We start from the raw sequence: 288,358 nt of genomic DNA, 5'->3' as shown, positions 1-288,358 counted from the left end.
TTCAAAGCTCTGTATGCTGCATTTAATCCAATCTCATCACTGTCTGTATCCTCAACCAAAGATCAGAACCTAACACAGGGGATGGGAAGACTTCAAGGCTGATTTCAACTTGCTCAGGGAACAAGTGCCTCAGAACACTGAGAATGCCAAAAAACTCCCAAGTGGCATATAAAACCCTCTGTTTAGAAATAGAGCCTTAAGGACTATATTTAGCCCAGGACATTATCTCCTCCCATTTTACTGTTAGTTTTCTTCTGTTCTGTCTGGAATCTGGTTCTATCAACTATCCAAGAAAATGATGGAACTGTCTCAAAGGTACTGCTGATATCCACCTTCCCCAGTGTTTCCACATTCCTCAAGTTCCAAGTGCTTCAGTCAATTAGGTGACAACACACGGTGACCATCCAGACACCTTCTGCCCCAGCTGCTGAGCCAGCCGTGCTTTTCCAGATGAAAAGTGTAAAGTTGAAGGAGTGCCCCCTTGACAGCACTCACCTTGGCAGAAAAAGGCCTTTTAGAAGCCCAGGTGTTGCCAACTGAACTCTCAAATTGTGGGATCCAATAACAGTCCAAACAAAACACTAGTAGATTCAACATGTTTTTAAAAGGGTTTAGAACATACAAACTTTTAAATAAACGCCTCTGTGGTATGATCTTCATTTTTGAAGTGCCTTTTTGAACACTGGCTTCTTTTCCCTTCTGTTCTGGCCACACCAAAAGGGAGGTGTCCTGTGAACTCACTTCAGGACTGAGTCAGATCCATCCCTGAAGCAAAGTTTTGAACAATGTAGTGGTGGTTATAAATGTCTTATTGTGTATTTTTGCTCACAACTTTAAACAAAGAAATTCCAATGTTTCTAGCTTGTTTTTCTTTTTTAAAATTTAAATTAGTGTCTCTCTCAACAAAATTTCTGCGAGGTCAAGATTTTTCATTATCTCCAGTAAGTAGCCAAAAAAAAAAAAATAGAAAGAAAAACCCAACAATCTTTAGGTGAATGCAATATTAATTTTTCATGAGATATTAATATTTCATGCAATATTAATTTTCCATGAGAAACACTGGGCTGGACAAAGCACAAGCTGGAATCAAGATTGCCAGGAGAAATATCAATAACCTCAGATATGCAGATGACACCATCTTTATGGCAGAAAGTGAAAAAGAACTAAAGAGCCTCTTGATGAAAGTGAAAGAGGAGAGTGAAAAAGTTGGCTTAAAGCTCAACATTCAGAAAACTAAGATCATGGCATCCAGTCCCATCACTTCATGGCAAACAGATGGGGAACAGTGGCTGACTCTATTTTGGGGGGCTCCAAAATCACTGCAGATGGTGACCGCAGCCATGAAATTAAAAGACCCTTACTCCTTGGAAGGAAAGTTATGACCAACCTAGACAGCATATTCAAAAGCAGAGACATTACTTTGCCAACAAAGGTCCATCTAGTCAAGACTATGGTTTTTCCTGTGGTCACGTATGGATGTGAGAGTTGGACTATAAAGAAAGCTGAGCACCAAAGAATTGATGCTTTTGAACTGTGGTGTTGGAGAAGACTCTTGAGAGTCTCTTAGACTGCAAGGAGATCCAACCAGTCCATCCTAAAGGAAATCAGTCCTGAATATTCATTGGAAGGACTCATGCTGAAGCTGAAACTCTAATATTTTGGCCACCTGATGCAAAGATCTGACTCACTTGAAAAGGCCCTGATGCTGAGAAAGGTTGAAGGTGGGAAGAGAAGGGGACAACAGAGGATGAGATGGTTGGATGGCATCACTGACTCAATGGACATGAGTTTGAGTAAACTCTGGGAATTGGTTATAGACAGGGAGGCCTGGCGTGCTACAGACCATGGGGTCACAAAGAGTCGGACACAACTGAGTGACTGAACTGAACTGAATATTAATTTTTATGATGTGTACAGGTCATGACACTTCTTCAGTTAAATACTTTCTGCATCTTCATATGGATTATTTTCCTAATTTGCCAGTAATATTAAGTCATTAAGCAGAAACAGTTGCTTGAATGTAGCTTGACTAGGACTAAGGAGGCATTACTACCTGTGTTTAAATCACCTCATGGCTAAAAATCAAAACTGGCATAAGATTCATTGAGCTGAAAGAGGTTTAGCAAGATGAATTTTTATCAGGGATGATCCCTGATAAAACTGTAAACTATATCTGGCATGTAAACTATATCTGGCTCTCCTAAATGTAGATGGAACTTAACTGAAAAATGAACATTTCTGAATGTCACAAAACATTTTGCTTCCATTTTGGCCAGAAAGAAGTGTAAAACATTTCCCTGCCTCTTTTCCAAATCCTCTGTATGTAATTTATAAAGTATTAAAAATTAAATAAATAGTGTATAGTCCTGGCTCTGATAAATGTGAATTGATTGCATTTACAAGATTTACATTTCCTATTCCTGCTAATATCTTTTGATGTTACATCAATATTTTTCAATAATAAACACTGCATCATTGAATGGGATTTTGTGCCCTTAAGAAGAAATGAGAGGGAAAAAAGTTTGAAATTATCCTCCCAACCACTCCTATAATTGCATGTTTATAATTATAGTAAAATATTCTTAGAAACCAACTTGGGTAAATCTTGGGGAGTTCTATAAACCTTTCACAACTTTTTGAAATGGAAACAATAATTAATTTACAGTAAATGTTTATTTCTTCAGGCTTGTATTTAAAGTATTTCTCTGAGGGTAGAGCTATAGAAAAAAAGAAATGGGTTAAGAAAGTTTAAAATAGCTCATAGAGGTAATTTTAAAACCTTTTAAAAGTATTACTTGTAGCTAGAATTCAGTGTCATTTAATTCTTCACTTAGGGTGTAAGTTACAATAGTTGTGCCTAAGAGATGCAGTGAGTTATATCACAAAAAACAATAGAACAGGAGTCAGTAATATGTGGGCAGGACAAGGGACCTTACCATAAGCAAGTTAAGAAAGCCAGCTAAGTCCTCGGGGTCTTGATTTCCCATCATTACCAAGGTTTCCTCCTGCTCCAACATTCTGCAATTCCTTATCCACTCGACAAACTTGGCGTGCGTGTGTGCGTGCTCAGTAAACTCAAGACCCAGAGGACTTAGCTGGCTTTCATAACTTGTTCATGGCACTTGTCATGCCCCCATTTCCTGACTCCTGTTCTATTGCTTTTTCTGATATAACTCACTGCATCTCTTGGGCACCAAGAGTTTATTAAATGCCAATTTGCTTTGAAAAGATAATTTGTTACATTGCCCTTGTTTAATATAGAGCCAATACACTAGTAGTAATGAACCTGCCCACCAAAGCAGGAAACGTCAGAGACTCAGGCTCAATCCCTCGGAGGGAAAGACTCCCTCTTGTGGGAAATGGCAACTCACTCCAGTATTCTTGTCTGGAGAATCCCATGGAAGAGGGGCCTGACAGGCTACAGTCGATGGGGTCCCAAGGAGTCAGAGACGACTGAGCACTCATGCATAATGCCAAATATTACATCCTATATACACTTCTCTTTTCACCTCATCTCCTTAGAACCCTATTCAGATAGATCAAGCATCACCAAGCCCATTTTTGGATGAGTAAATCTGAGCCACACAACAACTAAGTGACTTGTCTAGCACCAGTACAGCTAGCAACAGAATTACTTCAAGAATTCAGGTCTCCAGAGTCCAATAAAATAACCTCTCTATTTGAGCACTCTTTGCACAAATTAAAGAGTGTACCTGGCCATATTACTGCTCCTTTGTTTCTTTCCCACAAGGATAACTTGCATCAGCATTTTAGGAAGGAAATGGCAACACCACTCCAATATTCTTGTCTGGAGAATCCCAGGGATGGGGGAGCCTGGTGGGCTGCCGTCTATGGGGTTGCACAGAGTTGGACACGATTGAAGCGACTTAGCAGCAGCAGCAGCAGCAGACATATTTATACAGAATTTGAGATCAGGGCTGTGGCTTGGTCCCAACCTCTCCTCCAACATCCTGGATGACCTTGGGCTAGTGATCCACCCATGGAATAAAGATCTACACCCATAAGGATACTCTTGGCGTTAGGTTATGTTACTGCCTGGGTATGCTGTGGGAGCAAATGTCCATAGAGTCCTTGAATAAAAGCAATAAACTTTATAAATAGACTTCTACCAAAGTTTCTTTCAATAGAAAAACTGAGGTTTCCAATCATTGCTTTCTCAAAGCCATTTTTGACTCACATCTCTTGGTTACCAAGGACACAATAAGGTCATGAAGACTGTTATCATGGTTAGTTCCATGCTCCATTCCCCAAAAGGCAGAGCTGGTGCCAGATTCCTGGAGATGTGGGGAGGGGAAGAACAGGAGATGCACAAATGCTTATGGAGGCACTAAAATATTTTGTGTGCTTTTCATACGTTGAAAAGTTCAAAACAAATCACACTTTTTCTATAGCAAAAGATTTCAACAGAGAAATTCTCTAGGCTCTACATTCAAGCTAAGATTTATTCCCCAGAACTTGGCTCATACTTTCAAGCCTATTTTGAGCATATTCTTTTTTGTGCCCCCTTCTTCAGCCCCAAGTGGGGAAACTGATCAAACACATTCTGTACATACCTCTGAGCCCACAGGCTCAGCCTCCCAGCTGCAGCATTAACCTCACAAATTCAGAGACCATCTCCCATTTTCAAAAGTGCAGTGGCTTTCTTGACTTGAGAAACACCCCCCAGACACACCCACTATTCTCAGCTTGCCTGACTTTTGCATCTCTGCCTCATTATCACTGACACCATGTTCCTGTCCAATCAGGCCATTAGATAAAAAACGGATTTCTCTTTAATATTCATAGAAAGAACTTTCCTTCAATACTCTTGATCTTTTTCCCCACGTCACAATTTCATCTTCATATTCAATCCTGCATTATAACAGTTGCCTTATTTCCCTGTCAAGGTCCTGACAGTGATGAGGTGTCAGGACATCATCATGTTTTAAGTTGGAAAAAAAAAAATTGGCTTTATGTAGTCTGTATGTGAAGAGTTTGGCAGATGAAAATTCAGAAAAGCTGCCAATGGGGCAAATGTTTAATCTTGGAGAAAGCCCTTCACACGAATGCAGCTGACGTAGAGGAAGGGAAACCACAAAAACAACAGGGTAATAATATTGAAGACTGGTTTCCATACACCAAAAGAAAAGGAGTCTCAGAGCTGACTTCCATATCCCATCTTATAATTCATCACAGCAGGATGAAATATGCAGATGATGTTTCCTCTATGAAACTGGAAAAAGAGCACAAATTTCAAAATCAGATGAGCAAAATATATCAAAATGGCAAAATGTCTGGCTATTCTTTGCACTTTCATGGTTCTCATCCACTTAAGGTTCTCATAACACTTTGTAATAATGAGTCTACACATGTTATAGCTGAGAAAAGTGAGATCCAGGCCAGTAAAGTCATTCCTTCAAACATACAGAAAAGCAAAGCCACAAATTGAGTTGCACCTCCTTTTCTCACACCTGCTATAAAAGTGACCCTTGGTAGAATGCTTTTCTCAAAAAGAAACTGGCTTTCACTCAAAAGCATTTAAAACCATTCTATCAGTCAAACAAATATACTATAAGATCATTGTAACAAGGACTCTGAATATATGTTTTAAACCAAATTTTAATTCATTTGTAATAATTTGAAAATTATTGATAGGTCTTTCCAAACTCATCTTCTAGTTTCAATGATTCAATAAATTTTCATGGCATAATCATGTCTAATTATTCTGAGAAAAAAGTTTTTATACTTCTTAATATTGAGACATAAAAATCATAAAACATAGCCCTAAATCCCTAAAACAGGGAAACAAATATTTCAGGTAAAATGTATATCAACTTAAACAAGGTTTCGTGTATATATATCAGTTCACTTCAGTTCAGTCACTCGGTTGTGTCCGACTCTTTGAGAACCCGTGAATCACAGCACGCCAGGCCTCCCTGTCCATCACCAACTCCTGGAGTTCACTCAAACTCACGTCCATCGAGTCAGTGATGCCATCCAGCCATCTCATCCTCTGTCGTCCCCTTCTCCTCCTGCCCCCAATCCCTCCCAGCATCAGAGTCTTTTCCAATGAGTCAATTCTTCGCATGAGGTGGCCAAAGTACTGGAGTTTCAGCTTTAGCATCATTCCTTCCAAAGAAATCCCAGGGCTGATCTCCTTTAGAATGGACTGGTTGGATCTCCTTGCAGTCCAAGGGACTCTCAAGAGTCTTCTCCAACACCACAGTTCAAAAGCATCCATTCTTCGGCGCTCAGCCTTTTTCACAGTCCAACTCTCACATCCATACATGACCACAGGGAAAACCATAGCCTTGACGAGACAGACCTTTGTTGACAAAGTAATGTCTCTGCTTTTGAATATGCTATCTAGGTTGGTCATAACGTTTCTTCCAAGGAGTAAGCATCTTTTAATTTCATGGCTGCAATCACCATCTGCAGTGATTTTTGGAGCCCCAAAGAATAAAGTCTGACACTGTTTCCACTGTTTCCCCATCTATTTCCCATGAAGTGATAGGACCGGATGCCATGATCTTTGTTTTCTGAATGTTGAGCTTTAAGCCAACTTTTTCACTCTCCACTTTCACTTTCATCAAGAGGCTTTTGAGTTCCTCTTCACTTTCTGCCATAAGGGTGGTGTTATCTGCATGTCTGAGGTTATTGATATTTCTCCCAGCAATCTTGATTCCAGCTTGTGTTTCTTCCAGTCCAGCATTTCTCATGATGTACTCTGCATATAAGTTAAATAAGCAGGGTGACAATACACAGCCTTGACATACTCATTTCCCTATTTGGAACCAGTCTGTTGATCCATGTCCAGTTCTAACTGTTGCTTCCTGACCTGCATACAAATTTCTCAAGAGGCAGATCAGGTGGTCTGGTATTCCCATCTCTTTCAGAATTGTCCACAGTTTATTGTGATCCACACAGTCAAAGGCTTTGGCATAGTCAATAAAGCAGAAATAGATGTTTTTCTGGAACTCTCTTGTTTTTTCGATGATCCGGCGGATGCTGGCAATTTGATCTCTGGTTGCTCTGCCTTTTCTAAAACCAGCTTGAACATCAGGAAGTTCACGGTTCACGTACTGCTGAAATATATATATATATATATATATATATATATATATATATATGTTGGGAGTTTCATTTGATTTGTTCTATGTTTAAATTTTTACCTTGATAAATTGTGAGAGAACTTCTCCCATACACCCCAAGTTCCTCTCTGTTCCTTTTTTAATTAAATGTGTCATCAACCAGAATCTGAATGTTTTGAACCAACTTACCAAAAGTCAGCACCAAAGAAATGATGCTTTTGAACTGTGGTGTTGGAGAAGACTCTTGAGAGTCCCTTGGACTGCAAGGAGATCCAACCTGTTCATCCTAAAGGAGATCAGTCCTGAATGTTCATTGGAAGGACTGATGCTGAAGCTAAAACTCCAATCCTTTGGCAACCTGATGCGAAGAACTGACTCATTTGAAAAGACCTTGATGCTGGGAAAGATTGCAGGAGAGAGGAGAAGGGGATGACAGAGGATGCGATGGGTGGATGGCATCACCAACTCAAAGGACATGAGTTTAAGTAAACTCTGGGAGTTGGTAATGGACAGGGGGGCCTGGCATGCTGCTGTCCATGGGGTCACAAAGGGTCAGATATGACTGAACTGAACTGAACCAAAAAATCATTCCCATAAAAATTGTACTGAGGTCAGAGCTTCCATGATCCAAGCCTAACTTGGAAAGAGATTTCTCCAGAGTGGCTAGATGCAGCAGAGCTGGAAAAGAATTTGGGTGACCGTCAAGCAGGGAGCCAAGAGTGTAGCCAAGAAATTGTGCCAAGCCTGTTCTGAAGAAGCAGAGCAAGATTACTGAAGAAGGGAATGTGAAGCGAGGTCAAAAGTTAAGAGGGAGAGAAGGACATGAAAGTCTAGAAGATCAGTAGGTAGACCCTCTATATGGAACAGGGAAAGTCAGTGAAGAAGAGAGAATGAGGGTAGAAATGATGAAAAGTTGCTGAAGTTCCCATTTCAGGAGAGCCAGGTGGCTGAATGTGGCACAAAAGAGCCAGTCATGTATCGCCAAGTAGGTCCAAACAAATAACGCTGAAAAAAAGAAAGCCAGGTGAAGGTCAATAAATGTTCACATGAAATTTTTTAAAAAACACTGCTGATTTTCAATGCAGAATAAAGATAAAGACATTTTTAAAATAGGAAGAACTCCAAAAGAACTCACCACTAGCAGACATGCATCAAAGGAATTCCAAAGGCTGTTCTTCAGACAAGAGGAAAATGGTCCCAGATGGAAAAATAAAGATATAAGAAGGAATAAAGAGCATCCAAAAAATGGTATGTTGGTTAACCTAAATGATTATGAAAGAATATAACAATGGTAGAGTTAAGCTCAAAGCTCACAAAACATAGGATGCAGGGAACAGGACAAAATTGAAGGGATTCCAAGAAGGTGAGTGAAGGGATATCCCAGGATGATAAGCTATACTGGAACGAGAGGGCAATTAGCTAACACTGGGACAATGTGACTCAAGATCTTCTTTTCTTCACGAGCTGAGAATGTCTGAATGATTCCAACAAAATGATTATCTGTACTTGGCTTCCTCTGACTACATGCTGAGTAAGTTACTGCTGTCCACCCGATGCCTTGCAGCCTATATCAGCTGAAGACACTCAGTTCATTCCAGGGAAGTGTTCTGCTTTGACCTGCTCTCAAGCTGCTGCTGCTGCTAAGTCGCTTCAGTCGTGTCCGACTCTGTGCGATCCCATAGATGGCAGCCCATCAGGCTCCCCTGTCCCTGGGATTCTCCAGGCAAGAACACTGGAGTGGGTTGCCATTTCCTTCTCCAATGCATGAAACTGAAAAGTGAAAGTGAAGTCACTCAGTCGTGTCTGACTCTTCGCAACCCCGTGGACTGCAGCCTACCAGGCTCCTCCATCCATGGGATTTTCCAGGCAAGAGTACTGGAGTGGGGTGCCATTGCCTTCTCCGATGCTCTCAAGAGCTGGAGGTAAACTTAGAAACTGAGCAGCAGTGATTAGCTGAGAAGCAAAAAAATAAAAAGCAACTCCCTTTACTATGATTTTCCTGCTAGACATCTAGAACCCAGCCCCCAACACAGTCCTGGTTGCTGGCCCAACTCCAGTAGGCCAGCCCAGTGTTTCCCAGTAGTCAGGCAAGACCTTCAGGCTGGGAGTTTTTACTATATGCAGCCAAGGCCTGAAATGACCTGGTTATGTTACCTCTCTGCTTTCTGGTTTACCTCTTCTATCTCTAGCTACTTGGGGCTCCTTGTTGCTCCTTGAATTTACCCAGCAAATTCCTACCCCAAAGGTTTGCTTTTTCATCTCAAGATAGTCATATAGCTCACTTTTTACTTTATTCTGATTTCAAATCAATGACTTCTAATCAGAAAGGCCTTCCCTAAATAAACATTCTGTTTAAATATTATTCCCCTGACCTGCTTTATTTTTCTTTTTAGAACTTATTAACACCAGACACATATATTTATTTGCTTATTTCTTTACTTGTATTGCCTTTTTCCCATAACTAGAATGTAAGTTCCATAAGGCCAGGAACTTTGTCAATTTTGTGAACTATTGAACAGTGCCTGGCAACATAGTAGGAGTTCTTTTAATGTCTGTTAAACAAATGAAGGGTAACCCTTTTTTAATCACCTTCAATCTTAGCCAAATTTCCCCCGAAGTCCTAAGCTTACTGGACTTTCATGTTGTATACTCAGGTTCTTATAAATGATAACTGGAGTGGGAGTTTGATGTATGATGCAGGGAACCCAAAGCAGGTGCTCTGTGACGACCTGGAGGCATGAGGTGGGGAGGGAGGGGTCACATATATGCCTATGACTAATTCATGTTAATGTACGGCAGAGACCATCACAATGTTGTAATCATCCTCCAATTAGAATTAATTAATTAATCTTAAAAAATGATAACTGGAAGAATGATAATATGTCAAATAAGTCACGTGGGGGGAAAAATGATAGTTCACAAAAGCAGGGGAATATAAAGATATTGGTGAACTCTGAAAAACTCAAAACTCAAATATTAGCATGAAAATGAATAAAATAGAAAACTGAAAAATCTGAATTATGTGTTTAAGACTAAAAAAAAAGAGTATAAAATATAATTAAAGAAAATAAAAACAACTACAAGGCATGCATGAAATGTGTGACTGACTTTAGTTTAAGTCCACATCTCTAGGAAAAGAGGCTGTTTGGCTTACAGAATAGAAAAGGACACAACTTCAGCTATGCCAGGCCAATAACTATACTTAAGTGACTATGAAAATAAACAGTGAAAAGATATTTGAGATTTAAATCACTCTAGATTTTAATGTATTTAATTGAAATCATAGACTACTAAAAAAAATAAAGTTAATTTTAAGAGAAAAATTCATAGATATCTTGGGAACACAAACACACACGAAAAAACACAACATATCAAAATGTATGAGATGCGATGAAAGCACTGCCAGGATAAAATTTATAAGAGAAACTAGAAAAGACCAAATTGAACCCAGGGTAAGAAAAATGAAAGAAACATTAGCATGAAAATGAATACAATGGAGAATTGAAAAATAGAGGAAATCAACAGAACCAAAAGTTATTTGAAAAGATCAACAAGATCGACAAACCTTGAGGTAAAGTGACTGAGAAAAAAGAGAAAAGACTCAAATTACTGAATCAGGAATAAAAATGGGGGTATTATTTAGTCTTATAGAAAAAAAAAAAAACTAAAAGGAAATACCATGAACAATTACATGCTAAAGATTAATAACTAGATGAAATGGACAAAGTCCTAATAAGACACAATCTAACTAAACTGAATCAAGAAGAAATACAAAATGTAAACAGGCCTATAGTAAATAAAGAAATTGAATTAATAGCTAAAAACTTCCCACAAAGAAAAGCCCAGAAACAAATGGCTTCACTGGTGAATTCTACCAAATTTTAAAGAAGAGAATTAACATGAATCCTTCACAAAGTCCTCCAAAAAATACAAGGAAGGAAACACTTTCTAAATTACTCTAAATTTAGACAAAGATATCACAAGAAAGAAAACTATAAACTAATATCTCATTCACAGAGACTGGAAATTCTAACCAGGGCAATCAGACAAGAAAAAGAAATATGATGCCTTGAGATCGAAAAGGAAGAAATAAAATTGTGTGTATTTGTAGATTACATGCTCCTGTATATAGAAAATCCTAAGAAATCCACAACCTTGAGTTCAGCAAGGTTTCAAGGTATAAAATCAATACACAAAAAGCAACTGTATTTCTATACACTTTAAATAAGCAATCTAAAAATAAAATTAAGAAAACAATTTTGTTTATAATGGTGTCAAAGAATAAAATACTTAAGGAATGATCTTAACAAAAAAAAAGTGTAAGAGGTACGCATTGAAAAAATACAAAATATCACTGAAAAAAATTAAAGAATACCTAAATAAATAAAAAGATATTGCATGTTCATGAATTGGAAGACTTGATATTGTTAAGATAGCAATACTTCCCAAATTAATTGAATACTATCCTTATCAAAATCTCAGCTATCTTTTTAAAAATTTTATTTATTTTCATTGGAGGATAATTACTTTACAATATCTTGACATGAATCGGCCATAGGTGTACATGTTGCCCTCCATCTTGAACCCCTCCTCCCACCTCCCTTCCCACTCTGTCCCTCCAGGTTGTCACAGAACACCTCAGCTAGCTTTCTTGCAGAAGCCAACAAGCTGAACCCCAAATCTGTATGGAAATACTCATAATAGCTAAAACATTTTGAAAAAGTGTAACAAAGTTGGAGGACTCATACTTTCCAATTTCAAAGCTACAGTACTTACCAACAAAGCTATAGCAATGAAGACTGCATGTTACTGGTATAAGGATAAACAGATCAAAGAAATAGAATAAAGAACCCAGAAATAAACCTAAACAATCATGAATAGTTGATTTTGATAAGAGTGCCAATCATTCATGGGGGAGAGGGGGCGGAGGGAGAAAATAAGCTTTTCAACAAACAGTGCTGAAACAGTTGGATATACGCATTCAAAAGAATGGAGTTGGACCCCTATCCCATACTATATGCAAAAATTAATTTCAAATGAGTCAAAGATCTAAATGTAAGAGCTAAACTATCAAATGCCTAGAAGAAAATATGAGACTAAATCTTCATGATCTTGAAGTAACAGTTTCCTAGATGTGACACCAGAAGTACAAGCAACTAAAGAAAAAATAGGTAAATTGGAATTCATCAAAATTAAAATATTTTCATCAAAGGACACTATCAAGAAATGAAAAGGCAAACCACAAGATGGGAGAAAATATTTACAAACTATATATCCACAAAGGATCTAGTTTCCAAAATACATAAAGAACTCTTACAATAGTTAGACAATCTAATTAATAAATGAACAAAGAATATGAATAGACATTTCTTCAAAGAACATATGCAAATGACCAATAAGTTCATGAAACAATGCTCAATATCTTTAGTCATTATAGAGATACAAATCAAAACCACAAGATACCACTTCATAATCACTCATTTCAGTTCACTTGCTCAGTCATGTCCAACTCTTTGTGACCCCATGAATCACAGCACACCAGGCCTCCCTGTCCATCACCAACTCCTGGAGTTCACTCAGACTCACGTCCATCGAGTTGGTGATGCCATCCAAGCCATCTCGTCCTCTGTCGTCCCCTTCTCCTCCTGCCCCCAATCCCTCCCAGCATCAGAGTCTTTTCCAATGAGTCAACTCTTCACATGAGGTGGCCAAAATATTGGAGTTTCAGCTTCAGCATCAGTCCCTCCAATGAACACCCAGGGCTGATCTCCTTTAGGATGGACTGGTTGGATCTCCTTGCAGTCCAAGGGACTCTCAAGAGTCTTCTCCAACACCACAGTTCAAAAGCATCAATTCTTCAGCACTCAGCCTTCTTCACAGTCCAGCTCTCACATCCATACATGACTACAGGAAAAACCATAGCCTTGACTAGACGAACCTTTGTTGGCAAAGTAATGTCTCTGCTTTTGAATATGCTATCTAGGTTGGTCATAACTTTCCTTCCAAGGAGTAAGCGTCTTTTAATTTCATGGCTGCAATCACCATCTGCAGTGGTTTTGGAGCCCCCCCAAATAAAATCTGACACTGTTTCCACTGTTTCCCCATCTATCTGCCATGAAGTGATGGGACCAGATGCCATGATCTTCGTTTTCTGAATGTTGAGCTTTAAGCCAACTTTTTCACTTTCCTCTTTCACTCTCATCAAGAGGCTTTTTAGTTCCTCTTCACTTTCTGCCATAAGGGTGGTGGCATCTGCCTATCTGAGGTTATTGATATTTCTCCTTGCAATCTTGATTCCAGCTTGTGCTTCTTCCAGCCCAGCGTTTCTCATGATTTACCCTGCATAGAAGTTAAATAAACAGGGTGACAATATACAGCCTTGACGTACTCCTTTTCCTATCTGGAACCAGTCTGTTGTTCCATGTCCAGTTCTAACTGTTGCTTCCTGACCTGCATATAGGTTTCTCAAGAGGCAGGTCAGGTGGTCTGGTATTCCCATCTCTTTCAGAATTTTCCACAGTTTATTGTGATCCACACAGTCAAAGGCTTTGGCGTAGTCAATAAAGCAGAAATAGATGTTTTTCATAATCACTAGATGGTTATAATTAAAAAGACACACAATAACAAGTGTTGCTGAGGATGTGGAAAAATTGGAACATTCATATTTTGCTGCTGGGAGTATAAATGGTACAGCCACTCTAGAAAATAATTCAGCAGTTCCTCAAAAAGTTAAACATAGAGTTACCATATGACCCTGCAATTCCACCCCTAGGCATATATACCCAAGAGAACTGAAAATATATGTTCACACAAAAACCTGTATGTAAACGTTCAGAACAGAATTATTTATAATAACCAAAAAGTAGAAACAACACAGATGTCCACCAACTGATGAAAGGTTAAACAAAATGTGGTCTATAATGGATTATTATTCAATCATAAAAAGGAATGAAGTACTGATACATTTCTACAACATAAATGAAACTTGAAAGAAATCAGTCACAAAAGGTCACAGATTGTATTCCATTTATATGAAATGTCCAGAACAGGCAAATCCAAAGTGACAAAAGGTCAATTAGTGGTTGCTTAGAGGAGGAGAAGTGGTTGCTTGGAGAAGGAAATGGCAACCCACTCCAGCGTTCTTGCCTGGAGAATCCCAGGGACAGGGGAGCCTGGTGGGCTGCCGTCTCTTGGGTCGCACAGAGTCGGACACGACTGAAGTGACTTAGCAGCAGCAGAGGAGAGGAGATCAGAAGTAACTGCTAGAACGGTAGGGGGTTTCTTTTGGGGATAATGAAAAAATCCTGGAATTAGCAATGATGGTTGGATAACCTTCTGAATATATTAGAAGACAATCAATTGTACTGGTTAAATACAATTTAAAAAATGAATTTCATGATATGTGATACGTGAATTAAACCTCAAATTAAAAAAAAAATCTGAATCTAGAGTGTAGCAATTTGTATCAAATGGACTGTATATTCTGGAGTATCTCTGCTGTATTGCATGCACATAGTGAGGGTAAGGTGGAAGAAGACAGAAGTTTATCACTTTAAAAAGGAACAAAATTAATAATTCCCCCCCACACCTCAGGCAGAAAATTTCTTAGGCACCCATGACAAAAAGGTTAGTGACTATTTCCAGACCTGACGTAGATTCTTTGAAAAATGAAATTACCGGTGCTTAGATATGCCACTGGTGGTTTTAAGATTAAAACTGCAAGGTGATTTGATACCTAGATCACACTTTTTATTAAGCAAGCAAAAGTCAAGGCACAGTTATGTTTAATTTTAAATCTGTACCCCTCCCCAGTCAGGCCCTTTAGCCAAAGAGGTGCTGTGACATTTTCCATTGCCCTAGTTAGCATGGTCTTCAGAGCTGAGAGAAAAAAATCATGTCACAAAAAAAAAAAAAAGAGAGCGAGAGAGAGAGAAAGTTAAAAAAAGACTTTGTATTTAAAAAGTCTCTACTTTTATAAAAAAATTTTTTTAATAGTTTTGTGCTTTTACTATAGAGAAAATAGATACCATTTCAGGATAGCAGTTACCTCCAGAGAGGAAGAGAAGGAAAAACAATGAGACCAGAGAAGTAGATGGTGGAGGCTTCTAATTTTAACATTATGTTTTTATAAAGATACAGAGAAAGCTGCAGCATCTCTATTTAGTGACTGATATACATGCATCTGTTATTTTAATTTCTGAATTTTTCAATTCTTGAAATGTTTCAAAATTTAAAAAGTATTTTTAAATGACTTGATATTAAAACATGACATATGTATTACTGTAATATTTTCTCAACCTTAACACATTTTATACTTAATTTTATTTTTAAAAAATTTTCTGGTTGTAGTTAGTAATAGCTAAGTTCTGCTCTCAGCTGGCAGAAAGTCCTTAGAAATACATTCGGTCAGTCATGAAATATTTATCCAGGACCCACATGGCACCAGGCGCCAAGTGCTATAGACGCTGCTCACAAGACAAAGTTAATAAGACACAGTCTCTGTTCTGAAAAAGCTCTCATCCTAGTGGATAATTCAGATAAACGAATGCATCATTCCAATACAATTTAGAAAGCGCTACGAGAGATATATGCGTGGGAGGCATGGATTCAGAGAAGGAAGTGGAAAAGCAAAATCCATCATATACACTCCCAATTCTCCCCAGTGAGTTAAGCACCAGATACATCAACCCTGGGTGGGGGAGAGGGTGTAGGGAGACACCAAAAAAAGTGTTTATTCTACCTAACATAATTACACAGGTGGTGCAAGCTGCAAAGAATCTGCCTGCCGGTGCAGGAGATGCAAGAGGCGTGGACTCAGTCCCTCAGTTGGGAAGATTCCCCTGGAGAAGAAAGTGGCAACCCACTCAAGTATTTCTTGCCTGGAAAATTCCGTGGGCAGTGGAGCTTGGAGGGCAATAGTCCACGGGGTCACAAAGAGTCAGACACGATTGAGCACACATATGCTACACTACCAACAAAAACACAGCATAAGACACAACCCACTGAATGTGGGCTACAACTATAATTTTCCCCCCTGTAATTTTTTAAAGCTTTAATTTTATATGTTTACTTTAATCAAATGCTATTTAGCCAGCTGTAAAATTTCTGCATACTTATACCAAGGAAATGTTTGCAGCTAACATGTATTTTTCACTACATAGAAAGCATTGTAAATGGATTATTTCATTAAATCATCAGAACGTATCTGGGAGACAGGTGCTATCAGTATGCCCATTTTACAGATGAGAAGACTGAGCCTCAGAGAAACTAGAAAACATGTCCAAGTTTGCAGTTCCACTTATACAGAGCCCTGAACCATCTGTCCATGCTATATCAATGTTATTCACATAAGGGAGAAATCAAAGCTCTATGGACCCCACTATTACATAGAGAATATTTTCATCATGATGCTTGGAATTCCATCCAAATTTTAAAATGAAAAAAAAAAAGCCCTTGAAATTTTTTGCCTTCTTATATCTTAGAAATAGAGTGCTTATATATTTAATCTTTAGCTCTGTAAGTGTGCAAAGGGAAACCAACCTAAAAGCATTCATTTTTTGTGATCATTGACTGGATTCGGTTCTGGTCAATTAAAATGGTCTGCCCAGGGGAATTCCCTGGTGGTGCATTGGTCAAGACTTGGGCTTTCACTGCTGTGGACTCAGATTCCACCCTGGTCAGGGAACTAAGATCACATAAGCCATGCAGTGCAGCCAAACACACACACACACACACACACACACACACACACACACACACCTCAGGGGTGAGTTGTTGTGATTCAGTCATGTCCAGCTCTTTGAGACACCATGAACTGCAGCACTCCAGGCTTCCCTGTCCTTCACTATCTCTCTGAGTTTGCTCAAACTCATGTCCACTGAGTCAGTGATGCCATCCAACTATCTCATCCTCTGCTACCCGCTTCTCCTCTTGCCCTCAATCAGGGGGGAGGGATGGGATGAATCGGGAAACTGGGATTGACATATATACGCTATTGATACTATGTATAGAGTACTAATAAGAACCTACTGTATAGCTCAGGGAATCCCTACTCAGTGTTCTCTGGTGACCTAAATATGAAGGAAATCCAAAAAAAAGAAGGGATATATGTATATGTATAGCTTACTCACTGGAAAAGTCCCTTATGCTGGAAAATATTGAGGGCAGAAGAAAAAGAGGGCATCAGAGGAAGAGATGGCTGGATGGCATCACTGATGCAATGGACATGAACTTGGGCAAAACTTGGGAGATGGTGAAGGACAGGGAGACCTGGCGTGCTGCAGTCCATGGGGTCGCAAAGAGTCAGACACGACTGGGCGACTGAACAACAACATAGCTGATTCACCTTGCTGTCCTGCAGAACCTTGTAAAGAAACTATCCTTCAATAAGAATTAAATTTTAAAAAATTGATCTGCACAGGCTTCTCAGCAGGCTGGTAGTTGATGTTAAGAAAGAGTCCTTACTGAGACCTACAGACTGCTTTCTAAAGAAAACTCACAAGGACATCATTCCTCAGTGGTGTTTGGACTAGGGGGACACAGTGCCATTGACAACCAGCAGGGTGCTAGAAACAAACAAAAAGAAAAGGCTGCTGCTGCTGCTAAGTCGCTTCAGTCGTGTCCGACTCTTGTGCAACACCATAGACGGCAGCCCACCAGGCTCCCCTGTCCCTGGGATTCTCCAGGCAAGAACACTGGAGGGGGTTGTCATTTCCTTCTCCAATGCATGAAAGTGAAAAGTGAAAGTGAAGTCGCTCAGTCATGTCTGACTCTTGGCGACCCCATGGACTGCAGCCTACCAGGCTCCTCCCTCCATGGGATTTTCCAGGCAAGAGTACTGGAGTGGGCTGCCATTGCCCTCTCCGAAAAGAAAAGGCATGTATAGTTTAATAGAGATCTTTCTAATGAAGACTCTTACCAGAACTCTATGTTCCCAAGGCTGGGAGGATTTGCAGCAGACTCACCAAACAACAAGAACACAAGCACATCAAACAGAAGAAAAACACACCAGAAGCCACCCAGGAAGCCAGGGAGATAACCACCTCCGAGTTGGAATGCAGATTATGATGGTCCCAACTGCTCTCGAGCTTTGGGGGATGCCAGACTCCTGGGACCACAGGGACTGAAGCCTTGGGGCTGGCAAGAAATGCAGCAGTGTAGACATTTAGATGAAGCCTGAAAGAAAGGGCAAAGCTGCTATATTTTTTAATTATGGTAATGGGTTTTAGTTCAGGTCTGGGCCAAGTGGGCTCCTATGTTTCTTGGTGACCCAGCCACCTTCAGGCTACACACCCACGAGATCCCTTCCTATCTCGCCAAGTGTGGGAACAAATTCGGTTGATTCTCCTCCAGAGAGATCTTGGTGATCACACAACAGGTGGTGCCTCTCACACAAAGGCACTTCCTTGTATTCAGTGAACTTTGCTTCTACCTTTTGCTTCCCACCTCTGCATGCCTCATGGAAAAAGCAAGAGAGTTCCAGAAAAGCATCTATTTCTGCTTTATTGACTATGCCAAAGCCTTTGACTGTGTGGATCACAATAAACTGTGGAAAATTCTGAAAGAGATGGGAATACCAGACCACCTGATCTGCCTCTTGAGATATTTGTATGCAGGTCAGGAAGCAACAGTTAGAACTGGACATGGAACAACAGACTGGTTCCAAATAGGAAAAGGAGTACGTCAAGGCTGTATATTGTCACCCTGTTTATTTAACTTATATGCAGAAGACATCAGGAGAAATGCTGGACTGGAAGAAACACAAGCTGGAATCAAGATTGCCAGGAGAAATATCAATAACCTCAGATATGCAGATGCCACCACCCTTATGGCAGAAAGTGAAGAGGAACTCAAAAGCCTCTTGATGAAAGTGAAAGTGGAGAGTGAAAAAGTTGGCTTAAAGCTCAACATTCAGAGAATGAAGATCACGGCATCTGGTCCCATCACTTCATGGGAAATAGATGGGGAAACAGTGGAAACAGTGTCAGACTTTATTTTTCTGGGCTCCAAAATCACTGCAGATGGTTACTGCAGCCATGAAATTAAAAGACGCTTACTCCTTGGAAGGAAAGTTATGACCAACCTAGATAGCATATTCAAAAGCAGAGACATTACTTTGCCAACAAAGGTTCGTCTAGTCAAGGCTATGGTTTTCCCTGTGGTCATGTATGGATGTGAGAGTTGGACTGTGAAGAAGGCTGAGCGCCGAAGAATGGATGCTTTTGAACTGTGGTGTTGGAGAAGACTCTTGAGAGTGCCTTGGACTGCAAGGAGATCCAACCAGTCCATTCTGAAGGAGATCAGCCCTGGGATTTCTTTGGAAGGAATGATGCTAAAGCTGAAACTCCAGTACTTTGGCCACCTCATGCGAAGAGTTGACTCATTGGAAAAGACTCTGATGCTGGGAGGGATTGGGGGCAGGAGGAGAAGGGGACGACAGAGGATGAGATGGCTGGATGGCATCACTGACTCGATGGACGTGAGTCTGAGTGAACTCCAGGAGTTGGTGATGGACAGGGAGGCCTGGTGTGCTGAGATTCATGGGGTCAAAAAGAGTCGGACACGACTGAGAGACTGATCTGATCTGATCTGATCTGCATGCCTCCCTCAGACACTCAGCTACATATAACATTGCTTTGTGGGCTCTCGCGACTTCTTCCATTCTCTAATAAAGAAAGCTTTGACTGAGGCTGTGGGTCACAATGATGACAGTGACTGTCCTCAAAGAGGCCAGGCCAAAGATGAGGGGGCATCCAACTTCTTGACAATCCATTTCATTGGAAACGATGCATTAAGCAGGAATTCTAAGGGGGTGTCCTGAATTTGAAAACTTTGCTTCCCTCCCTTCCCTTTATTAAAAAAAGATCAAAAAAAGGCTAAATTTTGCTAAAGTTTCAGAAAGCAACACTTCAAAGGTGAATTACCTAAGCAAAGTGACATGTTTATTCACAGGGACAACTATGGAACTACAAAAAGGAAATCCAAAACAAACAAACAAACAAAAAAGGGATATATGTATACGTATAGCTTACTCACTGGAAAAGTCCCTGATGCTGGGAAAGATTGAGGGCAGAAGGAGAGGAGGGCGTCAGAGGTTGAAATGACTAGATGGCATAAAAGCACTCTGTGTGAAAATGCATATAGCATTGGGAGTTAAGAATGGAACTAAATATTTAGGTTACATTCACTATTTAAAATGCTGAAACCTACCAGGGATAACTAAGATCAGAGTCTAATCATAGTTTGTTTGTCCAATAAGGATGCAATTCAGAAAATGATACTGTGTGTATTGAACAATCTCAGAGAAAATAGGGCTCCTGGTTTGGAGTTTCTTAGAGAGAGAGCTCTTCTGTAACGGCTTAGGAGTCCACGTGGTTGTGATATTTCCAGAATGAAGGGCTAAGTCAATCCTGATGAAACTTTGAAAGATGCCACCAAGTCTAAATGTTTCAAAGCCAACACTTGAACTGCTAAATCATTCCCTCTGTTTTAAAGGAGTGATTATTTGATTGACAACGGGGATGGAGAGAAATCCTTCAACAGTAATGCATATGGGCACATCATCTCCCTGATTACATATGGAAGAGGATGGGATGTGGGGGAAACCTCCTGATTCATTCAGACACACAAATCATCCAGAGGAGGGGCGTACCCCATTTTCTCTTGAACTCTAGTAGGAAATTTCCCATGCCATAATTGTATTTGTTATACTGCAGTGATCAAAGTCCATAAATTCCTCCATCTATCCTCATTCAGAGAAACCATATGGCATTACTAGGAGAGTCACATGTAAGGCTGGTTTGTTGTATACATGATTAAATATCCATGTGGGAAAGGAACACTGGGGAGAGCAAAAACATTTAAAAGAAGAGGCTAAAAGCATGAACTCTAAGAGATACGTGGATATATATTCTACTCCTGTAGGATCTAAAGTATTAAGGGCATACAGAAAACATAACAGCAGTATGATCATGAAGGGGAAGGAGGAGGGATTTCTGAAAACAAGTGGTTTCTCTCAGCAGCTGTGCACATAAAGCATGTGTGGCTTAGTTGCTTAGCCATGTCTGACTCTTTGCCATTCCATAGACTGTAGACCACCAGGCTCTTCTGTCCATGGGATTCTTCATGCAAGAATACTGGAGTGGGTTGCCATTTCCTCCTCCAGGGGATCTTCCTGACCCAGGGATTGAACCTGCGTCTTCAGTGTCTCCGGCATTGGCAGGTGGGTTCTTTACTACTGAGCCACTGCAGAAGCCCCACATAGGTCTTCATCAAAAATTCTAGAAGGCAAATATGGTCATTCAGAAGTCTATGGATTATCAGACAGTCCTATGATCTTGTGCTCTGTTTGGTAGCAAGGAAAATGATAACTATTTAGTGAAAAGCAAGGAGGTAGATTTCTTTTTTCTATCAGATTAGTGAAGATAAAAAATTTTGATAATGCCCAAAATCTGTGTGGATACAAAGAAATAGATACTTTTGGAGTAAGTAATTTTTTGAAAATGCTATTCAACCATATCGTGAACCATGAACTTCCAGATGTTCAAGCTGGTTTTAGAAAAGGCAGAGGAACCAGAGATCAAACTGCCAATATCTGCTGGATCATCAGGGAGAAGGCAATGGCACCCCACTCCAGTACTCTTGCCTGGAAAATCCCATGGACTGAGGAGCCTGGTAGGCTGCAGTCCATGGGGTCGCTAAGAGTCGGACACGACTGAGCGACTTCACTTTCACTTTTCACTTTCATGCGTTGGAGGAGGAAATGGCAACCCACTCCAGTGTTCTTGCCTGGAGAATCCCAGGGACGGCGGGGCCTGGTGGGCTGCCGTCTATGGGGTTGCACAGAGTCAAACACGACTGAAGAGACTTAGCAGCAGCAGCAGCAGCTGGATCATCAAAAAAGCAAGAGAGTTCCAGAAAAACATCTATTTCTGCTTTATTGACTATGCCAAAGCCTTTGACTGTGTGGATCACAATAAACTATGGACAATTCTGAAAGAGATGGGAATACCAGACCACCTGACCTGCCTCTTGAGAAACCTATATGCTGGTCGGGAAGCAACAGTTAGAACTGGACATGCAACAACAGACTGGTTCCAAATAGGAAAAGGAGTACGTCAAGGCTGTATATTGTCACCCTGCTTATTTAACTTATATCCAGAGTACATCATGAGAAACGCTGGTCTGGAAGAATCACAAGCTGGAATCAAGATTGCCGGGAGAAATATCAATAACCTCAGATAGGCAGATGACACCACCCTTATGGCAGAAAGTGAAGAGGAACTAAAAAGCTTCTTGATGAGAGTGAAGGAGGAGAGTGAAAAAGTTGGCTTAAAGCTCAACATTCAGAAAACGAAGATCATGGCATCTGGTCCCATCACTTCATGGCAGATAGATGGGGAAACAGTGGAAACGGTATCAGACTTTATTTTTTTGGGCTCCAAAATCACTGCAAATGGTGACCACAACCATGAAATTAAAAAACTCTTACTCCTTGGAAGAAAAGTTATGACCAACCTAGATAGCATATTGAAAAGCAGAGATATTAACCTGCCAACAATGGTCCGTCTAGTCAAGGCTATGGTTTTTCCAGTAATCGTGTATGGATGTGAGAGTTGGACTGTGAAGAAAGCTGAGTGCTGAAGAATTGATGCTTTTGAACTGTGGTGTTGGAGAAGACTCTTGAGAGTCCCTTGGACTGCAAGGAGATCCAACCAGTCTATCCTAAAGGAGATCAGCCCTGGGATTTCTTTGGAAGGAATGATGCTAAAGCTGAAACTCCAGTATTTTGGCCACCTCACGAAAAGAGTTGACTCATTGGAAAAGACTCTGATGCTGGGAGGGATTGGGGGCAGGAGGAGAAGGGGATGACAGGATGAGATGGCTGGATGGCATCACTGAGTTGATGGACATGAGTTTGAGTGAACTCCGGGAGTTAGTGATGGACAGGGAGGCCTGGCATATTGCGATTCATGGGGTCACTAAGAGTCGGACATGACTGATCGACTGAACTGAACTGAACTGATTCAACCATATTCATGAAATTTTAAAATTTGCATTAACAATGGCCCCCACATGGTTAGGCAGAAGATATAAGAATATATATACACCTATGAGCAGTCATTGTAGCATTTTTTATTCTAGCAAAACATGGAGTAAATCTGAATATGTAATAGAGGAATGACTAAATGTATTAGAATAATCCATTCAATAGAAGTATATGCAGCAAGTAAGAAAAAGGTAAATCTACCTAATTCTGTGTCCAAAAATTTTTGAAGTCATAAAATAAGAGTCATCTTGTGAAAGTGAGGAAGGTAGGAAGGAAGAAGTAAGAGAGGGAAGGTGGGAGGGAGAAAGAAAAGAAAAAATTTAAAGCATAGAGCACCTCTGATAAATGTTTGTTTATAACAAACAATAGAAATAATGTAAAAAATTTCTGAAAATTTTTTAAAATTGTTTTTAGCAAAATGCCCAAGAAGTAGTATTTGAAGAGAAAAAGATTTTGGCTTTACATTTTATACCCTTCTATTCCATTTTTTTCTTTTAAATAAACATGTAAAATATAATTTTTAAAAGCTAACTTATAAAAAATCATCTATAGCCTAAATTTTTCTTTCTCCTATGAAATATTTATTGAAGTACAACTTATATACAATAACATTCATTGTTTCTAGATGAAAAATTCAATGATTTATGACAAATGTATACAGTCATAGAACCACCATCATAACTATGATGTAGAATAACTCCATCACCTTTAAATTTTGCTCTTACCCCTTTGCTACCAATCCCATAACTGGATCCCTTTCTCTCAAGGATTACTGTCCTGAGCTGCCTTTGACTGTTGTCCAAAAGCTATTGCTTCATATGTTTTCTCTGGTTCTCTAGTTGTTTAAGGTGGACTGTATATCCAGCCCTCTACTCTATAATGACCTATACAAAGATTTATAATTTTTAAATAAGAGGAATACAGATAACACCAAAACTGTCTGAGTAAATTTTACTTTTTATGAGACCTCAAAATCTTAGATAGCCTTCTGGTTATATTTCTAACAACCAGTTATCATGCACTGTAATTCCACAGGATCATATTGAATATATATAAAACTCTGAAAGTGAAAGTTGCTCAGTCATGTCCAAGTCCTTGCGACTGCATGGACAATCCATGGAATTCTCCAGGCCAGAATACTGGAGTGGATTGTATTTCCCTTCTCCAGGGGATCCTCCCAACCCAGGGATCGAACCCAGGTCTCCTGCATTGCGAGAAGATTCTTTCGCAGCTGAGCCACAAGCGAAGCCCAAGAATACTGGAGTAAGTAGCCTATCTGTTCTCCAGCGGACCTGCCCAACCCACAAATCAAACTGGGGTCTCCTCTGGGAGAGACTATTACATGCTTCTCCACCATCTCACTGTCATCCTGGGTGAAGCCAATATCTACAACAGTTGCTGAAACTCTGTTTTCACAACACTTTAAAGTGTTGTTTATTTTCTGAGTACCTATCAGATCCATCTTCTGAGCTTCTCTGCTTTCTGCCTCCTGTTCAGATTTAACCAACAGGAGGCCTTGGCAGGATATCCAAGAGTAGAAGAAGACAGTGATCCCATCCTCACACATTCTTTTCTAACCAAGATTTTGCCAATAGTTGCATTCATCTGGTTATGGCCAGAGTTCTTAGGAACAGTACCTCTCTCATGGCTGTACCACCAGCCAAACATCACTCCTCCTAGATTTTCAGGCCTAGGGATGAAAATGGCTTGGTTTTCTGTCTCTTTTGTGTGTGTGTTAGTTGCTCAGTCATGTCGGACTCTTTGTGACTCCATGGACAATAGCCCGCCAGTCTCCTCTGTCCATGGAATTCTCCAGGCAAGAATACTGGAGTGGGCAGCCATTCCCTTCTCCAAGGGATCTTCCTGACCCAGCAATTGAACCTGGCTCTGCTCATCGCTAAATACATCACCATCCTTTGTTGCTTGTTTTTTGTTTGTTTGTTTGTTTTACCAGCTCACACCTCTGCAAACACTCCTTTTATTAAACTGTCTCTGGTTAATCCTTAGTGGTTTATTCCCTGCTGCAGCTTCCACAACCCCAGGCCACACTATTTATGCTTCACCTTTGCCATCATAGTTTCACTGAGTTAGAAAAGGCTGTGGTCCATGTGATCAGATTGGTTAGTTTTCTGTGATTGTGGTTTTCAGTCTGTCTGCCCTCTGATGGAGAAGGATAAGAGGCTTATGGAAGCTTCCTGATGAGAGAGACTGACTGAGGGGGAAACTGGGTCTTGTTCTGATAGGTGTGGCCATGGTCAGTAAATCTTTAATCCAATTTTCTGCTGAAGGGCAGGGCTGTGTTCCCTCTCTGTTATTTGACCTGAAGCCAAACTATGGTGGAGGTAATGAAGATAATGGCGACCTCCTTCAAAAGGTCCTATGCATGTACTGCTACTCAGTGCCCCCAACCCTGCAGCAGGGCACCACCGACTCATGCCTCCACCAGACTCCTGGACGCTCACAGGCAAGTCTGGTTCAGTCTCTTGTGAGCTGCTCCTTTCTTCTGGGTCCTAGTGCTCACAAGGTTCCGTTTGTGCCCTCCAAGAGTCTGTTTCCCTAGTCCTGTGTAAGTTCTGGAGGCTCTATGGTGGGATTAATGGTGACCTCCTAGGCTTATGCCATACCCAGGTCTGCTGCACCCAGAGCCCCTGCCCCCGTGGCAGTCCACTGCCGACCCGTACCTCCACAGGGGACATTCAAAAACAGTTCTGTCTTAGTCTCTGTGGGGTCTCTGGGTCCTGGTGCACACAAGGTTTGTTTGAGCCCTCTGAGCATCTCTGGCAGGAATGGGGTTTGATTGTAAATGTGAATTCTCCCCTCTAACTATCTTGCTGGGGCTTCTCCTTTGCCCTTGGATGTAGGGTGTCTCCTCATAGCTGCTCCAACACCATGCAGCTGCTGCTCCGGGCAAAGGTTAACAGAGTTTTGTCAAGAGGACATACTGGTCATAGGAAACATCTTCTTCCAAGAGAAGACTCTACATATGGACATCACCAGATGGTCAACACCGAAATCAGATTAATTATATTCTTTGCAGCCAAAGATGGAGAAGCTCAATACAGTCAGCAAAAACAAGACCAGGAGCTGACTATGGCTCAGATCATGACTCCTTATTGCCAAATTCAGATTAAAATTGAAGAAAGTAGGGAAAGCCACTAGACTATTCAGGTATACCTAAATCAAATCCTTTATGATTATACAGTGGAAGTGAGAAATAGATTCAAGGGGTTCAATCTGATAGACAGAGTGCCTGAAGAACTATGGATGAAGGTTTGTGACATTGTACAGGAGACAGGAATCAAGACCATCCCCAAGAAAAAGAAATGCAAAAAAGCAAAATGGCTGTCTGAGGAAGCCTTACAGATAGCTATGAAAAGAAGAGAACAAAAAGCAAGGGAGAAAAGGAAAGATGTACCCATTTGAATGCAGAGTTTCAATGAATAGCAAGGAGAGATAAGAAATCTTTCCTCAGTGATCAGTGCAAAGAAATAGAGGAAAACAATAGAATGGGAAAGACTAGAGATCTCTTCAAGAAAATTAGAGATACCAAGGGAACATTTCACGCAAAAATGGGCACAATAAAGGACAGAAATGGTATGGATTTAACAAAAGCAGAAAATATTAAGAAGAGGTGGCAAGAATACACAGAAGAAGTGTAAAAAAGATCTTCACAACCAAGATAATCACAATGGTATGATTGATCACTCACCTAGAGCCAGACATCCTGGAATGTGAAGTCAAGTGGGCTTTAAGCTAGTGGAGGTGATGGAATTCCAGTTGAGCTATCTCAAATACTAAAAGATGATGCTGTGAAAGTGCTGCACCCAATATGCCAGCAAATTTGGAAAACTCAGCAGTGGCCATAGGACTGGAAAAGGTGTTTTCATTCTGTTCCTAAAGAAAGACAATGCCAAATAATGTTTAAACTACTGCACAATTGCACTCATCTCACATGCTAGCAAAGTAGTGCTCAAAATTCTTCAAGCCAGGCTTCAGCAGTACATGAACCGTGAACTTCCAGATGTTCAAATTAGATTTAGAAAAGGCAGAGGAACCAGAGATCAAATTGCCAACATCTGCTGGATCATCGAAAAAGCAAGAGAGTTCCAGAAAGATATCTATTTCTGCTTTATTGACTATGCCAAAGCTTTTGACTGTGTGGATCACAACAAAGTGTGTAAGAGATGAGAATACCAGACCACCTGACCTGCCTCTTGAGAAATCGGTAAGCAGGTCAGGAAGCAACAGTTAGAACTGGTCATGGAACAATAGACTGGTTCCAAATCGGGAAAGGAGTACATCAAGGCTGTATATTGTCACCCTGCTTATTTAACTTCTATGCAGAGTACATCATGAGAAACGCTGGGCTGGATTAATCACACGCTGGAATCAAGATTGCCAGGAGAAATATCAATAACCTCAGATATACAGATGACACCACCCTTATGGCAGAAAGCAAAGAAGAACTAAAGAGCCTCTTGATGAAAGTGAAAGAGAAGAGTGAAAAAGTTGGCTTAAAACTCAACATTCAGAAAACTAAGATCATGGCATCTGGTCCCATTGCTTCATGCCAAATAGATGGGGAAACAATGGAAACAGTGAGAGACTTTATTTTTTGGACTCCAAAATCATTGCAGATGGTGACTGCAGCCATGAAATGAAAAGACGCTTGCTCCTTGGAAGAAAAGTTATGACAAATATAGAGAGGATATTAAAAAGCAGAGACTTTCCTTTGCTGACAAAGGTCCATCTAGTCAAAGCTATGGTTTTTCCAGTAGTCATGTATGGATGTGAGATTTGGACTATAAAGAAAGCTGAGTGCGGAAGAATTGATGCTTTTGAACTGTGATGTTGGAGAAGACTCTTGAGAGTCCCTTGGACTCCAAGGAGATCAAACCAGTCCATCTTAAAGGAGATCAGTCCTGAATATTCATTGAAAGGACTGATGTTGTAGCTGAAACTCCAATACTTTGGCCATTTGATGCGAAGAACTGACTCATTTGTAAAGACCCTGATGCTGGGAAAGATTGAAAGCAGGAGGAGAAGGGGACAACAGAGGATGAGATGGTTGGATGGCCATCACCGGCTCAATGAACATGAGTTTGAGTAAACTCCGGGAGTTGGCGATGGACAGGGAGGCCTGACGTGCTCCCCTCCACAGGGTCACAGAGTCAAACGCAACTGAGCGACTGAACTGAACTGACCTGAAATTTGCCATCATAAACTCACTATCTCTGTCTTTGCCCACAACTTCCTGTCCTTTCGGTTCTCTGTTTCCGTGACTATCTGTCTGTTCTTTCTCCATTCCTGCTCCCGATCCCTCCCTCTCCTGCTTTTCCCCATCTTTCAGCCTCTTTCTGGATTTACTTTCTTCCCAATTCAGCCTAGACTCAGTAGTCCTTCATTTCACTCACCCTTATGTTCCCCCTCGTATAATGCCGCTGCTGCTGCTAAGTCGCTTCAGTCGTGTCCGACTCTGTGCGACCCCATAGACAGCAGCCCACCAGGCTCCTCCGTCCCTGGGATTCTCCAGGCAAGAACAGTGGAGTGGGTTGCCATTTCCTTCTCCAATGCATGAAAGTGAAAACTGAAAGTGAAGTCGTTCAGTCTTGTCCGACTCTTAGCAACCCCATGGGCTGCAGCCTACCAGGCTCCTCCACCCATGGGATTTTGCAGGAAAGAGTACTGGAGTGGGGTGCCATTACCAATGGCAACCCTCATATAATAGTTCTCTTCATTTCCAAGACTGCTGACTCCTCAGCTTAATGTTCAAGTTTCTTAAATACCATGGGTCTTTCTTTATCTACAAATCAAGAGTTGGATAACATAATCTCTAAGTAGAATAATCTAAGTAGGGCTTCCCTGGTGGTTCAGATGGTAAAGAATCCACCTGCAATGCAGGAGTCCCAGGTTTGAGCCCTGGGTCAAGAAGATCCCCTGGAGAAGGGAATGGCTACCCACTCCAATATTCTTGCCTGGAGAATGCCATGGACAGAGGAGCCTGCAGGCTACAGTCCATGGGGTTACAAAGAATCAAACATGATTGAGCAAATAACAAATAGGATAATCTCTGGCCCCATCCAGGTTGCTTTTGAGGATGAAAAGGGGGAGTTATTCATTATTGCATCAGGCCACAACTGAGCACATGACCATCTATCACTATAGCCTCTTCCTGATCCAGAATATATGATTATATTACATACATTAAAACCAGAATATAGATCTCCATTTCTTCTAAAGTCATGAGCTTGACTTTAGAATACATTCTGTTTAGTGAATACAACAAAACATTTGGAAAAAATAAAGATAAGAAAAAGAAATCAAAGGCCGAGAGGTAAGGGTTGTGAAGTGTGAAGACAGTGCAAGAAGAAAAGACCTACAAAAACATGTCTCCTTTCAGATCTCAGGCTTACCAGACGGTTAGCCTCAAGGAAAAGCCCTGCTTTTTTGAATAAGCAAGTGAAAGTGAGCGCACAGAATAACCTATACATTTGGGTAGAAATCGGATGCCTTCTTGCCTACTTTTCTCTTCTCTTCCATTTTCAGTTTTCTGTTTCAAACCACACAGAAGCTGATGCTCTGCCCTGTGGGCTGCCTCCCATCCTACAACACAAAGGCTCTTCCAACTGAATAGCCATGGTCGTCATGGCAGCTGGGGGTCATAAACTCCTGAGCTGTGGGTCTTGGCACAGTTCCATGCATTATCTGCATCCTGGTGCAGATTAGTCTCTTTATCTAATTAGTAGCCTTACAAATAGCCACCTGCCCCAGAGCTTAACCATTAAAGATGCAATGTTGCTGAATAGCTCCAGACAAGGAGTGAGGATAAGAGAAAACTGAAAGCTGATCTTAGCGAGGTCCTTCTCTCCTGGCTACAGACACCTGAAGCCCTGGCCCACCCACATAGCAGAAGTTCAAACACAGGCAGAGAACAAATCTCTCCTGTGTTCTTTTCACTGCTCACCTTGAGCGTCTCTTGATCCACCAGCCTCCCAAAAACTGCCTATAGGACATGCTTGACCATTCCTGCTCAGAGGCCCAGCCGTTCCCTGCCTCAGAGCGTTCTACCTGAAGCATCCAGGCTGGTCACTATTTCTAGAACTTGACCAATTGCCCTGGCCTGATGTATCCAAACCCTGGTCTGGATACTTCAGAACTATCTCCCGATTCATCTGAAAGGCTGTATCCTTTCTCATTTGTTTAAGTGTTAAAACATCCTTGTGCTAATGAAACATACTCCAGACGCATATTATCCAGGTGTTTGTCAGGTTCATCTTTTTCCCACCCAGTAAAAACAAAATTATTTTTTTGTTATTTACTATATAGAAGTAAATATCTATAAAATAATAAATATAGAAGCAAACTTACTTGCTTCTATATTTACTATTAGAAGCAAATATCTTCCTACATTCATTCTATAAATAATAATAAATCTAAACTGCTATAAAAAAATTGAGACCAATGCATTCTGAAAGTGTATAATGCAGTCAATCTAACATTTGCATCCTGGGCTGAATTTCAGAAATGCTATCAAGTGCTTGGGATGGACAGGGGTAGAGAGATGACAAAGGAGTCCAGCTACTCGTTTATAGTTGATGCTGTGGTGTCACATTTGAGTGTTTCTATCTATTACAAAGGAAAAGAGAATTCTAATCAGTATACTCACCATGAGCTTCTGGAATTAAAACAGACTTAAAGCTCACCCAATAGTTTCCTTTATTCTGGGAAATATTTATTCCAGATGCGCAGAGCAAGAACATGCCTCACTGTACTTTTATTGTCATGTAATGATTTCAAACTTTCTTGCTTTTTATTACTGTGCTATGTGTTTATGAGAATATATATACAATAAAAATCTATTAAACTAGGAAATGATTATTATGCGAGCAATGGTCAATCAAATATGAAAACTATAGCAGAAGACTTACAGTAGAAAATCTTTACCAAGTCTTTTTATCTATTCTTTTGTTGATGTAAGTTATCGTTTCTTTTGTTTTACTATCAGATAAGTCACTCCAGTTTGAAATGATATCAAGCAACAGGGTTTCTTATACTTCTTGAGACATGCTATTCCAGAGCCTAGCAGATTTGACCGATATCTTGACATTCAGGTACAGACTCCTTTCTTGCAGTTTCCATTGTTGCTATTTATTAATTTATATTTCTAAATAAAATACCTTCAGGGTCTCTGAAAAGAAGTCAGTGTTTTGAATCTGTGCAAGCAAAAATGAAGCCAGGCCCATACTCCCTTCGTGCCCACTATGACCACCCCCTAGGCCATTCCAGGAACAACCAATTTAAATAGCTATGCCCTGAACCAAAGCCAAAAGGCCATTATTTAGGTTTCTTCTGAGAAAGGGAGAAACTACACACTTAAAAATAAAGCTATCTTTGTAAAAGCTTTTCACTTCTCCAATCTTCTTAAGTAAGGGTTGCCAAGCAATCACCACTGTACTCAATACAGATTGAAATATTCTTATGTGCATTTATCTCTTTGGCCACTTCTAATCATTATCTTATTAAAGAACAGCATTCAGTACTTATGGAGGTGATGTCTTCCTGGTACATAAATGCCTATTCAAGGTCTGATTTCTCTCCAGACTTTAAACTCCATGGGGGCAGAAACAGTTCATTCCTTAATCACCATTCCATCCCTGTGAAAAGATGTTTATAACAAGAGGAAAGTGTGCCATGATCTCTTTATTATTTAGGAACTATGAAGAAGAGTGAGCTAAAATTCTTTGGCTTTTGAGAATTACAAAGTATCATTCATATTCTTAGTAACTTCTTAATAATATAAACCAATTTATCATCAATTAATGAGCAAAAGCAATGTCTAGGTTTCAAACAATGGAAAAGATATGTTTGCAGAACCTATGACTTCAAAAATTAAAAAAAAAAAAATTCCCAAACAACCATTGTGTTGAAAGGATTCCCCATTTAAAATCTGTTGAGTTACCTGCTCAATGTTATGTGGCAGCCCAGGGGAGTTTGTGGGGAGAATGGATACATGGGGAGAATGGATACAGCAAAGGGGTGAGTCCCTTTGCTGTCCACCTGAAACCATCACAACATTGTTAATCTGTTATATTCCAATTTAAAATACAAAGATTAAAAAAAATAAAATCTGTTGAGTTATTCAAAGAAAGCTATGTAAGCCTAAACTACATCTTTCAGAAACACCTGAGATAATCTGTAATTTCTCACATACATGGTTTCTGGGATCTAACTTTTGACTTATACTTCCCAACTTGACAAATTTATAATTATAATTAATGAATACCAAATCTTTTTTTTTTCTCCAGACCATCTTGTCCTCCTCTACAAAGCCCACAAAGGAAATAGTAGAGAGGGCAGGAATGCAAAAGAGGCCTGTGGTTTGGAAATGGCCCAAGCCAAACTGAATTTTTCCTAATATACATTAAACTGTCAGTAAAGAGCTCCACGACTCAGAACTTGAACCAAGGGGAAACCCCACAGCCCTCTGAAGTCACTAGTTCTGTGAGTTGTTTTAGAGAGAGGGCATACAACCAGGGATTATTCGCATATTTTAAATGTGTCCTTCCAAGTGCTAACGGAACCTCCTCAGGAGAACACTGAAATGAGTTCCCTTTACCTAACCCAGGTTAAGTGGGATTCCTCTGAGCAGCACATCTTTGAGAGCACTTGCTGGGTCTGTGCCTTCCCAGGTGGTACTAGTGGTAAAGAATCCGCCTGCCAATGAAGGAAGACGTAAGAGATGCGGGTTTGATCCCTAGGTCGGGAAGATCCTCTAGAGGAGGAAATGGCAGTCCACTTCAGTATTCTTGCCTGGGAAGCCCCACAGATAGGTGAGCCTGGCGGACTACAGTTCATGGGGTTGCAAGGAGCTGGCACGACTGAAGCGACTTAGCACACACACAGGCATGCTGGGTCTGTAGATTCTCATATCTGCTCTGAGACTTGCAGGATAGGGCCCCACCTTCACTTTAAAAGAAGGTCTCAGGAAATTGATATCTGAGATCTGGAATTGCAGGATGGCACTCCACTCCAGTACTCTTGCCTGGAAAATCCCATGGATGGAGGAGCCTGGTAGGCTGCAGTCCATGGGGTCGCTAAGAGTCAGACACGACTGAGTGACTTCACTTTCACATTTCCCCTTCATACATTGGAAAAGGAAATGGCAACCCACTCCACTGTTCTTGCCTGGAGAATGCCAGGGACGGGGGAGCCTGGTGGGCTGCCGTCTATGGGGTCACACAGAGTCGGACACGACTGAAGCAACTTGGCTGTAGCAGCAGCAGAACCTGAAGGTAAGCAAAGGACCCCAAGTTTTCCCGAAACATCCCCTCTCAGAGACAGCCTGGCTAGTTGTGGAGGTCCCTGGCAGAGGTGTACAGAGATGAGAGAAAGGAGAATGGAGACAAAAACAGCTTCCAGCTCAAGACTGGCCCATCTCCCCTCATTCTGGGATGACTAATTGGGAAAACAAAGGGCAAGTGAAAACCATCTCCACTCATGTGTTTGTTAAACTCTTAAACAGTAATTCTCTGTTGACTACATTGGTTTATTTATTTATATCTTATAAATGCAAACTTAAGATGGCATCATTGACACAGATAATAAGGAACAGACAGAAACACAGAGTTAACTTTAATCATCAGAATTCTTGTTTTGCTTAAGTCGCTGTGTGAATATGAGCAACTTAACTTCCCTAGGAACCATTTCTCCGTCTTCTGAATAAGACAGACGAAGCCAAAAGTTTCTGAGATTACTTTCTGCTTTGCCCTGGTAATAAATTTTTATGAATGTTGCTCGTAATCCAAGTAGAAAACATATGCAGTAAGTAATAGTTGGTAACAGTACAGGGGGGATCATGTGGGAGGTGTGTCAGTGAGATTTGCTGCTCTTTTCCCGTCATCCCAGGGAAATCTATGGAAAAAAACAATGTTCTAATGCATAAGAATGTCTGCTGAACTGAAGTGTACAAGCTTCACAGACATGAGTTGTAGCCAAGGGGATAAAACTTAAGGATGGAGTAGAAGTGTTAAGGAATTTTCTTCTAGAAAACAGCAAGGGTAGGGGAAATAGACATTAGTGAACTCACAAGAATCAGAGAGCTGAAGTGCTTTGAAATAGGATGTGAAGGCCCAGACATATTTGAGAAGATATGTTATAATCAAAATGAAGGAAGGGAAAGATGACTTGAGTTCATCATGATGGATTTATAGAGAAGGCTTATAGTGGTGGCCATGAATCCAATGAGGATGAAGAAGGTAGTAATAATAGCTACCATTTATTGGATCCTTACTAAGTATTAGAACTTTTTGCTAGGAAATTTATAAAGACCTTGTCTAATTTCTAGAACTCTAAAAGGTATTGTGATATTCAACATGCAGATAGATAAATGAAGGCTCAGGAAAAGTGACTTCTCCAAGAGTAAACTCTGCTCTATCCATGCTATTTTCAATACATCATTACTTTTTGCCCATGAATAGGAAAGCCCTTCATCCAGGGCTTTGGGAAATTAAGAATGATTTAGAAAAAAGTTAACCATTGATGGATCAATTGATGGAACTGTTTCTCCTTGAGCAAAGGGACTGTGTCTTCCTCACCCACTTGTTTCCTCCACTTTGCCCAGAGTCTGGCCCAGAGATGCCCTTTCAATGACAGACTTACTGCCAAGCTGCTGGGACTGGGGTCTCCTTCCAACTGTCACCTCCATCCAGAATATTTCTTTAAGATGAAATGAAAATGGCATGTCCACTTTCATATACATTGATTTGCAATCTCAACCTCTCTTTGGTCAACTGAAGGAAAATATCTTCTACAACTGAATAGCTAAATGACGTTAAGTTACTTCAAGATACTTTCCATCACTTCTTATAAAGACCTTGATCTATAGAAGATTGTCACTTACTGTTTCTCCTCTAAGGACAGCCTTAAAATCTGAAATAGTTTTGTAAAATACAATGAATTTGTTTCTATTCAGAAAATGTTACAGGTTTTACCTTAGTTTGTTTTATCCAAAGTAGTTTTTTAAAAAATATATGTATACACAAAGTAGTTGGAATTGGAAGAAGGCAAAATCACTCTAAGGACTTTGTGCACCCTCATATCTGCTTTGTTCTCCCTGTTGAAGCAGTGGCTGGTGATGCTTTTGCCATTTTTTATTTCTTTCAGCATGTGGGATCTTAGTTCTCTGGCCAGGGATCAAACCTGCATTGGAAACACAGAATTTTAACCACTGGACTGCCCGGGAAGTCCTGATGCTTTTGTCATGTTATTTATCCTTAAAATCCCGTCCAACTCTCCCTACCACAACCACACTATCACCCCCTGCCATGCTCTATCTGTTCAATATTCCTTTTTACCAGTGGGCGCTTTTGTTCCCGTCTCTGATACCAGGCTTTGAAAGAAGAAAAAAATTATTTATTTCTTTAACTCTATTCTCATTTAAAATCTCTCCCCTCTTCCTCTTGTTCTCACCCACTCACCACATCTCCAGCTCACCTCTGACCCCTACACCTCCCCAGCCATTTCATCACTAACTTGGCCTGAGTCAGAGGAATGATTCATGGAATCATAAAACTTAGGGTGGAAGAGACCTTAAAGGTCAGCTAATTCAACCACCCAAGTAAGTGGAAAAACCAGCTCTTATTTTCATTCTTTCTCTCCTGACTTCCCAAACTCAATTGCAAACATCAGAACAATGTCTCTAGTTGTTATGGAACTTCTGCTTTGGATATCCTTTTAATGAAGGATTCCCCTCTCTCTGAGAAAGCTTAGGTAGAGGCTTGTCAATGGTACACAATGGATTACAGATGTGGAAACCTACAATCCTCTGAATATAGAGTTCGTTACTCTCTCAAAAAAGTGTTCAAAGATGAGCATGTTTATTTCACTTACTTCATTTATTCCATGGGACAACTGCATATCGGCCCCAGAAAATATAAATAGACTACTTGATGAAAGGAGATATACAAATGGCCCATGAAAATATTAAAATATGATCAACCTAATTCATAGTAATAAATAAATAAATGTCAATTAAAATTACAATGAGATTTTATTTCTCATCTATCATATGCAAAGATATAAAACAGGCACACTCATATATTGCTAATGGGTATGTACAAAAGCTGCATGGACAGGGATTTGCAATATCTAACAAAACTATATGTGTCTACCTTATGACCCTGCAATACCACTTCTAGGAATTTACCCTGAAAATACACCTCCAAAAATATAAAAATATATTTGTAAAATATTATTCAGATTATTCATTGAAGTATTGTTTATAATGTTTAAATATTGGAAACAGCTTAAATGCCCATTTATAGGAAAGCAGTTGAATAAACAAAGAGCATCCACACAATGAAGAAGTAGGCAGCTATAAGAAAGAATGGGAGAAGGCAATGGCACCCCACTCCAGTACTGTTGCCTGGAAAATCCCATGGATGGAGGAGCCTGGTGGGCTGCAGTCCATGGGGTCGCACAGAGTCGGACATGACTGAAGCGACTTAGCAGCATAAGGAAGAATGAATAAGATCCTTATGGAAACAATATGGAGTGCCCTCCAAGATACACTGCTAAGTGAAAAAAGAAAAGCATGTCTATAGTAAATTATTTTTCTGTAAGAAAGAAGAGAAACTTAGAAAATATACATATATCTGGCCTACATGGGAAAAGAACCTAAAAAGAGTGGATTTATGTATATGTATTAAAGATTCACTCTGCTGTGTATCTACCGACACATCATTGTAAATCAACTATACTCAATAAACTCTTTAGAAAAAGAAAAGATGTATATATATATAGGCTCTTCACAGCTAAGTCACTATGTATACTCAGACATATAGGAAATAAATAGATCAAATGTAAAAAAAGACAGAGAGAGCTCCTATATTATTTTCATTTTCTCCAACAATGCTTATGAACCACAATTTTAAAATGGTAAACATAAACAGGTAAATATATATGAATCCAGAAAATAAAAAAAAAGAAAATATACATATATCTACTCATCTGTATGTAAACACAGGATAAACTAGAAATCAATAATACTGGTGAAAGTAATAAAAGGAATGGTAGGAAATTACACCACTTTTTATATAATCCTGGAGAAAGCAATGGCACCCCACTCCAGTACTCTTGCCTGGAAAATCCCATGGACGGAGAAGCCTGGTAGGCTGCAGTCCATGGGGTCGCTAAGAGTCTGACACGACTGAGCGACTTCACTTTCACTTTTCACTTTCATGTATTGGAGAAGGAAATGGCAACCCATTCCAGTGTTCTTGCCTGGAGAATCCCAGGGACGGGGGAGCCTGGTGGGCTGCTGTCTATGGGGTCACACAGAGTCAGACACGACTGAAGTGACTTAGCATAGCATAGCATTATATAGTCCTGACTTTTGGAATCATGTGAATGCTTCACACATTCAAGAAAACAAGATGAAGGAAAAACTAAAATGCAATACAAATAGAAACAAAGAGATGAACCAAACTCGGGGACAGGGGAGAACAGTAACTTAAGAAGCTTTTAAGTGGAATAGAAGACAAAAAATGTTAACAATTATTGAAGTCCAATTAGCAAGGGTTTCTTGTTATCACTGAAATATAGGTATGGAACTATTTTCTTTATATATATACATTTTTTAAAAAATATTTAAACATTTATTTATCTGCTTTGGGTCTTAGTTGCAGCATATGGGATCTAGTTCCCTGACCAGGGATCAAACCTTGGCCCCCAGCATTGGGAGCACCAAGTCTTAGCCACTGGACCACCAGGGGAGTCCCTGAAACTGTTTTCTGTATATTCTAGGATCTTGCAAAAAAGTAAATCTATGGTGGTCAGTGGAAGCCTGATTTCTCACTGATAATGAAAAGTTACATATGTGGAAAGAAGGAAGGTCTAAATGATCCCTGTGGCTTTCTCCAGCTCTGTCTACTGAGAGGGCCAAAAGGCAATACTTACTCTCCACTTGCAAAACAAAACTAGTCTGGGGCAGGGAAAGTACAACTTGAAACTGGAACATCTTTTTGTGGCAGAAAATAAGGAAGTGCTCAAAGAATGGTGGGAGTATACCAGAAGGACAAAGAAGTTAGATTGAAGAACTTCCAAGGAGTCAAACTCTGAAAATCTGAGCATCAAATAATAACAGCAACTTATTATAACCCATTGAATAAAATAAAAATCCGTGAGTCTATACTGTTATTTACACATACGTACATATAAGGAGAAAGATCTTCTCACAGTAGAAAATCAACTAATAAATTTAGAAGAAATAGTGGACTTGAAAAGTCACTATCAGCAACCATCATTGAAATAATTAATTCAGGCCAGAATCATGAACGGGTGCTAAAGTAGTGTGCGTGAATTTAATGAGTAGCAAGAGTGTTTGAAAGAATGTGAAAGTGTTAGTCGTTCAGTCAGATCCAACTCTTTGAGACCCCATGGATTGTAGCTCACCATACTCTTCTGTCCATGGAATTCTCCAGGCAAGAAAGTGGAGTGGGTAGCCATTCCCTTCTCCAGGGTATCTTCCCAACCCAGGGATCGAACCCAGGTCTCAAACCCAGGTCTCCTGCATTGCAGGCAGATTCTTTACTGTCTGTGCCACCAGGGAAGACCAGTAAGAGTGTTTACATGGTCTTAAGTTTCTCCTGTAAGTTTCTTCATTAACTGCAGTGAAAAAAGTAGCAACTTTTTGGTAACAAATCTGGCAGACACCTCTTAACCAAATGATCAGACATTATCATTAATGGGGCATATCCATATCACATGCCTCCTGGTATGATACCCTGGAAAGGAAACAGCATGACTACTGTGGAATGCCTGCTGAAAGTGCATACCCCAAATCTAATCACGAGAAAACATCAGCAAAAAGTGAGGAACATTCTAAAATGTAACTGGCCACACGTTTCAAAAAGGTCAGTGTCATAAAATAAAAAGCAGTATTGAAGAACTATTCCAGGAAAAAGGAGACTAAACTGTATGCAGTGTGAGACTCAGCAGGGTTTTTTGTTTGTCTGTTCTGCTGCTACTGTGTTCTTGCTAGTTTATTTTCTATAAAGGTAATTACTTGGACAATTTGAAAAATCTGTCGGTATCTTAAATAAGAGTTATGTATCAATGTTAACTTCCTGATTTTGATCATTACGCTTAGTTATGTAAAAGAATGTCCCTGGGACTTCCCTGGTGGTCAGGAGGCTAAGACTCTGTGCTCCCACCACAGGAGGTGCAGGTTCGATCCCTTGTCAGGGAACTAATATCCAATAAGCCGCAGTTAAGCCTCAGCGCAGCCAAATAAATATTTTTTAAAATGTCCTTGATTTTAGGATACACAAATAATTAGAGGTAAGTGACCTCATGTCTGCAAGTTTCAGTTTTTATCTTTTTGAGATTCTAAGTGAAGGATATAATTGAATCCTTTGAAATCATCTTGCAACTTTTCTGTAAGTTTGAAATTTACGTGAAAATAAAAATATATAAGAAGAAAACAATCATCTTCTTGAGGTTGATCCCCCCATTACTTACAGAGCACTTATCACATGCTCTCTGCTCTACTTCATTTTGTGTTGCATTCTATGGGATCCACCCAGACATCCCAGTAACAAAATTGGGCGGATGGGCAGCCTTTTGATTCTCCTAACTCTCAGATGTAAAAAGCAGACATAGCCCCATTTTTATTTAACCTGTACCAAATCCATCCTCCATACACAGTAGTAGTTGTTACGGGTACATATGCTTCTCTCATTATGTCATCTACCAAAGGTGGCTGCAAGAATATGATGTGAGACATTTGGGCCAATTCCAGTCCTTTTCTATAAATCCAGTCTAAAGCAGGAACCCTTAGACACCTATATGGTCGGTCTAAAGACAACTAAGGGAGACTAAAATAGGAACATTTGTACTTTTTTAAAAGTATGTATACACTTGAAGAAGAGCTTGTCCACACTGTATTTAAGGCATTGTGAAAATGTGTATGACTCATTCATTCATTCAGAAGGCCTTCATGGCAAAACTAGTACTCACCAAGTTTTACAGGTAAGTTATACAGGTTTTAAAGCTAAAGGAAATGTTCCTCTTCTGGAACAGTATTTTCTGGAAAGAACAAGATGGTAAGTGCTAAAACTGAATTATATATTAAGAATTATGGAAACACAAAGGAGAGCATGATTAACCTCCCAACAGTTGATATTAAATCACAGAAGCAAGAGTCAAAGAAACCATAAAAAACACCTAAGCTACCTACCTTTTCCAGATCAATATCCTAAATCTTGTCCATGGTATTCCTGACCCCTGAATATGGAAAGGGATGAGGTATCACGCCTACACCTTGAAAATGACATGGAAAGGGATGAGGTATCATACCTACACCTTGAAACTGACTCAGAGGCAGAGGAAGGGAGAAGATAAGGCACTGAAGTAGAGAGCTGACCAGAGTAGACCATCTCCTAGCCTTCTAGCTCCACCCATGAAGAGGGCCTCCATCTCATAGCTTTAAGATATACACTTGCCACAAAATAATATTTCACTTGATAAAAAGATTTTAAAAATCGATCTAAACATGAATTTTAGCACATAATTTCTCACACTGATATGAATGTGTGTTTGTATGTACACTGCCAGATGGAATGTGCGTGCATGCTTCCAGCTCTCAATATCTGGCATCTAGGTACACAAAAAAATTGGAAGAGGCTGTGATATTAATAACAATAGTTAGTTTAGGTTAAAGGATAAATATTGATGCAATGTTTATAAGAATTAAATGCTGATACCACAACTTAAACATCCAGCAAATGGTTAGATAAATGCTACACTGAGCCATATTTTGAAGGGATATTTCTAAGAAGCTTGACTCATATGTGTTCGTCAAACAGATTGTTCGGAGTATGTTGTGAAATATACATACAATGTTATTATCATTACAATGCTAAAGAAGTATGAATTTCGATTTACAAATTCAGATATGCAGGAAGGGTCATTTTTAAAAAAATAATGAACTTATTTTCTGTTTTAGCCTTATTTTTATGTGGTCATATAAAATTAATTCCTGATATTGCAGTTGTGCTCCAGAAAGGCTTATTTAGGGTCAAAATATGGGTGAAGAGACAACTTGTCCTTGATTTTGTCCTCTATCAAGTACTGGTATCTTGGGGACTTCCCTATAGCTCAGATGGTGAAGAATCTGCCTACAATGCAGGAGACCTGGGTTAAATCCCTGGGTCAGGAAGATCTCCTGAGAGGGAAACGGCAACCCAGTGCAGTATTCTTGCCTGGAGAATCCCAGGGACAGAGGAGTGTGAAGGGCTACAGTCCATGGGGTCACAAAGAGTCAGACACGACTAAGTGATAACACACACACACTGGTATCCAGGGATCCATTCTTACCCTGTCCAGTCACCCATGTTAGGATCGTGCCAGTCACTTCTGCCTCCTCCCCTTCCAGAGTCTGGCTCTCCCAGCTACTTCCATGCCTTTCCCAAGGATCATTCCATTCATACTACACTGTAGGAAATTCTGAGAGAACGTCTGAAGTCCAGTGGGTCTAGACATATTCCACTGGCGTTTCCTGGGGCCTTGACACCAGCCCTGCCTGAGGGACTACCAGGACAGCAGGCACGGCCTCTCCACCTTCAGATCTGCTGAACCTGCTTGAGCCCTGCCTCTCCACCACCAAGTTCATCTGCCTTGAGAAGTCAGGGCAGAGGACCTTCTTTCCCAGGAACCCCTAAGAAAAGATGCAGCAATACGGTTGTGTGAGATGAACACCACACAAAAGTACTTGCTTGAGTATGAGTAGGGATGAAATCTACAAAGTCAATGGCATGGGGCCAAGTTTGCTGGAAGAAGGAGGGGCTTGTGTCTTTATATGAAGGTGTTGTCAGCCACCTAAGCCACTGCCCCTGGGAAGGATCTGCTCAACAAGGTACCTTATTATAATTCATTCACCAAAATGTGGTCTTTTTCTAATTTTCAGAATGAAGCTGTATAAGCTGCTAGGGATCCTTTTTTCCTCTCTAAATCGCTCTCTTCTTCCAAGAATTGATAGCTTTTTTATCTAGTCTTGAAAGCTCTAAGGCTTCTTTGGACTTATTACATATTCTCCCAAATCTCTTTTTATTCCGTTTCTTTTTCTATTTCTACAAGGGCTCAAAATGTTGAGATTCAAAAGTTGTTGACTTCCTTTTTAAAATGCATTCAGTTGGGTCATCTTTTCCCTGAAGCAGTGAATACAAAATGTTCTAGTTTATGGAGTAGGTGAAAGGCCAGGACCACCAGGAAATACAGTGGGAAAAAAAATCCTCAGTTAATATCTCAAAATGTCATCTTACCATTGCATACACCAGTTCTGGAAGGCTGCAGTTGTCTAAACTGTGAGCAGTAATTCTCCTCAGGAGTGAAATTTGGGGATGAGAGATTTTTTTTTAATTTTGCTATATAAATTTCTGCATTTGAATTGTTTTTATAAGAAGTTTGTATGAATTTTGCAGATTTTTTCCAAAGGCCAACTTTTTTAAAACTGGGGGAAAAACAATTCCACTGTGCTTTTAGTGACAGTATGCAGAATGATAGCCTGTTTGTTCTCTCTTTTCGTAAGTTCTTTGTGCTATATACCTACTTCTCTATAGTTGAGTTAAACTATTTTCAAGTTCTGGATCATTGCATAAATGGTGACATCAGTGTAAGTTACAGAAATGGTGCTGTTAACTGATAGAAACCATTCAGATTAAAATGTACATAACTGACATAATTTAATATGATATACCTTCCAGGTAGGGCCACAAAGGGTCGCATGACTGGAATTCTGATTTTGCACTTCCTTTTGCAGATGAGAAAGGGCCAACACTTAACAGATAACAAGAGTAATTCCCAAAAGATGGCCCATAGGTACAGAGTCGGGAGAGCCGGGACAAAGCTCCTGGCTCACTTTGGGCTACTTCTTTTCTTTAGTGAATATAGAGAGACTGGTGAGCAGAAGCGAATTTAAGTGAATAAAGTTCAAGCTTCAAATACCTAATTTGCATGGCCCCTTTCTAAGGCCCCGAGAGGGCCAAAGCATTGAGTTCACATGAGTACATGACTTTTTTAAATGTTCAAAGTAATATGTATATATTTTTTAACAGCAAGAGGTTCAGGCCACTGTCTCTTTCCACTCCAACTTTCCCTCCTATTAGGTAACACTGGATGGCCATGAGCCTTTGGAGGATATGATTAAGGGGTGGTTGATTCAGTTAGGGATACATACAATTTCAGGACATTATCATATGCACATGGTTCACAGATACTTCTATGAAAGTCACCACTGCCGTTCTAAGAATCCTCTTACAACCCATTGTGTCACCTCTCCTGGCCTCCTGACATAGAGATACAGGACCAGAGGTGGATTCCTTCATAGCTCAGGTCTGATGGCATGTGATGGTGGATGATGAGGTTGAAATGTATGGAGCCAGAAGCTAATCTGTAGAAATTTCTTCAAAAATCAAGTGTCTAATATTTTAACAGAGGATTTGGTTCTCATTAAAATCTATTCAAAAAGAGATGTTTTCTCTTATCAGGAATACATTTTAAGAAGCATTTAAATACAATTATTTTATTTTCCTGGGCTTCAAATTCACTGTGGATGGTGACTGCAGCCATGAACTTAAATGATGCTTGCTCCTTGGAAGAAAAGTTATGACTAACCTAGACCACGTAGGAAAAAGCAGAGACACCACTCTGCTGACAAAGGTCCATATAGTCAAAGCTATGGTTTTTTCCAATAGTCATGAACAGATGTGAAAGTCGGACCATAAAGAAAGCTGAGCACCAAAGAACTGATGCTTTTGAACTGTGGTGCTGGAGAAGACTCTTCAGAGTTCCTTGGATTGCAAGGAGATCAAACCAGTCAAGCCTAAAGGGAAGCAAACCTGAATATTCATTGAAAGGACTGGGGCTAAAACTGAAGCTCCAATACTTTGGCCACCTGATCTGAAAAGCTGACTCATTGGAAAAGACCCTGATGCTGGGAAAGATTGAAGGTAGGAGGAGAAGGGGGCAACAAAGGATAAGATGATTGGATGGCATCACTGAGTCAACGGACATAAGTCTGAGCAAACGCTGGGAGATACTGAAGGACAGGAAAGCTTGGCGTGCTGAAGTTCATGGGATCACAAAGAGTAAGACACGACTTAGAGACTGAAAAACAACACACAATTATAAAAGGTCCATATTTCTCACAGTTTATGATAACAATGTGAGATAGAATTTATCAGAATTCTAGCTTTAAACAAATCCTTAACTATATTAAAAATAGAGAGCGGGTTTGTCAGTTCAACAGTATGACAAAACGTTTTCCCAATTTGATGACAGTTGTAAAAAATTATGACATTGCTAACAATGATGGTGCTAAAATTTTAACTAAGCAATAATTTTTTAAAATATTCAATGAGGACTAAAATATCTTTATTATCTCCCTACAGAACATAAAATTGATACTTAATCAAGAAGCAAAGAGCATGGAGAAGGAAATGGCAACCCACTCCAGTAATCTTGCCTGGGAAATCCCATGGACAGAGGAGCCTGGTGGGCAAAGAGTCAGACACGACTGAGGGAGGGGCAGGCGCTCGCTAGAGGCCCCAGAGCTTTTGATGGCAGAGCCAGCACTGTGGCTGAGGACTCCAGGCTCCCAGGCCTCTCTCACCAGATAGGAGCGTGGAAAACTAGTCTAAAATACGCCTGAGGGCTTTCCTAGCAGCTCAGTGGTAAAGAGTCGCCCCCCTGCCAAAGAAGGGGACGCGAGTTCCACCCCTGGTCTGGGAAGACCACACGTGGCAGAGCAGCTGAGCCTATGCATCACAGCCACTGGGCCAGGGCTCTCGAGCCCGGGCGCCGCAGAACTGAGGTCTGTGGGCAGCAGAGCCCATGCTCCGCAACAAGAGGAGCCACCGCAGTGAGAAGCCCACGCCCCGCGCCCACTGGAGAGCAGCCCCTGCTCGCCACAGCTAGAGAAAAGCCCACAACCCCCAACTGGAGAGCAGCCCCTGCTCGCCGCAGCTAGAGAAAAGCCCACGCAGCATGAAGAGCCTGCACAGCCATAAATAAAATCATTAAAAAACAAACAAACAACAAAAAAGCAAAGAGCATAGAGTCAAAACAGTATTTTTTAAGTGCATACAGTTAATTTAAAAATTGCTCTTTCTATGGCTAAGGAAGCAGTTACAACAGTTCCACATCAAGATGATGGCTATGGGAGGTTTCCGTCCCATCCTGACTTAAAACAAGGTCCTTAAAACAAGGACCAATTATATCCTGCCCCTCGGGTCCCTAGATCAGGTATTCAGAGATTTTTACTCCCTGACAGGCAGGGTCAACATCCCTACTTGGCCTTGAAGCAATTACAGAAGATGGACCATCACCCCTCCGCTTCCCATAAGAATATGGGAGTAAAACTGCTGAGGGGGGAATGAAACAGGAGGGAACGGGGCAGGGCAAAACCTTTGAAAGAATGAGATAAACTGAGGACACAACATGAACTCATTAGAACCAAATAAGTCTAAGATGGCGAGGAGTTGACTTCCACTAGACCTTGAACCTCAGTATAACACATCAGAGAGCTACTTGGCACACCCACAGGCACCATGACAGTTCCAAGGCTACCATCAAAGACTGAAAAAGGGGCAGTGACCCAACTGCTGGAACTCTCCACCCATTCCCCAGAATAGTTGGAATAATCCTTCCACTCATTAGCCTAGGAAATTACTTCACATTTCAAGGCCTTCTGAGATGGCCTGTGGAGTGTGTTTCTCTCGACATACATCCACTTATTACTTACAAAAAAACCCAAATTTGCTGTTTCTAGATTTTTTTTTTCTTTCCTTTTTGGTATTGGTGGCTTCAGAGGCTTTAATAAGTTTGGAATTTGCATGTGTTTTTAGAGATATTGGGTTGTTTATGCTTTGGAAAGCCATTAAACCCAGCTTCACCCTGACAGGGAACACAATTTTAGATTTACTTTTGATGCTTGCCTCTAGAATTTGTTAATTCCTGCCTTTTCCTGACTTCCCATCCCACTTCCCCCTACTTCTTCAATCCCTCATTCCTCATTCTTGAAGGTAGCAGGCACAGAAGTCTTCCCTAGATACCTAGTCAACATTAATGGTTCTTTTCTGCAGTTTTCACAGCAGCCAATACTTGCCTCTTCCATCATACTTATCAGAATCTGCCCCAGAATACTTTATATGTCACATATATATTGAGGACCAATTGTATACTGAGTTCTGTGCTGGGGCTTAGTACCTCCCTTGGCCTAGGTCTTGCCCAGGGCCCTGAATCTTAGAAGGCCCTCCAGCCACAACCCTCCACATGGGCTGGAGTCTGTGGGCCCAGCTGGGCATGTTCACCACAGCCCCAGTTTACTTTCCTAAACCACATACTTTGGACTCCAGAATTCTTCACTTAAATCTACACTGAATCTGCTTTTGCATGGGCCTCTTACTCATGCAAAAGCATATTCTCTGGTTCTTCCTCCAAAGAGTTGATCTGCCTTTGGTATGCTCACTCCCAACAGCTCCTCTGTTGTAATGGGAAAAGACAGGAAGAAGCTAAGAGCTTCATTTCTATCAAACCTCAGACCCTACAAATGTCAGTTATGGGCCTGCTAAGACTGCAGTTGGATGTCCATGTCTTATTTTTATCCAGGAGGTTCCTAGACTTTTCTGCCTCTGTAATCTTTTAGTGTCTTTATAATTTTTTTCATGGCATAACTGGGACAAAAGAAACGTCTAATGGTTCTATTCACTCGAGTAGGGACTTCTTTGGAAAAGATAGTGTTTCATTCATTATGGCAAATTTTATTTTCCAAGAATGACCACAATCCAGTTCACATACCTTTTTAGAAACTTAGCACTCTCAGTGAGATACAAAGTCTAATATCCTTCTCCTTGAATTTGAAGGGACTGATGACACTCTTGCAATCAATGAAATGCAGCAGCAATGATACCGCATGACTTTTAAGGCTAATCATGAAAGGTGATACAGGGTCTACCTTGTTACTTTAAACTCTTGCTCTGAGCTGTCATGCAAGCAATCCAACTGCCTTGATGCGTCCATGCTGTAAGGAAGTCCAACCTATCCCACTCAAAGAGACCACACTGACAGGCCCTAAAGCCCTTTGAAGGAAAACAGAGGCCTTAACTCCTCTAGCTGTCTTTCTCTTCCAACTCCAACCACTATCTGAGTGCAACCATATGAGACACCCAATGCTGAAACAACCCATCTAAGCCCCTTCCTGAATTCCTGCCCAAAGAACCTGTGGTCATAAAAAAATGACTTCTGTTATTTTAAGCCATAAGTTTTGGAGTGATTTATTAGATGACAGTGGTGACTGGAAAACTCTTTTATTTTTAATCACCTTGACAGCATAGTAGTTTGAATATTTTGGAAAGTTAATAAATGTTCATCAAATTGCATGGAAAAATGGAATATCTCAAAGTACTAGTGATTAATCCAAATGTCAATAATGATTGATAAGGACAAAATTACACATATATATGCTGAAAATATAGAACTTAGGTTATATGTATTCTGATTTCATAGCAAATATAAGACACTAGGATTTGATTTTTTTAGACTTTTAATAAATCCCTTAAATGAGTTAATTTCCTTGCCTTTTGTTTTCGTGTCCTCACAACAAAAGGTAGGAAAATAATTCTAGATACTCATTAGCAAGTTCACTATATCTTGAGGTCACTGTAGAGGTCATGTATACTGAATTATCAATTCCAGTTAATTGAGGATTTTAATTAGTCAATTCAGATTAAGCAAGGTACTACCATAATTGGTGGGTTCCACAGGCAGCCATCTGTTCCCTTTGTATTAATATTATGTCCTATAGAGTCCATCAAGGAGAAGAATTTGTCAAGTAGAAATCTTAACATGAGCAAAAGGCGAATGCTTAGGAAATGAAAGGGAAGAGCTGGAGAGAAAATAGACTAAAGATAAGACACGAAAGAAAAGAAAAGAAAAAGCCTAGGAATAAAGGAAACAGTCCAATTATTTTCTACGTGAAGAGAATCAAACTGAATTTAACCTTAGACATCTGTTTCTGCCTGATATTTTTTCCCCCCACTGGAGTGGAGGGAGGTAATTAACATGCCATGTAGCTGCTTGCCTTGTATGCATTTCTCAGCATAATTCAGACTCTTATGAATCTGCCCTCTCAAAGAAATAGTTGATTATAGAAACAGAACAAAACCTCTTTGATCCCTCTTGTGATACAACTAGGTCATAAGAAGCAGAATTCCAAATGTATTCTGTTTTGGATGATTCCTCATGAAAAGTCTGGCTTGGGGAAGTTTTGAAATGAACAGTGATGGAAACCAAGGCAAAAAATAAAGCAAAAGACTTGTTGACATGAAAAAAACACCAACTCTGCAAAGGTTACCTAAATGGACTTATTGTTGACATGCCTTTTCTTTTTCTAGCCTCCTTCATAATAGGGTTTTTAACCCCTAACAGACAATGCCTAAAAGGTGCAGTGTAAATATCAGGTGCGTGTAATGATAGATGAATTGTGCCATGCGAAAATCCCATAACATCTCGGGTACTTGTTGGGGGAAAAGGACGACATTTAGGAGTTTCTCATAAACTTCAGCCTGTTTTTCTAGCGGTTTTGTTACCTAAAATACACAAAAGTATCTTTGTCTTCTAGTCAGAGGAAAATTATTGTGCCTCTCTAAAAGCACAAAGTTAAAACTATTTTGCAGAGAAACTAGTATTTTTTAACATTTCCCTGTAAAATAATATAATTAAGATAAGGCTATATATATCAATTAAGGTGGTTTTTCTCCCTTACAAAGAACAGAAAACCTCTAATAAACTAGTTTAAAAACCAAAAGGGACTCACATAACAGTAAAGGTCAGAGTTAGGGCTGGCTTCAGGTGTAGCTCTGTCAGGAACATGATTCTTGTTTTTCTACAGTTTTCTTGGTTTTGCCCTTCTCCATAATGTCAAGTTCAGCCTTCCCCCATGACTCCAAAACAAGTCTCCCAGAAAGGTTGTTTCACATGCTCTCACTCACATCTCTCAGTCAGCTTGAGACTGAATTTCTGGTGCACCAATAACAGTGACCTGGGGACTGCTGCACATGCATATATAAGCCTACAGCAAGCAAGTCAGGGGGTATTCTGATTGGTCTATACCAATTCAGGTCCAACCCCTGTACTGCAGGCAATTCAATCCCATCCAACTAAGGGCTACTACACAGTGAGGAGGGGTGGCTCTTCCAAGGAAAACCTGAGTACTGCAAGGAAGGAGAGAAAGGGGGTGGATAATTGATGTTCATTCACCACAGGTAGTTCGTACGAACTGTCACAGCAGCTCTTACATTTTCTGGGCAAATGTAATTATGGTAAAGTATAAGATTTTCACCAGAAAAAAAAATGATCCTTCTATTCTAAATTATGTTTTTTTAAATATGCAGAACCAGTGGGTTTATCAGAAATCAAAGAATCAAATTAGCAAAGATTTCAACTATGGAAAATGATTTATGTCAGTAGCTCTGATTCATTTAGCAAATATTAAGTATTCAGGTACTGTGCTAGGTTCTAGACACCAAGGATATCTTCATGATTTTTCTACACTAATTCCACATTGCAAAAAAAATTACCTATCAAATAAACTACAAAAGCATTAACTTGCTTTCTCATTTCAAAGATTAACCAGACACATCAGTTATAAGAAATCCTAAAAGGTAAAAAAAAATGAAAATGATACAATTTTAGATTTAGAGAATGAAGTTATGGTTACCAGCAGGGAAGGGTGGGGAGTAGGGATAGATTGGGAGTTTATGACTGGCACATACAAACTGCTATATTTAAAACAGGTAACCAAAAAGGACCTAGTGTAAAAAAAAATTTAAGTCCTAAATGGTAAACAATGACCAGTGCTGAAACACTGAAGACAGTTGATATTTTTATCAGTCTATTCTGTATCATTGTGATACAATGGATAATATAATTTCTGTTACCCTAAAAAGCATTATTAAAGTTTAGATAAATAACATATAGGATTTCTCTTAGGCTTTTAGAAATAGTTTCTCCCCCTCCCCCAAAAATATTCATGATTAGGGGCAATAATCAAAATAAAACAAGCAAAAAGGGTAGATACTAATAAATATGCATAAACCATATATATCCTATAGTTGCGATGGTTTAGTTGCTAAGTTGTGTCTAACTCTTGCGACCCCATGGACTGTAGCCCACCAGCTCCTCTGTCCATGGGATTTCCCAGGCAAGAATACTGGAGTGGATTGCTTTTCTTCCCCAGAGGATCTTCCTGATCCAGGGATCAAACCGGCATCTCGAACTCACAGCCCCTGCATTGCAAGCAGATTCTTTACCATTGAGCCACCAGGGAAGCCCATAAATCCTATACACTCTTGGTATTAACTTTTAAAGTTCAACCCTTCACTAAATCATTCTCTAGCAGGAAGTTATACTCTGACGAAGGGCTTCCAAATTTCTTATCTACCATTTACTTCCCTACAGGAGTCAGAATGAGCCACCTGGACTCAATCTGAGTTCAACCTGGTGTTGTTTCTTCATGCTATGACATGGGACAACTCAACCCCAGACCTCAGGGTGCCATTGAGTACACAGTATGCAGAATTAACCCTAAGAATTAATATCTTTAATATGTAAGTAGCTCGTGTGCTGTGCTTAGTCACTTCAGTCATGTCCGACTCTTTGCAACCCCATGGACTGTTGCCTGCCAGGCTCCTCTGTTCATGGGGATTCTCCAAGCAAGAATACTGGAGTGAGTAGCCTATCCCTTCTCCAGGGGATCTTCCCAACCCAGGAATCAAACCGGGGTCTCCTGCATGGCAGGCAGATTCTTTACCAGCTGAGCTACCAGGGAAGACCTAAATAGCTCATACCACTCACAAATTTCTCTCTCACAAAGAATAGCCTGAATTTTATGTATTACTCAAAATCCTAGCAGAAGTGTTCACAGCACCAGCCTAGCAGGCAGCTGACTTTGTATTAGCAATGAACGCTCTCTGAGCACTCACATCCCACTTTCCAAATTTCTGTTCCGCTCCCACACAGCCAACCTCTGTTCAGATGATCATTTTTACTAAACACTTCACCTCCCACAAAGCAATAGTGTATAAGATTTACATAATTAATGTTTGTAAGGGACTGCTAGAGCCTGGTCTGAAAGATGCCTTTGAAGAGGAAAAGATTGTTGATGCTATGATGTCCTGGGTTTTTTATCTTTATCAAGACTGCTTCTATGAGGAAAAGCTACAGAAATGATAGATGGGACCATTTTTATTTAGCACAGTTACAGGTGGCAAAACAGTACTGTAGGACTCGGGCAAGAAGATGTCCCTAGGAGACAGCAACTGTATAAACATGTATCCTGTCAATCACTAAGAACGCAGGTCCGATACTTTATAGACTAGGGATAATGTTAATTCCATCCTGCTTACAGTATTCTTTGTACTGGAAAAGCTCAAGGCGCTTTGCAAGCACCATAATTTAGCGAAGCATAAAATGAAAGCTACACATAGGAAAGTTGAGGCATTTTGAAAAATTAAGACATTGTCTTTATTCAGCCATTAACCAAGAAGAGTTGAATTTTCAGTGCTACAAATGGTTCCCATATACAGACTATTTTTGCATGCGAAGAGTTGACTCATTGGAAAAGACTCTGATGCTGGGAGGGATTGGGGGCAGGAGGAAAAGGGGAAGACAGAGGATGAGATGGCTGGATGGCATCACCGACATGATAGACGTGAGTTTGAGTGAACTCCAGGAGTTGGTGATGGACAGGGAGGCCTGGCGTGCTGCAATTCATGGGGTCGCAAAGAGTCGGACACAACTGAGCGACTGAACTGAACTGACTGAGGAAAGGAAGGGAGAAGGAAATGGCAACCCACTCCAGTATTCTTGCCTGGAAAATTCCATGGACAGAGGAACCTGGTGGGCTACAGTCTATGCGGTCGCAAAGAGTCGGCCATGACTGAGCACATCATCACAGGGAAGGAAGGGAAAGGAGATGGATCTTCACTGAGTGTTTACAATGGACTACATGTTGCTAGGAGGTCTCACACTATTTATCTTGTTTGAGCTTTAAAACAGCTGAGTGAAGTATATTTTATAGTTGAGGAAACTAAGGCTTAAAGGAAACATTAATTTGACTGAGATAACATAGGCTACCAAGTGACAGAACCAAGAACTTAAGCCATTTATACACAATTCCAAAGCCACTGACCTTTCTACTACACACGCAACAGTGGACTAATAAACATCATCAGTCTAATAGTTTCTTCCTTCTAGAAGTTTGTCCTTACCTTTGCAAAGACCAGAAGAAATGTATCTTTTTCAAATAAATTATTCTTGAAATACCCATGAAGCTGTCCCATAGCATGCCAGCTCTCATTTCTCTTTTGCTTCCCTGAACTACGTACCAGAATACACAGTTTAGTGTTAGATTGTTAACAAGATATCTCTGTTTTAAAATAGTACCTGATTTATACCGACTCACTGCCAACCAGACACACAAACTACATCCAACACATCTACTGTCACTGGAGTCAATAATGGTCCTTACTATAGGAGGAAGGCCAACAGAAAATTGAGTTCACATTTCACACAGACATCAGCTGACAAAACAGGGATGCCTTAACATACTGTGGATGGGCAGGCAGACTTAAGGAGCTGTCAACTCAAAAATAAGCTACCCTCCTGTAGACTAAAATTTTAAAAGATATTTTGCTATGTTATTGGAATTTTTTTTAAAAAAAGCAAATCATTTAAAATCACAAATACCCTTTTCCTAAAATACACATTCCACCAAGAGGCATCTAATTTTCCCAATACCTCTCTGAGATTAATTGCAAAAAAGAAATTGTCCATATTTATTGGAGAATGAAGATGTAACTAGTTAACTGTGAAGCATGAGGCAGCTTGAGGGAACTTCCAGGATCAAGGTAGAGTGCTGGCTTGGGCCAGTATGAAGGCATTCTGTACCAGTAAAGTGGGAAGACAGGCTTAATAGAACAAAAGGTAGATAGAAAGGGACATTAAAGAATGTTAAGAAGACACTAGAGGAGTTTGGGAGAGGAGTTTGACAAAATGATTCCAAAGTTCTTCCAGAAGCATAATACAAGGGACACCACCACTGAATGGATATATGCAAAGTGTTATATTACCTACACTGGAATATTATCTAGCTATAGAAAGAAATCAGGCTCTGATATGTGCTACAACACGGATGAACCTTAAAAACATGCTAAGTGAAATAAGCCAGACATAAGAGGACAAATATTTGTATTTCACTTACATAAAATCTCTAGAGAAGGGAATGGTAACCCACTCCAGTATTCTTGCCTGGAGAATTCCATGGATAGAGGAACATGGTGGGCTACAGTTATGGGATCGCAAAGAGTTAAACACGAATGAGCAACTAACACTTTCACTTCACTTTGATATAAAATATCTAGAATGGCAAATTTATTGAGAAAGAAAGTAGATTAACAGATGATACCACTCTTATGGCAGAAAATGAAGAAGAACTAAAGAGCCTCTTGATGAAGTGAAAGAGGAGAGTGGAAAAAGTTGGCTTAAAGCTCAACATTCAGAAAACTGAGATCATGGCATCTGGTCCCATCACTTCTTGGCAAATACATGGGGAAACAGTGGAAACAGTGGCTAACTTTATTTTGGGGGCTCCAAAATCACTGCAGATGGTCATTGTAGCCATGAAATTAAAAGACACATACTCCTTAGAAGGAAAGTTATGACGAACCTAGACAGCATATTAAAAAGCAGAGACATCACTTTGCCAACAAAGGTCCGTCTAGTCAAAGCTATGGTTTTTCCAGTAGTCATGTATGGATGTGAGAGTTGGACCATAAAGAAAGCTGAGCGCCGAAGAATTGATTCTTTTGAACTGTGGTGTTGGAGAAGACTCTTGAGAGTCCGTTGGACTGCAAGAAGGCCCAACCAGTCCATCCTAAAGGAGATCAGTCTTGGGTGTTCATTGGAGGGACTGATGTTGAAGCTGAAATTCCAATACTTTGGCCACCTGATACGAAGAGCAGACTCATTTGAAAAGACCCTGATGCTGGGAAAGATTGAGGTCAGGAGAAGAAGGGGACAACAGAGGATGAGATGGCTGGATGGCATCACCAACTTGATGGACATGAGTTTGGGTAAACTCCGGGAGCTGGTGACGGACAGGGAGGCCTAGCGTGCTGTGGTCTGTGGGGTCGCAAAGAGTCAGACACAACTAAGCAACTGAACTGAACTGAGTCTGGGGAAAGGGGATTATAGGAAATCATTGCTTAATGGACAGAAAATTTCTGTTTGAGGTGATAAAAAGTTTTAGAAAAAAATAATGGTGGGGATATCACAATACAGTGAATATAATTAATGTCACTGAATCATACACTTCAAAATTGTTAAAATGGAAGATTTTATGTTATATATGTTGTGACACAAGAAAAAAATTTAAAAAATAAATAGAAGAGACAAATCAAGAAAAAAATTAAAGAACAAAGCAAGAAGAATGAAATTAGTTCTTGCCTTGCTATTTATTAAAATGCATTGTTTTAAGATTATGATCATTAAAACAGTGAGATACTGGCACAGAAACACAGAAACAAATAAACAGTATCAAATAGAGAGTGTATAAGCATACCTGACTATACGTATGTATTTGGTGTGTAATGAAGGAGGAATTTAAGTCAGTGAGAGGAAAGTAATGTACAAACATAACTAATGAGCCACTTGAAGGAGGAGCTCCTCCTGTGGGCAGGAATTCTGCCTGCCTTGTACACCAATTATTGCCCAAGCAAAATCATACCTGGTATACACTGTAGGCATGTATTATTAGTTAATGTTTGTTGAATGAATTAAAATCATTTTTATATAACAAAATATACTAAAATAAATTCTCGATTGAATACAATTTTAACTGAAAATTTTAAATGAAATTTTAATTTCATTTTAAAGACATCAAATTTCATGGAAAAAAATCAAATAGTGACAAACTTGAAAAAGTAAAAACCTCTACACATACATATCAAAAGGTGCATAAATAAGATTGAAGAGAAAATGAGAAATTTAAATAACTATTTATGTACACTTGTAATATATGAGACACACATTGTACCTTGATTTATAATTAGCACTTTTAACTCAATAATGAAAGGACAACTATCTCAAGAGAAAAAGAAAGTGTATCAAGTCATAAAAACTACTAATAGCCAAAAAGACTATGAAAAAATCTTACATCATTGATAACCAAAGAAACTAAAATTAAAATGATAGATACTATTCACCTATCAGGTTGGCAACTATCATACTCTCTAGTGTTGGTGATTCAAAGAAATGAACATTCTCACACATTGCTGGAAAGGATATAAATTGATACAACAGTTATGTAAGGTAATTTGTCAGGAAATACCAAAAGTGTTTAAAATGTGAATACCATTTGGTGACCTGATTCTATTTCTAATGATTAAAGCTAAAAATAATTTAAAACAAATACACATTTTTTACCTACAAGGCTGTTTATTTCAGGATTGTTCATAATAGAAAAAAAGGTTGTAAACATTTAAATGTTCAGAGATAATGGTTAAGTGAAGTTATGCTACATCCATAACAAAGAATTCTATACTATCAGGAAAAAAATGTTATAGACTAATGGAATGAGGGAAATTCTCATTATATTTTTAAGTTTAAAAGCAGATTATTAAATATTATGAGGCAAAATGATTCCATGTTTTGTGAAAAGGAAAAAATGCCAAAACTGAAAGAATAATTATCTAAATATCAATGGTGATTGTCTCTGATTGTCAGTTTAAATGGCAATTTAAATGTAATTATTACTAATAAAATCTACTAATTTTTCTGCAATGAATATATACTGCTACTATAATATAAAAGCAATGAAAGATGTCCTTAATTTTAATAAAGAAATAAAATAACGAAGTTGGTCCCCTGTTCTCAGAACCCATGCTGAGTGAGTGAGTGAAGTTGCTCAGTCGTGTCCGACTCTTTGCGACCCCATGGACGGTAGCCTACCAGGCTCCGCGATCCATGGGATTTTCCAGGCAAGAATACTGGAGTGGGCTGCCATTTCCTTCTCCACAGAACCCATGCTAATCTGCTTTAAAACCTGTCTCTTTCTCTGTGTCAAGCACATTACTAAGCACTTGGCACTTTTATTTTATTTGATCCTACTCTTTTATTAGGTATCATTAACCCCGTGAATGAGGTCCTGGGTTTAGAAAAAGGAGTGTGTTCAAGGCTATGCAACCAGTGGCAGAGGCTGGAATTCCCCCCTGTTGTCTGATGCCAAGGCTTATGTTCTTAACCACAAACTTTCCTGGGTCTGTTAGGAAGTAGTTAGGCTTTTTGAGAGTAGACTCAAAAAACTAACCACCGGATATCATAGTTTCTGTGAAAAAAAAAAAAAAAGTTTGGCATTCTAAACAACACACTTACAAACTGCCTTTGGGAAACAATTTTTTAAATTTGTTTTATCTTATTTTTTAAATTTTATTGGAGTACAGTTGCTTAACAAATTGTGTCAGTTAACAAATTTTTCTTCAAGTGTGCATCACTTCTACTGAGTTGCACAATCTGTGTCTGTGTCATGTAAATTCTTCTCAGAGGTAATGTCCAGTAACAGGTAAGAACACTGGCCTAAAATAGGCTTTCCTGGGTTAAACCTGGCTTGACCGGTCCCTTAATATCCATAAAATCTTGGGCAGTTATTTAACGTCACTGGGTCTGATTCCTCACCAATAAGATAAAGACAATGAAACATCTAGTTACAGGATAAGTACTAGGGATGTGATTGATATATGACATGGTAAATATAACTAATACTACTGTATATTATACATGAAAGTTGTTAAGAGAATAATTTCTAACAATCTCCGTCACAAGGAAACAGATCTTTTCCTATTTCTTTAATTTTGTATCTATATGAGATAATAGAAATTCACTTATTGTGGCAATAATTCCAAAATATATGTAAGTTGAATCATTATGCTATGTACCTTAAACTTTTACAGTGCTCTATGTCAATTATATCTCAATAAAACTGGAAGAAAAAATATAAATAGATAAATTTAAACCCACAAGCATGCAGGCAAACATACATACATAAAATGATAGTCTTACCTCAAGGAGTTTTGATGAGGATTAAATAAACTAATCCACATAGGACTTTGATAGCTAAATATCTGAAATAAAGCAAGCATTTGATAAATGGCAGTTATTCACATCATTAATGTATTCTCTAGCCAGTAAACTCTCCAAGGGAAAAAAAATCACATGTTAAATTGCTTTTGAATTTCCTAATGAGTACACTAGATGTTTGTTCAGTGGACTGAAGCTGAATGTGAAGTATTATCTGAAGAGAAGTCTCTGCACTTCAAGTTCTCTGCTCTGATTCAATTTCAAAGAGAATCCTACCTTGCTAACCTTTGTCCACTAATAGGAACTTTGTTTTATTCTCATCTGTAATGCAGTGACTAAAAGAAAATCACAACGTTAAGACTCTCTTGCATTTCTTAAACAAACATTATTGCTGTTTACTGATAACATATCCAATATTTAAATACAAGTTACTTTCATTTCAACAAGGCTTCTCAGGGAAGGATGGAATTTTACTAGTCTAAAAAATTGTTAATCAAAACTCAAGTTGTAACATCCTTGAATATTTGTTTCTGACATCCTCTAGAAATGTAACTACAATCGATTTCTCTCCTTCAGCAAGAAAGTAGCAGGAAAGAATCTGGCTCAATCTTTCACTGAAAGTATTCAATCTGTATAAATCTAAAATAGCTAGCAACTTTCATGTGATCTGTTGCTTTGAAGTCAATGAAGCTGAAACCTCACTTTAGAAAGTTCTCTTAATCCTTGAGAGTATAACAGTGTGCTATTTTAATTATGACATGACAGACTGTAAAACAAATGTATAAATATTGATGTGCAAGTCCTGGCATAATTCTGTGAATACTCCACAAAACAGGTAGTGAACATGTTCTTTCATCTAAATCAGGACATATTAAATAAACCCAAAGAACCCAATTAAAAGCACTGAGTTTCCCAAGGACTGAGTTAACAGTCCTATCTGACATTGCTCTTTGGTGGCTAAATGACTTGCACTGAGAAACAAAGAGGAAGAATTCCATTTATGAGGACAAACCCCCCTGGAGTTTTTCTTCTATTATAATGTTTTCAATTCAAATTAGTGACAACTAAACCAAGGAACAGACTTCACTGGATCAATCTAATGAATTATAGCTCTAAACATGTCACTTTTCTTAAAATCCTCCAGTGCCTCTCAAATGACTTCAGGACACCCATTTGGCATGCAAGCTCCACCATGATTTGGCTACAGCCTAATTCATTTCCCCAAACAACTCTTTCCCTTCCACCCACTTTCCTCCTTATTTCTCAAGTCAGCAGAGAATCATCCATATTCCCCTAAGAATCTAATCGATTGCATTCTTCAGGTGTCTTGGCGATTCTGATCCCTCTCCATGAGACTGTATTTGTGACTGTAGCTATTCTGCACACCCCTCAAGGCTCTTTTCATTTTCTCACTTAATCTTATGATTGCACCAAAGGATAGATGAGAGCTTAGAAACCTCTGCTTCTCATAATGTTTAACAGCTATACAAAGACATCTCAATAAATACAATATGTAACTAAGAAGAGTGTGATTGTCACATAAATGGAAATTGAACACCAAAGTCCTTGGGCCACTTCCACCCTTCCAATGGGGTTGCTGCCTTTAATCTTATACAAAAAATCTGGCACTGCCACTGATTCGATCTCCCTTTAAAAATGAATCTTCTTTCACTTTGTGCCCATAGCATTTGGTTTTCCTTTTACTTTGGCCTTGACTGCATCCCATCTTGGTAACAGTTGTTTGTGTTTAGACGCCTGTGTTATTTCACTTGCGCTTTCCTGAGAACAGGACTGGAGGCTTATTCACCAGGTATCACCCCCACTGCTTAACAGAGAGCATCACTCGAAGTGGGTGTTCAACATTTAGTGGCCTGGAGATGAGAACAAATTATGAGACCAATTTTGAGAGGCACAGTCTGAAAAATCAGGCCATGATTAATGAGTTAGCCTTATTAGTTTCAAGTACACACTCTCATAGTTCCGTCAATGATCTCTGTCTGTAATCTCTTTGGCTTTACTTTCAGATTATTTCCTCCCACACTTCTGTTTATTTAGTCCCCACTGTGATGTTCCTAATGTACTAGTTCTCAGACTACAGTTTTGAATGAAAATAAAGAGTTTCTTTGTTAAAATTAAAGTATGGATAAGCTTTTCTCAATTCACATAGATACACACAAATAAGTTTATGGTTAGTATGTTTCCATTTTAAATCTTGCTCAAATCTTTATTCTCTTAACTAGAAGCTATGCATGCAAATATAGTTATTTATCAATATTTCATGGGTTTGTGTAAAGAGAACATGGTTCTTCAGTTGTTCATCTGAACACCAGAAAGAATCACTCTCCCAACCGTTTAACATAACAAAACCCTTTAACATAACCTTGCACCAAGAGGCTCAACTACCAGTCTACTTTTCTAAGGATCTACATTTTTTAAATTACATAATGAAGGGCTTCACTTGCGGCTCAGTAGTAAAGAATCTGCCTGCTAATGCAGGAAACACGAGTTTGATCCTTGGCCCAGACTTCCCTGGTGGCTCAGAAGGTAAAGAATCCACCTGCAATGTTGGAGACCTGGGTTCGATCCCTGGGTTGGGGAGATCCCCTGGAAGAGGGCATGGCAACCCACTCCAGTATTCTTGCCTGGAGAATCCCCATGGACAGAGGAGCCTGGTGGGCTGCAGTCCCTGGGGTCACAAAGAGTTGGACACGACTAAGCGACTAAGCACACATGCCAGGAAGACCCCACGTGCCACAGAGCAACTAAACGTGTGTGCCACAACTACTGAGACTGCTCAAGAGCCTGGGAACCACAGCTGCTGAGGCCCTCTCATCCTGGAGCCTCTGCTCTGCAACAAGAGAAGCCACTGCCGTGAGAAGCCCACGCACTGCAACTGGAGAGCGACTCCTGCTCACAACCTAAGAAAAGCCTGTACAGCGATGACGATCCACCCCAGCCAAAAGTAAATAAATTATAAATTACATAAGGAAACACTTGAAATGTAGACAATAAAAAAAAATTAATATCTAAAATATCAACTGGAATACAGAGAATGTAATTTTTTAAAGTGCAGAAAATACACACAAAAATACATAGTTTGTAAATTTCATGTTACAAACAGTGGTTTAATTACAACATGCAACATTTTCCTGTGATGTGAGCTACTGGTCATTGCCAGATTATTACCGTAGACATTTATACATTAACAATGAAATCATGTCAATTAAAAAAAAGTTTATTTTGTGCCTTTTATATCTATATATATAGAGAGATAATATTTACTGGAGTATAATTGGTCTACAATGTTGTGTTCATTCCTGCTGTACAATGAAATGAATCAGTTATAAGTATACACATATCCCCTCCCTCTTGAAACTCCCTCCTACCCTACCCCTCATCCCGCCCCTCTAGATCACTGCAAAGCACCAAGCTGAGCTCCCTGGTTTATACCACAGTCTCACCAGCTATCTATTTTTACAAATAGAAGACCAACTTATGGATAGAAAACAGAAAATCAATATAAACTAAGTATGTAGGAGTATATGTATCTGTCTATTTATATACAAATGGGTAGATAGAAGAATCTCTGTATAATATAGAGATACTTAGAAGAATGTGTAATATAGAGATACTTAGAAGAATCTCTGTGTAACATAGAGATACTTCTATCTATCCATTTGTATGTAGATAGATAGATAGATACACTCCCAATACATCCTTTGTGTTGGTTTCCTGTTTTCTATCCATAACTTGGTCTACTACTTTCAGACTCTATTTATGTTCCTATCAAGACTGTTATTCTAGTGAAGTCCTGATAGCTGGCCTTGACAAGTGTTGCAGTGCTGTGATTCAATAAAGCCCTAGGATTCTCAGATTAAAAGTGCTATGGAAATGTACATTCCATGCACTTTTCTTACATATTCAAGGAAGAGTACACAGCCCTTCTTTACACTGCAGTTGAGCAAGTTTGCTCTCTACTAAGCACCATGGCCTTTGCTTTCATACAGATTGCATTGTCCTGATGAATACTGCAGTTGCTCACAGAACTGTTATTTTCTTTATTCATTTCCTGGGAATAGAATGAGCTATTACTTAAAACCAAAATCTACCTCTAAAAAATTTTAGTCATATGTTACCAATACATTATAGCATTATTAAATTATTTTAAAGGCTAAAGTCAGAAACGGAGAAGGCAATGGCACCTCTCTCCAGTACTCTTGCCTGGAAAATCCCATGGATGGAGGAGGCTGGTAGGCTGCAGTCCATGGGGTCACTAAGAATCGGACACAACTGAGCGACTTCACTTTCACTTTTCACTTTCATGCACTGGAGAAGGAAATGGCAACCCACTCCACTGTTCTTGCCTGGAGGATCCCAGGGATGGGGGAGCCTGGTGGGCTGCCGTCTATGGGGTCACACAGAGTCGGACACGACTGACGTGACTTAGCAAAGTCAGAAAAAGAAGAAAAAACTTTGGTGCTGTCCCCTCAACCAATAGATGCCAAAACTTGCTATTTTCTATGTTTCTTGTAAAGTACTACTTCAATAGGCTTACAAAGCATGAAGGTCCAAAAATAGCCTGTATTTTTCCATAATAAATCTAAAATTAGCAACTTCTTATTTCAATCTATGAGGGTTTTCCCCCATAAATTCTCTATCAATTTAAAAATAAACAGATAAGGGCCTAAATGTGCGCACATCTAATTAAAGTATTCTAATAAAAGCGTGAAGAAAAATATACGTGGTCTGCATTCTAGTGGGAAATGCTTTTAGTCCTAAAATTTTCCATAGGACTTGCTATTTCAGAAATCTGTAGAATTTTATTAAGTAAAATTTTTTCTTGATTAAAAAAAGTAAAATTTTCTTTCACTTTTATCAAGTAATGCCAACCAACCAGATCCAGGAATCTTTGATATAAATTTTTCTAAAACTGAAAGAAATTTTCCTATGGAGAATCCACATTTTCGTAACTTTGTGAGGCACTGGTCCTATTAATGTCACTTTATTAAACTTGAGAGCATAGATAATGACTTATTCAGCTAGTAGGAGATAAATTATTATCTTCATTTATACATCATATGAATGTTCATGTAATAATTAATGTAGATACTTGGGGAAGAATTTTAGATAAAGAAACTAATTGTTCTCAACAAAATTAAATCTTAAAACCTGAGAACAAGGCAATCATGTAGTTGTTTTAGAATTTAGCAGTTGGATATAGTTTTCTTTGACACATAATATGCTTTCTCTTTTCTGATTATAAGAATTAGAAAACTCACTATGTTTCCCTTTCTGACTTGGCTGCCAGGAAGCTCAGGGGTGAACTAATGGCCCATTATAATAAATGCTTTCCTGCTCATATTTAGATATATTCTCATCATTTTTTTCATGATTTTTCACTTCACAATTGTTTATTTCCATTTTATTATTCTGATGTATCTAATAGACTATATATATATATATATATATATATATATGGAAAGAAGCAAAGAATTCATTCATTTCAATTAGAAATTAATTCCAAACCATTTATTGTGTGTCCATTAGGTGTCAGACACTGTTCTAGTCTAGAGGATGGAGATGCAGTTAGTTAAAAAATGATGTCCATGAGAGGAGTGAATATTTGTACTGTATTCATAAGAGAGAGGAAAAATTTATCAGTCAAACCAACTTCAATAAAATGAAAATTTAAAAGAATTTTCTTACAAGAAAAGCCTGCCAACCTCAAGTTAACCCTCACAAAGAGGAAGTTAATATAGTCAGTATCGTTATCTTTTGATTGTTGCTTTCAGGGATATGGAAAACTGATTACTTAATTATACAACCCTCTTTTCAAGGGTCCTAGAATAAAACCAGCCTTTATACTTAGACATGTGCTAAGTACTAATAATATTACTCATGAAATAAAAGTTTTTAAATAAATTGCCCCTTAATAAGAGATCAACTTAAACATTCTAACTCCCAAGAAAGGGGGTTTTGGGTCTTAAGACTCCCTACCTTAAAGCTTCTGATGTAACAAATAAGCAGTACCTACTGGGTCAAACCAAGGAATACAATGCACTTTGTGTGGCTAACCAGGCAAGTACCATTGTTAACTGGTAAAGCAGTTCCCTTTCAGAGATGACTTCAAGGTTGGTGGGCCTAAATTTGCCTTTGCTTTCAGCTTTGTTTTGCTCTACCGGCTTGCAAATACATACCAGTCGCACACTGACCCTAGGGTGGCCTGCCTGCTGCTGGCCTGCTGTTGGAAAAGCTATTGAAATTTACAAGGATCTTGCCCTTGGCCTTCACTCTCAGGGTGCAGCATTCTCACACACTATAAAGTGTTGCCAGCTCACAATAACCTTGTAGTCAGAGAAGCCAGCCCAGCAAGGCTGCCTGGAGATGTGGGTCACCTGCCCCAACAATTGCAAATACACTAGCAGGCACATCTAGACGACCTGCTTGTCTTCCATTTGCAAGAGAAAGCTGTGTAAATAACTATATTTCCAAAAAGGCAAAATATTAGATTTCTCAATTTGAACTATGTACACTTAGCCTTCTCAGACTAACACAAGGGTCTTTAAATGACAGAGTTGCTTGTATTTCACTAAGAAGTTAAACTAAAACATATTTTAAAGTGTGTCATGCCTTAGTGACTTTCTAGTGAACCCAAACACTGGAGTGGCTGACACTTTTTAAGTAACTGTAAGCAGCATCTCAAAGGATTCAGAGAAGCAACAAATAAGGAAGTACGATCACTGATCTTGAAAAATCTGAGGGCTCTAAAGAGGAAAAAAGCAGACCAAGAATAAAAAAAGATCCCAGATCTCTTCCAAAAAATGCTGCAAGAAGAATTTAGAATGCTGCAAAGTAATCACTTCATTAATTTATGCAACGACTCAAATTTTGTGGGACAAGAAATAACAGGGTCAAGGTGGCCAGGCGTATATAGGTGCAAAAACTGCAACTTTATATTAAATAGTTGAGGGAAGACTTGGGGAGGATGGGTACCACTGAGTCTGATGTTTCCAGATGTCGGCATTGGACATCTCACTCATGTCATTAAGTGAGCTAAAATCACAGAAAGACAAAAAGAGGCGAGAGGACCAATTTCGAGAAGGCAGCTGTCTCCCCTCCTCCGTTTCGTTCAGATTTGTCTTTCTGGCCTTTCTTTCCTAATGGCATTTCTTTTGTAGGGAAGTTCCTCACATCTTTCGGTCTAATTATCTCATTGTACAAATCTTTGAAAGGGAACGAACTGCGGTTTGCTCTGCGCGCGGACATCTTTTTTTCTGCCGGGGTTCTTAACTAAGCCTTCAACCAACTTTCACTGAAAAGGATGTCGCTGAGGAGCGATGAGGCTTGAAATCCCGCGGTTTTCTCATTCTTTTTTTTTTCTCTTGGAAGACGCCACCCCTACACCTCGGCCCGCTCCCCACCACCTCCCGACTCGCAACAATTCACCACTGTTTTTAAGTGTGTTTTAAGGCATCTCCTCTGTCTCTTCCTCTGACCCGAGAAGCTCTTTCAGTGTTAGGGCGCCTAACCAGGGGATAGGCAAATAGGATACTTAAGGGGAATAAAAGACCTAATTGAAAAATCTCGTGCTGCCTAATTACGATTAAGTATGTTGCAGATAAGTGAGCATATTATTAATTTGATCATGTGCAAAACGCCGAGGTCTTTTGCCTTAAGTATTCATGTTTATTTAACAGACGTATACAGCGCGTACCATATACCAGACACTATTCCAAATGCTTTTAAAACACGACCCTCTTTGGTTTTAAAAGTATTTCTAAGTGACATTAAATCCGCGTGTGCATTTCGAACGTCCTTGCCATAGTTTTCTTTATAACATGGGTACAGTGGTTAAGTCTTCAAAGACAAATACGGAAAAACTTTAACCAGTTGCAACTTTATTGCAAGCCAGTCATTTCCCTCTTTGCAACTTTTCGCAATTATTATAATTAAATGCAGCCGTATAGTGAGAAAGAACTTTTTTTTTTTCAATGACGATTTTGCACCCCGGGCGTTTGGAAGCGCCCGCTAATTTGATCGCGTGGCCAAGGTTAATGGCACCTGTAGGCATTCACTTTCAGAAAAATGTGCCGCCTTCGCTGAAGGTTGTGAAGGCTGAGATCGCAGGTCAGAGGCGATGTGTCTCCCAGTGGCCTGTACAGACTGGACTTGAGCACACCCGCCGGGGAGGAGCGAGTGGCCACCCGCGCACACCCGCTCATCCTAGAGGGGCTTAAAGGACCGGGAGCCGAGTGGCGTCGGGGGAGGTCGGAGCCGCAGGTACGCGAGTCCGCTCGGCTCCCTGCAGCGGGCTCGGGCAGCCGAGCGGCAGCGAAGCAAAGGCCGAGAGACCCGCACAGAACAGAAGCCTATAGCCGAGCTGGGGGGTCACCGTCCTCCGCGGCCCCGAGCTGACCCGGTCCAGCCCCATCAGGCCCCGCCCGGCCTGCTCCCCCCGCGCAACCGCCCGGAGACTCTATGCTTTGCCGGGTGTTAAGTTTCAGAAGTCAGGATGGAACGTTTCGGGTTTCTATTCACACGGTTATTGCAGGCGCCGCGCTGGAGACCGCACAAAAGAGACGAGGGCTTGTGGGGAAGGGGTTTTGTGGTTTAACGCGGGCTTAACCTGCGGACTGCAGGTCCTTCTCGCTCCCCGCCTGCCCAGCTCCCGCCAGGGCTCGGCCTTCTCAAGTCGCGTCCCTTCCTTTTCTCCTCCCCGCCCCGCGCCGATCTTGTGTGAAAAGAATGCAGTGTGAGAGGGACACCCTAAGCAGATCCCCAGAAAAATAAGAATCCGTCCGTGGCGCAGGCTTCTGGCGATTGATTGACGCCTCTTTCTCAGGGGCTTTTCCGCACTTAGCACAGAGCTGCCGGGACGCGATGACTGCAGTCTCGGCTTGACCCGGACCGACCCGGCGCCCGCCTCCCGGTACCGCGGCCCCCGGGCGGGCAAACCGACTCCAGCTGCCCTCGCAGATACATCCGCGTAGCCGCCGGTTCCAAAGATACTACTTCAGATCATGGAGAGAAAGAGCAGCTTGAAAACGTGTTTTGAGGGCACATTTTAAATGGTATACACCCACGCTGTCCAATGCACAAAAAACTGGACACGAATTTCGTCTTTTAGAAAACAAGTTTCCAAGCCCGATTTTTGTTCTTTTCTTTCACGTAGGGATTCTAATTAGCTCTACCGCTGTGACTACCCAAACCAGAGACTGTGGAGAATTGCAATTATCTGGATCATCCAAGCCCGAAAAACTCGAACTTGAAAAAACTACTAAACCTGTATCCTAAAATACCCGCACCATTGATTTGTCCTTCCTGTCACTAGAGTAGACACAACTCCGACCCAAGGTCTACTCAGCGGGATCTATTATCTACAGCCTACAGCCCGGGTGGCCAAATGGAAAGAACTGATTCAGAGCAAATCGGAAATCGTTTGGTGGCCTGTCTCTCAGACCCTCCGACCGCCAGCGGTTTTAAGTACCTGGTCGGGGAAACTCGCGTCCTTATCTGTTCTCGGCCCAGAGGCCGCGGAAGCAGCCGTGCGAGTTGCCAGGGAGAAAAGCAACTTTGATTTAGGGTTTCCAAAAACCCCAGAGGGCAAATGTGACCGCCAGGGTCAATCAGTCAGCAGTTTTGGTCCAGACAAGGGACAGTCGAGTGGGGCGGTTCGGTTAAGCCACGGCGCCTCCCGACGTCACACACGTTCGCTCACACTCAGCCACGCGCTTGGGGTTATTCTTTAAACACAGGGCTGAAACTTCACGGGCAGACGGCGGGGTGCGGAGGAGCGCCAAAACCCGAGGTCCAGAGCCCGCCCCTCTCCGGCCCGCCCCCGCCGCGCCCGCGCCGGCGCCCGTGCCCACGTCCGCGCGCCTCCCTATCTAGGGTTAGCAACTTCGCGCTCCCGCTCACCGCGGCGCCTCCCCACCCGCGCTCAGCTCCAGGGCCGCCGAGGCGCGGCCGCGTTCCCACGCCTCAAGCCCGAGCTCCGCGGCCCGCATTGGCCAGCGCGGCCCCGCCCCTCCGCCTCAGCCAATCCCAGACCACGCTAGCCCTCGGGGAGGCGGTGCCCGGCGGAGCGGGCGGGGGCCTGCGCGCGGGTGGCGGGCGAGGGGGCCCCGCCCGCGCGGGAAGGGAGGCGTGGCCGGCGCCGGCTCTTGCGGCCGAGCTGGGCGGCGGCGTGGGAAAGAGCCGCGAGGAGCTGACCGCGCCGCCGCCGGAGCCGCGCCTGCCGGGGCCCAGGGAGGGCAGGCGGGAGGAGGAAGGCAGGGAGGGCGCTGCGTCCCGCTCGGCGTCCGTGGCTCCGGCCCGGCTGCGCCCGCGCGGTCTTCTCCGCGATGAAGCGCCCTTGCGAGGAGACGACCTCTGAGAGCGACATGGACGAGACCATCGACGTGGGGAGCGAGAACAATTACTCGGGGTGAGCGCGGGCTCGGCGGGAGCTGTCCGGAGCCCGAGGCATCGGGGAGCTTTGTGTACCAACGGCTCGTTGGAAATCCCGAGGTTTTTCGCCGCCGCCTTCTAACCTAGCAGGGGAAAGTTTTGCCTGGAATACTTTTGAGTGGTGGGCGCTCGCGGAGCGCGTGTTGGGGTGGGGCGAGGCATGTGGGTTTGCACTCGAGGGGTGGGGCGAGAAGACGGGGGACGCGGCTGGAAGTGTGCAGGGGCTGGCGAAGGAGGGTCCCCTGGCTGTCAGCGTTGGACACGCGGACTGGCATGTCCGGGCGACCCCGCGACGCACCCGCCACCGAAATTGTATTGGGGAGCACTTTCAAAATGGGCCAGGCGAAGGGGGGCGGGGAGATTGTTTTAATTTTTAAAGATGCTAAAAGATGACTTGCTTTTTGGAGAAATTAAAGCAGTTTGCGATGGCAAGGCTAAATAGTTTGAGATTTCCAGGTTGGTCGAGTGTAATTTGGTTGACGGAGGTGTGAGTGACAAGTCTTTCGGGCGTCCTCACTCTTACTGTTTGTTCCTAAGTCTGGAAAAGATCGGGGTCGTGATCACAGAAGCCAGCCCTCCACTCTGCAGTGACAGAGGGAGGTTATGGAGGCGTTTTAGTGCCAAGGCGGGTCAAATGATAATTGCTTCTAATTGGCATCCCCAGAAGCACCTTAATTATTTATCTGCAGCTGTCACTCAAGAGTAAAATTCTTTCTACCTTTAGAAAACTGGTTTTCTTTCAATATTAGTCTAATATGTACAGACCTTAGCTAGCCTGGAATCAGCAGAAGCAAAGATACTTACTTGAAATATTGTTTCCAAAGTATCATAATTATTAAAGTGTTGTGTCATCTTTAAAAAAATGAGATCTGAAAAACAAAAGATGTGTGAAAGGTGAAACCAGTTGAGAAGGGGTGGAAATGAGGGGAACAGTTAATTCAGAAATAAGATCCAGAAGTGAGAAGGTGAGGTAATAAGAACCTGGTGTGCACAACATTTCTAAAATGAAAGAACAAATAACAGGAACCTGGAGAATTTGAGAACACGAAAAAGCAGAGTATCCATGAATTATGAAGAGAAACAGATACCAACTAGAATGTATCATAAAAAATTATGTGACAGTGCGGTGATTTGATTGAACTTTTGATACAAAATATTTTTTTATTAGCAAACTCAAGATGGGTTACAACTCAGAGTTTTAAGCTTAGATTGAAGGCTGAGAGATAGTCACCTAGAGTTTTATTTTCAAAGTAAAATATTTACCTAATAGTTGATCTAATTTTAATTTTTCTGTTAGTGGCATATTTAATTTGGGGTCATTCTTTTGGAAAATTGACACAGAAAACATTGAATTTGTCTTTTTTTTCTTTCTGTATGACTAATTGGAGTTTTGAAATAGATAACTTCTGTTTATCTTAAAGACTGCATCTAGGGACAGCAGTTTGACATACGGTGACTGTATATCTGTTTGATAATACTGCTAAACATGGCCTTTATTTTACAATAGCATTGCTTTGTTTAGTGGGTCTGTCCTCAGGGAGAAGGAGGGATGCTATTAGAGATTAGCTGACTTTTAAGAAACATTTATGAGTGGAACTAGGAAGTACTAATATCTAACTTCTCACCCTGACTGCCCATAAGTATTTCATTGGGAGACCAATAAAAGTTTAGAGATGTTTTCTGCCAGTAGATTTGGCATCTGGATTACTCATTAAAAGAAAAAAATGGCATGATTCTTTTCCTGAAAAGATATGAAAGGGCTGAAAGCAAAGTTTGTTAAGAATAAGAATTAATAAAATAACACTGATCTAACTATGCTCTCTCTCTGAATTATTTCATGGGTGCCTTCAAGCACCCAGAAGAAACAACTGTTATGTTCATACAGCACCTGACAAACTCTTCTTATCTCGTAGGCAAAGTACTAGCTCTGTGATTAGGTCGAATTCGCCAACAACAACATCTCAGATTATGGCAAGAAAAAAAAGGAGAGGGGTATGTGATTCTTTTTTTCTTTTTGTTTCCTGTAATCCTGCCTAACGTGTAGTGGTTGTATTTTTCCATTATGAATCATTTTATCATCCGTGTATTCATACATTTTTGTTGTTCTTTTGCTTTTTTGGGGATAGATAATAGAGAAAAGGCGTCGAGATCGGATAAATAACAGTTTATCTGAGTTGAGACGACTGGTGCCAACCGCTTTTGAAAAACAAGTAAGCTGCCCCCACCCCTGACCATCCCACCAAAGAGCTCAAAAAATCTAATTCTCTCATCTGGGAATGTGGGTTCTTGTTAAAGCTCATTAAAATAATGGTGTATGTGCCCTGATCTGGCACACAGCAGCTATTTCAATAAAATGCTTTGTTGTGGCAAAACTATTAAAAACATAATCCATCATGAAGTTGAAAAACATTTCCATTCTCTAGCTTATTTTCCCCTTCAGGGTAACATGTTCATGCTTTCTCTGTTCTTTCTATGAATACCAGTAGTGGTTTAAAACCGAGCTGTATGTAGTAGTCTTCTTAACAACAACAAAAAAAAGATATCTATGTGAAATTTCATTTTTTGTCTCAAACTATTTTTAACTATTCTTTTAAGTAAGCTTTTTTATTTAAAAAAAAAAAACCAAAAAACAGCCAAAGCCAAGGAAGTAACATCTCTCATTCTATTTCCTAAATAATAGTACTAACAAAATTTATTTACCAAACCACTTGGTTTCATTTTTAATCCCTGGGTTAATAGAATCATGTTTATTTTGAGGCATATTTGTGAAAGTTTGGTAAAAATCAAACTAGCCATAAATTCCCCTTTTCAGAATTCAAGTGTTTGTTTACAAAAAAAAAAGAAAAAGGAAAAAATATTTTGCACACTTGATAAAGTAGGAAGCCAAATGTTTAAATCTTCCTCTGTCATTTTGGAAAAGTTGTGGTTTTCCCTCGGCCTCCATGGTTGACGGTCAGAGTTCTAACAGCATCTTTCAAACATCATGGCATCATACGCTTGTTGAAGATGTTATACTTTCAATTAACTTCAAATAGGATATAAGACATCCATTGTTTGTTTATTCCACTTTGTTGTTTCATGAACCACAAACATTATAAAGCAAGCCCCACAAAGTCCTTGGAAATTATCCAGAAACTGCAGTTTTGTTATTAGTCACTTTCACTGAAACTCCTGTTCATCTTCATGGAAAAATTGAACATGAACAGAAGTACAAGGTGTCATGTGTTATCGATTACACATTTTTAAAAGAAAAAAGACACCCACTCTGTATGCTAAAACTGATAAGCTAAATATAATGGGCAAGTTGTAGTTTTGATTAGTAGCATTTCCCACAACACGATGAAATATCAGTAATCAATGACATTTTTTACTTTCAGTACTGAAATGTCTACAGTTATGAGGTACAGTTCGGTGATTTTTGCGGGAAGAGGGAGGGTTGTTAGATTTTTTTTTTTTTTCCCCCTTAACTGTCGACTTAAAACAAACCTTAAAAGCAGACCTCAGTAGTTTGGCAGTTAGTTACCATAAACACAGGCTTTCCCATTTGCTGAGCTTGGCGACCAACCCTGGTGAGCTGGCTGTGTCACAATATGATTAGAAGAGTGTTCTTTTGAGCAGTTTAAATAACTCTGGCACTCTCACCGTGTACTGGGTGCTGACAATTTTCACAAAACAAGTAAAGCATAGGAACCTGAAATAAACTTCAGTTTCCTTTTCAAGAAAACATACTGATTTAATTATTTCGCTCTTCCAAGAAATTAGAAGCCACCCACAGCCCTCTGAGACAGCTTGAAGTGGCATATTCCAGTTGGTTTCCAGAGGTGCCTTAAAATGGGGGAATGGGCATAAAATATATTTCCAAGACAGTTTTATTAAGAGCCGTTTTAAAGCGTTCAGATATCCTTAAGCATTTTTGATGCTTACTAGATAAAGAGGTAGATATGCTTTCTTGTTTATGATCTTGGAATTTACAGTGACACCTGCTGGTAGTTATTGGGGGAAAAAACTTTGAAAGTCTCCCTTTTTGCACTTTTGGTACTTCTTACAGCAGTAGTGTAGTATGAATTACCTTAAAGGCATCTTAGAATTCTATTTTTGAAAAATATGCTTTTGACAATAATTTTCTGAGATCCTATCTCCTTTTCCTCCAGAGTTGGATTCAACTGATCCAGACTTTGAAGTGTCAGTTGCCCTATAGTGTTAGTTGCTCAGTTGTGTCCAACTCTGTGACCCCAACAACTGTAGCTCGCCAGGCTCCTCTGTCCATGGAATTCTCCAGGGAAAAATACTGGAGTGGGTCCCATGCCCTCCTCCAGGAGATCTTCCCCACCCAGGAATCGAACCCGGGTCTCCCACATTGCAGGTGGATTCTTTACTGTCTGAGCCACCAGGGAAGACTATTATATATCGCCTAATAAAGTATATTATTAACCAGGGCAGAGATTGATGCAAAGTTTGAGAATTTTGCAGTTGTAATAGTTTGGGTGGAGTGATCTTAGTGTAATTGTTTTTGTGATTAAAAATTACTTCTCATGCCTTTTATTCTTTAAGAGTTAAAATGGCAAATGTCTGTCACTAGGTGTGACATAATTAGTGTCTTCATGTGAAATTTGGAAGGAGTTCAGATTTTTTTTTCTATGAAAAAATTAAACTGAGAATTTCTTAGTGGGAGGGAAAATGAACATTCAGGATAAATTGTTCCAAATTTGTTTCCATAGGATTTATGAGACTTCATTATTTGTTTATTCAGGGATCTGCAAAGTTAGAAAAAGCTGAAATACTTCAAATGACAGTAGATCACTTAAAGATGCTGCAGGCAACTGGGGGTAAAGGTAAGTCGGTGACTTCATTCCTCCCCTCCTTTCTGCCTTTCTCTTTTCATTTTTTTCTCCTTAAGATTGTAAGGAAGTCATAGTTGAACAGCTCTTTAACAAGCTGAGATAGGAGGTCCCAGATTAAAGCCGTGGAAATCAATGCTAATGGCAGGATTGAACTCGTGGGAAAGAACTTCTGGAACAAAAGCAGCACTTGACCCTGGGCTTGTGTTTGCTTTCATAGTACTGTGGGAGTAAGGCTTCATTCACAGCAGCCTGGTCAGAGATTTGTTTGGGACTTTCAGAAGTGCATGCTGGAATTTGTACCAAAGACAAAACAAACACACAAACATCCAAACATAAACAGGAGGTTAGAGGCAATCTTTTTTATCTTCTTCTTTCCCTCCCCCACCGCCCTCCCCTCCACCCATTAAATCAAGGCTAGGACTCAGTATCATGCAGCTATTCCAAAAGAAGTGAATTTTCATTGTTGTTTTCAGAGTCTGATTGGTCTTGGATTTAGACCACACAGAGCATTTGAAGTGCAGGTAGTGAATCTCTGTCCTGGAAACCACTGATGCAACAGTCATTCCCGCAGAGAGCAAACAGGAGCAGGTGCCCTGGCCCAGTGCCATGGAGAGATGTATCTGTACCAGATAGTGACTTAGGGAGGAATAGTCCAGGGGTCTCGGGGACGGACCCTCACTTCATGGTATAAATGAACTTGAGATCCTGGACGCTGATTCGTTCAGATTTCATTATCGTACTTCTCACGTATCCTCAGACTTGATTTTGCCCATTGTATCTTCTTCCCCTTCAAGAAGGCCTTCCGTATTCGTCTTACCCAAGGGTGCTAGTCCATATATTTGATAACTGGCTGAGGAGAGGGTACCATAAAGACGAAGCCCTGCAGCCACACCCTAGAGGCTTCTCTCTGTTCAGCATTAGACTTTTAGTGCAGAGCACCAGAGTTTTCCCTAGATCAGGGCAGAAGCAGGGCACTGGAGAGAAATAGCTGTTTACCAATTGGTGCCCAAGTATTTCAGTATTTAACTCCAGCTGAGGACCTGTAGAACATCAGCTCTGAGCATCACCATCTTTCTACCTGTGTCAGGTGGAGGGTGATCATGGTAAAGGGATGCCCTCAGCCCAGTGTGACTTACCCTCTGTTGTCCTTGGTCAAGGAACTGTCCTGCATGAATAAACATACTGAATGGGTATGGAATTGTGATTTCTTCTCATTAAAATGTAACCCTCTGCAAAGCATGCAAATATTCTTACATAATAGAGAACTGGATGAAATTGTAGATGCCAGTGATCCAGCCCAGCTTAGCCACTGCCCCTACCTTTAAACCGAGACAGAGGTGCTAAGCTACATGGGGAGGCCTGTATCAGCAGCACTGAATTCTCAAGGGTCCCCGCAGCCCCATGATTCTGTCTCTACACGAGCTCCCTCAAGATACTAGGAGACTGACTGAGTTAGAGATGCTGCAGGGGAAAGCTGTTTGATTGCTTTACCTCTCTTGGCACTGTTAGCTGTAAAGCTAAGGATTTTGATCAGTGTTTCAAATAGTTGGCATGAGCTATACTTCTAAAGAGTAATATTGTTCTTATGCCTTAGTATAAAAACGAAGTTCCATCTTGGTTGCTATTCTCGGCTACCTGAACAGTCCTAAAATCCGTCCCAAAATAGTCTGTGAACAGACATTTGCGAGCAAGTTCCACACAAGTCGCCTGACTGCCCGGTCATTAGAGAGGTCACCTCACCAGAGAATGTGTGGGCCTTGGGGGGAGGAGGGGCTGGCGGTGTGGGCGCAAGTTGTTAGACTCACAGCAACTATGGGGCCTCAGAATGTACTGGCGAAGGGCAGAGACTCTGCGGTTAGGTTGCCTGGTTTCAAATCCTGGCTCTGCTATTTTTTTTTTTTTCTTTTTTTTTAAGCTCTGTGACCCTGGATAAGTTACTAACCTTCTCTGAAGCCCAGTTTCTTCATCTATAAAATGAGGACAGTGAGAGTGTTTGCTTCACAATGTTGTTGTGAGTTTAGTCACTTAAAGCCCATAGTGCAGTGATGGAAAGCGGCGTGAACCCCTCTGCTATTGTTATTGGCCCAAGATCCAGTCACAGGAAACAGCTGCTCATCGTGGTTTCCCTCTGCATTCAGCGGTAGAATAGGAATTATATAATTTATATGCCTTAAGATACAACAGAGAACTCAGCCATGTTGAACAATATATAGCCAGCAAATCACCAATTTCAATTACTTTGTGCCTAGTCATGAAAATTCTTGGAAGCTCTTGGGGTTCAATTCTTTTGATCTATTCTTTAGTCTGTTTTGCTAAGGCAGTAATTTCTAGAGAAGATTTAGAGTAACCTAAATTTCTGGATCCCTCTGGGTTTCTGGACTCTGTCTACTCTGATGATAACCTCCGTTCTCTCATGGAAGTCAGAAGTCTGCAAAGCCTTACAGAGGACCCTAAGGACACTTAATGTGAAATCTTTCTTTGGAGGCATCTTCTTCAGGAAAAACTTTACCTCCTAAATGTCAGGGGCTTTATTACTAACTGTGCTGAAGGCCTGGGATGATAACGATTTTTGTTGCTTATCTTCCACATTTCATGATATTCTCTTATGTCAGCTTTGTGCTGTTACTATCTTAATGTATATATTTTTCCCCAAATTTCTTTTTTGGGACGTCCAAGTTTCTCTTGGAATTCTAGCTCTTGAACTTTGACTACTGTGACAACTATTTTTCCAGAGTCAAACTATAGAATAAGTTTAAATGTTAATAGATGATAAATGAAACAGGTAATACTTTGATCTACAAAAACAAAAAAGATAATACAGTAAATGCCTTAGATGAAAATAACCTTGTTTGAATGTGATATTTGTCATTTATATATACACACATCCCCAAAGTGAGTAGACTAAATTTTAATTTGAAAATTGTTTTTAAAAAAACTTGCAAATGAGAAAAAAAATCTGAGAAGGATGTGTTTGTACTATAGGTCACTAATTCCAAGTGGTGACATTTCCCCAAATCTCTGATTATTATCAGTACCCTAAATTGGCACTGATACTAGTCAGATATTATTATTTTCTATTCTAATGTATTATCTTTGGATAAAAAGAGATTCTCATAAATGTGATGGACTTTAGCCATTTTTATGATAATAACCTTATGTGTAGGAGTACATGCATACACAAGGACATAATTAACATACATTTATTTTCTTGAATAAATGCCAGAAAAAACTTAAACTAAGACAACCAATGAAATAAATTTATATTTGAACTTCAGGAAAGCTAAGAGTTATAGTAACCTCATGGCAGCCAAAGAGCCTCATATTACCTGATAGAAAAATCCGATCTTCAAATTAGTAACCACATTTTTAAAAATCATTTTTCTTTCTTTAAATTTTTTTCATACAAAGAATGGTGTTTTCATTTTGTCGATTAAAAAAAAAACCACCATGAGTCACGAAGCATGTATGACTTTATTAAGCAGTTCTAGCACATTTCTAACGAAGTCCTCAATCTGGTTGTATGCTTTTCACATCTCAGCTACAAATGCCAAGGGAGTGAGGATGTTTCCGATAAACCCTTTAATCTCTAACTCATGTGACAGAGACAGAGAGACTGGTCCTCTGTAATACCCGTGCAAAAGTTTACTAGAGAATTTCACTGTCCCACCATACAAAAGAGACACCATTTTTTTTTTTTTTCTGGAAGTGTTTGAAACACAGATGTTCTTAATTTTTTCCCCCCACTGTAATATTTGGTTGCAAGAACAGCTGTAGTGTATAGCACTACCAGAATTGTCACACATGTGAATTGCAAAGTATACTTTCTTAATGTCTGCAAAAATTACGGCCATAAATAGCTGGCAGCATCTTCAGAAAGGACCGCTAGTTGTACTTAAATCTCTGAAGGAGAGGGTGGAACGTAGTCGGTGGTTACTTTTCATAATGGTTATCATTCTCTCTCCCTCGCTGTGTCTTCTGGCCCGCACTGTGCTCGAACCCCTTTTTAGGCTACTTTGATGCACACGCCCTTGCCATGGACTTCATGAGCATTGGATTCCGGGAGTGCTTAACAGAAGTGGCGAGGTACCTGAGCTCCGTGGAAGGCCTGGACTCCTCCGACCCGCTGCGCGTGCGCCTGGTCTCGCATCTCAGCTCGTGCGCCTCGCAGCGGGAGGCGGCGGCCATGACCTCCTCCCTGGCCCACCACCATCACCCCCTGCATCCTCACCACTGGGCGGCGGCCTTCCACCACCTCCCTGCAGCCCTGCTCCAACCCAACGGACTCCACGCCTCGGAGTCCACGCCCTGTCGCCTTTCCACCACTTCGGAAGTGCCTCCTGCCCATGGCTCCGCCCTCCTCACCGCCACGTTTGCCCACGCGGATTCCGCCCTGCGGATGCCCTCGACGGGCAGCGTCGCCCCCTGTGTGCCGCCTCTCTCCACCTCTCTGCTGTCCCTCTCCGCCACTGTCCACGCGGCCGCGGCAGCGGCCACCGCAGCTGCGCACAGCTTCCCTCTGTCCTTTGCTGGGGCATTCCCCATGCTCCCCCCAAACGCAGCTGCCGCCGTGGCAGCTGCAACAGCCATCAGCCCGCCCTTGTCGGTATCAGCCACATCCAGCCCTCAGCAGACAGGCAGTGGAACAAACAGTAAACCTTATCGACCCTGGGGCACAGAAGTAGGAGCTTTTTAAGTTTTCACGGAATTCCTCGCAGTAGCAACTGAATGTCCTTCATTTCCGAGTCAGCTTAAAACCTCTGCAACCCTGGAAGTAGCCATAGAGATGTCTGCAGACCCACAAAGGAACAGAAAAGTTGTTTGAGACACAAATCTCACAAGTGGAAATGTGGTATCTTTTTTTCCCCTCTGTTTTGGTTTAAGGCTATTTGTAACTTGACATCAGCAACTTTTGAAAACTTCACACTTGTTTCCATTTAGAAGTTTCCTGGAAAATATATGGACCATACCATCCAGCAGTGCATCAGGATGTCTGAATTGGGGAAGAAAAATGACCTGACTCAATTCTCTTGAAACTAGATGGGAAAAAATATTTGTGTTTCATAAGTGCCTGAGCTAGTAAAGTTTTCTTTTGAACATACAACATTGCACAAATAAAGAAGAGTGTAGAGGTTGGGTTAAGAAAGGATAAGGGACAGAAGTCCTGCATTAGGCTGCAGATACTTTAGTACAATACAAGAGAAGAGCACTCTGTTGAAACCAGCAGGTTTTTATTGGCCAAAAGGATTGCTGAAAATAATTTTCAAGTTGAAAGTCCTAGTTTTATCTTAGTTTGCTTTCTTTGTACAGACTTGCCAAGTGGTGACATTTAGCAATGCATTAGTGTAAGCAATTATTACATCAGTGCTCAGATTAACAAGCATTTCTGCCCTGCCTGCAAACCCCCAGGCATTTTCTTTCATGGCTCAAAACATGGTGCTTCTTTTTATAAACCATGCATTTATAGAGTGCACCTAGAGGCAGTTACTTACTATGTGCCCACCAGAGGCTATCTGACTCATGCCAACTTGAAAACTCTCTGGTTGTAAAAGTTTAATTTATTCTGTATCATTTGGACAATTTTTACATATTTATCTTCTTGATTTCATCCCAATAACATGTAAAATCTATTGTCACCTTTTGGAGAGAAGTTGCATTTCTGGAAGTGATGAGGCAGGGAGAGAACAATGGTAAGAGAAAAGCCACGATTTTTAAATGTCCTTTGTCAAGCCTGTGATTGCATTTGATCCCAAATCAAGATGAATGTATTCAATGGGATGTACATAAATTATTTTTGTCCATGCCTAGACTAGTGCTACATAATGTGTTTTGGTTTTGTTTTTGTTTTAACGACAAAATAATCTCTTAATACTTTGAAATTGAGCACATGAGATTTTATGTTTGAAAGACAAAGACACAGCATGTATTATTATGCACTTCATTTCTCTGCTGTGTGGAGAAAGCAATAAACATTATGAGAATGTTAAACATTATGCAAAATTATACTTTTAAATATTTGTTTTAAAAATTACTGTACCTAGTCTTCTATGCATTACTTTGTAACCTTTTTCTATGCAAAAGTCTACATATCACTAATTAAATGAAGTCCTTTTTGACCATTTTAATGTGGATGAGTTGCTTTGCAGAATGAAAGTTTACAGGAATTTCAAGAAAGGCCTTGTTTCACTAACAAATTAAGCCTTGGCTTTTCTTTTTCTAAGTCATTTGGTATAATTCACAGCCTTGAAAATAACAGGTATTTGAGTTTGTAAATCAATTAAGTATAGGTGAGTATGACACCATTTGGAGGCAAGAAGTGATTGGTTTCCTCTGCCTTTTATTTTTAGCATAGTTCTTGGAAAAGAGCAAATAGCAGAACGTCAAATAATAGTATACTGAACGTAGGGTAATGCGTTTGTGTCATACGTTTTGTAACTCAAATATTTATAGAGTGTTTTTAAAATATCACATGCTCTGTACCTACCTCAAGATTCTTTTGATGCTGTAGAAACTATGCAGGGATCCCTTCTTCAGTGAAGCCTAAAATAGATTCTCTCAGAGTTTCTGAAACTATTGGGCCAAACATAGAAGAAGATTTTTTTAATGTTCTTATTATGCTTATCAATTATGCTTAGAGTTAAAGGAAAAAGTGGGAGACCTCTTAAATAATTTTAATTTTGAAAAATCAAGCCTATAGTTTATTTTTTCTTTCTGTAAGTGGGTGAAAAAAATGAGCCAAAACAGATCATCTTTGTTCCTTGTCTGTAAGCTCTGTGGTTATTTTATGTCAGTTAGCTCTGATGGGATTAGGTAACAAATAACAAAATGGGTTTAGTGGTATTTGGAGTTTGTTTCTTAGTCATGATTTGTGGATAACAGGCATAGAAATAATTTTGATTTAGGATCTAATAGTTGATTCTGTGCCTGTTGTAATGACAGCATTCAAATAACTTTTTGTAGATTGTAAACTTTTAGTGATCAGGATTTTTTTTAATTTGAATTAAATATTGAAAGTAAATCCCCTCTTCCTTCTTTCTTTCATCTTTTTCTCTTCCTGTTTCAGTTAGATATTGGTTATTATTTTTCAATTTAGTTGATTAAAATATTTGCCAGCCAGCATGTTACATAATTGCTAAGGTTGTCAGTATTCCCAAAGATAATCATCAGTAATTTCAATCGTTTAAATTTCATTGGTTCTTGATCAATGTTTTACATCTTCAATTTTTAACATCGTATTTCATTCTATTAACTTTATCATTGAGTTTTCCCTCTCTGATTCAGTGTTCTGTGAAAGCAGTGTTCTGCATTTAAGGGTGGGAATTTTCAGCATTCACTACCAAAATAGTTAAAAAAAAATTATAGTTCAAGGGAAAAAGAACTTTTAGGGTTTGATTTATTGGTGGCTTTTAGTTGGGTAAAAGTTGGTCCCAAAGTTAAAGGATTTTTAATGGGGGGAAAAAAAAGAAAAAAAAAAAAAGAACAATTTTAGAAATTTAGTTCTCCCCAGATGATGAAAGCTCTATGTGGCTAATTAGAACCCAGTTTTGTATTTCACATCAGTGAACCAGAAAGTGTTTATTGAATAGCTCCTGTGTGCCCAGCGTTGTGCTGTGTACACTCACTTTCCAATGCTGTGTGATCTTGCAGCCTGACAGTGTTGGGTACGACTGCCACCCTAGCTATTCACAGGGACCCTCAAAAGAAACAGGCGCCCTGAAAATGAGGAAAGGGGTTTCTAGAAACTAGCTAGGGAGGCTCTTTCTCTCCTTGGGATCTTTTGCAATTACAAATACGACATTTCCTATCATATTTGGAAAAATCTAAGGGACTTTTAAAGTAATGGTTAAACATAGAGTCCAAATATTAACCAGATTGTTGGCTTATAATCCACATGTACAAATGTATCCTCAGTCTTAAAGATGCCTTTTAAATTATCTTTCTTATTTATTTAACTTGTCCCTTTTACCAATAATTAATGCAAGGTAAGAGTAATCACAAAGCAAGATGATTTTAGAATTTCATATCTCTGTAAGACTCCATTAATTACAAAGTACACTATTTAAGATTTTAAGGAAAAGTACCACCACAACATAATTTTACATATCCCAATTTCCAAAGTGTGAAACTTTTAAAAAAATTGCATCTTGCATTTGAGGTGATACAATAATAATATATTCAGATGTGATTTTAAAAGTCCATGGCTAGAAATGTACATAGATTAAAACATGGGGGATTTAGCTTTCTTTAAAAATATCAGCAAGAGTCTTAGTCAAATCAAAGAATCTGGATTGACCTTGTAATGGTTTAATGATCTAAAGATAGATGTATTTTTTTAAGCTTTTCATGTTTTTATTGCCCAATGGGACTATTCCTAGTTCTGCATTTTACTGAAGAAAGGAGTTTGACTTCCCCTTGTAATTCTTTTAAGATCTAAGCAATAACCGAGGTTGTGAATATTTTAGCAACTACAACAAAGCATTACAGCACATACGACATCATAAACGGTGACTATAGCTTGTGTTCTTTGGAGTGAAGGATAAGTCTTTGAACTTGAATGAGATATCTTTAAAAGAAGAAAAGTCCCTTAGCTTCCATAGACAGTCTTGTACAAGAGGCCAGAGGCAGATAGGAAATGGCTTTTCAGGTACCAGGTGGCACTTTCTCCCCCTCTTCTAACTTTAGAAGAACAGACTGGAATGGGGTTGGTTGGTCAGGGAGTCTGGTCCTCTTTTAAGACTGACAGAATCAACAACTCGCTGTAAATCACTAGTCTAGAAACAAATATGTCGTAATACTATTAATACTGTTCCATTTTCTGTGCTAAGCTCCATGTCGAGTGCTTGACATCTGTTACCTCATTGAAGCCTGGTTAAGTGTCCTATAGAGGAGATAGTTTTATTATCGTTACATGTTAGGAATGGAGAAGAGGTTGATTTCCAAGGTCAAACCTAGCAGTTTGAGCTGTGAGTCAGCCCAGGCCTCTCTGATTCTTAAGCCCATACCTTTGACCTCTAGGCAGTAGCTTCTGGCAGAACTTTTGGACTCACTTATTCAGACTAACCAAAAGTTTCAACCTGCCTGAGATCACTTTGAGCTAAAGACAAGAGTAAATTAGCATAAAAATCACTATCATCTCTCCCATTTAGTATATGAAAGGATAAAAAATAATAACTGCACTTTATAATAATGCAACATAAAAGGAAATTATTTTGGCAGTTCCCTGGTTTTAACTTTAAACTGTCAAGCAGTTGAGAGTTAAAGTATTGAACTGCTTATCTTAATCAGTGAAGTTACCCTCTGTAAAAGCTATCAAAAAATATTCTATCATCTCAGTCAAGGTGGCTGACAAAAGTGAGGCAAAATAGTGGCTAGATAGCTGAGAGAATTGAATTTGAAAAAAAATTCCTGTCTTCCATTAGATATAAAAGTTAAGGGATTTTTTTTGAGGGGAAAATGATGGATTATTCTGAATGTTTATGCATTCCAGGTCCATCATGTCATAAAACAACACTCTTCGTTTGGCCTATGAAGACCTGCTCAGTAATCCACTCACTCTAAAAAGTCTTGTTATCAGGAAGGGCTCTTTAACTAACCTAAAATTTTCCACCTGCTGTTAAGCATGCTTTCTATAACTGTTAACAGTTTATATGTGTATAATTTTTCAAAAATCTTATATCCAGAGACATTTTTATATGCCTCTAAATTCTCAGTCTTCTGAGAACTGAATATTCTGTATCCTTGACCTCTGTTGTCATTTTATTAGTCTGTGGGAATGAAGAGATTTATGCATATGAAATGAAATATGCATGTAACAGAATGCCTCATAAGCTTTTTTTTTTTTTTAAGGGACTGAAAGAGGCAAGTTAACTCTAAAGTTTCTTGCCTTAAGCTTGCATTGCAGTCATTTTGTGTTTTCATTGCAGTGAAAACAAAGTCAAATTTTCTCATGCGGAAGAAAAGCTATTTTGCAAAGAAGAATGGCTATTATTCATAATGTTTTACTTGTGTAAGTGGGATGATGAATTTTATATTTCTCACAAATTCCTAAAACAACTGAGTATTTTGAGTTAATCCCGCCTGTTCTGATTATAAGTTGTTGAGCTGAATATTATTTACCACATTATAAAACTAAAACTCTGCCTGCTTTCTATGTCTGTCATTGCTTTTTTTTTTTTTTAGCCTTTTTCCTTAAGTGCAGAGAACCAAAGACTTTTTTTTTCCCCAGCAAAACAACATGAACAGAGCTTCATGTAGCTGCTCGTGTAGACTTTCTCCTGGGCCAGCAAAGTCTGTCATCTTCCCATATCCTAGCCAGTCTGTCCCAGCACAGCTGCTTTAAATAGGCTTCCCATGAGACGTGGCCACAGTCAGGAGGGTAAAACACAGAGGTACAGAGACCATATGTCACCATCGTCATAACACATTTCTCAGTCGCAGTCACCAGCCACCTTCCAAACAGGAACTAAGCCAGTCGCTTTTTTGTCTCACAGGCAGCCACTGTCAAATTTATTTTGTTATTTTGACATTTCTGACAGCCGAAAGATAAGCATAGCATAGTGCAAATGGTGGAGTGTGGTAACGTCAAAACCCACATACAGCCTGGTGACCTCGGATAAGGGTACTGTCATCTCATGAGGATACTATCAAGCTCATCGGGCAAGCGTTGTCTCTGGTGACAACATCCTTTATCGCTACAATAAAGAGGCTTGATGGGACACTGCGTTCCCTTTCAAGGTACAGAACACCCCCCAAAAGATGTCCATGAGTCCACAATTGCTGAGGCATTAAGCAGGCTTAAGGCATATGTGTTACACCAAGAGAGCATACCTAAACACCAAGTACTACCTGACCGTGATTGTAGGAGAACAGGTCTCAGCAATAAACCCGTGAATTATCTGGCTCATGCTGACCAGGTCTCACAACACAGTCTACCGACTTTGATGTGACCATCAAACCCCAAGTGTGCCCAGCAGCGGGAGCCGCAGACAGAACAACACAGGAGCAATAACTCAGTGTTTAAGTGCCTTTAGTCAGTTCCCAAGACACTGACGTCTGGCAGCCAGCTTTCTTGCTTTGGGTATCAGGAGCTTAAGTCAGGAGAATAAACAAAATTCAGTACTGTTTATTTTCAAGATATGACAAGCCAGAGAAGTATAAAAGTTGCTCATTTAATGTCCCCTTTAAATGTATGCGTGCTGCCTGCTATGTTGCTTCAGTTGTGCCCAACGCTCTGTGATCCTACAGACCGCAGCCCGCCAGGCTCCTCTGTCCCTGGGATTCTCCAGGCAAGAATACTGGAGTGGGTTGCCATGCCCTCCTCCAGGAGATCTTCCTGACCCAGGGATTGAACCTGGGTCTCTTACATCTACCTGCATTGGCAGGTGGCTTCTTTACCATAGGGCCACCTGGGAAGTTTAAATGTATAGCATAGGGGTTTAATTCTGTAGGCATATCCCCTATTGATACAGGAAAGACATATTAACATACATGCTAGATGACAGTGCCACTCCACAACACTGTCCAGTTTACCATATGTTTAACTAGTTAAATCAAGTCAGGTAAGCAGTTTTAAGATGTGGTAGCTTATTAAAAATGTCGGTACTTAACTCAGATCACTTATACATAACTTGAAATCCATATTTATAAGTCTAGTCAGTTTCTCTCTATTCTACTCAACGTTGGTAAGTCATTGATAAAATCTCACCTCTTCAATGAATAGAATACATCGTATAATGACTAAAAGGACAAGTTCTGAGGTCAGATCTTGAGATGTATTGACGGTATGACTTTGGACAAATGAGCGTATCTGTGTCAGCTTTTTGTCATCAGTAAAATAAGATTTAAAAAGCAGCATCTGGGGCTTCCCTGGCAGTCCAGTGGTTAAAACTCGGTAATTCCACTCCAGGGAGTGGCTTCAGTCCCTGGTGGGGAAGCTAAGATCCTGTATGCTGTGTGCAAAGCCCCCCGACCAAGAAAGAAACACCTATCTCACAAGGATTTTCTGAGGATTAAATGAGATAATGTTCAAAAGACCTGGCACATGGTATGCTAATCAATAAACAGTAGTGTTGCTCGTTCAAATTTAGTTTGTTGAAAGTGTCTTAAGATCCAGATTAAGTCTCAGTTGGTCCCATTCACACAACTTTATTCAAATATGTGCCCAGGTAGGCCAGCAAGACCTATTCTCTTTACATTAAATTAGTGGCGTGTACATATTTCTTTTTGAATGTATTTAAGGTGGATAGAATTTCAGACTTAGATGAACATAATTTAGACCAGTGCTTCATTTACTAGGTGAAAAATACAGAGACTCAGCCAAGTTAGAGAATTTTTCCCACAGTCACGTAACCCAGGCCTCCTGATTTCTAACACATGATCATAAACTAAACCTTTTCTTTCATACCTTTTATATTTTAGGTGCCAAAGGTTTTTATTCTGTTGTGGATGTGCAAAATCGGCCTATTTATTTGTTAAGAAGTACACCTTACATTTCCTGTCTTCAAAAGCAATGGTTTCTAGTTTGATTCAAAACAAATATGATGGAGTCATGTTTCTTTAAAAGAAAAATCTGAAATCTAACATAGCTGAGATTGAAATCATATTACTGTTTTTTAATGAGGGAACTTCCCTGGCAGTTCAGTGGTTAAGACTCCATGCTCCCAATGCGGGGAGCACAGGTTCGATCCCTGGTTGGGTAACTGAGATCTCCCATGCTGCATGGCCTAAAAGTAAATAAATAAATAACATCCTTCACTATAGAAAAACTAATCATGCATAGGTGAGCAGAGTCGTGCCGCCATCTAGCACTTAAGGCAGAATCTGTCATACACAATGATGAAGCTGTCTCACTAGCAACTGGGCAGGGGTTTTGAGCTGCTCGCACCCTCTTTTCTGTGCCTCCCTGTTGCTCTTAGAATGAAGACAAAATCCTTAACCTCAGGCCAGGAGACCATGTAAGATCCGACCCCCGCCCACTTTTTAAACCTCTCCTTACCTCTCTCTGGAGCAGGGCATGGCAACCCACTCCAGTATTCTTGCCTGGAGAATCCCATGGACAGAGGAGCCTGGTGAATTACGGTCCATAGAGTTGAAAAGAGTCAGATGTGACTGGCGCGACTTAGCAAACACACGCCCCCCGATCTCTGCTACTTCTAACTCACCACCCAGCCATCTGCCTTTTTTCCAGCCCTCTTCTCATTGCTCTCCCCTGCTACAAGGTCTTGTACATATTCCTTCTGCTCTGAATGTTCTTTTCTCTCCTTCTTACCTAGGTAAATTATCTTACTTTTTAAACCTTGAGAGATGGATCACTCCTCTAACATCTCCAGTTGGTTCAAAACCATATTGTGGAATGGCTTGAACCACATACTTTTCCTTGACTGAATGTATGAGTTGCGATTTAAATTCGTTACTGTATGATTACTCCACCACTACACTGAAAGCAAACAGTAATGACTATGTTCCCAGGTAGCACAGTGGTAAAGAAATGCAGGAGATACAAGAGATGCTGGTTCGAACCCTGGATCAGGAAGATCTCCTGGAGAAGGGAATGGTAATCCACTCCACTATTCTTGCCTGGAAAATCCCATGGAGAGAGGAGCCTGGTGGGCGACATACATGGACTCGAAAAGAGTCGGACACAACTAAACAGCTGAGCACAAATATGTTTTGTTCACCATTAAGTTTCCAGGGCCTCTTTGCCCTGTGTCTGGTGCAGAAGAGAAGCTCAAAAAATACGTGTAACAGTGGATGAATGACTGAATACATAAATGCGTGACTGATGGAATGAAGAACAAGGGAATAAATGTCATATGCTAGACCTGCATTCTTGTTGCACTGAGTTTATCTGAATTGTTTTCCCCAAACTTTAATCTGATAGTGCAATATATATGCAGGTAAAATCACACATACTTGATGAAACGAGATGAAAGACGCTAAAAGAAAAAGAACTTTATATTGCTCCTTATGAATACAATAAACTCTAGATTTTGACCAGGTCCAACATTCTCAACTGGTTCCAAATAGGAAAAGGAGTATGTCAAGGCTGTATATTGTCACCGTGCTTATTTAACTTATATGCAGAGTACATCATGAGAAATGCTGGACTGGAAGAAGCACAAGCTGGAATCAAGATTGCCGGGAGAAATATCAATAACCTCAGATATGCAGATAACACCACCCTTAAGGCAGAAAGCGAAGAAGAACTAAAGAGCCTCTTGATGAAAGTGAAAGAGGAGAGTGAAAAAGTTGGCTTTAAAGCTCAACATTCAGAAAACAAAGATCATGGCATCTGGTCCCATCACTTCGTGGCAAATACATGGGGAAACAGTGGAAACAGTGATAGACTTTATCTTCTTGGGCTCCAAAATCACTCCAGATGGTGACTGCAGCCATGAAATTAAAAGACACTTACTGCTTGGAAGGAAAGTTATGATGAACCTAGACAGCATATTAAAAAACAGAGACATTACTTTGCCAACAAAGGTCTGTCTAGTCAAGGCTATGGTTTTTCCTGTGGTCATGTATGGATGTGAGAGTTGGACTATAAAGAAAGCTGAGCACCGAAGAATTGATGCTTTTGAACTGTGGTGTTGGAGAAGACTCTTGAGAGTCCCTCGGACTGCAAGGAGATCAAACCAGTCCATCCTAAAGGAAATCAGTCCTGGGTGTTCATTGGAAGGACTGATGTTGAAGCTGAAACTCCAATACTTTGGTCAGCTGATGTGAAGAGCTGACTCATTTGAAAAGACCCTGATGCTGGGAAAGATTGAAGGTGGAAGAAGAAGGGGATGACAGAGGATGAGATGGTTGGATGGCATCACTGACTCAATGGACATGAGTTTGACTAAACTCTGGGAGTTGGTGATGGACAGGGATGCCTGGCATGCTGCAGTCCACAGGGTCGCAAAGAGTCGGACACGACTAAGCAGTTGAACTGAACATTCTCAAAGTAACTATGGGGTGTGTGTGTGTGTGTGCGCTAGCTGCTCAGTCATGTCCAACTTTTGTGTCCGACTCTTTTGCGACCTCATGGACTATAGCTACCAGGCTCCTCCCACAATGCAGGCAGATTCTTTACCACCTGAGCCAAGTATGGGTTCAATTCAGTTCAGTTGCTCAGCTGTATCTGACTCTTTGCGACCCCATGAACCGTAGCACGCCAGGTCTCCCTGTCCACCACCCTGGAGTTCACTCAAACTCATGTCCATCAGCTCGGTGATGCCATCCAGCCATCTCATCCTCTGTCATCCCCTTCTCCTCCTGCCCCCAATCCCTCCCAGCATCAGAGTCTTTTCCAATGAGTCAACTCTTCGCATGAGGTGGCCAAAGTACTGGAGTTTCAGCTTGAGCATCATTCCTTCCAAAGAAATCCCAGGGCTGATCTCCTTCAGAATGGACTGGTTGGATCTCCTTGCAGTCCAAGGGACTCTCAAGAGTCTTCTCCAACACCACAGTTCAAAAGCATCAATTCTTCGGCGCTCAGCTTTCTTCGCAGTCCAACTCTCACATCCATACATGACCACAGGAAAAACCATAGCCTTGACTAGACAGTTACTTGGATTAAATGTGTCTGAATGAAACACATGAGTCTAGGGCGCCACCTTGTGGTTTATTTTCACATTTATAATTTTCAATCTTCCCAGAACTTTCTGTTAATACTTGACCAAAAAAACCCATTAAAACTATAGCAGCAGAGAGGAGTGGAATTTTTGGTCAAATAAATAATTGCTTTCATATCATTATCCCAAAGACTTTATTCTAATATTATCATCCATTCCTTTTTATTTTAATTAGATATTGAACTGACAGAAAAAAAGTGTAACATATGTATGTTATAAATAATCAAATAAAAACTCATACTTGTGTACTCACCACCCAGATCAGCACTGCCAGTGCTTAGAAAGACTCCTGTGTGCCTGTGCACCTCTCACTTTATCCTTTCTCTGTTTTCTCCATTAACCAGGCATACCCACTACCTTGTTTTTATGTATAGTTTACCGTCCATGTACCTATCAGTGTGGCTTCCCTGATGGCCCAGATGGTAAAGAGTCTGCTGCAAAGCAGGAGACCTGGGTTCAAACCCTGGGTGGGGAAGATCTCCAGGAAAAGGAAATGGCACCCCCTCTAGTATTTCTGCCTGGGAAATCCCATGGACAGAGGAGCCTGCTGGGCTACAGGCCATGGGGTCAGGAAGAGTCGGACTCAACTGGATGACTAAGCACACATGTATATACATATCATTAAGCAATAGTTTGCATTTAGCATTTAAAACATCATATGAAATGATATCATTCTGTATTGGATTTGGGTTTGGAATTATACAGTATTTTTCTGCAATTCATCATGTTGATAAGAAAGGCTGTGACTCATTTGTTTTCACTACTCTGTAGTATTTCACTAAATGACTATACCACAATATATCTAGAGGTTGTACTCTTTTTTTTTACCTTTTTATTTTCTACTGGAGTATAGCGATTAACAATGTTGTTAATACAATAAAATTAACAACAATTAATAAAACAAATTATTAATTAACAAAATTAACAATTAACAATTGTTAATAAACAATTAACAAAATTAACACAATTAATAAACAATAAAATACAGTTTCTGTTGGAGCATAGCCGATTAACAATGTTGTGATAGTTTCAGGTATTTATGCCAAAGGAATTCAGCCATCATATACATGTATCCATTCTCCCCCAAATTCCCCTCTCATCCATGCTGCTGCATAACTAGTTCTTCTACTCTTGATGGATATTTAACTTGCTTCCAGTTTGGGTCTATTATGATGGTGCTACTGTGAACATTCTAGTATGTATCCTCTGGTGCTCACATGAAGATTTCTCCCAGGAGTTTGAATTGCTAGGTATGAGAACCTCCAAATTTACTAGATAATAAATTATTTTTCACTTATTTTATTGCACCAATTTATATTCCTACCACTAGTGTATACACATTTCAGTTCAGCATCTTTAAAAGCGCTTAATATTGTTAGGTTTTCCTCCAGTTTTTATACTTTATGGGTATAAACTGAATCTCTTTTGTTTTAATTTGCATTTCTTGATGACACAAGAAGTCCATCCTTTTTTCAAATGTTTATTGATGACCCATGTTTCTTCTGAAAAGTGCCAGTTCTGATTTTTTGCCTCATTCTTTAATTTATCCACTCAAGAATCATTTTAATTGCTGCTATGTGCCAAGTACTGTCACTGTTTAGAGGATACAAAGATGACTATGATAATCCAAGTCTATGCCCCAACCAGTAATGCTGAAGAAGCTGAAGTTGAACAGTTCTGTGAAGACCTACAAAACCTTCTAGAACTAATACCCGAAAAAGACGTCCTCTTCGTTGTAGGGAACTGGAATGCGAAAGTAGGAAGTCAAGAGATACCTTGAATAACAGGCAAATTTGGCCTCATAGTACAAAACGAAGCAGGGCAAAGGCTAATAGAGTTTTGCTAAGAGAATGCACTGGTCATAGCAAACACCCTCTTCCAACAACAGAGGAGAAGACTACACATGGACACTACACATATACAAGATGGTCAATACCGAAATCAGATTGATTATATTCTTTGCAACCAAAGATGGAGAAGCTCAATACAGTCAGCAAAAACAATACCAGAAGCTGACTGTGGCTCAGATCATGAAATCCTTATTGCCAAATTCAGACTTAAGTTGAATAAAGCACGGAAAACCACTAGACCATTCAGATATGACCTAAATCAAATCCCTTAACAATTATACAGTGCAAATGACAAATAGATTCAAGGCATTAGATCTGATAGAGTGCCTGAAGAACTATGGATGAAGGTTTGTGACATTGTACAAGAGGCAGTGATCAAGACCATCCCCAAGAAAAAGAAATGCAAAAAGGCAAAATGGCTGTCTGAGGAGGCCTTACAAATACTTGAGAAAAGAAGAGAAGCTAAAGGCAAAGGAGAAAAGGAAAAATATAAGCATCTGAATGCAGAGTTCCAAAGAAGAGCAAGGAGAGATAAGAAAGCCTTCCTCAGTGATCAGTGCAAAAAAATAGAGGAAAACAACACTATGGGAAAGACTAGAGATCTCTTCAAGAAAATTAGAGATACCAAGGGAACATTTCATGCAAAGATGGGCTAGGTAAAGGACAGAAATGGTATGGACCTAACAGAAGCAGAAGATATTAAGAAGAGGTGGCAAGAATACACAGAAGAACTATATAAAAAAGATCTTCACAACCCAGATAACCATGATGGTGTGATCACTCGCCTAGAGCCAGACATCCTTGAATGCGAAGTCAAGTGGGCCTTAGGAAGCATCACTATGAACAAAGCTAGTGGAGGTGATGGAATTCCAGTTGAGCTCTTTCAAATCCTAAAAGATGATGCTGTGAAAGTGCTGCACTCAATATGCCAGCAGATTTGGAAAACTCAGCAGTGGCCACAGGACTGGAAAAGATCAGTTTTCATTCCGATCCCAAAAAAAGGCAATGCCAAAGAATGTTCAAACCACTGAACAATTGCACTCATCTCACATGCTAGCAAAGTAGTGCTCAAAATTCTCCAAGCCAGGCTTCATCAGTATGTGAACCATGAACTTCCAGATATTCAAGCTGGATTTAGAAAAGGCAGAGGAGCCAGAGATCAAATTGCCAACATTTGCTGGATCATGGAAAAAGCCAGAGAGTTCCAGAAAAGCATCTATTTTTGCTTTATTGACTATGCCAAAGCCTTTGACTGTGTGGATCACAACAAATGGTGGAAAATTCTGAAAGAGATGGGAATACCAGACCACCTGACCTGCCTCTTAAGAAATTTGTATACAGGTCAGGAAGCAACAGTTAGAACTGGTCATGGAACAACAGACTGGTTCCAAATAGGAAAAGGAGTACGTCAAGGCTGTATATTGTCACCCTGCTTATTAAACTTCTATGCAGAGTACATCATGAGAAATGCTGGGCTGGAAGAAGCACAAGCTGGAATCAAGATTGCTTGGAGAAATAGTAACCTCAGATATGCAGATGACACCACCCTTATGGCAGAAGGCGAAGAAGAACTGAAGAGCCTCTTGATGAAAGTGAAAGAGGAGAGTGAAAAAATTGGCTTTAAACTCAAAATTCAGAAAACTAAGATCATGGCATCTGGTCCCATCACTTCATGGCAAATACATGGGGAAACAATGGAAACAGTGACAGACTTTATTTTGGGGGGCTCCAAAATCACTGCAGATGGTGACTGCAGCCATGAAATTAAAAGACACTTGCTCCTTGGAAGAAAATCTATGACCAACCTAGAGAGCATATTACGAAGCAGAGACATTACTTTGTCAACAAAGGTCCATCTAGTCAAAGCTATGGTTTTTCCAGTAGTCATGTATGGATGTGAGAGTTGGACTATAAAGAAAGCTGAGTGCCGAAGTTCAAGAAGTTCAAAAAGCTGATGCTTTTGAACTGTGGTGTTGGAGAAGACTCTTGAGAGTCCCTTGGACAGCAAGGAGATCCAATCAGTCAGTTTTAAAGGAAATCAGTCCTGAATATACACTGGAAGGACTGATGCTGAAGCTGAAACTCCAGTACTTCGGCCACCTGATGCGAAGAAGCGATTCATTGGAAAAGACCCTGATGCTGCTTAAGGTGGAAGGCGGGAGGAAAAGTGGATGACAGAGGATGAGATGGTTGGATGGCATTACCTACTCAATGGACGTGAGTTTGAGTAGGCTCTGGGAGTTGTTGATGGACAGGGAAGCCTTGCGTCCTGCAGTTCATGGGGTCGCAAAGAGTCGGACACGACTGAGCAACTGAACTGAACTGATGACATAGAGCCTGTCCTCATGAAGTGCCTGACTTTCTATCACTTCATTGCCTTCAGGGATCTAACTAATTATCAAGACCAAGAAAACAACAATAATTTGAAGCACAATTCTGTGATTATCATTTTAGAAGACAAGTATGTTTTATGAACTCTGACTTCAAGGAATTTACAAAGTCATAACTTACACAGAACAATAGAAAATTATTGGAAGTACTATATATTATTGTTATATATTATAAAAATTGAGAGAATGTAATGAGCAGAAAAAATAATTGATCAAGTGTGTCCATAGTTGAAACAAATTGTTTTTGTTTTATGTAACTAATGTAAAAACATTTTTTTATATAGCCTACTCATTAAAGGAGGAAAATGAAAAAAAAAAAAGAACAATTTTTATTTAAGTCAATAATAGTGATTTACATGGAGATGTGGCAAAGATTAGTTTTAATTAAATAAAAATTAAACTGAAGAAAAAAGCACTTTCACAAATCAACATGTTTATTCAAAAATTGCAAGTATGCTGTGTTTTCTATTAAACTTATTTCTTGATAAGATTTCCCCAAGTTTTTAGGGAATTTGGTAGCTTCCAGTAAGCAGCTGCTAGAGTTGACTCTAACTAAAGTTGTAATATGTAGAGTTCAATTGTACATTTGAAAGAGAACCTTAAATACTTTCTTTTTCTTTCTATGGAACACCCCCATGAACCACCCTATTTGTAAAGACTGCTCCAAAGAACACTCCATAGTATGACCAGAAAATTGGTTGTCACTAGAGAATCTTAAAGAATACACAACTTAGGCTGGGCAAGTCCAGGTTGGAATCCTGGTTGCCTGACATAATTGTGGACTTTAAGTTACAAACTTTCTAAATTTCCTAAACTACAAACCAAGGATTATTATGAGAATTGATTCTAATATTGTGGATAAAGTGCTTAGTTCAGCATTCAAAACCATAACTTACACATAACTTAATAGCAAATTATTAGACACACTATTGTGTTAAATATGTCATAGAAATTCATAGAAATAATTTAGAAATCATCTGAAAGAACCTAGTAGCGATAGCCATTATTCAGGATGATGCAGTTGAATTCTTTTTCTACTTTCTGCTCTCAGTGAAAATATAAAGGTGTGATTCATAAAAAAACGTATTATAAGGGGTTAGGTTTTAAGTGAAGATCCTGCAACCTACTTGGCTCAACTGATCAGTTAATTCATTCATTTACCACCAACCATATGTCAGGCACTGTACTAGATGCTGTTGGAAGTCCCCCAGCCCTGCCCCCGCACCCTTGGTTACTTTCAGACATCCTTATAATTTTAGAATTTGTCAGCCTGAGCCAAGGTCCATCTTTGGGTGAATGATGATTATTTAAAGAAAGCAATTTGACAGAAATACATCTTTTGGTATACAGCAAATAACCCTTGCTACGTTTTGTGCACATTAACTAATTTCTATTCCTTTACCCTTAAGAAACCTCTTCATATGTGGAGTATTTCTGCAGACAGTCCTTCAGCTTTTCCCCACTCTTCAAAAAGCAAGAAATGGAGTAAACCATCTCTGCAAAGCAGCAACGTTGTGCTCTGTGTAGGTTGTGTGTTTTTTATTTTTTAATTGGTGGAAAATTGCTTTACAATGTTGTGTTGATTTCTGGCATATGACAGTGTGAATCAGTCATAATTATATATGTATCCCCTTCCTCCTGAGCCTCCCTTCCCTCCCTACATCCCATCCCTCAAGTTCATCACAGAGCACCAAGCACGCTCCTTGTATTAATACGGCAACTTTCCACTATTTTACACCTGGCAGTATATATATGTCGATGCTACTTTCTCAGTTCTCGCCACCCTCACTTTCCCCTGCTGTGTCCACAAGTCTTTTCTCTACTAGGTTCATCAGTATCATTTTTCCAGATCCATATATATGTGTTAATATCCAATACTTGTTTTACTCTTTCTGACTTACTTCACTCTGTATACGAGGCTTCAGGTTCATCCACCTCACTACAACTGACTGACATTTTTTCCTTTTTATGGCTGAGTAATATCCCATTGTATATAAGTACTGCATCTTCTTTATCCATTCATCTGTCACTGAACATCTAGGCTGCTTCCGTATCCTGGCTATTGTAAATATGTGATATTTTTGTGTCTAAATCACAATATCATGTATAAAAACTGACAAAAATAGCAATAAAATAGATAAAATGCAATTAAAATGATTCTAACCATAATCAAAGAAAATAAAATTCCATTAAAAAATAAACCAAGCAAGAGAAATGTGCTGTTGCTATCAGTGACTACCCTACAATCTCCAGGGTCTTTCTTCTTTGACTTCCTTGATCCTAACTTATCCTGACTCTGCTCCTTCAGAGTTTCCTCTTTATTCTCCCCTAGTTAGTCCTGCAAACCTCAGCTCTTCTTTTTTGCTGCATTCAGTCTCTTGGTGTGCATCTCCATTCTTGAGTGTTCCGTTCTCACTTCAAAGCTGAGTCTCCTCTGAATCTATCATTAGTCAAAAAAATGTCAACCTACGTTCAGGACAGCTTCACTTGAAGACTTCTCTTTAGTCCAAACCCAAAGGCAACTTGACTTCCTGCTGTGCCTCGATCCGAATCAGCACCCTTTCATAGGCCATATCAAAACCTTAGTCACTTTCTCCTTTGATTCCTACTCAACTGTGTTAGACAGTCTTACTGCCCTTTCTTATCTATGCCTAGATCAGTGACTGACAGGGAGTGAAAATTTCGTAAGTGCTTGCTAAACCAATGAATGAATGGATGACAACAACTCTGTGAAGCGTGCATGGGAGCTAGTAGCAACTCCATTGTGCAGGTAAAGATCCAGAGGCTCAGAGAAGCTGAGTCACTCTCCCAAGGTAGAGTGAGTGAGTGAGTGAAGTCGCTCAGTCGTGTCCAACTCTTTGCAACCCCATGGGCTGTAGCCCACCAGGTTCCTACGTCCATGGAATTTTCCAGACAAGAATACTTGAGTGGGTTGCCATTTCCTTTTCCAGGGGATCTTCCCAACCCAGGGATCGAACCTGGGGATCCTTCATTGGAGGCAGATGCTTTACCATCTGAGCCACCAGGGAAAATCAAGATAACTCAGCTGCTATTGACAGACAAGATTAATTCAGTCTCTGGCTCCTGAACAGGAGTGCTTTCTGTGCTTTCCTAAGACCTCTCTGTCTTCTCAGTATTTGCTCTTCTGTGACATCTAGTTGTTGATAGGTTTGCTGTCTCTTTCTAACACTAGTTCAGACCTTCAGCATGTATTGCATGTGTGTGCTAGTGGCTTCAGTCGTGTCCGACTTTTTGCGACCCTATGGACTGTAGCCCACCAGGTTCCTCTGTCCTTGGGATTCTCCAGGCAAGAATAATGGAGTGGATTGCCCTGCCCTTCTCCAAAGGATCTTCCCAACCCAGGGATCGCACTTGTGTCTCTTAGTTTCCACATTGCCAGGCAGGTTCTTTACGACTTGTGTCACCTGGAAAGCCCCATTTAAAGCTATGGCCTCCTAAATAGACTTACTTCCTGTGGTCTGGCTTCCATTGATCTATGCAGCACCCAAAAGCCATGTCTTACCACGGGTCTTTGCTTAATTTCCTTGATAATTCTTCTTGACATTTCCAACCTTTCTGCAATATCCTATTCTCTTCATTGCTACTTCCTTCTTAAATTTCTTTGATCTGCTTATAAACTCTCTTACTGCCCCTTTGGTGTTTCCTTCATAGTATTCTACTTCTTCCCATTCTCCTATAATATATTTTCACTTGGTTCATTCCTTGGTTTTCTGTCTTTTTTATAGATTCTCTTTTTGAAAGAGAGCCCACATCTTGTCAAACTTCTAAGCTAATAGCTCCAAAATCCCTTACCTTCCTAAGTGCCTTCCTGTTTTTCCAACCACCATTTAGCTGTGCTGCCTCTATTGGGATCAAAGTGGACTTACTTCTCTTCTGAGTCTTTCCCCACCTCAACCTCCTAATCACATTTCAGGCCACTCCAACTTTACTAACCACACAGAACACAACTTCCAGAGCCATTACTGCTTCCTCCCTATTATTCTTAAGCTTTTCTGTCCTGTCGAATACCTAGGCTTGTTGCATTCCCTTTGTGACTCTGTAGCTTGTCTTCAACCCACTCCAGTACTCTTGCCTGGAAAATCCCATGGGCGGAGGAGCCTGGTAGGCTGCAGTCCATGGGGTTGCTAAGAGTCAGGCACGACTGAGCGGCTTCACTTTCACTTTTCCCTTTCATGCATTGGAGAAGGAAATGGCAACCCACTCCAGTGTTCTTGCCTGGAGAATCCCTGGGATCAGGGAACCTGGTGGGCTGCCGTCTATGGGGTCGCACAGAGTCGGACACGACTGAAGCGACATAGCAGCAGCAGCAGCTTGTCTTCAGGTCCTCCATAATGTGGTTACACTAACCTGCCTGACCTGGACCTGCACTGTTCCCTGGCACAGGTGCCCTTCTATGGCCAGCCTGGTGCAGCCACCCTTGGTGTAGATGCCAGGCTTTGGAGCTCCTAAGGTTAAACGCTCCCTTTCTTAGGCTTTCCAGATCCTCTAGGTTATTTGGTTAACCAGTGTTCAGTTCTATTTTCATTCTTGTATCCACTTCCTTCTCCCTTTCCTCACCACGTACTTCAATTATTTGAAGTACCTTTGTTGTCGTTTAGTCACTAAGTCCTGTCCCACTCTTTTGCGACCCCATGGACTGTAGGCCGCCAGGCTCCTCTATCCATGAGATTTCCCAGGCAAGAATACTGGAGTGGGTTGCCATTTCCTTGTCCAGGCGATCTTCCCTGCCCAGGGGTGGAACCTGTGTCTTCTGCATTGGAAGCTGGATTCTTTACCACTGAGCCACACCACACAGCAAACTGTTGAGAAACGGTGCCTTTGTTGTTGTTGTTGTTAATGTCAACAATAATAACAAATATATTTGTGTCTTAAATCCTTCATGAAACACTCCTTAAACCCTTCTGCTTTTTCCAACCCCTGGGCCAAACATTTTCATCTTCCAAACCAGTCTCAGCACAGATTAAAGGTAAGTAAGACAAAGCTATGAAACTCCAGTACTTTGGCCACCTCATGCGAAGAGTTGACTCATTGGAAAAGACTCTGATGCTGGGAGGCATTGGGGGCAGGAGGAGAAGGGGACGACAGAGGCTGAGATGGCTGGATGGCATCCCTGACTCGATGGACGCGAGTTTGGGTAACCTCCTGGAGTTGGTGATGGACAGGGAGGCCTGGCGTGCTGCGATTCATGGGGTAGCAAAGAGTCAGACATGACTGAGCGACTGAACTGAACTGGACTGAAGACAAAGCCATAGGAGCTGTAATCAAGCTCTTAGTTTATTTCTATGCTACTGTGAAATTTCAGGCTTAACATGAAATGGTTAAAAAAAAAAAAAAAAAACAGTAGCTTAAAAAATAGCAAAGGTTAGAATGATTTTGAAACTTCTAGATTAAAAAAATGTAATGTCTATATATTAATAGCACCATTTTATCTTCTTTTTGATGCCAGCGTTTCCATATTTTCTTTTGTGGAACCCCAAGAGTCTTTCTTTGTCTATATGATAAATCTATAGGGAACTGACACACTGGAGGCAAGAAATTTGTCATATTTGTGTGAATGTCTTTGAGAAAAGTTAAAATAAAACAGGTAAAATAATTAACCATAATGGTTAGGTAGAAGAGTGGTAAGAGGAAATATAAAACAATTACTTGGTAATTAACCAACAACATCCCTCAAAAAAAGATCTTAAAGGAGAACAGGATAAGAACAGTTCAACTATATGCAATCTACAAAACACATAATCCAAATATATGAAACGTGACTCTTAGTATGATGTATAATAGAGAGAATCCCTCCTAAAATTATTTTCCTCCTCTTCTTAGTCAAAGGAAACTCCAAATGAACAAGGCTCAATAAATTAATGTTTGTATACACATCCAAATTATCTTCCAAAGCTGGAAAATGCAATTTTATAAGTGGCTTAAGTTGTCTTTAGAGTATTTTAGAATCAGAGATCACTTTGTTGTTTGATTGCAATTATCTGTTAAAAGGTATGGTGTATTTTAAGTCTTAGGTTTAGTAATATTAAAAAAGAAAAGGATTGAATTTTTATAGTGGAAAAAAAGTCGGTAACAACTATAGTGGGAGAGAAATCAGTAACTCGAAACAGCAATAACGGGGAGAAAAAAAAAATATTCAGTAACTCGACTGCAAGTAAGAAAACGCATATTTCCCTGACCGGGAATCGAACCCGGGCCGCGGCGGTGAGAGCGCCGAATCCTAACCACTAGACCACCAGGGAACTTGAGTTGGTCTTCACTCCTGGCGTATTTGGTTCTTTAAAAGTCTCTACGTAAACCGGACCAATGGCGGGAAAGATTGTTGACTTTAAACCCTGCCTACTTCTTTCTTGTTTCGGATTTCAGATTCTGAAACTACAGCAAACTCTCAGCGCTCTTAGGCTAGCTCCGCGACGGCTCCCAAGGCTGGAGACTCCAAATCGAATCCTCTTCGGACTGCCACGCTGCAAAAGACGTCCTGGGATTGTATTCCAATTACATGACGTGTAAATATCTATACCTGGACAATGTTAAAAGAACTGTCCAGAACCTTGTATTTGCTTTATTATTTTCGAAGTCATTTAGCTCCTCCTTCTAAATCTAATCTCTTTAGGTATATGTCTTTCTGTCTTTCCTTCTCACGCAGTTGTTAAAATCCCACTACATTTTTTACGAAATGGAACGTTTGATTGCCGCGGGCGGAGAGCGTTTCCCGGTATAGAGCTCGGTGCGACCCTGCACACGACCTTGGCACAGAGCACATGCGGGGTAAACGTGGACGATGAAGGGCTTCGTGGCCTTTTAGGACGCGACTGTTTTATTTATTGGGGAGTCAGATTAACGAAGCTAGGACGGCTGCGGATGTCTTGCTTAGTGAAGAACCCGGGCCTGTACATTCGGGTCCAAGTAAACCGTTTTGCACTGTGCTTCCATTGCCTCCTATTTTTCAAACTGTTATTATCTGGGCAGTTACTTCACTTCTTGTTATGTCGAGAAAAGGCCAGGGAATGATGCAATTACCAAAGGAATCAAGAAACCTTCCAGCGCAGCCTCAGTTCAGAATCCCTCATGAAATAGGAGCAGAAGGCAATCGCATGTAACTCAGCTTTGAAAGTGCCAACCGTTCAGTTGGACTGATGTAACCCAAGAGACCCCGCTCCGCTGCAAGATGGAAGGAGGCTTAAGTAAAACAGATATAAATTTGTAATGAACTTGCTCGCAACATCCGGCGCCGCTGTGAATTACAGCCTTCGCCCATCACCGTAGACTTCAGAATTTGTTCTTGTTTTCAGCAATTCAGAAATGGAGTTTACATTCTTGATAAAATTTGTCAAAAATTATTTAATAATACGCAAACAGGAAGATTAAAATGACTTAATAAATAAAGATGGAAGCATCACCAGAAGAAATTTCTAAACGTAATGACTATATTTTAGATGGGACCCACACTCCTTTCCTGTATCAAGGAATTTTTCGGAAATCGGGCGCTGTAGGTGGAGCCCTTAGTCTTAATTGGGGATTTTCAGAGCTTACAATGTTAAGTATCTGGTTTTGGATAAAAAGATAAAGCAGATAGTACTTTTAGAATAATTTTAAGTTGTAATAGGTTTGGTGACAATCTTGTACAAAGCGGTAGAAAGAGTACAAGAAACATCATCCCTCTTTCATCTTGTAATCACTCCACGTTTTCTGTCCAGAGCTGACCATTGTTAACAGTTTCTTCTGTATCCTCCTGGAAATTGTGCTATTTTAAATTGTTTTTATTTTCTATTTCCTAGAAATATCTATTTCTTTCTCCTCAAACTTTTTATCTTGAAACATTCCAAACCTACAGAAAACTGCAAGTATAGAACAATAAACACACATATACCCCTTCATCCATCTTGTGCTAATTTAGTGGTACGAGCATCCACTGTGTGACTTGTGCACTGAAATGTGATTAGTAAGAGTTGAGGTGTTCTATAGTTGTTGAATGAATACTGGATTTTTAAGCCTTTGTATGGAAAAAAATGTAAACACTCATTAATAGTTGAGTACATTTTAAATGCTAATTGAATATATGAATTAAAATATTATTAAAACTTAAATTATTAATATTAATTTATCTTTATTTTTTGTTTTTAATGTAGCTGATGAAATATTTAAAATTATATTTATAGCTTGCATTATATTCTAATTTATAGTACTAATCTAGATTCAACAGTTGTCAATATTTTGCCCAAGAAAGCAATGGCACCCCATTCCAGTACTCTTGCCTGGAAAATCCCATGGACAGAGGAGCCTGGTAGGCTGCAGTCCATGGGGTTGCTAAGAGTCAGACATGACTGAGTGACTTCATTTTCCCTTTTCTCTTTCATGCACTGGAGAAGGAAATGGCAACCCACTCCAGTGTTCTTGCCTGGAGAATCCCAGGGACAGGGGAGCCTGGTGGGCTGCTGTCTATGGGGTCGCACAGAGCCGGACAGACTGAAGCAACTTAGCAGCAGCAGCAATATTTTGCCATGTTTACTTTCTGTTGATCTTTTTTCTGAACCATTTGAGGGTAGTTGCAGACACCATGATACTTTACTTTGAAATACTACACCTAAGAACAAGCAGTACACTTATCACACTTGGGGAATTTGAATTTTATACAATATTATTTATTATACAGTTCATAGTGAAATTTTCCAATTGTCTGACACCTTTTATATTTTTTTGTTTTTATCCAGAGTCCACTCAAGGATTATACATTGTATTTGTCTTGTTTCTGTAGTCTTCTTCCTTTAATCTGAAACAATTTTCCAATTTTTTTTTTTTTTACAGCACTGAATGCTGCTGCTAAGTCACTTCAGTCGTGTCCGACTCTGTGCGACCCCATAGACAGCAGCCCATCAGGGTCCCCCGTCCCTGGGATTCTCCAGGCAAGAACACTGGAGTGGGTTGCCATTTCCTTCTCCAATGCATGAAAGTGAAAAGTGAAAGTGAAGTCACTCAGTCATGTTTGACTCTTAACGACCCTATGGACTGCAGCCTACCAGGCTCCTCCGTCCATGGGATTTTCCAGGCAAGAGTACTGGAGTGGGGTGCCATCGACAGCACTGAATAGTGGAGGACAATTGCTTCAGAAAGTCCTTCAGTTTAGACAAGTATTTCTTTTGTCAGACAACTACCTTAAGTGATGTGTTATTCTCAGTACGTTACATCATAATTCAAATAATGCTGATGTGTTATCTCTAATGGTAACTGTGGTAGGCAGGATAATGAATCCCACAGAGATGTCCCTGTCCTAAGCTCCAGAACACATGGATATTACTTCATGTAACAGTAGGAATTTTGCAGGCTTGATTAACTTAAGGAATTTGGGAGAGGGGGAGAGAGGAGATTATCCTGGATTTTACCTGGATGGGCCCAGAATCATGACAGGAGTCCTTTTAAATCCAGAAGGACATCCAGGGATGTGATCCCGAGAAGACTCAACCAGCCTTTTCTGGCTTTGAAAGTGGAGGAAGAGGCCCATGAGCTAAGGAATGCAAGGGGCCTCTAGAAGCTGAAGAAGGCAAGGGAAAGTTTCTCCCCCAGAGCTTCCGGAAAGAAAACAGCTTTGCCAACAAACACCTGGATTTTAGCCTAGTGAGACCCATGTCAGAATTCCGGACTCCAGAACGGTAAGATAATAAATTTGTGGTGTTGTAAGCCAGGAAGTTTGTGGTGATTTTTTTCACAGCACCAGTAGGAAACAAACACAGTAAGCTGGATCATTTGGTGAAGGTATGCGCTATATTTCTCCATTGTAAAGTTACCCTTTACACTTGTAATGAACAAGTATTAAAAAAAAAAAAAAAAGCAAACATCACCCATGGGAGTAATACTTTGAAAATGTTTGGATTTTCTCTTCCCCTGCAAAATCTCACCCATTGGCTTTAGCATCCACTGATGATCCTTGCATGAATCAGTTACTACCGTGGTGACTGCAAAACGGTGTTATTTTATCATTCTCATGGAAAGAACTTCGCTTTCTCTCCTCCGTTATTTATAAAATAACAGTTTGGACTCACATTCTTTTTTTATTTTTGTGTTTTTAGTCAATGTGTTATAATCTACTGCTGTCGTTATTCACTTAATAGTTAAATTGTCCTAAATATGGCCACAGTGAGTCCCTGTAAGCTTTCTCCTCTATTCTTTCAACATGTTCCTGTAAATTTCTTAGCATTTATTTGCTTTCTGACATAAGGTAGTCCAGGCACACCCAATACTTTGTAAATGATTTGGAATATTAACATCTTTAATGCTTATATCTTTTTAAATTTCCTTGTTTAAATTGTTACATAAGAATGGGCATCCTCCACATACTTTTCTGTAACCTTTTTATTAATTTCTTTTGAAAGGTGTCCATTCTTTACATAGTTTTTTGATTATTTTATTAACTGAATTGTATTCCATTGTATGGATATTTTATCAAAGCAGTTTTATATCATTGGCCATTTATTTTCAATTTATTGCTGTTAAAGTACTACAGCAAATAACCTTGGCCTGACATATTTTTTATTGATTAATTGACCCACAAATGACTTACCTTATAGAGTGCCAATTTCTAGCTGGAAAATGTTATATATTGGAAAAAAAATCATGGTATCCAGCTCAAATTCAGTTCTAGTTATAATTTATGGATAACTCAGTTTTTCACTTTGATTTCAAACTGATTCAGCTATTCTTTTTCTGTTCATTAATTTGTTGATTTGCTGGACAAATATTTACTGATGGTCTAATATATGTTAGTCACTATGTTAGGTACAGGATGCCTGATCTTGAAGTTTAGTCTGTCAGGGTTCAAGTAAACAAGCAATTACAGTTAGTAGAGTAGTGGGTAATATTGATAAAAGAAGCATTTGACTGTACTTCAATTTAATAAGTTCATTTAATAGATCATCAATGTACCATTTATCACACATATTTTGCTGATAGGAATGTAAAATGGTACAACCACTTTGGAAAATATCTTGGCAGTTTCTTATAAAACTAAGTATGCCCATAATATAATGACCCAGTCAGTTGTACCCTTAGGCACTTATACCAGAAAAGTGAAACCTTATGTTCACATAAAATCTGCACCAAGTGTTTATAGCAGCTTTATTCATAATAACCTAAAACTGGAAGCAACTGAAACATCCTTCAGTGGATGAATGGTTAAACCCACACAGTGAAATATTTATTTAAAAAAAAGAAAAACTATTGATACCTGTAACAACTTGGATAGATCTCAAGGGAATTATGCTGAATGGTAAAAAAAAAAAAAAAAAAAAAAGACAATATAAAAGGTTATATACTATAGATTCCATTTATATATACTTTTTTTGAAAGTATATAGATGGGAACAGATTAGTGATTTACAGGAATTAGATGCGGTGGGGAGGAAGATGGAGGTGATGGTAAAGGGCAGGTGTGGCACCTTTGTGGGAATGATAGACTGGTCCTATACCTTATTGTGTGTAGAAGGATCTGTACCGATGATAAAATTGTATAGACATCACACACATACATAAACACACAGAGGCAATGAGCTCTAAAGATTAAATCAGCGCCATTTTCTGGTTTTCATAGAGTACTGTAGTTAAACAAGATGTTATCTTTGGGGGATAAATAGGGGAAAACCCGGGCCTTCCCTGTACATTTTTTGCAACTTTTTATGAATCTCTAATTATTTCCTTTGAAAAACTCCCTTTTCAGCTTGAAAAAAGTGAAAGTGTTAGTTGCTTAGTCGTGGCTGACTCTTTATGACCCCATGGACTATAGCCTGCCAGGCTCCTCTCTGTCCATGGAATTCTCCAGGCAAGAATACTGGGTTGGGTGGTCATTCCATTCTCCAGGGTATCTTCCCAAAGCAGGGATGGAACCCAGGTCTCCTGCATTGCAGGAAGATTCTTTAGCATCTGAGCCACCGGGGAAGTCCCCTTTTTAGCTTACCGCACTGTGAATTTGACTCAAATAAGTCCAAACAACAATCACCACTTAACATCACTTTGAGTTTAGGGCTTCATTTCAGAATTTTAAATTATATCTTAAATAATTATCTTAGCACTATGTTATTTAAACTAGTTTTTCAGAAATTAAACTGAAAAATACAATGAATTCTTATATTTGGGCTTATTCTAAATAATCAGCCATAAGTTCTGCTCGCTAACAGGCACCCAGACAGCAATTCATTGCTATATATGTCAGTATTTCTTTCTCAGTGTGCTCTGGCAGGCTCTTCCTCTTTTAAAATGACAAGAAAATTTCCCCCTCCTCTTTAGACAGGATTTCTACCTCCTCTTTATAACAGGCTGAGAAAAGCCCTGAACCTAGGTGGACCCACAAAAGAAGCTGTTTGCATTCTCCTCAAAACTCAAGATAGTTATCTATAATATTCTGGACCAATGACCCCAGTTGTGAAAAAGAGCCACTGCCTTCAACACTGTTAAACAGTGAACTCTAATCTGCATCTTTAGGTGCAAGTTAACTTTCCAACAGACCTCCCAGAGGTAGTATTTCCCTCCTACGGAACTCCTGTGTCTCAACCAGCCTAAGGCAGATGTGTGAAAGCAGATATGTTTTTCTCTTTGTGCTAGAAAAAGCAGGATTGGTTTAACCACTAGAGAATGAACTGTCTTAGTGCTGGTAGATTAAATTTAGTACCCAGTAAAAAAATCTCTTCTTTTCCAGAGAATACTCCCATAGAAGTTTCAGGTCTTTCTGTGGTTGTGAGCTCATTCCTTACCAGGGGGGTTTTCATTTTGACAAAGTGCTGCAGCAGTATTTGCCTCTGTTTCTGGAATTCCCGTTTCATGAGAGGTTACTAGTATTGTGGTTAGAAGCAGGCGCACTGGTCATACTTCATTACAAAACTATTCTTGGATAGCTATGTAAGAAAAATACAGAACACATTTGCAGTAATGGTTGCTATTATTTGGTGATGTTCCCTTAGCTGTGGAATTCCTACTCACTCCTCTGGAAAGTCCCTTGGGAGAACACCTGATGCCTGAACTCCGGGATAGGGGTCCCATTATCCCATTCCTACCCTGAGGGGCAAAAAAGAGGTGGGCAAGCGACTCTCTTTTCTTCCTTTAAGGGCTGAAAAAAAATCTCTGCTTTTATTTGCTCCCAAAGTCTCATCATACAGGGTTCTTTACCCCAGGAAAAGCGACATGACAGTTCTACCTAAATTGTTCTAGAATGGCCTCTAACCTGCAATAGAGATGGAAAAGTCTGTTTTCATATTTAATCGAGGCCCTCAAAGACATAAAATCAGTGTTGCCTTATAATTTCTCATCAACTCAGTGTCTACCAAGCACTTTCTATTACCCAAGTACAGTGAGGAGTGCTAAGGGTATAATTAAAAAAAAAAAAAACTCTTATAATAACGTATATTGCTGTAAAAGTACCTTTCTTGGAAGTCATGTTCCAGAATTTAGTCTAAACATCATTCATGGATTATCTCATGTAATTCCTATTGTTTTTGCTGTTGTTTAGTTGCTAATTTGTGTCTGACTCTGGATTGCAAGGAGATCCAACCAGTCAATCTTAAAGGAAATCAGTCCTGAATATTCATTGGAAGGATTGATGCTGAAGCTGAAACTCCAATACTTTGGCCACCTGATTCGAAGAACTGACTCATTGGGAAAGACCCTGATGCTGGGAAGGATTGAAGGCGGGAGGAGAAGGGGTGACAGAGGATGGTTGGATGGTATCACTGACACAATGGACATGAGTTTGAGTAGGTTCTGAGAGATGGACAGGGACGCCTGGCGTGCTGCCATCTACGGGGTCGCAAAGAGTCAGACAAGACTGAGTGACTGAACTAAACTTGTGACTCAGTGGACTGTAGCCTGTCAGGTTCTTTTGTCCATGGGATTTGCCAGGCAAGAATACTGGAGTGGGTTGCCATTTCCTTCTTCAGGGTGTTTTTCTGACCCAGGGACTGAACCTGCTTCTCCTGCATTGACAGGTGGATTCTTTACCACTGAGCCACCTGGGAAGCCCTTAATCCCTGTGTGTGTTGTGCTGTGCTTAGAAGCTCAGTCGTTTCCAACTCTTTGTGACTCCAAGGACTGTAGCCCGCCGGGCTCATCTGCCCAGAGGGATTCTCCAGGCAAGAACACTGGAGTGGGTTGCCACGCCCTCTTCCAGCAGATCTTCCCAACCCAGAGATCAAACCCAAGTCTCCCACATTGCAGGTGGATTCTTTACCGTCTGAGCCACCAGGGAAGCCCTATATCAATCCTGATATTTGTTACTGTTATCATCTGCCTTTTACAGATAACAGCAACAGAAGTTAAATTATTTACCCAAGGTAAGCATGTGATGGAGCTGAAGTCTGAAGTCAGAGCCTGAAATCTTAGAGATTACCCTGTTAAGAAGTACACATTCTACTGAGGTTTGATTTGTACTGTACTAAGATTTCCCAAATAAGTTTATATACTATATCTTTTATTTCAATTAAAATTTCACTTTCTATTTAGAGCAGTGCTGTCCAAAAGGATTTCTTGAAATAATGGAAATTTCTATTCTCTGCTGTCCAATGAGTCGTCTCTAGCCGTGCGTAGCTCTTTAGCACTTGAAATGTGGCTAGTGGAATGAAAAACTACATTTTAAATTTAGTTTAAATTTAAATAGGCACATGTGGCTAGTGGGAACTGTATGAGACAGCACAGATCTAGAGCATAAGGAAATGGTTTATTTCTTTGGATTTCTCTGTAAAGACAAGGCTTAGGCAAATCAGTAAACGTCGAGTAAATGAAAAAACAATAGTTAAGGGGGAATTTTCTCCCTCTTTAAACTGAAGGGCAGAAGTCTTTATTCTACCGAAACTTTCACTGTAATAAAATGTTATAATAAGCATGTGAGGTAGCCTGTAGTTCTAGAGCAGTTCATGAAGATAGTAAAGAGGATCCTTAAATTAGAAGCAATGTTTTTGAGAGGCAGAGAAACATTTTATAATTGATGGTTAGTACTTTTAAAATGTTTGTCTAATAAAAAAAGATCGCTGTTTTTTTCTTGACAAAATCTGGGGTCCATAGAGAGAAAAACAAAAGGGGACTCCTGGTGGAAGGTTGGAAACAGTCCAGAATTGCAACTCAAGGGACATTTCCTGCACAAACTACAATCTAAAGCAGACCTCTTAACAAATGTTAAGAGTAAGCAACTGCCAAACCTCACTGGGTGACTTCATTCTTTCACTTATTCATCACATATATACATATGTTAGTCAAGTTGTTCTGAATATGGGGCAAAATATCATGAATAATAATAGGTACTTTTGAAAATAAAATGGGGCTTTCGATCAAATCAGTCTCTGGATGTAACCGAGGCTTGTGGCCTGTGTTTCCTGACCCATACACAACACAGGTCCTACCCCACTGGATGTCTACGTACGTAGAAGAATTCATCTTAAAAGTTTTATCACGATTTTACCACAGCTTGTACTGCTATGGAACGTGTCTTTGCCAGTTTTTACATTAATCTTAGATTTCAAAAACATCAAAGAAGTGTGAGAGCCTCTCAGTTTCTCTGGAGGTCCCAAACCTCTTCTGATTCAATGAAATCAGCTCTTTAAATTGCAGGAGCCTTATTTTCCCTTGGAAGTCATTTACAAATAACATAATGCCTAAAGAAAAAAAAAAAAAGAGGAAAATTTCCAATTCCTCACATTCAAAGCAAAAAGATGTAAACCCGAGGCCCAGTTTTATACATGCTCAGTGCAGAATTGGGTAATTATTCCATATTTTGCAAGACAGTATAACGTGACCAGTTGCAACTGAAATTCCAAAGCCATCTCTGTGAAATGCTTCGCTTGTCTTTCATGAGAGGCTGTTACAGCATAAGCAGCAACAACAAGCCAGCGGAGGCTGCTATCTCTTGGGCCTGTGTGTTTGGCCTCTGACACACCAGTGTTATCGCACCAGCTGCAGGCTCCACCATTAAGTCTCTTCCTTACGTAAGGGTCAATTTCACGGCCAAATCCTCCTAGTCATCTTGCAGTGCTGGTCATGGGACCTTAGAAGGAACAGCTCCCCAATGGGGATGGGAAGCTCACAGGCACTGGCCCGCAGCTGATGCCAAGCTTCCCAACCCAGGCTCCCTCGGGTCTTTGCCAAGAGTCAGCCTGGAGAGCTCAATTGCTCGGTCCCCATGCTGCAATGACAGCAATTTGGCAGCACCCCGGATGCTGTGCGGAGGATGGGAGCGGGAGGGGGGAGGACATGGGGGCCCCACTGCGAAACACAACGCCGGAAAGGACAGAAGGATGAATTTACTGTGACCAGCGGTCCCCGAGCTACAAGGAACCTCAAGGTTTTTATGCTCGAGAGACACGAACTCGAGCTCTGCTCTCAAAGCCGTATTCACACTGAGTGTAGTGGCCAGCAGTAGGGGATTACCCGCCCGGGGTGAGGTAAGAAGACCTTCTTAGGTTCCGCCGCCGGCCGGCCAGCCGCGGGAAGCGCCACGAGCTCGCTCCCGGGAGGCGTCACAAAGGGCCGCGGCCTGCAGAGGCCGCGCGCGCAGCTCTCCGGGGCGGAGCCGCCGGGCCAGGGCAGGGGCTGCGCCCGGGCAGCCGAGGCTGCCAGCAGTCGCGGGTGCCCCCAGCCTCCCAGCCCGGAGATCGCCGGGGCGGGGAGGATGCAGCAGCTGCAGCCCAAGCGACCGAGCCAAACCGCCGAGCTCCCCGGCCCCCGCCGCGGCGGAGGGGCGCCGAGCGTGGCGCGGACCGGGCGGAGCTAGAGGTGGGCGTCTGCACCGCGTCGTTCCACCCGCAGCTCCCCGCCTCCGGCCGGGCCCGGCAGCCTGTCGCGGCCGATGTCCTGACTCGCGGGCGTACCCGCAGGGTTGGCTAGGCGCCGCGCGAAGGGGAGAGGCCTGAGGAGTCCCGGTGGCACTGGCCACCGCGTCCACTAGCACGGGACGCTGGTCCCGCGGGGCGCGCGCCTGGGCGCTCCTCCCTCCTGCCCCAGCTCCGCGTCACCGCGCGGTCCTCCCCCGACCCCTCCTCCCACCCACCCCGGAGGATGCGCTCCCCCGCGCCCAGCGGCAGAGGCCACCGCTCCCAGAAATGCGAACTCCCGACGCCCTTCTCCGGGACCCGAGGAGCCGGCGCCCCCGCCCTGTAGTAGGTAGGTGGCGAGGCGGGGACCAGCCCTGGCCGCCACCTGCGGCTGATGCTGCCGCTGCGGAGGGGCGGGGGGCCGGGGCCGGGACCCGCGAAACTTGCCTCCCGCCGGAGCTCGGTGCGGCGCTCGGAGGTGTTCTAATGGCGCTGGGCGCAGCACCCCCCCGTTAACCTGACAGCCTCCTCTTGAGCTCGGGAGGCCGAGCGGTGGCGAAGGAGAGCGTGACCCTTCCCCGTCCAGCCCCTGGGCCCGGAGGGGCCCGCGCTGCTTGCAGGGGTGGGGAGGATGGATTGGTGTGAGGGTTAGTGGGGGATGGAGAGAGGGAGCACCGCCGAATTTTCAGCAGCTCAGGTGGATAAATGTCACCGTATTTTTTCGGCCTGATGAACAGATGCCTTCCTGTTTTCTCCCAGTGTGCAGCCACGCAAAGAGTTATTCTAGCGGCAGGTAGAAGTCACTCAGGATTTTGATGTATTTCGGAGCTAGCTGATTGATACGTGAAATTGACGTCTCAGATTCTTATAGTCAGTCATTTAGGGCCAGTTGGAGAAGGCCCCTTTAGAAATCAGATATTCAGGAGCTAGATGAGGCTGGGGAATTCTCGTGCTGCCTACCTGGGAGCAAGCCTTCAGCTTTCATGAAGAGATGTGTTCGGGAGCATGGCAAGTTTGATACAGGTGTAGGGAGTTTAGAATCTGCTGGAAAGATGCTCGGAGTCGGCCAGCAGAGGCAGCCTTGGGCGCAGCCTAGCTTCCAGCTAGATGTTAATAAGGTTTGTACTTTTGAGAAACTGGCTATAAATTGTTTCTTCTCTGCCAAGTGTAAATTTCGTACATCAGAACGAACGATAACCTTTTGGCAAGATTATCTCTTCACAGGCTATCATTTTTAAATTTCGTATTAAGCAGTAAAGTTTAGAGTCTGGGAAAGTGGATCATTGTACGCTCCGATTTTATTAACGTATTAAGGTTGAGAGCTCCAGGAGGACAGAGACTTCCTCTTGTTCAGTGTCCTAATCCCCTGGTCTGATGCATAATAGGTGCTCATGGGTTATTTGTTGAAATGAGCTGTGCTTCAGGCTTCATCTAAAGACAGTTTAGGTTTAAAACATATTTGTTTACCCTATGGTGGTTGAAGCTTAACTGTATTTTTAAAATTACTTCTTTGCATAAATAGTCAAAATCAGTTATCTCAACATTTAAGTTGAATTTTGACACTGGGACTTCCCCGGTGGCTCAGATAGTAAAGCGTCTGCCTGCAACGTGGGAGACCTGGGTTCGATCCCTGGGTTGGGAAGATCTCCTGGAGAAGGAAATGGCAACCCACTCCAGTATTCTTGCCTGGAAAATCCCATGGATAGAGGAACCTGGTAGGCTATGGTCCATGGGGTCGCAAAGAGTCGGACATGACTGAGCAACATTTACTTTGACATTTTTAGGACCATATGTTTTCCTTCTTTAATGTGTTGTTAAATAAGGTAATTCTCCCCAAATGCTAATATAAGTTAATTTCATTTTTAAGCTTGCACATTTTTTCTAATGGGTAATCAGACCTATTTTAATTAAACTCTAAAACACAATTAAAAAGTGCAACTTGTGTAAAGTAAATTTCAGGTTACTCCAGGAATAACAGTGATTTGGTTAATAAGTGACATATTAACTTATTTTAGGGTTGAGTTGTTGTGGTTGACCTAATTATAATGTATTTATTACAGGTAAAGGTGAAAATAAAACATTTAGAAGAGTCTGTGATTCCTAAATGATTCAAAATACATGATATAGATACACATTTTCAACAGTATGGGTTTCCCTCAGTATATAAACATATCAGTTTTCAAGTTTGAGAACCAAAGTGGTTGTGAAATCGAGGGTTTGGAAGGTTTGTTTCCTTTCTCCTTTTTAATTTTATGTTGTCTTGAAATCATCAAGGATAACTGCATTACATTTCATTTGCTTTATTTTTGCACTATGGTATTTCCAGTTTTGTTTTTGTTTTTCCATTATGTAAGTTTTATGAGTCAGTATTAACCTTTTTTCACTTTGTTTAACAAAATTATCTGGGAATGATCCAGTCACTTATTATCTTTCCTTTTTCTTCCTTTCCTTTTTTATCATTTTAATACTCTTCACCATCCTTATTACATATTACCCCCAAAACTTATTTCCACAAAAGTTATTACTATTGCTCCTCCAGCCTACTTGGGCTCTTGTTAGATGGTGAGGAAATAACACTTTTATGTAAAAGGTGGTGAGACTGGGCGAACCAACAGTAGGAGAGAGCTTATGAAAAATACGTTATGATTTATTTGAACAGAGCAAAAATTCTCTCATGACATAAAGATAGCTACATTTTATGCATGTTAAATTTGTAGTCAAGGATATTGAGCAGTTAATTTATATCATTCTTCTTTGCTCATTCTAAACTTCTTAAAAGAACCCTCCCCTGCAGTTACATTAAACTCTCTTTGTTGCAGATAGCTTGATTGTGCTGGCACTCCTGGCCTTGGAATCAGTTTCTAATGTCAGAATGAAAGAGGCATTTTTCTCTCTGAGACTTGCATCCCAGTGCACAGCGCCTCTGCAACTGAATGACTCACTACCTGGGTCCTGACCACTGAGTCCCCTAGCTCCTTGCCTCCACATGCACCACTGGAATTCAATCCTAAGACCTGGATTTATTCTATCTTATTTTTCTATATCTTTCCTAAGGTTTTATTACCAAAACCCCTGTCCCTTCCTTGCTAAATGTCGCTTGTGTGCGTGCATCCTAAGTAGCTTCAGTTGTGTCCGCCTCTTTGCAACCCCATGGACTGTAGCTGTCCAGGCTCCTCTGTCCATGGGATTCTCCAGGCAAGAATACTGGAGTGGGTTGCTATGCCCTCCTTCAGATCTTCACAACCCAGAGATGGAACCCACATCTCCTTTGCCACCTGCATTGGCAAATGGGTTCTTTACCAGTAGCAACTGCTGGGAAGCCCACTAAATGTCCTTACTGTCCTTTTTTTTAAATCCCAGTGCATAATTTTGTTATTGTTTACATCCGGTAACATCCACTCAATTCACCTATATTAGAACGAGCATTGTTATGGTTGCAGAAAAAGCAGAGAAAAGAAAATTTATATAATCTTGAGTTTCAAATGTGGGGAACTAGTGGATGAAGAATAATTGTTGTATACTAATCTCCCTTTAATGGTGGTATAGAGTGCTGGGGACTATGACTTGTCTGCTCATAAATTTGATCAGAAGCTTATATGAGAGAAATGTGTATATAGAGAGCTGGCTGAACAAAGGCTGTGATGTCCACCCATTCCCCTCCAGTCCTAGGTGTTAGGCCAGGTGTGTAGCCAGATCTTCAGAAACTGTGTACTTTGTTGACTTTGTTTTGCATTCTTTGCACCCCTCCCCCCAAATCGTGCTCACAAGGAAGCACTCTATTAATAAAGACAGTCACAAGAAACCTACTGTTAAGTTACTTAAGAGATGGGGTTATTAAGATCATAGTTCATTTTACAGCTCCTATTTGAAGGCTCATGCAAGAAATTCCATTCAACTCTAAATGCCAAAGAAAAGCTTTATCTCCCATGAATAATTATTGAGTGTCCTTTTTTCTTTTCATCATGCAGAACTAGAATTAGATAATCTATTAAGTTTCCCTTTCTGCTTTGCAACTAGGAAACGCAGAGTCAAATTTGCAACTTAATTTTAATAACCCTGTAAAAACCTATGAGCTAATATTGATGATCTAACTCTCCCTTTGGTCTTGAGTTTCTGTTCTACCTTTTTTTCTTATTCTGATTTTTTTACCTAATAGAGTTTCCCGTTTTATTGAATTTATTATTTTAAGCTGACTCACAACATCTTTTGTAGAACAAGTCAAAATATAAAACATAAAATCAATGAATGGAAACATTTGCAGAATTGATCTTTGGACACAGTATGTTTTGATTAATAAGTTTAATAGGTACCATTAACTATGCTTTGAACAAGTATCGCAGGTTTAGTGTATTTGAGCTTTATGGCCAAATGGGAAACAAATGGGAAATAAAAACTTACTTAGTTTTGCAAAGCTAAGATCCACTTATTTTTTAACTATTAAATTTATGTCTGCTATTGGCTAATTTAAAATTGGTCAAACCATTCACTTTAAGTCAGTTATTTCTGGAGTACCTGCTTTATATGCTGTTAACAGGCTGAATAGGAGATTCATCCTATTTAATTAAAAAAAAAAAGCTAATATAGGCTAAAGGGTTAGCCTATATTAGCTTAACACTCACCACACTGGACCTCACATCTGATCTCTTTCACATCAGTAATTTATTTGATTCATCTTTGTTTTTAGTAAACTATTGTATTTAGTTTGTATTTAGTAAAAAACTTCGTATTTAGTAAACTATGATTTACTAATCATAGAGATTCTTTGAGCTCTTATCTTAAAATTGAGAAGATTGAGGTCCCTGAGTTAATTGATCAGACTTTCTTCATTCGAGTATTTTGACAACTACATGTTAAGTTGGTTGAATGTAACCAGGGAAGTAGTTGTTTATTTACATCTGTATGGTGTCCACTTCAGTTTCATACATTTATCACCGCCGTCAACAGAGAGACTGGCCCTTCTCAAAGGACAATCATGGGTGCAGTCCAGGAGCCTTTGAGGTAAAAATAATCTGAATTCAGAAGTGCAACTTGAAACACTGAGAGGGGGTTTGGAGAGAAAAAATCAAATTTTTAAATAGAGGCATCTCATTATGATAAGCTCCATGTCTTTTTAAAAAACGTTTTATTTTTATAGTAGGCATTACCTTCGTGTGATTCAAAAGGTACAAATGGGTAAACAGTGGGAAGGATGCCCTCTCATCCTCTTTCTTGGTTACCCGCCTCCCTTGTCCACTGGCAACCAGTGTTATCAGTTAATTGAGAATCCTCCCGGAGACACTCTGTGCATACATTGATACAAGCGAACGTGAATATTCAGCCTGCTTGTTTTGTCTCCTAATCATTTCTCTGATTCCCTTCTCTCCATTCCCACTGCTCTTGTTTTGCTCCTGAGGTGCTTTGGACTGTTGCCTGCACTTCACTTTCGCCTACATTTCAGCCTTGTACACATCGCTTTTCATTCTACTAAAGGATCCCAGTCTGTACAGAAAGGAGTCCAGCATGACTTAGCCTGGTCTTGTGGCCCCTGAGGAATTCATCTCTTGTCCCCTGCCCCGCCTGTCACGCATTTGGCACACAGTTTTTCTTAACTTATCTCCCCATCCCCAATCAGGGATACTTAAAAAAAAATATCTGATGAAAGCTCGTGGTCTCACCAGACACTGAACACACTGCTTTGCCTCTGTGTCCTTGTTTACAGACCCCGAGTTCAGAATCTCTATTTTGGTAACACAGAACTGTCTGTCACTTCCTGCGCATGCATTGCATATGATTTTTCTTCTCCAGGCCATTTCCTCTGCGTGGAACCCTTGTCCTACTATTTTCATTAGCAGGCCACACTCAGTTCTGGTGTCATCTCTACGGACCATTCTTGGTACGGACCATTCTTGGTTGAGATTCCAGAAACTCATGGAGCCTTCTATATGTAGTGTAGCAAGTAGGCGTCCATACTGGGAACAGGCATTTCTCATCAATAGCACAACTGCCTTGCTAGTAGAAAAATAATTGTGATTTTGGATAACATGCTCTGATGGGTCCAAAAAAAAAAAAATTGAAGGTTGAAGCTTTATTTAACTAGTCATCTCTCCTTTACTACTCATTGCCCAACGCTCAGTAAAATACATGTCCATATGATTTATTTTCTTGAGCATCCCTACCTTACTTTACTAATTTTCAAACTTTGTGTTAACACTCATTTAAAAAAAAACCTCCATATTTATTATGTCCCTGAGAGAGAGAGTGTGTGTGTGCATGTGTGTGCGTGTATGTGTGTGTATGTGTGTGTGTGCGCATGTGTGTGTGTGCATGTGTATGTGTGTGCATGTGTGTGTGTATTACCTCTGCCTCTGTAGCTGGTACATAAAGGAGTGAAACTCTCCATGTATGGGGTTATCCTTAAAAAATTGAAAGTGTTAACCATCAGTCCTGATAGATGACATGAACCATCTGGAGACAGTAGCTCATCCTAAGAAGTGACTCCTAAGTATGCAAATGTGGTATTTTTCTTTCCAAGCCAGGTAATCAGAGAGCGTCTTAGGTGCTCGATTTTATTGCAGAGTGCCTGGCATGAGGTAAATTGTTAACTGATTAACAGAGGGTTTAGTGGGTAAGAATTTAATAGCTTTGGTTCCCCACTGTTCCGGTAGAATCCTCTGACTAGTGGATGATTCTGTTCACCAACCACGCTAGCCATGTAGAAGATAGGAAAAATTTATGAGACTGCTCTGTAGGTGTGAGATCCCTGTAGAGCTTTCATTTTCCTTCTGTAATTCTGACCTCACTAAGCAAACATCCCTGGTGCCTCAGATGGTAAAGAATCTGCCTGCAGTGCAGGGGACCCCAGTTCGATCCCTAGGTCAGGAATGATCCCCTGGAGAAGAGAATGGCATCCCACTCCAGTATTCTTGCCTGGAGAATTCCATAGACAGAGAAGCCTGGCGGGTACAGTCCATGGGGTTGCAAAGAATCAGACATGACTGAGCAACTTACACACACTTATCAGCAAACATCAGGTTTACTGAGTTGTGTTCCCAGATATGTTGATACGAGAAATTGAGTGTCTCGAGTACCATTAATGACTGTGCCAGCCTTCGGATAAGTACAGCCCCTGCTGTGTGGAATAAAGCACAGTTTTAGGCTGTTAGTGTGTTGGGAGAGCCTGCTCAGTCCTTATGGCCCCAGGTGTTTACAGCTGAGCCTTCAGCCCTGGGTCCCAGTGATTCCCCTGAGGTACTTGTCTATCTATAGGCTCCCACTGAAACAGCTAGTTAGCAACCCTCTGGTATCTTTTAAAATAGTTTCAATTGAACACACTTTACTAAGCATTCTAGGAAGGAATCATTTGAGTCCATTTGGGCTGCTATAACAAAATTCCATAGACTGGATGGCGTATAAGCAGCAGAAATTTATTACTCAGTTCTGGAGGCTGGAAGTTGGGAGATCAGAGTGCCAACATGATCAGGTTCTAGTGAGAGCCCTCTTGGAGTTGTAGACTCAGGGCCTCTTGTTTGTGTCCTCACATGGTGGAAGGGGATCCCTCATGACCTAGTCACCTCCTCAGTGCCCTCCCTCATACCATCACCTAGAGCATTAGGTTTTCAGTGTATGAATTTGGGGGTGGGGATGGGGGACATAAACCAACTACATAGTGGGAATAGAAAGCTCACAAAACAGGAACTACAAATGGCCAAAACATGAAAAAATATTCACCTTCATTGCATCAAAGAAATGCAGATTGTAATTAGATTGTAGAAGTCCGTAACAATGATGAGGTTGGGTCATTTCCCTTTCCACAGGTAAGAGGTTAGATGGGGGTATTATGCCTTTGATGGAGAGCAGTTCAGCTCATAGGCTCCCTTGGCCCCTGTGATTCTGTTCTGTTGCTGTTACTCGCTAAGTCGTGTCCGACTCTGCGACCCTATGGACCTTAGCCCACCAGGCTCCTCTGTTCATGGGATTTTCCAGGCAAGAATACTGGAACGGATTGCCATGATTCTGTTCTGAGTACATCCTTAAAAAAATCAGAGATGAAGCTTAGTTTCAATGATAAGCACATTGTCTCTGGGAGGCAAGTGGTATGGTAGATGGGTTAAGAGTGAGGATGCTGGAGCCAGTTTCCTGGCTTAAAGTTCTTTTTCACCGTTTATCAGGTAGGTGAACTTAGGCAAGTTAATTTCTCTTTGATTTTCTCATCTGTGAAATGAAGATAATAATAGCATCCACCTCTCACATTGTATTGAGAATTAGCTAATAAGTTAATATATATAAAGTACTTGAAATTCTGTCACAGAATAAGCAACTATATAAGTATTAGTTCATTAGCAAGGTTGATATTGTAAAAATTGGAGTTTTTTTAAGAGACAGTATACCAAACTGTCGGAGAAGGCAGTGGCACCCCATTCCAGTACTCTTGCCTGGAGAATCCCAGGGATGGGGGAGCCTGGTGGGCTGCCGTCTGTGGGGTCGCACAGAGTCGGACACGACTGAAGTGACTTAGCATAGCATACCAAACTGTATATACAAAAAGACCCTGATTTGCTTCATAAATGCAGTTGCATAGCAGAAAAGACGGAAGTGACAAAACATTCAGACTTTTGTCCCCAGTAATGGTATATAGCATTTCCATTTACACATTTTATTTGTGAAATATTTCACATTTATTTATCATAAGTATTATAATGATATTGCTAGAAATAATTGAAATTAATATATCATAGGACTTATATTCTTGAGTTTTCTTTATAAAATGCATATTCATTTTGACATATTTTACTTTCTCTTCCTCTTTTCAAAGCTGCTAATATTTCACTTCCTCCACATGTTCACCCACATGCCATCTGCTTGATATTTTCTTGCATTTAGCTTGCTTGCTTGTTTTATGTATAGATCAGCCTCAAGGCTAGTTCTTCAAGAATAAGTAAACCTAGTGAAATGATTTATGACATATTCATGGTGGTGGCTTTCTCATGGAAACTTAAGCCAGAGAATGCTTAGGCAGTGATGGCATTGTATCCTGGCATTATATCATCTCCACATTTTGGGCACCCAGCCTTATCTCCCTAGCCCCACCTGCATACATTCAGCAAGTTAGTAGGATCAGAAGGCTTCTCAGTAACCCTGACAACCATGTAATTCTTGCCTTCAGGCTTTTGACTGCCGGCTGTATCTGAATTTCCTCATACATTTCTTTCTTGAAAGCCAGTATTCTGTACCAGGTTGATACTTAATTCCATCAACACTTTCTAGGACATCTACTCTACCCCTAATTTCATTTTCTTTCTGCGCTTAATGATTTGTACTACAAATTAAATACAGATTTGCTTTATAGCTTATAGCTCACCCCAGTGACTTAGCAGTAAAGAACCTGCTTGCAATGCAGGAGACCTAGGTTTGATTCCTGGCTCTGGAAGATCCCCTGGAGAAGAGAATTGCTTCCCACTCCAGTATTCTTCGGAAAAGGCGATGCACCCCACTCCAGTACTCTTGCCTGGAAAATCCCATGGACGGAGGAGCCTGGTAGGCTGCAGTCCATGGGGTCGCTAGAAGTCGGGCATGACTGAGCGACTTCACTTTCACTTTTCACTTTCAGGCATTGGAGAAGGAAATGGCAACCCACTCCAGTGTTCTTGCCTGGAGAATCCCAGGGACGGGGGAGCCTGGTGGGCTGCTGTCTATGGGGTCACACAGAGTCGGACACGACTGAAGTGACTTAGCAGCAGCAGCAGCCAGTATTCTTGCCTGGAGAATTCCATGGACAGAGGAGCCTGGTAGGCTACAGCCCATGGGGTCGCAAAGAGTCGGACATGACTGAGCGGTTAATACTTCCACATTTATCAGCTTACCGTAGAACTAAGCTATAAAGCAAAGTGAAAGTGCTAGAGGAACTTGGTGGGCTACTTTCCATGGGATCACAAAGAGTTGAACACGACTGAGCAACTAACACTTTCAGATTCTTTACTGTCTGAACCACAAGGAAAGCCCTGAGGGCTACAAGGAAACCCCTAAGCTGATAAGGGGTTGTGTTTTATAATACTCCATGCCCTTCAGGTTTCTAGCAAAATGTTGTCCACATGCACACAGATGGAACACAAGAAGACTGGTTTTTGTTGTGTTGATAACATTCTTAGGCAATGACTTAATGAGTTTTCTGTTCCATCTTCATTTTGCCCATCTTTCTAGTTCTTGCTCATGTGTGTAAAATACCACACACTCCCTACCTTTTGAGAGCTTACGGTCTGACTGAAAATGTGGGCAAGAGGTGCCATTCATTAGAAAATGGTACAGGATAGCATAAGTGTGTGTAAGAAAGCTAGCAGCATGAGTTTGTTAGACTAAAATTGCTGAAGTATGGTAAGAGCGCCATAATACATGGTGATGCTACATTCTCCGAAGATTTCAGAGCTCCTTTTTTGTTAAGGATTTTCCTTGATAATTAGGTGAGTTCTTAGTCCACTACTCAATAAAGTGTACTTGAATTACCTCCTGGGTACAAATGTTAACTGTGTGAGCTTTCTCCTCTAATATTCAAAATAATATTTACCAATGCTCTCAATTGCATGTGCAGATTTCCTTTAAAGTATAAGAGAAAGTAGCAGAATAGACATGATGGGGAAGTCATATTTTTGATGCAGTATCCTTTTGGAATAGTTATAGTATGTAAGATTTAAGACAAGTGAATTGGTTTCCTAGGGCTGCTCTGCTGCTGCTGCTGCTAAGTCGCTTCAGTCATGTCCGACTCTGCTCGACCCCATAGATGGCAGCCCACCAGGCTCCCCCGTCCCTGGGATTCTCCAGGCAAGAACACTGGAGTGGGTCGCCGTTTCCTTCTCCAATGCCTGAAAGTGAAAAGAGAAAGTGAAGTTGCTCAGTCGTGTCCGACTCTTAGCGACCCATGGACTACAGCCTACTAGGCTCCTCCGTCCATGGGATTTTCCAGGCAAGAGTACTGGAGTGGGTTGCCATTACCTTCTCCAGGGCTGCTCTAACAAGTACCAAAAACTGGGTAGCCTAAAACAACAGGAATTCATTGTTTCACAATTCTGGAAGGTAGAACTCTAAAATCAGGGTGTTGTCAGGGCTGCGATCTCTCTGAAACCTGTAAAGGGATCCTTTCTTGCTGCTTCTGGCTTCTGGTGATTCGCTGGCTGCCTTTAGCATTCCTTGGCTTATCGCTGCCTAACTCTAACCTCTGCTCTGTTTTCATGTGGTGGTCTCCTTGTGTGTCTTGATCTTCATATGGCTATCTTCTTATACAGACGCCAGTCATTAGAGGCCCGGAGTACTCCGATAAGATCTCATCTCAACTGAAAGTATCTGCAATGACCTCTTTCCAAATAAGGTCATATCCTGGAATACAGTGGATACAACTTCACTGTATTTGGGGGGATTGTGGGGGTGTGCAGTGATGCAGTTCAACCCCTAATGATAAATAATATCAAATTCCATGGACAGAGGAGCCTGAGGCGGGGGGAAGGCTGTAGTCCCTGGGGTCACAAAGAGTCAGACATGATACACTCACTTTTGGACTTCCCTGGTAGCTCAGGTGGTAAAGAATCTGCCTGTAGTGTGGGAGACCCTGGTTCGATCCCTGAGTTGGGAAGATCCCCTGGAGAAGAAAATGGCTACCCACTCCAGTGTTCTTGCCTGGAGAATCCCATGGACAGAGGAGCCTGGGGGGCTACAGTCCATGGGGTTGCAAAGAGTTGGACGTGACTGAGCGACTAACACACACAGATAGATGGATGTACCAAGATGTACATAAGTCTCGCTTGGTGTTAAGTGATGTCTTCTTATAGTTAAACTTGCATAGCCATGCACATGGGTTATGGGATAAATGAGAAATGGAAGGAAGGGATGCTTTCTTGGCTGTTTTTGTTAATTGACTGCTTTTGTCTCGGCTTTGGTATTCCTGACCTTGGTAGAATTATGCGTATGGATAGTAATACGTACTATGTGGCTTTGATCTTCTTGGTAAAAATCCACAAAGTAATTTGTGGATCAGGATACTTCTAAAGGTGTGTTGATTTTGTTTTTGTTGTGATACTATACTGCATGTGAAAGTGTTAGTCACTCAATTGTGTCCTACTCTTTGTGACCCCACAGACTGTAGCCCATTAGGCTCCTCTGTCCGTGGGATTCTCCAGGCAAGAATACTGGAGTGGGTAGCCATTCCCTTCTCCAGGGGATCCTCCTGACCCAGGGACTGAACCCAGGTCTCCTGCATTGCACGCAGATTGTTTACCATCTGAGCCACCAAGGAAGCCGGATAACTACTACCTAACACCATCCAACGGAGAAGGCAATGGCACCCCACTCCAGTACTCTTGCCTGGAAAATCCCATGGACAGAGGAGCCTGGTAGGCTGCAGTCCATGGGGTCGCTAAGGATCGGACACGACTCAGCGACTTCACTTTCACTTTTCACTTTCATGCATTGGAGAAGGAAATGGCAACCCACTCCAGTGTTCCTCCCTGGAGAGTCCCAGGGACGGGGAAGCCTGGTGAGCTGCAGTCTATGGGGTCGCACAGAGTTGGACATGACTGAAGTGACTTAGCAGCAGCAACACCATCCAAAGGTTAGTGTCTTAGAACCACAAATGTTTATTTCACATTCGTGAGTCCACAGGTTGGCAACCGTTGACTGGGTCCAGAAGGGCTGGGCTGGGCTCCAAAGCTGAGGCAGGAATTCAGGTCTGTTCCATAGGTCTTCATCCTGGGACCCGTGTGGAAGAAGGAAAAGCTACTACCCGGGACGTACTTTTCTGATAGAGAGCAGAAACTTGCAGGCCTCTTAGAGCCTTATGTTGAAATGGGTACACTGTTTGTCCTCAGTCTGTTGATTAAGCCAAGCCACATGGCCAACTGGCTTAGAGCAGCATGCTCTGTATGCTAGTGCAGAGCACCACTCAGTGGCATCGTGGAGGGTGTGCGTCTGTAATTCTGTTACAAGGAAGGCATACATACTCGAGGACAACAATCCAGTCTGGCCAAATGGCCGAAGAGCCCTTTTTCTTTGGAATTCTTCAAGAATTTTTATATCAAACAACTGAATAAACCTTTAAAGGAAAGCATACTTAAACTATAGACTTGGTTTCTTAACCAGATCTCTTGGAAAATTAGTATTGACTACTATATTCCCTGGTGGCTCAGAGGTTAAAGGGTCTGCCTGCACTGTGGGAGACCTGGGTTCAATCCCCGGGTCGGGAAGATACCCTGGAGAAGGAAAGGGCAACCCACTCCAGTATTCTTGCCTGGAGAATCCCATGGACGGAGGAGCCTGGTAGGCTACAGTCCATGGGGTCACAAAGAGTTGGACACGACTGAGCGGCTTCACTTCATTATATGCATAAATCTTTTCTTGAAGAAGAGGTCACAGTACCTCCCAATGGTGGTCTGACTTTAGGTTGGGCAGATTTCCTGCCCTGAAGATACTTTTCATCCTGCCCTCTTCCTGAAGGGATGTTTGTGTTTTTACCACATTTTGTACTATGCTAACCAAAGCAATACAGGCTTCTCTCCATCTTTGTCCCATGTATCTGAGAGGAAGGTGGAATTTCGGTCTTCTTGAACATGCTCTGATAGAGCACTTTTTCATTAAGGATACAGCTCTTTCTGGATTACACACATGACTGTCCATTGTGTAGCACTGTTGAACTACCACCATGAATGGTTATTTTGGTCATGTCTCACTTTACACACCTCCCTGGGAACACTGGCCCCTGTGACCTGGCCCTTTTCTTTTGGTTGCTACTTCTCTGTGTGAAACAAGTTTTATTTGGCACGGCTTTTTAATCATACCCCTTTTTTTCTGATTATTTTATTTATGTCAGTTTTATTTCCTTGTTAAAAATGTTAAAGTTTTCTTAGTGTATTGAGTCCTCTTTATATGCATAGGTTTCAGATATATAGTCCAGTGGTAGACATAAAACAGGTTCTTTATAAATGCTTACTCATTGAATAGAAGGCTTGTCAGTATGTGACAAGGTACAATTTTGGAGTAAGTGTAAATTGTTTATTGCGACTTGTACATTTATGTTGTATGTTTCAGTTCAGTTCAGTTGCTCAGTCATGTCCAACTCTTTGCGACCCCATGAATCACAGCACACCAGGCCTCCCTGTCCATCACGAACTCCCAGAGTTCACTCAGACTCACGTCCATCGAGTCAGTGATGTCATCCAGCCATCTCATCCTCTGTCGTCCCCTTCTCCTCCTGCCCCCAATCCCTCCCAGCGTCAGAGTCTTTGCTTACTTGTATGTAAATATACTGAAAGCATATTAAAAAGTTATAAATCAGTTATTTTTTATTTGGCATTTTCACATGTATGAGTGTATGCCAGTGTATTTTGAAGATGGTATTCAATTGCCAATACCGTCCACATGAAAACAAAGAGGCATGTGGCTTTTCCTTAGTGGAATGGCAATTAACCTGGTAAAGTGAGCATTATGTCTCTTGATTGTTTCAAAAGACACTCAGATTTAATTCTTGAAAACTAGTGCTTACAGCCTATATGTTCTTTGTAAAGGCATTCCATTTATTACATCTTCCATCTGTCAAATTTTATTGGTTTTGTTTGCATCAGTTAGTCCTGATTCAGATTCATCTAACAGATAGCTCCCACCTGATAATATTAATAATAATAATAAGAAGAAGAAGAAATAGAAGTAGTAACCACTGCCCATGCTTATTCCTGTCCTAAAATTCAAGGAGTTGGGGCATGATGCAAGACCAGGACCCTGGCAGTAGTGATGGCATTTGCTGTGAGCAAACGTAGTGATGCAGTGAATGATATTGGTGCCTACTCTTTGGGGAATAGGCAGGCCTACTCTTTGGGGAGTAGGCTTGAATTCTATACTAGTAGATAGAGACTCCAGAAGACTCTGGAATTTTTTTTTTTTTTTTCTTTTCTTTTTTAAAAATTCCTTTTGGGCCAGGGCTAGAAAGATAACTACAAAAAAAAAAAAAAGCAAATAGGCCAGAGATCCTAGGATTTTAGTAGTGGGTCTGTCTAATATTAAAATGAATGCCAGAAGTAATTGAAGACAAATTTTTCGTCCTGTGTCATTTTTTAAAAAATAATATTTATTTATTTATTTGGCTGTGTCGGGCCTTAGTTGGACATACAGAATCCTTTGTTGCCGAGCATGGACTCTCTAATCGTGGCACCCAGGCTGAGTTGACTCTCTAGTTGGGGCACGCAGGCTGAGTTGCTCTGCAGCGTGTGGGATCCCAGTTCTCTGACCAGGGGTGGAACCCACATCCTCTGCGTCGCAAGGCAGGTTCTTGACCACCAGGGAAGTCCCTCACCTATGTGTTTGTTGCTGCCGTTTGGAGCCTGCCACCTTGGGACTCACCTTAGAGATGATCTGAAGTGATCTTCCAGTGCTGGAGCAACAATAGGGGGTGTCCCTGGAAATCACCTCGTGACATTGCAGGCATCAGATTTTTTTTTTCAACTTTTGTGGGTTTTGGACACTCATATGCCTGGAGCAGACACCCAATAAATAGTGACTGATGGTGAGAAAGAGGAAGTTTTCTGGTTGAGACATGAAACCAGCAGAACAGACTCTGTTCTGTTTTCATTGTCTCCAATAACTTTTTACATGACTTTCTGTATATTTTGCCCATTTAATTTGTGTTTGTGTACAGATAGAAAACTGTTTAAGACTAAATAGTTATATCTTTTTAAGTATTAATGAGAAAATGCATGCGATATATTAAAGACCTCTGGTAGAAGTTTTATAAAATCATAACTTTTAGTTCTAAAAAGAATCATCAGTCTTAGTCCCTAGGGGAAGAAAAAAGGGACTTTTGTAACTTAAAATCCATAAGGAAATTTTTTTAAAAGATCAAAATTCCATTTTTAAATCCTGATGCTGTGTGTTCACTAATTTCAGTGGAGAAATAATTGGATTGGCAGACAATTACTTTTCATAACAACAGAAACAAAGACTATGCCAACGGCTAAGGGATATATTTCCGGCGTAGTGAGTTATATCATTACTTCAGTCCTTAATATTTAAGAGGTGTTTCACTTAATTTAATGAAGTAAGGGAATGTGCATTCCAGTTAGCTTTTTAAAAGCAGTAAATGTTTATTAAGTGGGTGAACGTGTTTAGTGCAGTGCTTTATTAATGAATAGCAATGCCTAACTTGAACGTGGTTCAGAATCAATGTCCTAAAGGACGAAGGACAAGAACGCTGGTGTTCACCCTCTTCTTCTTTTTAATGGTGGGTAGAACCAACTGCCAGGAAGAACCAGGCAACTGATGTGAAAATTCTGTGTAGTGTTACAGCCTTGAGTTAGAGATCCATTATGAATGGTTCTGAGTTTAGTGTCAGACAAAGCTGATCATTCTGGCTCCAACTCTTATGGCTGTTTGACCTGGAATAAACATTTTAACCTTTCTGAACTTCAGATTCTTTATCTAAAAAGGATTGAGAAAATGAACTCTCGTAGAGTCATAAAGATTAAACTGTGTGTATGATAGCATTGAACAAAAAAATCTGGTGCATATGGTTAATGTTTGGTAAATGTTTTGACTGTTGCTGCCTGCTCTCATCTCTACATTCTCCTAGGCTGCCTGGCTTGAGTTAATTCATGATCTAACATGTTTGTTTAGGGGCAAATTTGAATCTAACTCTGCAGGCGCTGATGAAGATAGGTGTAATTTTCATGAACACAGGAACATTTGGGCTTGTTGAAATCTCAGTTGGAGGGAATTTTCTGTTCCATGGGATGCTAGACTCGATAAACACCTCTTGGACATGTTTCATTTCTAGACCAACCCTTTCACAGATAAGGAAACTGGAAGCTAGAGAAATCGAGTAACTTGCTCAAGGCCCTATACCTTGGAAATGCTGGAGTCTGGATTCCAATGGGGTCTGTCCAGCTTCAAAGGTGCCTGCCTGCTAAGTCGCTTTAGTCGTGTCTGACTCTTTGCTGACCTTATGGTCAGTAACCTGTCACACTCCTCTTTCATGAGATTTTCTAAGCAAGAATGCTAGAGTGGGTTGCCATGCCCTCCTGCAGGGGATCTTCCTGACCTAGAGATCCAACCTGCATCACTTAGGTCTCCTGCATCAACAGAGGGTTCTCGACCACTCGTGGCACCTGGGAAGCCCCTTTAAAGGTGCTGTGCTGCCTTAACATGAGTCAGAGGGCTTAGTCAGGTAAAGCACAGAGAACCTTGAAGACAGAACTACTCAGGTGTGTGAAGTTTGTAAAATCTCGGCTTTGAAGGAATTTTTGACATGAAAAATTTTTGATAAAAATGTAATTAAAAATATTAGTCTATCCATGTGTTGGCTTCTGCCATACATCAGCATGAATCAGCCATAGACATACATATGCCCCCTCCCTCTATGAAATTATTTCTGATCTCATTTCACCTATAGCTAAACTTGTGGTGGTATAAGCGTCTGAGCATTTGTTGTGTCTTCTAATGAACTTCTGCTTGAGAATTTACTTTATGATTATAAATTATTCACTTATGACTTACCTGTTATAAGGTACTTGTCTTTTGGCATTATATTGATTTTTGAAACCTGGGAATATAGATATTGAACTACCTGTGATCAGTTGCTTTCCTTTAAGGCATTACATCACCTTCATAAAATTGTGTTAAATGGGTTATATTGTTTATCAACTTCATCTCAGCATTATACAAAGGGCATGTTATAAAATACTTATATACAATTGACCATTGGAAACTGTGAGAGTAGGGGTGGTGACCCTCCAGGTAGTTTAAAAAAAATGTGTGTAACTTTCAGTGGGCCCTTTGTACATGCCATTCTTTCGTATTTTCAGATCATGTGATACTATAGTATATTTATTGAAAAAATCTGAATGTAGGTGGACTCACGAAGTTCAAACCCCTGTTGTTCAAAGGTCAGCTGTATTTATTAGGTGAGGGGTGTTGAAGTTTGGTAGAATTGAAATGTACCAGTCCACAGCCACCCCCTAAAGTGGTCCAGCTTGTGCTGTCATCTCTGGAGATTAGGAAGCTGCTCTCTCTGGAGGCAGCTCTTTGCATCAAGCCCTTATGTTGAGCCAAGACATCTCTCTCTCAATACCCAGTGCCTGTTTCTAGGTAGACCCTTGAGGGTCTGTTGGTACAAGCCTAAATCCTCTACTAGATAAGATCCTTGAGATATTTGAAAGTAACTGTCCTTTCCTCTAGGGCTTCCCAGGTGGCTCAGTGGTAAAGAACCCACCTGCCAATGCAGGAGATGCAGGAGATTCTGGTTCAATCTCTGGGTCAGGAAGATCCCCTGAAGAGGAAATGGCAACCTGCTCCAATATTCTTGCCTGGAAAATTCCTTTCCTGACAACTTCTCTTTCATATCCTTTCCTCTCAACTCTTTCCATGCTAAACCCGACCAGCTCCTTTGACTAATATTCTTAAAATTTGGTGGCTCAGATGGTCAAGAATCTGCCTGCAATGAGGGAGACCTGGGTTCTATCCCTGGGTTGGGAAAATCCCCTGGAGAAGGGCATGGCAACCCACTCCAGTATTCTTGCCTAGAGAATCCCCATGGACAGAGGAGCCTGGTGGGCTACAGTCCATGGGGTCACAAAGAGTCGGACATAACTGAGCAAGTAAGCCCACAGCACAGCTTAAAGTTTAGTTTTAGGTTATTTAATCATTCTATTTGTTCCAGTTTCCTTCTATTTCTCCTGTATGAGGAGATCCAGAGCTAAATGCAATAGTCATGATATATTATAACCCTCAAAAAGGGTAGGACAGACCATCATAGTCTTTTTCATTCTGGGTTGACTGCATTGGTTTTTTATTTCTATTTTTTGGCCTAGGTGGGTGGGGGGAGGTGTTGTGAAGCACTGGAACCACACCACTGGGTATGTGAATCTTACTGTCACCCCAAACATGATATATGCCTGTCCTATTCATTTGTGCTAACGCTAGGTTCTACCTCTCCCAGATGTAGAACCCTGAGTTGATCTACAGACAGCTGACATCTGTCTGAATTGAAATGCTGTTATCCAAGATGTTATTTATCTCTTCAAAAGTCTATTAAGCACATATTTTCATTCACATCATTGGTAAATGTATTAATGAGGACAAGGCTTAAGAAAGAACACTGCATTAAGCTGTTAACATTCTCCCTTTAGGTTGAAGTTGGAAGTCTGCTCCCAGCTCCAGATAGAGGCCAGTCGGGTGGTGAGCACATACCGCTTGGTATAGTGACTCAGTGCTTTCTGTAATCAGTCCAATCCTGGGGGCATTCATTCACGTCTAGGCCACATCATCCATCTTATTCATAAGCAGATCAAGAGAAACTTACCAAGTGCCTTACAAGTACAGTTACACTATGTTTGCCTCATTTCCTTGTTGCACTAGAGTAGTAACTGTGTACAAGAGGGAACTTAGGTCGGTACAGTTTGGCTATGCCCCGTTCTTGAACTTCCTTCTCTCTACCAGCCCTACATGCCCACCATACCAGACCACCAGGCCTCCTTGAGCACCACGCATTCCCTGCCAATGGCTTGTACATCCTCATTCGGCCTAATGAGACCAACCGCTTTTGCATTCATCATCAAACTCTCTGTTCCTCCCTCACAGTCTGGCTCTGGCATCATCTATGGCATTTCCCAGACTCCCCTTCCCTCCCTGGCAGAGTAGTTGCTTCCCCTCTGTGCTGCGTGGTTCCTTGTACCACCAATATCAGACTGCTTGCCGTTTGCCTTACCACCTGATGGATGTCAGTTGCCTGTTTCACCTGAGCTGGCTGCCTGTGAATGCTGTCCTCTTTGTGTCTCCCTGGGAGATGCTTCAGAAAGGGATCTGCTTGCTTGTTGTTGTTGTTCTGCTGAACGGTTGATTTTCTGTGAACATCGTGGATCTCAGGGTTCACTGCCTCCTCTTGTAAGTCCTTCCCAAGCTGCCTTTAATTATCACGTCTAAAGTTTTGCTGGGGATTCGAATGATGTTTTGTTGAATACTTTTTTGATAACTTTTGTTGAAAATTAAAATCTATTTGCATCTTGTTAAGCTTTTGGCCTTTTCCACATATTTAGCAATTCCTGACCCTGCTAGTGATGCTTTAGAAATCTTATTTGCACATTCTCCTCCTAGAGGGAACTTAAAAAGTGACTGTCAAGCCCAGAGGTGGATCTTTCTTTAGAGTATCAAGGAGATTTGATGAAATCTCTGTACTTATTTTGGGTAAGAGAGCACTGATAACCACACTTGTTTAATTCTTTTCACGTCTAATTTCAGTTCCCTTGACAAAAAACAATGGAATAGGAGTTGATGAGGTCTCCATTTTGCCATCCATTGGCTTTGTCCCATTCAAGTGGCAGACCTCTAGCCTGTCCTTGATCATCACCTTGATTCAAGTATAACTCTGTAGTTCTTTGTTGCTATTAAGTTCTGTTTTATTTCTATGATACACATTTGTTTATCTGGGAACATCATCCCCTAGATGTTTCCCTCCCATGTTTGCAGCATGCTTTTGTTCTATTTCTATGTATTTCTTCCCAGATTTCTTTTTAGAGTATTCAAGTTTCTGACCTTTGTTTAACACCTATATTTCTGAATACCCTTTCTGTGTTTAGATGACAGTAGAGCTTTGAGAAAGATTGAATTCCTGTCATATTTCAGCATAAGTATAAGTATTTTCTAGGAGGAAATGTTTGTAGAAAGGTACATTTTGGCCTGTTCCTTATGTGGCCAAGGCTTACAGGGTGGTGTTGTCATTATTTCATTTGTATAATAGGAAACATGTTGTTGGGAAAACAGCTGATGGACATTATGTGTGCTCTGGTGTTTTCCTAGTCTCCACTGGTCATACCTGAATGAGCAAGGAGCTGCAGTGTGTTCGATGGGAAGCCAGAAAGCCACGCTGGGCTGTGTGGGTCCACACTGGTTCAATGGAGTTAGGGAGTCTGATAGCTCTGTCCTTAAGTTCCTTCTAAGTGGCATCACATTAGAGGGGAGCATCAAACATTTGTTGGTGATACAGAAAATACTTTGTCTTTAACACAGCTCTTACGGGGTAAGGGTTTTGTATATGCCATTTTAAAAAAATAATGAAGTAAATTTAAATTGACTATACTGATTTAAGATCACAAAAAGAAATATTTAGGTGGAAGATACATCTTGTACTCCCTCATAGCATTCTTCTTGGTCTGTAATGCACCCTGAATGCAGGAGACTCTTGTAATTCAGTGTTTGGATGAGTCTAGGGTTTATTGATGTGAGGAGAAAGTCAACAGTAAATGGAAGAGGGGCTTTTAAGAAGCCCATTATAGCCACTTATAATGGAGAATGTAGTTCCCATTAAAGATTGATTTAAGGAGCTCTGGTTCTTCAGTGAAGCATGAAGGCTGCCGGGTGGTGCTCTGTGCAAATCATTTTTATAGCATCCTTTGCTGATCTCTTCCTGGTTAATCTGTTGGTGTGTCCAGACCTGAAAGGGCTGCATCCATCTGGTTTAAGAAATATATCAGTTCCCAGAAATTTAAAAGAAACCAAAGATTTGGATATTTTTTTTATCTGTTGAATAGAAAATGGAAAAAGAACTCCACTAGTTCTAAACAGACACAGCAGCACCAGATGTCAGTTCTTGGATCATTTAATCTTTTTTTTTTTTTTTTCCTTGTGTTTATTTTTGTCAATATTTTTCCACTAGAACCAAATATTAGTTTCTGGCTCAGCTTGCAATATAAAAATTTTCCAATTAGGTGGTTATGACTTCATCTTTATTCATGAGGGGAAATCTAATAAATAGAGATCATCACATATGATGGCATGCAGAAGTGAAACTTTAAAATAAACCACCTGACCCAGGGCAGGGCAGAGAGCCAGGGTTCTAATTCTTTCTGGAGTATCCCCATTTCCAAATAATAATTACATATATATATATATATATATATATATATATGCCAAACCAAGCAGGGATTGAACCCATGCCCCCTGCAGTGGAGGCACAGAATCTTAACCACTGGACCGCCAGGGAAGTCCCCAAATAACTGTTACTTTGGGAGGAATCCTTGGATTGATATCTGTCTACCATGTCATTAATCTTATCCCCAGGACTGGATTAATTCCTTGCTTAGCTTTTATGTGGTTTTTCTGCCTAGTTCTGTGTTCAGTATTTAGGGAAGTGTAAGCAGAGTATCAACCCACTCCAGTGTTCTTGCCTGGAGAATCCCAGGGACGGGGGAGCCTGGTGGGCTGCCGTCTATGGGGTCGCACAGAGTCGGACACGACTGAAGTGACTTAGCAGCAGCAGCAGCAGCAAGCAGAGTATGAAACATGATGGTTTTCGACTAAAGGGAACCTAGGTTGTTTGGGGCTGAGGAGGCTAAGTGAAGTGGCATTGTCACGTGGTGTAGAATGAAGTGCCTCGCAGTAAGTGATAAGTGACACGTGAAGTACACTTATAAGGCAGAGAGAGAAGGGCACACAAGTGGTCAGGGAAGCACGGCTGAATCTCGTGTTGGATCCGGTCAGAGGAAGACGAAGTGTAGCAAGACTACCTCAAGGCTGGAGAACAGTAAGGATGAAGGTACAGAGCTGGTAAGGAGCCCCGCGGGCTCAGGCCACTTGTGAAATGGAGGTGATGAGAGTTGGACACTTGGCTACTGTCTTTTTCCTCTTTGTTTTCCTCCTCAAATTTTCTAATGAGTACTGTCCTAGTTCGTGAAGGCATGGCTTCCACCCCCACCACTCCACTTTGTTGTTGCTCAGTCTCTTCAGTCGTGTCTGACCCTGTGACCCCATGGACTGCAGCGTGCCAGGCTTCCCTGTCCATCACCATCTCCTGGAGTTTGCTCAAACTCAGGTCCATCGAGTTGGTGATGCCATCCAACCATCTCATTCTCTGTCGCCCTCTTCCTCCTGTCATCAATCTCTCCCAGCATCAGGGTCTTTTCCATTGAGGCCGTCCTGTTGGGGGTCTCACTGACCTGCTGCCCCTCCGCTGTGTCAGGTACGTTGGTCTTAACCTGAAGGAGCGTATGCCAAGGCATTAGATGCTGCTGATTCCAGACCACTTTTCCTAACTCATCTCCAAAGCTTTCTGGCCTCACAGGTTATCAAAAGGCATGGGAGGTACACCAAACTGGATCTAAATCTCTGTTCCACCAAGGCTGGGAGGGTTGAACTAGGGAAATTAGCATCTCTCAGCCTCAGTTTAATGGAAATAAGGATGCCTAACTCATAATGTGGTGTAGGGATGAAAAGAGAGAACATGTGGAAAAGGTTGAAGTGGTGACTTATGGAAAGGAAACATGGTTTTCTTTCCCTGCCCTGGCCACTCTGCCCTTTCATGTCCAGACTTCATGCTCCACCGCTCTCTCGTTCTGAAATCCTTTATCTTTTCCCTTTTTACCTGTTGAAATCCTCTGCCTCCTGAAAGGGGTACTTTGTTACCTCAGAGTTGAACTTTGTGTCTTCTGGATTCTTGGTGTTCTTTTGGACAGTTCTAAGTTACTAACTGTCCATTTTAGTCATGGGCACACATTTATTTCTTACTGGTTGGCAAATCCCTTGAGGGCAGCCCTGCGTCAGGGATTCAGAGATAAGGTAGTCAGAGTGGAGCCCGTGTCCTTCACTGTTGCCATACGGGGCCTTGGCATAGTTGTCGTATGTGCAGGGTGTTATCATCATGTTGTTTTTTCTTTTCCTCAAGTGCAACCATATGCTGTTAATTTCTCAATCTTTTTCCTCTAGCCCTCTCTGCACTCCTGTGCTTTATGAAATCTAACATCTGGTGAATGTCTCCAGCTAACAGTCCCGTGGGTACTCAAAGGCAGTGTGCCCGAAACTGATCTTTCATCTGTTTCTGCTTCTGCGCCCCGCCAAGTGCCTGCCCTTTTCCTGTAGATCGTATCTTATCTGTGGTATCACAGTCTATCCAGCCCCTGAGGCAGAAACTTGGAAGGCGTTCATCATTCCTTCCTGTCCCATGTTGTCTTCATGGAGTGCGTCACCAAATTTGGACTCATTTGCCTCCTTAATATGTCTTGAACTCATGCCTCCTCTTTCTGTGTAAGTACTGTTGGCCTAAGTGTGGGCCCTCTCTCAACTAGTTAGACTGTGATATCTTCTTTTAAAAAATCATGTATTATTATCATCTTTAGAATTTATTTATGGCTGTGCTGGGTCTTCATTGCTGTGTGTGGGCTTTCTCTAGTTGAAGCAAGCAGGGGCTACTCTTCATGGCTGCGTGCGGGCTTCTTACTGAGGTGGCTACTCTTGTTGCAAAGCATAGGTTCTAGGGTGCTCAGGCTTCAACAGTCGTGACGCACGCGCTTAGTTGCCCTATGGCAAGTGGAATCTTCCCAGACCAGGGATCAATCCTGTGTCCCCTGCCTTGGCAGGCAGATTCTTAACCACTGGACTGCTAGGGAAGTCCACTGTGATATCTTCGAGCAGAGTCTGTTCACCCTCTTGTCAGCCCTCTGAAGTCCATCCTCTGTAACCTGTGGGTATTACACGCCCTCCCTCCCTGTGGCGATGTCTGTCAGGAGGGCGGCTGTGGGGTCAGCCTGAGCCCTTCGTGACATGGTGCTGGCAGAGGTGCCGGGAAGGGGAGGCAGCACAGGGTGGGCAGCGAGGATAAAGTTCCAACTCTTCGCATGACACGAAAGGTCTTCACGACCCTGATCCTGTCCGTGTCTTCATCCTCAGCTCCCACCACTCTCCTGCTTCACATTTGATCCTGGAGCAGCAGAGAGAGACTGTGTCTCCACGTCCCTTTTGTTCAGCCAGACCTGCTTGCCGTGTTCTTTAACTAGGAACCCATGCTCATCCTTCAGATCTTGGTGTGTGTGGGGCCTGCTGTAGGGTGGAAGGCTCAGTGTTCTTCCTCTAGGCTCTGTGCTTTCTCCACAGCTGTGTGTATCCCACAGAGCTGAAACCCTAAGTGTCTCCCTTGCAAGACAGTGAACACCATTAGGGCAAGTCTCATGTCTTAGGCGACTTCCCTGGTGGCTCAGACGGTAAAGAATCTGCCTGCAGTGCAGGAGACCTGGGTTCGATTCCTGGGTCAAGAAGACTCCCCTGGAGAAGGAAATGGCAAACCACTCCAGTATTCTTGTCTGAAGAATCCCATGGATGGAGGAACCTGGTGGGCTACAGTCCATGGGGTCGCAAAGAATTGGACACAACTGAGTGAGTTTCACTCATTCATTTGACTCATTTATCACAGTACCTTCCCTGTAATAGGGATTGTGAAATACATTATTTATGGAGTTGATATAAATTAGTAAATAATTTTGATTGATGAAATTTTTTTTTTTACTTTGAGACTCATTCGGGGTGAAAAGGCAAGATTTTAGGAAAGGCGAATGCTATGCAGAAAATTTAGATTAGTGTACCAGGCAGTAAGTAGACTTTAGGAATTTTTCAGCAGGGGGATGGCATAATGAGAGTGGTATTTAAGGAAGACTGATCTGGAGACAACCTCTTATGATAGGTTTTAACCAGATTACTCCTGGGAAGCAGAGGTGAGAGTTGCATGGGTGAGACAGTGAGGTAGAGGCAACCATATAAAACCTTTCTGAGGGATAGCTTCCCGAGGCTTTGTGCTTTCATTTCCACATTCACTCGAGTGAGATGTATTGACACTTGCTGGCATGTTTCCAAAATAGAACACTGATGTTATTTTTACTTTTAAAGGAAGAACATTCTTGTAAAACACCCAAGTGATCCGTTTTTTTTTTCATCATTGTGGATGAGACATATTCATCATTAATGGCTTGAAAATAGTGATTATGAATTCAAAGATTTTTTTAAAAAATTAGCTTCTGCATAGCCAGCCTAAAATCTTACAAAGTCAGCAATTTTTGCTTTAGCACACTTTGAAATAATTGTTAATTATGAGAAAAATACTTCAATTTATTTTTTCAGCTACTTTTCATTTTGTTTTAACACCTCCATTCTAATTATAGTGTCCTGCCCCCCACTTCCTGCAGGGGCACTTGTATTTCATATATGACTCATGTGACTGTACTCACTGGTTAAAGTTTAGCTTCCATTTGTTGGGGCCATGTAGCTCTATTTTGCTTCTTTCTTCATATTGGCCATTAATGAACTTCTTAATTTACAGTCACTCTGTTTTGTTTGTTTTTTTTTTAACCAGGGTTATGACTCATTGATTAAAAAGGAATTTTGCAAATACTTTGCACTTTTGATCGCATATTATGGATACCAAGGAAGAGAAGAAGGAACGGAAACAAAGTTATTTTGCTCGGTAAGCATTTGTTTGGCAAATTTATACCAGTATTGAAAAATGTTTGAGGGGACTTTGTCCTTAAGTATTAAGGACATTTGGCTTTTTTTTTTTTTTTTTTAATGACTGTTTCTAAAGAGAGCACGTAACCAGGAACAATTAGATGGACTTTGTTTCATCTTTTTCTTATTTTTACTAGAGAAATAACATATGGTTCTTCTCTTTCTATCTTTGACAATTCTCTCAGGCCAGTGCTGCTCAGAGAGTCTAGCCGTCTGTATGCATTGCGTTGCAGACTGCTCAGAATCCTGTGTTTAGCAAGCTGCATTGAATTTTAAATCCTAAGTACTTAGTTCCTATTGCTCTTTAGCTTCATTGGTTGAGCTATAACTAAAAACCTATGTCATATTTAAAGTTTATTACCTTGTGGGGTGTTTATTACTAAAAAGTATGTTTGTAGGTAAATGGAATGGATGAAATTATATCATTGTAGTCCCTGTCATTTTTAAAGCTTGAACTCATCCAGCGTATACACATATGTTGGTATCTGAATGGAAACAATCTGCTGTATGATTGGTCACTATTGATAGATTGAGACATCTGTATGGCAGCCAGTCACCGTTCATAATAACATGAAGGGTACACTAGAACGTTCATAAACCATTCTGATGGTTGGACTGTTTTCAAGCTCAGAGTGAGAACATGGCTTTAAAATGATGATTATAATCTCCTAAACTGAAATATTTCTTAACCAATTCAGCTTCATCACATCCCCAACTCCAGCGTGCTTGTTGAAGATGCATTTCCTGTTTTCCAAACAAATGTCTTGGAAACTGAAAGCCAAACTTTTTGTTGATATTTTTATGTCTGGATAGATTGTTAATGGGAAAATGAAGGGAATGAGCATTTACGGAACTACTCTGTGCCAAGTACTTTACTTTACTGTTTTATGTAGCTTCACAACAGAAGTATGAAATAGATTTTACCCCCATTTATTAATGAGGTAACTCAGAAAATAAGTATTTTGTCCATTTCATGTAGTGTTAGAGTCAGTATTCAAATATAGGTTTATATTCAAGGGACATATTTCAGTTAGTAATACTAAACCATGAATAAGAATTTTCGGAAAGCAAGAATTAACCTACCAATTTTAGTGAATTGTTTTCCACTGTTAGGACCCCAGAGAGTATCAGGGTTATTTAGGGAAGAAAGAACCATAGAAAGATAGGACACTTAGAATAAACACAACAATATAGTGATTTTTTAAATGTTTGAGATAATTTTAGATTCACATGTAGCTCTAAAAAATAATAGAATGATATCTTATACCCTTCATTCAGTTTCCCGCCTTACATGACTATTGTATGATAAATGTCACAACTAGGAAATTGACATTGATACAATCTTCTAACCTTATTCAGATTTCACAAAGGTTTACAAGCATTCATTTGTGTATGGGTGTGTGTGCATGTTTTAGTCCTGTTCGGTTTTATTACATGTAGATTTGTGCGGCCACCATCACAATCAAGATACAGAACAGTTCCGTCAAGAAGATTTCGTGTGCTACCCTTTGGAAGCCATATTCACCTTCTTCCTTCTGCCCATCACTCCTGACAACCACTGCTGTTCTCCATCTCTATAATTTGTCATTTCAAAAATATTATATGAATGGACTCATACAGTAGCTAACCTTCTGAGATTGTTTTCTTTTCACGCAGTTCAATCCCCTTGATATCTTAGTCTATTTGTACTGCTGTAACAAAATACCACAGACTGAATGGCTTATAAACAGCAAAAATTGTTTCTCACAGTTCGGGAGGCTGGAAGTCCAAGATCAGGGAGCCATCATGTCTGTCTTCTCACTGTGATTTCCATGTGGTAAGAGGCAAGGAGCTTTCTCAGGCTTCTTGTATAAGGACACCAGTTCATGAGAGTTCTGCCCTCTTGACCTGGTCACATCCAGAAGGCCTTTATCCCCTAATAAATACCATTACATTGGGCATTAGGTTTCAACATATGAATTTTGGGGACACACAAACATTCAGATCACAGCACTTGAGATCTGCCCAAGATGTTGCTTGTATTATGTAATAATTGTATTATGTAAAAATTATGTAATAATTTTTCCTTTTTATTGCTGAGTAGTATTGGGGTTGTTTCTAGTTTGGAACTATTACAAATAAAGCTAGGATCATTTGTGTAAAAAAAATTCTTTTTGTGAGTATCAGTTTTAATGTATTTGAAATGAATGCTCAGTGGAGTGGCTGAGTCAAATGATAAGAACATTTAATTTTATAAGAAATTACCATACTCTTTTTTCAGAGTGGCTATACCATTTTCCATTCCTTCCTATCTGCAGTGTATAAATGATCCAGTTTCTTGGCATCCTCATCAGCATTTGGTATTCTCACTCTTTTTTTATTTGAACCATTCTGAGAGGTATGTAGTGATAGCTCATTGTGATTTTAATTTGTGTTTCTTTAATGACTAATGAGATACAATGTCTTTTCATGTGTTTTTTAGCCATCTGTCCATCTTCTTCAGCACAATGTCTTTTCCTCTCTTTTGTCTATATTCTAACTGGATTGTTTTCTTATTGTTTAGTGCTGCGAGTTCTTTATACTTTCTAGATACTAGTCCTTTGATAAATAGTTTGCCAGTATTTTCTTTCAGTGTGTGGCTTTTCCTTTCAGCTTCTTAACAGAGCCTTTCACAAAGCAAAAGTTGTCAATTTTAACTTTAATGATTCAATTTACTAGATTTTCCTTTTATGGATTGTGCTTTTGGCATTAAGTCTAACAACTCTTTGCTCAGTCCTGGGTCCTGAAGATTTTCTTTCATTTTTTTCCCAAACATTTTATAGTATTATGTTTCATACTTAAGTTGGCTATCCATCTTGAGTTAATTTTTATGTAAGATGTTACTTTAGGTCAAGATTCTTTTTTTCTTTTTGCCTAGGGATGCTGTAAAAAGTGATTCCACAAGCTGTAGCACCTGCTCAGGCTGCATGCAAACTGATATCAACAGTAAAGGTGGCTGTGGTTCATGAACAACCTGCTCAGGGTCAACAGTGTGTTGTTCCTAAGATGCAGGGGGAGGGGAGCCCCTTAAACTGATAATTTCTGGAAGAACAGCCTAGTATTTTTCAACTCAGAAATGCAAAAGTTAATTGTCACGCTTATCTTGACCTCTTGTGCAGAGTATTCTAACAGTGGAAAAGAAAAACATTCAAAAATGGGGTGTGATCCTAGAGGCATAGAAATAACAGAACAAGGCCAACAGTCAGTGGTACTATTAAATAGTAAATCACTGTGATGAGTTATTAGGAAATGAAAGAGGGAACAGTTTAAACTGTTTCAACCTGCATTTTAGCTATTATGATGCTGTTGTAGCCCTAAATGGCCAAGCTTTAAAAGCAAACAGCAAATAAACAAGCAGAAACCTGAAAACTTTATTATCAGGAAAGAGGCAGCCAGAATCAGAAATCTTTTCAACTGCCTCTGACAAACCGTAGAATTCTGCAAAGTGAAATTACCAACAGGATCTGCTTGAAAGCAAGTTTCTGACCACCTAAGGCAGTTTGCTCCAGCGTATGTATTTACAGGTGCTCCAAGCAAGATCTCTAGGGACGATCAGATAGTCAGGCCAAGGGTACAGCCGCAGTGATGTGGCCACACCACCTTACACAAACATCTACTAGTGAAAGTGAAGTCGCTCAGTCATGTCCGACTCTTTGCAACCTCATGGACTGTAGCCTACCAGGTTCCTCCACCCTTGGGGTTTTCCAGGCAAAGAGTACTGGAGTGGGTTGCCTGGAGTGCCTTCTCCACTGCTAGTGTGCAGAGGAGAGCAAAAGCAAGATCTGCCCTGATTTCTGCCTGCTACCACAATATGTATCAGAAATCCTAAAACTTACTTTTAAACTCTCGTCCCCATCCCTTTACCCTTCTGAGTAGTTAAATAGTCTCTGTTTTTTGGTACACTATTTTACCTTGTGATTTCATAAACATTGTTTGATTGTATTTAGTCAGTAATCCTTTACCCACCCCCTTTGTTTATGGTTCTCTTTCTTTCTGAAATTAACATCAAAGCAAAGTTAAATTTAAAAGACCCCATTTTAATAGTTTAGGGTTGAAACTAGTTACTTGAGGATCACCCAATCCTTCCTTTTCTTTATCTTGAAATATGCTGCATAGCTCTAAATGGAGGAGAAAGCAATGGCACCCCACTCCAGTACTCTTGCCTGGAAATTCCCATGGACAGAGGAGCCTGGTAGGCTGCAGTCCATGGGGTCGCTAAGAGTCGGACACGACTGAGCGACTTCACTTTCACTTTTCACTTCCATGCATTGGAGAAGGAAATGGCAACCCACTCCAGTATTCTTGCCTGGAGAATCCCAGTGACAGAGGAGCCTGGTGGGCTGCCGTCTATGAGGTCGCACAGAGTCGGACACGACTGAAGCGACTTAGCAGCAGCAGCAGCTCTAAATGGAAGCGTGAATCAGCATCACTACTCGATAAATGTGTTCTGGATGAGCCCCAAGGAGCTTTCAGGATCTCCCGGCTCTGGCGCACTTGGTTTCTCAGCCTCTTTGGTATTTTGTTCTAATTTTTTATTCATGATCACATGATTCATGAGACATTTTCCCACACTTTTGCAAATAATTTGTATATACACAAGTCATATATTATATATGTGAGTATTCTGTGATGCTCGATAAGTCTTGAAATCAAACGAAAAACTGCATTATTAAAGGAAATTATACTTTCTGTACTATCTCCAGGGTGATCATTATTCCTTATGGATTCTGCTCCCTCTTTCTTCCTCTCATGGTTAGAAGGCAGGTATTTTGTATTTTTTTTTTCCCAATCATGCCACAGGGCTCCCTTCTTTCACACTCATTTTGACATTATTTGGCCCTTGCAGAATTTAGTGTCCTTTCAGTGACTTTTGTGTAGGCTCCTTTTGTGCTCTTTGTGTATGTGGTTCATCCCCAGATATGATTTGACTGCTATGGAAATTTAGACTCAAAGGGTTTGAATAGCTTCAGTGAGATTACATGGCAGGCGGGTGAGGCAGCATTTGAGCCTGATTTTGTCCTTAACAGGGCTGCCCAGGGCTGTGTGGCACCTTGGTGGCAGAATGGCACCCACAGAACACAGGTACCTGACCTGCTGCCACTTACATTATGGGCTGAGTAGATTTCTGTGGGCAGTCCTGGCAGCTTAACATTAATTTATGCCACTGTAAATTAATATGCAGAAATACATCATGGATTCTAAAAATCTGCATTATAAGTGAACTTTTTGAAAAACAACTTGTTTATAACTTGAAGACATCCCATAATCCATATCTTATTTATTTTCTGCTGTGTGCTCAGTCACTCAGTCAAGTCCAACTCTGGCGACCCCATGAACTGTAGCCCACCAGGCTCCTCTGTCCATGGGATTAATCCAGGGAAGAATACTGGAGTGGGTTGCCATGCCCTCCTCTAGGGGATCTTCCAAACCCAGGGATTGAACCTGTGTCTCTTGTGTCTCCTGCATTGTCAGGTGGGATCCAGCACCACCTGGGATCTACTTTATCCATCTGTATAATACAGTTAATGTCAGAGTATTAACCAACCAAGGCAATATGGAACATACAGTCTGTATACCCAACCTGTGAAAGCCAGGTGTGTGCATTACAGTGATCCCATTTATACCCTAGAATTGCACCGTGTCTAAAAAAAGTAGTTGCGCATAATAGGAATGAATGCAGAGCTACATTTGGACAGACGATCTCAGCTTGCCTTCCTGGTCAAGTTCAGAGTCTAAGATTCAGTGGAAGGCGTCACCTGGGTGGGTCTGGCTGGTTGACCTGCAGCACTGCTGACGACCCAGGGAGTGCTCCCTGCTCCCACAGAAGCACTCTGAACCTTAGGAAAGAGCCGTCTCTCTGTGGTACAGCCGGACTAAGAATGCATATACCACATGGGTGGGGTGGGGTGACACGAACTCTTGCCCTTCCTTTAATTAACAGTCTCTAGGTTGTTTTTTCCTGCTGGCCATTAGAGAAGAACCTTAGTATGTCCCAGATTTGAGGGACAACCTTATTACCAGGTGTTGGATTCAGATATTATCATATTGCAGGCCTTACTTGAGCTAGGGTATGAAAAGCGAACAGATCCATTTTAAGTGCTTGGTATGTGTTAACTCTAAACCTTCTGAATATTTGGTTACTATCTTTTCAGTTTTACTATGCCTACTGATTCTAATAGAAGTTAATACTAATAGCATTGTGGTGCTTTATAAAGTGCTTTCAGGTGCGTTCCTCACTTCACTCTTACCATGATTGTATGAGTAGATAGAAATGCAGATGATGAAGCAATCATTTGAAGGTTAAATAACTTGCTTCCAATCACTGAGCCTTTAAATGGATGGTCTGGACCCTGTATCCCAGTCTGCTTCATCTGTATCTCTGATTGTTTTTCTTCATTCTGTGTTGTTTCAGTTTAAATTGCATTAAGTGTTCATTTTTACATTGTCTGAGAGGGGATTAGAACATATTAGAACATACTGTAGGAAAAGTAGGAAAAGTTGTATATAGATTTGAAAGTAGGATATCCTCTTTGACTTCACTGGAAACTGTATCTGATTTCAGCTTCTAAGAACCATCCTAGAGGGCTGCTGGGGACACATGCTGTAGTGATCCATAGCCCTACGCAAGAACACTCCCGTGTGTGATGTTCTTAGCTCCTATTTGTGTTTATGTGTTTACAGTCTTTCTCCCCCTAGATGGACCATCTGGAGGGAAGGGACTCAGCAGTAGTTCCTTCTTCCTTCCTTATGCCTTCTTAAATATTGGTTGACATATGTTGTTCAGTTGCTCAGTTGTGTCCAACTCTGCAACCCCATGGACTGCAACACTCCAGGTCTCCCTGTCCTTTGCCATCTCCCCGAGCTTGCTCAAACTCATGTCCATTGAGTCAGTGACATGTTAAGTATTTTTTGACCCATCAACAGACTGAGAATATTCATTTAAAACAGCTTCTTTAATGTAGGATACAAATGGTTTGTGTGTCTTAATTTTTTATCACCTTACATTTTTCAGTATTCAGAATTTTACTAACCTTAAAAAATTAAGAATCCTTCCAAATCATTTCCTGTGAAAAAGCTGCATCTGCCTTATTTGAAAATATTCCTAATTACCAGTTAAATTCTTGTGTGAGCTGTAGTGTTGTTTAAGGCTCATGTTTCCTACTTTCTTGATTTGAATTCAGAGCAAGTGGCTCTTAAGGGAATATTTACATATTGCTTGTCATTCATTACTGGGAAAAACAGCCATGGTTGAGTTTGATCTGCTAATGCTTTCAGGAAATCATTAACTTTTTTTTTCAAAGATTAAAAAAAAGGCATATAAACATTTAGCTAGTAGCAGACTCGAGCTTTTGCTTCATTTTTAAAGAACAGGCAGAATGACTTGATTTAATTGAAGAATACTGCTTTTCAAGCTGTAGGTTACCAACCTGTTGGGCATCATGAAATCAGTTTAGTAGATAGGAACCAGCATTGTTTTAATGGAATGGAATAGAAAAGATCAGTTAGGACTGAGCTAGACTGAATAGAAAATAATCAGTGTGTGTTATATGTAGTTATAATAAATATTATTTCATGAAAATCTTGTTTTAAATATTTATAAGGATGTTTATATTGAATCTCAATATAAATATTTTTTTTTATTGTGTACCATATTGAACAATGACTCATTGATTTAGAAAATTCTTCAGTGGTTGGTATACTGGCAGTGAAGTTATTTTTCCTCCCCGAAAAACAAATTTCTTTGCTCTAACACACATTAAGCGATTGTTCAAAGACAGCTGTACATAAAATGCTTGTGATGATATAAATGTGCTTTCCCACTGCAGTGTAATGGTTCTAACCAATTTGGGCTTCCCTGGTGGCTCAGCTGGTAAAGAATCTGCCTGCAATGCGGGAGACCTGGGTTCTATCCTTGGGTTGGGAGGATCTCCTGGAGAAGGGAACGGCTACCCACTCCAGTATACTGGCCTGGAGAACTCCATAGACTATTCCATGAGGTCGCAAAGAGTCGGACACGACTGAGCGACTTTCCCTTTCACTGTCACTTTCAAAGAGAGCTGTACATAAAATGCTTGTGATGATATAAATGTGCTTTCCCGCAGTGCAGTGTAATGGGTCTAACCAATTTTAAGGATAAGTGACAAGCTTGTCCCTGTTTAACCTGAAATTCCCTTGCTGTCCCAGGGATTGTCCCAGATTCTGGAGTGAGACCCAAGGAAACTGAAATTCAGCAAAACTACCTGATGAAACTAAGCTTATGCAGCTTCTGCTCTGGGGCCTCCTGTGGGTTATTTCCTCTCTGTAAGACTACTAGCTGTGGGGTTGTATAGTTTTCTTTTCTCTTAAATGAGAGTAATAATAGTAGTTACCTATTTTTTAAGATTGTTGAGAGGATTGACTGAATTAAAATACATGAAGTCTTTGGAATAAGCTCTATTGAAAAATAAGCACAAATGAATTTTAATATAAATCTATACTGCCTAAGTAAGAAATACATGAATAAATGAAAGATTGAGAAAGAGAAAGAGTAAATATAATATATAGGCATGAATTTTGTGTACATTTCAGGGAGTTTATCTATCCCTTGAAACTTGTCCAGGCTCTAGTCATGGGTCTCAGTGAAAGACCCAAGACAGGACTCCAAGATACAGAAAGACCAAAGCACGTGAAAAGTAAATGATTTAAGCTGCCCCCCTTCTTGCCTGTTGGTGCTGACAGTCAAGAAAGACTTCAGCTGAACTGACTCCTGGGTTTGGACTTAAACTTGTCACTACTGGCTCCAGAGACTTTTGTCACATGCATTTGAAACCTTTCCTTGCTGTTGGTCTGGGAATTGGTGCAGGACAGGGAAGCCTGGTGTGCTGCAGTCCATGGGGTCGCAAAGAGTCGGACATGACTGAGTGACTGAACAACAACAAGTTGTTGTTAGTATGACAACTCTTCCACAAGAGAAAATTGAGTTCTGAACTAGAAAATGCTTTGTGCTCGCAGCTCAGGAAGTTCACCACTTTTGCTTGTAATCCAGCTGTCATTGATTTTGGTAGAAGTTTTCCTTTCTTTCCCCCCTCAAATTCCTGTCTGCAAATTTCTACAGTCTTCACCCCCTCTAACTCATAAGTCAGATGCTGATTGCATACCCTCCCACACACCCTCCCAGGTTAGTCTCTCTGAGGCCCACTTCAGATATGTCACTTCCCAATCCCCAGTCTTCTCTTGAATTTGAGGTTCTGAACAAAATGGCTCATTCCTATCTTTCTGTCTGAATCTCTTATTTTGATTTTCTGTACATTTCTTACTCTTTGCCTCCTCAGGCCTCTGCTTTCATTGTGCAAAGAACTGCTCTTTATGATCCACTTTTTATTTACAGTGACGTCAAACCCATCACTCTGGCAACCCCATCTTTAATTATCTCCTTGAGGCCTTTCCTGTTTCATCTAATCCTTCACCACCACCCACACACATAACTAGATGTGCCCTCCCTTGCTCCTTGACCCAAGGCATTGCTAGGCTGCTGGGGCCCTGAACACCATTCGTCTTTGGATACACCCAGTAGCACTCTCATCTTCTCTGCCCTATTTGCTTGTGTTATTTATTGTCAGTTCTTTTTCATTTTTGTATTCCTCACAGGGTGTAGGTTCATGTCCTACTCCTAACAGTCATTCACTGTGAATGATGACCAACATGTACTACAGAACAGAGACTGATTTGTGTACTCATCTAGTCTCATAATTGCTCTGTTAGTATCGTAATTACAGTCAAAGATGCTGAACTGTATCACAGATGTTATGTAATTGACCCAGGGTCACCTAATGATGAGATAGCAGATCTGGGACACAGCCCAGGTATGCCTGACCTCACAGACTATGTTCTTAATTATTACATTGCATTCTTCATTAAACTACATTGAATTGAGTTTTATAGAACCTTATCAGTTACCCATATAAAGATAAGTAGGACTCACTCATCTAAATGATACAGTAATTAATTAAAACTGATGTTTTCTGCTTTCCACTGTAAAGGAATTACTAGGAACTTTGGAACGAGCTAGGAAATCTCTGTGCTTTCAAGGAAACTTTGCAAGTCCCTACATACCAATGAAAAAGTCAGCAATCTCCTGAACTTCCTCTATATTTGGGGCGTATAGCAAGGATTCCCCTATGATTTCTCTTGATTCAGAGTTGGCAGCCCTCACAGGTGAAAGTCTCCCAGCTTGGTTACTTTTGTTGTAGAGGCAGTGACCTGGTGCTTGTGCCACAGGACATGTACGTGTTCATACATTTTTTTCAAAAACTTTTAAAATTAATTACTTTATTTCTCTTTTGGCTGTGCTGGGTCTCCGTTGCTGGGTGGGCTTTCTCTAGTTGTAGTGAGCAGAGGCTTCTCTCCAGTTGCAGTGGCTTCCCTCGTTGCAGACCTTGGGCTCTAGGGCACATGAGCTTAACAGCTGGGGCTCCTGGGCTCCAGAGCACAGGCTCAGAAGTTGTGGCTCATGGGCTTAGTTGCTTTGCAGCAGGTGGGATCTTCCCGGACCAGGGATCATCAACCCTTGTCTCCTGCATTAGCAGGCAGATTCTTTATCACTGAGCCAGCAGGAATGCCCCTGTTCATGCATTTTTACTTCCCTCTCCCTTCATGTACCATTTTAAATAAAGTTTGCATAAGCAAAATGGTTAATGTCCCATTTTTTTTTTTCTGTACCCATTTTTGTGTTATACCAGCGAACATGAGCTGGGCCTGCCTACTTGTTTTAGCTTTTTGCTTCTCACATGTAAATGAAAACAGTATTGAAAAGGATAATGGGCCAGATTTAAAGAGACTGAGCAAGACATAAGGTGGCCTATGGTTTGCAAATGTGACTCGGCACCAAATAAAGCAGACAGATGAGTCAGCACCATGGAGCCTGAATCAGAGTGTCCCAGGGATGAGAAAGGAAGATGCTAGTTGAATTGGGGAACCTCCTGGATCTCTTCCCAAAGCAAGACCTGGTCTAGCACCTGCTGAGGCAGAAGGTGGTGGCAAACATGAAGGAGGGCTTTTCTTAATGGTTCTGTTACTAGACCCGTGCAGTTGATTTCACTTGAACCGTGTAAAGGTGACTTTGAGGTGGGTATATCATGTACTAAAATGAGAAATGTAGCTTTCTAGTTTTGAAATAGAGTTTCTTTAGGTATGAACTGAGAGTGTGATGTGCATATAGAGGAACCAGAAAACGAGGCTATGGATTGCATCAAAATTTAAAAGTAGTATTTATCAATGTACTTATGGAATACTTGACAAACTAGATAGCCAAAATATGAACCTGGGAACGTAGGAAACAGTTAATTAGAGGCCAGTTATTCATGCTTAAAATATTCTTTGCTATACTTAGAAAAACAACCATGAACCCTAATTCTATTTCTAAATCACTCTATGGCATTTAAATACAGTTTATACACACATGTCCAAGAGCACATCTGTTGTATAAAGAGGACTAGTTTCAAAATGGATTGATCCTGCTTTTGAATAGGTGGCATGATTTGAATCCAATTTCTGTCGTGGATGCTTTAAGTTGTTAATCTTTCCATTAATTTTTCCTGTGCATGTGAGAATGTTACTGTTGATTATGACAACCTTGGTGCGTGTTCTTCACCATTTGAAGAGGTTTTGGTTTAGAAGTTGTGTAATGTATAATTTAAAGCAGGTGAATTTTGATATTTCAGGTTAATTTTGTTAGCACAGCAGAAAGCTGAACAGTAATTTGGTTATTTCATTTTCAGAAGGTAATTGAAGCAGATGCTGGTGAGGTCATTGGGGAATGAGCCATCTCCATTTCAATGGCTCCATCATTTTTTTTAAGTGGGAGGTATTTCCTTTTACTTTGCTAAATCAACTGCTTTCACTAGATAATGAGAGAAATTTAATTTCTTTTAACCATAAATCTGAGCTTCTCTAATCAGGATTTCAAGATATTTTTCTTTTATAAGAGTAGATGTGTTTTAAATGGAAAAGTGTGCAATATGTACACATTAGGTATATGAAAACATAATTTTTCTGAGAGTATATGGATTTTTAAAATAAAAGAATTAGTTATAAACATACATATTTACCTTTAAGTGCAATTTTCACTGTCTTAACAGGTCATTGAAAACTTAAAATTATAAAGCTGGTTGAGTTATAAACCTAATCTATGTAATCTTCTTCCTGTTTATTTTTAACACATAGGAAAATCTTTGTCTACTTTGAATTTGGTTTCCATATTATCTGAATAGTTCTTTCACCTAATCAAAAGTAGACTTTATTTGTTGTTGCTGTTGTTCTGTCGCTCAGTCGTGTTCAACTCTTTGCAACCCCATGGACTGCAGCACGCCAGGCTTTTCTGTCCTTCACTATCTCCCGGAGTTTGCTCAAACTCATGTCCATTGAGTCAGTGATGCCATCCAACCATCTCCTCCTCTGTTGCTCCCATTTCTTCCTGCCCTCAATCTTTCCCAGCATCAGGGTCTTTTCCAGTGAGTCAGCTCTTTGCATCAGGTGGCCAAAGTATTGGAGCTTCAGCTTTAGCATGAGTCCTTCCAATGAATATTCAGGGTTGATTTTGTGTAGGATTGACTGGTTTGATCTCCTTGCTGTCCAGGGGATTCTCAAGAGTCTTCTCCAGCACCACAGTTCAAAAGCATCAATTTCTTGGTGCTCAGCCTTCCTTACAATCCAACTGTTAACATTCATACATGACTACTGGAAAAACCATAGCTTTGACTAAATGGATCTTTGTTGGCAACGTAATGTCTCTGATTTTTAATATACGATCTAGATTTGTCATAGTTTTTCTTCCAAGGAGCAAATGTCTTTTAAATTTGTGGCCATCCACAGAGATTTTGGAGTTCAAGAAAATAAAATTTGTCACTGTTTCCTTTTTCCCCATCTATTTGTCATAAAGTGATGGGAACCGATGCCATGATCTTAGTTTTTTGAATGTTAAGTTTTAAGCCAGGTTTTTCACTCTCCTCTTTCACCCTCATCAAGAGGCTCTTTAGTTCCTCTTCACCTTCTGCCATAAGGGTGGTGTCATCTGCGTATCTGAGGTTATTGATATTTCTCCCCGCAGTCTGAACTCCAGCTTGTGCTTCATCCAGCCTGGCATTTCTCATGATGTGCTCTGCATATAAATTAGATAATCAGGGTGATAGTATACAGCCTTGACATACTCCTTTCCCAATTTTGAACCAAGTCGTTGTTCCATGTCCAGTTCTAACTGTTGCTTCTTATCCTGCGTATAGGCTTCTTAGGAAGCAGGTAAGGTGGTCTGATAGTCTCATCTCTTTAAGAATTTTCCATTGTTTGTTATGATCCACACAGTCGAAGGCTTTAGCATAGTCCACGAAGCAGGAGCAGATTGTTTCTGGAATTCCCTTGCTTTTTATGTAATCCCTCAGATGTTGGCAATTTAATCTCTGAATCCTCTGCCTTTTCTAAACCCAGCTTGCACATCTGGAAGTTCTTGGTTCACGTACTGCTGAGGCCTAGCTTGAAGGATTTTGAACATAATCTTGCTAACATGTGAAATGAGTGCAGTGAGTTCGAACAGTAGTTTGAACATTCTTTGGCATTGCCTTTCTTTGAGATTGGAATGAAAACTGACCTTTTCCAATCCTGTGGCCACTGCTGAGTTTTCCAAATGTGCTGGCATATTGAGTGCAGCACTTTCACAGCATCATCTTTTAGGATTTGAAATAGGTCAGCTGGATTTCCATCATGTCCACTGGCTTTGTTAGAAATGTGTATTCTCGCCACTGCTTCTTAATCTCTTCTGCTTCTGTCAGATTCAGGGCATTAGTTCTGGTAGACAAGTACCTAAAGAACTGTGGATGGAAGTTCATAACATTGTACACAAGGTGGAGACCAAAATTATCCCCTAGAAAAGGAAATGCAAGAAGGCAAAGTGGTTGTCTGAGGCGGACTTACAAATAGGTGAAAAAAGAAGAGAAGCAAAAGGCAAAAGAGAAAGGAAAAGATATACCCAACTGAATGCAGAGTTCCAGAGAATAGGAAGGAGAGATAAGAAAGCCTTCTTACATGAACAATGCAAAGAAATAGAGGAAAACAACAGAGTGAGAAAGACTAGAGGTCTCTTTAAGAAAATTAGAGATACCAAGAGAACATCGCCTGCAAAGATGGGCACAACTTGGATAATAGCTGGTAAATTTATTTTTCCTGCATTCAGAAATCTAATGAGTGTCTCCATGGCTTTCTTTTTTTAAAAAATAATTTTATTCATTTATTTAGTTAGTTTCATTCTTTCTCGGTACACAGCTTTTCTCTAGTTTCCATGCACAGGCTTTTAATTGCAGTGGCTTCTCCTGCTGTTGGAGCCTGGGGCTCTAGGCAAGCAGCTTCAATAGTTGGGGTATGGTGGACTCAGTAGCTGTGGCTCCTGGGGCCTAGAGCACAGGCTCAACAGTTTTGGCCCAGAGGCTTAATTCCTCCAAGCATGTGGGATCCTGCTGGACCAGGAATAGAACCCATGTCTCCTGCATCGCCAGGCAGATTCTTTACCACTGAACCACCAGGGAAGCCCCTCCATGACTTTCTTTCAGTGCACAATTTCATAACAACTGAATAGGTTTGAGATGTAGAAGCACCAGGTTATATAGTAACTTGGTAATGTTCTGGAGACTTGAAAGAAGTGATTGAGAGTTATCTTGATATCTCATTTTCTTCCTCCATTCCTCCTCTTGACACAGGCACCATAACTAACTTCAGAAACATAAAATCTTTTAGTTGAAATACAGAGGTCATCTGGGCTACCACACCATGGCTGGAAACTCCACTCCACCCAACAAATTGGCCTTTTCCAGCCTGGATTTGAGCTTTCCCAGTCACAGGCATGTCCCAGGGACTCCTAAGGATGTTTCTTGCTTAAAAAGCTCTTGTTAGTTGACAGTTGCTTTTAAGTTTTTAGTTAAAATGTATTTCCTTTCAGATGGTAGAGGAAACGCTTTCAGTTTTTCACCACTGAGATGAATATTTGCTGTGGGTTTGTCATGTGTGTGCGTGTGCTCAGTTGCGTCTGACTCTTCGTGACCCCACGGACCGTAGCCCGCGGGAATTTCCTAGGCAAGAATGCTGGAGTGGCTTGCCATTTTCCTCTTCCAGGGCATCTTTCCGACCCTGGGATCAAATCCATGTCTCCAGCACTGGTAGGTGGATTCTACCACTGAGCCACCTGGGAAGGCCAAGTAAGACTGAGTGCTCACTCAGTTGCTCAGTCATGTCCGACTCTTTGTGGCCCCATGGACTGTAGCCCGCCAGGCTCCTCCGTCCATGGGATTTCCCAGGCAAGATTACTGGAGGGAGTTACCATTTCCTTCTGCAGGGGGTCTTCCTGACCTGGGTTGTCATATATGGCCTTTATTATGTTGAGGTAGGTTCCTTCTATGCCTACTTTCTGGAGACTTTTTATCATAAATGGGTATTGAATTTTGTTGAAATCTTCCTCTGCATCTGTTAAGGTGATCATATGGTTTTTATCTTTCAGTTTGTTAATATGGTATATCACATTTATTGATTTACATATATTGAAGAATCCTTGCTTCCCTGGGATAAAGCCCACTTGATCATGGTGTATGATCCTTTTAATGTGTTGTTGGGTTCTGTTTGCTAGAATTTTGTTGAGGATTTTTGCATCTATGTTCATCAGTGACATTGGCCTGTAATTTTCTTTTTTTGGTGGCATCTTTGTCTGGTTTTGATGTCAGGGTGATGGTGGCCTCATAGAATGAGTTCAAGGGTTTTCTTTTGTCTGCAATTTTCTGGAAGAGTTTGAGCAGGATAGGTGGTACCTCTTCTCTGAACTTTTGGTAGAATTCACCTGTGAGGTCATCTAGCCCTGGGTTTTGTTTGTTGAAAAAAAATTTTTTTTTATCACAGCTTCAGTTTATGTGCCTGTGATTAGTCTGTTCATATCTTCTATCTTTTCCTGGTTCTATTTTGGAAGGATATAGTTTTCTAAGAATTTGTCCATTTCTTCGAGGTTGTCCATTTTACGGCATATAGTTGCTCATAGTAGTTTCTTATGATCCTTTGTATTTCTGCATTGTCTGTTGTAACTTCTTTTTCATTTCTCATTTTATTGATTTGAGGCCTCCTTCTCTTTTTTTTTTTGATGAGTATGGCTAAGGGCTTGTCAATTTCGTTTATTTTCTCAAAGAACCAGCTTTTATTTTATTGACCTTTGCTATTGTCTCCTTCAGTTCTTTTTCATTTATTTCTGCTCTGATTTTTATAATTTATTTCCTCCTGCTAACTTTAACTTCTTTTACTCTTTGCCAGTTACTTAGGATCCACACAAAATAAATCAAATCCCTCTTTCATATATTATCATTGTATGTATTTGAAGATAATGTTGTATTCTCTCTGAACCCTCTCTTTTTCAGGCTGACTATCCCAAGTTTCTAAATATCCTCACTTAAAATAGTTTTCAGATTCTTCACTATCTTGGTGTGGTTTTGATTAATGTATTTGGAGAAACATTACTTGTTATACTTCTGTTAATACAGTGGTATACTTCATTAGTTTATTGACAGTCATTCACACGAAGGGAAAAGAGTGTTTTGCTTGTGAATTAGAATTTTAATTGTATCTTGTTTTCCATCCATTATTCCAATTTTACAGAAAGTTTGAAGCCTGATTTTTAACATCAAACACATTTGCTGTCCATTCTAGCTTGGGCCAAATTATACAGGCTGAACAACAGGCTTGCTATGTCCTTATCCACATAGTTGATAAAAGTGCTGAATTGGAGAGCTGTATGCATTATGGCATGTTTGTGCTATTTGTGGTTAAATAATTATCTTTAAGTCTTTCAACTTGCTGTGACTCAATTTTCTCTCAGTTCACTTAACCAAAATCTCTAGCTCAGCTCTTTCCATCCTACTTTCATTAATAAGAAGCTAGCCACAGACATTTTCAAGAGCCTAAGTGAAAACTTGTTATACTGCCTCCTGTGACACAAGCATCAATATGCCAAATCTAGCAGCCTATTAAAGAGAGAATTATTTTAGTTCATACTCATTCATTTTAGCATACCCATGGTGTCTCCCAGTAGCCAATAATTCATCTTTAAGTAATCCCAAATGATTTGTCTAATATCTGTCAGTTTATTTTTCTGGGAGTTGGTATCAAGCTGCTTTTAGTGTGTCATTTCTAGAATCTGTTTTGTTCCTTTTTTTAAACCAGGATCTTTTTTTTTTTTCTTCTAATCTTTCTCCATGATTCTTCCGTGATTACTAGTAATAGTTGTACCACTCAAGGAGTTACTGCTTATAGGGCTAGAGACTTCGTCCTGGGTTTTGTTTTTTCCTTAGCCATGGGTGCGCTATGCTTTTTAGTTTTATACTTTGTCTGATAGAGCTGCATTTTAGGATTGAACTGGATCTACTTTCTCTCTCTTACAACTTCATTCAGGGTGCCATAGGCAGTGGGCTTGTTACTTCTTGTCTCTTCATTCTCTCAACATCCCTGAAATTTTCCTGTTACTTTTTCCTTTGCATTGTTTACAGACTTCTGTTAACTCTGATCTTCGGCTGTCCATCGTTGTCCTTACGGGTTTCTGTCATTTGCTTTTGGCTTTTGTTTGAGTGTCATTATGTGCCTTTCTGCATCCTTTATTTATGTCCATTGAAAACATGGGTTCATCAGGAAGCATTTGTTTCTGGAGATGCTTTTTGCTTTGCTTCTTCAACAGGCTCATCCGTGGTAGAGTTGGCAGAATTTGTTTTGAAAGAGCATATGCCTCTTGAGCCATTTCCCTTTTAGACTCTGGCCTTGAAGTCACACTCATCTGTCCTTTCCCTCAGCAGACATTTGTAGGAATGCACAATCTAGTGTAATAACAGGATACTTGTAAAGTAGTAACAATGGAATAATACTGGAAGCAATGTGCCTGTCAAGTGCTGTGAGCGTGAGGCAGAAGTGACTGCTCAAAAGAGCCAGGGTATCATCATCAGAGAGGTGACGTGGGGCTGTCCTCCGATACCAGAAGGAGAGAGTGAAGGTGGAAACCCTGTGCGGATGCATGGTCACGTGACTGTGCCTGGGATTGCATGTGCCTGGAACACTGGGAGAGATTTCCTTAGATGAGTTGCGTCAGTATCTAACTGTATACTTCAATATCTTCCTTTTGAGTTACAGTCACAATCTTCAGCTGAAAGGTAAGGAGAAAACATTGCTGAAGATCCAAATTCACAAGATTCCTCCCCAGAACTTCCAAGTCACTCGAAAATTGTTTCAGGATTTTTCCCATTGTAGATGAGTCCCTTGACCGTGTGTCTGGGCAAGTTCCTCCTGACTGATGGTTTTAATAAGTGTTAGCAGGATCTCTGCCACTTTGTCCTAACTAACCCAGCCTGGTCAATTTTTGGTTGCTTCCAAGTGCTTTACTCTTTGTTTTTTAACTATTATAGCAATCAGTAAAGCAAGCACTGAATTAATTTATTACTTGCTAGATAAGAAATCATTCACTAATACATTGGTAATGCTAATGAAGGATTGAAGTTTGCCTTCTGAAGAAGAATAAGCCCACAAGCCATTGGTTTTAACAAGTCCCCTTTGTCATTGGTCAGTTAAGAGGCTTCATTTATGGTCCGTGAGGGTCTAGTGTGCCAAAGCTGCTCACAAGTTGAGTTTTTAATTTTTTTAATATTTAAAATTTTATTGGCACGTAGTTGGTTTACAGTGTGGTGCTAGTTTCTGCTGTACAGCCAAGTGACTCAGCTATACATGTATATATTCTTTTTCATAAGTTTTTTCCCATTATGGTTTATTACACAATATTGAATATAGCTCCCTGGGCTATACAGTAGGACCTTGTTGCTTATCCCTTCTGTGTATACTGGTTTGCATCTGCTGATTCCAGACTCCCAGTCCTTCCTCCTACCACGTACCCTCTGGGCAACCACAAGTCTGCTCTCTGTGTCTGTGAATCTGTTTCTGTTTCTTAGATATGTTCATTTGTGTCGTATTTTAGATTCCACACGTAAGTGGTACTATCGTATGGCGTTTGTTACTCTCTTTCTGATTAGAAGTTGAGTTTTTAAAACCAGCTGTGGCCGATGGACTGCTCAAAATTCACAACCAGTTATAGTGAAACAATGCACTAAGTTTATCTGCTGGGAAAGTGCTGCTACGAGTGGGAAGTTCTTTGGCAGGACTCCTGAAGGACAGCTAGGATCTCAGCAGCTTCTCTTGTTTTCCCATAGTCAGGCTGGTTGGGCTCTCGCACCAGCGTGATGTCATCACCCTGTGTCTCCCACGTGGCACAGTCTCGGAGCCTGCTCCCCAACTCCCCGCCCCGCTGCGTGTTCTGCCCACCAAAATTCTCTTACTAGTTTTGCTTCTGTCTGGAGCCACTGAATAACTTTCTTTCTCACATCTCATATAAATGATTTTCCAACTTCTAGAAATTAATGAAGCACATTAATTTTTTCAAGATAAAATTTTGCTCCCATCTTTGTTACTATAGAGTGAATTGGTTGGTCCTAGAAATTCAGTGACTTGTTAATAATGTGAGGTCATAAATTTAAGTGAGTCTCATAGTTTGACCTCATTGTGGAGAAAGTGCTAAATTAAGCAAAATGCAGAAACCAGGAAAGACAAGTGTGATCACACGCAGACACATAAAAAATTTTGTTGTGTAGGCAGACAGCTAAAACTTTTGAAAGGAATAAGGGGGACAGGTCTTTTGTGTGAGGATGGAGGCAGGAGCTGCTCGGGGGGGCTTCAGTACCCTCCCCCATGCCGCTGCCATCAGCACGCCCCCGTGCCACCCGAATAAACCTGCAGTCCTGATAGAAGGAGTCTGCCTGCTTAGCAGGTGCAACTTTAAGGTAGCTCCACTTTTGTGCAACTTTTCACCAAAGTGAAAAGTGGAAGTGTTAGTCGCTCTGTTGTGTCCGACTCTTTCCGACCCCATGGGCTATAGCCTGCCAGGCTCCTCTGTCCATGAGGTTCTCCAAGTAAGAATACTGGAGTGGGTTGCCATTCCCTTCTCCAGAGTATCTTCCCGACCAAGGGATTAAAACTGGGTCTCCAGCATTGCAGGCAGATTCTTTACCATCTGAGCCATCAGAGAAGCCCAAGACAACTCCCCAAGTCTTCCTTAACTCCTCCAAAATTGAATTCTGCTCCTCAGTCCTTCTTGTAGAGAAATTATAAAGTTATTGCTAGCTTCAGTAAGGCCTCTTTCCCTCTCTTTCTTCCTTCCTTTTTGGTGATTCCACAAAGTTGCTTCCTCTGAGAAATAAAAATGGCCCTTTAAAAAAAAACTGGCAAGTTAAGCTGTGATGTTTTCATTGTTTTTTAAAAATCATAATGCAACAAATATATTTGGTAAGCAGATTATCGAGAAACCATAGAGAATCTTTGAAAATAAGAATAGACTCAGCGACTTCACTTTCACTTTTCACTTTCATGCATTGGAGAAGGAAATGGCAACCCACTCCAGTGTTCTTGCCTGGAGAATCCCAGGACAGGGCAGCCTGGTGGGCTGCCGTCTATGGGGTCGCACAGAGTCGGACACGACTGAAGTGACTTAGCAATAGCAGCAAGAGAGTATAAAAGGAACGTGGGTGGTTTATTTTTGGTTTTTAATAAGCAAAAACTATTTGGCTTTAACTGTGGAAAGCAAGCACTCAGAAAACACATAGCTCCGTGTCTGAAACCACTAGATGCAACTAAAGTGACTTAAAAATACAAATAATACTTATGAAATATGTGTGAACATAGGACAGTCCTCTGCAGCTGTAAGAAAATTCTAAGAAACTTCAAAAAATATACAATGAAGATTTTTTGGTTTTCTGAGTAATCAATCTCCATGTGATTTTTAAAAATTTTTATTCATTTATTTATTTAGGCTGTACTAGGTATTCATGGAGAAGGTAATGGCACCCCACTCCAGTACTCTTGCCTGGAAAATCCCATGGACGGAGGAGCCTGGTAGGCTGCAGTCCATGGGGTCTCGAAGAGTCGGACACGACTAAGTGACTTCACCTTCACTTTTCACTTTCATGCGTTGGAGAAGGAAGTGGCAACCCACTCCACTGTTCTTGCCTGGAGAATCCCAGGGACGGGGGAGCCTGGTGGGCTGCCGTCTATGGGGTCGCACAGAGTCGGACACGACTTAAGCGACTTAGCAGCAGCAGGTCTTCATTGCTGTGCGTGGGCTTTTCTCTTGTTGCAGTGAGCAGGGGCTACTTGTTGTTTGCAGGCTTCTTGTTGAGGTGGCTTCTCTTGTTGTGGAGCACGGGCTGTAGGCACGCAGGCTTCAGTAGTGTGGCACACAGGCTTAGTTGCTTTGCAACATGTGAAATCTTTTTGGACCAGGAATCGAACCCATGTCCCCTGCATTGGCAGGTAGATTCTTAACCACTGGACCACCAGGGAAGGCCCTCAATATGATTTAAATTTGCTATTTACCTCGCTTTTGTATTTTTTATAGGCAGTTAGGGCCAAAAAACACCTCAGAAACTACTTAAGCTAATTTCTTGGTAGAGATGAGCTCCTGAGTCTTGAGAGGTTGTTATTTAACCAGAGTCAGTTAGTGACTAGTTAGGGAATTTCCATTCATTCATTCCACAAATGTATGTTTTGATTCTGTTGTGTATCCTGGATACTGTGCAAAGAAAGCACACATCTCACAATCTTTTGGAGGAGTCAGCTATTAAACAACTAATTGCAGTAATCATTACTGAGTTACACTATTGCTAAGTTCTGCAAAGTAAAAGTAGATGGCAACATGGAGTCTGTGGTAGGGAGACCTAACCAAATCTGAGCATTAGGGAAGGCTTTCTTGAGGAAGTGACATTTGGTCTCTTGAGGGATGATAGAGATGGGGTAGCGAAAGAGTGATGGGATTCATTCTTGATGGAGGGAGAGCTTGTATAAAGACGGAAGGTACAATGAGTAGGAAATAGCAATAGTGGAATGTGGAGATTGAAATGGAGCAGGATCCAGGGTATCCAGTTTTCCATGTCAACAACTTAGTGAATAGTGGTACCTCCAGTAAGATAGGAAACACCTCCAGGAAACCAGGATCTGGGGAGACAAGCTGTCAGGTTCAGTTTTGCTCGTCTTGAGTTTGCTATACTATGAGAAGAGTGCATAGAGTTATGGAGTAGGTGATGGGATCCACAGAGAAGAAGCTCGGAGCAGAATTCTGAGCTGGAGGTTTAAAGCTGAGAGTTAGCATTTGGGGGATAAAAATGGAAGCCATGGGCAGTGGGTCTTCTGAGAAGAGTGTGAGGAGGCAAGTCCCTAAGCTGATCTCTTCTTGATCTTCTCCATCACAGACTAAGCAAGACCACCCATTAGTTTAAGCCAGAAATCTGGGAGTCCATTTTAACCTCCTTTCTGTGCTCAGATGGTAAAGAATCTGTCTGCAATGCAGGAGGCCTGGGTTCTATCCCTGGGTCGGGAAGATCCCCTGGAGAAGGGAATGGCTACCCACTCTAGTGTTCTTGCCTGAAGAATCCCCATAGACAGAGGAGCCTGGTGGGCTACAGTCCATGGGGTCACAAAGAGTCAGACATGACTGATCAACTAACACTTTCACTGTCTTTCAGCAAAACTGGTGGACTTCACCTCTAGAACATGATCTGAATCTGTCCACTTCATCTCCTAATTCCCACTACCTGTCTTCTGGATTGCTGCTGTAGCCTTTGACTAGCCTCCTAACTTCCACTCTTGCCCTGGACAACACATTCTTTACATAGAAGCCAGAAAAACCCTTTTAAAATACACATCAGGTCATCTCATTCTCTGTGTTAAATCTTCTGGTGGCTTTTCATAGCCCTTGACATAAACTAAAACTCTAAACTCCTTACTCTGGTACCAAGCCTGCATGTCTCAGCCTCTGACCTCTCTGATCTCATTTATCAGTGTTCATCTGGGCACCTGCTCTCTGTTGCCTGCGACCTTCTTCCTGAATACACACACAGGGGGATAGAGATGAAGAGGCCCCTCCAGACCAGGAGGGGAGGTGTCAAGAAGGCTGGAAAACATCTGGTTAGTAGTGTTGGTTACAGCTGAAGGGTCAAACGAGACCAGAATTAGAAATTGCCTACGGAGGCCTCACAAACCTTGGCCCCTGCTGGTTGCATCATCAGTGCTGGGCCCTGTGCGGAGCATTTCCTGAAGCCAGCTGCTCTGTGACTGCACTGTCCCTCGGAGGAGTGTGTAATCCCGTGCCACTAAGAAACTTGGTTTCCTAACTGGTCAAGGTCACTGAACACTGAAGCATTATTCTTGGTGGAACAAAGGAGTAAATAAGAAAGACCTCTGTTTTTACCAATTGCAGAGGCTCACCCTTTTTTCATGATTCAAAACAACAGTGATACCAATAAGAAATTCAAATAGGATAAAAGAGTGTAGCACACATGATTTTTGAATTCCTCTGACCTTCTTTTTTCTCCTTCTCCTCTGCAATTTATTCCCCAAAGGTAACTTGGAGAACAGAATTATACCTATCTTTTCAGAAATATCCATGCATATATAATATGTTTTCTCTTAATACTATGTATAGACATCTTTCCATGATGCCTCCATTTTTTTGTACTTAATACTTTTTTAAAATTAATTCTATGTATAGACATCTTTCTATGATGCCTCCTTTTTTCTTGGCTATTACAATGTTGCATTGAATTGCATTGTATACATATCTCTGTGTTTTTGTGCAACTATTTCTGTAGAAGCAACTCCTAGCAGTGATCAAAGCCTATATACAGTTAAAATTTTGATAATGACTCCAAATTGCCCTCCAGAAAGTTTGTCTGAGTTTGCACTCCCATAAGCAGTATTTTTCATAGGATATTACCATTCTTCTATGAAACGCATGCTTTTTAAAAGTGGTTACTTGGAAATGTCTTGGTCTGTTACGTTTCTCCCTCTTCCTTCCCGTCTTTTTTTCTTTCTCTCCTTCCTTTCTTTTTCCCCTGCCTCCTTTTCCATCCATCCAGTCATCAGTATGTGCTAAGAGGCTCTTCCACAGCGGACAGTGTGCTGTGACAGCCCTAAATGGCCTAGCGTCTCCTTGAGGAGATGAAAACAGATTCCATGCCTGCCTGCCTAGGCCCCAGAGGAGATTCTGCAGGTACTCAGCTGTGTTTGTTTGAGAGCAATGAGCATAATAGAAACCCATGAATATCTTGTGTGAAGAGAAATGGAAGGGACTGGAGGTATTTAGCTGGAAGAAGAAAAAAAAACTTGGTGTGAGACTGGGTGTCTTCTCTGTCTCATATTTTGAAAGGCCTGCCACAAGGAGCAGGAATCTGAGTTCTCTGTGGTACAAAAAGAAGTCAAACCAAGGCAGGGGAACTTCAGAGGCAGGTTCTGATGCTCAGTCTCATGAAGAACTTTGTAAATGCCTTTGATTTACTTGCAAGACCTTCTTGTTCAGTTAGTGTTCTTTTTCATGCAAGTGGGAAAAAAAATCTCCAAGAGTAAACAGGACACAAAGAATGGAGGACTTCTGGATTCAGCCGCCACCTCTCTCAACTGTTTCCTCTTCACTCTCAGACCCCACAGGGAGCTGCCGGGGCGGCTGTAGACCCTCATTATGTGGTGATGAGCAGACTGCCTCAGCTCCAGCCTCACGTCCTCCTGGGTGGGAAAGAGCTCATCTAGTGGTTCAACTCAAGAGTTGCCCTGACTGGACTGCAGTGAAAACTCCCTTCTGGAAAAAAATCAGATAAAAACCAAACAACTCGAGTTTGGGAAAGGCGGCTGGGAAGGAGCATATGGTAGCCAGTGGTCTGCTGTCCTTGGCCCGTCTTGCTGGACAGGAAGAGCAGGTTCTGCTGCTCTGGGAGCGGGTCAGTTCCCTGCACAGCCTGAGGGCAGCCCCAGTTCTGTCCAGAGCCGCTTGTCCAACGGGCGGAGGGGGAAGAGTCTTCTGGGAATCGGACTTCTCTAGCAGCTGTCTTCTGATGGCAGAGATTCGGGGACCAAGCACTTCTTTGGGAGTTGAGCAATTACAAGTCCATTTTGTTTGACAAATCAAAGATTTTTTCTTTTTTTCCTGGCAATACAATTCCATTAAAACATTTAGCAGGCTTTCATTATGTTTTCATTGGCCGAGTACCAAGACTGAAAACCAGAACCATAGACTTGGTGGAGCCATGGTCTTTGGATGAAGATAGAATTTGGCTTGGGAATTTTGGGTTTCTCAGGGGCATCCCTTGTAGCTCAGCTGGTAAAGAATCCGCCTGCAGTGTGGGAGACCTGGGTTCGATCCCTGGGTTGGGAAGATGCCCTGGAAAAGGGAAAGGCTACCCAATCCAGTATTCTGGCCTGGAGAATTCCATGGACCGTATAGTCCATGGGGTCACAAAGATTTGGACATGACTGAATGACTTTCACTTCACAGCTGTGAGCTGGTCCTCAGCCCATTTCCTTACCCTTGAGGACGGCAGAGGATGAGATGGTTAGATGGCATTGCTGACTCAATGGACATGAATCTGAGCTAACTCCAGGAGATAGTAGAGGACAAGGAGGCCTGATATGTTGCAGTCCACGGGGTCACAAAGAGTCGGACACGACTGAGCGACTGAACAACAAGAGCAACAACTGAGTCTCCGCTTCAGGGCAGTGAAAATCAGTGACCTGAGTTGGAGAGGCACTGTTGATTTCCTTCTTAGGAGCCCTGGACTGTATTTCTGCTGCATCTGTACAATGGGGCCATCATCATGTGTGTCTAGCAGAGGGAATAAGTTGGAGGTATTTGGGAAGGACTTCTCACAAATACTCATCTGGGAACAGCCGAGTCCCCTGCTTTCCTTGTAGCAGCTTTAGATTGGGGCAGATACTTGGCTTTCCCACCTTTGCAAGAGTCCAGGTCACCCTACTCTTAGTGGCTTTCCAGGTGGCATTAGTGGTAAAGAACCCACCTGCCAGTGCAGGAGACTAAGACACACGAGTTCGATCCCTGAGTAGAAAGATCCCTTGGAGAAGGGCGTGACCACCCACTCCAGTATTCTTGCCTGGAGAATCCCATGGACAGAGAACCCTGACAGGCTATGGTCCATAGGGTCGCAAAGAGTCAGACACGACTGAAGTGACTTAGCACACATATACTCTAAGTGACTGAAATCACAAACAAAGATTTTCTCTTAATGGAACTGTATTTTTATCTAGCTCTAATTTTAGCAGATCAGTTACAACCTAAACTTGTTTCTTTTTGTAAGGCTAAATAAGTGGACAGTTTAGACCAGAATCCTGAAAATTCTCTCAAGTCCCTTCCTAATGCAGTCCTTATAGACACATGATCTAGTTTTAGGATATTGCAGGCATCCGTTTTATTGTCACATGACACAGATGGCCAACTTCCCAGGGGCTGTCCAACATCAACTCAGCCAGTCCACATTTTGGGGTCATTCATGTGTATTCACATAATAGTCTGAACTCTCTTTTGGGGGTGGTGATGTCAAATAAACATACAACCAGCTTAGGGGAAAAAAAGTAAGGCTTCCTTGGTGGCTCAGATGATAAAGAATCTGCCTGCAATGCAGGAGACCCAGGTTCAATCCCTGGGTCTGGAAGATCCCCTGGAGAAGGGAATGGCAACTCACTCCATTACTCTTGCCTGGAGAATCCCATGGACAGAGGAGACTTGTGGGCTATAGCCCATGGGTTCTCAAAGAATCGGACACGACTGAGCAACTAACACATCCACTTTCATTTTTATAAGTTAAAAAGTCCTGGGATACATTTTATATTTGACTTAAAGAATACCTTGATTTGAGACCCAAATAATGTTATCCTGACTCAGTTTCTGTGTAGATAAGCTCTTCCATTATTTTGACTTCCTTCCCAGGTTTTACTTGATAAACCCTGAGAGTACAGGATCTCCTCTGTGTAACAGTAGACAGGGTGAGTGTGTTACCAGTGAGTCCTGGGATTCACTCTGATTGGAGCAGCTTAGGTCATGTGCTCTTTCTTGGCTGCTGTGTAGATGGCGTCTCAGTAGTCTGATTGGCCTGGGTGGGATTCAGTTGACCTTTTACCAACATAGGAGTTATGGGCGCCAACCTTCCGTGTAGTCAAAAACTCTATATAACTTAGAGTTGGCTCTCTACATTTGCATTTCCTCTGTATTCATGGTTCTGCATCCATGGATTCACCCCCTCTCGCATCATGTAGGACATAGTACTATCTGTTGAAGAAACCTCCATGTAAGTTGACCGGTAGAGTCCAAATTTAAATTGTTCAATTGTATTGAACCGTATTTTTTGTCCTTGGAGCTGGGGTGGAACCTTCCCCAGATATAGTATTAAAAGTAGGGGGAGGGTATGTTTATTGAAAATTGGTCCTTGATGGCAAAACAAGGAGGAAAAGATTATAGGGGAGGTCAACAAAAGTCTACTATAATTATCTATAGTGTGTCAGATACTGAACTAGGTGCTGGAGTTGAAGTTTTAAAACGAAGAATAATGCATGTTGAATCTTGGTGAATTTCTAGGCATTTGAATGTATTGAAGGAGTCTGTAAATATAATAATTAATCCCATCATTGGATAATTCAATGAGCTTTCCTATCTGAAGTATTATGATTTGTGCTTCTTGGAAAACAAAATAGAAAAGATAATTTTTTTATTGGCTTAGATAGTTATTTTATCATTTTAAATTATTACTCTTTCACTATTTTAGAATTTTTAATATTGTGACAGCTTTCTGTAGAATTCTGAAACTCAGTTTAGTGTTTTCTTTAGTATCACAAGTCCCCTAAAACAATATCTGAATATAGAAGAATAATATATATTGATGAAAACACCTTATTTTTTATGTGTATAATAGTTTTACCAAGGATATAATAATTGATAAATACTGAAAGTTTTTGCCCATGTTCTTGTAAAATTGTAATCTGTAATACATGGGTTAAATATTGGGCCTTGCTTTTTGCTGGTTGGGGCGTCTTTGCTCTAATCCATGTAAATAGCAGTGAAACTTTGACTTTCATCTGAACTGTAGCTAGTATACCCCCTGCTGAGAGTCTCAGTGAGAGTTAAAAAACATATTTATCTTCCATCATCTTATGAAATATTGTTATCATGATATTTTGATTTTGTTCAGAAGCCTTCTTTCAATCTCAGCCAAAATAAAGTCCAGTTGAGTTTTCCTATGGCTTTACACAGGAACATACAAATCCACAGGAAATTTGATTGATTATTATTCCAATGTTATAAACATGTAAAAGAGTTCTATAATATGTATGAAAATTTAGAATTTCTCAGATCAGAATATTTAAAACTATATAAACAAAGGCAAATATATATGTGAAATTACTTGCCTTTTATCAACTACTATTAAAAAATCAAAAAGAAAATGTAATAAAATCAAAGTGAAAGTTTCTTGGTAAAGACTGCCCTTGGAGAGAGGATGGTTGGATTACTCAGTTAATGGCATATAATGAATTTTGTTTCTCCTCCCTGTACCAAGTGACGTATTAGGTATGAAGCAGAGTCAATGTTGATAAAGTCCACTTGTCTTTCTCTGGGGGAATGGGCAAAGTGTTCAGGTGATGAGGGAGTTGTTAGGTCTTTCTCTGGGGGAATGGGCAAAGTGTTCAGGTGATGAGGGAGTTGTTAGGTCTCAGTGTCGCTGTCCCCAGCTGAGCACCTTACAGTCTTTTAAATTAGTACCTTGATGTTGAGTGGAGTTTAATTTCTGTCGTATGAATATCAAGCAACTTCACTTGTGGTATTAGTCCCTTCTAGTGTACGTGACATGATGGGACTCAAGGATTTTAACAATTTGTGGGATTTGACGTAGGTAACTTATAATCAACCTGCTTTATTATTGCAGCCCTTAATTCTTATCTATCCATTCATTCATTCACACCCCACCTTGTTCCACAAAAATTTCAGATACCTTATAAAAACTACATTTATGAATCCCATCTATATGGGCAGACTTGTTTTGGTCCAGTCCCAGCATTAAGTCACATTCAAAGAAATAAGTATGACAGTGAAAATAATTAAAAATAATTCAAGTATTTACTTCACCTCTCAGAAAACATCTAAGAGGGGAGTAAATGCATTATATATAATAGAACTTTTAAAAAATCCTCTTTCCCATCTCTCTGCACATAGCTGTCAGTTATCCTCCCAAACTTTCTCTGACTTCTTGAAACACAATGCTTAGTCATCCAGGGATGCTCGACTCTTTGCCACCCCACAGACTGCAGCATGCCAGGCCTCCTTGTCTCTCACTATCTCCCAGAGTTTGCCCAAGTTCACGTACATTGCATCAATGATGCCCTCCAGCCATCTCATCCTCTGATACCCTCTTCTCCTTCTGCCCTCAATCTTTGCTGGCATCAGGGCCTTTTCCAATGAGTCAGTTCTTTGCATCAGGTGGCCAAAGGATTGGAGCTTCAGCTTCAGCATCAGTCCTTCCAAAGAGTATTCAGGGTTGATTTCCTTTAAGATGGACTGGTTTGATCTCCTTGCTGCCCAAGGGACTCTCAGGAGTCTTTTCCAGCACCACAATTCAAAGGCATCAATTCTTTGACGCTCAGCCTTCTTCACAATCCAACTCTCAAAACTATATGTGATCAGTGGGAAGACCATAGCCTTGACTGTATGAACCTTAGTTGGCAGAGTGATGTCTCTGCTTTTGAAGACACTGTCTAGGTTTGTCGTAGCTTTCCTGCCAAGAAACAATCGTCTTCTGAATTCATGGCTGCAGTCACCACGGGCCTCTGCAAATCCAGGCAGTCCTATCATTCCCCTTGTTTCTTAGGTGTCTTTTCTTCTGTTTCTTCTCTCTGTATGCTCGTCTGTACAGACGAGCTGTATGTTCATCTCCATTTCTCTCCTTCCTCTAATTTATTTCTCACATTTGTGTCAATAAACCCAGAACCAAAGAAAGGGGGCGGGGGGAACTGAGACTCAAACCCAGAGTTCCCTTTAGGAGGTACCACAGGAGTGAGGTTGCAGTTATCCACATATTAGTATATTTTCTCTTTGTCACCCTTATAAAAAAAATTGCAAAATACTAATTAAAAACTAAAAGTCCAGGGCAGGGAACATATAAGTTGAGAAGAAAAATAGAATACTAAGCAGCACGATATTAGTTGTGTAGTTGACTGGGAACTACAGTTGACCTTTGAGCAAACATCCATTTTAATTGCTCTGTCCCCTTATATGCAGATTTTTAAAAACTAAATGTACCATCAGCTCTCTGAATCTGCAGATTCTGCACCCCTGGATTCACTCAATTGTGGATCTAAAAGTTAATACAGGATCCCAGGTTGGTTGAATCCACGGATGCGGAACTAGACAATATGGAGGGCCAAATGTAGGATTTGCACATCCATGAATTTTGGTATCTGGCTGCAGATCCTAAACCACTCCCCCAAGGATTCTGATGGAGGAGTACTTGATAGTTGGTGATATAAAGGGACTCCTTTCCATGTTGTTGTTCAATCACTAAGTCGTGTCTGACTCTGTGACCTCATGGACTGTAGCATGCCTGGCCTCCTTGTCCCTCACTATCTCCCAGAGTTTGCCAAGTTCATGTCCATTGACTCTGTGAGGCCATCCAACCATCTCATCCTCCCTTCCATAGTTCTCCCTAATCATCAGTGGAGCACATACCAGTTCCCCAGATGACAAAGCCCTTAGTTCTAAAATTATATACGATTTACAACCTAGATAAAAGGAACACTAAAAAAAAAAAGTAGGGGTAGTGCCTTTAACGTCCATAATAGCAGTTTATGCCAGTGACTGTGAGTGAAAATAGAGGATTTGATGCCAAAACATGACTCAAAGACTCTGTAGTAGGCCGACACAATGTAGTCTGAGACTGCAGCTTCCTGATGATCTGAATTGACCTAAGAATAAAACCTTATGCTCTCTGTAGCAAAACATGCAAGCAGTGACTTTAGGGACCACAGTGGTGGTATAAATGAGTGGGTGCCAAGTGGTAGCTGCCAGCCTTGGGCCTGGGGTCACTGTACAGATGGATGGGACTGGTGACCGCACAGCACGGCCACTCTCACGGAGGATAGCTGCTCATTCCCTATACCATCCTGTTTTGTCATTTGGGGCTCTGGTCCAGTGCCACTGTGTCATCTAATGGGTCCAGGTGAGCCTGAAACCCAGTTTACTTTTTGACCTCAGCTTGTGGGATCTTAGTTCCCCAACCAGAAATCGAACCCACCTCTTCTGCATTGGAGGCACAGAGTGTTAACTGCCGGACTGCCAGGGAAGTCCCCTGAATTCTGGATTTTAATGTGAAATATCCCCATTTTAAACGCTCAGTCATTAAGTCATTTGGGCTTTCCTGGTGGCTCAGTTGGTAAAGAATCTGCCTACAATGCAGGAGACCCAGGTTTGATCCCTGAGTGGGGAAGATCCCCCAGAGAAGGAAATGGCAATCCACTCCAGGATTCTTGCCTGGAAAATTCCATGTACAGAGGAGCCTGAAGAACTACAATCCATGGAGTCTCAGAGGCAGACATGACTTAACAAGTAAACCACCACCTGGGCTAAGCAGAACTTGCCAGCATGCCTTCAGTCATCCAACTCTCATCATAGGAAAGTGTAGCCTTCCTGTTTTTCGTGCAGATCTTTATCAGTCTCAGCACCATCGTCTCTGCTGTGCTCAAAGTTGGTTCTCTGGCAAAGTCTAGAATCTGATATTCTCAGATTCTCCAATACCAGCTGGGTGTCCAGCCATTCAGTTCAGTTCTGGTCCTAACACCTCTCTGAGTCAGTGTCAGACTCCACAAGTTTAAGGGCTCAGTTTCTCATGACTGCCCTCACTCCAGATGCTACTTGTTAAGTTCCACATCCCTAGTCAACCCATATATAAAACCAACTTGGCTATGCGTTTGGTTCCCATGATCCTCTGCTCAGGTCTGAATTCACCAGGATGACTCACAGGACTCAGGGGAATACTTTACTTATATTTGCCAGTTTATTATAAAGGATGCAACTTAGAAACAGCCCAATGGAAGAGAAGTGTCAGGCAGAGTACACAGGTGGGGGTAAATAGAGCATCTATGTGCTCTCTGGGTTCTGTTCTCTCCCAGAACATTGATGTGTTCACCAACCCAGAAGCTCTCTGAACTCCCTCATCTAAGGGCTTTTTATGGAGATTTCACTGGGTAGGCTGCCCTGGTGGCTGAGATGGTAAAAATTTGCCTGCATTGTGGCAGACCGGGTTCAATCCCTGAGTTGGGGAGATCCCTAGGAGAAGGAAATGGCAACTCACTCGTGTATTCTTGCCTGGAGAAATCCACAGACAGAGGAGCCTGATGGGCTACAGTCCACGGGGTCACAAAGAGTCAAACACGACTGAGGGACGAACATACACACACAGGCATGATTAATTGAATTATTGGCCATTGGTGATTGAACTTTCATCTCCTGCCCCTCTCCTCTTTCTGTCTTTTCTCAAGGTCTGGGGGTGGGGCTGAAAGTTCCAAGCTTGTAGTCACGTTGTGGTGTTTCTGGTGACCAGACCCTATCTTGAAGGTATCTGGCCTGCTCCACACACACCAGGAGCCACCTCATTAGCATACAGAGGTACTCGCATCACTCAGGAGACTGCCAAATGTTCTGGGAATTCTAAGCCAGATAGGAAAAAGATCAAATATTATGTTTTTATTAAACCACAGGTGTTCTTTTTGGTTGGTTAAGAGCAGACTAGTATACAGTAAGACCCCTGCACGTGAACCTTCAAGTTGCAAACTCTCAAAGATGTGAATCAAGTCAAGCATAAGTGAAATTGCAGCTTGCCCTCCATGTCTTACTGTTGATGATCCTTCAGCTCTACCGTCTCCCGCTGCCTCTCGCTCCTCCCGTCGGTAACTCTTCTCTCCTGTTCACTGGGTGCCAGCCCCTGTATGCCAGCTGTTGTACTGTGCTACTGTACTTTTCAAGGTACTGTACTGTAAGATTAAAAAAGTTTTCTTAGCTTTCTGTGTTTGTTTTTTGGTGTTATTTGTGTGAAAAGTATTATAAGCCTATTATAGTATAGTACTATATAGCTGATTGTGTTGGTTCAGTACCTCGGCTAACTAACATCGTTGGACTGACGAGTGCACTCTCGGAACATAACTCATTCATGTGTAGGGGACTTATTATACTCGAGAGATGACCACCGGTGAGGTTTTTCTTTCTTTTTTTTTTTTTTTGAATACCCAGATGGAGACTGCCATATGGTTGGAAGATCATCACCATAGAGATGGGCCCTCAGATAAATAAAAGCAAGGCCAGGATTTTTCTTGAAAAATCTGTGTTTGGTTCACCCTGACACACAAATGAATTACCCCAGAGTTCTACACTAATTTTAGAAGGGAAATATTTCAAAGTAGATATTACTAGTCTCCCACTCCCGAAATCCTAATTTTGAGCAATGTCACTTCCCAAGGACACAGACTGTATATATTCATTGGAAAAAATACATCTACATACTGGATGGTAAAACAACTAAATTGTGGGTATCTGTGAAACTAATTTTTTAAAACGTATGCCTGATATAAGGTTATTCTTTCTGAAAGAATCCAATTCCATAATGGTAGGAGGAGTTGTGATGCCATGTCTAATTTATGACATTGAAGTAACATTATCAAAACAGGATATGTGTGTGTCTAAAGTTGCTTAAAAGCAGTTAAAGGTTATTAGAATATATTTTAAAAGTTGGAAGGAAGAGAGAAGTTGAGTTAGAGCATATTATAATTTCATGCCACTCATAATTGTTTTCTGTCAGCGGACCATTTCTGCTGATCATAAATGTTGTGTTTCACTCACTAGGCCTTTAGGAGAACATTACTGTATGTACTGAACTTGATTTTTTTCAGGATTGTATTTTTTTTCAGCCTTATTTTTCCCCCATTTTTCTCTAGAGACTTAGATCTGAGAATAAGATCCCTGGCATCTTTATATTTCTGCTTGAAAATTTTCAAAGTAGCTATGCTTTAGTTGCTTGTTTTGCTTAAATGGCTTTAATAAATCAAAATTTTCTATTTCTTTAGAAGAACTGTATCTCTGAAATATTTTGTTGTTATGCTGAAATATATACATCATTGAAATATATATCCCAGTGCTTTTTTTTTGCAAATGTCGCTGGAAAATCTGAGCATATGATTCATTTTGAGTAAAAGATATTTAAAAAAAAATATTTAACCGACTTAAAAAAGATTTCTGAGTATGCTACAGGGCTCTCGTAAAAGAAAAAAATATTTGGAGGATTTTGTGGCTTTGGTCATAAACAGTGACTGATTTCAGTGACAGTTAAAGAAATCAGATATTTAAGTGAGATGAACTCTTTAGAAATCCCTCCTGTTAAAATTTTTCCTTACGATACCTACACTTCCAAGAAGCTATTTTGGAGTCACTGAACATAAAATGAGAGCTTATGTCTGTAGTATTTTCATTGCTCCTTTAGATTTCAGGATAGTTCTGAGTAAAATTTTGAGGTGTTTTCTTGAGAAATACATGCTGTCAGTCACCGCCAGGAGTGAACTTTAACATAGACAATACAGTGTGTGGACGCAGCAACAATTTAGATACAGGAAACTAAGACGCTGCAGTGATATGCTGCTCGTTTTACAATTATTTATGAAACAAAAGCTAATTTGTCCAGTGTGGCAGACTAAATAATGACCCCCCGCCCCTGCCAAAGACTGTTGTTGTTCAGTTGCTGAGTCATGTCCAACTCTTTGCAACCCCATGGACTGCAGCACACCAGGCCTCCATGTCCTTCACTGTCTCCTGGAGTTTGCTCAGAGTCGTATCCATCAAGCCGGTGATGCCATCCTACCATTGCTTCCTCTGTTGCCCTCTTCTCCTCCTGCCTTCAATCTTTCCCAGCATCAGGGTATTTTTCAATGAGTTGGCTCTTTGCATCAGGTGGCCAAAGTACTGGTGCTTCAGCATCAGTCCTTCCAATTAATATTCAGGGTTGATTTCCTTTGGGGCTTCCCTGGTGCTCAGGCTGGTTTGATCTTCTTGTTGTTCAAAGATGTGTGTTAGCTGCTCGGTCATGTCCAGCTCTTTGCAATTCCAAGGGCTGTAGCCTTTCAGGCTCCTCTGTCCATAGGATTTTCCAGGCCATAATACCAGAGGGGTTTCCTTCTCCAGGGGATCTTCCCAACTCAGGGATCAAACCCATGTCTCCTGTGTTTCCTGCATTGCAGGCAGATTCTTTACCCACTGAGCCATTGGGAAAGCCTGTTCAGAGATACCTAGGTTCTAATCCCTGGACCTGGGAATGTTAACCTTCTCAGGCTTAAAGACCTCGAAGATAAGATTAAGACTCTGGAGATGGGAAGATGATCCTGGATTATCTGGGTGGGCTTCTGAATGCAGTCTCAGTGTTCCCGTAAGGAGGAGGAGAGTTGACTACAGAGGGAGATTTGACTGCAGAGAAGAATGTGGTGTGACAGTGAAACCATATACCGCACTGTTGGCTTTGAAGATGGAAGAAAGCAGCTCTTGCTGCTGGAAAAGGCAAGGGAAGAGAGTCTGCAGGGAGTGTGTGACTGATTTTGGACTTCTGACCTCCGGAACTGTAAGAGAATGTGTTTGTGTTGTTTTAAGCTACCAAGTTTGTAGTCATTTGTGACAGCAGCCATAGGAAGCTAATACAGCTAATTAGTTGATGGTATTAAGTTAAATAAACTATCAATACATACATAATACCACTGTAAACCAAAAGGGAGTTTACAAGCTACTAAGTAATTAGTCATTTCTTAGCATTTGTATTTGCAGATTTTGGTTAACTTCTGCATTGCTATATTTATCAGCTTATTCTTAATTGACAAGCAGTAAAAATTCCTAACACTTAAATGTTATATTTATAGGACTTGGCTGATTACTCTTAGCAGAATGCAGTTCACTTATCTCCCAGAGCAAGTTCCTGTTTCTGCTTCCCTTTCTTCAGTTTATAGCTGAGGTGTATATTACTATTGTCGGTGCTATTGATTCCCCTGGAACTTTTTCAGGCTGTGACTCAGCATCCTGATTTTTCGAAAAGGGAACCAGACTCCCACACGGGCAATCTATAGATGCAACAAAAGCCTGTCTTGTTTTGTAAATACAAGGCACACATTCTACACACTAGGCATCCATTTTGTGGCAGTACCATTATCATCCTGGTACTGGGGGGAAGCATGGAAGGTTCTCTGAAACATCCATTAGGAACCCACCCCAAGGCTTCTCTGAAAGTGTGACAGTTTTTTACATCCACTCCTGGCACCTGCACTTTGATTACCAGAGTCCCCTCAGATCTGCTGATTCCACACTGTTATAGAACAAAGAAATCCTACAAAAGGGAGACTTTTGTGATGTGTCCCTTATTGGCATTCTGTTTAGCAGTCTTTATTGGATGCACTTGTTTCTTGAGGCCAAGGGAAATTCTGTTGTGGTATTCATCTGTGTGGGCATATTGCTGGTTATTAAACCCAAAGCCAAAGGATTTCTGCTTCTAACTGTAGGTTCTTTGGAGCTAGAGTATTTCCATTTGAGCTTGATGAATTCTCTTGGGGGAGAGGGATATTTCAAGATCAAAATTAAACTAAATGAATAAATGAATGCACATTTCAAAGGTGGCACTTCAATCAGGTGCCCATAGATTTCCTCCCCCCCCCCCGCCCCCCCAGGGATTACTGGAACTTTTTGGTTTTATTTGATCATAATTCCAAGACAGGATTTTTCATTGGTGTTTGTTTTGTTTTTCAATGATTCTCACCACCCCGCCCCACACACACACACTTTAAGTTTGATTTTATTTGGCATTTATCCCAGTTGGCAATTTGCAGTGTAAACAGGAAGCTGACCTTCCATTTGTGAAATCACAAAGTGAAATGGAATACCAGAAATGATGTTCTCCTAGAAATAATAAATAGCTTTCTAGCTTTGTGCTGTTGTCTAAATTCATAGCACAGTATTAACTAAAATTAATATTTATGTATAGTGAGAAGAATAATGTCTAGACCTAGGTACCTTCTTGGTTGTATTATATTACTTTATATGTTACCTCATTTTCTTTGACTCTTAGAAATCCTCAAGTAGAGACAACAGCAGTGGCATAACCAAGTACTGGGTTGGCCAAAAAGTTCATTTGGGTTTTTCCAAATTTGGTCAATTTGGGTTTTACATCTGGGAAAAACCCAGATGAACTTTTTGGCCAACCGAATAGTAACATCTGGTCATTGAGCTCTTACTGGGAACCAGACACAGGTTGTGTTTAATAATACAAGTAAGCTTTCCTTGAACTACTTAGTTTAACCATCAAAAAAAAAAACCCTATCTGAGGCCATTATTTCCCTTGCATGGACAAGGAACCTGAAGTTGAGATTTAGAGGAGCCTGGCAGACTGCAGTTCACAGGGTTGCAAAGAGTTGGACACGACTGAGGGACTAAACAGCAATAACAACTGAGGATGCATACCTAATAAAGGATAATGAGTATTCAAACACATGTTTCTAGCCCACAGACAGAGCTTATTCCATGGCAACAGCCCATTCCTTGAGTCTGGAGATGGCAAGAGTCACGTTTAGGCAGCCAGGGAAAAAACAGCCAAGACTCTGAAGGTCAGAACAGTACAAGAACAAAGGTTCAGTGGAACAGCCAAGAACAAGATCTAAGAGAAGGTTCCCTGAGGGCCACAGAGCAGCTCTGCCTTGATAAAGAAGGGGATTGGGGCTGCAGTGCAGTAATTCACTGTGATAGCTGGACTCAGAAGGAATGAACCTCTGAACAAGATGTAGTGAAATTTTGTCCTAGTTGCAGATGTTTCATTTTTTTTAATTAAAAAGTTGGCTCATAATTACAAAGTAATATATCCTTCCTGTATATAAAAAAAAAAATCAGCACCAAATTATGTAAGTGTGAAGGGACATGAATTTGAGCAGACTCAGGGAGGTAGTGAAGGACAGGGAAGCCTGGCGTGCTGCCGTCCATGAGGTCGCAAAGAGTCGGACACAACTGAGTGACTGAACAACAAGAGTCAGAGCTGTCCCTCTTTTTCCTTCCTCGTTGACCCACCATTTTCCCATATCTATATATCTAAATCTCATATATATATATAACTAAATGGAATAGTTGTTGGTCTTGGAGGGTTTTCTTCTATTTTTTTTGTTTTATTTCACAAAAATAAGGTCATACTATCACTTTGCCAACAAAGGTCCATCTAGTCAAGGCTATGGTTTTTCCAGTGGTCATGTATGGATGTGAGAGTTGGACTGTGAAGAAAGCTGAGCGCCGACGAATTGATGCTTTTGAACTGTGGTGTTGGAGAAGACTCTTGAGAGTCCCTTGGACTGCAAGGAGATCCAACCAGTCCATCCTAAAGGAGATCAGTCCTGGGTGTTCACTGGAAGGACTGATGTTGAAGCTGAAACTCCAATACTTTGGCCACCTGACGCTAAGAACTGACTCAGTGGAAAAGACCCTGTTGCTGGGAAAGATTGAAGGTGGTAGGAGAAGGGGACCACAGAGGATGAGATGGTTGGATGGCATCACCAACTCAATGGACATGAGTCTGTGTAAACTCTGGGAGTTCATGATGGACAGGGAGGCCTGGTGTACGTAGAGTTAGACATGACTGTGACTGAACTGAACTGATCATACTGTTCTATGACTTTTTAAAGGCAATAATAACACATCTATATCTTTTATGTTAATACTCTTACTTCCCTGTGGAAGGAATTTTGAGGAGAAATACTCGTATTAAAGAAGGCTGTATTGCAGGATGGGCGAAATGGGTGAAGGTTGTCAAAAAGGTACACGCTTCCAGTTATAAAGTGAGTTCTGTGGATATAATGTATAGCCTGGTAACTATAGTTAATAGTACTCTATTGTATATCTGCAAGTTACTAAGAGAGTAGATCTTAAAAGTTGTTGTCACACTAAAAAATTTGTAGCTATGCATGCTGATAGATGTTAACTAGACATTATAGTTGTCATTTCACTATATATATATCTACTGAGTCATTATGTTGTACACCTGAAACTTATATGTCAATTATATCCCAATTAAAAAAATACACAGGGTTATTCCTTGTGGTTTGGGAGGTCACAACTGGGACCTGTCCTGCTTGAATACTTCCAGTGGCAGGGAGTTCCCTTCTTTGTGACGCAGCCGGTTCCATTATTAGATTGCTCTGTTAGACCTTTACCCTGACCGAATGTTTATTTCTCTGTGACTTCCTATAGCTCATTAATATGTTCTCTGGAGTTCCACAGACCAAATCTTATCCCCTCTTCACCTGTAACTAGATGAAATGAGACACCAAAGGGTTTGCTTAAGAAAAGTTAAAAAATGAAAGAAAAAGTAAAAAAGTAAAAAAAGTAAAAGAAAAAAATTATATTGCTTCTGTGGCTGGTCAATTTTCTCATTTTCTACTTTTCTTCATGGAGCTATTAGCTCCAAACTGTAGAACAGAGCCTCTTTGCCTTTAAAAATTTTTTAGTTTTATTTTTGTTATTGTTTTTAAACATCCTTTGTATACAAAAGGTGTTCTTTCTTGACCTCTGGATTTTTCCAGGGCTGAAGGCGCTGTTGTGGAAGGAAGATGTCATCGGATATGAGGGAGCACAAGGAAGTGCAGACTCTTAGGAAGGTTTAGTTTGGATTTAAGAGATTTTTTTTTAACCTCAAAAATAGTGTTAGCACATTTCCTAAATCTCAGCCAACTGTTAGAGCCAGACAGACCTTGAAAATCTTGTCAACCTCTTGCTTTTGTTTACTTTAGAAGTCCTAGAGCGTTTATCTTATTTCCAAAGAGGGTCATGACTGATTATGAGATAGCCAAGCCCAGAACCTAACTCTTTCCTTCCCGTGAGCACGTTTCTCCATTGTAGCCTACTAGATTGCCAGACCATTCTTCCCCAAGTAGTTCCGAGAATTTCCAAAGTCCAGTGGATTTGAAAGTCGCAGTATATATACATTTGCCATAGAATACTTTCAGGAGAGATCTTGGAGGCTCTATGGCCTTGTGAATTCCTGTTCCACAACTTAACGAAGCCCTGTGACCTTGCAAAGTGGCCCTAATTTTTCTCAGCTGTCCTTTTCTTATCTGTAACATGGAGCTAAGACTGCCTTCCTCGCTGGAGGATAGGATGATATTTATGAGGATATTTATGAGGATTTGTGATATTTTTATGAGGATAGGGTGATATTTGGAAAGTTTGTAGCACAGTGCCTGATTCATTAGTCACCTCAGTAGTGCTTGCTGTTAGGAAAAAAGTTCTTTCAAACTTTTCATGATAATCTTTTTTAAAAAGTAAATTCAGGTTTTAAAATCTTTTGAGTTAAATTATTGTAGGAAGGAGACTTCAAAGACTAAATATTAAAAATTTTATTGACTAGCTATTGTACGTAAAATATAAAAAAGAGAAGTTTATTTTTTTTTTTACTTTCTTTCCCCACAACTTTTACCTTTCTTTTGCTAGAAAGTCACCAAATTTTTTGTTGTACCCTTAGACGACAGAGGATGAGATGGTTGGATGGCCTCACCAACTCAATGGACATGGGTTTGGGTGGACTCTGGGAGTTGGTGATGGACAGGGAGGCCTGGCGTGCTGCAGTCCATTGGGTCACAGAGTTGGACACGACTGAGGAACTGAACTGAACTGTAGATCTTGTATTGTATGCATATACTCAATAAGCTTTAAATATGAAAACATTTCTATCTTCACTCTTTGTCTCTTGCGAATAGGGGTTTTTTTTTTTTCTGTACCTATGGCTTGCATGATCTTAGTTCCTTGACCAGGGATTAAACCTTCAGTGAAAGGGCAGAGTCCTAACCACTGGATCACCAGGGAATTCCCATGTTCAGGTTTTAAAATATGGCTTTTATAACTCAAGAACTGAATTTAAATTTTTTTATTTAAATTTTTACTATATTTTGTCTATGACGCTTTTTATAGAAACACATGGACCTCAAATTGTGGAATTAAGTAAGAGTCATAGAGAACCACTAATTTAAAATTAATGAAAGAAGTCTATTTAATATATTTTTAATTATATATGGCTAATATATTTTCTTTTTCAGTATCTAGATAAAGAGAGGGGGCTTTCCTGGTAGCTCACAGTAAAGAATCTGCTTGCAATGCAGGCGATCTGGGTTCGATTCCTGGGTTGAGACTATCCCCTGTAGAAGGGAGTGGGAACCAATTCCAGTATTCTTGCCTGGAGAATTCCATGGACAGAGGAGCCTAGTGGGCTACAGTCCACGGGGTCACAAACAATTGGACATGATTGAAGCAACTTAGGATAACATAATATCAAATAAATATTTTTGTATTAGATTTAATAAAAAAGTTTAAATATCAATGCTGTATGGACAATAGCCCTCAACTTTTGGAAATAGTAATTTGGTGATAAAAGGCTCTTTGATGATTTTTCACATTTATTTCTCATATTCCTCTAAGTTGGGCTGTATTACAGAGGAAGAAACTGAAGAATTGAGCAAATTAGTAATTTACCAATAGATCAAGACATGAGAGTTTATTTTTGAGAACACATTGCTAATCAAAGCTGTGAAATGGCATATTTGTAGGAGAGCAACTCTCAGACAAATCAAAACATGACCTCATTTATCCACTTATTGATTCAAGAAGTATTTATTGACGAGCTAATGTTTAATGCATAGACCCTTGGAATATGGCATTTAATAAAACCTGGACAAACCCCTGCCCTCGTGAAGCTTTCACTCTATTGCAAATGAAAGCTTCCTCTCTCCATTTGGTGCCTTTTTGTGTTGCATTCCCCTGGAAGTCAGCAAACAACACAGGAGACCTCTTGCAGAGACAAAGAAAGGAACTTGCTCTAGGTCCTTGACATTGATGGCTGCCAGTGCTCTGAACATATTTCCTTTAGTAAAGGAAAAAATGTCGGAGGGAACGGTTTTTACTGAGCTACTAAAAATGCTTTCTTTCACAGTATCACTTTATTTCTTTAGCTCTGGGTTAGGATATGAGCAGGGAAAAAATGAGGTGTGCATATGTCTTACAAATGCACACAATTTTAATGTAAAAAGAGCCAAAAGACTCCAAAAAAGCCCTTCAATATTCCTTTTTCAAAAAGATTGTAGTTAATTTACAATGTTGTATTAGTTTCATGTGTACAACAAAGTGATTCAGTTATAGTAGTTAGTTCAGTCTCAGTCGTGTCTGACTCTTTGAGACCCCATGAATCTCAGCACGCCAGGCCTCCCTGTCCATCACCAACACCTGGAGTTCTCTCAAACTCACGTCCATCGAGTCAGTGATGCCATCCAGCCATCTCATCCTCTGTTGTCCCCTTCTCCTCCTGCCCTCAATCCCTCCCAGCATCAAGGTCTTTTCCAATGAGTCAACTCTTTACGTGAGGTGGCCAAAGTATTGGAGTTTCAGCCTTAGCATCAGTCCTTCCAATGAACACCGAGGGCTGATCTCCTTTAGGATGGACTGGTTGGATCTCCTTGCAGTCCAAGGGACTTGCAGGAGTCTTCTCCAACACCACAGTTCAAAGGCATCAATTCTTCTGCGCTCAGCTTTCTTCACAGTCCAACTCTCACATCCATACATGACCACCGGAAAAACCATAGCCTTGACTAGACGGACCTTTGTTGGCAAAGTAATGTCTCTGCTTTTTAATATGCTGTCTAGGTGGGTCATAACTTTCCTTCCAAGAAGTAAGCGTCTTTTAATCTCATGGCTGCAGTAACCATCTGCAGTGATTTTGGAGCCCCCCAAAATAAAGTCTGACACTGTTTCCACTGTTTCCCCATGTATTTGCCATGAAGTGATGGGACCAGATGCCATGATCTTCGTTTTCTGAATGTTGAGTGTTAAGCCAACTTTTTCACTTTCCTCTTTCACTTTCATCAAGAGGCTTTTTAGTTCCTCTTCACTTTCTGCTATAAGGATGGTGTCATCTGCATATCTGAGGTTATTGATATTTCTCCCAACAATCTTGATTCCAGCTTGTGCTTCGTCCAGCCCAGCGTTTCTCATGATGTACTCTGCATAGAAGTTAAATAAGCAGGGTGACAATATACAGCCTTGACGTACTCCTTTCCCTATTTGGAACCAGTCTGTTGTTCCATGTCCAGTTCTAACTGTTGCTTCCTCACCTGCATACAGATTTCTCAAGAGGCAGGTCAGGTGGTCTGGTATTCCCATCTCTTTCAGAATTTTCCACAGTTTACTGTGATCCACACAGTCAAAGCCTTTGGCATAGTCAAGAAAGCAGAAGTAGATGTTTTTTTGGAATTCTCTTGCTTTTTCAATGATCCAGTGGATGTTGGCAATTTGATCTCTGGTTCCTCTGCCTTTTCTAAACCCAGCTTGAACATCTGGAAGTTCCTGGTTCACGTATTGCTGAAGCCTGGCTTGGAGAGTTTTGAGCACTACTTTACTAGCGTGTGAGATGAGTGCAATTGTGAGGTAGTTTGAGCATTCTTTGGCATTGCCTTTCTTTGGGATTGGAGTGAAAACTGACCATTTCCAGTCCTGTGGCCACTGCTGAGTTTTCCAAATTTGCTGGCATATTGAGTGCAGCACTTTCACAGCATCATCTTTTAGGATTTGAAAGAGCTCAACTGGAATTCCATCACCTCCACTAGCTTTGTTCATAGTCATGCTTTCTAAGGCCCACTTGACTTCACATTCCAGAATGTCTGACTCTAGATGAGTGATCACACCATCGTGATTATCTGGACTGTGAAGATCTTTTTTGTACAGTTCTGTGTATTCTTGCCACCTCTTCTTAATATCTTCCGCTTCTGTTATGTCCATACCATTTCTGTCCTTTATTGAGCCCATCTTTGCATGAAATGTTCCCTTGGTATCTCTAATTTTCTTGAAGAGATCTCTAGTCTTTCCCATTCTGTTGTTTCCCTCCATTTCTTTGCATTGATCTGTGAGGAAGGCTTTCTTATCTGTCCTTGCTGTTGTTTGGAATTCTGCATTCAAATGGGAATATCTTTCCTTTTCTCCTTTGCTTTTCGTTTCTCTTCTTTTCACAGCTATTTGTAAGGCCTCCTCAGAGAGCCATTTTGCTTTTTTGCATTTCTTGGGGATGGTCTTGATCCCTGTCTCCTGTACAGTGTCACAAACCTCTGTCCATAGTTTTCAGGCACTTTGTCTATCAGATCTAGTCCCTTGAATCTATTTCTCACTTCCACTATATAATCATAAGGGATTTGATTTAGGTCATACCTGAATGGTCTAGTGGTTTTCCCTATTTTCTTCAATTTCAGTCTGAATTTGGCAATAAGGCATTCATGATCTGAGCCACAGTCAGCTCCTGGTCTTGTTTTTGTTGACTGTATAGAGCTTCTCCATCTTTGGCTGCAAAGAATATAATCAATCCAATTTCGGTGTTGACCATCTGGTGATGTCCATGTGTAGAGTCTTCTCTTGTGTTGTTGGAAGAGGGTGTTTGCTATGACCAGTGCGTTCTCTTGGCAAAACTCTATTAGCCTTTGCCCTGCTTCACTCCATACTACAAAGCCAAATTTGCCTGTTACTCCAGGTGTTTCTTGACTTCCTACTTTTGCATTCCAGTCCCCTATAATGAAAAGGACATCTTTTTTGGGTGTTAGTTCTAAAAGGTCTTGTAGGTCTTCATAGAACCGTTCAGCTTCAGCTTCTTCAGCCTTACTGGTTGGGGCATAGACTTGAATTACCATGATATTGAATGGTTTGCTTTGGAAACGAACAGAGATCATTCTGTCGTTTTTGAGATTGCATTCAAGTACTGCATTTTGGACTCTTTTGTTGACCATGATGGCTACTCCATTTCTTCTAAGGGATTCCTGCCCACAGTAGTAGATATAATGGTCATCTGAGTTAAATTCACCCATTCCAGTCCATTGTAGTTCACTGATTCCTAGAATGTCGACATTCACTCTTGCCATCTCCTGTTTGACCACTTCCAATTTGCCTTGATTCATGGACCTGACATTCCAGGTTCCTATGCAATATTGCTCTTTACAGCATCGGACCTTGCTTCTATCACCAGTCACCTCCACAACTGCGTATTGTTTTTGCTTTGGCTCTTTCCCTTTATTCTTTCTGGAGTTATTTCTCCACTGATCTCCAGTAGCATATTGGGCCCCTACCAACCTGGGGAGTTCCTCTTTCAGTGTCCTTTCATTTTGCCTTTTCATACTGTTCTTGGGGTTCTCAAGGTAAGAATACTGAAGTGGTTTGCCATTTCCTTCTAATGAGAAGGGAATGGATTTAGTTATATATACAAATAAATAATTTTTCAGATTCTTTTCCACTTTAGATTATTATAAGATATTGAATATACTTCCCTGTGCTATACAGTAGGCCCTTGTTTATCTATTTTCTATACAGTCCTTTAATACTCCTTTATAGGAAGGTACCTATAAGAAGCTCAGAACCCTGACGGTAAGCCACAGCGCCTCACTCCTCTGCCCTTGGGGAAAGTCTGACTTAGTGTAATTGCCCCTAGTTTCCTTTTCTCCCCCAAGCAATGATTGCTTCTCAGTGTTAGCATTTCATCTTAGAGTTCTTTGTTTTTACTTTGCTGCATTTTAAAAATTTACTAGTATGAAATGCATTATGTTCATAGTAAAACAGAGAATAAATTATATTGTAAAAAAAACAGTCAGAGAGATAATTCAAGCCTAAAATCATTCTGTGGGAGCTGAGACCAAGAGGAGGAGGTGAACTGGAGAAGGAGAGATTCAGGAAACAGAATTGACCGGGCTGGGTTGCAGCAGTGACAGGAGATGTAGGAATAAACACTCGTTTTATGTCATTGTGGCCTTTTATTTATTTATTTATTTATTTTAAGACAAATAGAGCATTACAAGAGGTTTTTTGGTTTTTAGGGTTTTTTCCCCCACATTCACAGCCATTAGATGTTAACCATGTTTCATTATTTTCAATCAGCTATCTGTTTAAGATAATTTGCCAGATAATTTTTTTAGTCCACCATGTAAATGTTTACATTTAGGGTCATTGAAAAAGCCTTGGTGAAATAAAGGGGAGTTTATTTTCTTGTAGAACTTTTTGTTTCCAGTTTACCTTAATTTAGTGAGAACAGAACCCTTCTGTGGGAATGTCTTGCAGTGATATTGATTTGAAGAACAAAAGGAAAGGCCTCAAAGATAAAAAGTCATGAAAAGGAATGTTTGAAGAGCATTAACTATACCACATTTATCAGATTGGCAATTATTCCCCCTTCAGTTCAGTTCAGTTCAGTGCCTCAGTCGTGTCTGACTCTTTGTGACCCCATAGACTGCAGCTCACCAGGCCTCCCTGTCTGTCGCCAACTCCCGGAGGAGAGTCACAAACTCTCCATGTCACAAACTCATGTCCGTTGAGTCGGTGATGCCATCCAACCATCTCATCCTCTGTCGTCCCCTTCTCCAGCCTTCAGTCTTTCCAAGCATCAGGGTCCTTTCCAATGAGTCAGTTCTTTGCATTAGGTGGCCAAAGTATTGGAGTTTCAGCTTCAGTCCTTCCAATGAACACCGAGGGCTGATCTCCTTCAGAATGGATTGGTTGGATCTCCTTGCAGTCCAAGGGACTCTCAAGAGTCTTCTCCAACACCACAGTTCAAAAGCTTCAATTCTTCAGTGCTCAGCTTTCTTTATAGTCCAACTCTCACATCCATACATGACTACTGGAAAAAACATAGCCTTGACTAGACGGACCTTTGTTGACAAAGTAATGTCTCTGCTTTTTAATATGCTGTCTAGGTTGGTCATAACTTTCCTTCCAAGGAGTAAGCGTCTTTTAATTTCATGGCTGCAGTCACCATCTGCAGTGATTTTGGAGCCCCCCAAAATAAAGTCTGACACTGTTTCCACTGTTTCCCCATGTATTTGCCATGAAGTGATGGGACCAGATGCCATGATCTTAGTTTTCTGAACGTTGAGTGTTAAGCCAACTTTTTCACTCTTCTCTTTCACTTTCATCAAGAAGCTCTTTAGTTCTTTTTCGCTTTCTGCCATAAGTGTGGTGTCATCTGCATATCTGAGGTTATTGATATTTCTCCCAACAATCTTGATTCCAGCTTGTGCTTCGTCCAGCCCAGGCATTTCTCATGATGTACTCTGCGTATAAGTTAAATAAGCAGGGTAACTATATACAGCCTTGAGGTACTCCTTTCCTGATTTGGAACCAGTCTGTTCCATGTCCAGTTCTAACTGTTGCTTCCTCACCTGCATACAGATTTCTCAAGAGGCAGGTCAGGTGGTCTGGTATTCCTGTCTCTTGAAGAATTTTCCACAGTTTGTGATGATCCACACAGTCAAAGGCTTTGGCATAGTCAATAAAGCAGAAGTAGATGTTTTTCTGGAACACTATTGCTTTTTCGATGATCCAGAGAATGTGAGCAATTTGATCTCTGGTTCCTCTTCCTTTTCTAAAACCAGCTTGAACATCTGGAAGTTCACAGTTCACATATTGTTGAAGCCTGGCTTTGAGAATTTTGAGCACTGCTTTACTAGCGTGTGAGATGAGTGCAATTGTGAGCATTCTTTGGCATTGCCTTTCTTTGGGACTGGAGTGAAAACTGACCATTTCCAGTCCTGTGGCCACTGCTGAGTTTTCCAAATTTGCTGGCATATTGAGTGCAGCACTTTCACAGCATCATCTTTTAGGATTTGAAAGAGCTCAACTGGAATTCCATCACCTCCACTAGCTTTGTTTGTAGTGATGCTTTCTAAGGCCCACTTGACTTCACATTCCAGGATGTCTGGCTCTAGATGAGTGATCACACCATCGTGATTATCTGGATTGTGAAGATCTTTTTTGTATAGTTCTTCTGTTTATTCTTGCCACCATTCTTGTTTATTTTTCTTAATATCTTCTGCTTCTGTTAGGTCCATACCATTTCTGTCCTTTATTGTGCCCATCTTTGCGTGAAATGTTCCCTTGGTATCTCTAATTTTCTTGAAGAGATCTCTAGTCTTTCCCATTCTGTTGTTTTCCTCTATTTCTTTTCACTGATCGCTGAGGAAGGCTTTCTTATCTCTCCTTGCTGCTCTTTGGAATTCTGCATTCAAATGGGAATATCTTTCCTTTTCTCCTTTGCCTTTTGCTTCTCTTCTTGTCATAGCTATTTGTAAGGCCTTCTCAGACAACGATTTTGCCTTTCTTTTTATTCCCCCTTAGGTAAATGTTAAAAATGTATTTCCATGCTTTGAAGAAGGATTTTACAGTGGGCTTCCAGAACTCATAGTATGATTTCCAGTTACAAGGTCAGAATGCTCCAGTCGTATTTATAACCTCCAGATAAGCAAGTTCGCCTAGTTCACTAGTCAGAACAAAAGATGTAACTGATTGTAAAATCAGCAAAGTGTTAAATTGTACTCTGTCTTCTGTTATGCAAGTTTGGTATTGCTATTATGTAGCTTTTTTTTTTTTTGAACTATCAATATGTTTGTCTCTATGGCTTGGCAGTAAAGGTCTGTGTGGAAAAGGGGGGAAAGTGAATGAAACAATGTATCCCATTTTGTTATTTCCACCTGTGAAAAACAGTCTCTAATGAGATGTCCCCAAACAGTGCTGCTGTTCATCGAAACATGTGCCCTAGATCTGAGTGAGTTTAATTATAATGGGAACAGTGAAATGAGGACATTTAGATCAACTTACAGTGGCAAAATTCAGAAGATTAAGCAGCAGCAACTATCTCAGGCTGCAAAGAACTAATTTTGGAAATCTCTTTTCTCTCCTCCCCGGAAGGAATCATTTTAGGAATTGGGCAGTAACATTCATCTCAGGCATGTTTTTGTTAAACCAATATATCAGAAGAAGATTAGCATGTCCTTCTGGATACAGAGATCAGCTGCCTGCATAGACCTCCCTAAGTAAAGAACCGATCTCTGTGTGATACCTAGGTTGTGCATGCGTGCTCAGTCATGTCCAGCTCTTTGTGACCCCTTTGAACTGTAACCCACCAGGCTCCTCTGTCCATGGGAGTCTCCAGGCAAGAATACTGGAGTGAATTGCCCTTTCCTTCTCCAGGGGATCTTCCCCACCCAGGGACGGAACCTTCATCTCCTGCATTGGCAGGTGGATTCTGTTACCACTGACCCATCAGGGAAGCCACCACTGCGTATTAATTTCAACCTCATACAGAAATCTTGATCAAGAAATTGTTTTATTAGGAGTATTATCTGACTTACCTTTGCAAAGAGCTACATACTGTTTTACCTGAAAAAAAAGCAGTTTAAGATGTGAGGGTACAAAATAAAAATATGTTTATTGGGTATAATTCCTTTTTTATGAGTTTCCAATTTTGTTTAGATTGTATTCTTGTTTTGTTTGTTTTTTAACAAGTAAACCTAAAGAGATAGCTAAACTCAGAGATGGGGAGTATATCCATCTATGATTTTTTTTTTTATAGCTGTGCTTTCTCTTATGCCATATACTTATTTATTAGCCAGTGAAAATCTAAGAACTTGCCTGCTCAGTGTTCAATGAATGACAGCCTAGTAGAAATATTTGTTAGAACATGAGACTGTTATCTCAAAAGCTAAGTGTGTTGTATACCATGCCATACTTAGTTCTCATGTCATCATATGATTGTGTTTGGGTATATTCTACTGTTTGTGTGTGTTCTGTTGTTGACACATATTATTTCAACTGATCCTGATAAAATATTGCATTAGATAGCCAAGCCTCAGTGACTTTAACTGTTAAATTGATTTGGCCAACATTACAGAGCAAAGCAGCATAAAATCAAACTTTGTCCCTTTCTGATCCTAGTTATTGCGTTTTCTTCCCAAAACATTTCCTCATCCATTGACCAGCATCAACTTGTGTAGATGCTCAAGGGAGTAAAGGAAGTAGACGTGTGTGAAAAAGCTGACTGCGCCTCGACAGAAGAGGGGAAAAGGGTCCTAATTTTAAAAATGTTTATATATGACCAGCCTGTCTCACACAGCAGAGGCCAAGGCCCTTACTCTTTACATTCTGGGAGGTAAAAACATTCTTAAGAAGGACTAGTGACCCCACTCCAGTACTCTTGCCTGGAAAATCCCATGGACAGAGAAGCCTGGTGGGCTGCAGTCCATGGGGTCTCGAAGAGTCGGACCTGACTGAGCGACTTCACTTTCACTTTTCACTGTCATGCATGGAGGAGGAAATGGCAACCCACTCCAGTGTTCTTGCCTGGAGAGTCCCAGGGACGGGGGAGCCTGGTGGGCTGCCGTCTCTGGGGTCGCACAGAGTCAGACACGACTAAAGTGACTTAGCAGCAGCAGCAGCAGTGAGTACAGAATGACATGTTAGTAAATCAGAATGATAGGTCAACTGGAAAATATTTTGAGTTACTGGATTTCAGTGAATTATGGTAAACCTTTTACACGTCTTTGAGGAGTGAAAAGTTGAAAATGTCAAATAAGTTAATGTTATCAGTCAGCTTTTAATTATACTAAATTGATATTGTCATTATGGCATTGTCTATCCCAAGAAGTTCAGCTCTTTCTTACTACTATCTTACTACTATACTAGGTATAAAGGAAAAGAATTACTCAAATCTGAACCAGCTCACCTTGACAAACCTTTATATTCAGTGTGTGAGTCAATTATAAAGGATTTGTTTTTTATAAATATGCTTGCTCATCAGGCTAAAGGTACCCTTGAGACCAGAAACAGTTAAAAAAGCAACACACTAAAAATGGCATGATAGTAAAGTAGCTGTACATTTTGATAAAAAACATACCCAATGTCTTATAGCCTGTAGAAGAATCTTGTATTTCCTCAGGTCTAAAGCATTTCCAAGTGATGTTTTTGAGATATAAATATTGAGGACATAAAACAGAGGAAAGGCCACAGATCTCCATAAAAGAGTTTTGAAGTGATTAAAAAAGAAAAAATAACAGGAAAGTATAATTAACAATAATATATAAAAATAAACAAAAATGGAAAAAACCCAATAATATAAAGTGTTTTCAGTATCAGTTAATTAGTTTCTCAAAGCCCAATAGCATGAAATTAATATAATTTCTCTTAGCAAATTATTTTTCTAATGTTTTTCCTATTTTTTCCTTCTCACCCTTAGATTGAAAAAGAAAAAGCAAGCCAAACAAAATGCAGAGACAGCCTCAGCTATGGCTGCAAGGACTCATTCTGGAAAAGAAGATGCCAGTAAAGTCATTTTAGAGCAAGACAAGTGCAACATTGCTGTGGAAGAGGAGTACATTACTGATGAGAAAAAGAAGAGAAAAAGTAATCAGTTAAAGGAGATCAGGCGTACAGAACTAAAGAGATATTATAGTATTGGTGAGTATTGGTGGCAACTCTGCAGTATTTTCATTTTAAAACTATAGTAATTTTTTAAAAGATGATAATTTGTTACTGGTTATAGTATATCATATGATAGTATGATATACTCGATTATATATAACAGTGTAGTGTTAGTTGTTCAGTCGTGTCTAACTCTTTGCGACCCCATGCATTGTAGCCCGCCAGGCTCCTCTGTCCATGGCATTCTCCAGACAAGAATACTGGAGTGGGTTGCTGTTCCCTTCCCCAGGGTATCTTCCCAACCCAGGGATCAAACCTGGGTCTCCTGCATTGCAGGCAGGTTCTTTGCCATCTGAGCTGCCAGGGAAGCCCATATAATATTATAATATGCTATATAATAATAATGAGAGCGAGAGGTGGAACTTGAGGACTTTAATATTTGTTACTCTTGCACATGCGCGCTCAGTCATGTCTGACTCTTTGTAACCCATGGACTGCAGCCCACCAAGCTCCTCTGTCCATGGGATTTCCCAGGCAAATATACTGGTGTGAATTGCCATTTCCTTCACTAAGGGATCTTCCCGACTCAGGGATCTCACCTACATCTTCTGAGGCTCCTGCATTGAGCCAGGTGGGAAGCCCAATACAATAGTAACAGTTTATTGAGCAGCTTCTATGTGCTGCCAGGCCTTGTTTTATTGATAAAATCTTATATAAAGAGAAGTACAGTTAAATAAGATTGATGTGTCTTATTTAATCTTATCTTCCAGCATCTAACACAGTGCCTAGCACATAGTGTCTGCTCATAACTATTTATTAAATAATGGTCACGTACCCTGTATGAGAAGTATTTTTCTTAGTGTTTATAGACATATCCATAGAAGTCTTGGTAGAAATGCCTGCACAGTTTGGTATCAGCTAGGCAATAGGAAATGGAGGAGACATGGCCTGGCATCCTTAGATTAAAAAAAACAAAAGACCACGACGATGATGACTTGGAAGATGTAGTTAAGAGGCCTCTTAAGATGAATCCAGTGTCATACAGCATCTGAAGATGATTGTTGCATCTGCATTCGTGTTAGCACCAGTGACTTGTCTAGCGTGATGGAGGTCATACTCCTGTTTCACTTTACCACCCTTCTCATGCCTCCTGATCCTGTCACAGGCAGGATCTGAAGTATGTTCAGAGGTCTCTTGCATTGCAGGCAGATTCTTTGCCATCTAAGCCATCAGGGAAACCCCCTAAAGAAAGGGAACCAGGAAATGAAACTTGATGTGACACAGATTACGGTGTACTGAAGATTGCAGGGCTCAGAACACTAAGGAAGTCTCTAAGAATGAACTGCAGTTCAGTATATGAAACCTGGGCTGGTAGCAGGCACTTGGTCCACAGGGCCCCAGACTTGGTCCCAGTTAATGCCAGTTACCGGGGGACAGATCTGGTCTGTGGGTTTTATATAACGTTCTACTAGTTCTCATCAAAGATACAGGTGGGCTGCCATTGGGATGGTTATAAGTGAGGTTTTGCTGACATTGCTCCTACAAAGGCACAGGCTTCCTGCTACAGATACCTGCCTGCTTTTAACCTGAAGCCATCCAGTATTTTATAAAAAGCTGTAACTGTAAACGCTTTGAAAAAGACTTCTGTGTGATTAATAAGCTCCCTCTTAAAATTTTCAGTGTTGAGTATTATCTCAAAAAGAGAAACAGGGGTAAGCAAAATGGCTGCTCACATCTTTTACAGTGCACACACTGGACATTTGAAAATGTGTGGTTTTTACAGTCACACAGTTTAAAACACTCTCTTCTCATCCTATGTTAAATGCTGGTGCTTACAAAGTATTTTAAAATCAAGACATTTTGCTCTGTAGAGGTTCCCTGAAGGAAGCTGACAGAGTCCTTTCCATTGAGATTTCTCTTTTCATGATGCTCTACTAACTTCAGCTGATGCATTAGGCCAGCTTTTTCACGTGCTGCACTCTGTGGTGTGTGTAGCACTTTGAAACAATACCGTTCACTCTGTTGTTGTTCAGTTGTTGTGTCCAACTCTTTGTTACCCCATTAACTGCAGCATACCAGGCTTCCCTGTCCATCACCAACTCATGGAGTTTACTCAAACTCATGTCCATTGAGTCAGTGATGCCATCCAACCATCGCATCCTCTGTTGCCCCCTTCTCCTCCTGCTCTCAATCTTTCCCAGCTTCAGGGTCTTTTCAAGTGAGTTGGCTCTTCGCATCAGGTGGCCAAAGTATTGCAGCTTCAGCTTCAGCATCAGTCCTTCTATTGAATATTCAGGGTTGATTTCCTTTGGGATTGACTGGTTTGATCTCCTTGCAGTCAAAGGGCCTCTCAAGAGTCTTCTCCAACACCACAGATCGAAAGCATCAATTCTTTGGTACTCAGCCGTTTTTATATAAGTCCCACTCTCACATCCATACACGACCACTTGAAAAACCATAGCTTTGACTAGATAGACCTTTGTCAGCAAAGTGATGTCTCTGCTTTTTAATACTGTCTAGATTTGTCATAGCTTTTCTTCCAAGAAGCAAGCATCTTTAAATTTTAGGGCTGCAGTCACTGTCTGCAGTGATTTTGGAGCCCAAGAAAATAAAGTCTGTCACTGTTTCCTTATTTATTTGCCATGAAGTGATGGGACCAGATGCCATGATCTTAGTTTTTTGAATGTTGAGTTTTAGGCCAACTTTTTCACTTTGACCTTCATTAGGAGACTCTTTAGTACTATTCGCTCTATTCTTTACTTAATTTAAAAAAAATTTATTTATATTTTAACTGAAGGATAATTACTTTACAGAATTTTGTTGTTTTCTGTCAAACATAAACATGAATCAGCTATAGGTCTGCATACTTAATTCTTATTAGACTTCACCAGCCGCCACAGCCATCATTTCTTCCAGGAACCCCACTCTTTCCCTGGACAGGTTAAATTTCCCTTCTGTATTATCATCATGGGTTTACTTACCTTCTTTCCTGTTTGTAGATTGGTGTGGATTAGACCCTGTATTAGCTTTGTTAGTATCTGCTTCCCAAGTGCTCTTTAAATGTGCATTGAGTGGATGAATTATACACATATGAATGAATACTGTGATTGTTTGGACTTTCATGAAAATTCTGGAAGGATATAGGCAACAAAAAAATAGTTTACTCAGAATTATCCTGTGATTTTATTTGGTGACAATAACTAAAGAGATGCCATTATAACTTTTCATCTTCTTTCGAGAATGGCACTAATAACTGGTTTGGAGGTTTCAGGCATTTCCTTAGGAGAACCCAGTGCTTACAGAACACCACTAGGTCGGCCATTGAGTCCCAGGGTTCCTTGTCTTTTCCACATCTTACTCTGCCTGTGTTGGCAGGTTTGCTTGATCTCACGGGGTGGACTTGGCATATTCCCTGTATTTCCACCCAGAAAAGTTGTCTTGTACCACTAGGTGGAGCTTAGACTCAAGTCAAAAGTAATTCCGGTTTAAGTTCTTTTGATGGCACCAGTCTGGGGAGGAGCGATGCTAAAATGGGAGGATCTTGTAAGCCAGATTTGTTGTTGTTGTTGTTTAGGCGCTAAGTTGTGTCCACCTCTTTGCGACCCCACGGACTGTGACCCGCCAACCTCCTCTGTCCATGAGATTTCCCAGGTAAAGAATACTGGAGGGGGTTGCCATTTCCTTCTCCAGGGGATCTTCCCAACCCGGAGATCGAATCTGCATCTCCTGCAGTGGCAGGCAGATTCTTTACCACTGAACCACCACGAAAGCCCTAGCCACATTAAGGATTTGGATTTTATCCTGTATCTGTGGAAGCCGTTGAGGGAACTCTGTAACTCTCTGTTCTAAGAGGATAAATCTAAGGACAGTGGGTGGAAGTGAGCCTGAAGGCAGGTTGGAGACCGGGGCAAAGGAGAAACAGAACCCTAGGGAGAGAATTTGCTCCTAGAAACAGCATTATTTGGTACAGTGTGTGAAGGAGAAAAGGGACAGAGTCAAGAATTGGCAAACTTGAAAACTCAAGAAGGAAAATAGTGAATATGTGTTTGGAGCTATTTTAGAGGTACCAAGTAGATTTGTTTAGAGGGGTCTGAATTTCAGGTGAAAGGCCTGGAAATTGCTACTTCAAGGTGTAAGGTGAATACATATATGCCGGTGCCAGCCGGCAAAGTTGATCAGGTCCCAAGAACGTGCATGGCGGGGCTGAGAAAGGAAACTACGGCAAAAGAATTCTACAACAAAGATGGGGTCGAGAGGTTCAGACACGTCTCCACAAAGGGAAGCGGTCTGACACCAACTTTATTCAGCATCTTATATTTATACAGAAAAGTGTGAGAAAGACAAGACAATTGACATTTTTTCTTGGTTGACCTATACATCTTACAAACAGTCACAAGAAATCTTGAGAGCATGGGAATGGCACCCTGTTATTATTTCTTACACCAGATAACATTTCCCTGTGTGTGAGAAGTTTGTCCAGAACTCCAGGTGTCTGCAGTAAATAAGTGCCTAATCTCTGGGGTGGCGGGACAGAGAGCTATGTTTGCAAGCAAACCCTCAAGGACTGAGGCAGCTCCCAGAGCTTGTGTCCTTCGGACAAAGGACCCCATTCTCATGGGCAGCTCCCCGCACATATAAAAGACACAATCCAGGGAAAACAGAAAGTCGAAACAAAAAGTTAATGGATGACAAATGATAATGAGTTTATAGAAAAACAGACTAGGAGGATCTGTAACGGTAGGCTGATTTTTGTTTTCTCTGGGTACAGAAATTACAAAAGAGTTTTGTTTTCTTCATTTTTTTCTGCATCACACAGTTTAAAGTTATTTTTAATACCAATCAGAAAATTATAGCGAACTGAATAATGTAACAGAGCAAACCCAAGGGCTTTAGAAAAAGATTAGACAAATGTAAAGTTCTATTATCAATATAAAATAATTACTTCCTGTTGGCATCTGTTTCCACATCTATAATATTACCTACTTGATTTAAGGAAGCATATTTTGACAAAATAATATTTTTAGCTCTTTAGATTTATCTGTGCCTCATGTAAGCCTTGGATAGCAATTCCTCACTCCTACCACTTAGAAGAACACAAGAGCTAAGATGCTGATTGAAGATGTTATGGAAAGACTGAATCACGAGAATTGCCTGTAACAAAATGATAACCACCTCCAAAAATGCTTTGTTTTTGAGGAGGGGAAATGGGAGTAATTTCCTTGAGGCAGAGATGGCATCAGATAAATGGAGATCTAGCACCTGCTGTAGCACCGGGCACATGGGAAGCATCCCAACAAAAGCTTCTGACATAAGTGAGCTCAGTTCTTCCGTGCCTGCCCCGGTATTTGCTGATAGAGCTCCTTACTCAGTTATTCTGTGTACTTATATAAACCCTTAAGGAATTGTTTGATCACAGTATATTTTTTACAGTTTTATATTTTAATAATATGTTAATATATTTTTCAAAATTTGCTCTTATAGTTAAATTTGACACAAGTAGTAGTAATATTTACATATGTTTCAAAAGATGTTTGGTCCATATCACAGTATCAAAATATATTGAGTGGCATGAATTAAATATATCTCAAAATTCTCTTATATTAAAGGAATACATTATTCCTTTACATTAGAAGAGTATACATCTTTGCTTCTATGGAAGTGAAGATAGGAATGGGAATTTTATAAATGTGGATACTGTCTCAGTGGGAAGTTCTTCAAACGGAAACATAGATATAGAGATGTAAGACCTAAAAGAGAAAAGTTTTATAAATATGGGAGGCAAGACTAAATTGGAATAAAATAAATCACTGTGTTTTTGTAGTATGTTTATGTAAAAGATTAGTAAGAATCCTGAATGGTAAAGTAGATATTTTAAGAGAATTAGGAGGTGATTTTGACAAACAGAAAACACTTAGGTATGAGTATGGTTAGTTTTGTGGTTATAGCAATAAAGATTTATTTAGAGAAAACCTCTGCAGTATAAAGAATGAATTTAGCTTTTCAACAATAAATCTGTAAAGTCTAAAGCATTTCAAATTGTAACTTTCCTTCCTGAGTTCAAAAGAAACTTAACAAGAGTAAAAGAAATGAACTTCTCCACTTTTCCTTTGTTAAACATTTTTGGGGTTTGCCACGCAATACAAGTAACCAACTACTGAATTATTTCTCACGATGGCAACCCTAAGACTTTTCCTCATACAGATTATTTTGCCTTGGGGTATTTTTTAACCACACATGTGAAGATTTCCCATCTGTCATTTATTATTGTTTCACTTTGCAAGTTCAGAAAGCCAAAGCTGTGCTATTTTGATAAGTTAATTCCTACACGTAAAATTAGGTCAAACCACAGACCTACAATAGCATTATTCTTCTGTTCAAAAATAATGTTCATTCTAGTACTTCAGAGTTCAAATTAAAGGGTTAAAATGGACTTTGATGTGAAAGGAAGATATCAAGACCCTAATTCATAATTTTTAAAAATCAAGCAGGATACTCGAGGGACTAGGGTATAACATAAATTGAAATGATTAAGGTGGAAATAATTGGGCCTGTGCTTCTTGGGGCCATTAAGGAAATCGAACTAATGTTTAAAGTGAAGTCTTCTCATGAAAGCCTAGGTGGTGAACAGGTCCAATCTGATGAGTGCCCCGGAAAAGTGCTTTCATGAGCGAAACTTACAGTTTAGTTCAGTTCAGTCGCTCAGTCATGTCCAACTCTTTGTGACCCCATGAACCAAAGCACGCCAGGCCTCCCTGTCCATCACCAACTCCCGGAGTTTACCCAAACTCATGTCTATTGAGTCAGTGATGCCATCCAGCCATCTCATCCTCTGTCATCCCCTTCTCCTCCTGCCCTCAATCTTTCCCAACATCAGGGTCTTTTCTAATGAGTCAGCTCTTTGCATCAGGTGGCCAAAGTATTGGAGTTTCAGCTTCAACATCAGTCCTTCCAATGAACACTCAGGACTGATCTCCTTTAGGATTGACTAGTTGGATCTCCTTGCAGTCCAAGGGACTCTTGAGTCAAGAGTCTTCTCCAACACCACAATTCAAAAGCATCAATTCTTCAGCGCTCAGCTTTCTCCACAGTCCAACTTTCACAATCCAACTCTCACATCCATACGTGACCACTGGAAAAACCATAGCCTCGACTAAACGGACCTTTGTTAGCAAAGTAATGTCTCTGCTTTTTAATATGCTATCTAGGTTGGTCATAACTTTCCTTCCAAGGAGTAAGCATCTTTTAATTTCATGGCTGCAGTCACCATCTGCAGTGATTTTAGAGCCCCCAAAAATAAAGTCAGCCACTGTTTCCCCATCTATTTGCTGTGAAATGATGGGACCAGATGCCATGATCTTCGTTTTCTGAATGTTGAGCTTTAAGCCAACTGTTTCACTCTCCTCTTTCACTTTCATCAAGAGGCTCTTTAATTCTTCACATAAGGGTCAAAGTGACCTGCATATCTGAGGTTATTGATATTTCTCCCGGCAGTCGTAATTCCAGCTTGTGCTTCTCCCAGCCCAGCGTTCCTCATGATGTACTCTGCATAGAAGTTAAATAAGCAGGGTGACAATATACAGCCTTGACGTACTCCTTTTCCTATTTGGAACCAGTCTGTTGTTCCATGTCTAGTTCTAACTGTTGTTTCCTGACCTGCATACAGATTTCTCAAGAGGCAGCTCAGGTGGGCTGGTATTCCCATCTCTTTCAGAATTTTCCACAGTTTATTGTGATCCACACAGTCAAAGGCTTTGGCATACTCAATAATGCAAAAGTAGATGTTTTTCTGGAACTCTCTTGATTTTTCCATGATCCAGTGGATGTTGGCAATTTGATCTCTGGTTCCTCTGCCTTTTCTAAAATCAGCTTGAACATCTGGAAGTTCAAGGTTCACGTATTGCTGAAGCCTGGCTTGGAGAGTTTTGAGCATTACTGTACTAGCGTGTGAGTTGAGTGCAATTGTGAGGTAGTTTGAGCATTCTTTGGCATTGCCTTTCTTTGGGATTGGAATGAAAATACCTTTTCCAGTCCTGTGGCCACTGCTGAGTTTTCCAAATATGTTGACATATTGAGTGCAGCACTTTCACAGCATCATCTTTTAGGATTTGAAAGAGCTCAACTGGAATTCCATCACCTCCGCTAGCTTTGTTTGTAGTGATGCTTTCTAAGGCCCACTTGACTTCACATTCCAAGATGTCTGGCTCTAGGTGAGTGATCACACGATCGTGATTATCTGGGTCGTGAAGATTTTTTTGTATAGTTCTTCTGTGTATTCTTGCCACCTCTTCAAAATATCTTCTGCTTCTGTTAGGTCCATACCATTTCTGTCCTTTATTGTGCCCGTCTTTGCATGAAATGTTCCCTTGGTATCTCTAATTTTCTTGAAGAGATCTCTAGTGTTTCCTATTCTATTGTTTTCCTCTATTTCTTTGCAGAAGAGCTCGTTATATTTAAGCAGAAATACTGGGAAAACTGAACTTAAACTGTTGCCAATGTTTGCAGGTTATGGATTAATGGTATAAATAAATAGGTGAAAAAATAAAAACCTTAACAAAATGTTCCCTTCAAAGGAGCAAAGAGGAGAGGCACAGACTTCTCCACAGCAGCGAACAGCAGAGGAATTAAACTTCTTTAGAATTGTGAAGTGAAAGTTGTTTTCCAGATTCAAAGATAACAACATCCTCAGACATACTAAGGTCTCAGGAAACAGACCTTTTGTGTCATTCCTTTCTTAAAATAAAGTTACTGAGCGGGAGTGATGTTCTTTTCTGAGACACATGTCGAAATGTAGTCCTCAAGAATGAAAAAGTCATTGTATAAAAGAATTGTTGGTGGTCAGTATTGTAACTAATTAAACATAAAATTTAAAAATACATAATAATCATTGTAAATGTGGCTTTAAATATGACTATAAAAAAGCATCACCCTTCTTTTTTCTAGCTTTATTGAGATATCATTGACATAAAATTGTGTAGGTTAATGTATACAGTATGTTGATATATGGATATATTGCAAAATGATTACCACCCTGGAATTAGCTAATGCCTTCATTTGGTCACATAATTACCATCTCTTTTGTGTGGTGGGAACATCTAAGATCCACTCTCTTAGAAACTTTTAAGTATAAGGTACAGTATTATTAACTGTGATCACCACGCTGTTCACTAGATCCTCAGAACCTATTTGTCTTATCATATCCCTGGAAGTTTGTACCCTGATCAGCGTCTCCCTGTTTTCCCCCGCCCTACCAGTTCCTGCTAATCTGGCTGAGTTTTGCTCAAGGGAAACTCCTTCCTTTTCCTCTCACAACTCCAGGCCTCCCACTAACACAGTGTATTGTAACCCGTTCTGGTCACTGAGCAGAGCAGCTGTGTCTGACAGAACCTGCTGTACTCTGAGTTCAAGTTGAGAGTCTAGTCCTTTTATGATCATGGTGCTCTGCATCATGCAAATCTTGTTTCCTGCTCAGTCAATTGTGTGATACCCACTTTGTGTTACGAGAAATCTCACTGTCGGTGGAACACTCAAATGTGGTTTGGGCTGAGAGAAGGACAGCAGTTCAGACTCAACAGGGTTAGTGATTTTTCAGTTGGAGTGATTTTGAAAAATCAAATTAGAACTGACCTGAGGAGTTTGCAAAGGAAAAATACTGACAGGAGGAATGTGATTGGGTCTTTTTTGGAAGGCAGTCTGGTCACTTTTATCAGGAGTTTTACTTTGGCACACTCTTTGACCCAACAATTCTTTTTGCAGAAGCTTACCCTAAGGAAATGATTGTGTGTGTCGATAGATTTGACCATAGAGACTATCACTGCATTGTTTAAAATAGTGGGAAAATTAAGATAACATTAATAACTTAACATGGAATACTATTTGTCATTTTTTAATGATGAAAACCGGTTGATGATGTGGGAAATTTTCACAGAATACTGTTACAGTGGAAAGGGAGGTTGGCAATAGGGTATAGACTATGATTCCATTTTTGTTTAAAAGAAGGAGAGCTGCTGAAAGAAAGTACATTTACCATAAATCAGATGTTTCTCTCTGAACCAGGGTAAAATGGGTTCTTTTGTTCCACTGTATTTTCAAATGACCACAGATAGTTTTGATTTATATAGAATTGTTTTTCACATTTCCTAAAATTTCTCCTAAGGCTGAAATGTACTCAGTTAAGGCCTAGATCTATTTATACAAAAGGGAAAAAGACATTTTGAGAAAATTTTTTTTCAGAGGGTGGGAAGGTGAGGAGAAGCAGCATCAGACATGAGGGAGAGTAGAAAGAATGTTTTGGGTGAGTGTCTCCTGTGGGCTAGATGCTTTAATTTCATTATTTAATTTTCTAATCATCATGATCTACTGCAGGCAGTAGTAGCCTGTATTGTAAATGAGGAAATCTAGAAGCTGAAAAACTTTCAGAAGGTCCCACTGCAGCTCTGTGTGAAGCCGGGTTCAAGCCCAGCTCTGTGATACTGAAGCCCCAGCGAAGCCTCCCTCATCTTTCTTGCTTTCCCCCCAATCTACTGTGAGAGAAAAATAAGGCAAGAGTTAAATAACATTTTCATGTCTTCTCCCCTGCCCTAAGAACATTGTTCTATCTTAGTGAGGAATAAAAAGGTGACTATGCATGGAATTTCCTTTCTCCTTGAGCTGTAATGAATGTGATGATAAGGTTGAAAGTTCTCACTTAATTACCTGACCCAGTCACATATGTAGTTACATTCAGAACACTCAGTGACTTTACAACTAAATCAAATGCGGAGAGAAATAACTGGTTCCTCGGAGTCAGAGTGAGACTAGTTCGCTTATTCCACAGCATCGTGTCGGTGGTGTAGTGGTGAATCTTCATTCATTCTGCATACGGGTGAGGGCGTGATCAGAGCGGAGGGTGGTACTGGGCTCTGAAGTAGAGGGTTCTGTGAGAGACAGCTCCTCCTCTGCCCTTCTTCCAGCCTAGGTTTTACTTCAGCGTGACTCATTTTAATCGAGGACTGTAGTGCTTGTGATGTGCTTGAAGGAAGGTAAATAACACCTACTGAAGACATTTCCCTTTGTGTCAACAGAGGATGAAACATGGTGTTCATACTGAGTACAGAGTTCCTCCTCAAGTTCCCAGACTCTCCAGGCTCTTTATGGCATGGCTATCTAAAACTTTATTAATGGTTTATGATCAGTTATTCCAGAAATTACCCTTAGAATGCTAAACAACAATACTGAATGTTTTAATTGCACTCTTGACTGAGGCAGGCTAGTGATATGGAAAGTGTGTATCATCAATAGAGAAAATATGATATCTTTAAGCAAAGACAAGTCCTATGTTTTCTTCAAGAATATTTATGACTTGACATTTTACTGTTAAATCTTTGATCCATCATCTGCTTTGACCTCAGAGCGATATGGTTTTATCTCCAAACGTTAGCTAGTGCTCACCATTATCATTTGATAATAGTCCGTAAGTTTTCCTGAGTCCTTTCTTTGAACTTTGTGGAGTGCTTTACTGGATTGAATTGCCGTATCTAATCCTTACAGTAACTCTCTGGGAGAGTCCATTTGGCATTCCCATTTTACACCCTGAGAAACCGCTGTAAGTCACTTGTCCAAGGTCACGCAGTGAGTCAGGGACAGACAAGGATTCATTCTGTGTGCCTGATACCAGAGCTTCCACTATAACACAAAGGTAGACATTTATGTGAAAATGGAGCCTTTTCTTACTGGTTTTAAAGTGTCACGCAAGTGTATGTTCCTCGGTTCTTTGTCTTGTCACAACAAAGATTTGGAGCAATGGACATTAAAGCCCTCGGCGCGTCACAGCTCTCGGGTCTTGGACAAATTGTGCTACAGCTCTTAGGCAAATCAGTGTTACAGCTCTATTTTATTTAGAAAATAGCAGGAGAAGCCAAGACTTGAAGAGAAGAGAGTGGAGGAGTGCGTGGGGAGGGAGGGAGAGAGAGAGTGAGAGAGAGAGAGAGCACATGCATGCGGAAGAGAGAGTCCATGAGAAAGCGCTTTGGCTCCTCCTTTTATATGTTTTTTTCCTCCACCTGGGCCTGCCCTATGCAAATTGGGCTTAGCCAGGAGTGCTGTTTGTTCTGTTTGTTCTGCCTGAAGTCTTCACTCTGGTCCTCGGACCTTCCTTGTCTTTTAGCCATCGCCATTTTGGACTCCTTTTCCTTATTCTACCTGCCTAACAAAAGGTACCTTTATTTTACATGAAATTCTTTCAATACCAGGCTTCCCTGGTAGCTCAGATGGTAAAGAATGTGCCTGCAGTGAAGGAGACCCAGGTTCAATCCATGGGTTGGGAAGATCCTATGGAGAAGGAAATGGCACCCCATTCCAGTATTCTTGCCTGGGAAATCCCATGGACCGAGGAGCCTGGCAAGCTGAGGTCCATGGGATCTCAAAGAGTTGGACACAACTAAGTGACTTAACATACACACTTTCAATACAGCTCTGACATTTGCTTGTTTCACTACAATGTTTTAATTGCTGTGGCTTTATAATCATGTGTTTTAACATGATACAGTATTGTTCTTGTTTAGTCTCTCAGTTGTGGCAGACTCTTCTTGACCCCATGGACTGCAGCACACCAGGCTTTCCTGTCCTTCACTATCTCCTGGAGTTTCCTCAAACTCATGTCCACTGAGTCGATGAAGCCATCCAACCATCTCATCCTCTGTTCCTCCCTTCTCCTCCTGCCTTCAATTCCTAGCATCAGGGTCTTTTCAAGTGAGTCAGGTCTTCTCATCAGGTGGCCAAAGTATTGGAGCTTCAGCTTCAGCATCAGTCTTTCCAATGAATATTCAGGGCTGATTTCCTTTAGGATGATATAGTATCAGATCAGATCAGATCAGTCGCTCAGTTGTGTCTGACTCTTTGCGACCCCATGAATCACAGCACACCAGGCCTCCCTGTCCATCACCAACTCCCGGAGTTCACTCAGACTCACGTCCATCGAGTCGGTGATGCCATCCAGCCATCTCATCCTCTGTCGTCCCCTTCTCCTCCTGCCCCCAATCCCTCCCAGCATCAGAGTCTTTTCCAATGAGTCAACTCTTCTCATGAGGTGGCCAAAGTACTGGAGTTTCAGCTTTAGCATCATTCCTTCCAAAGAAATCCCAGGGCTGATCTCCTTCAGAATGGACTGGTTGGATCTCCTTGCAGTCCAAGGGAGTCTCAAGAGTCTTCTCCAACACCACAGTTCAAAAGCATCAATTCTTCGGCGCTCAGCCTTCTTCACAGTCCAACTCTCACATCCATACATGACCACAGGAAAAACCATAGCCTTGACTAGACGAACCTTTGTTGGCAAAGTAATGTCTCTGCTTTTGAATATGCTATCTAGGTTGGTCATAATTTTCCTTCCGAGGAGTAAGCGTATTTTAATTTCATGGCTGCAGTCACCATCTGCAGTGATTTTGGAGCCCAGAAAAATAAAGTCTGACACTGTTTCCACTGTTTCCCCATCTATTTCCCATGAAGTAATGGGACTGGATGCCATGATCTTCGTTTTCTGAATGTTGAGCTTTAAGCCAACTTTTTCACTCTCCTCTTTCACTCTCGTCGAGAGGCTTTTCAGTTCCTCTTCACTTTCTGCCATAAGGGTGGTGTCATCTGCATATCTGAGGTTATTGATATTTCTCCTGGCAGTCTTGATTCCAGCTTGTGTTTCTTCCAGTCCAGCATTTCTCATGATGTACTCTGCATATAAAGTAAATAAGCAGGGTGACAATATACAGCCTTGACGTACTCCTTTTCCTATTTGGAACCAGTCTGTTGTTCCATGTCCCTACCCTCATTTCTCTTTCAAAAATAATTTTGGATAATCTTCTGTATTATGCTTCTAGTCTTATATATTTATGCCTAGTTGTCAATATTTCCCTTCTAAGAAATTTTGTTTTAAATTTTTACCTAAATTGCATATAATTTAAAAGTTAATTTGAAGAGAAAGATATTTATAAGAATGATATTTTCTATTAGGAACATTATATGTACTGCCCTTTATTCAAGCTTCTGTTTATATACTTCAGAGAACCTTAAAAACTTTCTTTCTATGTCTCTTGTCATTGTCTGGCTATATTTATTCCTAGATATTTTCTAGTTTGATACCAGTATATCTGGGACTTTTCCAAATAGTTTCTATTACAAGTGTAAAAGACTGTTACATCTGGTCACCTTACTGAACAATTTTACAATTTCTGAATTTTTAAAAATTTATTTAGGCCGTGCCAGGTCTTAGTTGCATGTGGGCTTTTCTCTAGTTACAGCGAGTGGGAGCCACTCTCAGTTGCGGTGAGTGGGCTTCTCATTGCAGTAACTTCTCATTGCAGAGCGAGGGCTCAGTAGTTGTGGTTCCCAGACTCTAGAGCACAGTGATTGTGGTTCCCAGGCTCTAGGAGAAGGCAATGGCACCCCACTCCAGTACTCTTGCCTGGAAAATCCCATGGATGGAGGAGCCTGGTGGGCTGCAGTCCATGGGGTCGCTAGGAGTTGGACACGACTGAGCGACTTCACTCTCACTTTTCACTTTCATGCATTGGAGAAGGCAATGGCACCCCACTCCAGTGTTCTTGCCTGGAGAATCCCAGGGACAGGGGAGCCTGGTGGGCTGCCGTCTATGGGGTCACACAGAGTCGGACACGACTGAAGGGACTGAGCAGCAGCAGCAGAGAGCAGTGGTTGCGGTTCCCAGGCTCTAGAGCGCAGTAGTTGTGGCGCACGGGCCTAGTTGCTCTGCAGCATGTGGGGTCTTCCTGAATCAGGAATCGGGCCCATGTCCTCTGCATTGGCAGGTGGATTCTTTACCACTGAGCCACCAGTGGATGTTTTTATGATGTTGGCTCTATAGGTAGATAACTTATCTGCTAATAATCAAATTTTCACTTCTTTCTTTTCAGTGTTTAAAACTTTTTTATGTGTTGCTTTGAATGGGGATTCCAGGAAAAAAAAATTTGAGTATAAACCGATAGTAGGAGTTCCTGTATGTATTTTGGTTAGTGTTTTACTTTTTATATTTGCTTTCGATTTCTGCTACAAGAATGCTTCTCAGTTTACTCAGGTATGACTCAGGAGGGTTTAGAATAGGGCTTCTGGTGCTTAATTTCTAGAGACCATTGGGAAACTAGCGGGTGCCTGGTGTTTATTCTGCACAGGTGTTACCTTTCAATGTTCTGAAAGGGGACCTCCAGTAAAGGGCAGGGATTCCCTCTTCTCGGATTTCCAGGCTGTCTTCTTATATTTGAAGTGTTTCTGTTTTCATCTCCACTACAAAGTTTATTCTATGCCCGTCGATGCTTGTGGTTTAGCCTTGCATCACATTATGTTAGCCTCTTTGTTGTAATTTAGTGGGCTGGAAGATACTCTGCCCAGAAGCATAAAAGCTATGCTGGAAGTGCTCTCAGGCACTTATCTTCACAGAGCAACAGGAAAAAGAAGAGTGGATGGAGTTTGTACAGTGCCAGTGGGTGTCTCTCCCACTACAGGCCCTGGAGTCCTCTGTAAGGCTGGGGTGGGGGCCTCACCCGTGTGTTAGTTTAGGCTGCATTTAGGTAATTAACAAGCCACTGCAGTCCTGAATGATGTCATGAAGTCATTCCCTTTTCATTCTTATGGGGAAATTGCTTTTGGTGTGTATAACCTTTAGGGTTTCATTGCTTTTTCAGAAGCCTATTTCTAATGAATGTCACAGAATAAACATTCTTCATCATGTTAAGGGAGTTTGCTCCTATTCTTAATTTTCTAACAGTTGGATTTTTTAAAATGCTGTATTTTTTAAAAAATATAATAATGGCTATTTAATTTCATCAGATGGTTTTTTTGGCATGTACCGAAGTGATCAGATAAGGCTCTTCTCCTTTAAACAATTTATAATCATCTATCGCATTAATGCTATATCATTCTCATATTTCTGTATTCAAACTTTAACATTATTAATGTTACTGTTGTTGTTCAGTCACCAAGTCGTGTCTGACTGTTCAAGACCCCATGGACTGCAGCACACCAGGCTTCCCTGTCCTGCACTATCTGCCAGAGTTTGCCTAAGTTCATGCCCATTGAGTCAGTGATGCTATCCAACCATCTCATCCTCTGTTGCCCTCTTCTCCTTCTGTCTTCAGTTTTTCCCAGCATCAGGGTCTTTTCCAATGAGTCAGCTCTTTGCATCAGGTGGCCAAAGTATGGGAGCTTCAGCTTCAGTGTCAGTTCTTCCAGTGAGTATTCAGGGTTGATTTCCTTTAAGATTGACTGGTTTAGTCTCCTTGCTGTCCAAGGTAGCATTTGTTAAACACTATGCCAGGCTCTGAGATAAACTGTGCCCATTATCTCATTTAATCTTTTGAGCAACATTGTGAGACGTCCATTTTACAGATAAGGAAATGGAGGTACAAAGATTTTAAGTGACTTGTTCAACACTGCACAGCTATGAGGGTTGATTGGTGAAGCCAACTCGTTTTGACTCCAAAACCAAATTGCAATCAGAAAAAATGTGCTGCGATTCATGGGGTCACAAAGAGTCGGACACGACTGAGCGACTGAACTGAACATAAGGGAAATGGTACATGACCTGACTGATTAGTATCAAAGTGTGCCATCTCTTTCTAGTCTAGGGCTGTGTCTGTCGTTGGAAACAGCTTTTCCTGTTTACGTATCAGGATGCCCTTTTCTTAGAAAGCTCTAGAGAGACACTGGAGAAGGAAATGGCAACCCACTCCAGTATTGTTGGCCTGGAGAATCTCATGGACAGAGGAGCCTGGCAGGCTTCAGTCCATGGGTTTGCAAGAGTCAGACACAACTGAGCAGCTAAACTACCATGAGACAGGCATCGACAATTACTGCCGCACTGATTCCCCTCTTTTGGATGTCATGGAAACCATCCTTCCTCTTTGGACAAGTGTGTAGTGATTTCTGTGCTGTCAGCCTCACGTCCCCCATTCAAATGGTCTTGTGATAAGGATGCAAGGAAGGAAGAGAACTGATCAAGAGGAGTACGGGAAGAAGGGACACACAGTAAGTGGAAGGCCAGAGCAAATTTGATCCTGATAAAATTTGAAAACCTGGTAATTTTCAACATTCTATTTGTGCTTGTTCAGACACCACTGAAGCGACTTAGCAGCAGCAGAAGCAGATAGTTAATAAGAGGAAAAACAAAGCTACATACTGTCTTTTCTGTCCTTCTTCTATCTATGTAGAACTTATGGAACCAAGAGCCAGGGAATTCACCAGTGTCTCTTGTTTCGGTTTTCAAGGACAGTAATGGATAATGTTCACTGTCCTGACTTCACTTAGTCTCCAGTGGTCTGTGCCTGGAGCCACATGCCCACGTTTCAAGGTCATGGATAGTATCTCATTTTTGCTGGATTTTTTTCAAAACCAAAACACATAACCAGAGCTGCATTCCTTAAGTCCCTCTACTCTTTCTCCCTCCCCCAACCCCAGCACACTCACGTACCTGGGTTACTACTTGAATCATCAAAAATTCCCTTTTGGGATCTGAACTTCTTTTGTCTTTTCCCGTAAGTCTGTTCTCCATCTCTGGTAGGCAGAATAATGTCCCTTACCCCTTCACAGAAGGTGTCTGTGTCTTAATTCCTGAAACCTGTTAGGTTACACACAGAGGTGAATTCAAGTTGTGGATGGAATTCAGGTTGCTAATCAGCTGACCTGAAGGAGGAGAGCATCCTGGGTTATCTAGGTGTGCCCAGTGTGGACACCAGAGTGCTGAAGAGTGAGAGGAGGTTGGCAGGAGAAACTGGAGAAATGGCAGTGTGAGAGCACTCGGCTTGATGTTGCTGGCTCTGCCGACTGAGGGAGGGACCTTGAAGCCAGGAAGGCAGGCTTGTTCCGAGATGAACAAGCAAGGAAGCCAGTCTTCCCCTTAAGCCTCTAGAAAAGAGCTGCCCGCCGACACCCTGAATTTTGCCCAGCGAGACCCCATGTCAGACTTGAAATGTATAGAGCTATAAGATCGTAAGTTGGTGTCTGTTTAAAATTCGGACCCACTTGATTTGTGGTAATGTCTTACAGTAGTGGCAAATACATCGTGTCATTCTCCTAACACGGGTGGCCATGACGGAGGGGGTTTGTTTATTCCTTCCATAGTCTGTCACCTTGGTGTTGAGACCCAGCCCTCAGGGAAACCCTTACTGCTTCTTCCTGTTGCTTCTTTCAGTATTTATATCTTTGAAACCTCATCTTTGCCGCAATAACTCTTCCAAATTTCACAGCCCCTTACGCCCCAGTCCTGTCTTCAAACTTTCAGCAGCTGACCTTTTCCCTACTTTACTGAAAGGGTCAGCACATCTGTCCTGAGATCCCTTCCCTATTCACCGCAGGACCTCTGTGACCTCCCAGTTACTCGTTTCCAGGTTTCCATCTCGATTCTCAGGGTAACATTTGGCAGTGTCGGTACAACCCTTCTTTAACTTGGTTTCTGTGCTTTTGTGACATAACACTCATTTTCCTTTCTTCTCAACCTTTCCCACCCCCTCTGTCAGCCACATTTCTTTTTACCTCCCCCGCCCCCAACCCCCACCAAATCTCAGGCTTCTGTAGGTTCTGTTCTCAAGCCTCAGATATTCTCTTAAAATGTATCCCCTTGGCCATGATAAGTTTCCTTTACATCCAGCCTTCCTGCCTTTCCAGGCTCTGGACTTTCTCCTGAACATCAACTTCTGTTAGCCCCAAAGCACGTAGAGAGGAAGGAGTCTTTCAACAAACATTATCTAGGATGTTCTCAGATGCCGGAGCCAGTAGCCATGTGTTCCAGACACCCCTGGCCTTCCTGTGGGCAGAGAAGGGATGAGGAGGCAGGACCTGTGGCCAGGGCATCAGGTCAACGCTGATTCCTCCATTGCCATTTCAACCCTTCTAGGACTTATGAGGAAACAAGACAGTTTAGGCAAAAGGACCTGTATTTCATTCTTCCAGGGTTTTGTTCAGTACACTTATTGGACTGGGAAAAACTGTCTCTGGAAACTTTTCAGAGGTGGGGCAAACAGGAAATACAGTTGCTTTCCTCTGAATGGCTTCTGAGGACCACTTGGCCAATGTTCTCCTCTGGCAGTAGATACTTCTAAATGATTTGCTTTTGTAAGCAGGGGGAGGATTTGAATTTGGGCAGGTGTAACAGATCTGAGGCAGAAGGAGAAGGGAGCGGCAGAGGATGTGATGCTTGGATGGCATCACTGACTCAATGGACATGGATCTGAGCAACCTCTGGGAGAGGGTGAAGGATAGGGTAGCCTGGCGTGCTGCAGGCCACGGGGTTGCTAAAAGTCAGACATGAGTTAGCGACTGAACAACAGAAAGGTCTAAGGAGGCCTGAAGCTCGAAACAGAGATGTCAGGTATCATTGGGAAATAACTGCATCCTTGCGGATGGCCCTGAGTCCTCATCTGAAATGCTAGCAGCAGAGCCCCTCCTGAAACCCGGCAGAGAAGTTCTCTGCGCAGGCAGTCCAGGGCTCTGCCCCATTCTCCCCAGTGCTTCGTGGACCGTGTGCTGCAGCACTTGTGGAGGTAATGTATCCAAGACTTCACTTACTGAGAGGAACAGCTAGCCATCTTGAAAACTTACTGCAAAAAAATATTTAAGAAGCAGTATGACTGTGTGGATCACAACGAACTGTGGAAAATTCTTAAAGAGATGGGAGTATCAGACCACCTGACCTGCCTCTTGAGAAATCTGTATGGAGGTCAGGAAGCAAAAGTTAGGATTGGACATGGAACAACACACTGGTTCCAAATTGGGAAAGGAGTACATCATGGCTGTATATCGTCACCCTGCTTATTTAACTTATACGCAGAGTACATCATGAGAAACGCTGGGCTGGAGGAAGCACAAGCTGGAATCAAGATTGCTGGGAGAAATATCAGTAACCTCAGATATGCAGATGGTACCATGCTTATGGAAGAAAGCGAAGAAGAACTGAAGAGCCTCTTGATGAAAGTGAAAGAGGAGAGTGAAAAAGTTGGCTTAAAGCTCAACATTCAGAAAACTAAGATCTTGGCATCTGGTCCCATCACTTCATGGCAAATAGGGAAACAGTGGAAACAGTGGCTGACTTTATATTTTTTTTTAGTTCCAAAATCACTGCAGATGGTGACTGCAGCCATGAAATTAAAAGACGTTTGCTCCTTAGAAGAAAAGTTGTGACCAACCTAGATAGCATATTAAAAAGCAGAGCCATTATTTTGCCAACAAAGGTCCGTGTAGTCAAGACTATGGTTTTTCCAGTGGTCATGTATGGATGTGAGAGTTGGACTATAAAGAAAGCTGAGCACCCAAGAATTAGTGCTTTTGTACTGTGGTTCTGGAGAAGACTCTTGAGAGTCCCTTGAACTGCAAAGAGATACAACCAGTCCATCCTAAAGGAAATCAGTCCTGAATATTCATTGGAAGGACTGATGCTGAAGCTGAAACTCCAATACTGCGAAGAACTGACTCATTTGAAAAGACTCTCATGCTGGGAAAGATTGAAGGTGGGAGAAAAGGACGACAGAGGATGAGATGGTTGGATGGCATCACCGACTCAACGGACATGAGTTTCAGTAAACTCCTGGGGTTGGTGATGGACAGGGAGGCCTGGGGTACTGCAGTCCCTGAGATCGCAAAGAATTGGACACTAATGAGGGACTGAACTGAACTGATGAATCCTTACCTTGGGCTATAATCATATGAAGACAGATTGGGTCCTTAGAACGTGTCAATTACTTCTCAGCTTTCTGTATTCAGTCAACTGTAAAACCTAATGTTTGCTTTGTGGCTTTGGTTCCGATGATGTTCCTGGTGTGATGTTCTATCAGTGAAAACATTGCCCATATTCAAACTCATCAGGCCCATTGATTTGTATTGGTAAATTGGTAAATACCCATGTGTAATGGGTATCACACTAGGGCACAAACCTCAAATATTTCAAAATCTTAGACTCTGGAGGAAATGTTGTTATTTTTTTTCCTTCTAAGTATATTATTACCGTGTTTGCTGTTTTTCTGGCCTATCCACCTGTGTGAAAGAAAAGTAATTTTTGTACTAAATCAGTTGTACATAGTCAAGTTTATCTTGAAAAGTTCAGCCAGCACCTGGTTTTCTTTGGCAGCTGAATAATATGAAAACTCATGATTTGCTGGCATACAACAGGACCCGCACTGGGACCAGAGATGACTGTGTACAGCCTGTGGAAGGGCATGAGCTGAAGCTGCCACAGATGGAAAGAAGCAGCAGATTAGGCTCTAGAAATAGGAAGCACCTACAGAAGGATATGAAGAGACTGTGCTGAAAACAGGAGGAACAGGAGGACCTAAAGGGACAGCTGTTTATGGTGGCAAAGAAAAGGGCAGGAATGTGGGGCAGAGAGTGGAACTAAGATATTAAAAGGAATGGACACCATGCAGATGATGAGAGTTTTAAAATACTCTCCTTGATTTTTTACTAGACTGTATGGAACCTCCAGATTCTCCTCCTACAGAATCTGGAGATCTGAAGTCAGTAGAGTCTCATCTTACTGAAATAATTTAGATGCGATTGATCACCTAAAGGAAGAGAAACCTTTTTTTTTTAAATTTTTTTATAATCTAGAAAATTTGGGGGCTTCCCTGGTGGCTCAGACAGTAAAGAATATGCCTGTAGTGCGGGAGACCTGCGTTTGATCCCTGGGTTGGGAAGATCCCCTGGAGGAGGGCATGGCAAGCCACTGCCATATTCTTGCCTGGAGAATTCCATGGACAGAGGAGCCTAGCAGGCTATAGTCCATGGGGTCACAAAGAGTCGGACACAACTGAGTGAATAAGCTTATAATAGATTTTCAGAGTGTCTCTGGTTCTACAAAGGACTAGAAAAGGACTCTAATAGCAATCTATTTTTTTTCTCTTGGTTTTTAGTTTTAAATAATATAAAGGAATTTCTTAAAAGGCAGAGAAATCCCATGTACGTTGACTATCTTCACATTCCTGTGTTCCCTTCCATCCTCATGCAGCTCATCCATGTTTGTTAGGTAGTTGAAATGATACTCGTGGTCTGCACGTGGGTGTGGGGGCTGTAGGGTCTCAGATGGAGAGGTCCTCATCTCCCCCTCCTGTTTCTCTCCCCCTCCACTCCATTCTACTGTGTTCAATCTGTGTGGGCTTTTGTTTGGGGGTAGCCTTAAAAAGGGAGAAGGCAATGGCACCCCACTCCAGTACTCTTGCCTGGAAAATCCCATGGATGGAGGAGCCTGGTGGGCTGCAGTCCATGGGGTCGCTAAGAGACAGACACAACTGAGCGACTTCACTTTCACTTTCCACTTTCATGCATTGGAGAAGGAAATGGCAGCCCACTCCAGTGTTCTTCCCTGGAGAATCCCAGGGATGGAGAAGCCTGGTAGGCTGCAGTCCATGGGGTCGCACAGAGTCGGACACGACTGAAGCGACTTAGCAGCAGCAGCAGCCTTAAAAAATGTGGCTAGCTGTCAGAAGCCTCTTTGAAGAGATCAGAACTGTAATTCATGGATTCCCTCAGCCATCCCAGAAGAAGTCAGAAATAGAGATGGAATTTCTTGGAAAGATCTGTAAATGAGCCTTTTGTCTAATAGACAGGAGACCCTCCAAGTTCTTGAATGTTATACCAGCAGGAACATTGCCACCTTGGACTAAGGGGAACGGAAAGAAGATAAAATGAAATAAGACTGATCGACTCCTCAAATTCTATAAACAGAGAACTGAAAGAAGATGAAATAAGACTGATCAACTCCCCAAATTCTATAGGCAAGGAACAGGTTGATAAAACTGTTCAACCGCAGGGACTTCCCTGGTGGTCCAGTGGCTAAGACTCCACACTCCCAATGCTGGGGACCCAGGTCAGGGAACTAGATCCCACATGTCACAACTAAGACCAGGTACAGCCACACAAATAAATAAAAGTATATTTTTAAAAAATGTGTATAGTTTTGTGTGCAGCTGTTTTTAGTATACATAATGGTACCACTCTGTACATACCATTCTGTTTCTCTCTAAACATGTTTTGGTGTATGCTTCTGGTGTGTTATGCCCTGGGATTCTAGGCAGTACTTAGATATGTTTTGCTTACCCTCCTGCTCCCCACTGCCACAGATAACTCTGTTCTATGCACCCTCCAGCAGGTCACTCACTTTCTGATATCTCCTGGGAGAAGATATGTATCTGTGGGTCAATTTGCTGAGTCGTACTGGTGGCTCAGTGGTAATGAATCCACCTGCCAATGCAGGAGATGTGGGTTTGATCCCTGGGTCAGGAAGATCCCCTGGAGAAGGAAATGGCAACCCACTCCAGTATTCTCACCTGGAAAATCCCATGGACAGAGGAACCCGGCGGGCTCCAGTCTGTGGGGTAACAAAGAGTCAGACACGACTTAATGACTAAACAACAGCAGCAGGCTGTATATAATTTGCTGGAATGGCTGTACCAGTTTACATTCCTTGTAGCAGCTTGCATCTTTCCCAACCCTAGAATTATCCAGCTTTCTGATTTTTGCCATGCTAATAGCTTTAAATGATAGCTCATCTTAATTTGCATTTTTCTGATCTCATACAAGTTAGAGCATCTTTTCATAGTTAGTTCAATCTTGTGCTTTTTGTCACTTAAATGTATATCTACTGGTATATGTCTCTCTGGTTTTCAGTGTCCAGATTGTTTATATTAAGAAATATTTTGTCATAGCAACTAGGTTGAATCATTTGTAGCTGCCAAACTACTAGGTTGACTGGTTTTGGCCTCTAAAAGCAGCTTGATCTGTGGTCCAGATTAATGTGTTGTTGAACACAGAGGTCTTTCCAAGTTTTCACTATGATAAATGATACTGCAGTAACCATATGCTGTGCCTAGCATTTTCCTTGTTTTGAATTTTTCCTTAGGATAAGTAAGGGAAAAATTACTGAGTTGTGGACATTTTAATGGCTCTTGTTACATATTGACAAATCACTTTCTAAAAGGGCTGTGCTGATTTACGTTTATACCACTTGTATCACCATACTAGTTAACGTCCTCATTATACAGTGTCGAGTAAACAAAGACTTGGTTAACTGTAAGGCGCAACCTCATTGTTGTTTGTCCTATTTAACTGCAGTTAGCATTAATCATTTATTCAAGTATACATTGATGACCAATCTGTTTTTATGAGTTTGGTCTATTTGTGCCTTCAGCCCATTTTTCTTTTAGTGTCTTTTTATTTTTTCAGTCATTTTGAGAATGGGTTTTAATATACTGTAAATAACCCTATCCTCAATTCCTGAAAATGAAATCATTCACTTATATCATTTTATTCCTCAGATGACAATCCAAACAAAACACATGATAAAAAAGAGAAGAAGATGGTGGTTCAGAAGCCCCATGGTACTATGGAATACACTGTAAGTATAAACAGGTAGTACCAACGTTTGTTAATACCGCTAGATTTACATAATGTTTCTCCCTGACACATCCCGCCCCTTAGCTGCCTTCCTCTCCTGTAGCCATTAAATAGCAAAGCTTCTTAAGACCTCAGTCATTTCTCCTTTGTGTAATTTTTCCCTGAATAAACCTATTACTTGAATTACCTTTGATATGCCTGCTGCTGCTGCTAAGTCACTTCAGTCGTGTCGGACTCTGTGCGACCCCATAGACAGCAGCTCACCAGGCTCCCCCTTCCCTGGGATTCTCCAGGCAAGAACACTGGAGTGGGTTGCCATTTCCTGCTCCAATGCATGAAAGTGAAAAGTGAAAGTGAAGTCGCTCAGTCGTGTCCGACCCTTAGCATGGTCTGCAGCCTACCAGGCTCCTGGGATTTTCCAGGCAAGAGTACTGGAGTGGGGTGCCATTGCCTTCTCCTTTGATAGACCAATGATGAGTAATTTTAGGTCTCCTTCTTAGACATGCTTTCTGACTTCCCAAACCATACGTTCAGTTGTCTACTCAACAGAGTCACTTAGACCTTCAGGCTTGGCCTGTTTTTAAGAAGCAGTGACTCCATCATCCATACATTTCTACAAACCAGAACCTCAGCCTGAACATCATCTTACTATCACTCTCCACGTTCATTCTTCCTTTCTGTGACCATCCTGCAACTCGAGGGCAGATCCCTTCATTTGACCGTCTCATAGAATTGTGTTCTTTTGCATAATCTTTATCAGTTTAACAGTGTTGATCCACTAGTGTAATTGTTATGTTTCAATGTCTGTCTTGTGCCTTAATTCATATACCCATGGAGACAGACCAGATTCCATTTTGGTTGCCATTCTAATTCTTGCAGGGTATTAGACCTCCATATGGTTGAATCAGCAGACGAATGATGCAGTGCATGTGTCCATGACTGCACCTCCCCATTATGTACTCATCTCTCCCATCACACCATGAGTTTCTGGAGGCCAGCAGCTGTGCATGCTTATCCCAGGCCTGGCATGAAGTGGGCACTGTTATAGATCTGTTTTTATTACTTTGAACTGGCATTGCTGAGGAGTGATCTCTGATTTCTAGAAAGAAATTAACTGCTGTTGCCCCTGCCCCTGTGTTTTCCTCGTGTGTATTTATTTTCTACTCATTATTTGTGTGCAATGCCTGGCTGTCTATATAAGGCAAGGAGCAAGGCCTGTCCCTCCCTGGCGTTTCTTCTAGAATGATGAATCTTCTCCAAGCTTCTGTAGCATCACATTTGACAGGTTGTTGCTGAACCATGGAAAGATGCCGGGATTCTTGGCCTCCGGAGAAGAAGAATTCAATCCGGGGCCAGAGACAAGGTTTAATAAAACTTTAAGTTTTACTAAAGTATAAAGGAGATAGAGAAAGCTTCTGACATAGAGATCAGAAGGAGGCAGAAAGAATACACCCCTGCTAGTCTTTAGCTGGATGTTATATAGCTACTGCTGCTGTTGCTGCTGCTAAGTCGCTTCAGTCGTGTCCGACTCTGTGCGACCCCATAGACGGCAGCCCATAGCTACTAGCAGTCTGCTAATTAAAGGAAGGAAATGTCTCAAAACTCAGAGAGTGGCACCAGGCCCCTCACCCACAAGATGCATTTTGAGATAATCTTGGCACCAGGTGAGTCATCCCGGGCCATAAAGTGATTGACATGAATCTTGAAGAGAGGCAGAGTCCCATACAAATACAGAATTCCAATAGCATAGATTAAGAGAACAATGTATGAGTATAACATACTGGTTTGTCAAGTCAGTTCTGAGCCTTTAGGCGAACTGACTTGAAGACAGTCTGGGGTAAATGCATAGTACATTAACAGAGCTTAAGACAAACATTTCCATTAGAAAAATGCATTGGTTAACTCAAGGTTTGAGAAAAGTTAAGTTCAGGTGGAACCAGGTGTCATTATGGCAACACAGTATTTTAAGAGTAACTGCTTTTTAAATTTGTATAGAAAAGGGAAAAAAATATATATCACTAGTTTGTTTCCTCCTGCTGCTTAAGAGAGAGAGAAAAAATGTCTGACACTTGCAGCCTATTTCCTCCATCTGGAGACCCCTAGCCTTCCTGCCTGTTACCCTCTCACACTGAAGGCCCTGGCACTGGCATTTCATGCTCAGTGCTCTGTGAACAGCTTTCTAGGCATCTTTCTATGGTTTATAGGCCTGGGCCTTTCCAGGAAGGATTTGGGGGTGACTATATATGTCCCATTACCACTGGCTACAATATGTTGTTGATCCCCATAACACCTAGCACCATGCCTTTACCTCCTGCAAGATCTTGGGAAAGTGTTGGATTGTTTATCACTAATAACATCATTAATTCTAAAGCCTTGTGTGTATCCTACAGTGTGACTCACAAGCACCTCCAAGGAAATGAGGAGTAGCCTTTGCTAGGAGATGCTTCACACAGGGTGTACTGAATGATGCAGTGAGCATAAAATATCAACCCCAAATTAATTGCCATATAAACAGGCAATCGAATTAGTAATGCAGATCTGTCCACCTGATTGATTTATGTTATGGAGATTAGTTGGCCAGTTATTTTGTATACTTCTCATTATTAAAAACTTTGTGTTTAGAGAACCATGACCAGAGCCACTTACACAATTGCTTGCATTGTTCCAGTGCTGTGGATGTCAAGCGTTCTGTTTAGTTTCAAACATTTAATGATATAAGTATCCCTCCCAGGTTCTGTAAGTTGGCTCTGTATATATGTTTTATCCTTGTGCAATACCTGCAGATTGCTAAAATTTTCCTCCTTCCTGGAAGCCCCTATACATAGTATCCTCAAGTTTTTGTGTAAAAATGTGAAGCCAGTTTATTGATCACTTGTCATATGTATCTCCATTTGGATGAAGAAACCGAGGAACAGAGAAGTTAAGCAAGTGACTCAAGGTCACACAGCTGGCAAGTGGCAGATTTGGAATTCAGGTCCAACAGTTTGACTCAGTCCGTCTATATTATCAATCTGTGTCTTCTACTGACTCTAAACCTTGAAAAACCAGGGATTTGAATATATTATGTAAATATGTACTACTTGAAAAAATATTTTAAAACTTTTTTGTTAACCTTTAGTACTGATGATTTTGCTCAGGGTAAGGTAGGGGCATCTGTTAAGTTTTCAGTAACTTTAAAAAAATTATGTATGATATCATGTATGAAATGGGATGCCAGTCCAGGTTCGATGCATGATACTGGATGCTTGGGGCTAGTGCACTGGGATGACCCAGAGGGATGGTATGGGGAGGGAGGAGGGAGGAGGGTTCAGGATGGGGAACACATGTATACCTGTGGTGGATTCATTTTGATATTTGGCAAAACTAATACAATTATGTAAAGTTAAAAAAAAAATTATGTATTTCTATCTTGTTCTAGAAATGTTTGAGGTAGTTTTAGTGTAATCTGTAACTATGAACTTGGTTATAGTTCTGGGACAGTTATAGAACTGGGACAAGTGCATCTAGTCGGTGGGCTTTTGATAGGAGGGCAGTGAGTGGTAAGTGGAACTCTACATCTGTCTCGTTTCACTTGCTTACAAACTCCTTCAGCCACCTCAAATCTCCGCCTGTCATTCAAGGCCCGCCTGGCGGAGCCCGTTGTGCTAACAGAGGTAGCCCCCAGTGTTGACCAGGGCTGTAGTTGGGAGCATCTCAGTGACAGTTGCCAGAGGGACGTCCTGCTAACAAGTTCCATCCGGTGACCCTGGACAAGGAGGCTGTCCTCGGATACCGACCTGACCAGAGGCGGCAGACTTCTTTTTGGGTGGAGCTTTTCCGCTGAGCTTTCACACCTTTTCTTTTTAAATAATTTTATTTATTTATAGCTGTGCTGGGTCTTCGTTGACACTGGGGCTTTCTCTAGTTGCGGCAGGCGGAGGGCTACTCTCTAGTTGGCGGTGTCGGGGCTTCTCACCGCAGTGGCTTCTCTTGTGGAACACAGGCTCGGGGGCGTCTGGCTTTCAGTAATTGCAGGGCGTGGGTTCCGTAGTTGCGACTCCCAGACTCTAGGTCATAGGCTCCATTGTGGCACGAGGGCTTAGTTGCTCCACAGAATGTGGGGTCTTCCCAGATCAGGGATCAAACCTGTGTCTCCTCCATTGGCAGGTGGGTTCTTTACCGTAGAGCCACCAGGGAAGTCCAGTTTCACATCTGCTTACAGCCCTTTTTATTCCTATTCCCCCTCTATTAGAGAAGGACAGAGATATGAACAGCTGAGACATATCCCAAATTTTATAGATTTAAAGAATAGCACTAATTTGGCTGACTGTGGGAAATTGTCATGTTAATGTCAGTGAACAATTTTTGGTAGCTGATCTGAGTCCTTTTAGATTTCCATGCCTTTCACTGTATTCACTCATCAAATATTTAAATGCCTTCTAAGTGTCAGGCACTGTGGGGAAAATGGTATTTTAACAGGCCACAATCCAGGAGCCTAAAGTACAGTAAAGAGACAGGCAAATCGACAGAAAAATGCAAAGAGAGAAACTGGCTCCATTTCCCCTATGAGTAGTAGTATGTGTAATATTTCTTTTCTTCTTAGCTTTATATTATACTTCATAGACCCTCTACTCCACACACCTAAGTTGTGCCAGAGTAAGTTTAGAAATCTATTAGTGGACAGTGAAATTTGCAAATAAGGGAACCCAGAAATGAATAATACTTAGACTTTTTTGTTAAGAGTTGAGAATGTATTTGCTTTTTTCATAATATATTTGGATGTATGTGTTACTTTTTTATGGACTCATATCAAAAATAGATTAATGTGACTATCAAGAGAAAGGTTTTGTCTGTCTTTTGCTTTGTGTATTGAATCTTGTTTGTTTGATTATTCTAGGCTGGAAGCCAGGACACCCTAAACTCCATAGCACTGAAATTTAACATCACTCCCAATAAATTAGTGGAACTGAATAAGCTTTTCACGCATACTATTGTTCCAGGCCAGGTAATGATTTTCTTATTGAATTTTCCTTTAGAAACGTTTTACTTTTAGAAATTTATTTTCGCCGCCATTTTTAATGACTTGCTCTTAGTGTCTCAGGACTGTCATCATTGTTATTGTGTCTTGGTTCAGTCTCTTAGATCCGAGACTTCTGAAAGCATCCTGATGCTTATGAACTGTTCAGAGATAAATGCTTTGCAAATGATTAACACAGTTGATTTAACTGTCCTTTGTGTTAATAGATGTTTCCATCAAGAAAAGTTAAATTAATGTAACTTTTTTCCCTGTAGAATTTTATACAGATATTCTTCAAATGTTTAATTTAGAATTGCAAGTGTCAGTTTAGTCCACTCATGGGGTATATAATAGCCATCGTTTTATTTTAAATTAGGCAAAATTTTTGTCATTTTGTCCTTCATGTGATACCATGACAAAAGTAATCAATCTGGCCAAAGGTGGAGACATTCAGCAGGATTAAGAAAAGGCCACAGACACATGAAAAGACTCTCATCATTCCTAATTGTTAAAGAAATGCAAATAAAACTACAATGATGTATTACTTCACACTGGTCAGAATGGTAGCCATCAAAAAATTTACAAATAAATAAATTTTAGTGGCATTGAGTTATTTCACGGTGGATGCTGCTACGTCTAAGAATAACTTCACTCAGGCAATGGTAGTATTCTTTGCATTTATTTCAAGGGCAGCAAACGAAGTCACCAGGCTATAAATTGGCCAGTTTGTACTATCATGCTTTTTGTATTTATGTCCCTGTCATAAATGAGAGAAATTAGTATACTGCCAGTACCAGGTAATTGAGGGCAAATATGAATTAAAATTTTTCAAAAATTAATACATTTTTATCTCTGCAAAATTAATAGATTTTAGTCATTTTTATTGGGTTTCTTATAGTCTGGGATATTGCTGAATAATCTGTTAACTGACCCGTAGCAGAGAACCTACGCATATCTTTACTAATTCAAGCTGTAGCCACTGGAACTTACTAAGATAATTTAGGGTGATTCTTTATTCTTTTACTAAGTCCATGAACAAAATAGTTTATTGGTACTGGATTAAGGTCCACTACTAATAGGAGATATAGGAACTGTCTTAATATGCCCTGTTGTTGTCATTCAGTTGCTCAATCATGTCCAACTCTGTGACCCCATGGACTGTAGCACGCCAGGCTCCTCTGTCCTCTGCTATCTCCTGGAGTTTGCTCAAATTCATGTCCATTGAGTTGGTGATGCTATCTAATCATCTCATCTAACCATTTTAATATGCCTCCTTAAGGATAATAATACAAAAATAGGTGCCCCAAAGGTTCATTTCCTTTGACCCTTTAATAGCTATTAAACTTGGGCAAGTCACTTCCTTTTTGACCTTGGTTTCATCTCTGAAATGAGGGGTTGGGCTACATTTACTCAGATGGTCCTTCTTGCCTTTACTATGCTGTGTAGCCCTCATATAGCTAAACATTTATGTGCTGTTGGTTGTCCCAAGATCTGGCTGTGCCATGATTTTTCTGGCAAAGATGAGGAATTAAGAAGAATGATCCAGACTAACTTCCACGTTGAAGGAGGACGTATAGTGACTGGGCTTGTCCAAGTTGACGCTGTCACTTCTATCTACAGTACAATGGGCTATTTAAGCATAGGAATGATCTCTTTGATTTGACATTTAGAATGTCAGGCAATAGAATCTCAACCTATGTTGCCTAACACTTGTCAAGAGCTCAGGTGCAAAAAGAAAATATTAATGGAGAATTGACATCTGTTTGGAAGAAATCTGTTTCTGTCCTAGCCCAGAAACATACAATAAATAAGAGCTGTATACTAAGACCATGTAATCTTAGCCTTCTGTAAATTACTTTCACAAAACTCTAACCTTTTGACATTTGCCACCGACCCATTTTGACATTGTTACAAAGAACAGTCCTTCAAAACTGGTTATTGCATTTACTGTCAATGTGTCATTAGGACAAAGAGTTCACTGTGAGACACTTTTTTTTTTTTTAATGAGGGTTCATGGGAGACTACTTGTACTAGTAAGAAACTGGTTTGTTTTTATTTTATGGACAGTGAATTCTGTTGATTCATGATGTCTATATCTTTCCATTGGTTATTTGGAAACTTATACCAAATCTAATGGCCCACTTCTTAATGAACGGTAATTTCGGAGCTCATATTTTCAGTATTATCAGTCCTCATCTTATTTCTCTTTGACGATGTTTTTTCCACCTTATCTTAAGGTGTGTTTTGTTCTTGGCTCACTTTTTTTCTGGACTGAAGAGAGATTTAAAATAACTAAAGTTAAAATTTGTCTATGACAAACCTAGACAGTGTGCTGGAAAGCAGAGATATTACTCTGCCGACAAAGATTCATATAGTCAAAGCTATGGTCTTCCCTGTGGTCACATATGATTGCGAGAGCTGGACCATAAAGAAGGCAGAAGCCAAATTGATGCCTTGAAATTGTGGTGCTGTTGAAGACTCCTGAGAGTCCCTTGGGCCGCAAAGAGATCAAACCAGTCAACCTTAAGGGAAATCAACCCTGAATACTTGTTGGAAGGACTGATGCTGAAGCTCCAGTCTGATGTGAACAGCCAACTCATTGGAAAAGTCCCTGATGCTGGAAAAGATTGAGGGCAGAAGGAGAAGAGGGCGTCAGAGGTGAGATGGCTGGATGGCATCACTGATGCAGTGGACATGAACTTGGGCAAGCTTCAGGACATGGTGAAGCACAGGGAGTTCTGGCATGCTGCAGTCCACGGGGTTGCAAAGAGTTGGACATGACTGGGCTACTGAACAACAATGTTAAAATAGAGATATGCAAAAGAATGATTTGAGTGAGCCCAGACTCTTGCATCTTCCCATACAAGAAAAGTGCTAAATTCCTTAACTTGGGATATCTGGTTTTCTTTAGCAATAATCTATTGATGTTCAAACTACCTGCCCTTTTTTGTAAAACTCCTGTATAACCTGGCTCCTCCCCTTGCTTCCTCAGAGCAGTTCTCTCAGGGTTACTTGAGATGCTGTCTCCTGGGCTTAAGTCCTAAAAATTCCCACTGAATAAAACATAACTCTCAGAAATAAATAAGTAAATAAAATAGAGATATGACTAGAATATGGGGCAGAGTGTTCAGTAACAATATTGAACAGTTGTTACATGATTAGCTGTGAATTATGGTAGCTCAGATGGTAAAGAATCTGCCTGCAATGCAGGAGACCCTGGTTCCGTCCCTGGGTTAGGAAGATCCCCTGGAGAAGGGAATGGCAACCCACTCTAGTATTCTCACTTGGAGAATCCCATGGACACACCATGGGGTCGAAAAGAGTTGGACATGACTGAATGACTAACACTTTCACTTTCACAGGTTTTGTAGCATTAGAGGTCATTTTAAAATAGTATTTGATATAATGCAAGAATGTGGCATGTGTTGTTAAAAGAGTGTTGAATAACAGAATCATAATAGCATTTCGGGGACCAGAATATCTTGCAGAAGAAAGCAGTTTAGTGCAGTATGGGCTCAGTGGCTCAGTTGTGTCTGATTCTTTGTGGCTCCATCGACTGTGGCCCGCCAGGCTCCTCTGTCCATGGAATTCTCCAGGCAAGAATACTGGAGTGGGATGCCATTTCCTCTTCCAGGGGATCTTCCTGACTCAAGGATCGAACCTGCATCTTTTGTGTCTCCTGCATTGGCAGGTGGATTCTTTACCACCAGCAGCACCAAGTTAGGGGATTTTTAGATATCCCAAACAGTGATGGAAGAGAAGGTACTGAGATTATTGATGCTGCTGTGTATAGGTTTTTCATATAAGGACTTAATGCATTCGTACTCAGGGCCTGCTTGGAGTTAGGAAGCCTGGATATGTCCGGTTTCTTCCTGACACGGGTGCTACATTTAGAAGTATGCCATGCTACTCTCGCCTCTATTCCCTTGTACTATCGTACCCTGCCCTGGAAGGCTCTTCCCTCCCTGTCCAAATCCCCCGGTCCACGGCTTCACTTGGACCCGCCTGCTTCACGTAGCCTATGCAGAATATTCCCCCACCTTTCTCTCTTCTGTGAGCGCCTGCAGTATGTTCAACACCTTTTGCACTGCACACTTTCCTCTCTCTGAATATTATTGCATAGATTAGTCTGGGAGACCCCGAGTAAGTCAGAAGTTCAGTGCAAGCCAATGAGGTCTTCGTCCCACACCCAGCGTGATACTGTGTGGAGAGAAACTGCTCTGAGCGCTGCCCTGGTTCTTGGGACTCACCTAGCCTTTCTTTCCCATTCTCAGGTTCTCTTTGTGCCAGATGCCAACTTTCCCTCGAGTACCTTAAGGTTATCATCATCCAGCCCTGGTGCTACTGTCTCTCCTTCATCATCAGATGCAGAATACGATAAACTGCCTGTATGTATTTCACTCTTGCACTGAAGTGCATATTTATCAGCACCGGTTTTTGAATAATTATAGAAAATAACTCACGTTATTTTTCTCAGGAGTTCATCTGAAACTCCCCTCCCTCACTGAAGAGGTGGGGTTAAAATAATTTGTCATTAGTTGAGAAAAGAAACCAGTTCACATTTAAGGTCTCAAAGGCAGAAATGCATGTCTTGTTTATGTAGAAGTTAAACTCTCAGTGAGGCCGGTAGTTTATTTGTATCACTTTTACTCCTTTTTCTACAGAATTTGAATGAGTTCAATATGAATTCTTTCATTTAAGATATTTTCTAAAGACGTGATGGGGCATTTTTATAGGTTCATATATATATGCTTTAAAAATCTTAGTTTGACTTGGGTGATTATTTTTGAAGGATGGAAGACATTTACCTTTTATAAATACTCAAGTTTAATAAAAACAGGTTGCTTATAGGAAACTTAAATAACTGAATTCATATAAATAAATAATATTTTTTAAGTGTTTCTATTTGTGGAAATTTTTGCTTTCTAAAGGATGCTGACTTAGCAAGAAAGGCCTTAAAACCCATCGAGAGAGTCTTATCATCCACTTCGGAAGAGGATGAGCCAGGAGTGGTAAAATTTTTGAAAATGAATTGCCGGTACTTCACTGATGGAAAGGTATATGGTTATGCAGTTTGGTTTTTTTTCCCCTTAGAATCTGTGGAAAACTAAACCAGTTCCAAATTACCAAAGGTAGACTACTTAAAAATATCTTACCTGAAGTTTCAGCTGCAAGATTTCACAACTGTGTATTTGTTTTTTCCACTTGGATGCCTGGCATTTTACTTATTAAGGGAATAGTAACCATTGAGTGGACGTGTGATTCTTTGCAATCTTGGGTTTATCACTTATATTTAGTTCTTAGCCCGTAAAGTTTTAGGGAGACAGTATAGAATGTGTTTTAACAGCAAATGCTAGAGTCAGAGTCGCTGAACTTAAATTACAGCTCTTTGCCACTAGCTCTGAGACCATGGGCAAAATACTTACACTTCCTAAGTTTCCATTTTCCTCGTATGAAGTAAGAATAAAGTCGTGTCTGACTCTGTGCGACCCCATAGACGGCAGCCCACCAGGCTCCCCCGTCCCTGGGATTCTCCAGGCAAGAGCACTGGAGTGGGTTGCCATTTCCTTCTCCAATGCATGAAAGTGAAAAGTGAAAGTGAAGTCACTCAGTTGTGTCCGACTCTTAGCCACCCCAAGGACTGCAGCCCACCAGGCTCCTCCGTCCATGGGATTTTCCAGGCAAGAGTACTGGAGTAGGGTGCCATTGCCTTCTCCAACTAAAAGATAATCCATGATAACCAACAGGGACGTACCGTGTAGCACATGAAACTCTAGAGCTCAGTGTTATGTGGCAGCCTGGATGGGAGGTTTGGGGGAGAATGAATACATGCATGTGTGTGGCTGAGTCCCTTTGCTCTTCACCTGAAACTATCACAACATTGTTTGTTGATTGGTTATACCCCAGTGCAAAATAAAACATTTTAAAAAATAATTTAAAACAAAAAAAGATGATTCATTTAAGGAGCTTAGCACTTGACTTGGAAAATGCTAAGTTATCAACTTGTTTGCCACTAGAGATGCTAGTATGAAAATGTCTGTTATATAATTTTTTTAGTTTTTTGCTTGTTGGTGTTTTGTATAAAAAACAAACCTACTTTTAGTGAGCCTCTGAAGAAGGGGTAATGTTGATATAAAGCGAATTCCTTGCTCATAGGAATGCTAGGTTCCAGTGGTAGAAAAAACTTTTGCAACCAAGAATAAGTAATGTCTGAAAGGCAAAACTTTTTGCTGTGGTGATCACTAAACTCATTAAGAGTATCAAAATAAATAATTTACCTAAAGGGAGTCGTTTGTATCCTATTGTGCCTGGTAGACAATATCCCCATGGTCAACATGGTCTACCATGTAAACCGACAAAGTTTCAGACAAGTTCCCACCATGCTACTGTTTTTTTGCTTTCTTTTTTTTTCTTTTAGGCCACACCACATGGCTTGTGGGATCTTAGTTCCCCAAGCACGAATTGAACCCAGGCCCTCAGCAGCTAAAGTACTAGGTCCTAACCACTGGAACGCCAGGGAATTCCCAACTGTTCTTTGCTTTCAGTTTCCATAGTTTGAATATATTCACTTCTGTTTATAAAAATTTCATATTCCTATTTGCTGAATGTGGGCTTTCTGAGCATCTTAGATCAAAATGTTAGGGGTGTTCTTTGACACTGAGACTGAGATAGCTACCCCCAGAGAACAGTACCATGCACTTGCTGCAGACGTGAATACATGCTGAGTGAATTGTAAAGTCCACAGTTCTCAATCAGGAAACCACCTGGGACAGCCCTTCTCATTTTACCAACAGGGAACTGGGGCATCTGAGACATACATGTGAAACCCAAGATCCCCGTACTATTGAGCAGCCATGCTCGAACCAGCCTCAGCTGATGGCCACAGCGAGGTGTGTCTGTTTCCCTGACTCAGCACTCCGTACCCAACAATGCAATTTCTTCAGCCTGTTTTTCCAGTAGAAAGGTTGCAATTGTCCTGTAAGATACCGGGGTTCACGAAGTCAATGGGATGGCAACATGAGTTCACTAAAGCTGCTATGCTGATTGCATCTCGCCCGTAGCGACTCTGTTCTGTCTTTTTCCTCAGGGTGTGGTCGGAGGCGTCATGATTGTCACTCCTAACAACATCATGTTCGACCCTCACAAGTCCGATCCCCTGGTCATTGAAAATGGGTGTGAGGAATACGGCCTCATCTGCCCCATGGAAGAGGTTGTTTCCATCGCCCTCTACAATGATATCTCCCACATGAAGATCAAAGATGCCTTGCCATCGTAAGACACCTTTCTTTGTTTACCAGCCAAGGGAGTATTGGGAGAATTAAATGCAGTTAAAAAGTGAGGGCATTGGTGGGAGAGACTGTGTAGAGGTGAGTTTGAAGGTAGAATATTTGTGTATTAAATTTTTAAAAAATAGAAAAAAGAGAAAATGGAAATGATAAAGTCAATAATAAGGAAGAGTAGAACATTCACAAATGAGAAAATTTAAAAAACCAGCATGTAAGAATGCTGTTTCTTTGGCTTATTTTCCTGAATGCATGTTCTTAATTTATGGAAGAATAGGTGAAGTTTCTCTGAAAGAATTTGTCTATCAAGAGTTAATCAGGATTTTCTATTTGGTTTAATTGGTAAGCAGAGTTATATTCTTCTTCTGCTTGTGTCTTTCCTTAATCCTTTGTGGAGAGAGATTTGAGTGGACGGTGGAGAGGCAGTGCCCTGTAGGCAGACTGCCGTAAGTGTTGTGAAAGAGAATAATAGTAGTTTATTTTGTCTCTGAAGTGTAGGTGGATATTGCTTTAGTTCTGATTACTTTTGTCTTCTAAAACTGAGTTTTTTGATTGAAAAAAAAGAAGCTCCCCATGAAGAAACAGCTTAAGAAAACTCAGAATTTATTCACTTGTAGAGCTAATCTGATTCCTTATCATTTTGTCAGTGTGCCTAATTCTGTATACTGTGTATGTGTTAGCAGTATAAACATCTTTAGAAGGTCTCAGTGATAGGAAGCAAGAGACAGAGCAGTGGGTTCAACAGTGGAAAGGGAAACCAGCCCCTTGGACTCATAAAAAGAATGAAAGGAAACTAGGGAACTAACCCAGAAACAGAGTCTCTAGGGGTCTATGCCAGCAGGCTCCCCTGGGCTTCTGCAGTCCTTAGCATCTGATTTGCCAGACCCTGCAGTGGCCTAGTCACTGAAGGAACCATGGAAGCATGGCCACTGGGGTCTCTCTGAGTCCTGGCAGAAGTGTCTAAGTGGGAGGTTTTAGGAGGCAGTACAGCAGGCCAGGCAGTTGTGCATGACAGTGCCTGGGTTTTCTGCCACTCTGTGGCTCCACGACCTTCCTGAGTAACTCAATCTTGAGCCTCAGTTTTCTCATCTGTAAAATGGAATTAATAGTATTTTTTAGCCTGCAGAGCTGTTACAAGAACTAAAAGGGTTGATATACCAAAACTCTTAGAAAACAGCCTGGTGCCTATGTATAGGTTGTTTATTTGAACCTTCCGTGCATGTCTGAAACTCTTCATTATTCTGTGGGAATCTTCTATTCGTGCAGATTGAGGGTTCTAATACATCTTAGTGTATGCCTCTTGTGTGGCTGGGATATGTTGACGAGTGGGTCACAGCCACTGTCTCGCCATCTGCTGGGTACAACAGGCAGACAAGAGTGGTACCTGAGCAGCACTGTAGACATAGACGTGAACACAGCATTCCATGAGAACCGTGTGAGGGAGTGTCCAGCCATCTTGGAATCTTTCAATGAGGAAGAGGAAAGGGAGTGAAAGAGTTAGTTTTGAAAAGAAAGAATGAACATGGTGATGAGAGGAAAGAAGACAAACACAGGTAAAGAAACAGTTAAGTTTGGAAGTGGATGGCCAGGCAGTTAGGGGCATTTCCTGCCCAGGGATGGCTTCTAATGGAGCAATTCTATTGCACATCTTCAGGGAAGGATGTTAAGTGTTCCTTTAGTAATAGGGAAGATATACCCTTACAGAAAGATTTCTCTCAATGTGAGATTGTGTTTCATGGTCCAAGGCTAATGCTGAAGCTGGGGAGAGAGGGAGGAGTTGAGAATTGGCTCCTAGTGTGCTGAAATTATTTTGGAGTTGTATAGTGATTGTTCCTGTGGATGCAGGGATCTAAAGACGTTTTTAGTCTAATGAAGAATATGTGCATCAATGAGCAAAATAGAATGAGGTAGTAGAATCAGTGCCAAATGAATTTGGTACTGACCTCAGAATTCCATCAACTGTTGAAAAGTTTAAATTTCATTATTTAAAGTTGTATGTTAAAACAAGAAGTGCAGATTATCTGGTTGCCACGTGAAAATAGTTATTATTTATTTTTATTATTACAAAATTTTTTTATTGGAAGATAATAAAAGTGTGTGTGTTTAAAACCTCTCGATCTTCACCTTCAGGCCTTATATACTTTGTGCAAGACATTTTGTAGCTCCAGCTGCCATGGAGACTAGGAAGGGAACAACTGAAGGGATTATTGGTCATCATTAGGCCCCTGGTTGAGTCTAGAAAACATTAATCAACAGCAGAGCCAGTTGACATCACTGTTTACGTTGCCTCAGAAGAGCTTGGCAGCTGCAATACAAAAAAAAAAAAAAAAAAGGCAAAACAAACAAAACAGATGGCTAAATTAATCCTGGCTTGGATTAGGTAGAACAAGAAGGGAGGGGTAGATGAGAAGGTAATAGAGAAGGCTGATTAGAGTGCAGTTGTATGCTTTCTTTGTGGAGGTCAAGCTAGCCAGGGAAGTAAGAGATGAGGAAGAGACTTAAGTGTTCATTGGAAGATGATTTTGCTTATCAATTTGCTTATTAAGTATGTGAAAAGCTGGGCTTCTTTGTTACAGAACTGACTTTGGTCTTTAATATGCCAAATTATATTTGGGGTCTGAAAATGGAAATTATGCTACATTATACTTGAGTCTAGGATTGAAGCATCTGTAACATCTCTTGAGATGCTCATGGTGAGCAGAACGTTTTTGTGTCTGCAGGCTTCTTCCAAACAGAGATACTGTCACAATTGTCTTTTAGCATATATGGTGTGTAGGGGCTCAGAAAATGATTATTGAATTGAAATGAATTATGAATTAGAGGCCTCTTAAAGCATTTGTCAGAGCCTAACAGTTACATAGGCTTTTATTTTATATTGGAAAAAAACCTGGATGCTCCATGCAAGTGATTTATTCAGTAACTTTGGGGAGACAGGCTTGTAACTTGAACTTCCTAGGACTTTACTGAGTATTGTCATAATTATTTCAAAGCCAGGATAATAAAGTATTACCTGAATATGATCTAGCCTTTTTAGAAAATTTATTTCTGAAATCCAAACATGTTATTTTTTAAAAGGGTTTTATATTTGTGCTCTAATCCATATCAACAGTAAGGTAAGTAAACTATGGAGAACTTTGGAGAACATGTTTAATCAATATTTTTTGTATAATCTAAATCTGGGTAATAAAGCATCTGTCACTAAGGAAAAATACTTGACCCTGTCCCAGGAAACTATGTTTCAGCTGATAAAACAGCTGCTTATTGCCATAAAGTAAAATGATAGTGTAATAAAATGAAAGAGATAAGAAATGTAAACCAATTGTTGTAAGAGCTCATTTGACTTATTTTCATAAAATTTTAAACTGTAAAATGGAGCTGGTGCTATATACCTGCAGTAATAGGGGAAATAATCCTCTTGTATCTCCTTTAGGAGTAGAAGGATGTCTCTTTTTGAAAGTGTTGGATCTTAAACCAGGAAACCAAAATTATGGTTCCATGTCAGTTACTTTATGAAGCAGTTAAATGAGTAGCCACTTGGTCAATGAGCCATTCAGAAGTAATGTAGTTGGTTTATGTACTATTTTATGAAAAAAGGAAAAGCCTTGAATGTCTAAGGAATTTTAGACATAGTACTAAAACATTCACTCTCCTTTGTCTTTCATGAAAATCAGAAACTTGATTTCATCATTAAAAATCTGGTGGGTGACATCTCCATGTTCATAAATGACCTCAAATACCATTCATTTGCTTCTAATAGGATATGCAAGCAACTCTCATGGTTCTTTATTTTGCCACTTTTTATGGTTGATTTTATTTTTCATTTTGAAGTCAATCTCTTGATTTTATTTCCTTGCTTTAAAGTCCTTTAAACATAAATTTAAGTTGTGGTATATTTATGTTTTGGTTTTTTGGTTGGATTTTGTTTTAGTTTTTTTTTTGCCTTTCATCCTTTTGCTTTGGGTTTTGTTTTTAACATTCCATGTGCACCCACCATTTTTCCCCCTGCAGTGACCTACCTCAGGATCTTTGTCCTCTGTACAGGCCTGGAGAATGGGAAGACCTGGCTTCAGAAAAGGATATCAACCCATTCAGTAAGTTCAAATCTCTCAACAAAGAAAAACGGCAGCAGATCGGAGAGAGAACCATCACTTCGGATTCCACATCGACAGGACCTTCAGAGAAGTCGACGGAATACATAGAAACAAAGCCCTCAGACAGCTCTGTGTCCGACAGGGTAAAGAAACTGGAATCCTCTGCAGAGGCAACCCAGCAATCTACCCCAGTAGCTAACGTCAGCAAGGAGCCTTCTGACACTGCGTTTGAATCTATAGCCAAAGAAAATTCTCTTTTAGGGGAAGATGATGACTTCGTTGACTTGGAAGAGCTTTCTTCTCAAACTAAAGGTGGAATGGACAAAAGAGACACCTCAAAGGAGTGCCTTTCTCTTGACCCAGAGGAACTAAGGAAGACTAAATCACGAGTAAGCAGTTCTACTACGGAAATTCAGTCAGCCCTGAACTTTTCGGGAACAGAGTGTGATGCTGAACTGAAGGGAGCCCTAGACTTAAAAACCTGTGAGAAACAAGATATAATGCCAGAGGTGGACAAGCAGTCTGGGTCCCCAGAAAGCCAGGTGGAAAACACGCTGAACATACATGAAGATCTAGATAAAGTCAAACTCATTGAATATTACCTTAATAAGAACAAAGAAGGGTCACAGTTACCTGATAACGTGCAGAAGGCAGAGCTAAGCGATGGCAAAAGTACTGAGCCAGTGGGCATAGACATTACCCTTAGTAGTTCTCTTCCCCAGACAGGTGATCCCCCGACTGAGGGCAAGGAAGAGCCAGATAAAACCTGGGCGAAAGCGAGAGCACCCCTTCCGTTGCAACTGAGCTCCTCTACAGAAGAAAGTATGAATAAAGAGTATCCACACTCCTCTTTGGAATCTACTCTGGACAACAGCTGCCAAGGTGCACAAATGGATAATAAATCTGAAATTCAGTTATGGCTATTAAAGAAAATTCAGGTACCCATTGAAGGTAAGCCATTTTTAATTTCTTTCTATTCTGTTCTATAGGCATATCTTGTTTTATTGTGCCTCACAGAAACTGCATTTTTTTTTTACAAATTGAAGACCTGTGGCAACCCCACATCAAACAAGACCATTGGCGCCCTGTTTCCAACAGTATTTGTCTACTTTATGTCTCTGTTTCACATTTTGGTCATTCTTGCAATATTTCAGACTTTTTCATTATTATATTTGTGGTGATCTGTGATCACTGATCTTAGATATTACCCCTGAAGGTTCAGATGGTGGTTAACAGTTTTTTTAGCAATAAAGGATTCTCTAATTACATTGTACTCTTTTTTTTAGATATAATGCTATTGCACACTTAATAGACTACAATATAATATAAACAACTTTTATAGGCACTGGGAAACCAAAAAAAAATTGTGTTACTCACTTGATTGTGATATTTGCTTTATCTTGATAGTCTGGGACCAAACCCACAATGTCTCCAAGGTATGCCTGTATAGTTGCCTTTCTAAAATTTGCACATGCAATAGTAAAAGTAGTACAGTTATTTGAGAACAATGTTTCCTCAATGGAGCATATCTTTATTGGTACACAGAAGGGTTTGAATTGCACAGGTCCACTTGTGTACAGATTTTTTTCCCAATAAATTTGAAATACAATATTGCACCATCAGTAGTTGGTTGAATCTATGGAGGAGGGATATGGAGAGACAGCTCTAAAGTTATACATGTGTTTTTAACTGCAAAAGTGTCAGCATCTCTAAACCCTGTGTTATTCAAGGGTCAATAGTAATTGGGAAGAATCAGCAATATATGGTATCTATTTTGAACATTGAACTATGACACAGAATTCTATAATGAAAGTAGTGTGCTTTTTTTTTTTTTTTAATCTTTCAAGGGACTTTTCCATTTTCACTTTGGTTTTTGAAGGTATTTCAGTTTTAAACTGAATGGCATTGTGGTATGATGTGGTCCTCAGTACCATTCATTGATATGTATTCTTTCGGGTTGTCACAAATCTCTACTCTTTGCTGTGGTGTTGGTTTTTATCCTTATTCCTAGTTTGTAGCATCTCATGTGATGTAGACCAACATGAAACATCCGGAACTTTCACCTTTTGTGCTTAAGAAGGTCTGAAAGATTTAGTTAGTCCTAACCTAACATGATCATGTTATATGATATTTATGCCATATGTTTTGACTTTCCACCACTAAGAGGGGACTGGAAATTCTTTGTAAGTTGAAATATTTCAGTATCACCAGTATTATTAATAATGGAGTTTTTTTTTTTCATGTGTGATTCAGATATACTTCCTTCAAAAGAAGAGAAAAGCAAAACTCCACCCATGTTTCTATGCATTAAAGTGGGAAAACCGATGAGGAAATCCTTTGCCACTCACACAACAGCCATGGTTCAGCAGTATGGCAAACGAAGAAAGCAACCGGAGTACTGGTTTGCGGTTCCTCGGGAGAGGTGCGTGTGGGCTAGAACAGGAAATCTGTTGGTCAGGTAGACTCTAATTGCATCTCAATTTTTAATTTAGTCTTGAAATTCTTGATTTTATTCTTGAATAAGAGATTTCTCTTCATGGTACATCTTAGAATTTCTAAAAGGATGTTATTTCAGTAGCTTTCAGCTAAAGGGTGCTTTCAATATAGCAAATTTGAAGTCATCTTCGGTCCTATGTGCAGAACCACTTTCAAAACTTTCTACCCAGCTGAATTTTAAATGAAGGAAGATTGAGGTATTTTCAGGTGCCAGTAAGTGGAAGTGCTATTCTGTTGGGAATAAAGGAATCTGATGGAGCAGAGCTAAACCCCAAGTGCTACCCAAAGGCATGATTTTAATTTTAAAGTGTCTGTTATTCTTGGGGGGGGGGATTAAAGATTGCTTTCCCCTTATGAAATGTGACTGAAATCATCTGGGTGCGCTTGGGGGGCTACATAGACCTCTGAAGATATTTGTATTTTTTAATTGCCAAAGAAGTTTTATTGGTGATGTGACAGTCTAGGACAGCAGGGACAGTGGCATGGCATTCTTCAGCAGTGCGTCACTGAGCAATACATCTTTATAATAGAAATATTTAGGAAATGTTAGTTTTTAGAAAAGAAAATTTATTTTGTATGTGATAGAATAAAAATTTCTTCTCAGAGGCCTTGAAACTAGTCTTCAAAATTGTTAAACACACACGTTTTTCCTTTTCCTAACTAGTTATCAAGGCATGCTTTTTGGTTAACATACCTGCCAAGAATAAATACTCAGTGAGCTTCCTTAAGCATGAATGTTTATTTATTTAAATGAACTTGTTCCCAGATGTCTCAATATTGAAGAAGTAATTTCATTTTACTTTATTTTTTTGGCCATGCCACTCAGCTTGTGGAAACTTAGTTCCCAACCAGGGATTGAACCCAGTCCACGGCTGTGAAGGAGCCAAGTCTTAACCACTGGACCTCCAGGGAATTCCCAAGCATGATTTCTTAATAAAGCAAAATTAAAATCCAAACATAAGTACAACTTCTGGCTGATTAGTGCCCAGAGTGGTAATTCTCCTGAAGAGTTGCCTGATCTTAATAAATCATAGTTTAATGTGAAGCTAATTAGGAGAATTTTAATCAAGGAATTTGCTAATATTTTTTCTGTTTGGAATACAAACTCATGTTAACATAGATGTTAAACATAATTTGTTTTATGTTTACAAGGTGTACTCACTCCTCTCCCTGTGCTTACAACCCCAACACTGACTCCTTCAAAGTTTACAGATACTGAGGGATACAAAGAAAATATGTGTCTTTTACATTTCTTCTCGAAATATTTGCAAATAATTTCTGAAGCCCTGTGAAAATCAGAGTTCTAGAATCATATGTCATAGATATATAATATCTTAGAGGTTTAGGCCAATTCCTGATTTTATTGGTGGAGATAACAAAGTACTGACTCTTTCAGCTATATTTAAGTTATGTGGATTCATGGTCTATTGGGAAACCTACCTATATCATTTTCTCTCTGGAAAAATGTATTGTTTATAATATAATGAATTTAGGTTTTTTCAGTTTTATTATCTTTGAGATGTATGTGTACCAACGAATCTTACAGAGTGATTTATTTGCAGTCTCACACATCTAGTTATTTTACTGTCATTCTTTAAGCCAGAATAAGTCTGTAATGCTGAAACAGCACTTCTCTTTGACTTCGCACACAAGTAGTTATTGTGAGCTTTTTTAAAGTGGGTCACTTGTTGAATTCCATTACATTGTATTTTTTAGTGTGTCTGTATTTTTTTTGTTGTTGTCTTTGGCTAGCAAATAACCTGACATACTTGTCTTTCTTTAACTAATCATTAATTGACCAAATATTTTTCTGGGAAATATTATAACTCACTATGTTAATGATGTTTTTTGTGTAGATGTTGGGAATTTTTTTTCAGTTCTTTACGTATTTCCGTCTCTACCTACCCTAAGGGAAGCCACATTTTAGTTTAAGATTGGGAAATGGAATAGAATGGAGAGCCCCAAAATAAACCCACACTTTTATGGTCAGTTAATCTACAACAAAGCAGGCAAGAATATAGGGCAAAGACGGTCTCTTCAGTAAATGGTGATGGGAAAACTGAATCACTTTCTTACACCACATAGAAAAGTAAAATAGGTTAAAGGTGTAAATGCAAGACTTGAAACTCCTTCAAGAAAACATAGGCAGTATGCTCTTTGACATCAGGCTCAGCAATATTTTTTTGGATACGTCTTCTTAGGTGAGAGCAACAGGAGCAAAAATAAACAAAGAGGACTGCATCAAGCTTAAAAGGTGTTCACACAGTGAAGGAAGCCATAGAAAAATGAAACAGCAGCCTACTGAAAGGGAGAAGATATTTGCAGATTATATGCCTGAGAAGGAGTTAATGTCCAAAATACGTAAAGAACTCAAATATGTAAAGAACTCATACAACTTAGTATCAAAAAAATTCAATTAAAAAGCAGGTGGAGGATCTGAGTAGACATCTTTCCAAAGACATACAGGTGGCCAACAGGCATGTGAAAAGATGCTCAAATCACTAATCATCAGGGAAATGCAAATCAAAATCTTGGTACCTCACACCTGTCAGAATGGTTGTCCTCAAAAAGACAACAAGAGTTGGCGAGGATGTAGAAAAAGGGAAACCTCATGCACTATTGGTGGGAGTGCAAATTGGTACAACCACTGTGGTAAACAGTGTGGAGGTTCTGCAAAACATTTAAAAAGGAACTACCACACAGTCTAGCAATTTCACCTCTGGGTATTTATTTGAAGAAAACAAAAGTCAAAAAGAAAGACGCACCCCCATGTTGTTGTGTTGCTGTTCAGTTGCTCAGTCATGTCCAACTCTTTGCGACCTCATGGACTGCAGCACACCAGGCTTCCCTGGCCATCACCAGCTCCCAGAACTTGCTCAAACTCATGTCCATTGAGTTGGTAATGCCATCCAACCATCTCATCCTCTGTCGTCATCTGCTCTTCCTGCCTTCTGTCTTTCCCAGCATCAAGGTCTTTTCCCATGAGTAGGCTCTTCACATCAGATGGCCAAAGCATTGGAGCTTCAGCTTCAGCATCAGTCCTTCCAATGAATATTTAGGGTTGATTTCCTATAGGATGGACTGGTTAGATCTCCTTGCAGTCCAAGGGACTCTCAAGAGTCTTCTTCAACACCACAGTTCAGAAGCATCAATTCTTTAGTGCTCAGCCTTCTTTATGGTCCAGATCTTACATCCATACATGACTACTGGAAAAACCATAGCTTTGATTAGACAGACTTATGTCGGCAAGGTAATGTCTCTGCTTTTTAATACACTGTCTAGATTTGTCCTAGCTTTTCTTCCAAAGAGCAAGCGTCTTTTAATTTCATGGCTGTAGTCACCATCCATAGTGATTTTGGAACCCAAGGAAATAAAGTCTGTCACTGTTTCCTGAGTGGGGAGAGAGTAGCCATTCCTGATTCTCATGGATCCAGCAGATGGAAAGTAGTCTGGAGCACTGACTGGCATACTAGGACTGCCCAGCCCATTCCAGGGCTGCTCTCATCTGGGGCAAAGGTGCCAGTGCTGGAAATAGGGAGAGCATACCCTTAGAGGAACTGAGCCAGCTCATACCTGCTCCAGCACCTTGTGGCCTGACACTGCACCCAACGAGACAGCTTCAGCCACTAGGCACCGGGGAAACCCCAGCTCACACCTGGTTCTGGCTGTGTCTCCTCCATCACCAGCTCCACCTCCCACCAAAGTGAGAGCTGCCTGGACACCTGGGGAAAAACATGACCTGTGCTAACTTCATATCCTGCTCTCCCACCAGAGCCACAGGCAGACTGTATCAGAACGCTCCTACACAAGGGTAGCCCTTCAAGACCTGGATAGGTAACCGTTTAACCCTAATTTCATAGAAAGTGAAAGTGAAGTCGCTCAGTCGTGTCCGACTCTTTGTGACCCCATGGACCGTAGCCTACCAGGTTTTCTCGTCCGTGGGATTTTCCAGGCAAGAGTACTGGAGTTAGTTGCCATTGCCTTCTCCAGGAGATCTTCCTGACCCAGGGATTGAACGCAGGTCTCCCACATTGTAGGCAGACGCTTTACCGTCTGAGCCGCGAGGGAAGCTCAGAGACAATTGTTTCAAACAAAAGAACAAGAAAACTTCCTGAAAAAACAACTTAATGAAACAAAGATAAATAATTTACCAGATAAAGAGTTCAAAACATTAATAATAAGAATGCTAACTGAACTAGGGAAGAGAATAGATGAACAGAATGAGAATTTTAATAAGGAACTTGAAAACAAAAGCCAGTCAGAACTGAAGACAGTAACTGAAATAGAAAACACTCTAGAAGGAATGAACGGCACATACGGTGATACAGAACACATGAGCAATCTGGAAGATTAGAATAATGAAAATCACCCAATCAGAACAGCAAAAAGAAAAAAAATGAACAATTTAAGGGACCTTTGGGACAACATCAGGCATACTAACATCCTCTTTATATGGGTCCCAGAAGGAGAAGACAGAGGAAAGGGTTAAAAATGTATTTGATAAAATTATGACTGAAAACTTTCCAGACCCGAAGGAGAGAAACATATATCCAGGTACAGGAAGCAGAAGAGTCTCAAAGGAGTCTCAAATAAACCCAAGGAGATCCACCCCAACACACCATAATTAAAATGGCAAAACTTAGAGAATTCTAAAGGCAACAAGAGGAAAAGTCATGTACGAGGGAATCCCCATAAGGCTATCAAATGAATTCTCTGCAGAAACTTTGCAAGCCAGAAGAGAGTGACAGTTAAATTTGAAGTGCTAGAAGAAAAAAACCTATGCAACCAAGAGTGTTCTACCTAACAAGACTGTCATTCAGAATAGGAGAGATAAAGAACTTCTCAGAGAAGCAAAAACTAAAAGAGTTCATAAACACTATACCAACTCTTTAAAAGCAATGAAAAAGGGTCTTCTCTAAGTGGAAAAGAGTAGGCTCCAAACTCCAAGAACACATGTATACCTGTGGCGGATTCATTTCAATATATGGCAAAACCAATAAAATATTGTAAAGTTAAAAAATAAAATTAAATTAAAAAAAAAAGTTACTAGAATTAAAAAAAAAAAAAAGAATTTATAGGAAAGGAAAAAGCCCACTAGAAAAGGCATGTATATAGTAAAGGCTGTGGATCAACCACTTACATAAGCCAGTATGAAGATTAAAAGAGAAAAAAAATTGAAAAATCTTAACTGTAACTATAGCTAACAGTTAAGGGAAAAACAAGAGAAGATGTAAAGATGTAAAATATGACATCAAAACACAAAATGCCAGGGAGGTGGTGGTAAAGATGCAAATCTTTTAGAATGTGTTGAAACTTAATGACTATCTAGAGGCTTAATATAGATTGTATTCCAAACATTTGGATACCTTTCTATATAAAAAATACATTTGTCTTTTTTCCTCTACTGAGATTATTTCCTTTCTTAGAAAGAACCAATAATTCCTATTCAAGTTAAAAATGTTATCTTTTTTTCAATTATTCTTGCCTGGAAAATCCCATGGACGGAGGAGCCTGGTAGGCTGCAGTCTATGGGGTCACACAGAGTCGGACACGACTGAGCAACTTCGCTTTCACTTTTCACTTTCATGCATTGGAGAAGGAAATGGCAACCCACTCCAGTGTTCTTGCCTGGAGAATCCCAGGGACGGGGGAGCCTAGTGGGCTGCTGTCTCTGGGGTCACACAGAGTCGGACATGACTGAAGTGACTTAGCAGCAGCAGCAACCTCTGAAATATTTCATAATAATTGATTTCATATTATTTAGCTTTTAAAATCAGTAAGATGGAAACAGCAGGAATTATGTAGAATTGGCCAAATCGTGTATAAATGTTTAATTCATTAATCCAGGATGAAGTAACTGGTAATTGTGATTTGTGTAATAAGTAGGCTAATAAGAGAGGGAAAGGGAGAAAGGGAGAGCCCATGGGTATTTTTCAGTCAGTTCAGTCACTGTCATGTCCGACTCTTTGTGACCGTGTGGACCGCAGCACGCCAGGCTTCCCTGTCCATCACCAACTCCCAGAGCTCACTCAAACTCATGTCCATTGAGTCAGTGATGCCATTCAACCATCTCATCCTCTGTCATCCCCTTCTCCTCCTGCCTTCAATCTTTCCCAGCATCAGAGACTTTTCAGATGAGTCAGTTCTTCACATCAGGTGGCCAAGGTATTGGAGTTTCAGCATCAGTCCACTATACTTATTTTATCTACACTAACACTGTGTACAATTAAGTGCAACCTTCTTTGTTTTCCCTGCCTCCATGACAGGAGACGCAGGAGACTCATGTTCGATCCCTGAGTCGGGAAGATTGCCTGAAGGAGGGCATGACAGCCCACTCCAGTATTATTGCTGAGAAAATTCTGTGGACAGAGGAGCCTAGTGGGCTATGGTTCATGGGATCACAGAGTTGGACATGACTGAAGCGACCAAGCACATGTGCATACTTTATATAGTATTTAGAAGAATATAAAAAAGCAAAAGGAAAAAAAAAGCTCATAATTTTGTTACACAAAGCTAACTACAGTTTATCTTACTTTTTGTAGCCTTTCAACCTTTTTTCTACGCGTGCATTAATGTAGTAAGTCTATATGTACACAAATACACAATATACATATACACACTATTTTGTAAACTGCTTTTCCTTCTCTGCCATTAAATATCCTATCTGCATTTAGTAAGCATGCATTACTTTTGTTAATGAGAGATAAAATTTTAAAAATTGATTCTTCTATTAAACTCACTTTACAGTGGGAAGATAATCCAAGTCCTAAGGACCCTCATGAAGACTAATAAAAATGCTCTTAACATTTTCCTTGGAGAAAACAGAGTGAATTAAAGGAATCACAGACTGACCTAGTTTTACACCTTGAAATCTTGAACCATAGTTAATGCTACATTTTCTGATCAAAAGTCATCTTTTGCTTGCTTTTAAGGGTATCAGAGCTAAACTGAAATCTTTAATAATGGTCAGTGCCCAAAAGACCATAGTTCTCAATAGTCTTTACTATACTTTTTAGAACAATCTAGGCTCTACTTAGCCAAACCAGGTATATTTCAGAATACAAACCTGGTGATTTTTATATCATATTGTAGTCTTATAATAATGTTTTAAGATAAGCATATCACTAATAAAAAATTCAAAAAGAGCTCCAAAATAATTCCTGAAGGAATTATCTTTCTCTCTTTGTATTAACACAAGTTCTAACTTTGGGGAACCTACTGAAAAAAAGTAAGCTATATGATAATTAGGTTGCTTATGTAAATATTCTCACTTTATTTTTTTAATACTTCCAAATGTTTTGAAGTGGTCTTGCTTCCTCTCATTCTGTTCCTGGTCATTTTACTTTTTGTTTCACCCACTTAAAGTTCTAGCAATTCATCATCATTTTCCAGAAGCACCTTGGTAGGCAACCATCCTTCAGGAACTTCACTAACCAGCTTTGGCATGTGCCTTAAGTTAATCAGTGACTCTACAGTCGAGCCTAAGCATGTAGAGAAAGAACGCCCCTTTTAAAGTGAGTGCTCTACTCCGGTGGCTGTGTTTTCTGGTGGAAGAGTGAGAGCCAGCACTTTGGAGAGTAGTTTGTTGCCTGTTTCCACTGCAGGATAATTAGTCCCGGCCAGTGGGTGCCGCACGTAGTGTTTGGGAGTAAGTATGCAGAAACAGTAATTACTGCACCTACGTATTTGCAGGGGCCAGATGGAGGGATGCGGGAGGGACGCTCAGGGGCCCATGTTAATTATCTGCTCTGTGAATCAGCTGCTGAGTGACTTGGTCCCTCCAACCCAATGCTGCTATGTGGGAATGTGAGCCTGGTGTTGCTAAATTTTCTCATCTCTTTCAGAAGAAATTGAATTATGGATGATATGTGGCAAATCCCCCCAATTTTGCAGCATTAGCCGTATAAAGTAGTGAGCAGTGCAAAAAGCACTTCCCTACTGCTGAGTCCAAGTGACAGGCTGCCGACTAAAGGCCTCCAGCATTGATATTAATATAAACCTTCAGTTTTTACTTATTTGTGAGTGATCTGTATTGTAACTATTTTATTTTGATGAATGAGTCTCAAAAGGACATTCCTATTATTTTTGGTGAACTAGAACAAAGAAGCTTGTTTAGTTGGTGCTTTGTAAATAAAGTTTTCTTCTGTAGATACACAAAGACCCTTTAAGAATGGACATTACATCAGGGCATTACTAACCATTGATTTCATTTGAAGTTATAGAATGTTGAATCCAGAAGGGACCTTACCAGCAAGTAAAATGACCACTTTCATATAAGGGCTGAGAGTGTAACAGGCAGAAAGGCCAGGGGTCTCCAAATGGAGGAAATAGCTGCAAGTGTCTCTTAAAATTCTGTGTTGCCATGACAACACCTGGTTCCCCTGAACTTAACTTTTCTCAAACTTTGAGCTAACCAATGCGTTTTTCTTATGGAAATGTTTTTCTTAAGCTATGTTAATGAAACTATATATTTGCTTTGGAATTTGCCTTTCTTCAAAATGGTTCCACCTAAGACTAACTTTTTTTCCTTTTCTCGAATTTTGGGCTGATAATAGCTCAGCAGATCAGTATTCATATCAATTGTTTTATGACTGGGGGATGACACACTTCATGCCATCAGATCTCAAAAATGCATATTATGGGAGAGGGGCCTAGTGAAACTCCTCAGCCTTGAGGTGTCTCTCTTATCTGATTAATAGCTTTCTAACAGACATAAAACATCTGGCTAAAGACTAGCAGAGGGGCACTCTCCGTCCCCCTTCTGATGTCTATGTCAGAAGCTTTCTCTGTCTTTTTCATACTTTTATTAAACTGCTACACAAAAGCTCTTGAGTGATCAAGCCTGGTTCCTGGTCCCGAAGCGAAATCTTCTTTGGAGATCAAGAATCTGACACCGTTCACTCTAAGCTATCAGGACCTTAGGTCAGGCCATTGAGGATGAGTTTTAAAATTAAGTGATAGTTTTCTAGTAATAACTTCTGTGGTCAAGAGTGCTTTGCCTTAGCAACTGGTTTAATAAATATTTGTTAATCAGCAAAAAAAAAAAAAAAAAAAGAGTGCTTTGCCTTAAAAACAAATGAAAGCATTCTATTTTTTAATGACCAGTCTACTGTAGAGCTCACACAGCTATTCTATTAATAAATAGCAAAAAAAAAAAAAATTGTGATTGTATTTAAATCAGGAAAAGTTAAACATTTCTTTAATGATTTAAATAAAATGCTTGTGTAAGAAGAGAGCAAGATATTAAAAACAAACAGGAAGAGTGCTTTGCCTTATTGGGTTTCTGTGGCTATATTCAGAGTGGAAAAGTCTGGGAAGGTTTTAGGCTGAAGTGTATAGACTACCTTTAATTTACCATTAATACAGGTGAACAGTGGGACTACCTATGTACTCCATACTCTCTGAGTAACATTCTTCCTTCTTCCCTTTCTTGTAGTATTATTTCCTATTCTCTGCACCCTAATGTACTCTAAAGTATATCTTTAATGTAATAACCATTAAATTGTTTAATGATTCCTGCTTAGTTTTTGGAGAAGGCAATGGCACCCCACTCCAGTACTCTTGCCTGGAAAATCCCATGGACAGAGGAGCGTGGTAGGCTGCAGTCCATGGGGTCGAGAAGAGTTAAACACGACTGAGCGACTTCCCTTTCACTTTTCACTTTCATGCATTGGAGAAGGAAATGGCAACCCACTCCAGTGTTCTTGCCTGGAGAATCCCAGGGACGGGGGAGCCTGGTGGGCTGCTGTCTATGGGGTCGCACAGAGTCGGACACGACTGAAGCGACTTAGCAGCAGCAGCAGCAGCAGCTTAGTTTTTAAATTAAGTGCGTGGTTTGCGGGTTTATCTTGCTGTGTGTTGCCCCAGTTTCTTTTCGTACCAGTCAAGTGACCTTTGATAAGATGAGAGTGCCTAACTGCTACTGGGTCATTTTGGTCAGGTTTGTTGGTCTATGTGGTAGCACGATTTTAGAGAATCACGTATAGGGGACTTTCTAAAAGATCTGTTTAAGAGTAGAATGAACCTATGCATTTAACACTCCATACACCGGAATGAGGAGCTAGGTTTCCTTACCTTCATTTTAAGAGCTCAGAGAGGGATTTCCCTGGTGGTCCAGTGGCTAAAACTCCTCACTCCCAATGCAGGGGGCCCAGGTTCGATCCCTACTCATGGAACTAGATCCTGTGTGCTGCCACTAAGACCCAGTGCAGCCAAATAAATAAATAGATTAATAATAATAAAATGAAAGTACAGAGAGATTAAGGAACTTTCCCAAAGCCTCCAGCTGATAACAAGTAGAACTAACTTGGGAGGTCAGGTCTTTAACTTAGAAATGGTGCTTTTGTCCTTTACCTCACAATTATGTTAAAAAAAAAAAAAAGCAACAGTAAATAAAATCCCACCATAACTAGTAGTCTTGTTTGATAGCATAAACGATAATCATACCTAAAACCTTTACACCTAAACTATGAATAGTTGGAATAATGTTTTGCTCCAAGCATCATCTCTGATTTGTCCTCACGTTTTGTATCCCTCAACCCTACAGCTTGGTCAGTGGTGAGCTTTTATGAAATAGCAAAACCAGAACAGCAAGACGGACATAAAGGAAACAGTGCAAAATGTGGGTTGAGACCATGAACTGACCTGAGGTTAATGCCAGGTCCGCCCCTAACATACTGCTGTGGGCAAGTTAGTTAACCTGTGTAAGCATCTGTTTCTTCCAGCACTAATGAGGAGCGCTAATTACAGTGGCTACCCACTGAAGTTATCGTGAGAAATAACTGCGCTTGTCTGTCCTCTAAATGAAAGTCAGTTGTTGCTGCTCTGCGACTTCCTTTCCTATAGTTGGCTGTACTTTGTTGCCTCTAAGGTAAGCCTGCTGCCTTCTAAGAACCTTTATCATTCCCCTTCTTTGAATTTCTTTGTCAGAGATGACAACTCTATCTGCTAAATGCAGATTTGTAACTTGAATATGGTGTTATCTTTGGGGTGAATCTCTAAAGGAGCCTTGAGGCTTATGACGAAATCTCAGTTCAGCTGAGTCGCTCAGTCATGTCCAACTCTTTGTGACCCCATGGACCACAGCACGTCAGGCCTCCCTGTCCATTACCAACTCCCGAAGTTTACTCAAACTCATGTACATTGAGTTGGTGATGCCATTCAACCATCTCATCCTCTGTCGTCCCCTTCTCCTGCCTTCAATCCTTCCCAGCATCAGGGTCTTCTTCACATCAGGTGGCTAAAGTATTAGAGTTTCAGCCTCAGCATCAGTCCTTCCAATGAATATTCAGGACTGATTTCCTTTAGGATGGACTGACTGGATTTCCTAGCTGTCCAATGGACTCTAGAGTCTTCTCCAGCACCACAGTTCAAAAGCATCAATTCTGTGGCACTCAGCTTTCTTTAGAGTCCAATGCTCACATCCATACATGACTACTGGAAAAACCATAGCCTCGACTAGATGGACCTTTGATGGCAAAGTAATGTCTCTGTTTTTTAATATGCTGTCTAGGTTGGTCATAACTTTTCTCCCAAGGAGTAAGCGTCTTTTCATTTCATGGCTTCAGTCACCATCTGCACCCAAAATCACTGCAGATGACGAAATATGATTAAGCCCAAATTTGGAGTTAGACAGGAAACCTGAACACATCTCAAGTGCCGGGTTTTGGTATCACCAGTGGCTGGATGGGTGGGAACTATTCTTGTGCCTGGAGGAGTGTAAATGGCAAGCTTCCCACTACATCCACCACTTCGCCTGGACTCTGGCTTTGATCGCCTCTTGGTTGGATTGCTATTGCCGCCTTCTCCACAAAGTCTTTGTTTCTAGTCAGTCGTATCTCTTCGTGACCTTCCCTCCTTGGCTCCACAGCACTCTGTCTAAACTGCAGATCTGGCTGGGCCACTTCCCTGCTGGAGCCCTGAGTATTGCCTAGTGATGCTTCTCAAACTTCGGTCATTCACTTCCTTTCCAAATACCCCCATATCTGCAAACCATCTGTACTACTATTTCCTTAAGAGTTGTCTTCAAAGGATTTAGATCAACTCTTTTTTTTTTTTTTTTTTTTTAAACTTAGGCTTTTCCTGAGCAGTAATATCTGTGAAATTTAGGAGCTAATAATATGCTAATTGTGTTGACTCCCAATACACTTGAAATAAATACATAACTATGGAAATAGGTTCCTCTGGGCATCCTCTGAAGTCACTGGAGCTGCCCCTGATACACTGTGGAGAATGGTAGCCCCGGAATAAGGTCAGAGCATATTATCTTGTGCCCAGGATTTGCTGTGACCCGGTGACCCAGCTCCTCTGCCTTTTTCTCCTCCCCTCTCCTGTCAGTCCATTAACAAAGGATAAAACTCTATCTTTTTTCCCACCTGTCAGGAATTCTTCCCCTCCCTGATGAGTTTTTATCCTACGTGGACATCCCAGCCCTGATGCCCACTGGCTTCTGCCATTGTATTGTTGGAACTGTGTTAGGCTTTTTTGTTGGCTTTTCTCAACCTGATTGCTCGAGGGCAGGGGCTGAATCACCCTGGGCAGGCACTGTGTCTCAGTAGCCTGTCCCGATTACAGAATCTGCGTCAAGAAGCCACAGGGACGTGATTGCATTGTCTCTCCTTCCCTCTGCCATGTCCAGTGTGACCTCCTTCCAGCATCACCCTGCCCTTACAATGCCAGGTCTTTTTGCGCATGTCCCTTCCAGTGGAATACTTCTTCCCTTCCTCCTGTAACTGACTGGTCCTTCAAAACTCAGCTGGACCTGGACCCCTCGGAGGCCTTCCCTGACCCCAGTGTGAAACGATTCTCCACCAGGCTTACCTTTGTGGTCACTCTTCTTAAAATAATAATAACAAAAAAGAAAGAGGCTCAACAGATTGAGCGTGGAGGCCAGAGTGGGATGTTGGAGCAGAGAGATACAAGAGCATGTGGCTGCAGCAAAGAGCCCATTAGGGAGACTGACATAAAACAAAGCTCTCTGGCAGCCCTAAGGAATTTGAAATTATCCTAAAACCTCCAGGGAGAGAGCGGAAGGATTGTGCACAGCTGGGTCAAGTGCTCAGATTTGTATTCTATCACCTCGCTTCTACTTCTCTGCCTCTTCCTCCTGGCTTCGTTCCAGGACTTCTCTTACTGCTTCTTCCTTACATACCAGGTTTTTCCAGGACCCAGTACCTGTCCTGTGAGTTCCCTGCTCACAGGTGTTACCACCCTTATTGCTTCATGACCGCATGGTAGCCAGCAGGGCGGTAATTACTGGTAATGCAGGAATTGTGTTGGCTTGGCCAGAGGCCGTAGATAGTGTTCTGAGGTAACTGAGGCTGAAGCTTGGTGACTCACTGAGACCACAGGGTGAGTCACTGCGCTTCAGAAATAAAATAAAAGCCATCAGCGGGCTGTCAGTGGTCAAGACAAATGATGCATGAGATACTGTTGAGTTTCTTCACAGTAGGTCAAGTTTGAGGAAGTCAGCTTCACTAAAGTAGTGAGGGGGGGAACAGGATGTAAAAACCCTGCCTCCATCCACACCGTTTCTGAGGCAGGTTTCTTCTGCGCTGTGCTAAGTCGTTTTAGTCGTATCTGACTCCTTGCCACCCTATGGACTGTAGCCCACCAGGCTCCTCTGTCCATGGGATTCTCCAGGCAAGAATACTGGAGTGGGTTGCCATGCCCCCCTCCAGGGGATCTTTCTGACCCAGGAATCGAACCCTTGTCTCTTATGTCTCCTTCATTGGCAGGCAGGTTCTTTACCACTAGCGCCACCTGGGACAAAGGGCACATACTAGAAGGTTAATAGAATCAGAAATAAAAAGGAGTTTCGAAGAAAATGTTTAACCCAAATGTTAACAATATAACCTGAAGGGAAGATGAAGTATGGGAAGGAAGCCTTAGAGAGAAACAAAATCTTGAGGCTTATTTTTTTGTTTGTTTGTTTGTTTGGGGTTTTTTGACCACAAAGCAATGCATGTGGGATCTGAGTTCCCTGACTAGGGATCGAACTCATACCCTTTGCATTGGGAGCTCGGAGCCTTAACCACTGGACCACCAGGGAGGTCCCAGAGGCTTATATATGTATTTTTAAGAATGGGCAAGTGCAAGTAAATTTGTGGATTAAGATGAAGGAGATAAAACAGTGGAGAAGTGAGATGGGAATAATGGAGGGAGACCGCTCAGCGGTGGGACTGTCTGAATTTCTGAGAGGAGGGTTAAAATGGGAGAGCAGTTACTTCTTCTGAAGAGAAAGCTTACTAAGAGGGGCCAGAGGGGAGCACGTTATTAGAATGGTACAACAGAGAGTCCTCTGTTCTGAGAGGCAGGGTGGGTAGAAGAGAGACTGAATCTGGACTGAGGGCTGAATCTGGAATAGCTGCTGAATGGAGGAGCCACAGCGGAGGGGCGCTGGAGGGGAGTAGAGAGCCCCCCAAGGGCGGGTTTCCTCTGGCACATGTTGGGTGCTCTTGACTTGTAGTGGACCCATTAAGCTCCAATAAGCAAATTCAGCAACATCCATCATCTCACTAGAGAAGTTAGTAAGATGATTGTTTCTGTGAATAGGCGTTTGGAAGGGTAGGCGTAACAGGAGGATGAAAGCTGTGTGCCCTTAGGAGGCCCTGGTAGGGGTGAGGTGCAAAGACTGGCCTGGAAGTGTGTGAATTCCTGAGGGGCTGATGCTGGGGAAAGGTGAGGGGTGAGGGTCAAGGTGAGAGCAGAACTGACGGGGTCGTGGTCGTGAGGAACACGTGGGCGAGGGGAGGGCAGAGGGACAAGGAGGGGGGTTTCAGAACTTCAGGCCTGTTTCCAGAGGGCAGGATTCGGTTCTGGGAACTAACCACCAGGAAAATCCAGTTAAGCTGGCCAAAAAGAACTGTTCCAGGAATTAGGTTATAGAAACTTAAATAAACTCAGGGCCACTCTAATCTAGAAGGAGAAAAAAAGATGAAGTCACATCCTCTTCTCTTTGGCCTCCAAGGAGCAAAGAATGAAGCAATCAAACTGGCTCCAAATGCGATTTAATTTTCTCTTGTAGAATGGGCCTTTTTAACTGTTCACCCCTGCTTTCCCCTCAGAGGCATAGTGTGAAAAACTCTCCTCATGAGACAATGAGGAGGTTTTACGTGTGGAAGGCTATGGTTGAGGGACGCTGGGGTATGCTAGGGTCCTGGGCATCTGAGAGAAGAGACTCCAGCACTTCCCAGCAGGTTGCCTGTTGCACAACCTACTTTGGAGGTTTCCTGTATCCCCTGAGGCTTCTCGAGGCTGGGGAGACTCTTGGCTGCAGGCAGAGAGCCTGCCACCTGAGAGAGGCGAGAGGCTGTCCAGGGCTGTTGCACACCCGTCGCAGCCATTCCCAGCGGTGTGGCTGAGCAGAGTAGGCTGCCCTGATGTTCCCCAGGCCTGAAGCTGAGTGCTGTGTGCAGTGCGTGGAAGTGTGGAGGAGGAGGTATGGGGGGTATGCCCCCATGTGACCTAAGGGCCACTCAGGGCATCTCACACCTACTTAAGCTTCGTTCATAAAACCCCAAACCAAGGAAGTACCGACCCATTCTATGAGACCCTTGACTGGACAGTTGCAAAAGTGCACCATCCCCCTTGGGGCTCAGCATTCATGAAAGAGAAGGCAGTCAGCTTAGACTGGCTGGAACATTTCCAGTGATGGGGTATTCAGGCACATCATTCAGTCTTCGGAGCCTCAGTTTTCTTATCTTTAAACTGGGCCTAATAACACTTGACTCAGAGCTGTTGTGTAATGTGAGGTCCTCAAGGCGGGGAATCCAATCTTTTCCTTTTAGGTAGCTGATACATTTCATCAGCATTGCTTAAAACATAAGGTCGCTTCTGTGTTTAACAGTAAAATTTTTCTGACACTGACCTTCTTTTCTGTGGTATTTTGAGAAAGCCTGTCCTCTCTGTTCTAGATACTTCCTTTTGTGGTAAGTTCAGCAAGCCCAGGGGTTGTCCAGTTTAAAGGGATGGCCCTGGCTGCTCTTGACTTGGCTACAAAATAGGCCACTCTGTCAACCAACGATCCCAGAGGCTTGATGCACCTCTCAGGAAATCCAGCCATCCCTAGAGAAGAGAATGGAATAAACCTCTCTTCCTTGGTCACCGCAGATTCTTGCCCCAGGTTGACATAGTTCTTCTAAAGAGAAAAGTGCATGGTGGCAAGAATACTTTGTGCCAGAACTCACCTTTCCCTCCCCAGCCTTCACTTGTTATAGCTCCTAGAGATCTTATAGTAAAGGAGAGGTAAGCCTGGTGTGCTGCAGTTCATGGGGTTTCACTCAGTGGTGACTGAGTGAACAACAACAAACAGAACTCACACACACATATATGGTATGACATGTGTAACCATTTCTTTCCATCGTATGCCCACTGTGGCAAGTGGGTTGACCTAAGTTTTTCCATAAGCAACACAACATGCCCAAATTAATCTGCTCCTGAAATAACCATGGCGTGCATATGGATCCCAGGTCATCAGTCTAGATCAGACTGTTCCCCCCACCCCCTTGAAGAGTTTCTCTTCCAGCAGGAAGGGGTAGGAGAGGGGATATTATCCTTTTCTGAGAGCTTACCTCTATTAGGACCAGCTTAATTCGACAGAGATGCTCTGATAATGTTGAACTTTGAAAAAGAAGGTATTAGGCATGAGATTCCTCCTTCTTAGGAAATCATTTGGCCCTCATATGGATCTTCCGTCCCACCCACCTGCCCAGTGGGTTATAGGAATAAGCTGTGGTCATCAAACAGGGACTGTTCAACTCTACCCTCCTCTAAAATAATATGTCCTACTCACCTTGAATCTGTATAATAAAAAAAATTGCTCAAATGGTTTCCCAAGCAATTTATTGTCTTGGTCACCAAAAAGGGAAGTGACTGGCAATTGCTGAGATAGGAACTCACCTTAAAATCTTCACTGACCTGCAGTTGTCACAATTTATATTTTCTTGTAAGATAAATAAAATTATATTACATTTTCTTATAATAAAAATAAAATCTTCAGTTCGAATCTCTGCCTCATCCCTCATTCCCTTGCAGTCTTACACAGGGACATATGCCAGCATGAGCCTCTAGCATTTCTTAGGAGGCTTCTTCAGTGTTTATACTTGTACAATGCCTTCTCCTTTGAGAGTAACCTGTTAGAGGATAAATAAATGAGCAGTCCTTCATGGATAGTTAGTTCAAAAAGTGATGAAGAAAATGTGTCTTGTGTCATAACCAGGACGTTAACTGGGAACCAATGCAGAGATCAATGTAGGGTACATATGGGGAAAACTTTACAATGTGATTCAAAGAACCCTGATTGTCACCTCAGGAGATCTGGTCCTGGCTGTGATGCTGATAGTAGACTTCAACGCCCTCATTCCCATTCCATTTAATCCATTCAGCTGGATTAAATGATACCTTATATCTCCAACCCTAATATTCCAGAAGATAGCTCCTCCAGGGCTGGGTCACTGGCGCATAGTGGGTGCACAGGGAGTATTGTTTAAGGAAGCCATGCCCTGCAGCCAGGGACCACCAGGAACACCCCTGAAGTTGAATGAGCTGGCTTGACTTACTGTATTGAAGTAGAATGCATGGGACTTAGGGCCATTTGAAGGCCCTTTCTAGTTAAACGGTGCTAGAAAGGGGTCACAGGATGTATGTTAGGTGATTCGAAGGAGAACTTTAAGTCGGACGTTACACTGGATTCGAAGCGGAAATTCCATATTGAGGGAGGGAAAGCTAGAGAGGCTAATGCCATAATTGGTGAAGTAGCACAATCATTTATATTAGCCAGATTAGAGGGATGTTTGGTCATTTTTGTGGTTGGACACTGTTTGTGTTCAGATATAAGACCTCAGCAGTCGCATCTCTGTCATGATTCATCGTGGTCATAGAGTGTCTTTGCCTGATGTTAATGTCCTGTGGAATTGTTTATGTTCAACGGGAGATTACCAAAGCCGAGCTGGGAGTGCTAGGCCAGCTCCTCTACCACTGGGACCTGGCGGATAGGAGCAGACCAGCTCCCATGTATCAGGAACTGCTTTCTTCTTTCTCACAAATAAGCTAACCCACGTTTATTTAGGAAGCCATTTTATCTGAGGTGGGTAAGCATGTAATAAATGTGTCCTTTTACAAAAGTTAGAGTGAAACACATTTGCTTCTCAACTTTTTTTCTAAAGTACACTTAAGATGGACTAAATTTTAAGTGTTAGAGAACTCAGGAAGAGTTAGAATTGTATACTTATCAACCTTTCCAGGGTCATGATTTATTGTACTGTTTCTAAGTTAACTTTTAATAGGAAGTGTCATATTATGTGATAAAAATAGTTTGGAGATTCAAAAGAGCAAACATATTGTTGGTGGGAGGGCAAAAAACGATGCCATAAGTGAATTGTTCCTTCGATAACACAGTCTCACTTCTGAGAATACATCCTATGGCTCTATCTGTAACACATGCAAAAATGACGTTCCAAGTTACTCATAGCATAGTTTATGACAGCACTGTCTTGAAAACAAGCCAGGTGACCAGGTTAGAGAGGATGGTTACATAAACTAGGGTAAATCCACACAGTCAAGTACTGTGTAATTATAAAGGGAAGAATGAGGAAGCCATCTCTCTACTGCTGTGCAAGGATATCCAGGCTCTACTGTTAAGCAAAAAAAAGCTAGAGAATAGTACTGTTTTTCATAGAAACAAAAGAGGAAAAGAATTTATATTCATGTTTATTTCTAGCTATAAAAATAGTTATAAATATCAAACCAGTCAGTCCTAAAGGAAATTAACCCTGAATAGTCGTTGGAAGGATTGATGCTGAAGCTCCAATTCTGTGGCCACCTGATGTGAAGAACTGACTCACTGGAAAAGATCCTGATGCTGGGAAAGATTGAAGGCAGAAAAAGAAGAGGGTGACAGAGGATAAGATGGTTAGATGGCATCACCAGCTCGATGGACATGAATTTGAGCAAATTCTAGGAGATAGTGAAGGACAGGAAGGTCTGGTGTGCTGCAGTCCATGGGGTCACAAAGAATCAGACACGACTTAGCGACTGAACAACGATGAACAACATACAAACACCACCACAGCAACACACAAGGAGATAATAAAGTGGTCACCTAAAGCAGGGAAAGGTGGACCCAGAAGGTGATGGACAGGGATATGAGTAAGATGGAAAGCTCTCGTTATTTGCTTTTTTTAAAATGTAATTTTAATTTTAAAATTATAAAAATGTACTATCAAGTCCAAAAAGTTAAGGAAAGATATATATAATGTATCTTTCTTCTACCTCATTCCATTCCCCAGAGATAACCATTAACCTCAGTTTCTTACATGGCTTTTCAGAGTTGTCCACTGTCTTAGTCAAGGATCTCAAGAGAAACAGAACTGAGAGGATGTGTGTGTGTGTGTAGGTGTATATAAATGTCTGTATATTTATGAATATAAATGTATATTTTATGTATATAAATGTCGAATACACACATATACAGAGAAAGATTTCCTTTAAAGAATTGGCTTACATGGCTATGGGGGCTGCCAAGTTCAAAATGTGCAAGGTAGGCTGGCAGGCTAGAGGAACAGGGAGGGGTTGATATTGTAGTCACAAACCTGAAGGGCATCTAGAGACAATTCCTTCTCTCTCTGGGGACTTTAGTCTTTTTCTCTTAAGGCCTTTGACTGATTGGATGAGGCCTACCTACATTATGGAAATTAATCTGCTTTATTGAAAGGCTGCTTACTTGTTAATCACATTTTTAAAAAGAAATATCTTCACAGCAACATCTAGACTCGTGTTTGACCAAAGACTGGCCATGGCCTAGCCAAGTTGACATATAAAATTAACTATGACAGCCATGTACAGTTATAACATATATCTATATTTCTTTCTTTTTTTTTTTTTTAGAAAAAAATAGAAATGGTTAGCATATTGTAGCACACTGATATACACCTTGTCTTGGGTGCCAAATTCCCTTGTTTTGAAGGAGTAGAATTCTCAAAGGAACTATACCTTTAAAATATATGAAAATTAGAATTTTATATTATGAAAGAAAAGACATAATTATTATAAAAGGGAAAAAACAGCTTAGAAAAATATTTGGTAGTGGTTAATGTTTACATTATATAAAGGCTCCCATATATTGAAAAGAAAAACAATGACTCCACAATCACAGAGCCAATTCATAGAAGGCAGCCAGGAAGCAAACATTTGAAAAATGTTCAACCCACTACCACTCAAAGAAATACAGAATCAGTGGGGTAAAACTTAAAATATATATTAAATACATTTAGAAAAAAAAGGATAAGCAAGATTGTTACCTTAGATGCAAACTGCAATGCTCCTGTCAGAGTAGTCAGGCTTTCAAGAGCAGTTTGTTAAGATGGATCACAAGCTATAAAACCATGCCCTTTGGCCTAATAATCCCTCTTCTGGGAACTAATCTTGAGGAGATAATTCAAAAGATGACAAAAGGCATGGATCATGAGGATATTCGTTGCAGTGTTATTTGTACAATCCAGGAAAAAGAATTGGAAACAAGCTAAACATCCCAAGGACATAGGGATTTGGGTAATTATGGTTTATTACTTCTGAGAAATGCAGCCATTACAAGTCAGTACAAAGATTAGCAGCAATGGCAAATATGCACTATTTAATGTTACATATAACAATTATGTCTTAGCCCTGATAACAATGGAAAGAAAACCTTGTACAAATGATCAAGAACAGGTTAGGACTATAGAAACCTAAAGGCAGTTGGATCCATGGGAATGTTAGAATTATGGTGACATTTTTGTTGTGTGTTTTAATCCTATTAATATTTCTCAGTTGTTGTTGTTGAGTTGCTCAGTTGTGTCTGACTCTTTTGTGTGTGACTGTAGCTCACTAAGCTCCTCTATCCATGAGATTCTCCAGGCAAGAATATTGGAGCCAGTTGCAATTTTCTTCTCTAGGGGATCTTCCTGACCCAGGGATCAAACCTGGGTCTCTTGCAGTGGCCGGGGCATTCTTACCACTGAGCCATCGGAGAACCCTTCAGTGTGTTGCTATAACAGAATATGATAGACTGGGTGGCTTTTAAAGAAGAGGTCTATTCGTGGCAGTTCCAGAGTCTCGGAAGTCCACGATCAAAGTGCTGGCAGATTCAGTGTCTGGTGAGGGCTTGCTCTGGTTCCATAGATGGCTGTCTTTGCACTGCGTTCTCACATGGCACAGGGGGCTGGCCAGCACTGTGGGGTCTTTTAATCCCAGTCATGAGGGCTCTGCCTTATAACCTACTGCTGCTGCTGCTGCTAAGTCACTTCAGTCGTGTCCGACTCTGTGAAACCCCATAGACGGCAGCCCACCAGGCTCCCCCGTCCCTGGGATTCTCCAGGCAAGAACACTGGAGTGGGTTGCCATTTCCTTCTCCAATGCATGAATGTGAAAAGTGAAAGTGAAGTCGCTCAGTCCTGTCCGACTGTTAGCGACCCCATGGACTGCAGCCTACCAGGCTCCTCCATCCATGGGATTTTCCAGGCAAGAGTACTGGAGTGGGTTGCCATTGCCTTCTCTGCCTCATAACCTAAGCACCTCTGAAAGGTCCTACATCCAAATACCATCACTTTGGGGATTAGATATCAACATATGAATTTTAGGGGAACACAAATATTCAGTCTACAGCAAGAGTGTTACAATATTTTTACAGTTAGAACTTTTCTAAACTTAGCAATGAGTTAGCACTGTGCCAAACAGGAGACTCAAATTGAAATTATCATTTTGTAATTATTAAAGACTTTAAGAATCATTTGATCCTATCTATTTTTTACACCTCCACTGTGATGGTTGCAGGTCAGAGAGCTTTTGACTCTTTCACATGGGTGAGGGGTGGGGGATATTTTAGGTGCTAAGACTGAGAGCTCCCGGTCTTTTCTTGGGAACTAACCACCTGTCTGCTGATTAAGTCTGGAGAGATGATTCAGATGTTAAATATGTATAAGAGAACAGAGATATTGAAGGCAAGACTGCAGTCCTAGTATTGGTTAATTTAAATCTGTTTCTAATGTTAAAATGATAGCTAGTATTATCCCTGATATTTTCTAGTTATCAAAGATATTTTATTAAAATTATGATATAATAATGTTTCAGTCTACATAAAGAGCCATTGGAATATTGCTTTGTTCCCATCTAAAGTTTCAGGTCAATTTTTCCCCTGTGAACAGAGAAATCCAATAAATGAGGATCCAATGAAGAAAACAAAATTTTGGTGTAAATATTTCATTGTGTTTTGTACCTTTAAGTGTCATTTCTTGATCTTTTCCTCAGATTGAAAGACATTTTTCTCAATGTCTGTGGACTTTTGCTTGCATTTATTGACTTATTTTCCAAATTTGGAATGCACAAGTAGAGATTGTCTTCAACATGGGAGATTTCCCAAGTAGCAACACGGACTTGCTAAGCAGGAAAAAGATAGTTGTACGTGCCCAAGTTCCTACTAGTGCCTGCCAGGAAAGTAGATTTGGTGTTAACCCCTATGGCAAACGTGTTTTTCAGGGTGGATCACTTGTATACGTTCTTTGTCCAATGGTCTCCTGACGTCTATGGGAAAGATGCCAAAGAGCAAGGCTTTGTGGTGGTGGAGAAAGAAGAACTGAATATGATTGACAACTTCTTCAGTGAGCCAACCACCAAGAGCTGGGAGGTGAGACTCAAGAGGGTTAGACTGTCGTCCTTAAAGTACAAGGCACGAACAAAATGTTCTTGTGTCCAAAATCCAAGCACTTTTTGGCTGGCAAGAAGTTAAGATTTCCTGTGCACCTTTGAAATCCTATGAGGAAAAACCTTATTCCTCTGTTTGAAACTAGTTTTGTGTATCAGAAAGACACTATCACCACACCTACCAGCCAGTCATTTCACTTCCTTTTTTTGAAACTGATGCAGGGTCCCCATTACGTACATGATGAAAGTCAATCTTCTTAATTTGGCCTGAAAAACCATTCATAATTTATTTTTTGAGCACTTAGCAAGCCCTTCTCATGTTAGGAGCACAATGGATGGGCTAAGTAGAATTTACCATCAAGGAGTATGGATAATCATTACAATAGTGAAGTGAAGTGAAAGTTGCTTAGTCGTGTCCGACTCTTTGCAACCCCATGGACTGTATAGTCCATGGAATTCTCTGGGCCAGAATACTGAAGTGGGTAGCCTATCCCTCCTCCAGCGGATCTTCTCGACCCAGGAATCAAACCAGGGTCTCCTGCATTGCAGGCGGATTCTTTACCAACTGAGCTATGAGGGAAGCCCTGATAGCTCAGTTGGTAAAAAATCATTACAATATAGTGAGGTAATTGCCATTATAGGCGAGGTGCCACAGGCTATGGAAGCATGTACCCAGGCACCTGAATGGAGCTAGGGGATCAAAGGAAGCGACCCAGGAGAAGTAATCTGAGCTGAGATCAGAAGTGGGGGGACAGGCAGTTGGGGTGGAAGTGGGACACAGAACATGTTCTGGCCAGAGAGAAAAGTCTGCTGTGCAGAGGAATGACCCAGGGGAGAAATAGAGAGTGTGGGGCTTTTGATGAACTAATAGAGAGTTCAGTGTGGCTCGTTCACAGAGTGCAAAGCTGAGGAAGTGGCAAGAAATGAAGCTGGAGATAATGAAATGGCAGATCACAGAGGACCTATGAACTGCTTGTTAAGAGTTTGGTTATTTTCCTAAGGGCAGTAGAAAGGCACTGAGCTGTTTTGAGCCTGGAGAAGTAAATACAGACACGCATTTTGGAGAGCCTGCTCTTGCCGGCAGATGTTCAGTTGATTGGAATTGGACAACACTTGAAGACACGCTTGGAAGCTCTTGCAGTAGTCACTGTTGAGAGCGAGCAGTTGCTGAAAGAATGACAGTGACGACAGAGGAAACTGAGTGCTTTTGAAAGATAGGAGGAGAAAGAGGATTTTGTGAGCAATTAATTACATGTGGAAAGTAAGAAAGATGTCGAGATTGATCTCTTTAGATTTTTAAGTTTTTAGAATGGAAACTGGAAGGATCGAGGTATCAGCCCTTCATTGTGATAAGGAGCATAGCAAGAAGATTAAGTTTAGTAAAAAATGCTCTGTGTTCTGATCCCAGGGATCAGTCAACAGGAAAGAACTAAGGTTTGTGTTTTGGATCTAAAACCAAGGAGGTAGTCGGTGACTTCAGCAAAAAAGCAGATTCATTAAAGTGGCAGCTTCAAAATGTAGCTTCTAACATTCAGTGAATGTATCCGGGGTGAGTGAATGGAGCTAGTGGATGTGGGCTCAAATTTGGTTTTGGAGAATAAAAATGAGATGGCAAGCTCGGAGAGAATGTGAGGGTGGGAGGTTTTCCTTCTCGTGAGAGAGACTTTAACCTTTCGGAAGAGGTCAGCAGGAACAGTGGAGTAGAGGGTTCAGGAGATAAAATAAGAGAAGGCATAAGCCAGGGACTAGATCCCTGAGAACTGGCAGGGAATGTAGGGGTGGGGGATAGGATTGGCCTTAGGTGTTCAGGCAGCAGAAAAGAATAGGATGTGTGTGAATAGAATGCAGATTCAGTGGAGGTATTATATAAGTTGTGGTATTGCTCATTTGATGATTTCTTGGTAACCGCAGGAGGGGGCATCTCCTAGAAGTGAAGAAGGGAGGACTTGGAGGAATACGGAGAAAGTCTGAGTAGGAGCTGTAGAAACTAGGAATAATGTGTGCTGACGAGCTGCAGGAGGATGGCTGCCTGCTACTGAAGGCCCCGGTGGGGTCTGGCATCAGGCTGCGGTGGGGGGTGGCGGGCGGTGAGGTTTCTCCAGCAACACTCTCATCAAGCAGCTGTCAGATCTTCCAAGACTGGAGCTCTGTGAGACGGGGACGATGAAGGGTGACCAGGCCGGCCCCTTGGGTCTAACTCCTCTGACGTGCCTGGTCCTTCCATGTGTGTGCCTCACTCGGCCCTTTCTCATTTACTCACTCCCAGCCCCCACGTGCACACACACACAGCTTGCTGCGGCAGGCTCCTGTCTTCCTTCAAAGGCCCAGCTCATCGGTCAGTGCTGTGAGGCTTTCAGTCGACTGCTCCTCCTGTGCTCCCTCAGCCCACTGTTCCTAGCTCTGTGGTCTGTGGCCCCACACTTGGCTTGTGTGCATGTTTGCCTTCACATTGTTCATTCTTGTTTGCAACCATTGATTAAAAATAGGGCTTCCCAGGTGGCACTAGTGGTAAAGAACCCGCCTGCCAGTGCAGGAGATGTAAGAGACTCAAGTTCGATTCCTTGGTGGGGAAGATGCCCTGGAGGAGGGCATGGCAACCCACCCCAGTATTCTTGCCTGGAGAATCCAGGGATAGAGGAGCCTGGCGGGCTACAATTCATGTGGTCACAAAGAGTCAGACACGACTGAAGTAACTTTAGCACAGCACAGCACAAGCCTATTAGACTCTCCTTTCCTTGGCTTTTCTTATCATTTCTGTTTTGTTTTTCATTTCTATCTCTTGCCAGTCTTTCTGAGTACACTTTTTAAAAAATATTTATTTATGTTTAGCTGCATCAGGTCTTAGCTGTGGCACACGAGCTCAGTAGTTTAGAGCTCAGTAGTTGTGGCTCATGGGCTTAGTTGCCCTGGGGTAAGTGGGATCCTAGCTCTCCAACCAGGAATCAAACCCATGTCTCCTGCATTGGAAGGCAGATTCTTAACCACTAGGCCACCAGGGAAGTCCCCCAAATATACTTTGCTTGTTCCTTTTCTCATGGTGTTCCCCAAGGTTTATCTCTGACTCTTTTTTCTTCTCATCTATTACATCTTCCTTGGATTAGCTCATCAGCTTTTGAGATTTATGCTGCGGATTCCCACATGTCTGCTTCACATGCTTCCTTCTTTGCAAGCTGCTGCTCTTAAGCACATAGATGCCCCACAGGCACCCCTGGGTCTCCACGAGGCAGAGATGGTGTGACACTGGCATTCTGGCTAACATATCAGGGAATATCAATTCCTGTCCTCCTCACCTAACCATCTGTGCCCAAGAGGCCCCCTTGAGATATGTGCACAGAGGAAGCAGAGCTAGGAAAGGTGTATTTTCTTGTAGAGGCTATGGTCTCTTGTCCCAGTATGGAGGCCTAGAGAGAGGGTTTCAATTGCTTTGGGAATTCAATCCTTTCCTGACTAGGTCTGGATATCTTGAACTGAAGCAGCCCTCGTTTAGGCCTATTCTCTTTCCACTAATCCCAACCTTGAATCTCAGCTCCTGAAAACTCCAGTGGGAGAAGTGGCCATGCCCACCAGCACACAGAGGAAAAGGCACTAAGGAGGCATGTGGAGAGAGAAAAGTCTGCTTCGCGCGCTAGAGTCGAGTGGGCTTGAGTGAGCCTCTCAGACTGAGCCACTGAGCAGGATAAAAGAGAGAGCACATCCCTCTAGAAGGTGTGCCTCTAGACCTGTGGTGGAAGAGGAAGAAAAGAAGAAGGGACGGAGGAGGAGGAAGAAACGGGGTGGGCTCTTCCAAGACCCTAGTGCTCTTGTTAACACTTGGGGCACATGGAAAGAAGAGATACCTGGAGACAGAGGTGACTGGACTGTTATCCCGGTTTCTTGCCACGTGGACAAGAAAGCCCAAAACTAAGATGAGGAGAAGAATGCTGTCTAGGCTCCTTCCCGTGCAGGAGCAGACTTGGCTTACTAGCATTACCTTAAAGCCGGGCCCCTGGCATCCCATTGTTTCTCCTCTGTGGGTGGGGAAGAGGAACCTTCACTCCCCTAACAGGTGTCTGATCCTCAGCATGTCCATAAAGTCCCGTCATCTTCCCCCAAATGTGCTTGTCCTCATGCCTTCCCGTCTTAATTAGTGGTGCCCCAAGTCAGAAACCTAATTATCATCCCAGATTCTTCTCTTTCATCCTCAGTCATCTCTAGTTAGAATTTGTTGATTCTGATCTTATGGGGGGTGGGGCCCACCGCCCTAGTCAGCTGTCTGCACCCTTTCAAGGGCACCTCCAGCCACCCCAACCACTAGTCCACCCTCCATAACAAGCTCTTTAAATAAGCATTATTTCCTAATTTTATAAAATACCTGCTTATTATATTAAATTTGAAAGCTATAAAAAAGTACAATGCAGAACATATTTAAAATAATATCTAACCACACAACACTTTTGTACATTTTTTAAACTCTATCATAGAGTGTTTTCTAGGGGTTAAGGGTAGGGAGAGTGAGTCTTTTTATTTTTGCAAAATGAGATCATTTTTATGTATAGTTTGGTATCTGGCTTTTCTTACCTGACATCTTGTGAGAATTGTATCATATTTAAGGATTTTGAAGCCTCGTTTTAATGGTTACATGTTTTAAACCTCAATCAAAATTTCACAATTCCACCACTTGTAGAAATCGTGTTCATTCAAGTTTTTCACAAGGATGAGATGATGTGTAACTCTGACTCTTTTCCTAATTTCCTGAAAGTGAAATTACTTAGCATAAGGGCATTACTTTTTTAAGTCTCCTAATTTTGTATACAATGACAGTTTGCCAGACATGTGAGGAATACCCTTCTCACTGTGCTTCTGCTAACAGAAAGCCTTATTAACTGTTATTCCTTTCTCAAAACTTCTGCTAATTTGAAAAGTGGACAAATGATATATTGTAGTTGCTTGTGTCACGCCTCGCAAAGCAGCTGGCACTTGGGGTCATATAGAAAGCACTCAGCAAATGTTAGCTGTCACGAAGCACCAGGCACTGAAGGGCATGACAGCTCACTGGCGCAGAGTCCAAGTGCTTCTGCCCTAGATTATGTCCAGACTCTTGCACTGAGAATACGTTCTGGCCAACCTGAGACTGGTCACCAAATATCCTCCACAGCCTCATACCCCCTGGGATGATCTATGCAGTGGCACTCAATCCCCCAGGGATACCAAAAAGCCATTTTTGACCTGGAAAACTCACAGAAAGATCCTTGAAAATTGATCCAATAGTGATCTGCATTTCTCTCCAAGCCCTAGAAATCTCATCTGGGCAGTAGAGGAAGACTCATCATGCTTATTTGTCATTAAGATTAATATTTTGAAAGGTTAAAAGGTAAATATTACTTTGCCAACTCTTTTGAAAAACTGAATCTAAAGTAACATTTTTCTCAGCTTCATATAAATCAGATGTTCTTCCTTTTTTGACGTCTCTCATACCCAACAAATATGACAGGGTCTTGAAGTGAAACGCCATTGTTCTCAGTGTAATGAACCTACCTCCAGTAAAGCCTCCTTTTCATCTTTCCTTTGAGATTCAAACTGATGTCAGCGAGCGCACTCAAAGTTTTAAAATGGAGATTTCCCTTCAGAGAGGTGCAGGAAAAAAAAAAATCTGAGAAGGCAGGGCTAGAAAAAGCTAGCTCAGGCAGCCAGAGGACAGTTGGGAAGAAAAGTACAAGATGAAGAAGGGGGGAAAAAAACGCACAACAATGAGGTTTTGTTGTGCTCTTAGGAAACCACCACCGTTTCAAAGGTGAAAGTGTCATTTTACAGCCTCACAGCTATGCCTAACAGGAAGTGTGTGTTTGCTCGAAATCCTAATTTGGGTGTGTTCCTGTAGAAATATTGAACGCTCTGCTAAGGGAAACAGAAACTCAGTCATGCAGGAAACTAGATACTGCATAAGGAGTCGTAGCTCCCCGTGGCTGTAACAGTGCTGTGGAGGCAGACAGGCAAAAAACCTGTTCCTCCTCAGAGAGCAAACAGGCGGTTCCCACCCCTTCACGATGCGAGTCCGAAGACTGCCTCCAGACATTCAGATTTTCTATTGTGCCAGACCGGACCAAGAGCCTTTTGTGAAGGTATGTTGGCGTCCTGATAGCTTATCAGGTGGCCGAGGACCCTCTGCGCTCTGCCACTCATTTGTTTTGAAACGCTTTCTAATTAGAAAGGATCAGGCTGCTCTCTCAGCCAGAGCAGATCTTTTATTCACTTTGGAGAGAGACACCAGTGTGGTTTGCCCTTTCCCTTTGGAGTCAAAATTCCACACTTTATTTTTTCATTCTGCAGCCCCATTTTGTACTTGTGCTAAATGCAGAGGTCCCCCCAAACATGTGCTTTACCTAACACATTTATTTATTTATTTATTTTTAAATTTTGTTTTTAAACTTTACCTACACATTTAAAATGCTGAATTTGTGATTCTTTGACAGCGTGTTCTTTAAGTAAATGCCCCTTAGAAAATGATAAAAATTTAAGGGCCAATAAATCAGGCTCAGGTGACAGCATTCTGGAAACTGAGTAGTCACTATCTGGCAACTTTTCACTAAGGTAACGTAAGTGCTTTTTCTCTATAATGCAAAAATCATTCCATTGTACTCAGGTATTTTAGTATATTAGTTACCTTCTCTCTATACCCTTCAATTTCAAAATAATTTGGTGACTTATCCAGATTTTCAGAGAAGCAAAAAGATTCGAACCTGGTACTTAACAAGTGTATTTACGATGAAATAAATGGTGTGTGCCAACATCGTGCTTCTGTTCTCAGCTTTGAAGGAAATACTGCTTTGATGGCTTCTGAACTGTCCATAAAGAATCATAACATAATCTAGACTAAAGCTTGATGCCTCTTTGTTTTGTTATTTTCCATAGATGTTTATCATTCACTGTTGCTATGATTGCTTGTTGGTTGCTATGTGCCTGGCCTTGAGAGGAAATGTTAGGAGTCTTGATTAAAAAGCTATCCTTAATCTTCCCAATTTCCCTATTTATAGAAGACTTACTCGTAGTATGATCTCTAATTACTCCCTTAATAATTCAAATTTAGATGCAGGCTACTGGAGAATCATTCAGGGCATTTCAAGGGTATGAATCACTTGTGAAAGTATACATAATTCTTACCTGATGGCCGAGAGTAACGAAACTGGAAAACTTGTGACTTAATTTGTTCATATTAAGTGTTGCAGCCACACTGCGTTAAATTCTGCATTTTCTCTGAAATCAAGATTATAATTAGCCGTTCCCCCCAGGAGTCTTGGCTCAATGTATGTCCTGCTGCTAAACCTACCGGTTACAGGCAATCGTGTACCTGAGGTCCTTTTTGTTAATAGCAGGTGAAGGAAAAGCCAGAATATCATTTTTCTTGGTTTACCTGGCTTCTCTGTTTCAGATCATCACGGTCGAGGAGGCAAAACGCAGGAAGAGCACGTGCAGCTACTACGAAGATGAGGACGAGGCCGCCCTGCCGACCCTGCAGCCCCACAGCGCACTTCTGGAGAACATGCACATCGAGCAGGTGGGTTCTCCCTGGGGATGATGGTAGGGGCCTTCCAGACCTTGAAACCATTTGCTCTTCTCACTTGGGGTGGAGAGTGAGTCCAGTTTTAAAGGAAAACCCCAGCAGCCTGACCAAGGCCCCCTGTTTCAGAAAGACAGTGTCCCTGCCACCCTCTTGGGAGAAGGAGGACTTGGCCAGACACCTTACATCCATTTCCCGAGACCTGAGCAAAAAACCATTTCTTGTCTTCAGAATAATGTTTAAAGTGTCCTATTATAGTCCTAACATATTTTAAAAGGATCATTTATCTCAGAGTTCCAATGGTTTTAATTGATCAGGCTCAGTAAACGTCACATAGCAAGTAGACTTAACTTGCTTTATGAAAACCATCTATTACTACTAGGAAAAACTTCCCTTTCTCTTAGTTTTGTTTGTTTGGTTTAGTTTCTATTTCCTGAGCATCTCTTAATTCCATTTTCATGAAATTCTATATGTTTGAGGTTGAACTTTAGGAAGGGACCTCTTGTACTTCCCCCATCAATCTTCTTAGAAACTGAAATTCAGAGACCTTAAAGAATCACCAAGTTCAAGTCCCTCAATTTATAAAAGCGTCTGTGATGGCCCATAAAGCTGAGTGACTTGACCAAGCAGTTACAGAGACAGAGTTCATGCTGATTCTAGAACTATGCCAAGCATTCTGAGGACTTCAACAATTTACATAGCCTCCATTGTTTGTATTTTTTAAAAGATATGCATTATTGATATTTATGACAGCTACTGTGCTAAGTCACTTCAGTCGTGTGCAACCCTATGGACTGTGACCCTCCAGGCTTCTCTGTCCATGGGATTCTCTAGGCGAGAATACTGGAGTGGGTTGCCATGCCCTCCTCTAGGGGATCTTCCCAACCCAGGGATCAAACCTGCATCTCTTACGTCTTCTGCATTGCCAGGTGTGTTCTTTACCACTAGCACCGCTTGGGAAGCCCCATGACAGCCAAAATCAAGGTAAATATTAAAGTTAGTGAAAAATACAAGTGCAAGGAGGACAAACTGTCTGATTACTGGCATAAAATACCCATGCTTTCTTGTGCTCAGTTTGGTGAGACTCTTCAGTTGTCAGTAACAGCTCTGAGCCTTGGCAAGTTTAGAAAGATCAGCTGGTAAAATACTCAGTGAAAGAAAGGTTGAAGTGTACAGAAGACAGCACGAGTCTAATTCATACCTCTTAATCAAGCTTGGTGCTCTATCTTCAAATGTACAGTGGCACAGTAACCCTTCAGTATCATCCCTGAGAGCGAATACATGCTCTGGGGAGCACCCCTGCCAAGGTAAACAGTGTCAGGCAATGATGGTTTTGCCTTCTCAGTTTATAGTGGCAAGTATTTGCTCGAGTAAATGGGAACAATGTGGAAAGTCATGTGATTTTTGAGTTTGAGCCACAGGCATCTGTTTGGTGCTACAAGTTCATGCGTGATGATTTTCAGGCAGCCTGTAATATTTACATCTCCATCCTTGGATTCACAGCTGGCCCGACGCCTTCCAGCAAGGGTGCAGGGCTATCCATGGAGACTCGCGTACAGCACACTAGAGCATGGGACCAGCTTGAAAACTCTCTACCGGAAGTCAGCAGCACTAGACAGTCCTGTACTATTGGTCATCAAAGACATGGATAATCAGGTGAGGCTTATTCCTCTTATAGAGAAACATTTTTTCAATGAAGTTTCTCAAACCTATGCGACAGGAGAGAGACGGATACAATGAACTTGATCAGCCAGACCGCGCAGTTAGCAGGATTTTGCCACAGACACTTGGTTCTTTTCTTTCCTGAAGAATTGAAGTAAATCCCCAATTATTATGTTGTTTTACCCCTACTTACTTCAGAGTGCATCTCTAAAAAAGAAAATGGAGCATGTCTCCAAGTACAGTCACATCATTTTTCCCTGTTCTCATCATAGAGTAGGAAGCTACAGGGATATCCTGCAAGCTAAAACTGGAGACGGTGGAAGAATTCAAGTCCAGATTTGGAGATAGCTGTGGAAAGAAGTTTCAGTGCCATCCCAGAACTCTTTTCAGGTGGCTGAGGCCGTGCCCACCAACCTTGTATGCGTAGCTCCTGAGATGGAGAGCCGCTTAGGCACATGATGTGTTGTGCCTTACGGGCCCAGTTGTTACGAAACAGGAGAAAATGCCCTGGGCCATTGCTTATTACACTTTCATCTCTCTCACTTTCATCTCTGTTTCATCCCTCTTGGTCTTGGAGGCCCTGATGAAATCTGTTAATAGATATTACTCCCATCTACCCTACACTAATAATTCTTGGCTCAGTCAGCTGGGAGTTTGGGTGGAATCTGTCCAGGTTTCTTTTCTATACCATCTAGGCCGACTTCTGCATTACAAAAGGAAGAAATCTTTCAAGTCTGCTTTTTCATCTTTCAAGACCATTTCAATTTGGTCTGTATTATAGCAAGAAGAAATTTCTTTGCTCTTTTAAGATGTAGATATCATTATTCTCTATTTCTGGCATTTGGAAGCTGAGTTTACTTGACAACCATTTATTTATGCATCCATTCAGAAAATGCATGAGTGTCTGTTAGGTGTGGGGCACTATTAAACATTGAGGAGCTTGCTGAGAAGCCATATAATTAGGATCAGTTTAGGGGAAATAGATTTTTGCTGCCATAATCTGTCTTGGGAAAAATGAGTGATGGTGGTGCTAAAGGCACTGTCTGTCTCGACTGTGATCTTTCCTGTGAGTAGGTTACAGTATAATTATAGATTAACAGTTGTGGGGAATGGTTTAGCTATTATCACTGTTACTACTGTTATTTACAGATTGAGAACACTTTATTTAATCATAGTCCAAGCTGAATAGTAGAAAGAGGCAAGGTAAAAAAAATTTAAATAACAACAACAAAGATTTAAAATGGAATTTACTTGGAGATTTAGTGAAATGTTTTCAAAGTTAGGTGCTACGTTTTAGATGAGATGGGGCTAGATAGTGTTAGACCATACACAAACCTGCACTGTACGTATAGATTAGTTCTCCTGTTAAGTTACTAATAGATAGCAAACTTGTTGGGAAATCTGTTGGCCTCACAGAGCAGGTTTTGGTGATGCATGGTTTTACTCAGCTTCCTATCAGAAGGTATGTAAAGGAGGCCTGCCTATTCCTGAAGATTACACTATTTGTCTCTGAGGTGTTATCTTACTGAAGGCATTTGTGTTATTTGAGGGCAGCTGGACACTAACTCTGCTTTCCCCATTCCATCTACCCCCAAGGCAAGGGTGCAGCTCCACTGTGTTTGGGAACATGATAGCACAACATCTGTACATTTATCTGGAAATGAACCGTATACAATTCTAATATAAAAACATTATATATGCAGACTGGCAGGCATGAGGAGTTCTACAGAACCAATCCCCAGTGAAACAGCCATTACTGATGGGAATTATAAAAACAATAATCACTTAGTCTCTGGATATTGTCCTAAGGGCATACGGCAAGTGAAAATTCAGTTAAAGAATATCTTCTCGGCAATAACAGTGAGATTCTGTGGCACTTGTTGCCGACCCCCCTTCCCCCCGACCCCAGTCACTGTTCAGACACACGCTTCGTTCTGGGCATGCTTGGACAAGAAGATGAGGATCCATCAACCCAAGCTCCCAGGCAGGTCCTCAGAATTTCTTATCCCCTACCCACCAGCCATGAAATTAAAAGATGCTTACTCCTTGGAAGGAAAGTTATGACCAACCTAGATAGCATATTCAAAAGCAGAGACATTACTTTGCCAACGAAGGTTCGTCTAGTCAAGGCTATGCTTTTTCCTCTGGTCATGTATGGATGTGAGAGTTGGACTGTGAAGAAGGCTGAGCGCCGAAGAATTGATGCTTTTGAACTGTGGTGTTGGAGAAGACTCTTGAGAGTCCCTTGGACTGCAAGGAGATCCAACTAGTCCGTTCTGAAGGAGATCAGCCCTGGGATTTCTTTGGAAGGAATGATGCTAAAGCTGAAACTCCAGTACTTTGGCCACCTCATGCAAAGAGTTGACTCATTGGAAAAGACTCTGATGCTGGGAGGGATTGGGGGCAGGAGGAGAAGGGGACGACAGAGAATGAGATGGCTGGATGGCATCACTGACTCGATGGACGTGAGTCTGAGTGAAGTCCGGGAGTTGGTGATGGACAGGGAGGCCTGGCGTGCTGCGATTCATGGGGTCGCAAAGAGTTGGACACGACTGAGCAACTGAACTGAACTGAACCCACCATTCAGCTTCAGAGGCTGAATTGCAGGCAAGGGCGGCCTGGAGGTAGGGGGCGCTCTTCCCCTTACCGGCCCCTTCTCGGAGGACGGTTGGTCTACCTTCAGCGCCGCAGGCTGAGAATACAGGGGTCTCTACTGCCCTTTCTTCAGCACAGAGCAGAAGTTACACGTAAGAGAAGGGAGCCAAGACCAGTCACTACTGCCCCTGCCCAGCACCCTGCACATAAAACAGGATTGTGCCTTTAAGAAAAGCGAAGCACTATCCACCTCCCAGCTCCAAAGCCGAGTCCCTAGCTCCCAGCTCCAGGTGAATGGGCAGACCATAAAACATACAGTTCATATAACCCTGTATACGAGACAGCAAAAGAGACACTGATGTATAGAACAGTCTTTTGGACTCTGTGGGAGAGGGAGAGGGTGGGATGATTTGGGAGAATGGCATTGAAACATGTATAATATCATATATGAAATGAGTGGCCAGTCCAGGTTCGATGCAGGATACTGGATGCTTGGGGCTGATGCACTGGGACGACCCAGAGGGATGGTACGGGGAGGGAGGAGAGAGGAGAGTTCAGGATGGGGAACACAAGTATACCTGTGGTGGATTCATGTTGATATATGGCAAAACCAATACAATATTGTAGAGTTGAAAAAGAAAAAAAACAAAACATACAGTTCAGAAGCTTTCCCCAAAAGACCTGACATTATTTAGAAAAACGTGGGGGAAGTTTAAGCTAAAAGGAAGTCTAGAAAACAATAAAAATTTGGTGGTAAACAATTAAGAGGAGGCTAGGAGAAGGCAATGGCACCCCACTCCAGTGCTCTTGCCTGGAAAATCCCACGGACAGAGGAGCCTGGTAGGCTGCAGTCTGTGAGGTCGTGCAGAGTCGGACATGACTGAGCAACTTCACTTTGACTTTTCACTTTCATGCATTCGAGAAGGAAATGGCAGCCAACTCCAGTATTCTTGCCTGGAGAATCCCGGGGATGGGGGAGACTGGTGGGCTGCCATCTGTGGGGTCGCTCAGAGTCAGACACGACTGAAGTGACTTAGCAGCAGCAGCAGCAGCTCCATGAAGGAAGCAGACTAAGCTATAGACCTTCTAGAGAGAACCAGGGCGAGAGACAGCTGAGGAGAGCCTTCCTGGAGTCAGGATAAATTACATAGACTGGCCAAGGAAACTACTGTGGCAAAGGGGCCTAAATATAATTGAGTGAGAATTACCATGGAGTAATTTATACCACAAGGCACTGTGGAAAATAATAGAGCAATCATCAGGTAACAGAGTCTGATTTATACTAACTTATTCCAGTGAGGTATAGAAATGTTACTCCTATATTGTTCTATTACATCTTTCCACTTTCTATAGTAATTTTGGGTATAACATTGATATATATTACAAAGTCAACAATAAAGTGTTATTTATATGGTTGTGTAATTTTTATCTACTAAGAAAGCTGAGAGAAGGAGAGCAATTATGCGTTTATAGGTTTTGTCATATTAACCTTCCTTTTACCACTTCTGGCTATCTTCCTCCTCCTCCCTGGATTCCTTTGTTCTATTATTATCAAATATATTAAATTTTTAGATGCTGTAGACCCAACAATACAATTATGTACATATTATATAACTTATTTCTAAATAAACTAATATAAAAAATAAAATGAATGTTTTCTTACATAACCATAATGCTGTATATCCAAAAAATTAAGTCATTTCTTAGTATCATCCTATCTCCAGTGCTTAAACAAATTTCTATGATTGCTAAGAAAATTTGTTACTGATTTTTCTTTGTTCTTAGCAGCTCTATGGAGAGATTTTGGTATGAGGAACAGGGGTTAGAAAGTTTTGAGACTTCTACTCTGCCTAATTTTTAGTATTTCAAGGAGCTAGGAACTGAAGCAGAGATTCCATGATGATAATAATCAGATTTAAATTATTTTGAAAAATTATAAGACATTTTCCAGATAGACTCCATCTGAAGCTTTGTTTCTCAAGTGGAATTTGGAGAAGATATATCAGAATCACCTAGGGACTGTTCCAGAATATGTATGCTCGTTTTTACCAGTCTTCACCCCTCCAAGTACTGGTTGGGACCTGAGGAGGATAAGAGGCTGAAGCAGTGGGATGGTCATTCTGAAAACACTGCTCCTTCCAACCCCAACAAGAAAAAATAGACAAAATCATTGATTCGGATACATCTAAACCACCTTGAAAGCCCATAGTATTATGGAATTGTTACTTTTTTCTTTAAAATCATTTTGAACTGAGTATTGGATCAGTCACGTCAAGGATGCAGTTCTGTTAAGCATATTGAAAACTCATTTTTATGAATTAAGGGAGAGGAAAATTTATTTTCTCTGGGGAAATATCTGACCATGATTCTACTTATAAAACACGTCAGAGACAGGCTCTCACTCTCTCAACCACTCATTTCTGTGAGCAAGATGTATGTTGTAGTTGTTTAATGTTCCAGTCTGTGATGAGAGAGAGATTTTTTTCTCTACAGTGAAGTGAGAGAGACTTTTTTCTCTACAGTGGACTTTGGAAGTCTTTTTAAATTGAAGCAATTGCTGACCTTTGACCGATAAGTTCTCTGAGCCCCTTGGGTACTAATAAGAACCAGGGACATTTTATTTGTTGATTGGTGGTCTTTTTTACTTAGAAACTCTGACTTAGTAATGCTCTTCATAATAATCTTGCTGAAAGAGATATAATGAGACCTCAGAATAGGATTATGCTAAAATATTTCAGAAGGGCTTTCTTTGAGAGGTTTGTGTTCGAAAGCTGCTAACATTTCTGTTTTCTTTTGACAGATCTTTGGAGCATATGCGACTCATCCTTTCAAGTTCAGTGATCACTATTATGGCACAGGCGAAACTTTTCTCTACACATTTAGCCCCCATTTCAAGGTACCTAGATGGAAGGAATACTGACGGCCTAGTGTCGTGGTGTCAGGGGGGTGGCTGGGGCTAGATGTCGGGGGCTGTGGTTGGAGCGGTAGACGGTCCCATCCCATAACCTCACTTGGCCTCACTCTAGCCTGCTCAGCACTTCATGACCACAGCACAGAAACCCGCTTGGTTCCCTTCCTGGGCCTTGGGAACTTTTGCATGAACTTCTGAGATCCAGGGTGGAATTGCAGGTCAGAACCAACATGTGTGCGAGAGATCTTTCCTGCCTTGTAACCCCTTCGGAGAGCTCATCCTGGTGTGGGAAAGGTCTAGCTAGAAGTCAGGAGCTTCCTCAGCCTGTGGGTGGTCCCCTCCCTCTTTGCCAATTCTCCAGATTGAAATGTCTGATCTCTCTTTGTCTTGTGTTTCTACCTAAGGTCTTTAAGTGGAGTGGAGAAAACTCATACTTTATCAATGGAGACATAAGTTCTTTGGAACTTGGTGGTGGAGGGTAAGGTTTTTGTTGTTATTAATTTACTATTTAACCAGAGTGGGTCTGTTTTAATCCAGGTAACTGAAACTTTGGTGTCAGCTGATTGTAGTTAGTCCATGTGTAGTTAGTCGATTATTTAGGACAGTGTGGTCTAACACATAACACTAAGAATCGAAGATAAAATGACTTATTTATGTGTCCAAATGAGGGACCACCTGAAAGACAGGTCATTTAAATGAAATACAGGAAATGTTTTATAAGCAGTTTAGGGTTTTGACTATAGCATAAAAGAAAGAAGTTGGGACAAGGGAGGATGGAAAGCGTCTACATAAAATTGAGATGTTTTCACCATTTTGCTTTTTTAACCTTTTTAGGGGACGATTTGGCTTATGGTTAGATGCCGACTTATACCATGGACGAAGCAACTCCTGCAGCACTTTTAATAATGATATTCTTTCCAAAAAGGAAGACTTCATAGTTCAAGACCTCGAGGTATGGACATTCGAGTGAAATTTAGACTGCCTTAAAATAGAACATTTAAAAAGACTGGGTTCGGTCAGCCCTGCTAAAGCTAGCTGGAAGACGAAGCCCCAGCTCAGACTGCCTCATCCCATCATAGTGCTTTCTTTCTGCCATCATCTCAGAGCGCAATTACATTGCAGAGAGATTCTGAAAGGTACATGTGGAAGGCAGACGATGAAGAAAGAAATTGAAGTTCGGATCGTTGAAAGACTTTATACTCTCACTTTCTTCAAACCCATAGAGTGAGGAGTCAGAATATTTATAGATGTGAGTTGAATGCAATTTTTATTTTTGGTAACTGTGAAAAAGAAAATACTGTAGAAGTATATACATTCCTTGTATATTTATCAACATAATTTTCATTACCAAAATGTACAGCATACTATTGTTTGCCATTGAAAAGTTTAGTCTCATTTAGAAAAATTGAAAGTGCACAGCACTTAAAGGGAATAAATGATTTTTTAAAACTGTTTTATTTATTATTTCTAGTATATTATTTGAAATGTGTTGGCAATTTTTTTCTTTTAATGTGTCAAATCTTGAAGTAAAGAAATGTATACATTTTGTGCTGTTTTGGCAACAAATCCATTTGATTTATATAGTTTTATATTAAATTTTTTTTGCCCTGATTGTTTAGGGTGATCTGTATATGTATGTGCTGCTTAATGTCCATATATATACACACACATATATATATACACAAACACAATTCTGAATTTTTAAAAACTCATAATCAATGTTTATTGATTTGACTGTTGTAGGCCATCTTTCCATTTTGTCATTGAAAAGGTACATTTTTAGTTATTTACCCTGAACATAATTGTGTAAAGAAGAATAAGCCATTTCTCACAGTCATAAATTGATATTTACAGTAATGTATACTTTTATGATCCTGGATTTAGAACCCTGCTGTTGAAAAGAAATGTTTTGCTTCTTATAAAATCTCTTGTGTTAGTAACAGAAATTGTATTTTTATTGGATTTTTTGCATAATTTTCCCCAAGTTTTTACATTAACAGGCCTCTGTTTTAAATGAGACTGAATGTTTTAATTTCTGTATATTTTATATCAAATGAAAAGTGTCCATTATCCCAATTGTCTTGGTTTCTACACTCTTTTATTTGAAAAAAATTAAATGCAAAGAAATGCATTTATACCACAATTGGAATAAAAAGTAAAAAGCAGTTTTTAAATATCAACTCACTTTCATATCATTAAACATTCTTTTATGAAAGTTAATAATAAAACCTTGTTAAAATTTTAACAAATATTATTGATTGTCAAACTTTTACAAAAGCCAAAGACTGCTAATGGAAAAAAATGTCAAGTAATAGCCAAAGCTGAGAAAGTTGTCTGTCATCAATTACATTTCCAGTGATCTTTGAAAGGAAAAATTAATAGAAAGTAGTAGTTGATAGACCTGCATTTTAAACATGTAAACAGTGCTTAGAATGTTGGCTTTAAGCTGGCGGAATACTTCCTCTAGCTTATTCTCTTACTTTAGACTATTTATAAAAGAGAACAAACAAATTGCTATGTGGCCTCCTGTCAGATCAACCATTATTTTACTCCACTCACATCCCATACAAGTTTCTTTGAATGCTATAAAATCTTAAATCTGTAGCCTGGGTGTACTTTCACCCAAGTTCTATTGCAAACTCGTCATTAACAACTTATCGGCAGTTGAACCTTATTAATCTGCTTGTTATATAATGTGCCTGTGTGAGATTCCAGGAATGTCTCAGTATGATCACATTTACCATTTATGCCATTTGCAACCATATGCTATTAACAAAATGGTCATTTTGCATATAGTTCACTCTTACCTAGTTTAGTCCATGATATTATACTTGTGAGAGCATATTCAGATGCTGTGTTCTCTATTTAAAACAGTATTGTCCAATCAGACATGCGTGGCCCTTCATTTATGGATACTGAGTGTATGTAATGCAGTGCTAGCCCAATATTTTCAATAAAGGAATTCATGCATTCAATGTGATTTTCTTTCCTGAGGATTCATTCAGCAAGTATTTATTGCATGCTAAAGCGCTCACTTGCGTGAGAGGATGGTGAAATAACCAAGACTAAATAAGTAAGGTTGAGTGCTCATGTTTTTATTGCTACCTTGGAAATTCCCTCTTTGTTCCCCGTACCCACACTCCTATTCAGTTCATGAAAGCTGTCCTGTTACACTTACTAGAGACAACTCCTGGCTCTGTTGCTAGTTTCTCTGTTCTTAATACTAGTTGTTCTTTGAACAGTGACTTTCTTTTTAATATCTCTCTCTTGACCTACTTCCTAACTTCCATGAGAGACACCTGACCCTCTAATCAATTTTCTTTAACATCCTGTCTCCTAGCCCCTGAAGATGAAGACTTCAGACAGTGTTCTTTCCTTCCCAGTTCCTCAGTTCATGAGGCTACATCAAAAGACGTAGATGGGAGAGGGCAGCCAAATGTCTCACCACTGTTGAAAGTGACTTAGATACACCCTCATGTGACAAATCACCAGGGAAATCCTGAACTCTTGTGAGAGGTATTATCAGCCTTCATTTGATTTCCCTTTCCTTAAATCCTTTTAAAGTTTGAGAGGCATATGAAACAGGACTAATAAAAGAAATATTTTCCTTTTGAGGAAGGCATTAAGAATCTCTTAAACCAGAAAAGAAAGCTGAGGTTCACCTTCTTAAGATGCCTAACCTATTTTTAGCATTATAATCAGATGAAGAAAGGTAAGACGGTCAGAAACCAAAGGAAGTTCCAGAAACTAAATAGCCATACTCGGCCTTTGTGCAAGTATCAAAAGTACCTTTGTGCACTGCCTCCTGCCCAGTCCGGTCACACACTCCTCATTCAGGGTAAGCCCTAACCTTTTAACATCCTCCTACCTACTTGCCTATGACCCGTGCCCACAGTGATCTGTCAACAGAACGTTATCTTTACTGAAAAAAATTGGGCTTTACAGTTCACACCCAAATCTAAAATCATACTGCCTCCACCCTTCTATCAATCCTTCAGATATCTAGTGGTTCAGAATAAAAACTAGATAGAATCTCCCTGGTGTGGCCAATCAAGCATCCAAATGATGTTTTTTGATAGACTATTTTTTGAGACCTATTTATTTTCTAGATCAGTGCTGTTCAACAGAACATTCTACTCCAATCGAACTGTTCCCTGAATTTCCATTGTCCTTTATGGTAGCCACTAGCTACCACACTACTGTTAAACACTTGAAATGTGACTTGGATGACTGAGGAGCTGAATTTTTTAAATTTTTTATTAATTTCATTTAATTAATCTTAAAATATTTAAATCTAGCCACATATGGTTAGTGGCTGCCATGTTGAACAGCACAGCTCAGGATCAAGATTTGGCAAAACCAGATCATATGTTATCAGCAATGAACTCAACCTGTTACTCCATCACCAGAAGGGAACCTTTAGTTCTAAGTACTTTGATCTGTCCCGGCCATTATGGATCTTCACAAAACTGCTGCTGCTGCTGCTAAGTCGCTTAAGTCGTGTCCGACTCTGTGCGACCCCATAGAGGGCAGCCCACCAAGTTCCTCCGTCCCTGGGATTCTCCAGGCAAGAACACTGGAGTGGGTTGCCATTTCCTTCTCCAATGCATGAAAGTGAAAAGTGAAAGTGAAGTCACTCAGTCGTGTCCGACTCTTCACGACCCCATGGACTGCAGCCTACCAGGCTCCTCCATCCATGGGATTTTCCAGGCAAGAGTCCTGGAGTGGGGTGCCATTGCCTTCACAAAACTAGGTACCACCTAAAGGAATAGTGTGTTTCATTGTTTAGGTGGTCTGCTAATAAAATAATCAGAAGGTTCACTTACCTGAGAGTCTTTTCACACTGAAAACCTAGATCTCTATAGGATAAATGATGCTCATCTTTGAGGAAAAAATAATTTTAAAAAACCTCTCCCAGTGCCCAGACCTTGTCTTAAATAAATTTCCTCCTTGGCCATCTGTATGTGTTTTGCTCCTATCCTGGATATTCTTGTGCCCATGGCAGTCCCATAGGATGACATATCCCTCACCAGGCACCTATCCACAATGCACAATGAACCACAGGAAGGAAAAAACATTTATTTCTTACACAAAGTTGTGCATCCAGTTTCAGAATCCTCAAGGAACAATGAATCACCCAAAATGCCTCAAACAATTCTGCTCAACAACTGGTCTTCCTTATTGAACTGGCCGGCTGGGATGCCCAATGGCTGCACGCACACCCAGAGAACCTGCTGCCTGTGGAGAAAGCTTTCAAAATCAACCTGTTAGAATGAAGGACAATCAAAAAGCATAAGAAAAGGGATGATTAGATCATCTTAGTGTACTATTTACCCATCAACAAGAACCCATCATTTCATCAACCAATCCACTTTTAGGGTTACAAAAAGTAGCCTTGATAGAGCTTAATACAACTCTGAGATTATATGGAAGAAAATGATAAACAAGAAACACCTACAAGCAACATTCACATTCAACAAACTTGGATGATAAGGCAGGCCTTTTCATGTCTCTCCAGCTAAAAAAATCCTCTTTACCTTGACATATATTGAAAACATTGGAATTCAGCCGATCAATTCAGCCTTTAATCTCCACAGCAGTCCTTCTTGGTTCAGCAGTCTCTACCGGCTATGGATCAGCCACATTTTACCTAACAGCTGACTGAGATCAACCCTTTCATCTTTGAAGATGCCAATTAACAGTAAGAATATTTCTACAAAGATACACTGTGTTGAGGTATTGTGTTGACCTTGAGAGCTGCTAAAAGGTCCTGTTATTACTCCATGCCCAGCAGGGCTTAGTCTTGTTTACAGTATTTGTTTCCCTCTTAGATCCTACAAAGGGTCAGAAATGTGGGTAGGTTGCACCTGGGGTGTCCCAAGGAGAGCTGGGGGCTATGCATGGCATAAGTTCCTTTCAGCAGATCATACGACCAGATTACCTGGCAAGAACTCAAAGCTTCTAAAGACTTCCAAAGGCAACAAAAGCATGGATTAAGGCATGGCTTCTCTAGAGCCAGACAGTCTGGGTTTGAATCTTAGTTCTAGAGCTTACTAGCACCGTGACCCTGGTTAAGTAATTTAACCTCTGTGTGCCTCATCTTCCTGATCCCCACTATGGGGATAATAACAACCCCCTCATGATTGTATCATGATGAGAGCACTTAAAATAGGGTCTGACATAAAGCAAGCACAGCTAAGGGTTAGATAAGTAAATGAAGAAATGCTTCCCTCGAATGGAGGAATCAGCTAATGGCATGAGAGTTGCACAGGAAAGTTCATTCTAAGGCAACAACATATTTAGTGATGAAAACTACTTTCATACATTGCAATGGTTCCCGTTTGCTATTTAGAATTTTTAAGCTGAGGTTTTGTTTCTTTCTTTAATTATAAAAGTAAAACATATTCGTGGTAAAGTTTTCAAACAGTATAGAGAGAATTCAGTGAAAAGCAAACATTTCCTTCCTATATCCCCAGAAGTAACCACCACAGAAATGCCTTGTGTTTCCTTCTGGAGCATGTCTATGCATATATCTTTTTTTGTATCTTCTTTTTTTTAAACAGAACCATACTATGCACACTGTTCTTTGTCTTTTTAATTTAACAATATACTGTGAACAGCATTTTTTAATCAATATATGTAGACTTACCTCATTATTCATTGCATGGGTCTGTCATTGTTTAAACAGCTATTCACTAATGAACTTTTTTTTGGCTCTTACAAATAATTCTTAGTGAACATCCATACATATAGAACTTTGTGCGATATGAATTTGTGTATCTGTAAGATCATTTTTGCTTCTCAGGTGCGTCAGTGGTAAAGGATTCACCTGCCAATGCAGGAGACATGGTTTCAATCCCTGAGTCTGGAAGATCCCCTGGAGAAGAAAATGGCAACCCACTGCAGTATTCTTGCCTGGAAAACCCCATGGACAGAGGCACCTGGTGGGCTACAGTCCATGGGGTCACACATATTGCCCAGATTTGTGTCTTTTTTCCTAAATAAGCTAAGTCTTTTATCCATTTTTCTACTGAGTTATTCACCATCTTATGTATTTGTAAGATTTCTTTAGTATATTCACAACACTAGCCCTTTGTCATATACATAAATGACAAAACATAGCAAATATTTTTGCTCAGTTTATACTTTTGAAATGCATGCATTTTTAATACATAAGAAGTTAATTACAATTTCTTTATAATCATATTCATCATTCATTTCTGATATAATTCTGGACCACAGTTTTTTAGATTAAGTCAAATTCATTTAGCATGATTTTCACTCATTTAAACATCTCCCCAAAGAATGTACTGACCCATCCTTAGTTTAAAATGCATCCTCTTGCTTATTCTATGATTAATTATACCTCCTTCCATATTTCAGAATATTTATAAATAACCTCCTCCAAGATCAATTTCACTTTGTGCTGGCCTGTAATCATCCTGTTAAAACATGTCAACATTTTCAGGAACCATCTTGGGGTACAAGATCTGAATATCCATCTAAAGTACCATCCTCCAGCTAGAGCCAAGCAAGACGATGGACAACTTCTGTCTAAATCTCCAAACTCTGTCACAGTGCCTTATGGAGAAACAAATGATGTATTAACAGTAATAATATGAAGAGGAGAATGAAGAGGACAGGTAACATTTATTTATCATGAATCTCAACCTCCTTTTATATGCATTTATCATATTTGATTCTCAAATTGAATATAGTATAATCATAGTATATATATATATATAACATAGTATATATAAATATAGTATCAGATCAGATCAGTTGCTCAGTCGTGTCCGACTCTTTGCGACCCCATGAATCGCAGCACGCCAGGCCTCCCTGTCCATCACCAACTCCCTGAGTTCACTCAGACTCACGTCCATTGAGTCAGTGATGCCATCCAGCCATCTCATCCTCTGTCATCCCCCTCTCCTCCTGCCCCCAATCCCTCCCAGCATCAGAGTCTTTTCCAATGAGTCAACTCTTTGCATGAGGTGGCCAAAGTACTGGAGTTTCAACTTTAGCATCATTCCTTCCAAAGAAATCCCAGGGCTTATCTCCTTCAGGATGGACTGGTTGGATCTCCTTGCAGTCCAAGGGACTCTCAAGAGTCTTCTCCAACACCACAGTTCAAAAGCATCAATTCTTCGGCGCTCTATAGTATATATAGTATTATCTGTTTCAGAGATGAGTAAACTGATTCTTCAGGAGGTTACATAACTTGCCAGAAATCACCGAGTTCATCAGAGTTAAAGCCAGGATACATTTAGTTATAACTGACCCCAGAGCTAAGCTCTTAACCACAAGAGTATGCTGACATTTCGTCCGGTCTCTACATCTCCACCACAAGGTTACCCACACTCTGCTTAACTATCTCAGGCACCAAGATAACACAGTTTTTCACTCTGGAAAGACAGCTCCTTAGTGGCTGGGAGGTTGTCCGTAGCTAACAAGGTCTTATGCATCCCTATAGTCCCAGTGCTTCTCCGGGTACCATGCTTGGCAGGGTGCATGGCACCTAGGAAGCATTCGATAAATGCCTGTCAAGGTTGACTGAACAAAGTGTGTAACTAAAGTAAATGAACACCAGAGAATTTGAATTTGCCCAATGTTGTACAGCTAAGTAATAGAACTTGAGATTAAAATACAGGTTTTGGATTCCTGGCTCTCCTCCCCTTCCTGCTATATAGTGCTTAGTCACAGGTTTACAAGCATCATTCTTAAGATTGTGATGCAAGAAGAAATGACCTTCCTCTAGCTGCTCAAGTTCTGTCCTTTGGGTCTTAGGAGTGTCACGTAAAGTCTGGGGTGGAGGGCAGGGTGGTGTGTGAATGCTTTCTGGGAATAAAATTCCTCCATTTTCAGACCTCTTAGTTACTGGCATTCTGAAAAGTGTAGACTAAAGGGAAGTTCAAGGCTTCAGGGCTTTAGGGTGTTGACAGTGAGTCACAGTCTGCTTCCAAGTGAGAAATCTAGAAAATAGTTCAGAAGACCATTTAAGTAAAGATCCAACTATCCAGTGAGTTTGCACTTTGGTGATAGGATTAGGGGAAGGGCGCAAAGGCATATGATAAACTGGGTCCTTCACTCCTGACTCAAGGTATTGATTTTGGAAGAAAGATTAGTCAGGAAAAAAAAAAAAAAACAAGAACATTTTATGTGGAGCATTTCTCATAAAATAATAACCTAGGAAAGTCGGACATGACTGAGCGACTTCACTTTCACTTTTCACTTTCATGCATTGGAGAAGGAAATGGCAACCCACTCCAGTGTTCTTGCCTGGAGAATCCCAGGGACAGAGGAGCCTGGTGGGCTGCCGTCTATGGGGTTGCACAGAGTTGGACACGACTGAAGTGACTTAGCAGCAGCAGCAGCAGGAAAGTACATGGTATGGTAAGCATGAAGTAAATGTTAGCTGGATCCTGGAACCTTCCCCTTGTCAGCAAGTTTTTTAAACTCTCTGTGCCTTCAGTTCCTCACTTGTCAAATGAGAGCAATGTTGGAAGAATTAAGTGGATTGATAAATGTAAAATGTCATTATACTATTTACTTGTTAGAGATGTGGTTTTTTCTTTTCCTTTCATCATTGTTTCTAAGATCCCGCCATGTTGTTATTGCTTTTATATTTCATTTCTGTGTGTGTTTAATATTCTTTGGTGTGAATGTACCACTGTATCACTACTTAATCCATTCTATCAGTGGTTAGAGTTGCTGGCAGTTTTGTCTGGTTCTGAAAATTGTCCTGAGGCCCACAAGAAAGAGGTTCATGGGGGTGGAATGGCTAGTCTATGGAGTAAGTATTTGGCTTTACAAGGTAATCTCTTAATGTTTCACAAAGTGACTGTACCATTTATATGCCTATTAGCATATTCTGTCCAACACCTGACATTGTTAAATTTCTTAGTTTTCCAGTTTCAGGAATGTGCAATGTTATTTCATTGTAGTTCCAACTTGCATTTTCCTGACTATTAATGAAGATATGCATCTTTTAACATATTCCTTAGCCATTTATGTTTTCTCCTTTGTGAGATGTCTATTCATGTCAATGCCTGTTTCTTCTAGTCTGTCTTCTGGGAAGTAGTCACCTGAAATCCTTGCTGTTATTGCCCTAAGAATAAAAGAAATTAGCCAGTCTGTTAATCCCATCTACCTTAGATGAGGAGGACAAATAGTTAACATGATGATATCAGAGGTCCTTGGGCTTCCCAGGTGGTAAAGGATCCGCCTGTCAGGGAAGGAGAGGTGGTTTGATCCCTGGGTCAGGAATATGCCCTGGAGGAGGAAATGGCAACCCATTCCAATATTCTTGCCTGCGAAATCCTATGAACAGAGGAGCCTGGTGAGCTACAGTTCATGGGGACGCAAAGAGTCAGACATGACTGAGCGATTGAGCACAAACACATATCTCAGAGGTTCTCAGGCCCTACAAGGGTATTTTCTCAAGTATCTCCTTTCAGTGGGCAGTATCTAGGGAGAGGGGTGAAAAAGGGGGATGTTTGTTGATTTGTGTTTTGCTTTGCAGATTTGGGCATATATTGGCACTTATTAATTTGATTATGTGATTCTTTTAAGAAGCAGCATCAAGCAGTTTATTTGTAATAACAGTAAAGATTTTTGAGCACTTATGTGTGAGGCATAATACTGTTCTAAGCACTTCACGTACATTATCTCAATTAATCTTCATAATAACTTGTGATGGTCCTAAGTACTCTATTATATTTCCCAACTGAGAAACTGAAAGCCCTGAAAAATTAATGATTCATCTAAGATGGAATCACTACTAAATGGTAGAAATTGAGGAAGTCTGACTCCCCAGCTCTTGCCTTTAACCACTGAGATAACCACAGGCAATAGCAAGTTAGTTGGCAGTACAGCAAAAATAGAGGGAGGGCATGGTGGGTGCCCAGAAGCAATTCTGGGAAATGATGGGCTTTGGGAGTTTATGCTGGGAAGGGAGAGAAGTGAAGGTGGGAATCCAACAGAAAGCACTGAAGAAAGATCAAGAACAGAAGTCACTAAGAAGTCAGGAGAGAGTGAAAGTTGCTAGGACGGGTGCTTTCAGAGTTGTGAAGAGTCACTAACATTTAGGTTTTTCAGAGCATCTGGAAGATGTCAGGTTGGGATTTTGCCACAGGAATGAGTTGTGTTAAAGAGGAATGGAAGCAAACGCAGTCCCTTTATGTGACTGAGAAGCTATGAATCACGGGTGCTGGGGTTGTCTGAGATAACAGGGGAGTCTGGCAGCATTTGTGGGCCAGGTGCTGAAGCTCTCTGTTTATCTGAGGGAGTGACCGAGAAGCTGGTGTGTGATGTGGTTGTGCTTCGTGCTACAACATGATACTCAAAAGGGCGCACAGGGTGGGGAGGTGCATACAGGTAGGAATGGGATCACCTGGACTGGCATTTAGAAGCTGGAGAATGCCAACATTGCTTCCAGATTGCTTCAGCATGCTGGAAGTGGAGCAGAAAAAGCAGGGCGTTTTTGTTTGTCAGGGCTCAAGGGGAGTGATGTCCTTAGGGGAATGGCAGGTTTCAGTCAAGGCAAGAAGGTGAAGGTATGGTTCTGTGAGGAAGTTGTGGATATAGATTAGGGTGCTTACAAAGAAACTGTGGCTTTTAGAGTGGAAAAAGATTCAAAGAGGCCAGAGGTGGAAAAAAGGGGGAAAGGAAGCATAAGACAGTTTGGGTATGAGTAAAGACAAAAAAAAATTTAATGAGCAAAAGAATGAATGGCAAAGATGAGATTAATTGGCCTTGAGATTATGAAAAAATGCAGGTGTGATTTGACAAGAATATTGACGTTAACTTCAAGATGATGGGAGTGTGCTGATTTACGTGGTAGCTGTTTTCTGTTGATTTGAGGAAGAAACGAAGTACCTCTGGTTCTGGTTCTACTAAAAGGTCTGCAAGATGGGCCCCTCTATTATCTACCACCTAAGTGATCCTGAGTAGGCTGATTCATCTTCCTCTGTCCCATTTTCTCCATTTGCACAATAGAAGTAATAATATCATCTTCTCTGATTTGTCAAGAGAATCAAATTAATTTACATATGTGAAACAAGTGAAAAAGTGGAAGTGTTAGTTGCTCAGCAGCGTCCAACTCTTTGAGACCCCAGTGGACTGTAGCCCACCACACTCCTCTGTCCATGGAATTCTCCAGGCAAGAATACTGAAGTGGGTAGCCATTCCCTTCTTCAGGGGATCTTCCCAACCCAGGGATTGAACCCAAGTCTCCTGTGTTGCAGGTGTGAAAGTGTCTTAGAAAGCTGCAAAGTGCCAGACAAAGGTAAGGGAGTACTATTATGGTGTTAGTCACATCAAACTTTGCTTATTCTGCATTCTCTATCAGAAATGCAAAGTCTAACTGTAATGTGGTTTCTGATAAAAGTAGAAGTTACTTTCAGTGCTTTGAAGACATGGCTTTCAGGAAAGGATTATGGCAAAAAGCAGAAGTGTCTGTGTTATATTCTGTAGACAAGTAAACAAAATATCAGGGAAATAGAAGGAATGGGAAAGTTGCTATAAGGAGATGGGATTTTTTTTTCTTTTGTTATCCTATCCATTACAAACAATTTACCAAGTTTCCACTTCAGAACAGCAGGTCAGGACTTCCCTTAAAGTCCTTCAGCAGAGCTCAAACAGTCACAAGTTAGGATCCTGGGCCATGTGCCAGTGTTTGCTCAAAGAGAGCTCTAAATAAGGCAGTTTAATAATCAGAAACTGGAAAGTTCTCTCCTTTCCCACACACAAGCACTTCTTCCTCCCCTTTTTTGCCTGTTAGACATTTCACGCACTCCAACAGTTGGAGGCCAGCATCATGCAGTACTTAGCACCAAGCAGTGGCCACTTTAGCCTTAAGTATTTCCTTTTATGGGCATACCAGGCAGCTCAGTGGTAAAGAATCTGCCTGCCAATGCAGGAGATACGGGTTCAATCCCTGGGTCAGGAAGATCCCATGGAGAAGGAAATGGCAACTCACTCCAGTATTCTTGCCTACAAAATCCCATGGACAGAGGAGCCGGACGGGCTACAGTCCATGGGGTCGCAGAGTCGGATATGACTTTGCACCGACACATACACTTACTTTTACACTGGTTTTCTTAGGGAGAGGGAAATATACCCATGCTTATATTTTATCTCCAGAATAATCTAAAATTCTTGAGACTGGTGAAGCAGTAAAAAGTTATTCCTATTTACTCAATATAAGCCATAGAAGGTGTTTGTATTAATATTCAGGAAATTTCTATTTAGGATGTGGAAAAGGGGTGTCTACTGTTGAGATGATATTTTATGAGATTAAGACAAACTCACCGACACACTTTCGGTATCCTCACTGTAAAATGGACTCAGCACTGCATTGTATCAGGCTTATGGCTACAGTAGCTCCGTTGTCTGTCTCTGCCGGAAACACCAAAAAAACTGCCCTTAAAGTGCCTTGCGATTTTTGATATCATGGTTGAACAACTTAAAAAGTGTATGGAATGAGATTATTTATGAAACAGAACGATGAAATGAAGTTTATCTGGAATCCTGAATTTTAAGTCTGTCAGAATGTTTTCCTTATGACAAAAATACTATATTTTCATTGTCGAAGATGTAAAATATATAGCTAAACCATCGAGTCATAATTTATCCATCCAGAGGTCACAGTGCAAATATATTTGGTATATATTCTTTCAGGCAGCTTTCTTATAAATTCATAAGTATATTTGATAAACATGGACTCATACTAGGTGAATCATCTTGTAACCTACTGAACACATGTCTGTGTCAAAGGACTATGGTTTAAGAGCACATGTTCCCATTAGACTGCTTGGATTTGGGTCTCAGCTCTGTCACTGACTAATGTGATGACATTAGGCTGCAGGAGATCACCAAGGGAGTGAGTACAGTTAAGGGAAGACTTACATGTTAAATATGTACAGCTTTTTATGTGTGAGAGGGAGGGAATGAGAGAGAAGGAGGGAGGTAGAGAGAGAAAAAAGCCTAGGACCAAAGCCCATTAGTGGTGAGAGAGGTCTGGAAGAAGAGGAAGCAGCCAAGGAGACTTGAGAAGAAACAACCAACCCAGGAGAAAAGCTGAGAGAGTGCCGTGTCCTGGAAACAAGAGAAGAAGTTCATTAAGAGGAAGATAATAATCAACTTTTGCTGAAAAGATGACCACTGAACCATTAGATTTGGTGACATGGAGGTCATTGGTCCTCTCGGCAGAATAGTTTGGATGGAATGATGGCCGTGAAAGCCTGATGGGAGGCAGTGTGAGAGGAGGGGCGCGGAGGGATTGGGAGGAGCATGGTCAACTCTTGAGGGGGAGTTTGGTTGCAAAGGAGAGCAGAGAAAGGGATCAGTAAGTGATGGGGAAACATGGACAAATGAAGGCTTGTTTTCTTGTGATATGATGTTCAAAGTGAAAGTGAAGTCACTCAGTCGTGTCGGATTCTTTGCGGCCCCACGGACTGTAGTCTACCACATTCCTCCGTCCAAGGGATTTTCCAGGCAAGACTACTGGAGTGGGTTGCCATTTCCTTCTCTAGTGATGTTCAAAGTTGGCTTTTAATAAATGTTTGCTACTGACAACAGTAATGTGACTAACTCCATATTGTATATTATTTTTATATCAGTTATTTTTTATTAAATTCTAGTTAATTTTACAATGTATTAGTTCCAGATATACAGCAAAGTATTTCAGATATATATATCTCAGAGAGAGAGAGAAAAACTCAGCCCATGTCTTCACAGATGGCAAGTTGCACAGCTGTCTAATTCCAGAGCCTGCTCTGAAGCAGGGCTGCTATTGCCCCATATGGTGCCCTTTCGAAATTAGAAAAGAGCACTCCGTTTTGCAAATAAAATTTAAAGTTCGTTTACTGTCACACAACTCAAATAGCTGTTTCCAGGGCAGCTATCCAGAATACCAGCTGGTATCAGCTCTGCCTGTGCACACACAGTGCCTGTATTTTTGCCTGCTCCCACACCAGGACACATACACTAGAAAATTTTCAAATACTTTGTTCTGCTCCTCCCACTTCTATGGCAGGGAACTATATCAAGTCCAAGGTTTGGAAACGGAAAGCAACTTTTTGAAAATATCAGGTAAGTGAGCGAAGCAATTGTAGGTATCACTAGGGATATAATCAGGACAGCTGCCACTCCACCTATGTTCACACCAGCACTGTTCACAACAGCCAAGGCATGGAAATAACCTAAACGTTCATCTATAAATGAATGAATAAAGAAGACATGGTACATATAGACAGTGGAATACTACTCAGCCGTGAAAAGAATGAAATAATGCTATTTGCAGCAATGTGGATGCAACTAGAGATCATCACACTAAGTGAAGTAGTTCAGAGACAGAAAGACAAATACCATATATCACAAAACAGAAACAGTCTTACAGATACAGAGAACGCACCTGTGGTTGCCAAGCCAGGGCATTCAGGATTGGGAGTTCAGGATTAGCAGGTGCAAACTATTATATATTGAATGGATAAACAAGGCCCTACTGTAGAGGGCAGGAAACTATATACAATATTCTGTGAAAAAGTATAATGGGAAAGAATATGAAAAAGAATGTGTGTATGTGTGTATATATGTGTGTGTATATATACATATGTAACTGAATCACTGTGCAGTACAACAGAAATTAACACATTGTAAATCAACTGTACTTCAATAATGTAAATATTAAAAAAATGTTTCATTTCAGGAAGATTCATAGAAAGGGTTTTCTGACAAATACAGGTTTCTGATAACTTTCATATCATTCTACTGAACTAGGTAAACTTGATAGCTCTAGAAAACTGTTAATTACATAGGACCGAGTAAACTGATGGGTATGGTTATAATTCTTTTGTTCTGTCTGAGATATTATATGTTCTTATATATGTTCACCATATATAAGAAAACCCTTCCCTTAAAGCTAATTATGATTTACAGCAGTTTGGTAAATTACAATGCTAAGTAGAATTGAAGCATTTATATTTTCTCTCTACCTGATTCCTCCAGAAACTGGAAACTCAGAGTTTCCCAGGAACTTTATCCAGTAAATAAGGAAGCCCACCTCCAAACAAATGCAATAATTTCAAGGTCATTTGGGGGAAAAGCCACAGAAAGGGAGAAATTTCTTCAAATCTGCTAGGCAAAATCTGTGATAAACCCTTGGCATGGCTTTCCTGGGTCCTGGGAGGTCTTTTAAAAGTTTAGTCTGAGACCTCCTTATGAAAAGTCCAGCATAGCCAATTTAAAAGAACCTATATGATCAATTACACTTACATAAGTAATCTCTATTTACTGCCTAAAACTCACCTCCCAGACAGCCCCTTCCTGTAGTTTGAGTTATTAAAAAGACATTCTAAGTTTTTTTCCCTGAAGCTTATTGCTGTAATCTATGCTTAAATAAAGATCAAATGCTCCATGACCTGTGACCAGGCTCTATTAAAAAATTGAGACTTATTCTGTTAACTGTATGGTTGCCCCAATACTTAGCAAAGAGGAATGTTAACTGCTAGAAATTCTCTTTAAAATCATAAAGATTTAATTCTGGCTTTCTGGAAACAGTGCAGTTCCCAAGCCAGGTAGCAGTAATCCACTGAAGGATGGATCTTTTGTGAGCTACAGGAACAGCAAAGCTGATCAAACTGCAAAACAGGCAGCTTGACCACAAGAACCTGATCAAGTTATGGCCCTAGTGATTGGCCCTCCTGAACTTCCTAGATTTTCCCAGTATTCCCCATAGGAAGAAGGAAATGCTGAGAAATGGGGCTATAAGAAAGGAAGCACAGGCTGGCCTGAAGGCTCGCAAGGCTCTAATCCCTAAGGTTCAACAACGGAAACTCGCTAAGAGCTTGCCTGATGCCAGCCACTGGGGCAGGGATGCACTATGGGGCTTCATGCAAAAGGCTCTCCCAGGAAAGGGGCTCCAAAGCAGAGTAAGACAAGTAACCCTTGCCTACGATTTGTGTGCCTGTAATAACCCACAAACCCATCCAATCCACCCTTTGCTACTCAGGCCAGTTCAACCTCAAGGGACACACACAGGGAAGACTGGCTGGCAGTTAGATTTTACCCAAATGCCCCCGTGGTGAGGCTGTATCTTCTTGTGTATTCGTTGATATTTTCACAGGATGGGTTGAAGCCTTCCCCACTCTACCTGAAAAGGCTACTGAAATCTAAGTCCTTTATAAAAGAAATAATTCCTTGGTTTGAACTTCCCCTCCAGGGCAATAGCAGGCCCCCTTTTATAGCCAAAATCACACAGGGGCTCACAAGGGCCCTAGGGATTGATTACAAGCTACATACTTCTTGGCCTCCATACTTGAAGACCTCCAGTCTTTAGGGAAGATGGAGAAAATGAACCATACTTTAAAGAAAACCTTAGCAAAGCTCTGCCAAGAAACTCATGACACTTGCTTCTTCTTGCAGTCCTCAGGGTCCATGTAGCCCCCAGGAGTGGTCTGAGGCTTAGCTCAGAAATGGCCAGTGGGAGGCCTTTCCTTACTATTGACATTGTACTAGATGTGGAAGTGAGCTGGACACTGTGGTATATTACTAATCTAGGACAAGTTCATAAGGCAATCTATGACTATGCCCACAAGGCACTGCCAGCCCCGACTAAAAACACACTGCAAGGGGCAGTTCCTTCACAAATAAACCCTGGGAACCAGGCTCTTCTTAAAACCTGGAAAGAGCGGTTCCCCCGAAGACCAACTATTTACCAAAATGGAAAGGCTATTGTGAAGTAATTTTAGCCATCCTGACTGCTGTCAAACTGCAAGGGATATCTATTTGGGTACATTTGTCTAGACTAAAGCTATTACCTCCAAAACCCCCACAAGTCATTAGAGAAGAGCAACACATCTGTGAGCCAGTGGAAACCCTGAGAAGCCTATTGCAAGCACAGGCATGATCCACAGGTAAGTAAAACGGTGTGTGAATAGGACTCCTATTTGCAATTTTGCTATTGTGCTGTTGCTTGCATCCTACTGGTTTGCTCGGCCACCCTCGCCAGAGAATTAACTCCCTTGTCCATGCTGGTTTAAGGGAAAATTCTCCACCCCAAAAATGCTCTGTTATTGACTCTGTGTGCCCTACTAGTCCTTGTAACCAGGGAAAAATAGTGAGAACGCTCACTTATCAACATTTCCAAAATCATGCCCAAAAGAGAACATTTAAAATAATGCGGGATATACCATCAACACTCACCACCCCAGCTGGATACTGGCCCTCCTCTTGCATTTCCCCTGATCCTTCTGGTTCCAATATTGATTAACCAACTAAATTGGGGACAATTGCCACCCCTTCCCTCTCTGCTAGTCACGCTTGCACTTTCCAGGGGGCTATTACAATGCCTTAACCTGAATCCCCTATACAACTACCCAAGGCATGGGGCACGCTCTGTTAAACTGCACAAATGGTACTTGTTTTGTATGCCTGTCCCTACCCGCCCCCCCCCCCCCCCCGCAATCGGAGACAGAATTACAGCAGATATTCTGCCTCTTATGTAGGGAGAAACTGTACTTACAACCTCCCCCACCTGTGTCCTGTTTCAAACTATGGTTCCGTCTTCCTAAACAACATGGAAGGGGAGTGTGAATGGTTGAAAGAAACATCTCATCCACCTCGTCAATCCAATTCAACCCACCTGTGGGACACTGAGCAAATAATGAGCTGGACTACAGTTGTTAACTCTGACGAAACCAACCAGATCACACTCAAGCATTTCATGAAGACCTTTATAACATGATATAATCTAAATTACCAACATAAAGATTTGTGGTCTCTTAGTTGCATAGGTACTAGCGACAGCTATGTCCTTAAGGACTATCAGCTCTGAACAACCGTAAGACATTCAGGTCTGCCCCCTTTAAGGGTTTGTTTTCCTCTGCTACTGCTAAGTCACTTCAGTCGTGTCTGACTCTGTGTGACCCCATAGACGGCAGCCCACCAGGCTCCCCCGTCCCTGGGATTCTCCAGGCAAGAATACTGGAGTGGGTTGCCATTTCCCCCTCCAATGCATGAAAGTGAAAAGTGAAAGTGAAGTCGCTCAGTCGTGTCCGACCCTCAGCAACCCAATGGATTGCAGCCTACCAGGCTCCTCCAGCCATGGGATTTTCCAGGCAGGAGTACTGGAGTGGGGTGCCATTGGCTTCTCCGCTTGTTTTCCTCTGAAGACACCCAAAACATCATGTTATGGAGTTATGCCAGGCCATGCCCTTTTTCCAAGGCCTTCATACTATGGCCTGTAAATGCACTGATGATGTCCACTTTGTGTGAGAGTGTCCTGTATGGTCTATAGGGATAAGAGGGATATTATCTATAATAGGACCAGGCTGGCTCACTCCCGAATCTGGAGAGCAAAAGGAATGATCTTAGCACAGGGCAGGGCTAGCCATAGGACAGGCAGCTCTACATGGAGGTTTAACTTATCATGAAGTAACACTGAGAAATTTCACCCGACTGTGGTTATGTGATGGAACTGATAGAACAAGCCTTAATGGGACCTAAGACCTTTCTTGTCTCTTCTTGTCTCTTTGGCTAATATAGTTCTTCATAATTGCCTGGCTCTTTGTTACTTTCTGGCAGAACAAGGCAGAGTGTGTTTGGTAACTAATACTTCCTGCTGTGCCCAGATCAATGCAACAGGACAGGTGGATGTTAATATTAAAGAAATACCCATGCAGAAAGGCTTCACAATTTTGGCAAGAGCAACACAATCTCACTGTCTGGTCAACAGTTACAGGAGCCCTACTCCCAAAGTTAACTTGGTTCCTTCCATTTCTAGGCTCCTTAGTGGCCATTATTGCTCTTTTTGGCCCTTGTCTGGTTAATCTTTTGGTTAACTTTGTATCTTCTAGGCTCCAGCAGTTTCAAGTAAGGCTCATTATGGCTCAAGGGTTTCAATCCATTCCAGCAGAGGGTGGCCCAGGTCCCTACATGTCCTTGAAACAGTCAGCAAGGGACTTCTACACAATGGCACCCCACTCCAGTACTTTTGCCTAGAAAATCCCATGGATGGAGGAGCCTGGTAGGCTGCAGTCCATGGGGTGGCTAGAGTCGGACACGACTGAGCGACTTCACTTTCACTTTTCACTTTCATGCATTGGAGAAGGAAATGGCAACCCACTCCAGTGTTCTTGCCTGGAGAATCCCAGGGACGGGAAGCCTGGTGGGCTGCTGTCTATGGGGTCGCACAGAGTCAGACACTACTGAAGCGACTTAGCAGCAGCAGCAGTGTAAGCTAGGGTCTGAGACCCCTGTCCAGCAGGAAGATGCTTCAGAAGAGGAAAACTTCAGCCCCTTAACCCTTAAAAACAAGGGGTGTGAAAGCTCACAGGGCGGGAATGAGAGAGACTGAGGACTTGGGACCCTTTGCTACAGTGTTTGCATGTGGACAAACGTCTCCTTGAGCAACAGAATATAAAGAAACTAAAGGACTAAAAATAACTGCTTGCAAGTTTTGAGCAAGCTCCAGGGAGTTGGTGATGGACCGGGAAGCCTGGCATGCTGCAGTCCATGGGGTCACAAAGAGTTGGACAGGACTGAGGGACTGAATTGAACTGAAGTAAAGCCTGAACAAATTATAAACAAGGTACAAAAAGACCAAAAACCCAACTGCTACTTCTGTGATGTCCTGAGCAGAAAGAGGGCATTACTCATGATCCCTGCACACAGCACCAAGGGGGTGGGGGGTGGGTGGGCAGACCTCCTAAGCCACCCCCGCCAAAAGACCACCAGATCTGCCCCCGCCCTCATCCCATTTAAGGGACCAACTCATGCACCCCTCCCAACCCAGGGAACCAGCAAGGGAATGTGTTACTCATTTTTCGCTCTTTCCCGAAGCACAACTCCCAAGAAAGCCTGAATTTCTTGTCAATTTCTTAAAGTTTCTAGGTCAATTCCTCGTCAATTTCTATGAAGTTCTGGAATATGTCAGACTATAAACTACAGGATTCCGCATTTATCTGTGTATAAAGAATGAGATAAAGCCCACTATTTTGATCTAGCTGGTGCTG

At 41.0% G+C, this 288,358-nt stretch overlaps 2 protein-coding genes, 1 long non-coding RNA gene and 1 other non-coding gene across 17 annotated transcripts; 2 read left to right on the top strand and 2 right to left on the bottom strand.

Moving 5' to 3' along the window:
* The first annotated feature begins 67,670 nt into the window (after window positions 1–67,670).
* HEY2 (hes related family bHLH transcription factor with YRPW motif 2) lies at window positions 67,671–82,753 on the top strand. 3 transcript variants are annotated; one of them, NM_001192055.1, is made up of 5 exons: window positions 67,671–67,753; window positions 69,690–69,768; window positions 69,903–69,986; window positions 72,527–72,608; window positions 76,625–78,735. In NM_001192055.1, the coding sequence occupies exons 1-5, from the start codon at window positions 67,671–67,673 to the stop codon at window positions 77,308–77,310; spliced, it is 1,014 nt and encodes a 337-aa protein (NP_001178984.1). In that variant the 3' UTR covers window positions 77,311–78,735. The 3 variants fall into 3 exon arrangements, with proteins under 3 accessions (NP_001178984.1, XP_024852543.1, XP_024852544.1); XM_024996775.2 differs by lacking the exon at window positions 67,671–67,753 and adding an exon at window positions 67,760–68,088 and having other exon boundaries at window positions 76,625–82,753; XM_024996776.2 differs by lacking the exon at window positions 67,671–67,753 and adding an exon at window positions 68,097–68,232 and having other exon boundaries at window positions 76,625–82,753.
* A 15,909-nt stretch (window positions 82,754–98,662) lies between these two features.
* On the bottom strand, window positions 98,663–98,734 carry TRNAE-CUC (transfer RNA glutamic acid (anticodon CUC)). The gene has a single exon. It is a non-coding gene; the product is annotated as a tRNA-Glu (tRNA).
* A 9,701-nt stretch (window positions 98,735–108,435) lies between these two features.
* Window positions 108,436–270,319, top strand: NCOA7 (nuclear receptor coactivator 7). 12 transcript variants are annotated; one of them, XM_005210720.5, is made up of 16 exons: window positions 108,436–108,900; window positions 135,377–135,487; window positions 186,567–186,787; window positions 211,024–211,103; window positions 215,979–216,086; window positions 220,373–220,486; window positions 221,030–221,155; window positions 223,186–223,370; window positions 227,390–228,423; window positions 229,726–229,894; window positions 252,478–252,625; window positions 260,048–260,173; window positions 261,680–261,832; window positions 267,234–267,329; window positions 267,749–267,822; window positions 268,179–270,319. In XM_005210720.5, the coding sequence occupies exons 2-16, from the start codon at window positions 135,438–135,440 to the stop codon at window positions 268,312–268,314; spliced, it is 2,820 nt and encodes a 939-aa protein (XP_005210777.1). In that variant the 5' UTR covers window positions 108,436–108,900; window positions 135,377–135,437; the 3' UTR covers window positions 268,315–270,319. The 12 variants fall into 12 exon arrangements, with proteins under 12 accessions (XP_005210777.1, XP_024852708.1, XP_005210776.1 ...); XM_005210719.5 differs by lacking the exon at window positions 108,436–108,900 and adding an exon at window positions 109,073–109,231; XM_005210718.5 differs by lacking the exon at window positions 108,436–108,900 and adding an exon at window positions 109,504–109,618.
* Window positions 232,677–258,443, bottom strand: LOC132346207 (uncharacterized). The gene is made up of 2 exons (XR_009495976.1): window positions 258,157–258,443; window positions 232,677–233,174 (listed from the first exon to the last, which is right to left on the bottom strand). It is a non-coding gene; the product is annotated as an uncharacterized lncRNA (long non-coding RNA).
* Window positions 270,320–288,358: the final 18,039 nt, after the last annotated feature.

The sequence above is a fragment of the Bos taurus genome, chromosome 9 (genome assembly GCF_002263795.3).
Source record: "Bos taurus isolate L1 Dominette 01449 registration number 42190680 breed Hereford chromosome 9, ARS-UCD2.0, whole genome shotgun sequence".
In the NCBI taxonomy this organism is placed as follows: domain Eukaryota; kingdom Metazoa; phylum Chordata; class Mammalia; order Artiodactyla; family Bovidae; genus Bos; species Bos taurus.
This window is presented reverse-complemented; position numbering and strand designations above follow the sequence as displayed.

Bases quoted from the DNA above. Each gene is read 5' to 3' on its own strand.
- NCOA7 (XM_059890076.1), top strand. From the start codon at position 170,233: ATGTCCAACTCTTTGCAACCCCATGGACTGCAGCACACCAGGCCTCCA. The intron at 221,156-223,185 runs GTATATGGTTAT...CTTTTTCCTCAG, and splicing joins GGTACTTCACTGATGGAAAG to GGTGTGGTCGGAGGCGTCAT. The intron at 267,330-267,748 runs GTACCTAGATGG...TTTCTACCTAAG, and splicing joins CATTTAGCCCCCATTTCAAG to GTCTTTAAGTGGAGTGGAGA.
- HEY2 (XM_024996775.2), top strand. From the start codon at position 67,937: ATGTGGGTTTGCACTCGAGGGGTGGGGCGAGAAGACGGGGGACGCGGC. The intron at 69,769-69,902 runs GTATGTGATTCT...TTTTGGGGATAG, and splicing joins CAAGAAAAAAAAGGAGAGGG to ATAATAGAGAAAAGGCGTCG. The intron at 69,987-72,526 runs GTAAGCTGCCCC...TTGTTTATTCAG, and splicing joins CAACCGCTTTTGAAAAACAA to GGATCTGCAAAGTTAGAAAA.